This window comes from Choloepus didactylus, chromosome 3 (genome assembly GCF_015220235.1).
Source record: "Choloepus didactylus isolate mChoDid1 chromosome 3, mChoDid1.pri, whole genome shotgun sequence".
Taxonomy (NCBI): Eukaryota; Metazoa; Chordata; class Mammalia; order Pilosa; family Megalonychidae; genus Choloepus; species Choloepus didactylus.
Genome location: NC_051309.1, coordinates 114,490,458 through 114,735,162, shown reverse-complemented (window position 1 = coordinate 114,735,162; position 244,705 = coordinate 114,490,458). Strand labels below are relative to the sequence as shown.

Genomic DNA, 244,705 nt, shown 5'->3' with positions numbered 1-244,705 from the left:
CATGCAAGCTACAGCCAAAAGAAAGCAGGTGTAGCAATATTAATCTCAGATAAAATAGACTTCAAATGCAGGGATGTTTTGAGAGACAAAGAAGGCCACTACATACTAATAAAAGGGGCAATTCAGCAAGAAGAAATAACAATCGTAAATGTCTATGCACCCAATCAAGGTGCCACAAAATACATGAGAGAAACATTGGCAAAACTAAAGGAAGCAATTGATGTTTCCACAATAATTGTGGGAGACTTCAACACATCACTCTCTCCTATAGATAGATCAACCAGACAGAAGACCAATAAGGAAATTGAAAACCTAAACAATCTGATAAATGAATTAGATTTAACAGACATCTACAGGACATTACATCCCAAATCACCAGGATACACATACTTTTCTAGTGCTCACGGAACTTTCTCCAGAATAGATCATATGCTGGGACATAAAACAAGCCTCAATAAATTTAAAAAGATTGAAATTATTCAAAGCACATTCTCTGACCACAATGGAATACAATTAGAAGTCAATAACCATCAGAGACTTAGAAAATTCACAAATACCTGGAGGTTAAACAACACACTCCTAAACAATCAGTGGGTTAAAGAAGAAATAGCAAGAGAAATTGCTAAATATATAGAGACGAATGAAAATGAGAACACAACATACCAAAACCTATGGGATGCAGCAAAAGCAGTGCTAAGGGGGAAATTTATAGCACTAAACGCATATATTAAAAAGGAAGAAAGAGCCAAAATCAAAGAACTAATGGATCAACTGAAGAAGCTAGAAAATGAACAGCAAACCAATCCTAAACCAAGTAGAAGAAAAGAAATAACAAGGATTAAAGCAGAAATAAATGACATAGAGAACAAAAAAACAATAGAAAGGATAAATATCACCAAAAGTTGGTTCTTTGAGAAGATCAACAAGATTGACAAGCCCCTAGCTAGACTGACAAAATCAAAAAGAGAGAAGACCCATATAAACAAAATAATGAATGAAAAAGGTGACATAACTGCAGATCCTGAAGAAATTAAAAAAATTATAAGAGGATATTATGAACAACTGTATGGCAACAAACTGGATAATGTAGAAGAAATGGACAATTTCCTGGAAACATATGAACAACCTAGACTGACCAGAGAAGAAATAGAAGACCTCAACCAACCCATCACAAGCAAAGAGATCCAATCAGTCATCAAAAATCTTCCCACAAATAAATGCCCAGGGCCAGATGGCTTCACAGGGGAATTCTACCAAACTTTCCAGAAAGAACTGACACCAATCTTACTCAAACTCTTTCAAAACATTGAAAAAAATGGAACACTACCTAACTCATTTTATGAAGCTAACATCAATCTAATACCAAAACCAGGCAAAGATGCTACAAAAAAGGAAAACTACCGGCCAATCTCCCTAATGAATATAGATGCAAAAATCCTCACCAAAATACTTGCAAATCGAATCCAAAGACACATTAAAAAAATCATACACCATGACCAAGTGGGGTTCATTCCAGGCATGCAAGGATGGTTCAACATCAGAAAAACAATCAATGTATTACAACACATTAAAAACTCGAAAGGGAAAAATCAATTGATCATCTCAATAGATGCTGAAAAAGCATTTGACAAAATCCAACATCCCTTTTTGATAAAAACACTTCAAAAGGTGGGAATTGAAGGAAACTTCCTCAACATGATAAAGAGCATATATGAAAAACCCACAGCCAGCATAGTACTCAATGGTGAGAGACTGAAAGCCTTCCCTCTAAGATCAGGAACAAGACAAGGATGCCCGCTGTCACCACTGTTATTCAACATTGTGCTGGAAGTGCTAGCCAGGGCAATCCGGCAAGACAAAGAAATAAAAGGCATCCAAATTGGAAAAGAAGAAGTAAAACTGTCATTGTTTGCAGATGATATGATCTTATATCTAGAAAACCCTGAGAAATCAACGATACACCTACTAGAGCTAATAAACAAATTTAGCAAAGTAGCGGGATACAAGATTAATGCACATAAGTCAGTAATGTTTCTATATGCTAGAAATGAACAAACTGAAGAGACACTCAAGAAAAAGATACCATTTTCAATAGCAACTAAAAAAATCAAGTACCTAGGAATCAACTTAACCAAAGATGTAAAAGACCTATACAAAGAAAACTACATAACTCTACTAAAAGAAATAGAAGGGGACCTTAAAAGATGGAAAAATATTCCATGTTCATGGATAGGAAGGCTAAATGTCATTAAGATGTCAATTCTACCCAAACTCATCTACAGATTCAATGCAATCCCAATCAAAATTCCAACAACCTACTTTGCAGACTTGGAAAAGCTAGTTATCAAATTTATTTGGAAAGGGAAGATGCCTCGAATTGCTAAAGACACTCTAAAAAAGAAAAACGAAGTGGGAGGACTTACACTCCCTGACTTTGAAGCTTATTATAAAGCCACAGTTGCCAAGACAGCATGGTACTGGCACAAAGATAGACATATAGATCAATGGAATCGAATTGAGAATTCAGAGATAGACCCTCAGATCTATGGCCGACTGATCTTTGATAAGGCCCCCAAAGTCACCGAACTGAGCCATAATGGTCTTTTCAACAAATGGGGCTGGGAGAGTTGGATATCCATATCCAAAAGAATGAAAGAGGACCCCTACCTCACCCCCTACACAAAAATTAACTCAAAATGGACCAAAGATCTCAATATAAAAGAAAGTACCATAAAACTCCTAGAAGATAATGTAGGAAAACATCTTCAAGACCTTGTATTAGGAGGCCACTTCCTAGACTTTACACCCAAAGCACAAGCAACAAAAGAGAAAATAGATAAATGGGAACTCCTCAAGCTTAGAAGTTTCTGCACCTCAAAGGAATTTCTCAAAAAGGTAAAGAGGCAGCCAACTCAATGGGAAAAAATTTTTGGAAACCATGTATCTGACAAAAGACTGATATCTTGCATATACAAAGAAATCCTACAACTCAATGACAATAGTACAGACAGCCCAATTATAAAATGGGCAAAAGATATGAAAAGACAGTTCTCTGAAGAGGAAATACAAATGACCAAGAAACACATGAAAAAATGTTCAGCTTCACTAGCTATTAGAGAGATGCAAATTAAGACCACAATGAGATACCATCTAACACCGGTTAGAATGGCTGCCATTAAACAAACAGGAAACTACAAATGCTGGAGGGGATGTGGAGAAATTGGAACTCTTATTCATTGTTGGTGGGACTGTATAATGGTTCAGCCACTCTGGAAGTCAGTCTGGCAGTTCCTTAGAAAACTAGATATAGAGCTACCATTCGATCCAGCGATTGCACTCCTCGGTATATACCCGGAAGATCGGAAAGCAGTGACACGAACAGATATCTGCACGCCAATGTTCATAGCAGCATTATTCACAATTGCCAAGAGATGGAAACAACCCAAATGTCCTTCAACAGATGAGTGGATAAATAAAATGTGGTATATACACACGATGGAATACTACGCGGCAGTAAGAAGGAACGATCTGGTGAAACATATGACAACATGGATGAACCTTGAAGACATAATGCTGAGCGAAATAAGCCAGGCACAAAAAGAGAAATATTATATGCTACCACTAATGTGAACTTTGAAAAATGTAAAACAAATGGTTTATAATGTAGAATGTAGGGGAACTAGCAGTAGAGAGCAATTAAGGAAGGGGGAACAATAATCCAGGAAGAACAGATAAGCTATTTAACGTTCTGGGGATGCCCAGAAATGACTATGGTCTGTTAATTTCTGATGGTTGTAGTAGGAACAAGTTCACTGAAATGTTGCTATATTATGTAACTTTCTTGGGGTAAAGTAGGAACATGTTGGAAGTTAAGCAGTTATCTTAGGTTAGTTGTCTTTTTCTTACTCCCTTGCTATGGTCTCTTTGAAATGCTCTTTTATTGTATGTTTGTTTTCTTTTTAACTTTTTTTTTCATACAGGTGATTTGAAAAAAGAAGGGAAAGTTAAAAAAAAAAAATAGAAAAAAGACAAACAAGGGGAAAAAAAAAAAAAAAAAAAAGATGTAGTGCCCCCTTGAGGAGCCTGTGGAGAATGCAGGGGTATTCGCCTACCCCACCTCCATGGTTGCTAACATGACCACAGACATAGGGGACTGGTGGTTTGATGGGTTGAGCCCTCTACCATAAGTTTTACCCTTGGGAAGACGGTTGCTGCAAAGGAGAGGCTAGGCCTCCCTGTATTTGTGCCTAAGAGTCTCCTCCTGAATGCCTCTTTGTTGCTCAGATGTGGCCCTCTCTCTCTGGCTAAGCCAACTTGAAAGGTGAAATCACTGCCCTCCCCCCTACGTGGGATCAGACACCCAGGGAAGTGAATCTCCCTGGCAACGTGGAATATGACTCCCAGGGAGGAATGTAGACCTGGCACCGTGGGACGGAGAACATCTTCTTGACCAAAAGGGGGATGTGAAAGGAAATGAAATAAGCTTCAGTGGCAGAGAGATTCCAAAAGGAGCCGAGAGGTCACTCTGGTGGGCACTCTTATGCACACTTTAGACAACCCTTTTTAGGTTCTAAAGAATTGGGGTAGCTGGTGGTGGATACCTGAAACTATCAAACTACAACCCAGAACCCATGAATCTCGAAGACAGTTGTATAAAAATGTAGCTTATGAGGGGTGACAATGGGATTGGGAAAGCCATAAGGACCAAACACCACTTTGTCTAGTTTATGGATGGATGTGTAGAAAAGTAGGGGAAGGAAACAAACAGACAAAGGTACCCAGTGTTCTTTTTTACTTCAATTGCTCTTTTTCACTCTAATTATTATTCTTGTTATTTTTGTGTGTGTGCTAATGAAGGTGTCAGGGATTGATTTAGGTGATGAATGTACAACTATGTAATGGTACTGTAAACAATCGAAAGTACAATTTGTTTTGTATGACTGCGTGGTATGTGAATATATCTCAATAAAATGATGATTTAAAAAAAAAAAAAAAATACAAGATATCAAGAACATTAAGCAACAAATATGTTTGGGAAGCAATGAGGTGGTATGGCACGGTTTTAAAAGCTTTACTTCCAGCGTCAAACATTTAAATGTGCTCCCTAGCTCTATTACTTAGTAGCTAAGTAATCTTGGGCAAGTTACTTCATGTCTGAGTCTCAGTCTCCTTTATCTGTGAAGTGTCCCACTAATAGCATCCACTTCATGAGTTTGTTTTGAGAATTAAAAGAGGTCATGTAGATGCCACTTAGTGGCACATAGTAAATATTCAGCAAATATTAGCTATTATTAACCTTAAACAGAGTGATTACTGACTACAAACAGAGTAGAAAGAGAAGACAGGATGATCCAAGGTTTGGCCAAAAGTTGGAGGTGAGGGCAGCATATTGTGTGAGTGGAAAACGATGAAGTCATTTTCAGGCTTGCTAAATTTGAAATGGCAGTATGCTATGATGTCTAGCAAATGTTCATGGGGTTCATAAGGGAGGTATTCTGGTTTGCTAATGCTGCCATTAAGCAAAATACCAGAAATGGAAGGGCTTTTATAAAATGGGGTTTATTTGGTTACACAGTTACAGTCTTAAGGCCATAAAGTGTCCATCAACAAAGGGTACCTTCACTGGAGGATGGCCAATGGCGTCCAGAAAACCTCTGTTAGCTGGGAAGGCACGTGGCTGGCATCTGCTTGCTTCCAGGTTGCATTCCAAAATGGCTTTCTCCAAAATGTCAGCATCAGCTTCCAATGGCAGTCTTCAAAATGTCCCTCTTGGCTGTCGCTAGCTGTGAGCTCCTTCTGTCTGAGCTTTTATAGAGCTCCAGTGAACCAATCAAGGCCCATGCTGAATGGGTGGGGCCACACCTCCATGGAAATTATCTGATCAGAGTTATCACCTATAGTTGGGTGGGTCACATCTCCATGGACACAACCCAATCCAAAGGTTCCAACCTAATCCACACTAATATGTCTGCCCCCCACAAGATTGCATTAAAGAATATGGCTTTTTCTGGGGGACATAATATATACAAATCAGCACAGGAGGTTACATCTAGATGCCATAACTTGAGATACCGTGTTCTTATGACTCCTTAGTTGATTGGTCCAAGGTGAGCACCAGACCCCTTTTCCTAACCATACACCCATCCACAACTAATTTATTCAAGACCCAGCCCAAACTGAGCCAATCAATATCCTTCCTTATAATTTTGGAATCAAGACCAAGACATCACAGGCCAGTTTTCCTGTTGTCTTTGGAACAAAACCTGTAAACTCAGTCTGCACAAAGAGAGTGAAACAGACCATGGAAAAAGAAAACAAAATGGGTAAAAAGCCCAGAGAGTTTGAGTCCCTGTTCCTCATGTTCCTAAGGCTCAGCTTCAGTCTTGTTCTGGATCCTTAAATTGAATATCTTTTTAAAATTTATTCTAGTTCAAGTTAGGTCTCTATTACTTGCAACTCCCAACTAACACCAAAAAGCCGCAGCAGTGATAATTGCAGGTATTTCAAGTGATTGAACCCCCCGAGGAAATAAGAGGAAATAAGAGGAAATAGAAACCATGAAGGAACTGGAAAGGTGCAGTGAAAGAAAGGGAGTCTCTGATCCAGTACTTTGGGTGCCGTGGAAGCCAGGGCAGGGAGAGGACGGACAACAGACAGCTATGTCAGATGCTCCAGACTGGTCAGGGAGGATGAGAGCAGAGGAAAGCCCACAGAATTTAATTTTTTTGGAGATCACTGGTAACTTTAAAGATGTCTTCCCTCTTCAACAGACTAACAAAATCTCTAAGTAAAAAGTTTTTTGAAGCTTGGCAAATAGTGTTCCCTCCTTTATATGTCTTCTTTAATTAGCACACATGTTGAGTATGTATTTGATTTGTAACTGTTGGGTAAATGGACCGACTGCATTAAATCTATGTTGGTTATGGTTCAAAATAGTCTTAATGACAAGGTTACTGATTCGGACTCTGAGTCATTCACTTAGTCGTGAGCTTAGGAACCAGCTTGGAAACAGCTGAGAGTGATATCATTGTCACCACTATAAAAGGCAGGAGAAGAGGAGCCCTCCAGCCTGCTTCAGGAAGACTACAGTGGAGGCCTTCATGGAAGGGAGACACCCCAGATCAGAGTGAAGTGCGACCCACAAGAATGGAGTTGATCAGAGACAGGCTTCTCTGAGAATCAAGGAAAGTTCGGAACAGGTGAATTGAGTACGTTGAGGTTATTGGGTGACAAAGTGGCATATTGTGTAGCTTTTTAAACACTGGGATGACTTAAAATATGAGGGAATTCCCTCATAAAGGGGTGATCAGCATAAACACTTTAAGAAACATAGGATTTCTCTTATTTTCCCCTTCAGTATTTCTTGTTACTGTGTGGTTCCATGTATTTGTGTTTGATAAAGTAACAACATGATTTGTTTTGAAAAGTGTGTTGTTTTTTTAAAGGATAAGTAGTAGGTTATTGGTTGCCAAGATTTACATTTCTCTAGGTTGAAAACCACTGTGTCTTCTCCACTAGCTAAAAGAGGCACAGAGAGCTTCCAGAGGCCCTGCCTGGGGGTAAATATAGAGTCCAGATGAGAAAAATCAGAAGATATCCGTTCATTACAGGTACCAGAAACACCTCATGTTGCCTGAGGTCCTCCTGAATCTCAGCTGTGATCAGAGAGGAGGAAATACATCCTAGATTTTTCTCTTTTTTTGGAGAAAAGATAGAGGCGCACAACTCTGAGTACTCATAGGAAACACTAGTTTAAATCTGTACTGCCTAACCCCTACTGACCTGCATGGTCTACAGCACAAAAACCGCCATGGCAGTGATCCCAGGCTTTTTTTTTTCTGTTGCTTTTGGACCCTAAATTAAGTATGAAGAAAACTCTCAAAATCTTCAGCCCAGATTACTGCTAAGGAAGAAACAGGAGCTGAAACGAAAAAGGTAGTGAGCAGGTGCATTTTTTTACTCCTTACAGATAAAATGAAGGAAATTGACAATATTCTGGGAACAGCTCTCTTACTGCCAGTTTGGTTTTTGTTTACATGTGGCCAATGCTTGTCAACACTCGTGGTAAGGGGGTTGTAGTGAGTTTGTCAACTAGCAGGCTAGGTAATTGCTAGGTTTAGCATTGTTTAAAGAAGTAATTGGAATACTCGTTAAAATTTAACATCTAACATAGATGCATGCTTAGATATAACAACTCACAGCAGCCACTCAAATGATAATTAAAAAGTATTTGCAGTGCAGAAAAGTGCTCCCTGACAAGTTAAGTGAAGGAAAGGTAAATACATGGTGCACATGTCTACCAGGAAACGAGTATACATGTATCCAAACAGAACCCAACAGAAAATAGAAAAACTAAGGGAGGTGATTTATTAGGCTAGGGGACATCTGGATGATTTTTTTTAATTATTTATATTATAATGTTATGAGCATAACAAATTTAACGTAACCAAAACTGATGGATTGTGAGTCAACCTTGTGAGTCAACCTATAGGGAGTGAGAGAGTAGTGAAACCGCACATCCTAGAATGAGAGCCAAGAGAACTCAGAAAGGATGACAGGACCACTTAAGTGGACTTTCTCACTTAAAGGAAGTCTAAACTCTAAAACCGAGCTATTGAGAAGTTATGTGAATAACTCAGGGTTCATGGCTAGTTAAAAAGAGAAAAAATATATATATGTCAATTTCTTCTGGGAAACAGTCCATGAAGATAAAAATGAGGATGACCTAGTGGTGATAAATTGAGCATAGAAAATTGACCAGAGAAAAATGAAATTTTTCCTTGGGAGGAGATGGATCTAACTTACTGGAGATGTATGTGTTCTGCCAAAGCAATCAGAATTGGAGTCCTTGAAAGAAGGCCAACTCAGCTAGAAACCAGGAAGTTTCACTTCCCTCAACGTAATGATGTAGATGAAAATATGGACAGTCTCTGCCTATCTGTTTCCAAGGGGCAATTGTTTTGAATATTAAACTCTAAGAAGACACAGCAATAACTTCTGAAAATCACAAAGGCTCTAGCTCGGAAGATTCAGATGGTTTTAGCAGATGTGTTGAAATTTTTAGATCTAAATCATCTTGTGGTGAAATGCACGAACTTGGGCTTGAATTCCACTGCTTGATCTTAGACCACTTGCTTAAATTCTCTGAGTCTGTAACCTCATCATCAAGATGGGTATAAAATACTCTCTCACAGATCATTGTGTTGTAGTGAATGAAGTCCACTGAAGGTGATTTAAGAAGAAAAGGGGAAATAATTGTTAAGATGCAGGGCGTCATATGAGTCCCCAAGAACAGAAAGTGTGGTGGGCCTCATGAGCAAGTGAATCCAGGAAATGGAATACAGTCAGGCATCTAGGTGACTTCTGAGTCCATAAGTCTCTCTTAGGGCATTCTTCCTTTTCTCCAAAGACTTGCCAGTGGATCCAGCATGACCCCTCAGGCCCAGCATTACACCACTGAGCAGTTCTAATGCTTGACCGAGCTAAGTTAGCTTATCCATACCCGATTCCAAATTCCTACAAATATGAAGTTATTGGCACAGTTTGCCTGATGTCAGGTGTCTGGTCAGCTGTGACTTGCTAGATCAGGTTCTTGCCAAACAAAATTCTGCCCCTTCCTGGAATGTGATGATAAGCATATGAGAGTAAGGAGAAAATGATGTGTCTCTATACTGAAACTTGACTTGCTAGAGATAATCTGAGGATTAAATATGAGAATGTCTGTGAAGACCTAGCATGGTGCCTGGCACACAGCTCAGTAAAGGAGTCTGTGAAGTAACACAGCGGATGGACAATGGCCTTAAAATCTCATCCACTTAATCTCTGAAATCATATTTTGCTGCACCTGTCATTGGAGAAGGACGCTCACAGAAGCATTAGTCATGATATCTATGACAAATTTCCTTCTTGACCAATGTGGCCACTATGGGAAGGAACTGCCCCAGTAGCTGATGTTATTTTGACCAAGTTCTTCCAAACTGGTGAGTGTTTGCATCCCATCTCCTACCGCTGTGGTCTCATTTAGCTTCCCATATTCATTTACTGACTTTGGATAAATAAGCGGATGGCTATTTGAAAAGCCACCTAGCAAGACTAAACTGGTTATTTTCTTTGAGTTTATATTAAAAATATGTACATCAACCAACTTTTTTTTTCAATTATTTTTTCCTCCTGTATTGACTGTGATGAGATTGCTGGGTGTCAGAGGCACCAAATTGGGCCCAAATGAAAGCTACTTGTTTTAATATTGAAATAGTGTACACTGTTAACAAGCACCTCTTTTCTGGCTGTGAGAAATTATCCCCAAAGCAGAAAGGAAGCAGTCAGTCCCCCAAATAGCTGAGCTCTGCTAAAACACAAGCTACTACCCAAGAGTACCATTTCATTCCTGTTTAAATTAGGTTAAGTCTATTTTTAAAATTTACATATCCCCTTTAATTAAAGAAAAGTATGAAATGGGTATGAATGCAGTTTTTCTTCTGTACCTGCAACAGTTGTGGTATCTAGAGTTGGTGCTGTCTACAGAAGAAAAATTATCCCAATAAACTTGTGTTCTATAATTGCTATTATATCCTAGGTAAGTTTTTGAAAAAATTCAAAAACTCAAACACACTGAGCAAATTCCCTATTAGGTGATTTGAATTTTATTAATGAACTAAATTTAAGAAATGTCTCCACTTGCTGAACTGTTAGCTTTCAAGACCAAAAATATAAATAAAAGCTATAAGTTAACTTGTCTCTGAAAGAATTTTTAATGAATTCCTACTTGTGGGAGACATTACCTAATATATTCCCTTCTTTTTTCACTTGCAGCTTTTCAGACTTTACCCTTTGGGACTAAGTTCTACTTTAGTCTAAGGTCAATATTTATTTTAGAAGCAAGGTACCATTGCAGTTTTCAGGAAATGTTTCCTAGAAAAGCAGTGATGTATGAATTCTAAGGAAAAATATAGCATCAAGCACATGTCAGTAAATTGGCTATGGTTACCTCTGGTTTTAGGCTGGAGCATTTGGGGGAAAATTCCCATCTTCATCCTGAAGTTCAGAGATCTGTATTTGCCCTGCCTGGATCCAGTCCACTCTGGCCCAGACTTCCTGACACTGCCCCCATGGGCTTGAGGGCCCCTCCTCTGATGGGGAATGAAGATCATTTGTGCTCCTAGTGGATACATCGCATCTCACGGGCACGTGCTGGATTGCTCCTAGCGCATACACATTGTTGAGGCCGTCAGTGGTACTAGTGTTATACAATGGCTAGGGTTGGATAGAGAGAAAAGTACTGGGCCTCAGTGCTGATGTTGGAGGGGTCTGCTCTGCACCTTGCGTGCATGGCCCACTATCTTACCAAACTTGTCTCCTGAACCTGATCTGTGTATCCAACTGCCTTTTAGGCATCTGCAGCTGGCAAAACCATGGGCATCAGGATGTCTTAATATTCAACTCATGACTTTTCCTTCCAAAACTGTGGGTCTTCCTTTGGTGACTAGTTTCCAGCATCATCCACTTGCCTAAGCCAGAAATCCAGGAGTTATTCTTAGCAATTCCTCTTCCATTTGCTTGTGTATCCAGTTTCACTAGGTCCTGACAGTTCTGCCTCCTAGTAAATCCTTGACTTTGTGGTTTGTACTATTCTTAGTCTACTTTTAAAGTCCATCACAAATAGAACTTTCCTCTTTCAATTTAAGTGATGCATAGTGTCCTAAAAGTAGGTCATTTAAAAAATAAATTAATAAGTTTCCCATAAGAAAGATAGCATCTGAAATATACTCAAAATAGTTAAAATAAAACAGCCATATTGCAGTAAAAACGAATAATAATAACAGTTTACAGAAAATGAATATATGAAAGGTTTTTTTTCCATGAAATTTAAAAAACTGTTAATGACAGTGGTGATGTTTCAAGCTCAGTCCTTCTCAGACTTTAATGTGCTTGCAAATTACCTGGGGATCTTGTTGAAAGATTCTGATTCAACAGTTCTGGGGAGAGGTCTGAGATTTAAGCTTCTACGTGTGCTGATGATGCTGGTTACAAGACCACATTTTCAGTAGTGAGGCCTTACTTGGCCTTGCAGCTCTGAGTTATGCTGATTTGTATATTAAGGAATTCTTGCCCATAACTGCCTATGTCTTATTGGGGGGAAAGTTCAAACTTGGTCCTTTTTTTTTTTTTGTAGTAGTGGCAACATTGTCATGGTGAAGCAACTGAAGAGAGATGACCCATTCTCATAAATCTCTATTTTTATACCAGCAGTAAAAGCTTCAATGTACATGAATCCCAGAGACATTAAATGATGTTTCACAGCCATGGAGACTCTTAAAAAGTTAAACAAACAAACAAAAAGGAAACAAAAACAACCCTCTGGAAATAAGTGTTTACAGATTATGAACTTGAAAATACCTCAACAGCAACTGAGAATTCACTTTGCACTATGCTAATAGCCCTCAGCATGTGAAACTTTGATGCCAGTAAAAGACTCCAAAAATGTTGGCAGGCAATATAAATGCATTTTATCCTAAAAAGAATGCGTACAAACTTCTTCTGAAATAGTGGTGAATTTCTTCATCACTTAATTCTGAGGTATTCTAAGAGTTATAAAATTTGTTATTTCCCTGAGACTAAATTTTATGTATATATTTTACATGTGTCTATACACATGTCTCCAACTTTTTCTTTTTCCCACTTAACAATGGTGTTGGGCATCCTTCTGTATTATTTAGTTTTCAACCATATGCTTTTTTATGCCTGGATAGCGCCCCTCCTCCCCCTTTTTAAGTATATTTGTATGCATTCTGAAACTTTATTTAAAATCCTTTTAGTGTGAGGTAGAGGGTTCAAATTCATTAACTGAAAAATTAATTAACTGCATGATTTTACATTGTATTGCTAATATTTTTGGAAGTTTCCTATAGACCAGACACTGTATAAACTGCTTTAAAGCACTATTTCATTACATCATGAGGCAAAATTTATTGTGGATGTTGAGAGACTAAAATGCAGGAATGAGTTATTGCCCTTCCCTGACTGAGCCAACTTTCCTGCCTCCACACTCGGTTTTGTGATTCCCTGCTTGGCCTCGCAGATGCAGTGACAAAATCAAAACTTTATTCTTTCTGAAATATGATTCCATACGGAACTTAATACTTACTACTTATTGTCAATGACAGAGGTGAAGAGAAAGAGAAGGCCATCTAAGAAAATCATTTGGATAAATTAAAGAGTGAATAGTCAGATTAGGCAGTGGTTTAAATCAGCAACTTCCATCATTGTGAAACTACTTCAATGGGCATGCCGGTTTGAGTGCAAAAACTGCTTGAGTGAAAGAGAAAAATGTGTTGAGAATCTAAAACCCATTTAACATATGATATCAAGACAGGCACAGGATAGGAACTCTAAATGGGAATGGAAAATTATTTGAGAGAAAGTCAGGCACTCATATAAACAAAGCCATATTCGTCAAACTGGAGATTCGCACTGTCAATGTCAAAGGCCTGCTGTACTGGATCTTGTGAATTTGTCCCCTTGACTCTGACCCCTCTGGCACTAACATCAGTCCACCTTTTGTTGTTTTCATCTAGACTACATTTGTAGACTCCCATTGGGTCTCGCTGCCTCCAATCTTGTTACTAACTCCCACCCCCGCCCAACTTATTTTTCCACACTGATAACAAAATCATCTTTGTAAAATGCAATTCTGACTCTTCCATTCCTTGGCAAACCCTTCAGTGATGTTACCTCAATCACAGGGTAAAGCCTAAGTGCCACTCTGTGACATTCACGTCCCTCACAGCCTGGCCCCTCTAGCTCTTCACTCCCCCTCTCTGTCTGGACTCCATGCTCCTAAAGCAATATATTACCTTCAATATGGGGCCATTTCACCTGTAATCACTAGACAGTGGGTATCACGAGAGCAGAGACTTTCTGTCTTGCTCACTTTTTATTCTCAGGACCTCACATTTAACTTAGAAAGTGCTCTACATGTGCTGAAAAAATGTCCATTTCTTTCTCCTCCTCTGTGTGACTACTGTACATAGCACACATCACAGGTAAGGTGTTTATTTCACTCTATTGCAATTATTCGTTTGTCTCTGTCTTCTCCCACCAGATTGTGAGTTCTGTGTAAGTGAGGATAATTTCTTACTCATCTTGGTGGGCTAAATACTTATAACAGGGCTGGCGTGGAGTGCAATAATTTTTTTTTTGCATAAATTATAATATATGGCTCTTTCTGCTCTTTATTTATTTTAGGATAAATTCCTTATGTGAGATCCCTCAGTCAAAAATATGAACATCTTTTGGGTCCTTAATACCTATTGTCAGATTGCTCCTAAGTTGATTAGGCATTTTATTACCTTAGAATGCTAGCGAAAGTGTATGGATGTATCATATTTTATCACAACTTCACTCACATCGAATGTGTCGGTTTAACACTGATTATTTTTTAAAAACAGTTTAGAAGGAGTCGAGATATGTTTCTTCAGTTTCTCTAAGCTGCTTACTTCCAGAAGGGAGGGGAAGCATCTGGAAGTGAGGAGAGGGGCAGGAACCTCTGCAGCCAGCTCAGTACCCAGCGTCTCCAGTACATCCCTCTTCACTCCTGTCCACTCCCACAGTGTTGGACTGCCTTTAACTATTAAAAGCCCATCCCTGTGCAGGCATAGGATGAGCCAGTATTCCAAAATGAGTTGAAGGTTTGTTACATACTGAGTTAACCTAGGAAGTATTATTCCTTATTTAGGTGGGTAATTGAGGCAAAAACCCTTCTTGACTCTTCCTAATCTCATCAAGTGATTTCCTGGTGTAACTGACTGTGGTTTGAGTTTTTATGAACACTAATTTCAGTGGAGCCTCTTGCTGTTTATTTCTGTAGGAATCCTGGGGTTGTCTTAAAGTGAATGTGTGGTGGGATGGAAAGAGAGAAACACGGTAAAGAAGAGGAAAAGGAAAAGGAAAGCGCTATTCCAGTTCTCATCATCATACTTTCTGTTTGGATGGGGCATCACGTTTGGTTGGGACTAAAAGCAAAATCCTGTATTTAATGAGCCAATAAAATGCCTGGAGCACCAGTGGACTTGGGGAGGCTTGACTTTCCACTAAGCTAAAAGCTGCTAATTAAGCCTTCATGCCAGCTGAGACCTGGAGATTTCTACAGGAAGAGCACTGGTTTTAACGTTTTTTTTCCTTTTCCCCCTTTCATGTGCAACCGGCTTATGAAGAAGGCTCGGGTTCTCCAGGGAGTTAACTGCTATCACCTAAATTATTTTGATTAACCCTTAACTCTAAGAGTTTCAATTTACTGACATGCCACATTAATGTGTAATACTCTCTTGTTAATGCCTACAGGGGGAAGTAATAAACCAGGTCTAATGCCAAGAAGATGAAGTTGAGCTTACTTTTTTTGCCCTTTTTTTTTAAGCCTCAAATAGAATGTAACTATTTCTGCTTTGCAAACACAAGAGAGAGGAAAAGGTTAGCAAGAAAGACCGTTTTGTATTCCTGTAAGCTAATCTCTCCCTTAAGTGACAAATTTAATGGTGAGATTGCTTTAGCCAGTACATTAAGAAAAAAAACAAAACAAACACACAAAAAAAACAGATCAGTGGTAGCCAATTCCTTTCTTGTGTCTTTAAACAAGTTCTGTGGTCTATCTAGCCCTTCATTCCCAGGAGTCCTCATTGTATGTCTAAATGGGGAGAGCACTGTGTTCAAGTCTGTTGGGAGGTTTACATGAATTTTTCTGGAGCTTTGAGGGCTGGGGGTGAACAGTTGGGGCATTTAAGAAATTATAAAGAAAACAACAAAATATTATGATACACCAGTTCAATTAAATTTGTGGAGTTAGGCCAGTAATGTGATGGTTTCTGAACTTGATTCAGAATTTGGATCCAATGGTGAGATATATAATAAAAGATATCAAATATATATACTCACAGCCCACTATTGTTTGGGGAGATTTTTCAAGATGTGTGATACGGAATTCAAGAAAAAGTTCTATAATGACTCATATGTCAGGTTCAGTATGTAGCTGTGATGACACACATCCCAAATTTTAAAGACAATAGGAAAATTTAAATGAAAATGTCTTCTTTACAATTTAGCTAAGTATATTATTATGTTTTAGGCTAGAGTAGCTGTGTCAATCTGTTGACATTTTATTTGCAAAGATGTTTTATATCACATTATTCATTTTTCATTTTAAAATACCTTTAGGGCATTTAAGATAGCTAGATAGAATAAAGGGGTTGAATTAACTTATTTTAGTTAGAAAGTATTTCCCCCTTAGCCTACATGTGCCAGTTTGAATGTATTATGTCCCCCAAAACACTATTATCTTTGATGCAATCTTGTGTGGGCAGACATATTAGTGTTGATTAGATTGTGATTCTTTGATTGAGTGTTTCCATGGAGATACAACCCACCCAACTATAGGTGATAACTCTGATTGGATAATTTCCATGGAGACATGGCCCTGCTTACTCAGCATGGGCCTTGATTAGTTTACTAGAGCACTATATAAGCTCAGACAGAAGGAGCAAGCTTGCTACAGCCAAGAGGGACACTTTGAAGAATGCACAGGAGCTGAGAGAGGGACTGCAGTTCACAGAAACATTTTAGAGATGGCCTTTAAAAGCAGACTTTTGCTCTGGAGAAGCTAAGAGAGGACAAACGCCCCAAGAGCAACTGAGAGTGACATTTTGGAGAGAAGCTGCAGCGTAGAGAGGAATGTCTTGGGAGAAAGCCATTTTGAAACCAGAACCCTGGAGCAGTCGCCAGCCACTTGCCTTCCCAGCTAACAGAGGTTTTCCGGACACCACTGGCCATCTTCCAGTGAAGGTACCCAATTGTTGATGACTTACCTTGGACACTTTCTGGCCTTAGACCGTAACATTGTAACCAAATAAACCTCCTTTAAAAAAGCTGATCCATTTCTGGTATTTTGCATAACAGGCAGCATTAGCAAACTAGAACACTATGCTTGTATGTAAACTATATGTATACACACTCAGGCCATTGGTAAACCCTTAGGACTTGTCTCCTAGAATTAGCCTTTGTCTTCTCTCCCTTTGCCTCCTTTACTCCATTTTTTCTGAATTAATCTCATTTCATTTGAGAGTTAACATCGAAACTTCAAAAGAAGTCAAAAGAAAGGAGAAGTAATAGAGCAAATCAAGGAGAGAAAAAATGAATAGTCAATGAGAGGAGCCTGGAAAGTTCTTCTCAGATCCCCTTTACCATCCAGGGTTACAGTTTCTATGTTTCTTATGGGTTTTCTTATGTTTTCTTAGGTGTACATTGTCTTCCATGATGAAGGACCTTCCCCTTAAGCTAGACTCCTTCAAGAAGGCACATACTAAGAAATTTTGTTTTGGGAAAAAAAATTTAAATTCTTATCCATTAAAACTTAAAGTGACATCCATTGCCATTGAATAAAACTGAAATCAGTAATAGTTGATATGAGGTAATTAATACAGTTATCTATTACAAAAGAAGTTACTAAAGTCAATTTTGTTCAGAGATTTACTTTAAATAAGGAACACATTTTTTTTAACTTCAAATTTTGAAATCAAACCAGATGCTTAACTCTTCCACTTATTTCAATGGTTTTCAGATTTTAGCAGGTTCAGAATCAACTGAAGGACTTGTTAAATACAGATTGCTCCATTTCCAGAGTTCCACATTCAGTAAATCTGGGCTAAGGCCAGATAATTTGAATTTCTAAAAGTTCCCAGGTATAATGGAATTCTAAAGATGGCCCCAAGAATCGCGTCACCTGGTTATTCAATAAAACACTAATCTAGGAGAGGATGTGGGAAGATGGCAGAGTAGGTAGCTCTAGGAATCAGTCCCTCAACCAGAATGTCTATTAAGCAGGCAGGAACTGTCTGAATCAATTATTTCAAAACTTTGGGAGTCCAGTAGAACACTGTGGAGTATCCAGGGAAGAGTGGGAGGAAGAGGCTGGTAAACTGTGGTAAATACCAGTAATTTGCTTTCTCTGGGCAATGGTTACCATCACCCATCACCCACCCTCCTGGCAGGCAACAGTGGGGTCTGGCACCTTGTGTAGTTTTTTGGTGCCAGAAAGAGACATACAAATCTATTTTCCCAAGATTGGGAGCAGAGGGCAGGGGCATGGGCTGATTGCTGATCAAGGATTTTTGATTAGCTACTTCTGATCACTGGGGTCTTGGCTCTGAGGGTGACCACTGTTCCAACCTGCCCTGGCAAAGGTTGAGGAGGAGACTTAAAGACAGTATGCTTCCTCAGAGCTGCAGAGGATGGTTGATGGGCTGCATTGCTGAGCAGGTCAAGAAAGCACAGCTTTGGGTAGGCATGAAAGAAGCTCCTGGTGCCCAGGGCAATTTGGAGTCAGCCAGACTCCATTAGTGGGTCCTTGGCCTTGTCCTGGCTGGGAAAGACTGACTTGGGAAACTCCTCTCTGGTGTGCCTGTACCCAGAATTTGCCCTCCAGGCAAGAGCAGTTTGAGACAAAGCAGTGTAAGAAACAATTGAGGTGAATGGCCTGGAACAAAAACTTATCTGCCTTAACTCTGGCAGTGGAACATCCAGGACAGGTAGAAGTTCTGTCTCTTGAGAAGTAGAGGGGGCATTCAAACACCTGTGAACAGGGGAACTCCCAAGCCCCAGGACAAGATACTGCTCAGAAAAGAAAAGGAGGACCCTGCACTTTCCATTCACCTTGGACAGACCTTCCTGACAGAAGAGTTGATGCTCAAGCAAATCTCTGTCATATCATTAGCTGGTTACAAAATCAAGAAACAGACATCTCAGGGAATAAATCCCAGAGTTAACATTTTAAAATATTAAAATGTACACTGTGCAACAAAAGATTACAAGACAAACAAAGAAACAGGAAATGGCCTATCCAAATGAAGAGGGTAAAAATCAAGAAAACATCAACGAAGACTAGACTTTGAATGTATTGGACAAGGACTTCAAAAAAATGATCTTCGATATATTCAAGGAGAGGAAAGAAAATACAGAAAAAGAACTAAAGGATATCAGGAAAACAATAAATGAACAACATGAAAATTAATAAAAAGATAGAAATTTTAGCTGGAACCAAACAGAGCTACTAGAGATGAAGACCACAATAACTGAAATGAAAAACCCCCAGGAGGATTTCAACAGCAGACTGAACCTGGCAGAAGAAAGAAACAGCAAATTTGAAGACAAGACAATTGAAATGAGTTAGCCTGCAGAGCAGAAAGAAAAAAGAAATATAAAAAGCAAAATAGCCTAAGAGACTTCTGTGACACCATTAAGTATACCAATATATGCATTATGGAAGTCTCTCTTATAAAAGAGAGAAAGGGGCTGTGCTGATTTGAATCTATTATGTCCCCCATGACAGCCATATTCTTTAATGTAATCTTGTGGGGGCAGATTTATTAGTCTGTTAATTTGGGTGGAACCTTTGATTGTTTCCACATGCAGGGGAATCCATATTGGATTAAGTGCTATTTTGCAGGAGAAACCATGGAAGCAAGAAAGTATTGGGTTGAAATACTTAATGTACTGAAAGAAAACAATTGCTAACCAAGAATTTTATATCCAGTGAGACTTTCTTTCAAAAATGAGGGAGCAATTAAGACATTTCCAGGTGGGGGTGGGGAGTAAGATGGGTAACTACAAAATGATTCTAAAATTTTCTGGACAAGTAAAATAAAAAAGTAGAAGTATGAGAGTAGCCAGAAGTCTGCAAAAGAGGAGTAATGGGGATAAAGATGTGGCCAAACTGAATTTGTAAACAGCCACTTATTTGGAAAAGTTAAGCACCACAATTGTTTGGGAAGTCCTCTTGAAAAGGGATGTAAGTTCCAAATATTGTGGTGTAGCAGAATAGTGTCACTGGGCTATGAACCCCCACTTCTACTAGCCTATTGGGGTGTGGGTAATGGAAATAACATTGAGATATGAAATATTAACCTCTGCTTTGTGTATTTCCATCAAATCACATAAGTAAATCAGGAACTCTGTGCACACGTGCACACAGAAACACACTCTTCTTGCCAATTTGTGGCCCACCTGAATTACTGAAAAGATATGTTAGAATTCACATATTTTGAAGACTAGAGGACATGACACCAAAGGCAAAAACCCATAAGGGAAAAGAATTTTAGATTTGACTTTAGAAAACATAAAAACATACCCTTCATTTGGAAGATACACTATAAAATGATTCTATTGTTGTAAAAGCCATCAACCTTATGGAGGAGGGGCTAAATGATATTTTATATTGCAAGGGATAATGAACACTAATAAATTGTTAGTGCAAATGTATGTCAAGAGCTGTGAGGCCTCTGAGATTTTCCCTACTGGCAAGCCAATAAGTTAGGCTGCTGCAGTTTCACAGATGTTGGCAGAACACATGAAACTCCTGGGTCAAAGACAAAAGACATTCCTACTCCCAGCAATAGCAATGGCCAGAATAGCAGCATTTCCTTGTGCAACTCCCCAAGCCTCAATTCCCACAAAGCAACTGCTACCTGAAATTTGTCCTAAGGAGGTAACTGGAAAAGAGTGCAAGCATGCACTTACATATGCATATGTGTATTTTAATTGCAGCATTATTTAAAGAAGAAAAAATAGAAACAATATAAATATGTAATTGTTTAAATGATGGTTCAGCCTTCAAGTGAATATTATGAAGCCCTTAAAATGATCATAGAGATTTATTGACAGGAATTTAAATTTCTATGATATACTGTTACAGGGTGAGAAGTTCTTGCAAAGTGTGAGCCCATTTATAAAAAAACTTTACAATTATATTTTCCATAAAGAGATGACTAAAAGGATGTTCACTAAAATACCAACAGTGGTTATCTCTGTCTGGAAGGTTTTGGGTGACATTTAGCCTCCTAACTAATTTTTGTCTATATTCCCTAAATCCTGTACAGTAAACTGGGCTATGAACCCCTACTTCTACTAGCATACTGGGGTGTGAGTAAAGGAAGCAATATTGAGATATGAAGTATTTACCTCTGCTTTGTGTGTTTCCATCAAATTACATAAGTAAATCAGGAACTCTGTGCATGCACACACACACACACACACACACACACACACACACACACACACACACACACACACACACACACACACTTCTTGCCAAACATGCTATCTTTTATATTTAGGGCAAAAAACACACAAAGTTTTCATTTGGGGGAAAAGGAGTGTCTTTTGACACTGCCTCAGTAAAACTCCATTTTTAAAATAATTTTCTCTCCTTGTCCTCTACCAGCCACTTATTTGATTTTAGGACATATCATCGTTCCCTTTCAAGTCATGATTTTACTGATGAGTCAAGCGCAACCTGGGATGAGTAATCTTAGATGTCACAGTAAGTGGCTCCTAATGAAAGAGTGGTTGGAGTTTCAGGAGACAGGGCTGATCTCACGGGGAATATGTTAGATCTCATTTTAAATATGGAAGTTAAGTGGGTGGAAAATGCCTGGTAATTAGATGGGTGAACTTCTTATGCTTCAAATTCTTTACTCCTCAAAATAATCCTGGCCAATTTTAGTGGGTCTTTTATAGTTCCCTTTCATTGACAGCTTTGATTTAGATGTCATTGGTATGGGGAATTTTTAAAAAGCAGAGGTCCAGAGATAATTGATTTTTAATTTTACTTAGAACTTTTGGGTGGGGTTAAAAGCAAACAGAGTCCCACTCAATATGTTAAGGCCAGTTGTTTTACAGCCAGTGATTGTTTTCCTGAGCTGTGCCACTAGGCATTCTGTTTTATTCAGAGGAAACATTTCCATTATAATTGGTGTTGACCTAATTATAACATCCTATCATTTGCTTATAGTTTTTTTTTTTTTTTTTGCATATAGTTTTGACACATTAGCTCTTTATAATTTGTGACATTTATTTCACAACAGACCAGTGAGGCATTTGTGGCTCCAGTTTTTGACAAGAAAATAGATGTGTAACACCAATATCATTTGAGGGCTTCTCTGTTTCTTGAAGAGTTAGGTAAATTTGACTAAAACCCTCTCTCTCTGTTTTTGTGAGTACAGGTTTTTCCACAGGATTTCTGTGACTTCTCAACCTTATTTTCTTACGGTTACCACTACCCAATATCAATCCTACTATATTCATGCCATTTTAATTCACCCATACCCGCCAATATGAAGACCTTCACCATTTCATTTTATTTTCCACCAAAAAAAAAAAAAAAAAAAATGCAGTCAGTCATGATTTCGTGAATTTAGTAACTTTAGTGAAAACTTGAAGGGTGTAGGTAAAAGATCACATTACACGGTCTTTCACTCCTCAGGCTTTGCCCCCCTTATAAATGCCCATGCCTTGGACATAAGACCCTTCTCTCTGTCTGCAGACCCTGAAAAGTATATTGTAGTCCCATCAATTTGACTCCTATTTTAGGGATCATTCTCAGGTTATTCTGCTGCCTTCTGTCAGTTGGAGTTATAGAGAACACAAATTTTTCCATTTCATTACATCAACAACATAAAAATATAATCTACTGATGTTCATGCTACAAATCAGTGCCTGGGGTGATCCCTTCATCAAACAAACAGGCATTTATTAGGTTCCCTCCAAGTATGCAGTACTGTACTAAGTACTGGAGATTCAAAGATAAATAAGCTATTTTAATGGGAGGAACATTTTTAAAAACCTTTTCTATTCGGAAGAAACATTATAAAGTTATGGGACTTCACAACTAGGAAGGCTCTTTGAGCTCATCTATTCGAACCCTTCATCATTCCACATATGAGGAAACTAAGGGACAAGGTCAAACAACTAATTGGTGGCAGAGCTGGCTTTGGTGCCCATGTCTTCAGCTTCTCAGTTCAGTTCTCTGTCATGGGCATCATGGAATATGGAGAGTCTTAATCAAATGAGGATTTTGGTGAGAAGTGTTGCAGAAACACCTTGGGGAAAACCTAATAGGTGTACAGAAGAAGGAAGAAATAAAACCAACAGCAACTCAGAATGAGAAACAAAGAGGCTGTGCCAAGTCACAAGATAGTGGTGGACTCATTCAGGTTGGAGTGATTCACCCAACAAATTGGGGTGTGTTGAGAAGGGAATGAACATATTTGTGTGTGTAGTAGGTAGGAAAGGACAGATCTGTGTAAATCCAGTGTTTCCCCCCGCTTGATGACATCTCATCTTGTTGACTCTGTCTGGTTGCAACAAAAATGTCTGATGTCATGTTTCATAATCTGGGCTGGTAAGAATAGAAAGTGGTAAATTTTGGAGACATCAGGCCATCTTTGCGGTATTCCCAAGGGTTGAGAAAATGAACTGAATAAAGTAAAAAAAAAAAAATTTTTTTCTCTTTCTCAAAAGATTTGTTGGAATCACTGGAGTAGGCTGAACAGCTCTAACTAGTAAAACTCAACATGACAGTGTTAATTGGAAGATCTCAGATATAGATGCAAATATGTAACTTCTAGGATCCAAAAGTTAGACTGCTGGTCAGTGGTGATGGGGAGATGATGGAAATACTGCTGAAGACTTTTTTCATTCACCTAGTATATTAAAAAACAGGAAGCATACATATGCTAAGGAAAATTTTTCCTTTATCTCTCTGTTTTGCAGTATTTTCACTCTCATGGAGCACACAAATTGTCCTTCCATGTGAATTGGTAAACTGGACCAAATATAATCCTATTTTTTAATGGTTTATTGCATGCGAGGAACAAATACTCACTTAAACCAGTGTAGAACATGGGCATTTAAGAATAAAGACAAGGTACAGTGAGGCCAGGCAGAAGCTAGAACTGGAAATCCAAGAAGTGAGGGTCTTTCTTTGTCATCTAAATCTGCCTTTTTTTTAATCATTGCTTTTTAACATCTTCACCCAAGTCTAACTGGTTTCATCAAGACGTGACCCAATGTGGCTGCCTCAGCCCAACTCTGCATGATCTTTCTTCCAGTTCTTACACCATTATCATATTATTGATTCAGTTCTCATGTCTTATAGGTCAAATTCTTGAGTAGGATTCTGGTTCACTGCATTAAGCTTATGTCTTTGTCCCTCCTTTGTGAGATGTCCACTGTTGATCCACTCAGTTTTGGCTAAGGAGGAAGGAGTCATCAGAAACATCAGGTGTTTTAAGCCCATTTCTCTAGCAAGGGAGGGTTTGCTGTTTCCAGGAAAAGTCAATTTGCTAGGTTCTGTGATCTAAGTTCCTTTTTCAAGCCCATATTTTTGAAGAGCAAACTAATCAAACTTTCCAACCCATTAACCATTTCTAAGTGGTCTTCTGATCTGGGATTCAGGTTCTAGTAGCGAGCACTTAAGAAATTTAGAATTGTGATTTGGGAACTCATCAGGGAGAATAAGAAGTTAACATCACAAGAAAGTGGAATTTTATTTCTCCCCTTAAGTTTTAAATGGCAAGAGCCACAATGAATGCTGCACAATTTTCTTTATGCCCTGGATTCTTTCATATGACCTAAATTTCAAACAAATTCATGTATTTGACATGATGGGATTCCCTTCCCCCAAATAAAAGTTGCTTTCAGAAAGAGATTAAATAAAACAGGGCTGTAGTGGGAGGATGTGATGATTGGGGGTGTGGGGGTTTTTTATTCTTATCTCTAGGTTTTCATGAGAGTAAAATCATAGAATTGCATTTGCTCTTTTGCAAAGAGGCAAGAGCCTAATGCAAGGCATGACTCATACACCTGGTGATGTCTGCAGGATTTGGTGGGTCATAATGAAGCATTTTATTGATTACATTATGAGGAATCAATTCAAAAGTCGCCAAGAACTTTAGCTCCAGGATGTCTTTTGTACATGCAGTGACAGGCTGGCTGTTCACCACTGTAGCTAACACTGGGTACCATGGGGTGCCCAATGACAGCCCTGGTGAGAGAATCTTCAGGAAAGTAACTGTGGTTTCCTTCACTGCTTTCCTGTGGCCTCTGAGTTAGACACCTCCCGATTCCTTTCACAGTCTGAGGCAGCAAGAGCACTAAGGCAGCTCTCTAATTTTGACTTCTGTCCACTAGATTGAATCAATGCTTCTCTGTCCACTCCTTTAAGAAAACCAGTTCCCACAGATGCTGAGCAGCTGTCCTCATCTGAAGATGCTCTGAGAAAAGGAGGCGGGGGCTGGGATTCCTTACTTTGCTTTGTTCATAATACACAGACTTGTTCATTGGAAACAAAACTCCCTCCAAGGAAGGAGGAGAACAGGAAGAAGTGAGTTAAGGACAGAGCCAGAGAGGATGGAGGAGATTTGTTGGAAGCCCTCCCACAAAGGCTGTAATTTTAAGGGCATCTGGCTCCCTTGTGTGTGCTGCAACTGAAAATGGCTAATAAAGTGCTTTGGATCAAATAAGTTTCTTAAAGAGAACATAGGACATAGACACTAGGTCTATTAGAGGGAATTTAACCCATGTGCCAAAAAGAAAAAAATTATCCAAGCTCTATGGGCAGTTTCCAATATGTCTTAGCTACTGCTTATCGACTGACTTTCATCTGCTAATATTTTTCTGGCTTCATGGCTTCCATGCACAGAAGATAAGGTAGAAGTAGTAGGAGTATATTATAAAACAGAAGCATGTTATTCTGTCTTTATAGAAAAATTTCATTCTCCCCCTATGTTCCCCTAATTGTCTCCCTTTGTCTGTGAATAAAATACACCAAGAGGAGAATAATGGGCAGTAACATCAAGTCAGCCCAGGGCAGAGGTGGGTTAGTTGGGGATGGCAACAGATCCAGAGTCAAAGTTGGGCTGCTCAGAGTTCACATATCCTGATCTGTAGGTGGACTGATAGATTTGATTGTCAAATCTAATATTATTTTCAAATCTGATATTGCAGATGATTAGATTTCTATTAAATTTTTCCAGTTGTAACGAGTCATAAATTTTGAGCAAAAGAGACATCCTCAATGCTTTGCTAAGTCCTCAGTGTCTGAATCTCACTCAAATAAAGTAGAGTAGGCTTTCCTAGTAGTTCTTTAACAATATATGGGGATTATTCCTGCAATGTGATCAACACATCTTTTGCATCAAAATAAATCACTATCCAAGTTCCTAACAGAGGGAATAGAAAACAGCTGAGGAAAATAAGTGGCAAATGCAAGCAAGCTATGAGGAGTTACTCATTTCTGTTGTCAGAAGCAAACTTTTCTGTACTTGTGTTTCTTTTATCAAAACCCACCAAACATAATAAAGCTTGGGGGAAAGGCTGCCATCTTAAAAGTAGGAAAAATATTTAAACTGCATTATCTTAGCTGTAATGAGCTTTGGTGGTGACTGATGGGCACAAAACTGTCAGCTGCATTTCTTCAAGAACAAACTGTCAATCTAGACGTAGAAGACAAAATTGTCAGCTATGTCTTGGATGAGCAAAATTATTGGTTGCATCTCTAGAAGGTGAAAGTCCTTGGGTGTAAGAAAAAATTGTCAGATGCATATTTTCAAGACAGAATTGTTGGCCATGTCAGCTAAATAACAGGGTACTATTATTTTAGTGCTGAACTGTGAAATTTACCATTTTTATCCCCTTTGCCATTTGAATTGATGAAGTGAACTCTACCAGAATTGCCATGTGCATTTGTTGGTACTTAGCAAGGACAGATGTGCCACATGTGCTTTTGTGTTATGGCTGAAAAGACAGATGCATATGGGCAACCAAGTCATATATCATAAAATGTTGCTTGAGTTAATGGAGAAACAGGCATTCTTTATTCCTTTAATTGGTGCTTTGATTCAAAATAAAAGGCAGTGAAGTCAGCGGGAGGTGGACTGAGGGCACAGGAAGTGGGGCAGTCATTACTAGAGCACTATATTTAATAACATGGCTGGTGATGAGTCTGTGTTAGTCAATAATTCACTTCTGCTCAATGAATTGACTTGTTTGGCTCTGGTGTGTGTGTGTATGTGTCTGTGTCCACATATCTACACTGGATCCCACTCAACTGGCAATACATTTCTGCCAGAAGAAGTTAGCTTTTTGAATAAGGAGCAAATAGATGAGAACATCTTGTGTACACCTATATAGCGAGAGATTTCAAATTCATATTTGGGCAACTAGTCTGAATAACACTGCTAAAATGAGGTATGCCAAACTCCATTACTGGAAGTAATTGAAGTCCCTTCCCAGTTACTGATATGCTAACCCTGGGTGCATTTTTTTTTTCCAGAGGCCTAGATGGTGTGCTTTGACTTTCTAGAAATCTCTGGGATATCCCCAGACATTAGTTGTCCATTTTATTTTGAATCTGAAAGTTTGTGGTTGTGGTTATGGAAGGCAGGCTGTGAGTCTAAGTTAAGGAAATACTTGTTGGAAATGTAGAGCTTCATGATTCCCAAAGTTTGTGCTTTAGCAAAACTAATCCAGTTATTTGTATTGGGAACTCTCTGGCCCACAAAGTTTCAATGGCTTTCCAATGCCTACAAGATAAAGTAAATATGCCCTAGACTCGAATCCAGGACCTTCTACAATCTAGTCCCCACTGACCTTTTCAATTCTGTTCCAAGGCCTTACTTAATATACCCTTCAGGCAAATTGTTCCAATCATTATTTCCAGAACCCCACCACATTGTAATCTAGCTCTAACCCCGACCCTTCCTATTTGAGGCTTTGGGAACTGGAGCAAATATATCTTCAGTGAAGTCTAAGGTATTTAAAGAGCACTCTTACTGATTTGTACTCTTTGAGCAGTTATTGTTTGTCTATACTACTAATTTTGCGCTGGTTGTATTTTTATTATCTTTTATTGTCACTAATGTATTTAAATAATATTTTTGAGACTAACTATGTGTACTGTCTGATGCTAGTGATGTAACAGTAAACAAGAAATGTACTTGTCTTCTTGGCCATTGTATTTCAACAGGGGAATCAGAGAAGAAAAAAGGCTACTGTAATAGAATGCAATCAGTGCTACGAAGGGACCAATGAGAACAGATAGGAAGAGCTCCTTACCAGACTTGGGGTGCAGAAGTCTTCCTGGTAGAAGTTATGTTTAGGCTGATACCTGAAGGAAGTGGAAAGGGTGAGCCAGGCCCACAGATGAGAGATCTTAGCTCTTTCAAGGAAATTATGGCAAGATTGCTTATTGAACGAGTAAATTGACTTAGTTCTCCCTCTACCTCTTCCTTTGTCCTTGTTCTAAGCAGGGAACTATACTCTGTGAACTGAGGGAGACAAGATGTCAGAGGGGGTGCAAATCATCAGGGACCTTGTATCACAAGGTGTTTGAACATTATCTTATACGGAGCCATTGAAGGGCTTTTATAAAGGGAAGGACAAGATCGAATTTGCATTTCAGAAATATCACTGCAGCTTCAGTGGAGAATGATTATAGGTTGGATAACTGAACATTCTGGTTTGCCTAATGTCCTAGTGTCCTGTTCCCTGTTCATTTTAGCACTTAGATAAATTTATGTTAATTTTTTCTAACAAATTAAGAACTTCACTTTATATTTCTAGCTTCTACTGTCATCTCTTCTAATAGTGTTTAAGATATATGTCAGGGAACAGAATTCTCACCTTAACATGTGGTTAAGGGTGAAAAACCCCTTCCTTTCAAGGACAGCATGTGGTGCCCTCGTGAGAAAACAGACCTATGGGTAACTCCATCAACTACATCTAATCCTTTAGGTTTTCGATAGTGGTAGGAGAATTACTTGAAACTGCTATGCTACATGATGTACCAAAAATAAAATTTAAAAATACATAAATAAAAAAATAGAAATATAAGTAAAGTGTTCTGCAGTATGGGAAAAAGTATTACTCCTTCATTCTGACTAAGGAGAGCAGGAATACACACAGTACTTACATCTAAAAAGACCTTTCTTCTTTCTTAGTTGAGTGAGATAATCAGGGTGGCTTCATAATTTGTGTGGTACCATATAACATGTTTAAAGAGCAGAGAAAAAGTGCCATTAAAGGTGCATCTAAACTTCATCCTCTCTTCCATGATCTCTCTTTTGAGTTGTCATGGTATTTTTAAATTTTCTATTTAATGCTGTTCTGAGTTAAGAAAAGTTAAATTATTAGCCTGGATTTCACCATTCATCTTTATATTGTTCAATGCTAGTTTAAAACACAAACACCAGAGCATCTAACTCCTATGTGGAATCATTGAAATGATACAATTTGGATTTCACAGCCTGCCTCCAAAGGGTCCCTGGAACTGGCCAGAAGGGACAAACACAAGCCAGACCCAGGAAGATTGGAAGGAGGAAGAGAGGATCCTTCCAGGCACATAGCAGGCAGAGGGAGTCCTTCTGGGCACCAGGATACTCCAGAAGCAAGGACAGACCCTCACAGTACCCTGGGACACCCCCTGGCATACAAAGCAGGCTCCCCTTCCCATCAGCTGTGTTATTGCTGAACTGTGTCTCAGCTTGAGGTGGGGGCTGGGGAGGTTAAGTCAGGTATGTCCACTTCCCAGGGACCTATCACCCCAACCCCTGGCAGATGGGAGACCCCTGAGGGTCTTTAAACCTCCATGCCCAGATGCACTGGATATCTGCCTAGAGGGGCTTACCCCAATGCAGCCCCTGGCCAGCTGCTCACAATAAATGCCATGGTGCTGCCAACCCAAGATGGAGAACTGCTGGGCATAGGCTGATGGGGATGGGATGGGAGGGGGTAAAAGGGGTGCAGGTCTGTGTGTGTGCAAAGGTTGGGTGGGGCAAGAATGCCAGGGAGTTGAGAGTTTTCAGCTCTCTAGAGTCCAGAGGAGGCAGCTGATGGAGATACCAATGTGAGCAGAGGCTCCAAGCTCTCAGCACATTCTTCATTGTCTCATCAGACCACTTAGACAACACAAAGTCAAGACAAAGTTATTAAGAATGTCAAGAGCATTGTTTCAGTTTGCTAATGCTGCCAGGATGCAAAACACCAGAAATGGATTGGCATAGAAAAGGGGTTTATTTGGTTACACAGTAACAGTCTTAAGGCCATAAAGTGTCCAAGGTAATGCATCAGCAATCGGGTGCCTTCACTGGAGGATGGCCAATGGCGTCCAGAAAAACTGTTAGCTGGGAAGGAACGTGGCTGGCATCTGCTCCAAAGTTCTGGTTTCAAAATGGCTTTCTCCCAGGACGTTCCTCTCTAGGCTGCAGTTCCTCAAAAATATCACTCTTAGTTGCACTTGGGGTATTTGTCCTCTCTTAGCTTCTCTGGAGCAAGTCTGCTTTCAATGGCCATCTTCAAAATGTCTCTCATCTGCAGCTTCTGTGCTTTCTTCAAAGTGTGCCTCTTGGCTGTAGCTCCTCTTCAAAACGTCGCTCACGGCTGCACTGAGTTCCGTCTGTCCATCAGCTCATTTATATGGCTCCAGTAACTCAACTTAGACCCACCCTGAATGGGCAGAGCAACACCTCCATGGAAATTATCCAATCAGAGCCATCACCCACGGTTGGATAGGTTGCATCTCCATGGAAACACTCAATCAAAGAATTACAATCTAATTAACACTAATCTGCCCACACAAGATTGCATCAAAGATAATGGTGTTTTGGGGGACATAATACATTCAAACTGGCACAAGCATCAAGCATTAATGTGTGCAGCCCTTCTGAGCACAGGGCCCTTGAAGCTGGCCCTGGAAGCAATCAACACATCCTAAGTAAAAAAACAGGTAATTGGTGGTAAACGCTCTATGCATTTCAGACCCTTGAATCCATACTACCTTTTCCAATAAAACAGGAATACCATACCTTCATCTTGAAGGTGAGCATAAACATGTCCAGGCCCATTTGGGGTAAAGTCAAGTAAAAGTGAGAAGGGATTACTGTAAGCTCAAAATGAATGTTCCTTCCTCTTCAACCAAGTCCAGTCCAATTCTTACTGAGATGAGAGCCCCTGGCAGTATCTGAGGCTAGATGGGAAAAATGACCTGAAAAGAATTGGATCCACACATTGGAATAGATATGTGTTCACAGCCACCCCTCTCTTTTTCCTTTTATTACATTTTATTTTTCTCAATGGAGAAAATATAAACAAACCAGAAGCACACATAAAAGATGCGAATATTTAAGTCTAGACCAAGCTTTTTATTTGGTATCGATTGTTCTTGGATGGGTGGGGGCTGCAGGGCAGGGCAGGGACGCAAAGGAGGCTTTACTTGGTATTGGAAAGAAGCATCTCTTTTCTCAAACAAGAGCTTCTTTTACTGTGCCACACACTTCATGTACATCATCCCACTTAGTTCTGCCAACAGATGTGCAAGATTGTCAACATTATTCCTCATTTTCAGATGGAGGAGTCTCATCTGAAAGGTTAAGTCACTTGTCCAAGATCAGACATGGCAGAACCAGAATTTAAACCCAGGTCTGTCCGACGGCAAAGCCTTGGTCTTTCTTTCGAGACAAGGCTCTTGTCCTCATGCAGCAGACTATAGATTCTCCTCCGGATCTGAAGAGACATTAACTAACAGAGTAACAAATATGAGTTTTTTGTTTTTCACCCCTAAAAGGAGCTATTCCTTTTCCCCCTTATCTCACTTTCTCTTTCCCCAGTTCTCTCATTGCTCCTGGCAGCCTTGATTGTTATACTGAGTCCATGTATATCGGATAGAGGAGAAACTAGGTGGTGGATTTCCCTTGACTAGCCCTGTTAGTTTTTCTCCTCCTAATTTTCAAATGTAAATGCTGTACACCCTGGAATGTGAGGGCAAGTACTTTCACTTCTATGCTCAGAGGTGGATGGAACACTTCTGGGTCCCCAGGCTTCTGACAGAGCTGCTGTTGTCATTCAATAACAGAGGAGCATCAACCTTGAGGAAACACACTTCTCACCTCTTTCTTCTTCCTCCCGCACTCAGCCTCACCCCCAAACCACCCCCACCTCCACCCCACCCCACTCTGACCCCATTTCCAGGATAAGTAGCATCTCTTGAGTCACTCTTTCTGTTTCCAGATGGCTCACATTAATAGTGACTCAGAAAAGCTGAACAGCCCACTTTTCTCTGAAAGATCTCAAAGGTAGATTCAGCTGGCAGCTTCCGGGAGATGCTTCTTTCTGTCCTTCTGTTGGAGAGTGCCTTCTCTGCAGCCCTGGGGGTTTTCCCTCTTCTACATTTCTGGTTATGAATGTGAGGGTGAGTGACGCACCCGCTGTTTCCTATTCCAAGGGGTGGGTGAGGCTCTGTGACATCACTGGCTGCTGCTGTGTGCTCGGAACCAAGCACACACCCACCCACACCCACACTGTCTTGCTTTTGTCATTTGGAGCCGGAAGCACTGAACAGAATGGGATCCCAGGTATTGTAACACCACGGGGCAATGTTTTCCACTGACATTTTTCAGAGGGTCACAGGGGAGTACATGCATTACCCGATTAGGAGACTCATAAGAGATATGTGATTTATACTCACCATCCCAAGCCATGTGGTTGGATCTGGGCCATTTTTGCCTTGGCCTTCCACTCACCCTTTCTGACTGACCCCATTGCCAGGGAGCAGAGAAATAGTGAGCTGTGTGCCTTGACCGGTTCATTATGGTGCCAGGACAGGATCCACAGGACGAACTCTGCTGACTGGCCTAGATGGAGCTAATATACATGTGGCCACCTGGGAACTGTGTTACAAATTGGACAGCTGAGCTCAAGGCTGACCTGCTGGACATGTCCTTAGAATGAACGCTGTGTTCTGACTGGTAAGCCCAAGGCTCTAATACCCAGATAAACCAGAATCCCTCATATCTGCCTTCTTTCCTGCCTGGTGGTTTAAGACAGCAAGCTCTGGAGCCATTTATTAGCTCCGTGACCTTGAGAAAATTATTTAAATTCTGTGTCTCAGCTTTCTCAACTATGAAATACAGATAATAATCCTACTTCCCTTAAATAGTGGTTAGTGAAGATTGAGTTAATACATGCATTAGATACATCAGATCAGTGTTTGGTCCATAGTAAAATTCTCCATAAAATGTTAGTGGTTATTAATATCCTTACCTTGCCTCCAGCTTAGGATCATCCTCAGCTCCAAATGTGTAAATAATATGACTGCCTACCTGGGAGTTGAAAGTAAAGTCTTTGAAAAGTTTTGTGTCTTGACCTGAAAAGACCAGAACTAGAATTGGCCTTGTGTCATCACCATCCATAAGCCCTGGAGGGCTCCTTGAAAAGGATGTTCTCCACCTGCAGCTGTATTTAAAAGGAAGCCTATAAGAGCTGAGTCTGTGTCATATTTATCTTTACCTCCAGTTCTTTTGGTGGTTGTATTAGATGGGTTTCCAGAGAAACAGAGAAATCTCCTAATGTTAAGAGATTTATTATAGGAATTGGCTTACATGTCCCTGGGGATTGTCAAGTCTGAAGGCCGCAAGTTAGAAACTCTGATGAAGCTGATACTGAATTCCCTAAGAGAAGTGGGCTGGCTGAAGTACAGAGAAAAATTCTTCCTCTAACTACTGAAATCCTTAGTTCTCTGTTTCAAGCCTCCACTGATAGGATGAGGAGACTACACTCATTGCCAATGGCAATCTCCTTTCTTGATGGTAGTTGTAATCAGCTGTAGATGCAATCAACTGACTAATGATTTAAAACCATCCATGAAATACTCTCACAATAACAATCCAGTACTTGCGTGACCAAACAATGGACATCATAACTTAGCCAAGTTGATACATGAAATTAGCCATCACAGTGGTTCTGTCACAAAGCCTCACATCATGTTGGTGCTCAACTGAATTGGCATTGAGGGCCATCTAGGGCCATTATTTTGAAACTTTACCATGAAAATACCATTTTTGCTTTGCCATGCATAGTTAATTGTTCTGTAGCACCATGGGAGTTGATTTCAGATACTAGCTCCAGAACTTTTGTCTACTATAATGTAAATGCTCCAATGATCAGAAGGATATTGTCTTTAAAAAAACAAAAACAAAAACAAAAAAACACACAAAAAAAAAAACAAAAAAAAAAAACAAAAAAAAACCCCACTATTTTAAAAGGTTTTTTTCTTCTTTTTTCAAACTTTTAAAATAAAAAAAAAAAGGTTTTAAAATCTATTGTATGTCCAGTGTCTAGAACAGTGCCTGGCACATGGTCAGTTTTCAATAAATACTTGTTGAAGGTATAGATAAATGAAAAACTATTGGAGGGGCTTTGGGAAGGCTGTTTTAGTCTCCTAAGCTGCTTAAAGAATACCATGAAATAGGCTGCCTTAAACAATGAGAATTTATTATCTTATAAGTTTTGAGGCCAAGAAAATGTCCAAATCAAGGCATTATTAGGGAGATGCTTTCTTCTTTAAGACCAGCTGCTGGCAATCCTTGGCTCCTCTGCCACATGGCAAGTACATGGTAGCATCTCCTGGTCTCCCCTTGTCTCCCAGGTTTTGTTGTTTTCAGCTTCTTGCTTCTGTGGCTTCTCTCTCTCTCTCTCTCTTTCTCTCTCTCTCTCTATTCATTCTGTTTATAAAGGACTCCAGTAATAGGATTAAGTCCTATCCTGAATGAGGTGGCTCACACCTTAACTGAAGTAGCCTTAGCAAAAGATTCTAGTTAAAATGTGCTTACACCCACAGGAATGGATTACATTCACAAACAAGTTTTCCTGTGTGCCTATAGCTTCAGCCACCACAGACCGCAATGTGTTTGGAAGGTGGAACAAAGGGACTGACTTTTCTTTAAGTCTGTGTTTGCAGTGCTATTCACAGTTTCAATTTAGATTGTATCAGGATTTCTTGGGAATAAATTTGGGGAGCATTGAAGGAAATTATATTTGAGAGATCCCTCCCACTGAAGTTACTTTTAGGCACTATCCCTGATTTCAGAATTTGGAAAATATGACATAACTAAAAACTCCCACTAGAAGGTAAAGTAGAAGGCTTGGAGAGGCAATGTTGGGAGTTGAAAAACAGTCTTCACAGTTTTGAGGACATCATGGAAGACGTTTATGAATGTGTTCTTCATAAGATCCCTGGGAAGTTTTTCTCTTTTCCTGGTAGGGTTTAGAATGCATAAATAAACTCTGTAATGTATGTAGGCAGGCTATTTATGAGGTCCATTTGCCTGATGAGAAAACTGAAGCTTAATAGAATTTTTAGGCAAGATTTTTCTCCCCACTCTACTAGGCTGCCACTTCTGCCCTCCTTGAAGGTGAAAGGTCCTTCATAGCTGAGGGCAGAGTTTCTGTCTTGTTTGCTGATGTATCCTTGTAGCAAAACAGTGCCTGCTAGAACAGGTGCTCAATGAATATTTGTTGAATGATGAATGGGAAGAGCTCAATTCCTCTTGTTTATGAGGGGAAAAATGAGGACTTAATTTTTTCTAACTTTGTTTAATGAACTTTATAATGAAGTATAATATACCTTTAGAAAACTGCACCCATCTTAAGAACAAAGTTCAGTGAGTTTTCAAGTGAACACACCCATGTAACCACTTCCCAGGTAAAGAAACAGAATATTACCCCACCCCATGCTCTTTCCCCGTCACACCCACCATAACCCCACTTTTCCCCACCAAAGGGTAACAACTACCTTGACCTCTTCACACCATGGATTTGTTCTGTCTGCTTTGAACTGCAGATTAAATAATACAGTATGTACTCTTTTTATGCCTGGCTTTTTGGTTCAACATTACATTAGATTCATTCACATTGCTGATTGAGATTGTGGTTGAACTTTGTTATCTTTCAAAACTATGAACAAATTTAGTTTGAAATTAATTAATGTCAGGTGACATCCCAGATTTATAGAAAAATAACCTTCAACACCTACCATTTATTGAGCACTTATGTGACACTGTGTTGAGAACTGCTACACACGAATGATCTAATTTAATCCTCAATGGTGTACTGAGGTGTAGGCATCATTATCCCCATTTTATCAACAAAGAAACTCAACATAGAGAAGTTAAGCAGCTTACTAGTTAATAACAAGCTTGTAATTGATGAAACCCTCACTCCAACCCCAGGTCCCTAAGTCAACATGCCCATGCTTTTATTAACCATACTCTAATTTGTCTTTCCCATATAGGACTCATTTAAGAACCTAAGTGAATAAGCATTTAGATAAAAGTAGGGGGGAAAGTAGGGCTGGTACTAATTCAAAGCTGGCTGTCTTTTAGCCATTGGCACCAAGGGATGGGACAGTGTCCTAGGGCCTCTATGCTGAGTATTTGTGTCCTTTGTCTTTCAGTCATGACAGGCTCACTCAGGGCTCCAGTGTCCAGGAGAAGACAACACAGCCTCGGCATTAGAGATTTGGGCCTCAGGATCAAGTCAGGAAGGGCTGTCTCCAGCCACTTCTTTTTTCTGCAGGCCCCAACAGTTGCTGGTCAGCAGACCCAGCTAGAGGTTCATGCAGCACCAGCTGTTCTCAATTTCTTTTTAGGAGGTGGTGACCTTGGTTTGAATCAGCCCCAATGCAGAATTGGATTCCTCTGTTGGGTGGTAAGCTGCATCTGTGGAAATTTTCTCCAGGGGCTAATCTCCCAGCCTGGGATTTAGCTTAATTCCAAGCTGTTTTAAACACACCATTCAGAAAGATGAAAATATTTTTCTTGTTAGGTTTGCTATGGGCCAATATTTGGCCTTTTCCATTGTGGTAGGCCTGAAATAGTCCAGGCCAACCACAAAGCTCTAGCTTTTGCATCCCTTTGGAGACACTTTCAGCAAGCAAGGAGGGAGGTATCAATTTGTCACTAGCCAAGGGCTGTACTCACATTGCATTGTCTCACCAATAACCTGTCCTTGTGTGAGGCGGGACACACCCTAGTTGCCCCTTCTCTTTGTACCTTTTATTTTAGGTGGTGGTGGGGGAAGTTGCTTTATTTGTTGATTTTACAGATATGGCCAACATTTAACTCTTTGTTGAGATCGTCCACTTCCTCAGCCCAAGGGGGATTTCTTCTAGTCTCTTTCCGTAACTCTCTTTTAAATTCCTTCATCATTTGGGGTGAGCTCTCTTGATGATATCAACTTTCTCTGTCAGTTCAACACTTTTCCTTCCTTTCTTTTATCTCTCTGTTGCCTTTAAAGATAAAGACTCTTTGAGGTTTTGTATTTGTGGCCTTTGCTTATTTTCCTCTGCTGACCTGATTCTCTCCTTAAAAGGCACTTTTCTCCTGCCTCTTCTCTTTCTGTTCTACTTTCTCTTATCTCAGAGAATATCTTTCTCTTATCTCAGAGAATATCTTTAAGGTGGTAATTACAAATTCATGCTCCCTTTCTTTCTGGAAGAGCCAAGGGAAGGAACAAAGAAAGAAACTAACTTTGTGGAGAGTATGTATTTCAATTTCCTGGCTGCCAAAACAAATACTCATTTAAGCAATGGGTTGGCTTAAACAACAGAAATTTATTGGCTCATTGTTTTGAAGCTAGAAGTCCAAAATCAAGGCATCATCAAGGCAATGTTTTCTTCCAGAAGCCTTGGGCCTTGACTTTTCTGTTCCATGGCAATGCACATGGCAGCTTCTCCTGGCTTCTTCTCTCTCTTCCAGGTTCCGTTGGCTTTCAGCTTCTGGCTGCTCCCTCTGCTTTTCTCTCTGCAACCTTCCCTATAAAGCCTTCAGTAATAGTTTTAAGACCCATCCTGATTCAGCTGGGCCACAATGAAACTGAAGTAACCTCATCAAGAGGTCCTATTTGCAAGGTTTCACATGCACAGGAAAGGGTTAAGTTTAAGAATGTGTTTTTCTGGGGATATAGTTCCAAGCCACCACACTGTGTTTTGTGTCAGGCATCTTGCTAGGCACATTTGCATACTTTGCCCTTGTAGTCCTCAGAGCCACGTCTGTGAGAGAGACACTATTCTTCCCATTTGGGGTAGATGAGAAAATAGCATCAAAAAGCATATGTAACCTACCCAAGGACACAGCAGGTAGAAATTGAGCTGGGAATCAAACTTTAGTTTCTTTAAAGCTAAAACTTTGTCTGCCATACATTGCTGCCTCCAGATCCTTTCATCATTACGAGAATATTGTCCAGAGAAGGGTCCCATCCTATAATATGGTGGACGGAGCTTCCCCTAAAATACAGGGTCTGTTCAGCAGTATTTCTCTGTCCACTGCACCTATCCAAACACCTCCACCCTGCAAAGCCCAGCTCGAATCTCACCTCTTCCACAAAGCCTTCCTGGGAGCAGCCCTCGCAGAACTGTCTTCTTCCTCTGAATAACTGAGGGGCTCGTCAGATCACTTATCTGGCACCTACTTGTGGCCACTCTCTCACTTCATTTTTCATACCACAGCACCCCACCCCCCCTTCCCAGTCATCAACTTGTAAGGGTGGCAATTCTTTCATGAGTTTGTTTTATCTTCCAAACTGCCCCTGAACATACATTTCACCCAGGAAATATATTCTGATGAACTGAGCAGACCAAATTTCTGGATTATTTTGTGGAGTCTGGCTATCCTCTTTGCACTGGATTTTGTCTTTTTCTTTTTCCTCTTCCTCTCCACTCACAAAGCCCTTGAATCCTTCCAGGCTTGCTTAATTCTCACCCTCCCAGGTTGCTTCAGTCCCTGGTGATGTCTCCCGCCTTCGAACACCCATCTCTCCTAATAGCAACAGGCTTCACTGGGCTCTAAGCCTATGCAATCTTGTTTTAATTTACTTTCATAACTTAATTCTTACAGGACAGTATTCCGTATTTTTCTTTTGACACAGTTTTACTCACATACCACACAATCTACCCAAAGCGTATCATCAATGGCTCTCAGTATAATCACAGAACTAGGCTTACATAATCACAATCAGTTTGAGAACATTTTCATTACTCCAAAAAGAAAAACCCCATGCTCCTTATATGCCCCTAGTATTGACATTTAGCTTCCGTGTGGTACCTTAGTTATAACTCATGGAAGAGCATTAGGATATTAAGGTTAATTAGAGTCCATTGTTTGCATTAGGTACATTTTTTTCCCTCCATATACCACCCTGTTATTAACTCCTTGTAGTTGTGATGTATTTTTTCTAATTCATGGAAGAACATTCTTGTATTTGTATTATCAACCACCTTCATCAACCACCACAGTTTGCGATGTTATACAGTCCCATGTTGCATCCTCTACGCTTCCTTCTAGTGATACACATGATCCTAACACCTAACAACCATCACACACATGATTCAGCAGTTATTGACATAAGCAATAATGTTATTCAATCTTATTGAAATTCTTCTTATGTGCCAGGCACTGGATTGGGGTGTTAGGGAGTTGGGAAAAAATACAGGGCCTGGGGGACGCTAGTCCCCACCTTCACAGAGCTGAGCAAGCATTGTAGCAGCCTGCGAGGGGAGGCCGGGCTGCTGGAGGAGGGAAAACCAACCTACATTTGAGGAGCTGGGAAAAACTTCCATGAGGAGTTCCAGTAGAGGAACTAAAAAGAGTTCAGTATGACTAGAGTGTAAAATGGGACTGAGGGTGGGGAGTGGAGGGGTCACAAGGGATGTGACCAGAACCCAAAGCAGGGGCCCATCACGAAAGGCCTTGTAAGCCTTGGCAAGGCTTGAACTTCATCCTGAGGACAGTGAGAAGTCACTGAGGGCATTTGGTCAGGCATGGGGGCTGCTCTCCAAGGCCAGTCTTTCTGACTATGCACTAAGGTCTTTGAAGGCAGAGGCCATGCTGTATCTTTTCTGTAACGACAGCACCTTTGTTATTGATAATGACAAGAAGGAGGCAGGGCCAGAGTTTCCGCTGCTTTTCTCCTTCCAGCTGTGCTAGCTAAGTGCTGACTTTTCCTGGCAGTATGTGCCACACTCTTTTACATAAATAATCTTATTTAAGCTCCACAACAACTTCAGAGTGAACGTGTTATGCTTCATTTTCTCAGATGTGAAAACAAAGCTTAAAGAGGTTAGATGACTTGATCAATAATAATATCTAAGAACAATTATCAGATAAAGCAAGTTACTGCACTTGCAGTGGCCAAGAAACAAAACAACCAGCCATATCACAGTTTACACTTAATTCCCAGTGGAGCTTCACTCCATAGGAGAATTTTATTAAAAGCGTGTTAAATGTTATATTCCTCCTAAAATATCTGTCTTCCCTAGGATTTACAATGGCACTGTATATAAAAATGAAACAGCAATAACCTCTGCAACGCTTACTCTTGTCCAAGTTCTACAATAATGTGGGCTAGACTTCACTGTTCCTTTGTATTGTATGTGATGATAGTGCTCCCTAAAAGACAGTAAATAGTATGTACACATTTGGGGTAAGAGCTATTAGCCTGCTTGTGATTTTAAAATGATCTTTTTACCATTTGAGGCATGAATGCCACTATACCAAATTATGTTAATCATAAATTAACCTTATTTAAGAAAGACCTACCAGCCCCTCTGGTTTAAAAAAGAAAAACAAAATCACTTTAGGAGAGTGCGTGAGGGCGCTGCGTGCACGAGCCGGGGCTGCAGCCTGGCGAGGACTCCCCAGCCGGTGGCGGTGGTGGCCATTCCCTGCCCCGTGACCTGTGGCCGCTGGCAGAGCAGGATGCTGCTGACTGGGCAGTGGACTCTCCCCGTGCCCCTGAGCTGACTGAGCTGCTGGGAGGGGAAACTCAGGCCCAAACAAGCTATGTCACTTGGTTAAGGTACCCAAGCTGGACAGAACCAGATGTAGGATCAGAAACCTGGTTCCTGGCTCCTGGCTTTCTATTCTCCTAAGGATCTGTGCCGGTTTGAATGTATTATGTCCCCCAAATGCCATTAACTTTGAGGTAATCTTGTGTGGTCAGACCCATCATTGTTAATTAGATTGTAATTCTTTAAGTGTTTTCATGGAATGTGCCACACCCAACTGTGGGTGATAACTTTGATGAGATAATTTCCATAGAGGTGTGGTCCCACCCATTCAGGGTGGGCCTTGATCAGTGGAGCCATATAAATGGGCTGACAAACAGAAGGAACTCAGTGCAGCTGTGAGTGACATTTTGAAGCGGAGATACAGCCAAGAGGGACACTTTGAAGAATGCACAGAAACTGAGAGTAGCTGCAGATGAGAGAGTTTGAAGACAGCCATTGAAAGCAGACTTTTGCTCCAGAGAAGCTAAGAGAGGAAAAACACCCCAAGAGCAACTAAGAGTAACACTTTTGAGGAACTGCAGCCTTGAGAGGTACGTCCTGGGAGAAAGCCATTTTTAAAGCAGAACTTTGGAGCAGACACCAGTCACGTGTCTTCCCAGCTAACAGAGGTTTTCCGGACACCATTGGCCATCCTCCAGCGAAGGTACCCGATTATTGCTGATGTGTTACCTTGGACACTTTATGGCCTTAAGACTGTAATTGTGTAACCAAATAAACCCCCCTTTTATAAAAGCCAATCCTTCTCTGGTGTTTTGCTTTCTGGCAACATTAGCAAACTAGAACAGGATCACTTTCCTGACAGAAGAGAGAAGGGATTCCACTACATTATTTGAAGAAGGAAAAGATAGACACCATTTGCTTCTGTCATTATTGAAGCCTCACTCCTTGATGAGGTTTAGATATATCTTCTTACAACATATGACACAGGATTTCTCTTCCTTAAAATGGAGTCCAGTAAGAAGACGGACTCCCCTGGCTCACCGCAGACCAACTCACCATTAAAGATGCATCCTGACCGCGGTGCTCAGACATCCATTTTTGTTCTTGAACAAGGAGGATACGAAGAAAAATTTGTGAAGATTGTGGAAGGCTGGTACAAATATGAAAAGTGCAGGTCTTGTGTAACCCTAACCAGACCAAGTGTGGACACCAATTCTGTGAAAGCTGCATGGCTGCCTGCTGAGCTCCTCGAGAACAGAATGTACAGCCTGTCAAGGGAGCATCACCAAATGTAAGATGTATAAGGATAATTGCTGCAAGAGAGAGAGATTCTGGCTTTTCAGATATATTGTAGGAATGAAAGCAGATGTTGTCAGAGCAGTTAACACTGAGGCACCTGCTGGTGTATTTAGAAAACAATTGCCGGTTTGAAGAACTTCTGTGTGTTCATGCTGACTGCAAGGAAGAAGTGTTGAGAGATCTCTGCAACTACGTGGACCAGGCATGTAAATACTGGGAGGCCACCGGCAGCCCCTGCAAGAGCCAGGTCCTGAAGGTCACATTGCAGAAACATGAAGACACTGAGTGTCCCTGCGTGGTGGTCTCCTGCCCTCATAAGTACAACATTCAGTTGCTTCTGAGGAGCGAGTTGAGTGCATGTTTGTCAGAGTGTGTCAAGGCCCCCAGCACCTGTAGTTTTAAGCGATGTGTCTGCGCTTTTCAGGAAACAAACAAGCAGATAAAGGCGCACGAGGCCAGCTCTGCAGGGCCGCACGTGAACTTACTGCAAGAGTGGAGTCATTCTCCGAAGAAAAAGGTTTCCTTTCTGCAGAATGAAAGTGTAGAAAAAAACAAGAGCTTACAAAGTTTGCATAACCAACTATGTAGCTTTGAAATTGAAACTGAGCGGCAAAAGGAAAGGCTTGGAAATAATGAATCCAAAATACTTCACCTACAGCGAGTCATAGACAGTCAGAGAAGCTGAAAGAGTTCGACCAAGGGATCCGTGCTTTCCGGCAGAACTGGGAGGAGGCCGGCAGCCTGAAGAGCAGCGTGGAGGCCCTGCAGAAATGAGTGTCTGAGCTGGAGGGCGTGACAACAGCGCGGGGCGGGTGGCCCGGACCCCAGACCTGCTGGAGTCCCAGCTGAGCCGGCACAGCCAAATGCTGAGTGTGCACGACATCCACCTGGCCGACGTGCACAGACAGGGTTCCAGGTGCTAGAGACGGCGAGCTACAACAGGCGTGCTCAGCTGGAAGGTCCGTGGGGAAGACCCTGTCCCTATACAGCCAGCCTTTCTACACCAGCTACTCTGGCTATAAGATGTGTGCCGGGGTCTACCGGAATGGGGCTGGGATGGGGAAAAGGACTCATTTGTCGGTTTTTCTTTGCCATTATGCGCGCTGCTCCCTTGGCCGTTCAGGCAGAAAGTGACGCTCAAGTTGATGGATCAGGGGGTCCTCTCGGCACCATTTGGGAGACGCATTCAAGCCTGACCCGAACAGCAGTTGTTTCAAGAAACCCATCAGCGAGATGAACATTGCATCTGGCTGCAGGGGCTTTGTGGCCCAAACTGTCCTAGAAAACGAGACGTATATTAAAGATGATACCATTTTTATTGAAGTCACGGTGGATACTTCGGATCTGCCGGAACCCTGACGAGTGACTGGGAGACGGATTTAGCACAAGGTAACTCCACTGGGAAGGTTGAACCGGGCTTTCTTCACCGAGGTCATCGAGCTCACAAAAGGACCTTGAGAGTGGGAAGGAGCTGCGGAGGTGCCCTCACAGGCCGGGGGGTCCCACCAGACAGACATGTTTCCTAATAGACTAGCCACATTCCACTCTGAAGAAGTATTTGTCCTTTGATGAGGTAAATACTGCTTTCAGAGAAGGTTTCCATTTTAATTTTTAAAGATCTAGTTAATTATGGTGGAAAACATAAATGCTAAGCAAAAGAAACATGATTTTCTTTGTTAAGCTTGAATACACACACACACACACACACACACACACACACACACACACGGGGATAGCTGGACATGTCAGTATGTTGATTAAAAGAAGAATTTATGAAGTAGTAAAGCAATTCTGATATATTCATTCCAAAATTCGAGAGTGCAGTCTTGTTTTAAATATAGTCTATTTAAAAAATCACTTTAATTAGAATTTCTATACATATTTGATAGCAATAAAATGGCATTCATTTAATGCAAAAATAGCAAAATCAGTGTGGTTTTACCACACTCCTCTCCTGCCTTTAGTTACATGGCAGGTGGCTGTGATTCAGTGGAGGAAGACCCAGGTTCTACCCTTCACCGCCTTGTGGCCTCAGCCAAGTTGCTTTACCTCCTTAGGCCTCAGTTTCCCCAATCAACCCTCCTATTTAAGGAAGTGTCTTGCTTGCTCCAGTACATCACTGTGCCGGTTTGAATGTATTATGTCCCCCAGAAAAAGCCATATTCTTTGATGCAATCTTGTGGGGCAGACAGAATAGTGGGGATTAAGTTGGAACGTTTGAATTAGGTTGTTTGCATGGAGATGCGCCCCACCCAACTGTGGATGATAACTGATGGGATATTTCCATGGAGGCGTGGCCCCACCCATTCAGGGTGGGCCTTGATCAGTGGAGCCATATGAACGTGCTGGCTCAAGGAGATGGAGCAGAGTGCAGCTGTGACTGACGTTTTGAAGAGGAGCAAGCTTGCTAGAGAGGAACGTCCTGGGAGAAAGCCATTTTGAAACCAGAACTTTGGAGCAGACGGCAGCCATGTGCCTTCCCTGCTAACAGAGGTTTTCTGGACGCCATTTGCCATCCTCCAGTGAAGGTACCTGATTACTGATGTGTTACCTTGGACACTTTATGGCCTTAAGACTGTAACTGTATAGCCAAATAAACCCCCTTTTTATAAAAGCCAGTCCATCTCTGGTGTTTTGCATTCCGCAGCATTAGCAGACTAGGACAATCACTCCAGAAATTCTCTCTCATTCTTTCTTTTGCATCTTCAATTGTCCTTCTCTATTGGATGATTCCCATCTGCACACAGATGTGCTAAACTGTATCTAATCTTTAAAAGCCCTTTCTTTGACTCCATTTTTCCCTCCAGATACTGCCTCATTTCTCTTCTCTCCATTATAGCAAAAACTCTTTGGAAGAACAACCTATGCTACTGTCTTAAATTCCTCTTCTCCAATTCTCTCTTGAACACTCTCCCGTCGGGCTTTGGCCCCCACCCTTCCATCAAAACAAATCCTTGGTATTATCTACCCGGCCACTCCTAGACCACCTTTTAGTGCTGGTCACAAGTCCCAGGAGTCATATCAACACTGTGTTGCTAATACATCGACAGAGACAATGGGTCCATGTCCTGCAGCTGCTGCTGCTGCAGACACTCCTGCTTTCCACACCGTACCACAGTATAAATCTGCTGTGGGGATGTGCAATCCTCAACAATGTCTTAATGCACAGCTACAATACCCCATGCAGCAGCTGTTCATGTACAAGGTCAAGAACTTTTGACTGCTTCCATGTTGGAATCTACCCCTCTTCAAGTGCAAAAGCAAATGTTTGGGGGATGGTTGTTTTTTCTTATTCAAGCCATGCATGCTTACCTTGCTGGTAAAATCACTGGCATATCATTGGAGATTGATAAGTAGGACTTCTTCATATGCTTAAGTCTCCAGAGCACCTAAGGTTGTTTGAAGGTTGATGAAACTGTAGCTGTGCTACAAGCCCACTGAGCTAAAGAGGCTGCCCAGCAAGCAGGTAACAATGCCACTGGTGTCTAGACATTTAAAATTGATCAGGAATTGAAAGAAACTCATAGGAGAAACTCGTGCTTCACCAAAGAAAAAATATCTGCCCATCAAAAAATTTAAATACTGTGGGAAAAAGATGCAAAATATAAAATAAATAAAAAAAGAGAGGAAATTTCTGAATCTTATGTACTGAGCAAATGCCAGGTCTAGTAAACATAATGCTAGTCCTGGATACTTATTGATTTAAAAACAAAAAAATCTAAATATGAAAACATAAAATATAAAAACAAGTGAATGCTTTATAGACCCTGGGAAAAAGAATTTTTAGCAAAGTACAAAAATTTAAAGCATTCTTTTAATTTGGTAATTCTTTGCTGTGGAATAAATAGCTCAGGATGTTGCTTCTGTCTTACTTAACAAATTTGATAATTGAGCAAGGAAACATAATTTGGATTATAATTTTTGCTTTAATAAAAATTCCCTAAACAGTGGGGGGAAAAAACCCAGTAACTACTATGAATGCCACTAGTGATTTCAATGTTTCTAAATCTAGTGGTCCATTTTCAGGTCTTATCTTAACATGAGCTCTCAGAAGCATTTGACACATTTGATCACACCTTTCTTCTTTTTTTTCTTTTAAATGTATTAGAGAAGTTGTAGGTGAACAGTAAAATTATGCAGAAAATACAGAACTCCCATCTTACCCTCCTCCCCAAGGCAGTTTTCCCTATTATTAATGCTTTGCATCAGTGTGGTAATTTTGTTACAATTGATGAAACAATGTTATTATTTTACCGAAGCCCTTTCTTCACTTGGTTTCCAGAACACCTCCCCTACTCCCCTCCCCCCTAGTCTTCTTTGCAGATTCCCCTTCAATTTCTCAGCCTGGGAACATAGGGCTCAGTCCTTGGACATCTTTTCTAGTCTATTTACACTCCTATTTATCTAGTCTAATGTCGTTAATACATCTCTATGCTGATGGCTCCTTACATGAGTTATCTCTAGCCAGACTTCTTCCCTGAAATCCTGATTTCATTGCCAGCTGTTTCCTCAACACCTCCACTTGGATGTCTAGTGGCAACCTCAAAATCAATAGCTCCAAACTGAACTCCTGATTCCCCCACCCTGCCCCCAAATCTTCCTATACTCTTGCCACCTGAATTTTATTCTACCCACCTGAATAGAGGGTAATTTCATTCTTCCAGTCACTCAAGCCAAAAACTTGGACATCACCCTTCACTCCTTTCTTTCTCTCACACCTACGTTCTTGGCTCAACCACTTCTCACCTTCATTGCTACCACCTGGTCTTTTGCTTAACTTATCACAACAGCCCCTATGTACTCTCCTTGCTTCCATCTTTGCCTTTTGCAATCCATTCTCAGCACAGTAGTCCAAGTTTTCCTTTAAAACATAGTTTATGTTCCTCCTTTGCTGAGAACCTCCCAATATCATCATCTTACTTAGAGTAAAAGCCAAAGGACATAACAATGCTCTAGAACAAAGCCCACCACCCACCTGCCACCACCTCTTCTTCATGCTCTGTATTCTAGCCACAGGCTTTCTGTGTCCTGTGCCCATTTTAGGGCCTCTCACTTGCTATTTCCTCTGATTGGTATCCTCTTTCTCCCCATATCCACATGGCTCACATTTGCTTTGCCTTCAAATTACACCTTATCAGTGAAGACTTCCTTGACAACCTACATTAAAAAATCCTCCATCTCACCTAAGCTGCTGGTACTCTCCAACCCTCAAACCCCACCTTATTTTTCTTCATGGCACCCATATTTACTTTATTCTGTGTCCATCTTTCCCACCTAGAATACAAGCTCCAAGAGGATAGGGACTTAGTGGCTTTGTTCCTTACTGAATGCCCAACTCCTAGAAATGTACCTGATACAGAGTGGGTGCTTCTAAGTACTTATGAATGAATAAATGATTCCACAAAACCAGGGGGTTGGACAAGGTGTTCTCTAAGGTCTCATTGAAATCTGCTTTTCCATGATTTTGTACAGTCAATAAATACTTCCCCTTGTTAATAACTTGAAAATGCATAAACTAAACCTCCATGCTAGTAAATAAGCAACACAATTATAATAGCTGGTAGGTTTTTTGTTTTTTTTTTTACTTCTTCTTATGTGCTTTAAATGAATGAATTAATTTACTCCCCACAACAACCTTGTGAGATGGATATTACTATCTCCATTCTCCAGATGGAGAAATGGAGGAAGAGAGAGGAAGGAGTAGCAGCTAGCCCAAGGTCTCACAGCTAGTAACCGGCAGAGCTGGGATTTGAACCCAGGCAGCCTGGCTCCATCCGGAGCTGGAGCGCTTTTCTGTATGTCATCTCCTATGGAACAAATAGGAAACATTTTTGAAGTCAGTGACATAAAATATTTAAAACAAACCTAAAGTCTCTTTTCCCTCTGCCTCAAAAATATTTTATTCTAATAGACATTTAGACATGAACATTTTAAGAATTAATTCCATGAAATATACCTGTTTTTAGGTGACAGTGTAACAGGAATAAAAATGTTATAATTTCCTCAATCACTTATTTTTCTCTCATGATTGTACCATTTTCTTCTGCTTTTAGCCCTTAAATTGTTTGAGTTTCTTATTAGTTTTTAACATATATTTAGTATGTTAGAAACTATGATGTCATTAGAGGGGTATAAACTCATCTTGGGTGGCAGGACAGGGATTTATTTTCTCATTTTTCAGTTGTCCTCCTCCTAGCTGTGGTCCTAGTGATGCTTCATGATCAAGGGCTTTTATGCTGCCATGTGAACCTGCTTTGTCAGGCGAGGAAGTTAGAGATCCTGCTCTTGGGGAGAATGGTGGGAGGCTGCAGGCAACAGAGGTGAGCTCTGAGGTGTGAACAGTAAGGGAATCTCTCAGCATGAAGTGAAGGGGAGGGAGAGGGAGTAAAACTCTTTGTAAGAATAACCCTTTAGCGGCTGTCTACTCTGTGCTTAATGCTTTACATTCTCATTTATTCCTCAGCATGCCCTGTGATGGATGCACATTTATACAGATTCTTACAGATGAGGAAACTGAGGCTCAGGGATGTTAAGAAACTTCCCAATGCCACACGAGTGATAAAATTGCAAGGCTGAATCCAAAGCTAGGTGCTTTCAAGTACACTTCTACTTGTGTTTCAGTGCATTCCTTAAAGCCAAAAGCAAGAGCTACTCAAGAGAGAAGGGTTCGTGCACCATGGGCTTCTCAAGCTTCAAGTAACAACAGCCAGACTTCTAGAAACGTGACTATTTTATGCAAGGAAGGAAAGCAAATTCCCAGTGAATATACTTACAGGTCCTTAATTAAGTGAATTTAAATGATCTGAATTCATTCATTTGGAGGAGGAGGGAAGTGAGGTGTCTTTTGTAAGTACTATTTCACTGACCGAAATAGAAATCTCATTTCAGAAATCTCAATGTCAGATTGAAGTAGAGAAATTCCTTTTGAAACAGCATAAAAGAAACCCCCAAAGAAAGCATAGTCGTCAAGTGTATACGCATGGGAAAGAATGGCTCCTTAAAGACTGTGTGTTGGACTATACAACCAGAGAAAATTGTGAGAAATTACCTGGTAAGAGAGAGGAAGATGTGGGCAGGTGGCCTAGAATATATGAGAACCAAAGTGTCTTTGTTTTTGTGAATCTGAAGAGTGCTGGTAAAATGGAAATAATCTATAATTGCAGTTAATTCTCTTCTAAGCATCTTTTGTGAATGTTTTCGCTCCACTCCGACAACTAGAGTGAAATTGTATTTCTCAGGGGAGGAAGGGCTGTAGGGAGAAAGTGTGCCACTCATACTTACCTGATAAGTCAACTGATAGAAATTAGTAAGCAAGTATCACATGCAAGAAGCACTCTTCTGCACATTGATTGTGGGAAGAAAATATGCTCCGTCGGCTTTCCTTTTTGCCTGAAGTCTCAGCTCCAGATGGTCTTTAGCCCAGCAACTGATTTAAATTTCTCAGCAGCTTGAGGAGTAGGTGCCTTAATGAATAATGAGTATCCTCTGAGTCTGTATTTCACACAGGTGATAGCATACATGGGGAGGAATTAGGCAGAAGTCAGAGCTAAGCCAGAATTACTCAAAGCAAGAGGGGCTGCACCATAAGCCAATCAAAGAGACTAAGGAGCAAGTGGTACTGTGTGAGAGCAGCTGTGTGCATGCATGCCTGCATGAAAAGGTTCATTCTGGGCAATTATTTCCTAGGGAGGCAAGGGGCCAATAAAGCTTTGTGAATGCTGGTTCATCTGTCATTTCCAGCTGCCGCCCCCATTCAAGTCCACCTGCACGCTCACAAGAAGCAGGCCTGCCTGCACCTTTGTTGACAGAAGGCCAGCACCACCAGCTCCTTCGGTTCAGTTGGAAACAGGATGGGGTCCCTAGCAGTAAAAGCTTTTGAGCTTGCAGAAACTTAAATCCCCTCTTCCCCCTTTGCCCTGGACAGGGGAGACTTGCAAATGTGATCAGCGAGAGGTTTCCCAAGTTTCAGCCAGATGATGGATGGTGAAATAAGGGATAAGTGTTGACAATGCCCTGAAGAGGTTTGAAGTAAATCAAACAAACAGAACTTCATTTGATCAGGGCTTTTTAATAATGATGTTGCTTCTTAATATCTCACTTGGAGCAGAGTCCTGCAGGGATGTTCCAGCCAATGAGCTCTGAGTTTACTAAACGGCAGCCATTCCCTAGGCTCCGTTTTATAAAGCAAACCTGGCCCAGGTTAAACTAAGAGGGAAAGATGGGAAAGAGAATTCCCTTTATGCACAATGAAAATTATTTCTCTGCCTATTTGGGGAGGGTTGGAGGGTTGAAAGGCTCACATAACTATACTTGTTAACAATGTTTAACAAAATATCTTGTGGTTTAATGAAGTGTTAGAGCAGGAGCTCACTTGTGCGAAGTCTGCTTCACATGGAAGAGAATGGGTAGAGATGAGGACGTTAGTCTCCACCACCTTGAAGCCAAGTGGCCATGGATGACATGCACATTTGGTGCCTTTTAGGTCACCTCTCCCCATTCCTCTTGCCTAATGCTTGCCTGCCTTTCTGATAAGTAGGAAGAGGAATTTTTCCCTGAGGAGGAAAATGGGTACGAAGAGGAAAGTGAGAGTCTGAAAACAGGGTTGGCCTTAGACCTGCACAATTATGAACTCAAACCTGTGTACATGCCAGAGTCCTCCCAGATTGTGCACTGAGGGGGGCAGTCAGTCTAAGGTCAACAGAATGGCTATTACTCCATTCTTGATTCACACTGTCTACACATGCAAACTGAATAGGCTAAAATAGTAGTCAGGTATCTGGATTAGTCAACCAGAGAAGTACTTTGTTCTTAATTATTATTTGGATATTATCTTGGAGTTTAACATTAAGAATAACCATCTAAATGTATCTTTAAAAAGCAATCATGAGGATGCTTGTGGCTTTGGAGAAGTGACCGCAGGGAACGGGCTCCACCTGGGGATTCCCAAAGCTGTTTTTTTGGAAGATGTAGATTCCTTCATGAAACAACCTGAGAATAAGACTGCAGATACAATACTAAAGAAGCTGGATGAACAGTACCAGGAGAATAAGTTTACAGAACTCAATCTTGCTCAAAAGAAAAGGAGGCTAAAAGGTCAGATTCCTGAAATCTGAAAGCAGACTCTAGAAATTCTGAATACATGCTGAAGAAAAAAGAATCCACCAATTCACTGGAGACCAGATTCTTGCTGGCAGATAACCTACACTGCAAAGCTTCAGCTTCTGTTCCTGATAATGTGTCTGTGGTTGGGGCTAATGTAATGCTTGACTATGATATTGATGAAGCAAAGGCATTGTTGGGAAAAAAATGTATCCACTGCCACAAAGAATCTTGATTCTCTTAAGGAAGACCTTCCCTTTCTTTGAGATCAATTTACTACCACTGTTGTCACTAAGGTCAGGGTTTATAATTGGGATGTAAAAAGAAGAAACAAAGATGATTCTACCAAGAACAAAGCATAGTGCTGGCAGTTAAAAATGTGGTTCAGTTTTCCAGCATATGTTACTTTAAATATCCCAAAATTATCCTTAATGATTGACATAACCGATCTTTTAACAGCAGGAATAGCATCTTATTTATAAAAACAAAATTAGTTTAAAATATTTAATGAAATAAGTAGGTTAAAAATTTTTTTTCACATATCCCAACAAATTAAATGCTGTCTTCATCATTTTTTTTCCTGTCATGAGAAAACTCGTAGCTGAAATGACCGGAAACTGTGAGGTATGCTATAGAGGCTGAATGCTGGACATTTTAGCACACTTTGCTTTTTCTTTATTGGCCAATGTTGCTCCCATTTGATGTGGTTAAGTTGGTATAGAGATAGGAATGACAGACAATTTGAATGCTTGCCTTCTCTTTAGTACATGCGGGCTTTTATGGTCCTCTATTGCAGTGAATTTGTCTTACAGAAAAGGGGCATCATGAATTACTGATTAATCAATAACTATCTATAGTAATAGTCTGGACTTTTCAAGAAATGGTAATTTGCCAAAACAGTAAGAGGGCTTATCTCAAATAAATGCAGTGACTTTGCAATGCCAATATAAGGGAGATCTTCGCCAGTATGAAATAATATTACTCAAAACTCTTGGCTAAGGCAATTTTGTATTTCTTAACAGTTTTTCAAAGCAGCTTAATTGGAATATTAAGATAAAGAAAGAATTGTGAGCTTTTTTATTCATGATAAAACCTCATAAGACTAATAAAAAATCCCTGTGACAAGCCATTAGTAGTGGCTAGGACTGGGTGATATAGATTCTGGTGAAAACACAAATGTGTATTTCATCTCCATGTAGTCAAAAATATACTTCTTATGCCAGTTTGGATGTATTATGTCCTCCAAAATGCCATGTTCTTTGGTGCAATCTTGTGGGGGCAGACGTATTAGTGTTGAATAGGTTGTAACCTTTTGATTGAGTGTTTCCATGGAGATGTGACCCACCCAACTGTAAGTGACAACTTTGGTTAGGGCGTGAGCTCTGAATAAATGTTTCCATGGAGGTGTGGCCCCACCTATTCAGCATGGGTCTTGATTAGTTCACTGGGGTCATATAAAAGAGCTGCCGCAGCTTACAGAGACATTTTGAAGATGGCCGTTGAAAACTGATACTGACGTTTTGGAGAATGCCAATTTGAAATGAAACTTGAGAGCAAGCAGATGCCAGCCATGTGCCTCCCCAGCTAACAGAAATTTTCCAGATGTCAAGGGCCTTTCCCCAGTGAAGGTGCCCTACTGTTGATACCCTACCTCGGACACTTTATGGCCTTAAGACTGTAACTTTGTAACCAAATAAACCCCCTTGATAAAAGCCAATCCATTTCTGGTATTTTTCAAAAGGGCAGCATTAGCAAACCGGAACACTTCTTCAATGTTTTGTACTTGTATTTCATAATATTAAAACAATGAAGTTAAAAACAAAAACAAAAAACAATCTTTTCATTCTCTTTTCCTCAGTGAGGAGGCAGTTGTTCTGGCAGTAAACAAAAACTTCAGCAAGACAGCACTTAGAGTGCATTAAATAAATATAAATTTTATTAAAAACACTCACATAGCATTATCAGGAATGATATAATAATAAACAGCTTTCAAATAACCTGCATTCATTACATTACAATACTTACAGTATTTATAACCATCCTCAGATTTTACAGACAAATCAAACATTTCATGAAAATGAAAAGAAACTAAGTTTTTAAAAAAGCATAGAAAAATGCACACAGAAGTTCATTATCTTAGTGTCAAACTGCAAATGTTTCCTATACAAGTTAACCACTAGCTTTAGAAGTGAACTGTACATTACTGTGCGTCAATCAAGATGAAAAATTCATTCAAGTAAAGTTGACACCACTCAGAAGCATTTTCAAGTATGGCTATATAGTTAACCTGATATTCCTATATAAGCAAATTTTATATCTGCTTCTCATTCATTCTGAGGCAGGTTTGATATTTACATTTATAGATCTAATATTTACAATATGTCATTCAATTCCCTCTCCCCCCCCCCCTCACCTCTCTCCAACCTCCCAAACTGTACTTCCTGTTCTTTTTTGGCCAGCAGTTTGACAAATGACAGTGGATGATATAGAAACCAAATATTCATTAGGGATGGAGAATCAAAACCAAAAAATGCATATAGTAACCAAATATTTTGGGTTATATTTCATGGTATATGCAAACCATTTAAATCATGGTTTGGTGTATGAAAGCAAACATTTTTTAAATGTTTGTATTTAAAGTGGACAAAGCCATATTCTAAAGATTTGACCAATAAAACCCAAAGGCCTCCTCTGATTAAGAATTTATTTGTAATCATACTATGCAAAAATGGATTTAGACCAAAATGAAACTGTACAGTATATTGCACACCATACCTATAGTGCTTTGCCTGTTTAGGGAAGCCCTCATGGAGTGTGTACCTGTATTTATTACAGGATCAAAAGCTTTATTTAGAGAGTTGAAAGACTCTAGCCAACGGCCACTTGCCAAACTCTGGCCTTATACTTTTCCCTTTATCAGCTCAGTGCATGGTATTTTCATGTAAATTTTTTCCTGCTTGAAACAGTCAAAAAATTCCCTAAACTTTTAAAATGCTCTTCTTTACAATAAAAAGTCAACAGATTTACAAAATTAGTTTTAGTTACATCAGTACAATATACAATAGGAGGGATTCAAAATAAAAGGGTTAAATCCCTGAAAAAGAATATATTTAACCTACAACAATTTTACACAAACACAGATGACATGTTGGCATAAGGAGAACATGAGCTGAAATATCCCTGAATTTTTAGAACAAAAAGGTGATGTTCAAGTTATACTTGCTAAGAAATCAAGTATTGAAAAAGTTATGTTTTTTTAATAATAATAATAAAAAGACTTGGAAAAAAAATGATGGTACACAATGCTATAAGCTTTCACTCTCAGTTCAATATCCTATTGCCAAACTAGTGTTGAGGTATATGACAAGTAGGAACATCACTCAAACTTTTAATGAATTCTTAGCTCACATTATGACATATTTGTAGCAGGTTGAGTAGCACCATCATGATGTGAATTCTGCTTCAAACCCATATATATATTTATATTTATTTAAAATTTTATACAGTACTAAAATACTAAAGCACTGCGTTAAAAAAGTTTAGTTTACAATTTAATTTACTATACAACTCTTTCACTTCTTTATACAAATTAATGATTTAAAACCATCCCAGCAAACCAGCTGCCTGTTTTTTGTTTCTCTTTAATCAACAGATTCACATGGAACTAACCCTGTTTATTCATCTTATGCAGGCATCAGTCTGCTCAATCTTCCCAGTAAAGAGGACACTTAAGCTGAGAAATGACACCATCACAATGTACATAATTATCAACACAAAGGCAGACTGCCATTCAGGTCTTTGAGGAGCATACAGATCCATAAAACAGCATAGGCTTAAGTGAACTAGCTTTGTGGAGTTGGAGCATGCGGCTAATTGTTACTGCAGTTAACAGAAAATTCTTAAAACTGTACATATTTGAGCAATGAACTTGTCATACAATTTTGTATAAAATTGTTTTACAGTATAGCATGTGAGATGAGCACCAGAAAACGTGTTTTGTGGACCAATGTATTCCTTTGAATCCAGTAAGCCCCATTTTGGATTTAACTGGCTGTATTAAAAATGGACACATTGCTCATTGGCAGATGCATGCCTGAAAGCAAAAATATTTTAAAAGCTTTCCTTGTTATCTTAAAAAAAATCAACTTTGCATTCTAAAATGAAAGTAAACTTTTTTTTAAAAAAATGTCTCAGTACCTTAGCATTGTTCAAGTTGTCAAAGCTTAGGTAGACAAAGTGCTTCTAAAACACCATTTAAAATATTTATACATATACATGTGTGCACATATACATGTGTGTATGTGTATATATATATGTACATATATATGTTTATGTCCTACAAGGACTTCACTGGATGAGCAAAATCCAGAGGCTTTCAAAATGTCCACATGTAAGAACAGGTAATTATGATAAAAACTTGAATGAAACAGTATCCTCATTATTCAAGGGCACTGGAGTACACTGACAGCATCTTGATGATAAAAAGGCATTAAATTCTCAATTATTAAAGACACCATTTTCTTAGCACCATTTCTTAGAACATCCAAACAAATTCAGTGTTTTCCTGTCTATTCATTTATGCTTCCTGTAGCTATTTTGATAAATAAAAGTTAATATTAAGATTATTGTAAAAACTGCATGTTAAAAAAGCCATAATTCCAGTATTTCAGTACATCGTATATTCAGCACCAGATGGTATTTTAAGATTCCTGCCACTGTAATACTACAGTACTTGTTTGATTTGTGTTCCATGACTATGCAAACTTGCTATTATTAAAAGTGGTCACTGATGTGTAGAGTTGTAAGGGGGAAAAAAATATCACATTTACATATCATCTCGCCCAATAGAACCAGTGTTTAAAAATGTAAATTGTGCAACACTTTCTTCCCCACCTTCTTTTTGCATAGAATGCTTTGGTCTGTTTTCTAGATGCCATCTGTGACCACTTAGGAGTCAGTGGAAATTAAGTGCTGTGGTAAGATTACCTCTTGTTTTGCTGGTGAGGCGAGGTTTTTCCCACCACGTTTATCATGAATACTGTGTCCTTTCCCCACTGCCCACACCGTGAGAACTACGCTACCGACAGGTTGGTTGTGGTCTTTTCAGATGAGGTAACCAACAAAAGGGTGGCATTATATATACCTGTGATAAGGTCCTGTGACCCGAGTGAAGGCATATGGAGATGTAGTTACGGTGGAGTCTGTGGTCATGGACATGGTCCTTTCGGTAAGGGACTTGATGAAGCGCAGGTAAGTGGGCTCCGAAGCTTCATGCGGCTCAGTGGGCTCCCGTTTCACCTTTTTGCCATGGATTTTCTGAGGCATATAGTCTGGGCCATACTTTTCACACTCTTCCTCTTTCTCGCGGGCTTTTTCAGCCATTTTAGCTTCCCAGAGAGCCAAGCCATGTTTTGGCTCATTCATGCTCTTATGCTGGTAAAAAACAAGTGAGATCCTTGTGGGGTGATTCCTGTTGGGATTCTTTAAAGGGGTTGTGGCATGAAGCTCACGCTTTGCACACTCAATGAGAATCGACCCATGAGTTGGAGCCACAGCCACGCCCCCAATGTCAGGATCCAGAAAACTCTGTTCACTGTCTGACCAGACCTCATCATTTTCCTCTGCAGCAGAGGCCATGACCTGGATTGGTGCCGATGGCTGCCTTTCCTGATTGTTAGCATGATTTAATTTGTGCAAGCCATCTTGGACAGAAGCATCTTGGTTAAGACCTGGAAGCACCTGAGACAACCCATTAGCTGTATGGGAAAGCACGTCATTCCCCTTGCTTTGCAGATGCAGGGCATGAAGAGAGCTGTTGAACATGCCTGAAGTTTCAGTGTAGTTATGGATTATATGAGAAGGTGGACAGTGTTCACCGTTCTTATAGTTGATGTTTGGAGTACTCAGGTTGGCTGGTAATCTAGAGGCAGTTCCCATGAAGTGGCCATCCATCTCATGAGAGGAATAAGAAGGAAATGGCCCTATATGGTGCACATTTGGTTTAACAGTACAGCTGCTGAAGGCATCTCCCTGCATATTTTGGTTTCCATAACCCAAGTACTTGGAAGCAAAACTCTGGCTATTTCCAAACCTCTGCTGATATAGTGTATGGATGGGTGGTAGATTTAGCTTAGAGAGAGGGTCTTGGCTTGGATACCTATATAGATCCATGGGCTGAGACTGGGGAGAATAGGGACCCAGATACGGGGTGCAGTTGTCTGTTGACACATTTCCATTACATTGATATGATGGATATTGGTTATTCTGATTCAAAAGCCCAGGATAGGGGTTCACAGGATTAGAAGAATTCAAATATGATCCTGCAGCTTGGGATGAAGTGGAGTAGAGGTTCATGGGGTTGGTGCCTCCATAAATATCTGATGTGTGTGAAGAGCTTGGATAAGGACTGACCGGATTGGGCTGTCTCATATATAGGTTGGTAGGTCCAGAAGAAGAATAAGAGTTGATAGACTCTGACTGAGGGTTGTAAGTCAAAGGGTGATGCTGCTGGAGTGGCTGCTGCTGCTGCTGTGGCTGCTGCAGCTGTTGTGGCTGCTGGGGCTGCTTCTGTGGTGGCTGGGGCTGCTGGGGCTGCTGGGGCTGCTGGGCCTGCTGCATGACTGGTCCTGAAAGTCGCAAAAGTTCTGTGGATAGAATAAGAAAGAGAAGATATGCTTGATTATTACTTTATGAAAGCTAATGAGGATACTTAAACCTATGTGAGAACCACTACCAGGATTATGCAATACTATCAAGCAGGACAAGAACAAAGTCAGGGTTCTGGTAACTCTCCAGCTTTATTTTTTGTGTCAGAAGTACTAGAAATGAAAATGGTAGACCTTATAACAGGCCAATCCAAGAAATCCAAGAAAAATATAATAAATATCCAAAAGCTATACCATTGAGAGCAACATGTGCTAGGGAGCTTCTGTGCCTCCTCCTTCTACCCAATCTCCTTACCCTTCCTTGGCTTAAATTATCCTTTCTTTCTTTCAGGAAGACTTCTGTGATCTCTATTTTTTAGTGCTTTTGTAATATCCACTGCAAACATGTATCAAATAAAGCAACAGTCATATTGCTTTATAATTACCAGTTTAACAGCCCCTACTTGCACCCCAATGCTTAAGTTCCCTGAGAGCAGGGACCATGTCATTTCTTTCTCCATTGACTGACATTCAATAAAATTTATTAAACAGTTTAAATGAAAGTAGCACAAAATTTATTATGGAAGATCCAGTAATGCCATGAGAAAAAAAAAATGACATTCATTTAAAAACAAAAAGCACATAACCAGTAAATGCTATTTCATTAACATGCTTTCCAGAGAAGAAAATTTATACAGTTGTAGATGAGACTTTAAAGAAACTTTCAGTTTTTTAAGTGAAACTTTTAAAAGTCAAATTTCTGTTTTACGACCTTGCTTAAAATAAATCACAGGAGTTAAAAACATGTAAATGGAGCTTCAAGGGCAGTCCTGAGAACTAAAGTGATTAATTTCTACAGATGCTAGTTAGGAGGGACTAGGGGCAAAGTTCTAATCCCATTTTACTATATGGCTAACATAAAGAAGACATCAGGAAATGAACAGGATTTAAGTCTCTCAGTTAACCAATCAACAAATATTCACTCAGTATCTTTAACATATTTTTCTAAAATACCTAATTTCTTTTCTCTGAGCTTGAAAATGAATCACCAGGGAAATTTGACTTTGTGAAACAGAAGTCATCTTACCCAAGAGACTGTTGTTTCTAAGACAACTGGTACACTAAACTTAAAAGATACAGAATTTTTTGTTAATGGCCCAGCCAATACCATTCCCCAAATTTGGACATGAGCATTACTTTGTTCTATGGTTTCTTTACAATATTAAATATAGACATAATCAAGGAGCTTTGGAAAGAAAATATCAACTTAGCATTGATGAGTAATGCTCTAATGCTGTGACTATGGGTGTGAACTCTTTTGATGGGCAACTACATTTGGATACCATCCTAAACCTCAGACTCAACAAGTCTAAAGAAAGCTATGCTGTTCTCCTCTACCCCAAATGAATCCTATTTTAAAACTTTTTACTTCAATGAATATTACCACTTTAGTTATATAGGCTTAAAACTTTGGAGTCATTCTTGAATTGTTCTTCCTCTTCACTCCAATGTTTATTCATCAAATCCTATTAAGAAGAATCCTGGAAGAATGTATTTTTGTTATCCTTCCCCTGCTACCACCAAAATTCAGGCTTTTCTTATCCCACTCTTAGTTTATTGCATCTTTTGCCAAGCTACTAGCTCATCCACCTCTAATTTGGCCTACCTACCACTGCCAGATCAAGGCTAATTTCACCATATCATTAATTTTTGCCATTTATTATAGAATAAAATCTAAATGTTTTCATCAAGGAATTGAAGGTGCAACATCTCATTACCATCTCTCAGAGCAAAGCTGGGCCTTGCTGCTTTAGATAAGATGGGACTGCTGGTACAGAACTAAGTCCATGATTGATGTGACCTTCCAAAATTAACAATCTCCATTTTCAATGTAAGTATCACACAACACATATACCTACAGTGCTTTGCATTAAGTTTACCTGCCAAATGTTTAGCCTGGCTTGCATTTTCTGTCTGTTTCGTACGTGGCAAGGCTGACTTTTCCTTTTCAGTCTTATTTGTGCTGTTCTCCAGAGAGGAAAGCTTCTCAGCTGCAGCTTTCTTGGCTTCTAATTTCTTTTGTCGGCACGTCTTGACCGGCTCTGCTAACATCCTGACTTTCCGTCGAAAGGAGCTCAGTACCTGAATGGCACCATTTCGCTTTTTCTCCTCCTGAGCATCCACACTCCCAAACTCATCCACCTCAGAGACTTTGTATAAAGGCAGAACGTGGAGCTGCTCATCCTCGGGTTTTACCCCAATTTCTCGATTGTCTTCCCTAGTGAGGGTACATACCTGGCAGGGAAATAAGACATACGGCCTCAGTTTTAGGTCCAAAATAAAAGTACGTGTGTATCAGTCTCACTCTCAGGATTTAAACTTGTGGTGGTAGCCTCACTGGAGAAGATCAGGGACATGCCTATTACCATAATGTCTACCTATGGTTAATGAAGATTGCATCAAAATAGTAGAAGTAAAGACAAGTTCATATTGATCTTTTTTTTTTTTTTTTTAGTTAGGAGCTATTACTTGTGGTGACTCTGTCCTTCAAGTACATTTCTGAAGAAGCAACTCTCCCACCAAAATGGAGCAGTCTCCTCTTCACATTTCAAAAACAGGATGTGACACCAAAAGAGGTTTAAGGTTTCTTCCACTAGATGACCTCCTCTATCTTTGGTGATGTCACATTCACCTCTTCTCATACTCTTGTACCCAAAGAAATTTCACATCTTGTCTCACACCTGACTCTTCATTCTCCTTCACTGTATTTAAGAAATTCATTCCATGATACCAATGCGAAAATCACATTAATGAAAAGTTGGAGATTTGATTGCTGTAGATACTACATAACATTGTTTCTACATTTTTATTCTTGTCTCCTCTGTACTGTGTAAAAACCAACTTACTGTTTCTCTTCTCTCTGATTTCTTTTCTGAGATATCACTATAAACAGGGGGTACTCTGAAAGGGAAAAAAAAGCTACCTGTTTCTTTGATAATTTAATGATACGTTACTTCTTTTGTTAGGTAAAGTCATGGTGTTTTTGGTCAAAGATTACTTGTTAGTTTTTAAATACTAGTTCATTTTTGACCAATGGAGAGATTGTAATCATGGTTTATCTAAAACACAAGGTAATATAAAATCATTGAAAGCCCTGAAAGTAATGTGATGATGATTAAAACACCTACCTTTACAAAAAAGTTTAAATTAAGTTACATATAAGTCTTCCAAATCCATGCCTCTGGGCACCTTGCTACTTCTTCCCCCACATATTTATCCCTTCTTAGTTATTATATAGTTATTTCTTTCCATTCTACCTCACAGAAGCTGAAATCTATCAGAGGCAAACTCCCCTTCACTATAAGCATCTTTCTCATCTTCTGCCTTCTCTGTCATCTTGCTTAAATGAAATGTGGCTATCTTCAGGAACAATTCTAGCTCCAGCTATCATTTATTTCTTCCACTTCCCAGCATCCAGCGTAGCCTCCTAATAACAAGAAGATGTTCAATGCATGATTAACGGCAATTTTAGATGTTAGGGTGGACAGTAGGCCTTGCGTTTTTCCCTCAATAAGAAGTTGGCAAATTACAGCCTGTGGCCAGTCTGTTTTTATATGGCCAGCAAACTAAGAGCAGTTTTCACATTGTTAAAATTGATTTAAAAAACAAATAAAAAACAACAAAGAACTATGACAGACATCCAAAGCCTAAAATATTTACCAACTGGTTCTTTATAGGAAAAGTTTTCTGCCTCTGCCCTAGATCATCAAACCAATAAATTCTCTACTTCTCAACAAAAACTTTACACCAGTTTCTTCAGATTTCTTCAATCATTGCCTGTTACCTCCCTGAATTCTTTTCTACCCTAGAATATGACTTCAATGCCTATGGCTTTTCTTCTTATGTCTCATTGGTCAACTTCCTCAACTATACCAACATCCAAGTTGATGTCCCATTAGGCTGACTACTTTATAGTTTCTTGACCTCCTTATATTTTCATTCCTTATCTCCACTCTGGAACATCACTCTAAATACAAGGCCACATCCTTAACTTTGTCCCTATGAAACATTATTCCACTTTAAGACATTATCCCTTTTCCCTTCTCACCTAGCCTTCAGTTCAAAACCCAATTCATTTTACCCACTGCAATAGGTCATAACGGGCTTTTTGCACTTAGAATCTCTAGAGTAGTTACTGTGATAATGATTCATCCTCTCTTTCCTCATTTTTTTTTTCTCTCTGCAAGGTGGACTTGTACCTTAGCTTCTGTTTGGTTTTCTGCTTAGCTGATTACAACCTGACACTGAGTTTTGAAGGATTTTTTGGCAGCTAATCATAACTCAAAATGCAGTTACTGGTTTATATCCACACTAACAATTCCCATGATGCTCATGCATTTGTCAACAGTTTTCCACAAATGGGTCAACCAGTTATGAGATTATTAGTCATGCAAAACGATGTTGCCATGCAATTCATTCATGAAAACACTGCTGTGCAGTTGATCCTGCAGAGAACATAATCCTCTAACTCAATCTGCTTTCAGCCCTCCAGTCCTCAACAGGAGTGCTCCCATGCTGTCCTCAGCCCTCCTTACCAATGTGCTGCCATTTTGCATGTTGTGCAAGTCTCTGTGGGCATGAGCACAGAAGTCCAGACACGCAGTAACCCCTGAAAAGGGCCGGCCCTCCTTCAGACCCAGACGGCACTCCGGTGCTCTGTGTTCATATTCAATCTGAAAAAGAAAAGTGTGTGATTATGAACAGGGAAGTAATTCATTTTACTCTTTAGTTTTTTAGCTATTTAGAATTTGTAAAAATGTTGTGTATTTTACATCCAGAAACAAAATGGAACAACACAAGATAGAGCAAATACCTTGGCATGGTAGTTTTTATTTACAGAATTATTCAGGTAAAACTGACATACATTAAACAGCATATATTAAAGGGCACTAATTGATGAGTTCTGACATATGTATATATCTGTGAAACCATTGTCACAAAGTAATGTACATATTTATCAGTCCCCAAACTTTCCTCATGCCCCTTCATAATTCATCCCTCCCATCCCTGTCCCACTCCCCTTTACCTAGGTAACTACTGGTTTGTCATTATAAAGTTAGCACTTTCTAGAATTTTATATAAATGTATCTATTATAAGCTAATTTTTTATATAGTGTGAGGTTAATTTTTTCCATATGGATATTCAACTGTTAGGCACTACTGAATAAAATGTTTATCCTTTCCCCCATTGAACAGCCTTTGTTGAAAATCAATTGACTATATGTGCTAGGTTTTATTATGGACTCTTTGTTCTTTTTCACTGGTATACATTTACCCCAATATCACACTGTCTTGATTACTGTAGATTTTAAATAAATATTCAAAACAAGTAATAAGTCCCCATATTCTGTGCTTCTTTTAAAAGTTGTTTTAGCTATTCCAGGCCCTTTGCCCTTCCTTACATATATTTTAGAATCAGTTTGTCAATTCCTTCAAAAAACCTGAGATTTTTATTGGTAATGCACTGAATCTATCTATAGATGAATCTGGGGGAGAAATGGCATCTTAACAATATTTAGTTTTGCGATCCATGAACATAGTATTTCTTTCCAGTTACTTAGATCCTCTATAATTTCTGCTAGTAATGTTTTGTTGCCTCCTTGTACAGGTCTTGTACATTTTTGTCAAATGTATGCCTAAGAATTTCGTATTTTTGATGCTATTTTAATTATTATTGCTTCTTTTAATTTCAATCTTAATTGTTCATTAGTATGCAGAAATTCAATGTATTTTTGTATATTGACTTTTTATTTTGCAATTTTGTTAAACTCACTTATTCTAATTTTTTGTAAGTTTCTTAAGACTTTCTATACAGGCAATTGTGTTGTCTGCAAATAAGGACAGTTTTCTTTCTTTCTAACCTGCATGCTTTTTATTTCTTTTTCTTACCTTATTGCACTGTCTAGATTTCCAGTTTTATTCTGAATAGAAGTGGTGAGAGTGGCCATGTGGCTATCCTTGTCTTGTTCCTAGTCTTAGAGGATGGCATTCAAACTTCCATCTTTTTTTTGGTGCTCTGATGAATTTTTATAAAAGCTCGTGTGGTCATCACATAGATTAAGTTCCCGGATATTTCTGGCACCCCAGAGGCTCCCTCATGCAGCATTCCAGTCAATACCTGATCCTCCCAAAGTGAGCCACTATTATGACCTCTATCATCATAGATTACTCTGCTGGTATTTAAACTTTGTATAAGTGGAATCATGGTGAATAGGAATGGGAAAGGGGAACAGTTTGTGTCTGGCTTCTTTTGCTCAATATGATGCCTCTGAGATTCAGCCAAGTAGAGGCAGTTTTCCTTTTTCCTTGCTGTATAGCATTCCACCATGTGTCTTACATCACAGTTATTTATCCAGTTTATTGATGCACCCTGGGTTCTTTACATTTTTGAGTATAATAAATCCTGCTGCTCTAAACGTCCCTGTACATGACTTTTGCAGGACACATGAGCTCATTTCTTCTGAGAATTTCCCCAGGACTAGAATCACAGGTACTGGGCTGAACATATGCTTAGTTTCAGTAAACACCACCATGCAGTCTTCCAAAGTGGTTGCACCAATTTGCACTCCTATGGTAGTGCTGGGTCCCAGGTGATCCACAGCCTCACCAACAGATGCTCCAGATTTAAAATTTTCTACAAATGTCTGTTTTCTTCTGCCACTTGCTTTTTTGGTGCAACAGTATTTATACGCTTTGTCTGTGTTAACGTACGTTCTTGGAATTCATGTATTACAAGACAGCTATTCATTCACTTACTGACAGACATTTGGGTAGTTTAATTTTTCTTTGTTCTTTCAATGATTACTAAAAGATATCTTATGAAAATCCTTATTCATGTCTCCTGGTGCCTATGGGCAAGAGATACTACAGGGCAGTGGTTGGTTGCCACCCATGAGGTTGGGGGAACATCAGAATCTCCTGGGGAACCTGTTAAAACCCAGGCAGCTAGGCCCCACCCTCAGAGTTCCTGACTCAGCAGGTCAGGGTAAGGCCCAAGAATGTGCATTTCTAACAAATCCCCAGGGGATGCTGATGCTGCTGGGTTAGAGACCCCACTCTAAGAAGCCAGACTGGGGGGTACATGTCTGGGGGTGGGACTGTTGGGTCACAGGAGACCTGTATCTTCATTCTTTCTCAACAAGCCCAATTGTTTTCCAAAGTGGTTGGGGCCCTGTGCAATTTATCACATGTTTCTGTTAAATTCAGAGTCAGCTTTCATGATTGTTGCCATGCAAATATCTATCTCAGCTCAGTAATGGTGCTATTTTATGTGGTAATGAATGTTAAAGCAGACCTGTAGCCTTGGCTGCCTGGAAGGCACTTGCCTTGTGGAGGAGCAGACAGAACTTGGGGAGAACCTGCCAGTTGGTTTGTTGGCTCAGTGCTAGTAACAGTGCCCACAAATGACTAGGGCTGAAAGGAAACTAGGGCCGTGTTTCTCTCCCATAACAACAGTGACGGATGTGGGAGACAGCTCAGCCTGGCACTTAAGGCTTGGGTACTGGGGTCTGGCCACCCGGGATGAAATCCCAGCTCCGTGCCTACCGCTTCCATGTCCCCAATTAAAAAATGGAGAAGGCAGTGGAAAACCCTGGGCACAGGTCTGCCTTGAATGAAGAGCCCCATGAGTGCTGGCTGTTACCACCATAAGCCCTTCTGCTCTTGGGGAACCTTCATGCCCATCACCTGCTCAGCAGCTGTAGATGGCCCCATTTTACAGGGCAAGAAAACTGAGCTTCAGCAGGCACTGCAAGTGGTGGCGCTGGCCCTGGTACCCGGGTTGTCTGACCCAGAGCTCAGTGGTGCAGCCATGAGACTTAGATTCAGTGAGGCCTGAGTGCTAAGCCCACCTGAGCCATCTCAGTGTCTCCAAACACCCCTGCACATACACCCCAGACTTCGTAAACATTCTGATTGGCAGTGCGGTGCCTGTCCAGGGGCTGCAAAGTGAATTTCGCAGTCCTGCCCTCAGGGAGCTCACAGCCCAGCAGGTGATAGACAGTAGCAGGACAATGCAAGAGTAGCAGGACAATACAATTCACCTTAGCCATTGTCCCGATGGAAGCTAGGGACCCGCACAAGTGGCACTTGGCTCAGCCTCTGCAGGGTGTGCCAGGATGGCTTCTGGGAGAAAGTCCATCCAAGATGAGACCTTCTGTCTCTATTGATTTGCTGTTTGGACAGCTCATATAAATGGAATTGTGCTTATCTGGCTTCCTTCACTCAGCATGACGTTTTCAAGGTTCACCCACACTGTGGCATGTCCCTATGTCCTTCCTTTCCGTTGCCTAGCAATACCTTGTAGAGTGGATGACCCACATTTTGTCTCCATCCTCTGAGGAGCACTTTTTAGAAGTCCCCCACGCTCCCTGCTCCCCACGACTGTGTGCGCGCTGTGGGGAGCACACCTACACCCCAAAGCCCCAGTGTTCAGAAGGGGGCTCCCCTAGGGCCTCGCGCAGAATTGGGGCCTCTCTCATTGGGCGCTGTTGGCACCCCAGACCCTTGAGGGACTGTGAAAGCAGTCTGTTCTCTGTGAGAACAGGTTCACTCGTGCTAGGTTGACTAGTATTCCATTTTTAAGATCTGATCGTTAAACCCAGATGCAGGTTTCCTGCCTTGCCTGGGAGACCCTGGGGCAGGCCCCGCCCTGCAGCAGCGCTCCTGGGCGTACGCCCACTGATTGATTTTTGAATGTTAAAGCCACCAATCATCCCTGAGACAAACTTCTTTTGGTCATGATATATTATCCCCTTTATGTATGGTTGGATAAGATTTGCTAAAATTTTGTTAAGCATTTTCACCTCTATATTCATGAGGGACCTTAGTCCGTAGTTTGCTTTCCTTGAATGTTTTTGTCTGGTTTTAGTATCAGGATAATTCCAACCTCATAAAATGAGTTTGGAAGTGTTTCCTCATTTTCTGTTTTCTGGAGGAGTTTCCATAGAACTGGTATTATTTCTTCCTTAAATACTGGATCACATTCACCAGTGAAGTCATCTGAGCTTTGAGGTTTCTTTGTGGGAAAGTTTTTAACTATGAATTAAATTTCTCTAATAGATATAGGATTATTCAGGGTATTTATTTTTTCTTGAGTGAGTTTTGGTAACTTGGATGTTTCAAGAACTTTGTCCACTTCAAAAAAGTAGTTGAATTTATTGACATAAAGTTGTAAATTACATGTCTTTATTACTCTGTTAATGGCTGTAGGCACTCTAGTAACGTCCCCTCTCCAATTCTTAATATTGGCAATTTGTGTCTTTTTTTCCCCAATCAAATGTTTCTAAGAACCAGCTTTTGATTTCACTGATGTATTCTATTGGTTTTGATATTCTAGTTCATTGATTTCTGTTTTTATCTTTAATTTTTCCTTTATTCTACTCTTTTTGGAGCTCAAATTACTCTTGTTTTCCAACTTTCTTAAGGTGGAAGCATAGATCATTAACTTGAGACTTCATATTTTTCTAATATAAATGTCCCTCTAAACAAGGGTTCAGCAGCCTCCCATATATTATTTAAAACTATGTTGCAGTTAACAGATACTTAGGGATTTTGCAGGTATATTTCTGTTACAGATGTTTAATTCCATGTGGTCAGAGAACATACTTGGAGGATTTTGAATCCTTTGAAATTCATTGATACTTATTTCATGACCCAGAATAAGATCTATTTTGGTAAATCTTCCTTATGCACTTGAAAAAGTGCTTACTCTATTGTTGGGTAGGGAAATCTATACATGTCAATTATAGCTCCAGTTGGTTAACAGTGTTGTTCAAGTCTTTTATTTCCATACTGATTATCTGTCTACTTGTTCTACCCATTATTGAGAGAGTTGTATTGAAACCTTAGCTATAGTTTATAAATTTTATTTTAGTTCTATCAGTTTTTGTTTCATGAATTTTGAAGCTCTGCTATTAGGTTCATAAATATTTAGTATCATTATGTTCTTTTGATGAACTGACCCTGTCATCAGGAAATGACCCTCTTTATCTTTTGTAATATTCTTTGCTATGAAACCTATTTTGCTTTTAATATAATCACTCCAGCTTTCTTTTGATTGATGCTAGCATGATATATCTTTTTCTATTCTTTACTTTTAACTTATTTGTGTCTTTATATTTAACACCATAAATTTGAGTGTGGCTTTTTAGTTAATCTCATAAGCTCTGCCTTTTAATTGGAATGCTAAAACCATTTACATCTAATGTGATTATTGATATGGTTGGGTTTAAATATACTTGATTACTATTTGCTTTGTATTTGTCTGATTTTTTAAAAAACCTTTTTTGGATTAATTGATTCCATTTTTATTTCTTATTGGCCTTCTTAAAGTGACTGCTTGCTTTATGGTATACTTTTTCATGGTCTGCTCTCAAGTAATACTATACTCTTAACCTACAGTAGAAGAACCTTATCACAGTAAACTTCCACCCCATCAGTCTCTGCTACATCTACTTTTGTTATAAACTTCATGATACATTGTTAATATATTTTTAAAATACCAAATTATCTTTTAAAGAAATTTTAAAAACAAGAAAAAGTCTTTTTATCCACATATTTAGTATTTCTGATGTTCTTTATTCCCTTGTATTCAACCCAGATTTCTATCTGGTATCATTTTCTTTCTGTCTGAAGGACTTCCTTTAACATGTTTTGTAGTGCTTGCCCACTGATGAATTCTTTCATCTTTTGTGTGTCAGAAAAAAAAGTTTTTTATGCCTTCACTTTTGAGAGTTGCTTTCACTGGTTATAGATTTCTAGGGCAACCATTGTTGTTTTTTTTTCCCCCAGTACACTAGAGATGTTTCTCCTCTTATCTTCTTTCTTAAGGTTTTTTTTCTGACTTGTGCAAACTTGCCTTTATCATTTTTCCCCCACTACATATAATGTTTTTTTCTCTCCAGCTCCTTTTCAGATTTTTCCTTTATCACTGATTTAAAAAATATTTGATTATGATGTACCTTGGTGTAGTTTTCTTCATTTTTTTCCCTACTTGGGGTTTGCAGAGCTTTAGAGATCTATGGGTTTATAATTTTGAACAAATGTGAAAGAAAAATTTGACAATTATTTCTTCCAATCTTGTCATGCTCATGCTTTCCTCTTGAACATGCTTTCCTCTTGAACATGTGGAATATATTTATGATAGCTATTTTAAGGTCCTTGTCTACTTATTCTATCATCTGTGTCATTTCTGGGATTAGTTTTATTGATTGTTTTTTTCCCTTCCTCACTATGGGTCATATTTTCTTGTTTCTTTGTATGCCTGGATTCCAGACATTACCAATTTTGCCTTGTTTGTTGAATTTTTAAAATCTTTGTTCTGAGAGGCAATTAAGGTACTTGGAATCAGTTCGATTTTAAGCATTTTTAGGTGAGCCTAGAAGAGCTAATTTGCTTCCACTACCGAGGTAGTAACATTCCAGATACTCTACTTGATGCTTCGTGTATTAAGTGCTTGCCCTCTGACTGGTGGGAAAATGTATTCCAGGTCCTGTGTGAGTCTGGGGAATTGTTTTCCTTGGTCCTTGCTGATGGTTCTTGCCCAAGCCTCAGTAGTTTCTTCACACATAAGTACTATCTAGCATTCAGCTGAAGACTCAAACAGAATCAAGGTCTTCTCCATGCAGCTCTCCCCTCTATGGCAGTCTGATTTGTGAATTCTAGCCACCTTGCCTACTCAAATTCTGAACTTTGCCTCCTCAACTCAAAGATAACTCTGGCATCTATTTGGGTTCCTCCTCTCTGCCCAGGGGCCTAATGCTCTCTGTCCAGGAAGTAAGCTATGGCAATTATGGGGTTCAAATTTTTTTAATTTCCCTTCTCTTTGGTGTAACTGTCTTGTGCTGCTTATTGTCCAAAGTGTAAACATAATTTTTGTATATTTTATCTGCTTTTTTAGTTGCTTATGGTGGGAAGGTAAATCCAGTCTATGCTACCCCATCATGGCTAGACACTGAATCCCCAACATGATAAAGTTTTTGATGGTTTGCCTTTTATTTACTACTGGGTCCACACTGCACATTCGTTTATCAAACTTCAGAAGAATTTGACCAGAAGGGAAAAAAGTGATGATCACTTTATTTTTTGGCTGTGTGGTTTGCAACTAGTAGTTAATTCACACTGTGAGCTAGTTAGCTTCATTAGTTCCTTGAAGAAAAATGTATACAAAAGCCAATCAGTCATTAGACTAATGCTATCTCACAAAAGATTACTATGCAGGAGTTTCTGAACAGATTACTGGAAATCCATCTCTATGACCAGAAAACAGTTCTAATGCCTGTCTTTCTGATGGCCTAAAGCTGTACTGTATAGTAGCATAGCCACTAGCTATATGTGGTTATTTAAATGTAAATTACTTAAAATAAAAAAATTAAACATTCATTAACTCAGTTGCACTATGTGGCTGGCAGCTATCATATTGAACAGCATAAATATAGAACATTTCCAACATCATAAAAAGTTCTCTTGGATGGTGCTGGTCTAAAATGTCATTTTCCACATATTATGGACAGCAAATGCTTTTAAGATTTGAACTTGCTATTTCAGGCCTAATGTTTGATGGTAAGACAGCCATAGAAAACATACCAGAACAAATATATGTCTAATGAATAGGGTAAAGAGAAAAACTAGGCTCTGATAACACAGAGTTGGCAAGGGAAATTCTGTGAAGACACAATGAAGCTTAACATTAGCCAAAAGACATTAACTGTGAAGTCAAGGAAAAAAACAAAGAAGAAAATTAAGATGTGGGAAGTAGAGATGATCTACTTAGCTGGGGAAAGGGGATAAAGACCAAATGACAGGTTTCATGACAGCATCCAGAATCTTAATCTTCCCATAAACCAAGTAGAAAGAGCAAATGGCTATTTTTTTTTAGAAGTCTGAAGCATATTAACACACAGGGATTAATAGCATCAGTATTAGCTACCATTAAAACACTAGAAAACACACCTTATTCATTCATAGCCATTAACTGATAGTATCTGTATAGATATTACATCTACATATATATTTGTTTATATGTAAGTATTGAAACACTTCTAAAGTCTTAATCATCTTGTAACTTAAAAATTTGGGGTACCTTCATATTTTGAATACTACACGTTCAGGAAATGTATAAAATAATTTAAACTTGAACACTAAAAATTTAACAGGGTAGAATATAAATATAATTGAAGTGTGTTATGAGGTGATCTATAATAAAAATCAAAGAAGTAAAGAGAACATCACTGCTTTATTAGCCTATCCCTTTCTCCAACTAAAACCATTTGACTGTAGCCACTATTAAAAAAAAAAATAAAAAAACCTCATTCAACAGAAAATGGCCAAACTTGAAATCTGCAACATATACTCAATTAATTTTCTTCTTTTCATAGTTTGATTTACCCTAGTGTATTTCTCCCTCAGAATTAAATCTTTACAATAGTATCAAAGCATTCTTATACCATTCTGTAATATTGACTAAGATAGGTAAAGCTGTAAAATAACAGTATTAATCCCAAATTAATATTATTTAAACTTGTTATGACCTAAAACAACTTGTAAACTGACCATTATTAAATTTATTCATTTTCTCCTAACCAAAAAAAAAAAAAGAGGAGTTGAGAGTTGGGGGAGTGTCCACAGGGAAAAGAAGAATAGCTAAATCTATATTTAGGATTGGTCCCATCTCTATCTCTGCAAACTAATCTAATCCCCTTATCAAGTAAATGATAATGTTTGCAAGATGTACCAGCCTTAATAACTACCTATACTCAGGCTGTGTGCTGTGCTCTTGATTTCTTTTCATCACCTCCAGGTCTTCCCTCTTCATGTGTCAGTCACCATCTTTCCCTTAAACCTTTAGCCTCTTGTGATCTGTTGACATTTATCTCTTCCATACTCACTTCACTGACTTCTCTTCCTTCACTTACTTCTCAAATGTTGATGTGCTCCAGAATTCTATCATCAGTCCTTTCTCCTCTTTATAAGATTAACTCTGAAAAATTGCATTCACTCCTATGTATTCAACCTCAACTAGTTTCTGTATTTTGATCACTCCTGTATCTATAGAGCTAACTGGAGTTTTCTCCTGATTTTCCATCTAGTTATGCTAGAAGCACCTCAAACCCAGCATATCCAAAAGGAAATTCATCATCTTTCTCCTTCTAAAACTTATTCTTTCTCACCAGTTCCAGATACTGGTTAGTAGAACCACCTATCCAAGCCAGAAAAATTTGGCAGATCCTTGAATTTTCTCCTTTTCTCATCCTCACATCCATTGGTCCCCAAGTTCACCAAGTTCCACCTCAATTATTTCACACATTTACTTCCTTTTCTACATCATCATTAGCATTTATTTAGTTTAGCATCTTAAAATATCTTGCCCAATGATTGCAATAACTTTGTTCCTCTCTAATCTTACACCAATCTAAGTTATATTTCATTTTGTTTCCTAAATGACCTTTTTAAAGTACAAATTAAATCACTTCAACTTTCCTGCCCCTAACACAGACTTAAAAACCCCAACGGTGGCCCTCTGACCTACAGGATAAAGTTCAAAGAGCTTTACGTAGCATCAAAGGTCTTTCATACCTTACCTCACCTAGCAGTTATTCTATTATTCTGCAATTGTTGCTTTGCATATCTATATCTCCTCTAAGAAAGGAACTCATTAAAGACAAAGAACCTGCATTTTTCATCTTTATGTCCTGGTAACTAAACATAGGGTTTGATTTGTAACAGGCTTTCACTTAAAGTTTGTTATTGATGCTAATGAAACAGCAGACTTTAAAGTGTCCTTCTATGAGCAATTTCTGACCAAATAATCTAGACTTCTAGCAAGGTATAGCCTAAAACACACAAGTAAACTAGAGGGAAAAAAATGTTTGCGCTTGGTTCATGGAGCCAAGACCAAACAAAAGATGATCTATAAAATTCTGACACATATGGACAAATATGTGTATACTTACAATGCATTGAACTCATAGCTTTATATTTATAAACTTCCTATGGATATAGTCAGTACATGGTTAGAACCTATGGTTTGAGTCACATAATTTTGATTCAATCACAAAAGTGCTTATAGAGGCAAAATTATCCACATAAGAACAAGTTTAGTAGATAGAATATTTTGTGAGCCTTAAAAGTCATTGTCTTCATGGATAAAAAGACCAAAAATATGCTCTTGTGGATAGTGCAATTTTCATATAACAGAAATAGAACATTGCAATGGAAAGAAGAGCCAGAAAAATAAAGGAAAATTACTGCTTAAAAATTTTTCTTGGAGGTAAGTTTGTCAGTCATGAATAAGTAAATTGTTCCAATCACTGCCAATAATTTTTTAAACTTACCTGATTATTATATGCATCAGGCGCAAGTTTCTTATATGTTGGTGCCATAAGAGTGGACAGGTTTTGCAAATGAGATTCCAGTTTTTCTTCCTGTATAAAATGAATAATGCTAAACATTAAATTCTAAATCTATTCTCTCTACATTTGACAGAGGCAATCAGTTAAATTTTTTCCTTTACATCTTGGATCCAAATCACAATATATAGTGCCTTTCTTACTAAGTAACTAAGGGATCTTAAAAACATGACTAAGTGAAAAGTACAGATCATTGCCTAATTTTTGTGCATACTATTAAATATCTAGCTATTTGGCATTTTCATAAGATTAACTGATTTTCTATTTTGCATTCATGTATTTTGCATTTTCTAAATAGAAGCCTACGCTATGGATGGGATTAGGAGAATGAAGCCGTATGATCTTAAAGAGGTCATATTCTCTACTCTCTGTGTCCAATTAGCTGCCAAGGAAGGTGAACTACTGAAAGAATTTGGTTAATTTGTCTATTTCTAATCTTAATATTTTAAAATGTTTATAAAAATAACATTTCATAAGTTCAAATAGTCTCCCCATAGGAAAACTAAAAATTATTGGGTGCTTCAAATATGGACAAAATTCTCAGAGCTAAAGTATAGTTACATATGAAAAATTTTTGTAAAGTGTACTTGAAAGGAGAAATGCTCAGTTATATTCTCCCACCCCATGGAGAATAGATTTCCCAAGTAATATACGGCTTTTAAAATGGTAGGTGATAACACTCAGTTATTCTCTTCACACTTAGAAATTTTCATTTCAGATTGATATTCCTCTTTAAAAAGCCTTGGGAGATATATCTAGCCAGCAGAGATACACCCGATCACATTTTAGAAGGGAGTTGAGTGCTGAACAGAGCCATCCTACTTAAATGAAGAAGGAATATTACTAGTCATCTCCTGGACTTGGTTTGCATGAAACCCTGGATAGAGAGATAAACATGAAATCGTGGTGAAAAAGCTCTCCAGCGTGGACAATGAAACCAGCTGACAGCATGTAATACCACTACTTTCCATTAGGTTATTAAATATTCACATTTTTAACTTATGAAAAGAGGGTATTTAGCATATTCATATATAGTTTATTACTGAAAACATTACGATCCTCTGGAAAAAGCTTATATCCTGATTTCAAGAATTTTTGTACTTTATTATACTTTTACTTACTGTTATAGCCATGAATAAGAAAGTGAATAGTTCAATTTTTCATTTAGAGGGACATATCAACATTAAAATAGCCACAGTATTACTGTACACCTTGTATTTAAAATAAAAAATAAGTGACTGAAATTTGATCAAATCTAAAGGCTAAATATACTGAGATTTTCAGATTATTAAAAAAGTATATTCTAGACCACAAGCTGCTCAAAAGTTGTAAAAGTTGAAATTAATCTGCAAGTTGTATTTTGAGAAATCTATATTTTTTAAGAAAAGATAAAAGGCAGTGGTGAGAAATTGACCACTGTTCATTTATATATTTGCACATTTTCACTAAAGTGTGAATATGTTTTAGTTACCTGAATGTATTCATACAGGAACTTTAAGCTATCTAAATCTCATGGCATGTAAATGTGACTAGAATGATCTTTTCTGAATATGGTAGTCATAAACATGACTTTCAAAATTCAGATTCAAAAGAGGAAAGGTATCACCAATTCTTATTTAGCTGTAACACTAAGTACAGTCCTTTAAATTCTGGAATTGATAATAACATAAAGAATAAGCTTAAGAGGCCACAGGTAGGAAGAGTTTATGTTGCTCAAACTTTATTACTTTGGTGTAAAATAGCTCTTATGCCAACTTTTTACAAAACTACATATGTCTAACTTTAGCTAAAATTTTGTTGATTCATCTCAGATTAAACTCTCCTGTCGGTTAATGAGAGTTTACATAATATGTCATATTGTTAATTTCGCTTGTGCCCATCAATTCTCTGCAACTAATAAACACCTTATGCATCAGGAAGTAAACCAACCTCTTTTGGGTCATCCCCAAGCAGCTTAAACTTCCTTGGGATCTTGCTTCTGGCAAACTTACATCCATTGTAGTACATGCTCCAGGAACAACCAAAAGAAAAAGAAGCACCACAGGTCTCTGGGTCCAATCCCTGACAGGCACAGGTCCTCCTGAGAAATCAAAGGAGCACTTTTATGACTATGGATAGAATTGTCTAGGTTGCTAATCTCATATTCTGGGTGTCTGTATCAATAACTAGTGCTAAACGAGTTTGAAAAGATGTCTAATTTAACAATACAGCAAGCTGTGGCATAACCACATAGAGAAAAGAACTATTTCAACTGACTATAAAACAAGATTTAAAAAAATTATTGCAGTATAATACACATAAAGAAAAGTACATATAATTATACTGTTGAAAAATTTTCCCAAACAGAACATATTCAGGTAACTAGCACCCAAACTGAGATACATTTACTAGCACCCTAGAAGCTCCTCTCATACTTCCTTTCAGGTGCTGTTATCCTAAGAGTAAATTCTATCACCATAAATTAGTTTTGCCTATTTTTATACTTGATATATACTTGTTTATATATATTTATGTGTACATATATGTATATTTGATATTCTTTTATAGTTAACAGCATAAGCTTATTTGTGTATTTGTGCCTGGATTATTTTGTTCAACATTGTATTTGGCATATTCAAGTATATTGTTGTATGTAGTTGTATTTTATTGACTTTCATTGAATATAGTATTCCACTGTATGAATATACCAAAATTCAACCATTCTACCACTGATGGGCATTTGGGTACTTTCAAGTTTTTGACTAAAACACAGTATTGTGACTTTACATCCCTTGTAAGATATATCCTAAGGACTAAAATCAGACAAACAAGCAAAAGAACCAAAAAACAAAAAATGAAAAACAACACACAAAGAAATCCTAAATATATTCAGTAGTCTGATTATTAGTACCAATATTGGTATTATACTGAAATTATTATGCATGTGTGTATATACACACACACTATTTATATATAGTAATATTAAGAAATAATTATGTTAATGTCAACAGCAAAGATTTTAAGTGAGATGTGAGAAGTATAAATGCATAAATACTTTGTAATCTTAAAAATGAATAGGAAATAGTATGAACTCATGACTTGAGCTAAAATACTCAAGTTTTCTCTTTAAAAATAATTACTTCTTATCTCTGCCCATTACAAAAACAAAACAAAACAAAATATAAAACTAATGATCGCTCAATAGCAATGAGCACATCCTGACCAGATTGTGATCTCTAAATACCATTTCCCATTGAAATGAATATAGGTTAAAATCCATGAGTTAATAATGATACTAAACAGAAAGAACTCATTGATCATCTTTCTATGATTACTAAGGCACCAATTCAATCTTCTGAAATTTGATGTTTGTTTACAAACTACATTTAATGGTAACCAGGCAGTTCAAAGGAAAAGTTCTTTCAAGAATTTCAGCTGATAAATAATGAATATTACAATCAGAAAACTACCATATTGTAAATGCCAGTAAAAATGGCAGAGACGGGTCTCTGAAAATTCTCTCCTCCATAAAAGCAGCAGGAACACACGCAAATATTGTCAGAATCAACTTTTTTAGAAATCTAGAAATAACTAAACACTTGCAACAATCCAGGGACTGTTTATTCAAGAAAGACTACTGAATCTCAGTAAGAACAGCAAGTTTCTATACTCTGTCTAGCACTACCATAGCCTTGAAAATCAACAGTGAAAATTTATGGCAAAAACTAGCAGCCTGGTAGCCACTGGAGGAACAGAATGGTGTTGGAGATCCTTTCAAGACCCATTCTCAGAGACTTCCCGGTCTGGAAGTTCCCTGGAAGACACCATTTGCAAGTCTGTCTTTATCTGCTCTGACTTGGAGCTCACCTAGTGTGAAAAGCCTTTTCCCAAAGGGCATATGTTGAAAATAATCAGAGGCAATTGTTGAACATCATGCTTGCCTGAGGTGATAGAAAATAATTGGGGAAATCAATAGGCTAACCAGAAAGTTTAAAGTAAAAGCTGGGAAATGAGATGTCCATAGGGTATGGAAAGTACCAATATATTTCTGGGAATCTAGATAGCCGCATTCATACATAGGGCCATGCACATGCTCAGGAAAGACCTGAGAAAGTCGTAAATTCTAAATGCTGGCTAACCTTGAGGCTCTGCACAAACAGAAAGTGAAGGCTTGGGTGGAGCTGTCAATTGAATGGTTGAATGTTGAAAGTATGCACCAAATGAACACAAAGACTTGGCTACTTACTGGTTTTAGACATCTAAGAAACACTCTATCCAATCATTAGCTGACCACTAAGCTAGCAAGACAGAGACTTCAGTGGGTACACATGACAAAGAATACCGACTTCAGAGAAATTGTTCAGAAAAGTCACTAAACAAATAAACAAAAACAACAACTAGCAGCAACAAACCTTGGGAAGGAGGTAAAGTCTGATTTCCAGTGTTACCACATTAGATAATTCAAAATTTCCAGTTTTCAATAAGCAATTATGAGACATACAAAGAAAAAAATATGATCCATACAGAGGAAAAAAAAGAATATAAACTGTCCCTGTGTAAGTCCAGATGTTAGACTTAATAGACAAAGAGGGAAGATGTATGGAAGGAAGGAAGGAAGGAAAGAAGGAAGGAAGGAAAAAAAGGAAGGAAGGAAGGAAAGAGGGACAGAGGGAGGGAAGGAGGGAGGAAAGGAAAAGCAAGCAAACTTGAAGATAGGTCAACTGAGATTATCTAGTCTGAGGAATAGAAAGATAAAAAAGAATGAACAAAAATGAACACAACGTTAAAGATCTTTGGGACACTACCATGCACACCACCAAACACATAATGGGAGTCCCAGAAGGAGAAATAAAGTAGGAGAGTAAGGGGAAGAAAAAATATTAGAAGAAATAATAGCTGAAAACTCTCCAAATTTGATGAAAAACATTAATTTACACATCCAGAAAGCTCAACTAACTCCAAGTAGCATAAATTCAAAGAGACTCATACCTGACACATAATAATCAAACATAGAATTTTTTTTTAAACAAACTCTCCTCCTTCCCCCAATCCCAACCTACTTCTCCAGTATCCTTTAATTTCCTTTCTAACTTGTGAATTTGCTATTTTTAGTCATCTCTTATAAGTGACTTCATACAAATTTTGTGCTAATGTGCCTTGCTTATTTCTTTGAACATAAGGTTTTTAAGGTTCTCCCATGTTATGTCTCATAACTTCATTTTTTCTAATGGATGAATAATATTCTATTCCATGTATGTACTACATTTTGTATATGCATTCATTCATCAATGGGCAACTGCGCTGTTTCCATCTTTTAGCTATTGTGAATAATGCTGCTATAAATATTGGTGTACAAGTATCTGTTTGTGATGCTCTTTTCACTCTCTTTGGGTATATACTTAGAAGTGGGATGGCTAAGTCATATGATAATTCTATATTTAACATTTTGAGGAATTGCCATATTGTTTTCCACAGTGACTGCATAATATAACATTCCCAACAAAAATGTATTAGTGTTCCAATTTCTCTGAATCCTCTCCAACACTTGCTGTTTTCTACACTTTTTAATAATAGCCATCCTTGTGGGTAAGAAGTGGCATCTCATTTGCATTTCTCTAATGGCTAAAGACACTGAGCATCTTTTTATATTATTATTGGCCATTTGTATATCTTCTTTGGAGAAATGTCTATTCAAGTCCTTGTCCATTTTTTGCTGGGTTGTCTTTTTGTGGATGCATTGCAAATGTTCTTTATATATTCTGGATGCTAAACTCTTATATGATATATGATTTGAAATGAATTCTGTAGGTTGTCTTTTTTCTGACTTGATAATGGCCTTTGATGCAAAAAAAAATTTTAATTTTGATGAAGTCAAATTTATCTACTGTTTCTCTTTTTGCTTATGCTTTTGGTGTCATATCTAAAAATCCATTGCCAAATCCCAGGTCAAGATTTGCCCCTATGTTATCTTCTAAGACTTTTATAGTTTTAGCTTTTATATTTAAGTCCTTGATCCATTTTGAGTTGACTTTTTAATATGGTGTGAGGTAGGGATCTAGTTTCATTCTTCTGCATGTGAATATCCAGTTTTCCCAGCATCATTTACTAAAGAGACTATTCTTTCCACACTGCATGTACTAGCACCCTTGTCAAAAATCAATTGGTTATAGATGTGTGGGTCTATTTCTGGACATTCCATTCTGTTCCACTGATCTATTTGTCTATCTTTGTGTCAGTAACACACTGCTTTGATTACTGTCATTTTGTAGTACAATCTGAAATTGGGAAGTATGAGTCCCCCAGTCCTGTTCTTTTTCAGGATTGTTTTGGCTATTGGGGGCCCCTTGCAATTTCATAGAAATTTGAGGACCAGTTTTTCCATTTTTGTAAAAAAGGCTGCTGGAACAAAGAAAGAATCTTAAAACCAGCAAGAGTTTTTTGTTTGTTTGTTTGTTCGTTTTTTTTTAAGTTCTGTAAAAAACTATTTCTTGTTCTTTAAGTAAAGAACATTTACAAAGAAAATATATTGTGAAATAGCCCTAAAGACATGTTTTGTTTTGTTCTTCCCCTTGAGGAAAGATAGGTCCATCCTAAAAAGAGGGAGAAGCAGGACAGGGCCTAACCCTGTCATCTTTCTGCAGTTGTTAGGTTTCTGGAAGGATCCTCAAATTCAAATGAGACTCTCTGAGTCATAATCCTCTGAATTCAGGGCATGCAGTTCCTTAAAAGACAGACAGCCCTGAGGGTAAGAGAAGGGGAAGTATTCTGAATTCCTTGACTCGGTTTACCCCCTGCCAAGAATCTCTTCCATGTACATTGTGCTGACTCCTCATTCATTCAGGGATAAGATCTTGAAAACAGCAAGAATCATGTACAAAGTATCCTCAATAAGATTAACAGCTGGCATCTCATTAGAAATCATGAAGGCCAGAAGGCAGTGGGATAACATATTAAAGTGCTGAAAGAGAAAACACTATCAACCAAGAATTCTATATTTGCAAAACTAACTTTTGAAAATGAATGATAAATTAATACATTTCCAGATAAACAAAATCAGAGAGATTTCATTGCTAGCAGAACTGCCTTACAAGAAATACTACATGAAGTCCTTCAGGCTGAATGGAAGGAACACTAGACAATCACTTAAATTCACATGAAGACATAAATAGCAACAGTAAAGGTAAATATGTAGCTAATTCTAACGGCAATACACATGTATATTTTGTGTTTTTTCTTCTCTTCCTATCTGATTTAAAAGACAACTACATAAAGCAATAATTATAAATCTGTGCAATTTATTTGATAATAAAAGTAGAGAGGAGGTACAGGGAATGACACTATATAGGAGAAATATTTTTGCATACTGTTGTAATTAAATTGGTATTAATCCAAACTAGATCATGAGGATCTAAATTGTAATTTCTAAGGAAGTCATGAAGAAAATAACTACAAAAAATATAGTAAAAAAAACCCAAGGGAATGAAAATATTAAAAACATCTATTTAACATTTAAAAAGGCAGTAATGGAGGAATAGAGGGGGAAAAGAAAGGGCTTATAGAAAACAAATCCAAAAACTGCAGATATAAATCCTATCTTATCAGTAATTACATTAAATGTAACTGGATTAAACAGTCCAATTAAAAGACAGAGATTGGCAGAATGGATAAAAAATCATGATCCAACCATATGCTCTCTATAAGCAATAAACTTTGTATTATTATTTTCTTTAGTTTTACTGTTCTTAATAAACAATAAAACTATGCCAGGTAGTGATGGGAGCAGACCTTGAGGCCTCAGATACTGTCCTGCTCTTGGGATGTACAGTCCTGTGGAAACAAAGCTCAGGTTAAGCGAGTGAGTGCTGAGTATGAAAGACAGACAAAGGCTGTGAGGTTACAAGTGATAATAAACTTTTGATTCAAATGCGCAAATAAGTTTAAAGGAAAAGGATGGAAAAAAGATATATCTTGCTATCAGTAAACAAAAGAAATCTGGAATAGCTACACTAATACCAGACAAAATAGACTTTAAGATAATATTATTACCAGAGATAAAGGAGGACATTTTATAATGATTAAAGGGTCAATCCATCAAGCAGATAAAACAATTATAAACACATAAGTATTGTTATACACTGAATTATACCCCACTCCCCCCAAAAATATCTTCAGTTCCTAACCACTGGTCTAATGAATTTGAAAATAAGATCTTAGAAGGTGGTGTTAAGATGAGGCCAAACTGGATTAGTGTGGGCCCTAATCCAATATCACTGGTGTGCTTATAAGGAGAGGAAATTTAGACACAGATAGAGAAGAAGAAAGTCATCAGCTATGTATCAGAGGCAGATATTGAGTTATGCCACAAGCCAAAGAATATCATGGATTGCCAGCAAGCCAGCATCAGAACCCTATAGACTTTAGAGGAAGCACGATCTTGCTAACACCTTGATTCAGACTTCTAACCTCCAGAACTGTGAGACAAATTTGTGCTGTTTAAAGCTATCCTGTTTGTGGTACTTTATTATGGCAGCCCTAGGGAACTAAGACATGTGCCTAACAACAGGGCTACAAAAGACATGAAGCAAAACCAACCAGGACTAAAGGGAGAAATGGACAATTCAACAATAATACTTGGAAACTTCAATATCTCACTTTCAATTGTGGATAGAACTAGAGAGAAGATCAACAAGGACACCGAACAAGTGAAAAACAGTATAACCCAACTAGAAATCCACACACAAAATGAAGGTAGAGCCTTGCCTCATACCATATACAAAGATTAACTCAATACTGATCAAAGACCTAAATGCAAGTCCTAAAACTACAAATCTTTGAGAAGTAAAAATAGGTGTAAATCTTCAAGACCTTGGATTAAGCATAGTTTCCTAGATAAGACACCAAGAGCACAAGCAACACAAAAATGAACAACCCAAAAAGGAATTAAGAAAATATATTCCAAATATAATAGCATCAAAAAGGAATATACTTAGGAATAAAGTTATCCAGGAGGTAAAAGACTTGCATATTGAAAACTACAAAATATTCCTGAAAGAAATTTTTTTATTTTTATTTTTTTAATTGAAATATCTTCACATACCATGCAACATGCAACTTGATAGCAACATGCAAAAGAATGAAGTTGGACCCTTACCTCACACCATACACAAAAATCAAATCAACATTGATCAAAGACCTAAATGTAAGAGCTAAAACTATAAAGCTCTGAGAAGAAAACATAAGCGTAAACCTTCAGGACCTTGCATCAGGCATGGTTTCTGTTTCTTAGATATGACACCAAAAACACAAGCAATAAAATAAAAAATAGATACACTGAACTTCAAAAATTAAAACTTTTGTACTTCCAAGAACTTCATCAGGAAAGTGAAAAGACAACTCACAAAATGGGAGAAAATATTGGCAAATTATTTATCTGACAAGTTTTTTTATTTAGAATATATAAATAACTCTTACCAATCAACAATTAAAAAAGAAACAGTTAACTCAATTTAAAAATAGGTAAAAGGATTTGGACAGTTCTAAAGAAGGTATATAAATGGTGCATTAGCATGTGAAAAGATGTCCAACACCATTAGTCCTTAAATGCAAATCAAAGCCACAATAAGATACCACTTCACACCCACTATGACGGCTATAGTCGAAAAGACAATAACAGAATGTGGAGATACTGGAGCCCTCATACATGCAGAGGGCTGAAAACTGGTGCGGCTGCTATGGAAAATAGTTTGGCAGTTCCTCAAAAAATCTAACACAGAGTTTACACAGGACCCAGCAATTCCACTCCTATGTATATATTAAAGAGAGCTGAAAACGTATGCCCACACAAAAACTTATACATATGTGTTCATAGCAGCATTAATCATGATAGCCCCAAAGTGAAAACAACCAAATATCTATCAACAAATGGATAAACAAAATGTGGTGTATCCATATAATGGAATATCATTCAGCCATAAATAGGGATGAAATACTGATTTATATTACAACATGGATGAAACTTGAAAACATTATGCTAAGTGAAAGGAGTGAGACAAAAAGGCCAAATACTTCATGATTCCATTAATATGAAATATCCAGAATAGGCAAATCTAAAACAGGCAAGTTAATTAGTTGTTGCCATTTAGGGGAAGGGAGAATTGCGAGTGATTGCTAAAGAGTATGGGATTTCTTTTAGAGGTGATGAAAATGTTTTGGAATTAGTAGTGATGGTTGTATAACTTTAGGAATATACTAAAAACCACTGTATTGTACATTTTAAAGGGTGAATTCTATGGTATGTGAATTATATTTAAATTAATTTTTAAAATTCCTACATAACAATGAGGAGTAAACTCAAGCTGATTTCCTACATATACAGTGGCTACTCAGAAGCATTTTTATTACTACTGGAGTCTCAAATATTGTTAGAATTAGCACAAGACAGCCTCATTTTAATATGACTCAGAGTTTGGTTAAATGATGAACCAGTAGAGCAAACACAATAAAAATGTTTACATAACATATTTAAAAACATATTATTACTCTTAACCTTTGAGTTGCCATTTGGATTTCTAACTGTAAAAATAAATTTAAACAGAAATTTGATGAAATATTCAAACCTTTGCAAGTATAGAAAAATAAAAAAAAGTATATAACATAAATTTATACATCAAAAAAAGAAATAAGGAAAGAAAGAAAATTACCACTTTGCACACCTTAACAAACTAATGGGAGCAAGTAATGGTCATTAATGGAGGTTAAACCATTAGGTGAAATTTTGATGGGGAACTTTATGACGGGGGGAACAGGTTCCTGAATACTGAATACTCTTAATACCACTAAACCTTGAACAAAGCAGACATTATGTTCCATAAGTATCTGAATTATTAAGAGGCTCACAGCACCACTTATGAAGCAAATGAGTCTCTAACTACTAGTCTAAAAATAATGGGGACAGAGGAACAAGTTAAACAAAAGAAGGATGGAATCACACAAATTTAAAGTCTTAAATTTTACACAGCAAATTATAGAGTTTCTTTCATAAATAAATTTATATAAAATGGAGGGGAATAATTTTAGAGTATAATAAACTTTGAGTAATATATTTTCCAAACTGGGACACTTTTGAGAAAAAATGGAACGTCTATTAATAATTACACCAGGACAGCAGAATGAAGCAGGATCACTCTACTCAGAAGCCTTTATCAAATGCAAAGTGTAGGCTTCCTTTTTTTCAATCACGTCTTCAGACATTTGAATTTTTTTTAAACAAGATCCCATCAGGGAATTTGAACTGACATATTAAATGATATTAAACAATCAATGTCAATTTTATGATATATGATAATGACACTGCTGTTGCATTTTGTAAAAAATCCTTGTTTTGGAAAAAGCTCTTATCTGTTAGAGATACACAGAGAAATGTTTACAGGTGAGATGGTACATCTTCTGCATTTTGCTCTAAAACAATCCTGGGAGTGGGATGAGGGGTAGGGAGTGGCAGGGGAATGTGTAAAATAATATTTATAAAATGTTGATAATTATTAAAGTTGAGTGATGGGTCTGTGGGGATTCCCTTTATGTATGACTGAAATTTTTATAATATAAAGTTTCTTAAAATGTTTGACATCGCCCACCACAGTAGAAAGCTTTCTGGTTTTGGCTTCCCTATCATGACAGATACACTCCCACAACTTTTACTTGCCAAGAAAATATTGGTTAGGCCCAGTCATGAAATGGAAATCTCAAAGGGAAATCTTTAAAAGGGAAACAGCTGGTTTGGTTCACAGGAAATGTAAAAATCATTTTTTGAGTTTCCCATTGAACTGCTCTTGCAGTTTTTTTTTCTGGATTCACAGAGGGTAGTTATGGTTACATGCAGGCAATGGGATTTGTCAGAACTCAGTGATGAGGTTCACACAGCTTTGAACATTAAACTATGAGTCAGCGTCGCAATCTGAGATTATTCTCTGTTCTGGGCAAAATGCCATAATTTTAACTTCTGCCAGACATATAATAAAACTTTTTTTATGGGGCAGAAGAAACTTCAAAAGCTATATCTGAGTGAAGTCTATATTGTCATTAGTTAAATGTCTATTTTAATCACATAGCTCTTAAGATCTTTTTATTGTTGTTTTTGGAGAATTGTTCTAAGCATGAGTAGTCCCAAGCTTAAACTTCATCTAAACAGTTACTCATCTTTACCTTGAAATTCTAGACAGACAGACAAAAGATACAGCTTGGGTTTTAAAATGTCTTAATTTTTGAAGCACAACTTTTAATAATTTTATACTCACCTCCCACCAATTAAACAAATTACAACTTTTTTAAAGCTCTGGTCCAATCGTCTCATGGACTTCAAATGCAAAGAAAAAAAGCTTAGGAAAGTTCTTAGCATAAGATTTATTTCTATAAATCAGATTCTATTTCAGGCAATGGGATTTATAGGAAATTATAGAAAAACCTTCAGGGGAACAATACCCAAGATATATATTAATAAAAGCTAAATCCATTAAATGAATGTGAAATGAAATTTGTATGAAACAAGAAATTTAAACAGAACAGCTGTCATTTTCATAAGAAGTTCTTCAGTGATGTGGAAATTAAAACTATAAGTCTAAGAGGAAGCCTGCTTTAAAATATAACACAAAAACTAAACAAAACACAAAAGCAAAAGTCAATGCAATATTACTGGATTCCTGAAAAAGAAATGCTGTCACCAACATGAGTTCAAGGTGCCCTTACTTTTGTTTTTCCTTCTGATTAAGGGCATTACATACATTTTTTTTCAGTAGGAATAAGGGAGTTAAGGGTAAATGGAATAGCATTTAACATCTAAAGGCAGTCCATCATAAGTTTATGAGTCATGAGGTTATGACTCAGCAACTTCTACCTTCCAACTTATTTGAAAAAGTGGATTCATGGTAGTCAGGTACACACCTTGCAATTTGGGGGTCATAATTCCCATATAAAGTCAAGTCACATTTTCATATAGGAAGAGTCACTTTTCTAAATTGATTATTTATGGTTGATTCACCCCCATCACCCAGAGAGATAACCTGTGTTAACATATATAAATTTAGAAAAGCTATACAAGTTATAGTTTTAGCCAGCAAAAGAACAAATTGGGTTAGCAATGAGTTTATGCAACGAGCAGTATGAAAATTTCCATAAGATCAGCAAATTACTTTGTAGTTTGGAGGAAGTAGAAGAAAGGAGACAAAGTGCAAAATTAAAATTATTTTATAACCAATTGTGAGTAAAAATGACTACTGTGGTGTTTCAGTGTAGCACTGTGAATTTGCTTGTATTCTTTTAATGTTAAACAAGGAGTAGTACTGCAGATTCCCTAACAGGAAAAATAAAAACGATGCTTTCTCCAAGTGGAAACTTAGACTTCTTGCAAGTGGATGAAATAAAAAAACAAACAAAAATCTCACAAAAAACATACTAGCACTTGAGTGCACTAAATAGACACAACTGCATTCCCTCACCATCCAATTCCAAGTTTATATTCCTGGAAAATAGCCACCAATTTCTCTATTATTAGGCAGCAATTTGTATTACTATTTGGGAAGTAATGGACTATAATGAACTGAAGTAAAAGTCAGTTCTGTAGAATGCTAACAACTGGCCTTGAATTTTTGTATGTGGTACATGTATGTCTTATAGTACTTGACCTGGGTATCCCAAAGTTTCTTATCAAACTGACTTGGAGAAGTGGTCTCAATACTTATTAACGTGGTGACTACAGGCATGGAAATAGTATCACATTTAGGGTAAAACTGAAGTGATATAGGTACAGATACGTAGACTATCAGTAAAAAAAAAGTATAGCTATTTCTAATAGCTATACTTTCAGTGTATAAAAAACTAGTTCATGAAAATATCAACTCAAATTATCCATGTTGGCAAGAAAACTCCTTATTGAGTAGCTGTGAAGCAGGCATTTTGATTCCTATCTTATAAATGCAAAAATGCAGGTTCATCTCTCTTCCCTTAAATCAAAGACTGGGCCTTCCTACCAAGGAGCCCAGAGAGGAGAGAGCCCGGGATTCACTTACTCTTCATTCAGCGAACACCGACGATTGGTGAGCGTGCCGTATTTCCTCAGCGTCTCGGTGAGCTCCGAGTAGAGTTTGTCAGCCAGAGACAGTGGGATCCCTTCCCACACCAGGATGAGGATCACAATCACTGCAGCCTCACAGGTGTGGCCGGCTCGCTCGCGCACCAAACACAGCAGCTTCTCCTCACTGCAGCTTCTGCGAACCACCTGTGAGGATCACCGTTCCACCCCAAACACCCCCACCCCAACCCAAACAAAACAAGCGTCACTTGCAGCAGCAGAGAGCTCTGATTTATGTGTGTATATACTTTTTGTGTCTGGATCACAATTACCAGGGTGACATTTACCAGAACTTGCAACTTGCCTTCTGTGGCCCCTCTATAAAGTGGGGGCTGACTAGGGTGTCACAACAGGGAGATGCAAAACTACTCCTTGCTGTTGAGCATGCCAAACCCAGTACAGTAGGGGCAAGGCCACCTGAACTGAAGCCAGAGCTCAAGGAAAGGCATGCAGGTCTTCTCATAAAGTTAAAGGTCTTCATAAATGACAGTATAAATGTAACTGAAGTTATTTAAAGGATTAAGGACCACTTCCCTACATTTCAAGAAGAATTATACTTTTAGCAAGCACTAGAATGGACCACCTCCTAACCATAAAATCTTTTCTATTAAATAACAGTTTGCTCACGAATTGAACTAATCAGCTTTCTTCATAAAGGATGAAATGATAAAAGAAATATAAGCAATATATACAAATACATTTCAAACTAGCATAAATGACTCTTTGATTGGGGTAACCCAATTCTTAGAGTTGGATTAATGAATCAAAGATTGAAGACCAAATAAATGCCTTGTCAAGTCACACTTACCCATTTAGCAATAGGACATCCCTGAGAACTTTTGCCTTCTTTACCAGTATAGATGACTCTTTCAATCCTAATAGCTTTACCCTTCTGTCCAAACCTTTAAAGAAATCCACAGAAACACACACATATACTATCAGCAAATGATTTCAAGTGGCAATCAAAATACCGAACATTTGAGCATAAGTTTATTCTATGACCACATCCTGAGAAATAAATGGTTTATTTTTTAAAACAGGTCTAAGCCAAGCAAATAGGATAATCTTTAAATCTTGTTTTCCTTCAGTATTAAAATATACTGATAATTGTTATGAACTAATTTGTAAATTATGTATTAGGTGAAAATAATGGGAAAGCTTATTTCTACACACAATTTCACAAAGCACAAAACTTTTTGAAGTTAGTTTGCTAAATTCAGTCTTCTAAAATGTATACTAATTGATTTTTGTCCTTTACTAAATTTTATTTAAAATTTTAGGGAATCATAATAGATTTTAGTTACAATTGCTCCACAAAGAATCTCTAACATTTTTTAAAAGGGGGCTGGCAAATAACTAGTATCCAGTCATTTGGAAAATATGGGATAATTCTAGAAATAGGCTGACTATACTTTCCCTCTTGACCAAGACACTACTTACTACTTGCTCATTTGGGGGGGTGGGGGGAAGGCATTTTAGGGAAATTCACTATTTCTGCCAGACCACTAGATGACTATTTAGTGAATTTCTACATGCTAATTAAGTGAATAATTTAGAAATGGAGCAAGAAATGAGACTGAATACATCCTTGCTGCCTGGAATATCTCCTAATGTATTTTAATGATAACACTGCCTACCTGCTTAAAGAAAGGACACCCTAGTATAGTAACAGCTCAGAGCTGTGGATGCCTATATAAAAGTCTCTCTCTGCATTGATTATCTCCCTCTTAAGAGTCTTCTACATGCAGGAAGAACTGTAGATTCAGGTACATACTTGCATACCTGTGATTGACAATAAAAAAAAAGCAGCTATAAATAGAATCTGTTTCTACTTCTATTCGCTGTATCACACTTGCTCTCTGTTCATAATAAGAGACAGAGATAAACCTTAGAGATACTGCTCATTTACAACTCTAGGTGAATTCAGTCAATGGTTCCTTTCTTACACCACATCTTTCCCCTCTTTCCTCTTTGATGCTTTTCTGTCAAGAGTGCGGCCTCTTTTTGCAGACCCTGCCAGCACCCTTGTGCCTGGCAGGCTTGCTGGCTGCTTGTTGTTTGTGCCTGGGTTTTCTGGCACTCACCTCAAAGTGGGCAGGCTGTGCCAACTAGCAGACTATTAGTCCTGTCAAATATTGTGACTCTCTGCTGAATAGCACAGTGTGTAGTGTTGGCAATCCTGCAATAGCTAAGCCTACTAATAATTACTTGATTTACAATTGTTTACTGCTTTGTGTGTGAAGGCTGGAAAAATTCTGACATATACAAAAGGATAAACGTTAATCTGCCTGTGCCTTTGCGTTAATTACCTTTCTTCCATGATTTCTCTAATAGCTGCCACATTAGGACCTGCTCCTAGATGGGTATAAAAAGGACCTTCATCTTTTTCAATAATTTGCTCTGTTGAGATAATAGAAGATTATTATTTTAGACCTCAATTATACTAAATATAAAGGCTACATCCACAAAGCTTATCCCCCAACTGCACATTAAGGGCCCTAAATGTGACTTTAAAAATATATATATTTTTTAAATGAGTAAATTGATGGGCTGATCTATCAGAAAATGTGCCAGATAATTAAGTATATGTACATGTTGGCTGCTGGATAAAAAGATATTAAATTATAGATCAGATATGGGATAAGAGCTTGTTTATTTTAAACCAAGTAAGTGGAACCAAACAAAGAAACAGTGAGGGAATTAGAATTATATGTAGTGTCAACTACAATCCCAGCTTTTAAATTGAAAAAAATTTTCAAAGCTAACCATAAATCTCTCTGTCACTTGTATGTTGAAAGATTAAAAAGAAATGTCCTGTCCTACCCCTCCCCCAGAATATTGCTCAGTTGACTGTCAAGGATCCCCTTTTCTCTTCATTTCCCCACACACTTAATTATTATTTTAAATATAAGAATATTCAGTGCAGACCCATATTTTTTTGTACCTTAGAGCAATTTATGATGAAAGAAAATACTGGAGAGTCAGGTGAAAGGAAGACGCTGTTACAAACTACCAAGATGGAAAAGTAGGAAGACGGGGCTAGAGTGATAAAAGAGGGAGTGAAGAGGATTATAACTTACCTAATATCTATGACATGCATGGCACTTTACCCAGTGAGGCAACTTAACATTCACCACACACAGAGAGGGGCACTGTGGATTTCCCCCCATCCCTTTTATAAAGTGTGAGCTGACCAGCTGCAAGAGCGATAGCATGGGGAAGTGGACCATTGGCCACATTAGTTTAACATTTATGTTCTCCAAATGTCTTCTACTGTGTTCATGGTGAGCAGCTTTTATTAAGCTCTTCTCTCCCACCCACATATATATCTGCATCCATCAGTAAAAATGTTACCCTATTAGTACAGACCTGTTATGTATCCTGAATTTTAACCAAAAGTTGTTTAAAAAAGGAAAAGGAGAAACCACATTTTTAATCAATAGGATGAAACTGTAAGGAGAAAATGGAACCAAATGAATATAAATCAAACAGTGTTTCAAGGGTATACATGGAGAAAGGGCAACTTCATCAGTGTTCAGAAATTTAGCTTTGTGATTTCCCCCAATTCACCAAGACTGAAGATAATACTTTCCTCCTTATATAGAAATTAATCTTTTAAAACTAATACATTCAACCTTGAATTAAAAAACAAATATTAAAAGCTCTTACATTAGTTTGCACATGACAGTTATCTTCTCATTTTAATAGATGTTTTTACTGCCTGGCTTTCTCTCCAGGAGATGACATACAAAGAATTAAATAGATTGATTAATTTAAAACATACATTTATATTTTTAAAGGTCTGACTAGGGGGAAAAATGAACATGGACAATTGTTTTAATTTTTTAGAAAAATTGTACGTAAGCAAAGTTCTTTCCCGCACAGCACTAGCGTGTATAATTTAAAAACAAATGTAAGCTTCAAATTTTTATGAGCCTTTACAACTGCCAGACTCAAGATTAAAAAAGAAAAGAGAGAGAAAGAAAATCCCACATCTGAAGGTAAATTTGCTAATTCTGGATAAACACCATGTGCCTCAGTACATTTCTGGCACTTACCTACACATCTGCATGATGGAAAATCATATTGAGTCTTGACAGGTGTATCCAATAAATTTTTTATAGGAGTATCTAGTAATTTGGAAGGTGACTCTAAAAAATTATTGAGAACAGAACCAGCTGTTCTTTTGGTTGGTGTCTTCTCTGAAGAAGGAGTTGCTTGCTGCTCTAAAGCTGGGGTCTGGCTATCGAGTTCTGCAGCACTGATTTGTCTAGTTAAAACCGTGACCGGCCCTGACAATTCAACTTTTACTTGCTTCTGTGATTTGAGAGTAAGAGCCTTGTGGTCAAATAATGATTTGACCTGAAACTGCTTCAGATGCTGTTCCATGGTCTCAATGATGCTCTTTTGCTGCACATTATCACAGTTCAGAGATGGAATCTCTTGCTTAGTTATCTTTTTCCACATTTTGTTTTCTGGCTGTGCTGGCATAAGGCGCATACAGGCATGGGGCTTGGATCCCGGTTCAACCTTTATTGGCCTGTGCAACTGGTTTTGGCAAATCTCAGTTTGGGATCGTTGTGATTGCTGCTGTTCTTGCTTCTGTAAGAGGTGCCACCTGAGAGCAGCATGCTTTTGAATGTCCTTCTGGGGAGGAGTCTGAAGGTGACTTCCTCCCTGGTCAGGCAAAGGGAAAGTATTTGCTTGGTTATGCATCAAGTACCTTTGCTGAACAAGTTGTGCAGCTTGTTGACAAGACGTATCTTGGGTTCTACCCTTGTATCCCTGTAGAACTGAAGCCTGTTTAGGCTTCTGCTCTTGTTCTTGAAAGCACCTGTGAACATCTTGCTTTGGAGTCACATTATTTGGAAAATATGGCATGTGGTGCAAGTTTTGGGTCTTCTTACCCACCAAGAGTTCAGCATTTATGGACTGTTCTTTCTTCTCTGAAACTAGGTGTGTATTATTTGAGCATGAAAGCTGTACATCACTTGCATTTGATTTAGGGATCTGACCATAAGGGGAATTTGTATTATTTATTTTCTGTACTTGCTCTAGTCCCATTTGGGTGCTATGAGTCTGGAACTCACTTGATTTTGAATACTGACTTTCACTATGAAAGCATTCTTCCACTTTAATCTGGCCAAAAAATGATACTTCTCTTTGCTGATCATTGTTGCCTTGGGGATGAGGAAAAGTCTGGGGCATTTGTTCTTTATTCTTCATTTGTAGTTTTTGCTGCTGCTGCTGGTTTTGAGGGAGATGTGAATTCTGGGGTGGTTGTGTTTGTGCTGCCTGCTTATGAGGCTTATGTTGCAAAAGGTGTGAGTTTAAGAATGGCTCAGTCTCTGAAGCCTGTTGATTCAAGTGCTGTTTTAATGATGGGAGCATGAGTTTCTTGGTTTGGGAATCTGGTCTTGACTGAAAATGAAATCTAGGGGCATACGGTGACTGCATGTGAACTTCAGGTGAAGGGTCTGTTTTGGACAAGTGTACTTGGGGCAAGGATTTTTGGAACTGGATATGCTGGTCCACTGTACCTTGAGACTGCCCTTGATTCATCTCAACTGGGTACATTTGTGACCTCTGTTCTGGGTGCATTATATTCTGGATGTAAGCTTGCCTTGGGAGCCCCGAAGGCATATTGGAATTTCCAGTGTATTGCTTGGAGGTCATCTGATTCGAGGGGTTGAACTGATACTGATGAACTGGCTGCAGTGATGTCTCATTAAATTTTGGATGAGATTCTACTTGATGAAAATGGGGGACTTTCAGTTCAATCCACCCTGGTTTCAGATAAGACTGTGTTGGGAGCACAAGATCCCATGCTTGTTCCTTATCTTGACCCTTCAGAATGTCTTGTTCTTTGTGTCCCATCAACTGCTGGCAGTGGTCTTGTGGATCTCTACTGCTACCAACAATGGGTGGGTTATGCTTGAGATGATCTGAGGCTTGTCTTGTTTTCTCAGAACACATTGGAACAGCCATTGTCCCTGGAGTCCTTATGTCATTCTTGTTTACACAATTACTCCGACGCCTTTCTAGAAGCATCAGAGAGGGGTTGGATGCACGTGTAGATGGATTAGGACTCCGAGATGGTGGTACCACTGATTGGCCCTCTATCTTCACCTCTCTTTTTAAGAGGGTCATGTTACTTTGGCTGGGATAGTGATGATGTTCTTCCACATCTCCATCATTCAGAGTGTTTTCTCCTTCTGAAGGAAGCTGAGGAATTTGTGGAAGAGGAGGAGGGGGAGAAAGAAGCAATTTGGAAGGTGGTGGTATGGTAGTGGCAGAAAAGGAATCCTTAGTGAACACTGAGCTTTGTTTGAAGTAAGCACCATTCATTTCATTTTGCTTTAAATACTGTTCAGAGCTGCCACTGGGAGCTTGCAAACTGCTGCTGGAATCTGAACAGAATTCTTCACCAGATACTAGCTTTGTGGTTCCTGGGATGGTACTGGTTTCTGCACGAGATGGACATATCTCAAAAACTGATTTTTGTTGTTGTAGCTGTTTTGGTTTCTGAAAGGGACAGGTACATAGAATTGCAGCTGGTTTACTGGCATTATCAGCATCACAGTCCTCAGGCACCACTGCAGCTGGCGCTGGAGGCAGCTCAGAGTTTGAGGTCTGTGGGGAATTGATCTGCCCTGAGGTATGGGATGGGTGAGTGATCTCACAGGACAACTCATTAGTAGCCTGACTGTTAATAGCATTTATGTGAGATGTGGTTTTCTGCACCGCAATGGAAACACAATCTGGATAATATTGAGACAGTGTTTTTTCCAGGAGGTCACCATGTGTGTTTTCCATGGAAGAGGCAGAAACTGTAGCACCATTAGGCATTAGCACTGCCTTGTTTTTAAGAAGTAATACAATGTTCTTGTCATGGTAATTAACATTTTTCCCCTCCTGATCATTCAGAATCTGATGCTCTGGATTTTCAGACCCACTGCAGTTATGTGTTGAAAAATTGGTGAAATCTTTAACTGCATTTTCTGGGGCTACAGAGCTCACAGGTTCTCTCTTATCACTCAAATAGGAGACATTTGGTTGACTGCTGCTTTCACCTGGATTTCTTTCTTGGCTTTCCCCGAAGTTATTTCTTTCTCCATTAGCCTTTTGGTCTTGTTTCAATTTCTTGTTCTGATAGAGCCCAGAGAGAGAAGGTTCACTAAATGTGCGTTTTATTCCTCCATTTTGCAAACACTTGGAATACCCTCTACTTTCTTGCATAAAGTCTGGACTTAGACAACTATTCTGGCTTCCTTTCATATGGGGTATTCCACAAAAACTTTTGAGAGACTGCCACTTGGTGTCTCCATTTACTTCTGGATGAGGTCTCTCAGTTAATGGACTTCCATTCTGGAGCTTTATAGCCAGAGGTTCTGTCTGGCAAATGGGAGAAGGAGATGGTATCACGTATGGACTTAGTCTGTTGTCCTCAACATGGTTGGCTCTATCTTGTTCCATCAGGCTTGCTTCGGGGCCATCCACAAGGCTGCCCTCTGAATGAATTCTAAAGAGCATGGAAACAAAAATAAAAATGCATCAGTATATAATTAACATTAATAACACATTTTAGAGAATAATAGTGGCATAAATAAGATTGGAATATCTAGATCACAGCAAACTGTATTATTTCATATTTCCCAGTGACAACCAATAGCTACTCAGGAAATGATCATTTGTATCTTTCTAGCAACTCTCAAAAACGTGGAGACCAAGGATAATCAAAATTACCAGCCAATGTAGAAAGTTCATATTGTATTAGTAAACAGTTATCAACTTTCTTACTAAATAATACTTTTTGTCAAAATGTCAAGAACAATAGACAAAGATCACTGTTCTTCTCCAGCACCTCACATATCCAATCACTTGCTAAGATCTAGCAATTCTACTTCCTATATATTCTTTGAATCATCTTCACTGCCACTTGTAGCTCAGATTGACATTATCTTGCCACATTAACTATTGTAGTAGCTTTCACAATGTTTTGTCCTCCAGCCTAGCCTGACCCTTTCACCCAGTCCTTCAAGGATTCCTTGAATTTATTATGAAATGGAATGTTCTAAAATGCAAGTCTGATGTCATACCCTACACTTAAAACATTTTACTGGCTCCAAACTGCCTACAGCAGTGGTTTCAAACTCTTATCCAACTGGAGAGAAGAGGATACTCCCTTCAGTGTTATCAACACCTAGGGGATGGGGTAAGAGTGAAAAGTGTAGCTTATAAAATATCTTCTTTAGGTGATTTCTTGTATTCTCTAGAGGGGCTGGCTGCCCACTTCTACTGAAAATTCCTGCCTAACATAAATGGCTTTCTTATGTAGGTTTCTATTTTTCTCTGTTCCTATTTCCTCTCACAGTTTATACACCAGCAGTAACAACAGCTTATAAATACCTAACCACAGCAAGCTATTTCAGACCGCCATGCCTTTGTTGTTCCGTCTACCTAGAAGGCCTTCTTCATCTCCTCATCTCCCTGGTGACTCCTATGCATTCCTCTAAACCTGTCTCAGGTATCATTCCCTCAGGATTCTTCTCTGATTCCCAAAGAGGATTAATCACTCCCTCTTCTATGCTTCTTCTAAATCTTGAGGATGATCTACTGCTGGATCTCATAGCTCACTCAATGGGGTTTTGTTTACTGTCACTGCACTGTAAATTCCTTAAGAATAGAGATTCTACTTTATTCATTTTTGTGCCTAGTATACAGGAAGCATCCAATAAAAAGTTTCTTTAGATTGATATAAATTTGCTCATCTTATGATCACTTCATGAAAACATAAAACCAGTCTGAGAAATAATTTTTTAAAATAATCTAACCGTGATGGTTAGGTTCATGTTCAACTTGGCCAAGTAATGGTGTCCAGTTGTTTGCTCAAGCAAGCACTGGCCTGATGGTTACTGTTGGGTTCCCAGCTTTCAGCCTACCCTATGGAATTTGGACTCACATATCCCCACAGTTGCATGAGTCAATTTTTACAAAATTTCATATTAACAGATACCTCCTGTCAGTGCTGTTTCCCTAGAGAACCCTGACTAATACAGCTTTAGTACTGGAAGTGGTTCTTGAGAAACAGAATATTAAGGACGAGGTTTTGAATTGTTTCTGGTTCTCTAATCTCTTTAGATTCAAAGGCACTAGTCCATAGAGTGAGTTGTCAATAGAGATATGCAAACTATCATCACTGGATACCCTTACTCAAATGCTTATAAGAGGCAAGGCTCTGGGTGAAAGTGGTTTGACAACTTAACAGAGTTTTGTGGAGTTAAAAGATATAATGATGTTGGCTGGTTTTTCCAAAATACACTGGATCCAGCTGTAAAAGAAAGGGATGAACTCAAAGCTTCAAATTCTGAACTTAAGCATCAGGTGAAGGACATGAAAGTTTCTATGTGTGCTCTGAAATAAAATCTTATTTCATGTAGCCACAGACTTGAGATTTCTGAAACCCAGACCCCTAGTTTCATTGTGTGAGTGGCTGAATTACAACATAAACTAAATTTCCAACCTTGCAGGATGTCTGCTGTTAAAGTCAGGGCATTGATTGGAAAAGAATGGATCCTGAAAATTGGAATGAGGACATATGGGTTGACAATTGATGCAGGTGGGGAAGCTGAAATCCTAGATTCTTCTGATCCTTTGCCAGATACACCTGTAATGATCAGGCCTGAGGAAGCAGTCAACCAACCTCCAGCCTGCCCTGAGTCATCTGCTTTATGACCTCTACTTGAAGAGATCAACCCTATGTGCCTGATAAACATGTAACCATCCCACCTGAGGAAACAGCCCTCACTCTTCTGTCTGAAGAGATTAATCTGTTCCACCAGATGAAACTGCAAAGGAATTCCCTGAGGTAATTCACCTGCAGGACCCTTTTAATTCTTCTCAAGACCCACACCCACCATCCATCCTTCTTTTCTTCCAGACCTATAACAAGACTGAAGTTTCCAACAGGCCCCAAAGGGTGAGATACAAAGTATGACCAATGAGGAGGTACACAACGCCAAAAGAACTGCATGAGTTTTCCAATATATATAGACAAAAATCTGGGGAATATGTGTGAGTGTGTGTGATGGTTTGGATCTGTTATGTACCCCAGAAAAGCCTATGTTCTTTTAATCCAATCTCGTGGGGGCAGACCTATGTGGATGGGATCTTTTGATTAGGTTGTTTCCATGGAGATGTGACCCCACCCATTCAAGCTGGATCTTAATCCCCTTGCTGGAGTCCTCTATGAAAGGATAAAAGGCAGAGACATTTTAGAGACAGCTAAGAGAAGCTAAGAAAGAAAATGCCCAGGAGAAAGCCATTTTGAAACCAGAGCCCAGCAGAGAAGGATCAGCAGATATTGCCATGTGCCTTTCCATGTGACAGAGGAATCCCGGATGCCAGCAGCCTTTCCTGCAAGAAAGTATCTTCTTGTGTTAATTTGGACATTTTCATGACCTCAGAATTGTAGCTTGTAACTTAATAAATCCCCGTTGTTAAAAGCCAATCCTTTTCTGGTATATTGCATTCCAGCAGCCTTAGCAAACTAAAACAGAGTGGATATTAAGGGTGTAGGATAATGGTGGAAGGAATATAAATTGGATCAAGCTAAATTTATTGATATGGGCCCACTTTTCAGAAATTCTGGATTTAATGTTGTAGCTTGAGGGGTTAGAAAGGACTCTTAACAGTTTGTCTGGGTGGTTGGCTGAAACATGGACCAAAAAGTGGCTGTCATTACCTGAGGTCAAAAGGCCAGAACTTCCATTGTATAATGTAGAGAAGGGGATCCAAAGGTTTAGAGAGATTAGAATGTTAGAGTGGATTTATCATGGAAGACCTGCTCACACACCCCAGGAATGTACAGAGAACATACATTTGAACAGAACTGTGAGGAATAAATCTGTGAGATCTTCCTTGAAGAGCTCAGTGGTTGCTCTTCTCTGTAGGTCACAAACAACTTCGGAATCTGCTGTTACTGATCCTTAAAATGGGGATGATCAGATCCTGGCTTGGCAGAAGCCAAGTGACAGCACTTGATCATCAAAGACAAGGTAAGCATGGCTACCATATTGGACAGCTGACTCAAAGCAGCAATCAAAACAATCTGACTCATAGAGACCTATTGTGTGGGCTAGTAGATCATGGAGTACCTAGAAGTAAAATAGATGTGCAGTCTACAAAATTCCTACTTGATCTGTATAAGCAAAAGAGTTCTAAGTAAAATGAATGAAAGCCTAACTTGAATTACAAAAACAGTGAGTAATGACCCCTTAATCAATTCCCAGACTTGAGACAGTTTACAGATCCAGAGCCCTTGAATGAGGGGACAGCCACGTCCCCTTGGGGAAGGACTCTGTTTCAATGCCAAAAATTTATACTGCTAATCTTCCAGACTTCCCCAAAGAGACTTACAGCCTTTACCAGGATAACTGTGCATTGAGAAAAGGAAATGATTAGACATTCCGGGGATTAGACACTGGCTCAGAAGTGATATTAATTACAGGAGACCCAAAATGTCACTATAGTCCACCAGTCAGAGTAGGTGCTTATGGAGGTCAGGTGACAAGGAGTTTTAGCTCAGGTCTGTCTCACAGTGGATCCAGTGGGTCTCTGGACCCATTCTGTGGTTATTTCCCTAGTTCCAGAATGCATAATTGGAAAAGACACACCCAGCAACTGGCAGAATCCCCACACTGGTTCCCTAATTTGTAAAGTGAGGGCTATAATGGTAAGAAAGGCCAAGTAGAAGACACTAGAACAGCCCCTACCTAGCAAAATCGTAAATCAAAAGTAACACTACATTCCTAGAGGGAGTAAGAGATTAGTGTCACGATCAAGGGCTTGAAGGATGCAGGGGTGGTGATTCCCACCACACCTCCATTCAATTGTCCTATTTGGCCTGTGCAGAAAACAGATGGATCTTGGAGGATGACAGTGGATTATCATAAACTTAACCAGGTGTTGACTCCAATTGCAGCTGCTGTTCCACATATGGTATCACTGATGAAATCAACACATCCCCTTGTGCCTGGTATGCAGTTGTTAATCTGGCAAATGCTTTTTTCTCAACTGCTGTTAGTAAAGACCACCAGAAACAGTTTGCTTTCAGCTGGCAAGGCCAGTAGTATACCTTCACTGTCCTACCTCAGGGGTAGTCAACTTTCCAGCCCTATGTCATAATCTTATCCAGAGGGACCTTGATTACCTCTCCCTTCAACAAGACATCACACTGGTCCATTATATTGATGATATCATGTTGACTGGACCAAGTGAGCAAGAAGTAGCAACTACTCTAGACTTGCTGGTAAGGCATTTGCATGTCAGAGGATGGGAGATATATCCAACCAAAACAGAAGGGACTTCTACCTCAGTGAAATTTCTAGGTGTCCAGTGGTGTGGGGCATGTTGAGATATCCCTTCTAAGGTGAAGGATAAGCTGTTGCATCTGGGCCCTCCTTCAACCAAGAAAAAGAGGCACAACACCTAGTTGGCCAATTTGGATTTTGGAGACAACTTATTCCTCATTTGAGTGTGTTACTCCAGCCCATTTACCAAGTGACCTGAAAAGCTTCTTGTTTTGAGTGTGACCCAAACAAAAGGAGGCTCTGCAACAGGTCCAGACTGCTGTGCAAGTTACTCTGCCACTAGGGACATATAATTCAGCACATTCAATGGTGCTGGAAGTTTCAGTGGGAAATAGAGGTGCTATCTGCAGCCTTAGGAGAATCATGATACAGATCCTTAGGATTTTGGAGTAAAGCCATGTCATCCTCTGCAAATAACTAGTCTCCTTTAGAGAAACAGTTTTTGGCCTGCCACAGGGCCTTAGTGGAGACTGAAAGCTTAGTCATGGGTCACCAAGTCACCATAAGACCTGAGATGCCCATCACGAGCTGGGTGTTTTCTGACCCACCATGCCATAAAGTTGGGCATGCACAGCAGCAATCCAATATAAAATGGAAGTGGTATTGTGATGGTTTGAAGCTGTTTATACTCCAGAAAAGATCATGTTCTTTTAATCCATTCCTGTGGATGCAGATTTCTTGTGGATGGGACCTTTTGATTAGGTTATTTCAGTTGAGGTGAGCCCCGGGATGGGTCATAATCCTCTAACCAGAGTCCTTTATAGGAAGATAAAAGAGAGAAAAAAGAGAAACACCAAAAAAAAAAAAAAAAAAAAAAAAAAAAAAAGGCCCAGGGAAGCTGAGAGAGGATACACAGAAGCTCAGAAAGAAAGCCACAGAAACAGAAAGGAAGTCACTGAAGCCAGAAGCTGGAAGCAACAAGGGGAGAGACCAGCAGACACTGCCATGTGCCTGGCTACATGACAGAGAAGCAGAGGATTGCCCATTGCCAGTCTTTGGGGAGAAGGTATTGTCCTGTTGATGCCTTAATTTGGACATTTTCATAGCCTTAGATCTGTAGTTGTAAGCTAATAAATCCCTATTGTTAAAAGCCATGCTATTTGTGGTATATTGCATTTTGCCAGCTTTAGCAAACTCAAACAGGTATGTAGGAGATAGGGCTTGAACGGGTGCTGAAGGCATAAGTAAACTACAGGAGGAAGTGGTCCAAATGCCCATGGCCCCTATTCCTGCTACATTACCTTCTCTTTCTCAGCCCACAGCTATGGCCTTTTGGGGGAGTTCCTTACAATCAGTTGACTAAGGAAGAGAAAACTCGGGCTTGTTTACAGATGGTTCCAAACGATATGCAGGTACCACCTGAAAGAGGACAGTTACAGCACTGCAGCCCCTTTCTGGGATGTCCCTGAAGGACAGTGGTGAGCGGAAATCCTCCCAGGGGGCAGAACTTTGAGCAGTGTACCTGGTTGTTCATTTTGCTTGGAAGGAGAACTGGTCAGAAGTGCCTTTGTATAGTGATTCATGGGCTGTCACCAATAGTTTGGCTGTATGGTAAGGGACTTGGATGGAACATGATTGGAAAATTGATGACAAAGAGGTCTAGGGAAGAGATACATGCATAGACCTTTCTGAGTGGGCAAAATACATGAAGATATTGTGTCCCACATGAATGCTTACCAGAGGGTGGCTAAAGTAGAGGAAGATTTTAAGAATTAAGCAGATAAAATGACCTGTTCTATGGATATTAGTCTGCTTCTTTCCCCAGACACTACTATCATTGCTCAATGGGCTCATGAACAATGTAGCCATGGTGGTAGGGATGGAGGTTATTTATGGGCTCAGCAACATGGACTTTCACTAACCAAGGCCAATCTGACTACAGCCACTGCTGAGTGCCCAGCCTACCAGGAACAATGACCAACACTCAGTCCCCAATATGGCACCATTCCCTAAAGTGATCAGCCTGCTGCCTGGTGGCAGGTTGATTACATTGGACCACTTCCTTCATGGAAAGGGCAGTGATTTGTTCTAACTGTAATAGACACATACTCTGGAAATGGGTTTGTCTTCCCTGCACACCAAAATTACCATCTGTGGACTTACAGAATGCCTTATCTGCCATCATGGTATTCCACACAAATTGTTTCTGATCAAGAAACCCACTTCATAGCAGATGATGTGCATGCTCACAGAATTCACTGGTCTTACCATGTTCCCCATCATCCTGAAGCAGCTGGATTGATAGAATGGTGGAATGTCCTTTTGAAGACTCAATTATGGTGCAATCTAGGTGGCAATACCTTGCAGGGCTGGGGCAATGTTCTCCTACAGGCTGTGTGTGCTCTAAATCACCATCCACTTTATGGCGCAGTTTCTTTCACAGCCAGTATTCATGGATCCAGGAATCCAGGGGTGGAAAAGGGAGTGGCACCACTCACTATTATCCCTATTGTTCCACTAGAAAAATTACTGCTCGCTGTTCCTGAAACCTTAAGCTCTGCTGGTTAGTTCCAAAATAAGGAATGCTTCCACCAAGAAACACAACAATGATACAACTGAACTGGAAGTTAAGAACCTGGCCACATTGTGCTCCTCAGCCTCTGAATCAGCAGACAAGGAAGGGAATTACTGTACTGACTGGGGTGATTGATCCTGACTATCAAGGGGAAATAGGACCGCAATTACACAACAGTGGTAAAGAAGAGTTTGCCTGTAATACAGGAAATCCCCTAGGGCATCTCTTAATAGTCCCATGCCCTGTGATTAAAGTAATGGAAAACTGCAACAACCCAATCCAGGCTGGATTAACAATGGCCCAGAAACTTTAGGAATGATGGTTTGGGTCATCCCAGCAGGCAAAGACCACGGTCAACTGAGGCACTTGCTTAGGGTAAAGGGAACATGGAACAGGCAGTGCAAGAAGGTAGTGACAAATACAAACTACAACCATGTGACCAATTACAGAAATGAGGACCATAATGGTTATGAATATTTCTTCCTAGTTTCATTATGAGTATGTTTGTAAATATATATATATTATGTTTGTAAATATATACATACATCTGTATAATATCTTTGTTTTCTTCCCTATCTTATCCCTTTACCATATGGCATAATTTGTATTAACTTCATGTCATAATATTTAAGTTATAGGATATCAAGGTTAAAAGTGAATATTACCCAAGGACTTGCACCCTTTTCTGGAGAGATTTAGTGCATTTCTGATTGTATGCAAGACAGTTTAGCATTGTTAGGTGAAAAATATGTCTGTTATTGTTTTTTATTTAGAGAGTAAGTATGGTTTAAGGTGATATGTATGGCTGCCAAGTTGACAAGGGGTGTTGACTGTGTTGGTTAGGTTCATACGTCAACATAGCCAGGCAATGGTGCCCAGCAGTTTGGTCAAGCAAGCACTGGCTTGATTGTTCCCATGAGGATAGTTCATGGACTTAAATCATCAGTAAGTTGATTGTATCTATGGCTGATTACATCTGCAGTCAACAGAGGAGAATGCCTTCAACAATGAGAGACATCTCATCCAATCAGTTGAAGGATTTAAAAAGAGAAGCAATGATTTCAGCAGTCAGAAGAGAGCATTTCCATTCTACTTCGGTAAGCCAGCTTCTTCTGGAGGATTAATCAAAAACTTTCATATGAGTTCTCAGCTGGCAGTCTGCCCTAAGAAATTTGGACTTAGGAATCCCCATAATGGTGTGAGACAAGTTTTATAAAAATCTTATAATATTTACAGACATTTCCTGTCAGTTCTGTTTGCCTAGAGAGCCCTGACTAATATACTAACTATTGGGAAATATCTTTCCATGTTATGCAAAATATAGACACCATAAAAGAGAAAAGAAAGTTCACTGAAATTCCTGCATGCAAAAAGAAACCTGAAGCAAAGTTAAAAGTCATATAAAACTTTTTCAACTATACAGGGCTCCTACAAATTGATAAGAAAAAGACCAATGATAGGAAAAATGGGTAAAGGACAGATCACAGAATGTGAAGTGCAAATAGATCTTAAATATTTAAAAAGATACACTCAGTCTCATACCTAAAAAGAAATGAAACTAAAACTGCAATAAGATACAGCTTTCCACTTCTTAAGTTGGTAAAGATCAAGAAGTTTGATAATACACTATGTTAATCAGAATGTGGGGAATCAGACATTCTCTTACATGGTTATTGGGAGTCAAACATGGAGGACAATTTGGCAATATCTACAAAATTTCAGAGACTTTCTCTGATCCTTCACCTCTAAGAATTTATCAAACAAAATGCTCATATGTAAGTTAAGTGATTTATGCACAATCTTTTCCAGTAGCAAAAGATTAGAAGCAACTTAAATGTTCAATAAGGAAAATGTTAAAAATATTATGGATCACATTATCATCACTTAGTTATTCATAATCACCTCAATCAATTTTAGAACATTTTATTACTCCAAAAAATTTGTGGAATTTCCACATAATGTATTACCATGTAGCTGTTAAAACTGAAAGATGCACCTCCTTATATTTTCAGATGGAAGTATGTCCAAATACTTAAAAGAAATGAGGCAAACTACAGAATAGTATGTTTAAGACTGCTACAACCTGTACATTTACAAAAATAAAAATAGAATTTTCACTGGAAGAATACACAAGAAACTGGTAATAGTACTTTCCTGCCAACAAAAGGCACTGGGTTGCTGGAAAAAGAGCACTGGAAGGGAGATAGCTTTAACAGTTTTCTTTTTGTTTTTTTGTATCTTTTAAACATGCGAATTAATTACCTTATTAATGAATAAAATAAAATTTAATTTAAAAATAATAATTCTATGATCAAATGAAAGGGAGGAGGTGTAACTGAGAAAATAGGATTTAACAAATGATTATAACTCATTATATAGATACTTATTTTTAGCATCTAGTGTTTTAAAACAGACAGAATAAAAAGAAATGAAACTAAACTGCAATAAGATACAGCTTTCCACTTCTTAAATTGGTCCTTGAATATTACCCAAGGACTTGCACCCTTTTCTGGAGAGATTTAGTGCATTTCTGATTGTATGCAAGACAGTTTAGCATTGTTAGGTGAAAAATATGTCTGTCATTGTTTTTTATTTAGAGAGTAAGTATGGTTTAAGGTGATATGTGTGGCTGCCAAGTTGACAAGGGGTGTTGACTGTGTTGGTTAGGTTCATACGTCAACATAGCCAGGCAATGGTGCCCAGTAGTTTGGTCAAGCAAGCACTGGCTTGATTGTTCCCATGAGGATAGTTCATGGACTACCCTGAAGTTGTTGAACTGTAATCCATAGCCTTGGTCTTTGATAATGATCGTATAACTATATAGCAAAAAGAAAAAAAGAAAAAGTTGGTTTCCTGTGTTTGCATGAATCTACTTCTGGATGTATTGTTCTTTTTCACTGATCTATGTATCTATCTCTGAGAATACTACACTGTCTTAGTTAACCTACCTCTATTGTAAGTCTTAAAACTGGGCAGAGTGCAATACTAGGGGTCAATAAGGGGGGTGGGGTTGGGTAAAAGAGGATGGGATGTGTGGGGTTTTCTTGTTTCTTTTATTTCTTTTTCTGGAGTAATGCAAATGTTCTACAAATGATCATGGGGCTGAATGCACAACTATGTGATGATACTATAAACCACTGATTGTATGATTTGGATGGATTGTATGATGTATGAATATATAGCAATAAAATTACATTTAAAAAAATAATAATTCTAGAGATTTCCTGTCAACAAAGATGGTGGCATAAGGTGCTCTTGGGTGCCTAATACACATGTGGGACACCATCAAGTGTACCAATATACACATTGTTGGAGTCCCAGAAGGAGAAGGAGAGAAAAGGGCAGAAGAAATATTCAGAGAAATATCGGCAGAAAACTTCCCAGATTTTTGAATACTCACATTAAAGATGCCCATCAAACCCCAGACATGATAAATTCAAAGAGAACCATGCCCAGACACACAAAAAAGTCAAACTATTGAAAGTCAAGGAAAAGGAGGGAGTCCTCAATACGGCAAGAGAAAAGCAATGTGTTATGTACAACGGTGTCCCAATAAGATTAAGTCCCAGTTTCTCATCAGAAACCATGGAGGCAAAAAGGAAATGGAACAAAATATTTAAAATGCTGAGAGAATACAACTGCAAACCAAGAATTCCATATCTGATGAGACTCTTTTTTTTTTTAATTCAGTTTGATTGAGATATATTCACATACCATACAGTCATCCATGGTATACAATCAACTGTTCACAGTACCATTTATAGTTATGACTCATCACCCCAATCTATTTTTGAACATTTTCCTTACACCAGAAAGAATCAGAATCAGAATAAAAAATAAAAATAAGAAAAGAACACCCAAATCACCCCCCCCATCCCATCCTATTTTTCATTTAGGTTTTGTCCCCATTTTTCTACTCATCCACCCATACACTGGATAAAGGGACTGCGATCCTCAGGGTTTTCACAATCACACTGTCACCCCTTGTAAGCTACATTATTATACAATTGTCTTCAAGAGTCAAGGCCACTGGGTTGGAGTTTGGTAGTTTCAGGTATTTACCTCTAGCTATTCCAATATATTAAAGCCTAAAAACTATTATCATGGTGAGACTCTTTTTAAATAAGGAGTAGATTAAGACATTCCCAGATTTTTTTTTAAGTGTAGGGAGTTCATTGCCAGTAGACATGCCCTTCAAGAAATGCTAAATGGACTCTTCTGACTAAAAGGAAAGGGACACTAGACAATGGAATGAAGTGACAGAAAGAAATGAAGACCTCTGTTAAAGGTAACCATATGGGTAGTTATAAATGCCAGTACTATTGTATTGCATTTTTTTTTAATTTAGTTCCACTTTTTGCTTACAAGACCAAATAGCAAAACGGCAGAAGAAAGTGAAGAAGAGCTCAAATCAGAGACCTAACCTCACAACTGTAGGATCTAGAAAAAGAAGTGCACACTAAATATAAAGTGAGGAGAAGGAGGGAAATAACAAAGATTGGAATAGAGATTAATGAAATAGAAAATTAAAAAAACAATGGGCAGTTAATGCTTAAATTCTAGAGTATCTACTTGGGGGTGATGGAAAACTTTTGGTAGTGAATGATGGTGATGGCAGCACAACATGAACATAATTAACAGCACAGTATTATACACATGAATGCAGTTATGAGGGGATATTTTAGGTTGTATATATGTTACTAGAATAAAACTTAAAAAAAAATAGGAATGTACAACACAGTGAATCCTAACTGAACCATGTACTATGGTTAATAGTATAATTATTTAAATGTTCTTTAATCAATTATAACAAATGTACCATACTAATGCAAAGTGTTAATAATAGGGTGGTATATGGGAACTCTGTAGTTCATGCATAATTTTTCTGTCAACTTACAGCTTCTCTAATAAAAAATAAATTAAAAAAAATAAAGAAAATCAATGAGACCAAAAGTTCATTCTTTAAAAAGATTAATAAAATTGACAAACTTTTTAAATGCAATTTTATTGAGATATACTCACATACTGTATAACCCATACAAAGTATGCGATCACTGGCTCACAATATCTTCATATAGTTGTGCATTCAGTGCCACAGTCAATTTTAGAACATTTTCATTGCTCCAAAATAAAGAAAAATAGAAAAATAAAAAAGAACAACCAAACTATCCCATACTCCTTATCTCCACCCCCATTATTTATATATTTTTTTTCATTATTTTATTACTCATCTGCCCATAAGCTGGGTAAAGGTTTTCACTATCACAGAGAAAACTGTCAAACTTTTAACTGGACTGACCAAAAAAAAAAAAAAAAAAAAAAAAAAAAACGGAGAAGATGCAAGTAACTAAAATAAGAAATGAGAGGGGGTTCATTACCACTGACCCCACAGAATTAAAAAGATTTTAAGATGATACTATGAACAACTCTATGCCAGCAAATTAGATAACCTAGATGAAATGGACACGTTCCTAGAAGCACACAACCTACACTGACTCCAGAAGAAACAGAAGATCTCAACAGACCAGTAATAAGTAGAGTGACTCAGTAATGAGAAACCTCCCAACAAAGAAACACTCAGGACCAGAATATTTTTTTATCAATCCTGTTCAAATTCTTCCAAAAAACTGAAGACAAGAAAACACTCCCTAACTCATTCTATGAGGCAAGCATCACTCTAAAACCAGAGCCACATAAAGATACCACAAGAAAGGAAAATTACACACAAATACCCCTTATGAATAGAGATGCTATAATCCTCAGTGGAATATTAGCAAATCAAATCCAACAGTACATTAAGAGAATGATACACCATGTTCAAATGAAATGTATCCTTGTAATGCAACAGTGGCTCAACATATGAAAATCAATTAATAGAAATAATTGAACAAAGGAAATTTTAAAATCACATGATCATCTCAATTGACACAGAAAAGGCATTTGACAAAATCCAGCACCCTTTCTTGATTGAAAAAAAAAAAACCTTAGAAAACTAGGAATAGAAGGAAACTTCCTCTATATAATAAAGAGCATAAATGAAAAACCCACTGCTAACATCATGTTCAATACTGAAAGAGTGAAAGCTTTCCCCCTAAGATCAGGAATATGACAAGTATGCCCACTGTCACCACTGTTTTTCAATGTTGTACTGGAATTTCTAGCCAGAGCAATTAGATAAGAAGCAGAAAAAAAGGCACCATTATTAGAAAAGAAGAAGTAAAACTTTTTCTATTTGCAGATGATATGATAATCTATATAGCAAATCTTAAAAAATCAACAACGAAGCTACTAGAGCTAATAAATAAATTCAGCACAGTGGTAGGGTAAAAGATTGACACGGAAAAATCAATTTGTGCTTCTATACTCTAGTAATGAAGAATCTGAAGGGGAAATCAATAAAAAAAAATTCCATTTATAATAGCAACTAAAAGAATCAAATATTTAGGAATAAATTTACCCAAGTACATAAAGGACATGCACATACAAAACTACAAAACATTGCTAAAAGAAGTCAATGAAACAACATTCCATGTTCGTGGTTTGGAAGACCTAATATTGTTAAGAGGTCAATTCTACCCAAAATAATCTATGGACTCAATGCAGTCCCAATCAAATTTCCAATAGCCTTTTTTTTTTTTTTTTGCAGTAATGGAAAAGCCAAACATCAAATTTATGTGGAAGGGTAAGGGAACCTGATTAGCCAAAACCATCTTGAAAATGAGTAACAAAATTGGAGGACTCATTTCCCAATTTTAAAACTGAATATAAAGCTACTGTAATCAAAACAGTGTTGTAGTGGCACAAGGACAGACATATAGACCAATGGACTTGAAATGTGTTCAGAAATCAACCCTCCCATCTATGGCCAACTGATTTTTGAGAAGGGTGTCAATTCCACTCAATAGGGTATAGAACAATATCTTCCACAAATAGAATAGGGAAAGAACAGTATCTTCAACAAATGGTGCTGTGAAAACTGGATGCTCACAGCCAAAAGAATGGAGGTAGACCCCTACCTCATACCATGTACACATATTACCTCAAACTGACCAAAGACCTAAAAATAAGAAACACACCTATAAAACTCCTAGAAGAAAACATAGGTAAGCATCTTTCAGACCTTGTGTTAGGCAATGATTTTTAGAGTTTACATCAAAGGCATGAGCAATAAAATAAAAAATAGATAAGTTGGACCTCATCAAAATTAAAAGCTTTTGTACATCAAAGGACTTCATCATGAAAATTACAGGTAACCTAAAGAATGAGAGAAAGTATTTGTAAACCATATATCTGATAAGGGTTTAATATCCAGAATATAAAAAGAAATCCTGCAACTCAAGAACAAAAAGGCAAACAACCCAATTAAAATGGATAAAAGACTTGAATAAGCATTCTCCAAAGAAGATATGCAAATAGCCAAAAAGCACATGAAAAATCACCCAACATCATTTGCCATCAGAGAAATGCAAATTGAAACCACAATGAGATACCATTTCACACCCAGTGGTATGGCTTCTATTTAATTAAAAAAAACAAAAAAAGGAAAATAACGAGTGTGGGAGAGGATTCGGAGAAATCGGAACTCTTGTTCATTGTTGGTAGGAATGTAAAATGATGCAGCCACTGTGAAAAAGTTTGGTCATTCCTCAGATAGTTAAGTACTGTATAGAATAACCATATGGCTCAGCAAATGCACTTCTTAGATATATACCCAAAAGATTTGAAAGCAGGGAGTCAAACAGATATTTGCACACTGATGTTCATGGAGTCATTATTCACAGTTGCCAGAAGATGGAAGCAACCCAAGTGTCCATCAAATGGATGCATAAACAAAATGTGGTATGTACACACAATGGAATATTATTTAGCCTTAAAAAGGAAAGGAGTTCTGATACATTCAACTACATGGATGAATCTTGAATACATCATGTTGAGTGAAATAAGCCAGGCACAAAAGGTCAAATATTGTATGATCTCACTGATAAGAAATAATTAGAATAAGCACACTCATAGAAACCCTGCACTACCCTGGCTTGTGGTTACATTAAGGGAATGTAATTCTTCAAGTGCCACAGAAGCATCTGAGAGGGCAGGGACATTTCTCACTGTCAGTGCCTGCACAGCATCCACCCCGTATATCTCTCGTAGAATATAAATTCATTTCCTCTTGCCTTAATAAAAAAACAAATCCCACTAGGCCAAAGTTAGTTTTAAAAGAATGTCAATGAATTTTCCTTTCAACATCACAGAAGCAGAAAAATCAATGATTTAAGTAGTGTATCAGTAGTCATCAAGTACAGAAGACACTACATAAAAACCTCAATGACCATATATTTTTTTCTAACAAACAATTTTAAGCATATGACTTACGGAAACTTTTCTGATCATTGAACCCTTTAATATGAGGAAATGCTTGGTATATGTCTACCTGTTATCTTTGCTAATCAAAATGTTATAAGTAGCTCATTATTCAAATCAAACACTTAAATACAAAAGGGTTTTTGATTATATGGTATAGCATGAGGTTTCTTCTAGGCTTACCCAAAAGGCAACAAGGTGAAATAAACTTTAAGAATGAACAAAACGTAGCTCTTAAATTCTAAAACTAGCTTTAGATTTTTTAAAACAATAAAGAGGTAGTTTTAGAAATTATTATTTTCCTAAATGACAAGTGTCAAATCACAATGAAAGAACATCATAATTCAGATCCATTAGTCATTTTATTTATGTTTACCCCTTTATGCTAATAGTCTAATATTACCCATAAAGTATGACCTTCTAAGGAACCAAAAGAAATTATTCTATCTGCTATAAACAGCACCAATTTTTTTGGAAATTCTAAAGGTTAAATTATAACCAGGTAATTTAATAAAGATAGGAATGTGCACTATTTACCTTAGGGTCACTTCATGATTTCAGATAATACCCCAGAATAATTTTTCATAAACTATCTAAGAGAGAGAAAGACAGAGAGACACAAGAGATTGAGACTGAGCTTGAACTTAAGCTTTAAGTAAAAATGCCAACGGTTCCAACCTTTTTCTTCTATGTCAGAGACAGACACTTATGAAGCACATTTATCTCAGTTGAAAACACTGGCCTTTTGACTAACATTCTGGTTTCCTAAAACCAAAACAGGTTTTAGCCACAGCAGTTGTTTTCGATATTTAGTTTTGTTCCTTCTCTTGCATCTCTGACAATAATTTCTTTTAAATTCAAGTTGCATCAGCAGCATCTGTGAAACAATTACTGCATCCAGGACTGACTCTGCAGTCTAATCCATCATAATTATGACAGGCCTCTTTGAAGATGCTATGATGCATGACTTAAAAATAACACTTAGTGTGCAAATGGATCAGCATCTCATTTCACCAATACCCATTTAGAGTTGCAGTCTAGCTCAATATCATTTGACTCTTTTTGAATCATTCAAGAAGGGTAGCTGAATCTCTCACCACATAAAGCTGTAGATGATGCTCAAAATTTGTGAAGAGGGATTTCTATTTTTGCTTTTGTTTTATCTCTTGGTTTATTGATTTTGTAGTTGGTTTGCCTTTTACTGTTCTAGGTGAAAAAATATACAAATCATTCAAATCTCATGAGAGCTTATTTCAAGGGGATAAAAGAGTCAATTTATAGATCTGTATATGTGTCATAACAGTAAGGCAGTAAATATTTTTTTCTATAAAATATCTTTGACTTCATGTTTTAAAATCTATATAAAATGCCATCATCAAAGAGTCCTGTTAATTAATACATTCAAATAACTGGGGGTAAATATCTAAGACTGGTTATTTGCAAGGACTATCTACTAAAGCCAATGTACTTCAGCATTAACCTTAGTGGATCAGTGTATACGCCTATGACACCTCCACCAACAGACTTTGCTCCTATCATTAATTCAGGGTGTTAGGAATTAATTAGTTCTTGATATGGAAAAGGATGAGTGAAGACATATTTGAATACACCTCTTGTGTAAATGGTGCTATTCTCCAAAACTATTTTAGGTTCCTTCTACCATAACAGGACATGGTTTGTGTCAAGATGTGTGCAGGACAATGAATCTTATTATTATCTATTGAATGTCCTTATGGATAGTGCTATAAAATCCTGACCAAAATTTTGATCTGAATCTCTATCTTCTACATCTATCAAATTTCCTCCATGTAGACTTTCTATCTTGACTACTATGAAACAATTGATATGGTTGCTAAGTCCCACTCTGGTAGTAAACGAAGTGTTTTTATAAGACATTACTTATAAAATTTTAAAAAGTGTTTTCATCAATTTAATATTAAGACTAAAATTTTAAAAAGCCAAGTCAATCAATCCAAAACTCATTATCAACAGCAAAATTCATGTATCAAAACTACATGTAGATCACATGTTAAGCTTGGAATCTAATACTTCATCTATACATTAAGTTTGGAGACTATAAGCAAAATTAATATTTTTATGGCAAAACTGACTTTTATATTTCTCATCTTGTAAGAACATTGAACCTTTCTTAATATTAAGGAATCTGAGAAAACGTACGTCACATCTCTACAAAATGGGCCAGTGAACACATAAGCTCATCAAAGACCTCAGAGACAGTTCCTGCATTTCTGGAAGTGCATTAATTAAACAAGTAGCTGCACACACATGGCAAGCATGTGCATAAACTCCTGTGGTGTATGCTTAGAGGAGAAGCTTGTCAGGTTTATCACAATCCTCTGTAGGGAGTATTTAATCCCCATGTTTGAAGTTTTTAAACCATGTTTCTTATCTCAAAAAAACAGTATGGACAAAATTTAATAACTTATAGATTATCTGAGGAAGGAGAATTCAGGAGGAATGTCACTGTAGATTAGAAGCAGAAGAGACTTAAAGACAAGGGTCTAAGTTTACGATCTGGAGACACCTGACAGGTGAGAAATAAATCTGCTTACCATCTGGAGCCCAAGGCAAGCAACCAGTTTCTCAATTGGTTAGAAGGGAACTTTTCTAGTTCTCAGTTATCTACATATCTGTTAATCCAGGGATTGTTTCTTGAATTTGGGCTTATTCCTGGACTCTCTCTCCAACTCTCACCAAATGAATATGTGCTAAGGGAAAAGATCATCAAATATTCTCCAGGAATGTAAATTAACATATGCATTCTTTGTTTCTTATAAATTGTAAAATGTATTTAGATTTTTTCAATTTCAGTCCATTTCCATCATTAGAATGGATAATTGTGACCTGGGTGTCTTTACTAGGGCACCATACTCTACCCAATGCTTAAAACTTTGCTTTAAAAAAAAAAATGTAATTAACAGCGCTGAATGTGGTTGAAGGGGGAAGTTTTGGGTTATGTGTGTTACTAGAATGGAAGTTAGAAGATAAAACACAGGACTGTATAAAACAGTGAACCCTGTTGTGGACAATGGACTGGGGTTAATAGTAATAGCATAAGAATGTTCTTTCATGAATTATAACACATGTAAAACACTAATACAAGGTGTTAATAACAGGGTGGTACATGGGAAAAAAACACCTAATGTAAACTATGGACTATAGTTAACAGTACTAGTTTAATATTCTTTTATCAACTGTAACACAGGTACCACAGTAATGCAAAGTGTAAACAATAGGGAGGGGTATATGGGAATGCTGTATTTTTTACCTGATTTTTCTGTGAGCTCACAACTTCTTTAATCAAAAAATAAAAAAATTTAATATCTGGTTTTCATAATTTTGATGGGTTTATCTCTCTTTTCCCTTTACTTAAAAAACTATGGAAATCCATTGTTAGCTGATTATTCTTTCTCTGAGGTGTTTGTAATTGCAAAGAACTAAAAACAATGTAATTCTCCAACAATAAAAGACTTCCCTCCAAAAATAAAAAGGTGCTACAGAAACTGTATAAGTTGTTTAGCCTCTATCTGTCTCACTGGTACCCTAAGAATCTGTCCAGTGGCAAACAGACTCCAGCAGAAAGAGGCTTTAGGGTGGATGCCCTGTGGACTGAGTTGAAGCGGGTGCAGTGACAGAAAGGAAGGAGGGGAGAGAGATCTCTCCTACCAGGGACCCGTAGCAGCTAGAGTCCCTGCAGGCCACCCTGAAGCACCCGCCATGTGTGCCAAGAGAGTCAGTGTTTGGATGCCTGCCCCATAACAGGCATCCAATAGCTAGTCAATGCCAGCCACAAAAATAGCAACAACCACAGGCTAGCAGGCTTGTTTAGGCGAGTAAGGGGCCCTCGGCCTTTTCATCCTTCCGCAGCTATGCCAATGCCCTCAGGGCTGGTGCTTGGAAGAGAGAGGGAGAGAAGTATTCAGAATGAGACTTCTCAGCTACAAATTTAAGACTGGGGTTAGGAGAAGAGCTTTGGAATGAAATTGAATTGCTCTAATAAAAAAAAAGTTGTAAAAACTATGGAATCTAGTCAAGAAACACCAGAGTGAAAATCGAGGGGGGTCTGGGGGAATGGAGAGCAGCTGACTACATAATATATAATAAAGGAAAATAAAACTTTCATTTTTATTTCTTAAGGTATGATTCTGCCAATAAAACCATTACATGTTGGTTTCTGGTAATATATAAGAACTTTGCATAATTTCTAGCAGTGTTCATAATGATTCAGTCCTTTTATATAATGAGAGTGGTAGAGTCATCATAAAAATAAACTGTCAAAGTTTTCATTCATTCAGCAAATATTTATTGAACAGAGCCAATGTGCCAGGCTTAGCCATCAGCACCACCCTCCGAACTACAGAAACAAACATCCCTTCCCTCCTGGACCCTACATTCTAGTGGAGAGAGAAACAATACACAATAGACATAGTAAGGAAGTAAACCATGTGGTATGGTAAGAAGATGTTGAGTGCTAAGGGAAAAAATAAAGAACAGGGCAGGGTATGGGAGATCAAGAGTACCAGGCAGAGGTTGCAGTTGCAGAATTAAATATTCTAGTCAGGGAGAATCTCATTAAGACAGTAGATGTGAACAAAGATGGAGCTAAATTATATCATATACACCTATCTCACCAAGATAATATTAATTAATGTGTTAAGTCTCTATTGTTGTATACATTGTTCCATGTCTTTGGCCCTAAAATCAAGAAAGGAAAAAGAAACACAACCATTAAGATGTAGGAAATAACTATATTAGAGTAAACTAAATTGGCACATTCCAAGGAGGCTCTAAAATATTAATGTGAAACAAACAACATACCTAACATTTAAAACTCCCTACTAGGTATCCTTGCAACACAAGCTTTTTAGCAATTATGCATTGTATGTATGAAATCTCCTCAAACTCATTTTTTTCCTTCCCATTGTATCTAAAGGCATGACATCTATGTTTCTGAGAAGTTTTGTACAAACTTAAAATAGGTCCATCTCCATACTAATCTAGTCCTAATCTGTTACAGTTACCATGACAACCTAGTCATTTTTTTTCTACCTGTTTTGGAAAAGTGAGTAAGCATCTTGTGCTGGTTAACTTGTATGGTGTTATAAAATTACTTTTGAAGGTAAAATGAATATTCTACTTAATGTTTAATAATGGAGATCCTATTAACCCACTCTCCATCAATGGGTTTATCAGTTTAAAATGCTTCACTATTTCATAATACTAAAATAATTTTAGTCCATCCGGAAGAAAAAATAAACAAGAAGAAATTCTCCAATGGGTAAAGTATGAAAATGAAAAACATCAACTATGTAGAACATCACATAATTACGTAAACAACAGAAACATGTCCTCATACATTGTGAAGGTTACTCTCATCTTTGAACTGTGTTTTGTTAAAAGATCTTACAAAACATTTTAGAGCACCCAAAATTATGGTACACATTTTAGCTGGTATAAAAATTGAAATAGACTATGAAGATTGGTTTATTTCTTTTTTCTTTTTTTCCTAAAAAAGGTTCTTACTTTCATTAACACAGTCTATGGATCCAGTAGTAGTGGAAAATATGGCTTCTATCTTTAAGGATCTTAGTATTTAATTGGGAAGACAAGATATATACATACAAGAACCATGAATCAGAACAAGAAAGCTGGGTTCTAGTTCTGTAAGTGGATTTGTGAGCAAGCCACAACCTCCCTGCATCTCAATTTTTAAAAATTCTAGACTGTGTATGAGGGAAATGAATCAAGTCTAAGGTATTTTTGAGTTCTAAATTGCCACAACTCTCTGAAACTGGTAATGGTTACTACCTACTAAGGTTGCATTGAAATAAGCCATCAGAAACATGACTTTTGGTCTGGGAGGTATGATTTTCACCTCATTTTTCATATAAGTAAATGGAGTCTAAGAGAGTAAAGTGGCTTGCCATAGCTGATATGAGGCAGAGGTTGATTTGAAACACAGGTCTGTCCAACTCCTAAGCCAAAATTTCAAACCACTCCAGTACAAAAGTACTGTATAAATTAATATTTATTAATCTGAGAAAAGACCATGAATAGATTGGGGTCAGTTCAGAGCAGAGGAAGAGCGTCTTTCAAGCCAGTTTGACACTCCTTATCAATACTATTCTGGGAAAAGAAACTCTGGACTGGCCAATATAAGTAGAGTCACTAAACAAGCATATTCTCCTAGGGGCCAGAGATGACTAGGCAGCTTTCTTCATTGCAGTCTAAATAAACTATTCCTTAAAATTCTCCACTTCCAAAAAATGTTGGATACCCTTAATGCAAGTAGCCTGAACAACGGACATAATTGATATTTTGATCACTGGATGTTAAAATCCTGATTTTTAATTAGTAACACATACTTCTGTTGAAACATTTATCTCATGAGTGTGACTGAAACAAATCACTTTCCCTGAATCCAATCAACCCCAAAGGCAACGATCATATTGGATTTCCAGACTTCCCATGTTAAGGAAAAGAGCTCTGAGTCCATCTTCAAGAGCAAGGACATGTACACATACAAGTCCAGATTTACTTCAAGCTAAACTTGTAAAAACAGAACTATCTTCCTCATCTTCTTGTTTCTTCCAATGACATTACTGTTGTAATTATTTAAACCCTTCCTTAGATACTTCTCTTGCCTTTAAAAGCCCAAACTCTCCTCTGTACTAGTGAAAATATTCAGACATTCTTACAAAATTTCACATCTAAGTAAGTTTTGAAACAGTAACCCAAACCCTGTCATTAAATAGTAGCGTTAATCTTTCTTGAGAGCTTTAAGAGTAGCAGTCATGTAGTTTACCCAAAAGTGATTTTCATCACATATGCATATTTAAATTTTAGAGACAAATAAGAACTTAAGTTTTAAGATTAAATCTGATCTTTATATTCCCACTTGCCACATCAAGAAACCACCCCTAACTTTCCAATCCCAGGTTACAAAAAAAAAAAAAAAATTATGAAAGGATGAGGTTTGATATTAGAAAAGTTTATATAAGTGTAAGTAAATGAAATAAAATCATAACAGACTTGAGAAAATGCAGCAATATGAAGAATGTAATTAACAAATAAGGGCAGTATTGAAAAAGTAAAATAGGAAGAGAAAATTTAGCTTTTATAATTATTTTCTACGTATCACTCTTTACATTAGAGCAGAGAGAAAACAGAAATGATTCAGTATGCTCTTGTATTAAAGAGAAAGAATTATATCAAATATTTCATCAGCCTTGAAGTGAACAATCAAACTTTTGATAACATGGCCACAAATCCCTGTTTTCTTCTAAATCCTTCCTTATATGCCAGGGATTATATTGGGTAGAGTCTTCAGCATCAGTGTTGAATGCAAAATAAAAAAACTCTAAAGCATAATTTTAAAGATGAAATGAAAACAAACTGGAAAATTCAGATTACCAGCAGAGATCTTATTTATATCAAACTACTATATATAATCTGCACTTTGATCAAAAACAGAGAAAATTTAAAATTTCAGTATGAACTAAAATCATTATTAGTTATACCTTTGAAATTTAGAGAAAAGTTTGCTCATGTATCTATTCAGGGTAATGTGTTCCTTTAAAATAGTACAGTATTGATGTATATCTTCAAGGACATGCAGGGAAGGACAGGAAAAAGAAAAAAAAGTGTGAAAATAAAGGACTGTAAACTACCCAAATCTAAGTATTAAGGAAACACAAACAAACAAAAAATACTATAGTTTCACATATATCTCTATTAAAAACAGCATTTGAATACAAAATAAGACTTAGCTACCGGAAAATAATTTCCATGTAACCATAGAATTATTTAGAGAATATCATGAATTCACATCACATGGAATGATGCATTTGAGGTTGATTCAGTCAAGAGACTGCCCAACACATAAAGCTATACGTATGTTATCCTGAGTACAACCAAATACGCTAAAAGATGAATTGGCTTTTTGTTTTAACCTAGCTTCAAATTAATAGGTGGGTGAATGATCCAAGCTTAGATCACTTTCTATAGAACTAGAAAAAAAAATTACTAGAAAATATTATATAAATTTTCTTCCTTAACTTGTGGCAATTCATTACCTCTACAGTCCAATTACATTTGAATACAGTATGTACAATGTTAATCTAAAGCAGTGCACAATTAAAATATCACCATCTCCGTAAAAGTTGTAGATTCCTTTCTTCCCCTTCAATCATTTTTATCTTTCAGTGGATAAAAGAACACTGATTTTAACTGCCATTTTATAAATATGGCAACATAAAATAAGCCACGAGTAAAATAACTGCTGAATAAGGATGAAGAAAAAGAACTTCACAGATTCTTTCCCTTCAACCCTCAATCCACTTGCTGCAAAGAATTACAAGTAAAATAAACACCTTTTAAACACTCATTTTGCTTTGGTTTTTGGCCTTAAAAATATTAATTTCTACTCTACCTGTCCCCTTATTTCCCCCAGAAAATCTAACCAATTCCAAATCTACTAACTCTAATATTTACAGTGTGGGAATGTTTTATACTATCTTTTAAATCCATGGTCAATAATAAATATCATAAAATACTCTGAAGCTAACTTTATTTTATTTGAGGGCATTAAATTCACAGTTAACTACTATGTGGGGAGAACAAAGGATAGAAAGAAATGCTGGTTAGACTCCTAATGGGACAGTTACTTCAGTCACATATGAAGAAAAAGAACTCTGAATTGTCAGACATTTCTATTCAAAGGTATTGACTTGTAGTTAAAATGTTACTCAGGCCACCCATTTATGGTATTGCATAAAAATTCAACACTGAACTGCTGAAAGAGTTTATGGGTTAGAATGCCAGAACTGAGGTGGCATTCCAGTCCTCTTCTGTTGCCTACAATTCAAAGCTAACTCTTTTCCAGGTTTAAATGTTCTCTTTGTGGCCAGATGCAGCTTGAAGGATGGTTGGTGAAATCAGTGAAGTCAAGAAAAAAAAAAAGAAAACTGTGTGATCTCATCCTAACTGCAGTTAATGCTTTGAGATGATGCCTACAACAGCATTATTTAAGCAATGCCGGGACAGTATTGTATTCCTTTCTGTTTCTTCATTCAAAATGCTTCTGAAACTGAATCTTTCCTCACAGTCCACTCAGGCATTTCCAACTCTGGAAGCCTGCCACGCAGCTACCAATCTTATAAGCATTCAAAGTACCTCCTAAATAAGTTTTAAATAATTGAAATTACAATTCAACAAGAAAGTCAGGCTTTTCAATAATACATATGTCATATATCACAAAGTTTGAAAAGCTTGTTCATTAATTTTCTAGTACATATATTTCATGATGGTCTAGCAAGTGATCAGAAGATATTACTACAGAGAAACATTGAAATAATGCATTATTTTCAGTTTAAATGCTATTCAGTTGAAGAAAATTATATTTTTTAAAAAAAGTCCCATGAGGCATTTCTGTAAAAGTGAGCATGATATCCTTTATCAGTATATGTGGCAAACTTTTTGACCCATTTTCAATCTGTAGTTCAACTCACCATTTATTGAGGCTTCTCTGTGAGCAGGGTAATGTATTAAGTGCTATGAGAAACATAATGATGACTGATCGTAGTGTGTTCAGGGGGTTTATACCTAATTTAAGTGTGGATCATAGAGTTATAAGATAATTGCCATCAGACCCATATAAACATGGAATTATGGGGAACTACAGGAAGGTGGCTCATCAATGTGAAGATGATTTTGGTACAGGCCCAAACTTTTAGGGTAACTTCAGTTGCAGTGAAAGAAGGGTATTCTAGATGAAGGGAAATGCTTAATAAAATTCATAGAGAGACTTAAAGCAGAGAACATGATCTAAAAATAGCATTTGGCCAAGCATATATTCATCTCAGAGTCAATCTTAGAATAAGAGGTGTAAAGATGTGGTAGAAGTTAGGGTGTCATTCTGAGTAAGGCTATTCATGTTTGCCACTACAAGCTTTGATGCATAATAACTTAAGTTTCAAACTTAACTTGATTACTTGATTACAACTGGCTAAAAAAAACAAACAGTAAATTAGTATGCTTCAACTAGGTTTTACTTTTTATCAATTTCTAAACATTTAGTTTGAAATAGTTTCAAACTTACAGGAGAGTTGCAAAAATCAGAATTCCAAAATACCCCTCCCCCCATATACTCAGCTCCACCAATTTTAATCTTACCACCTTTGCCATATCATATTATCTATCTATCTATCTATCTATCTATCTATCTATCTATCTATCTTCTATCCATCCATCCATCTCTGAACATTTAAAATTAGTTTGCACATATCATAGTCCTTGAACCCATAATACTTCCATGTAGATTTTCTATGACCAATGATATTAACTTATGTAACCACCTCAAGTGCAGCAGCTATCATCTTCAAGAAATTTAACATTGATGTAAACCTTATATTCTGTATTCCATTTCTTCCCTTTATATCTCAATAATGTCCTTTTGAGCATTTTCTCCCCCATTCTTAGATCCCATCTAGGATCAAGTATTACATTTAATTGTCATTAGTTTCTACTCTTAGTTTCTATTCTTTCATTTTTTAAGTTGTGGAAACATGTATATAACATAAATTTTTCTACCTCAACCCCTCCTAAGCATACCATTTGGTGGAAATAATCATGTTCACAATGTTGCATACCCTCACCACCATCCGTTACTAGACTTTTCCCTTCACCCCAAAGAGAAACCCTATACACATTTCACATTAACTCCCCATTCCCTCTACTCTCCCTGCCCCCAGGCCTGGAAACCTGTACTATCTGTCTCTATGAATTTGCATATTCCCTGATATTTTCTTTGTGATTACTATGAGGCTTAAATTTAACATCTTCAACATATAAAAATCTCATTTAGTTTAACAGCAACTTAACTTAAATAGCATACATAACTATGTTCCTATACCCTTATGTCCCCCCACCTTTATGTTGTTCTTGTCACAGATTACATAGTTATACATATGAGTCCCAAACCAATGACATGTCATTACATTATATGCATTTGCCTTTTAGATCCTCTAAGAAGTAAAAAGTAGAGTTACAAAACAAAAATACAATAGTACTGGCATTTACATTTACCCATGTTGTTACCCTTATGAAGATTTTTATTTCATGCAGATTTGACCTATTGTCTATTTTCCTTTCCTTTCAAACTGCAGATACCCTTTTAACATTGCTTTTGGCCCACTCTAGTGGGGACGAACTTCCTCAGCTCTTGTTTATCTGTGAGTGCCTTAATCTCTCCCTCATTTTTGAAAGACAGTTTTGCCAGATATAGAATTCTTAGTTGGCAAAGAATTTGTACCTTTCAAAAATACAATTTAATGAGTAACTATAGAACAAATTCCAAAGAATGTTATGGGTTACAGTACTGTAGTTTCACTTATTTCCTTATTGTGAAATATACATACAGAAAGGTGGTAACTTTCAAATTACAATTTAACAAGTAGTTATACAGCAAATTTCAAAGAATGTAATGGGTTACAGATCCACCATTTCAGTTCTTTCCTTCTAGCTATTCTAATACCCTTGAAATTAAGACAAAAAAATTATTTTAAGATTCTGTATTCAGAATGGATCCAAGATGGCAGATAAGGAGAGACAGAGCAAAATTCTCCTCTGTGAAAAACATGAGATAAAGGACAGGAAGCGCTCCGGGACAGCAGTTCCAGGGTTCCACCGGCTGGGCAGGGAATTCTACACCCATAGTGAGTATCTACTTGGAGAAACCAAAAGACTGCATTCAAGACAGGTGAGTGTTCAGTCTGGAATGCTGCCGGGGAACGAGCAGCTAAAGCTGGTGGATGGCATGGTAGGAAGTAGCCTTCCGCTCCCTGGGCACCCTCCTCACTACCTGGTGCGGGTGATAACCCTTCATAGACCCACAGCCAAGAGCCCCCGTGCTAGGGACTAGAGGTTGGAGCAGGCAGACAGATGCGGAAAGGGCAACTTTCCACACCCCGTGCAGCCATCTTTGCAGCTGGCTGGGAGACAACCCTTCATAGCCCTTCCACTGACTTCCTTGAGGGAATTTGGGATTTGGCAGGCTTGTGACGATGTCCACCCTTCCTCCATGGAAGCCCATGGTGTACACAGACTAGACACAGGGCTGCTGCACAGAAGTGCCAGGAGCCCTCCCCTAATCCCAGGGACTCGTGGACACACAGCAGATAGGGACTGTGGGGCATCTGAGATGAAAGGTGAGATGTGCAGTTCTGCAGCCCCAGAGTACTCTATCTGCAGCCCCGGGAATACCTGGGACCACTGTATCCTGGAGCAGACTTCCTGCAAAATTGCACAGGGCAAACCTCCCAACCACAGGGCTTGTGGTCCCCAGTGCACATGGAAAATTGGTGCACTGTTTGGACCTCCACATGGGGGACCTCAGTGCATAGACGAAATTGGGGATAACTGGCTTGAGTGTAAGAGGTAGCTCAGGAGCACCATCTTCTGGTAGGTCAGGGAGAGTGCATGCCACCAAGCTGTAGCTCTGCCAAATTATAGATAAATGTTCAAATAATCCTGCATATCCTAAAAGAATCCTATCAAGATAAGCAAATGCCAAGAGGCCAAAAACAACAGAAAATTATACAGCATATGAAGAAACCAGAAGATATGGATAAACCAAACATCCAAATTAAAAACCCAGATGAGACACAGAACTTCGAGCAATTAATCAAAGATGTACACACAAATATCAATATCATGGCTCAGGATATAAAGGACATGAAGAAGACACAGAAGAGCACAAAGAAGAATTTGCAAGAGTAAATAAAAAAATAGCGGATCTTATGGAAATAAAAGAAACTGTTGATCAAATTAAAAAGATTCTTGAGACACATAACACCAGATTTGAAGAGGTAGAGGAACGAATTAGCAAACTCAAAGACATGATGATGGAAAGTGAAAGCACAAAAGAACAAATGGTAAAAAAAATTGAAAAATTTGAAATACATCTCAGGGAAATGATGGACAACATGAAGTGCACACAAGAAGGGGAAGAGATGTGTAAAGGGATAGGAAGAGTATTCAAAGACATCATTGGGGAAAACTTTCCAACCCTTCTAAACAGCATAAATATGCAAATCAAAGATGCCTCACGAACTCCAAATAGAGTATATTCAAATAAACCCACTAAGAGACATATTCTGATCAGACCATCAAATGCTGAAGAGAAGGAGAAAGTTCTGAAATAGCAAGAGAGAAGTGATTCACCACATAAAAGGGAAACAACATAAGACTAAGTACTGACTACTCAGTGGGCACCATGGAGATGAGAAGGCAGCGGTAAGCCATATTTAAAATTCTGAAAGAGAAAAACTGTCATCCAAGAATTCTTTACCCAGCAAAGCTCTCCTTCAAAATTGAGGGAGAGCTTAAAATTTTCACAAACAAATGATGAGAGAATTTGTTAACAAGAGACCTGCCCTACAAGAAATACTAAAGGAAGCTCTACCAGCTAAGAAAAAAGAAAGAAGAGAATGATCTGGAGAAGGGCAAAGAACTGAAGAGTTTTAGAAAGGATACCTTAACAGAAATAGAGAGACAGAGGGGAAAAAATTCATCTGACAAATAAAAACCAATGGTTTAAGATGGCTGATTCAAGAACTGCCTTCATAAAAATAACATTGAATGTGAATGGATTAAACTCCCAATTAAAAGATATAGATTGGCAGAATGGATTTTAAAATATGAACCAACAATATGTTGTTTACAAGAGACTCATGTTAGACACAAAGAAATTGAAAGTAAAAGGATGGGGAAAAAACATTCCATGCAAGCTACAGCCAAGAGAAAGCTGAGGTAGCAATAATAATTTAAGATAAAATAGACTTTAAATGTAGGAATGTTATAAGAGACAAAGAAGGACACTATATATTAATAAAAGGGACAATTCACCAAGAAGAAATAACAATCATAAATCTTGATGTACCCAATCAAGGTGCTCCAAAGTACATAAGAAAAATATTGGCAAAACTGAAGAAAGGAATATATGTTTTCACAATAATTGTGGGAGATTTTAACATACCACTCCCTTCTATACATAGATCAACAAGACAGAGGACCAATAAGGAAACTGAGATCCTAAACAATGTAATAAATGAATTAGACTTAATAGACATATATAGAGCATTGCATCCCAAATTACTAGGATATACATTCTTCTCTAGTGCTCATGGAATTTTCTCCAAGATAGATCATATGGTGGAACATAAAAGAAGCCTCAATAAATTTAAAAAGATTGAAATTGTTCAAAGCACATACTCTGATCACAATGGAATGCAACTAGAAGTCAATAACCATCAAAGATCTAGAACATTCACAAATAGCTGGAGATTAAACAACACATTCCTAAACAAAAAGTGGGTCAAAGAAGAAATTGCAAGAGAAATTGCTAAATATCTAGAGACGAATGAAAATGAGAACACAACATATCAAAACTTATGGGATGCAGTGAAGGCAGTATTAAGGGGGAAATTTAAAACTCTAAATGCATACATTAAAGAGGAAGAAAGAGCTAAAATAAAGAACGAATGGAACAACTAAAGAAACTAGAAAATTATCAGCAAACTAAACCTTGAGAAAGTAGAAGAAAAGAAATAACAAGGATTGAAGCAGAAATAAATGATATGGAGACCAAAAAACAAAAAAAAAACAAACAAAACAACAACAACAACAAAAAAAAAACAATAGAGAGAATAAACAAAATCAAAAGTTGGCTCTTTGAAAAGATCAACAAGATTGACAACCTTAGCAAGCCTGGCAAAGCCAAAAAGAGAGAATACCCAAATAAACAAAATAAAAAATGAGAAGGGGACATTACTGTGGATCCTGAAGAAATTAAAAAAAGTCATAACAGGATACTATGAACAACTGTATTTCAACATAGTAGATAATGTAGAGGAAATGGACGATTTCCTCTAACACATGAACTGCCTAGCCTGTCAAGAGAAGAAATAAAAGTCCTAAGCAAACCAATCACAAGCAAAGAGATCCAATCAGCCATCAAAAAGCTTCCCACAAATAAATGCCCAGGGCCGGATGGCTTCACATGGGAATTCTACCCAACTTTCCAAAAAGAACTGACACCAATCTTACTTAAACTCTTTCAAAAAATTGAAGAAAATGGAACATTACCTAACTCATTTTATGAAGCCATCATCACTCTAACACCAAAACAAGATAAAGATGCTACAAGAAAGGAAAACCACAGGCTAATCTCCCTAATGAATATAGACACAAAAATTCTCTACAAAATTCTTGCAAATCGAATCCATTAAAAAAACCATACACCATGACCAAGTGGGGTTCATCCCAGGCATGCAATGGTGGTTCAACATAAGCAAACCAATCAAGGCAATACAACACATTAACAAATGAAAAGGGAAAAATCAAATGATCATCTCAATAGATGCTGAAAAAGCATTTGACAAAATTCATCCTTTTTTAATAAAAACACTTCAAAAGGTAGGAATTGAAGGAAACTTCCTCAATATGATAAAGAGCATATATGAAAAACCCACAGCCAGCATAGTACTCAATGGTGAGAGACTGAAAGCCTTCCCTCTAAGATCAGGAACAAGGCAAGGATGCCCACTGTCACCACTATTATTCAACATTGTGCTAGAAGCAGTCCGGACAGAAATAAAAGGCATCCAAATTGGAAAGGAAGAAGTAAAATTGTCATTATTTGCAGATGATATGATAATATATTTGGAAAACCCTGAGAAATCGATGACACTGGTACTTGAGCTAATAAACAAATTTAGCGAAGTGGTGGGATACAAGATTAATGCACATAAGTCAGTAATGTTCCTATACACTAGAAATGACCAAACTGAAGAGACACTCAAGAAAGATTCCATTCTTAACAGCAACTAAAAAAAATCAAGTACCTAGGAATAAAGTTAACCAAGGATGTAAAAGATTTCTACACAGAAAATTACATAACTTTACTAAATGAAATATAAGGGGATCTAAAGAGATGAAAAGATACTCTGTGTTCATGGATAGGGACGCTAAACACTAAGATGTCAATTCTGCTTGAACAGATCTACGGATTCAATGCAATTCCAATCAAAACTGTAACAACCTAATTTGCAGAATTGGAAAAGCTAGTTATCAAATTTATTTGGAAGGGAAAAGTACCTTGAATTGCTAAAAATATCCTAAAAAAAGAAAAATGAAGTGGGAGGACTTACACTTCTATAAAGCCACAGTAGTCAAAACAGCATGGTTAGACATACTGATCAATGGAGTCGAATTGAGAATTCAGAAACAGACCAACAAATCTATAGTTGACTTATTTTTGATAAAGCCCCCAAGTCCAATGAACTGGGACAGAATAGCCTCTTCAACAAATGGGGTGGAGAGAACTGGATATCCATATCCAAAAGAATGAAAGGGGACCCCTACTTTACACCCTCTACAAAATAACTCAAAGTGGATTAGAGACCTCAATATAAGAGCAGAACCATAAAACTCCTAGAAGATAATGTAGAGAAACATCTTCAGGACCTGGTATTAGGAGGTTGCTTCTAAGACCTTACACCCAATGAAAGTAAAATAGATAAATGGGAACTCCTCAAGATTATAAGCTTCTCTACCTTGAAGAAATCTGTCAAAAAGGCCAAGAGGCAGCCAACTCAATGGGGGAAAATATTTGGAAACCATGTACCCAGTAAGAGACCAATATCTTGCATATATAAAGAAATCCTACAACTCAACAACAATAGTACAAACAGCCCACAGAGTAGCACCACAAACCTAAATAAGCGTTAGCATGATATAAGGTATGACACTGGTTCATAGGGTTAACAACAGAGTGGTATATGGAAAAACTACCCATTATGTATTAAAGACTATATTTAATAGCAATATCTTACCAACTCTACACTAATACTATGGATGAATAATTAGCAGCTGATAAGAGCTCTGGGATGTATTATGTTACAATAATTGCTTCAAGTTGAGAGTGATGATGACTGTACAACAAAGTGAAGATAATGTAAGAAACTGACCATTTATCTTGGGATAGAATATAGATTAAGTGAAGTTAGGAACCCATTAGTTAATAACTCAAGCCCTCTACTTGAGGCTTGCTCTTGTTAAATTTATGGTTGTAAATAGGAGGCTGAGCCCTCCTATAATTATGCCTAAAAAACCACCTCCAGGGAAACTCTTTTGTTGCTCAGATGTGGCCTTTCTCTCTCTAAGCCCAACTCAGCAAATAACCTCCTCCCCCATGAGGGACATGATTCCAGGGGAATGAATCCACCTGGTGACGTGGGACTTGACTCTGGCAGTGAGGGATTGAAAATGCCTAATTGACCAAAAGGGAAAAAAAAGAACGGTAATAACCTGAAGTCACAGTGGCTGAGAGATCCCAAATAGAACTGAGAGGCTATCCTGGAGGTTTCGCTTATGCAATCTCCAGCTAGACATCCCAAATGGCCACAGTATGCCTTGCCCTTACCAAAAGTAGTTCCCAAATACCTAGGTCCCTACCTGAGATTCTATAAAAGATTCACTCATTTTTATCTTTCAAAAACTTAAATCCATCAGAGTGTTCCTATATCAGACAAGTCCTAAAACCCAGAGGCAACAGCCTCTTTAAGATCAACAATCAGATGCAGCCCCTTCCCCATATTATCAACACCCCCTTTAATATGAACAAGTTAGGGTGCTCACTGCCTAGAAACTCCTGAAGATGGAGAAAGAGATTAACTGAGAGGAAGGAGTAGCAACATAAAAGCTAAGATTTAACAAGGTCTATGAATACTGCAACTTTGTAAAATTATATATTTTTGGATGCTGGGGTGTTGGAATGGCTAGAAGGAGGTAAATGACATGGTGGAACTGAAGTCTATAGCATCCTTTGGAATTTGCTCTATAGCTATTCATTGAATTGTGCCTTGAATGTCTTCCCTCTTCTGTATATAAGTTTGTTCTAGTTTACTAATGCTACCAGAATGCAAAACACCAGAAATGGATTGGCTTTCATAAAGGGGTTTATTTGGTTACAAAGTTACAGTCTTAAGGCCATAAAGTGTCCAAGGTAAGGGGGTACTATCACTGAAGGATGGCCAATGGCGTCTGGAAAACCTCTGTTAGCTGAGAAGGCACATGGCTGGCGTCTGCTCCAGAGTTCTGGTTTCAAAATGGTTTTCTCCCAGGACGTTCCTCTCTAGGCTTTATCTTCTCTCCAAAATGTCACTCTCAGTTGCTCTTGGGGCGTTTGTCCTCTCTTAGCTTCTCTGGAGCAAGAGTCTGCTTTCAATGGCCATCTTCAAACTGTCCCTCATCTGCAGCTCTTCTCTCAGTTCCTGTGCATTCTTCAGTGTCTCCCTTGGCTGTAGCAAGTTTGCTCCTTCTGTCTGAGCTTATATAGTGCCCTAGTAAACTAATCAAGGCCCATGCTGAATGGGCGGGGCCACGCCTCCATGGAAATTATCTAATCAGAGTTATCAACTACAGTTGGGTAGGTCACATCTCCATGGAAACACTCAAAGACTTAAAACCTAAGCAACACTAATAACATCTGCCCACACAAGATTGCATCAAAGATAATGGTGTTTTGGGGGACACAATAGATTCAAACTGGCACAATGCTGTATTGCATAATAGTGAAGGGACTGAGACTGTGGAACCGTAACCCACAATAATTTTTGAAATTACCTATATAACTGCTTGTTGAGCTGTACATCAAGAGTTGACATCTTTCTGTATATATATTTTACAATAATGGAAATGGCTGAAGTTGTGAAACTGTGACCCATGACATTCTTTGAAATTTGCTCTCTGACAACTTGTGAAATCATACTTTGAAAGTTATCACTGTTATATATATATATATATATATGTTAAAGTCCACAATAAAAAAAAGATTCAGTATTCATAATCCTTTGTTAAATTCTGCCTTGTCTGTTGCTACCCTTCCTCTAGTTTAATCACTTTCCTGATCTTCAGGGGTGTTTCTAGGCAGTGACCACTCGAACTTGTTAATGTTGAAAACGGGTGTTGACATTTTGGGAAAGGACACATCTGGCTGAAATTCTTGAAAAGGCTGTTGCCTTTGGGACTCATCTGGCATAGGAACGCTGGAGGATTTAAGTTTCTGAAAAATAAACTTAGTGAGTGAAACTCTATAGTTTGTTAGTGAGTGACTCTATACAGATAGGGACCAGGGTATTCTTTAGAGTTTTCGGGACTACTATCGATTTGGGCTTGTCATACTGAGGCCATTTAGCATACCTAGCTGAAGCTTGCATAGGAATAGCCTCCAGGACAGCCTCTCAACTCTATCTGAAATCTCTTAGCCACTGAAATGCTTATTTCTTAAATGTTGGTTTCCTCAGGGTTCTGGCCTAGACCTGTTTCCCTTCAACATTCATTTATTTATTCATTCTATTCAATAAATAGATATCCAAAGCACTGCTTTGGGTACTAGGGATACAGGGATGAAGAAGGTAGTCTGATTTCTTCATTAGTGCATTTTATTCAGACAATCAAGTACATAAATAAGACTACTTCAGACTGATAAGTACTAAGAAGGAAATAAAACTGGGTAATGGAACAGAAACAAGACTATTTAAATAGAGCAGTCAGGGAAAGACTGAGGAGCTGACATCTATGTGCATGGAATGAAAAAGCCAGTGAAAGAATAAGTTGGGGGAAGAATGTTCCAATCAGAGGGAACAGAAAGTACAAAGGCACTGAAGCATAAATGAGGTTGGCATGTCTGAGGAACAGAGAAACCGGGCTGGTTGGTTCCCAGTGAGCAAGAGAGAGAGGGAGTAGTTTTAAGATGAGGTTAGAGATATGTAAAGGAGAGACAGAGGTAAAGTGTTTGGATTACTATTTAAATCCAATGGGAAGTCATCAGAGCATCACATATACAGTAGTAACATTATCTGATTTGGACTTTTAAAAAATCACTGGTAGTTGTATGGAACTGAATTGAAGTCATCAAGAGTAGATGCATGAAGATGGAAAAGTGTAGTAATCCAGGAGTGAGAACATGATGACTGGACTAGGTGATGTAGAGAATGGATGGATTTAGGATCTATTTTGGTAATGCAATTTGGAACAATACAAGTTGGTAATGGATTGGTTTGTGGGAGAATGAATGAAAGCAAAGACACCAGAAAAACACCTGGATTTTTTCACTTGAGCCACAGGGTTGAAAATACTGCCATTTTCTGAGAAAGAAGTAAATGGGGAGTAAATGATTGGTGGGGAAAATTATGAGTACTATTTTGGGTGAGCTAAGTTTGAGATGAATATCATCATTCCTTTTAAGTGGGTGTATCCAGCAGGCTCTTGAATATAAAAAGCAAGAATTCAGGTAAGAGGTCTAAACTGGAGACAACTTTGAGCTGTATCAGATAATCAATGGTATTTAAAGCCATTTCAGGAGTGAGGACAGATTGGGGCTTGGTAAACTCTAGAATTTAGAGGATGTAAAGAGGGCAAAGTCAGCAAGGTAATAAAAGAGATAGCCTAGAGGTAGAGGGATAACCATTTGCTTGATGACCTATTTTGGTCCTATGAACTCAAGTAGGTAGATCAATCTCAGATCTCTATTTTTAGCCCTGAGCAGAGTTCTGGATTAGAATCTGCAGTTGTCTACCAGTCATTTGTCCTTGGATGTCTCACAGGCACCTCAAACTTAACATGTCCCAAACTGAATTCATCGTGTTTCCCTCCATACCTACCTTTCTTGTAGATTCCCTATCACAGTGACTTGTACTATCATCTACCCAGTTGCTCATCTATCCAGTTGCTTGAGAAGAAACTTTGGGGAAATCTGCCTAACTCATTCTATGAAACCAACATCACCCTAATACCAAAGTCAGACAAAGTTACTACAAGAAAAGAAAATTACAGACCAATCTCTTTTATGAATATAGATGCAAAAATCCTCAACAAAATACTTGCAAATCAAATCCAGCAGCACATTAAAAGAGCTATACACCATGACCAAGTGGGTTTTACTCCAGGTATGGAAGGGTGGTTCAACACAAGAAAATCAATTAATGTTATGCACCACATCAATAAATCAAAGGGGAAAAACCACATGATCATCATGATTGATGCAGAAAAGGCATTAGACAAAATTCAACATCCTTTCTTGATGAAAACACTTCAAACAGTAGGAATACAAGAAAACTTCTTCAAAATGATAAAGGGAATATATGAAAAACCCACAGCTAATATCACACTCAATGGGGAAAGAACGAAAGCTTTGCTTCTAAGATCAGAAACAAGACAAGGATGCCCACTGTCACCATTATTATTTAACATTGTGCTGTAAGTTTTAGCTAGAGCATTAGGCAAGAAAAGAAATAAAAGGCATCCAAATTGGAAAGGAAAAAGTAAAACTTTCACTGTTTGCAGATGATATGATCCTATATGGAGAAAAACCCCAAAATTCTACAGCAAAGCTACTACAGCTAATAAATGAGTACAGTCAACTGGCAGGATAAAAGATCAACATTCAAAAATCAATAGTGTTTCTATACACCAGTAAGGAGCAATCTGAGGAGGAAATCAAGAAAAAAAGTTCCTTTTACAATAGCAACCAAAAGAAACAAATACTTAGGAATAAATTAAACCAAGGACATAAAAGATCTATACACAGAAAACTATAAAAAATTGCTAAAAGAAATCAAGGAAGACCTAAATAAATGGGAGGATATATCGTGTTCATGGATTGGAAGACCAAATATAGTTAAAATGCCAATTCTACCCAAATTCATTTATAGATTCAATACAATACCAATTAAAATCCCAACAACTTACTTTGCAGAAATAGAAAAACTAATAATTAAATTTATTTGGAAAGGCAAGGTGTCCTGAATAGCTAAAAATATCTTGAGAAAGAAAAACAAAGTGGAAGTCTCATACTACCTGACTTTAAAGCATATTACAAAGCAACAGTGGGCAAAACAGCACAGTACTGGCATAAAGATAGGTATAGTGACCAACAGAATCAAATTGAGAGTCCAGAAATAGACCCACTCATCTATGGACAACCGATCTTTGATAAGGTGGTCAAGTCGAGTCAATTGGGACAGAATAGCCTCAACAAACGGTGCTTGGAGAACTGGATATCCATATCCAGAAGAATGAAAGAGGACTCCTACTTCACACCTTATACAAAAATTAACTCAAAATGGATCAAAGACCTAAACACTAGAGCTAAGACCATAAAACTTTCAAAAGAAAATGTAGGAAGATATCTTAAAGATCTTGTGATACAAGGTGGTTTCCTAGACCTTACCCCCAAAGCATGAGCAATGAAAGAAGAAATGGATAAATGGGATCTCCTCAGAACTGAAAACTTTTGCACATCAAAGGACTTTGTCAGGAAAGTAAAAAGGCAGCTTATGCAATGGGAGACAATATTTGGAAACCACATATCAGATAAGGGTTTAATATCAAGAATATATAAAGAGATTCTACAATTCAATAACAAAAAGACACTTTACCAAAGACAAAATACAAATGGCTCAAAAACATGAAAAGATGCAACTTCACTAGCTATTAGGGAAATGCAAATCAAAACCACAATGAGACATCATCTCACACCTATTATAAAAAAAAAAAAAACTATGCATGTTGGAGAGGATGTGGACAATGAGGTACCCTTATTCACTGTTGGTGGGACTTTAGAATGGTGCAACTGCTCTGGAAGGCAGTTTGGTGGTTCCTTAGGAAGCCAAGTATAGACATGCCATATGATCCAGCAATCCCATTACTAGGTATACACTTGGAGGAACTGAAGGTTAGGACATGAACGGACATTTGTACATCGATGTTTATAGTGGCATTATTCACGACTTCCAAAAGATGGAAACAGCTGAAATGTCCATCAATGGACAAGTGGATACACAAACTGTGGTATATATATATATGATGGAATATTATGTAGCCGTAAGACAAAATAAAGTCATTACGCATGCAACAACATGGATGAACCTTGAGGACATTATGTTGAGTGAAATCAGCCAGAAACAAAAGGAGAAATACTATAGGTCTCACTAATACGAACTACCTATAATGAGTAAGCTCTGAGAGTTAAAGTTAAGAACACAGTTTTTCAGGAGGTAGAAAGAGGGTAGAAATTTGGCATTTCATGCTGAAGGAGTATAGAATGTTCAACAGTATTGATTGTAAAGATCCAGAAATGGACAGCACACTACTATCTGACCATAGCACAATATTGTAATTATAATGAACAAAGCTGAGTGTGAGTATGGTTGAAAGAGGAAGGCTCGGAGCATGTATGACACCAGAAGGAAAGATAGAAAATAAAAACTGGGACTGCATAACTTAGCAAAACCTAGAGTGGACAATGATGGTGATTAAACATAGAAATATAAGAAAGTTTTTATATGAGGCAGAACACATGAATGCAAACATTGCAAAGTGTTGACAATGGGATGGTATATGGGAAAAAATACAATCAATGCAAACTAGGGTCTATAGTTAACAGTAACATTGCAATATTCTTCCATTAATTGTAACAAAGGCAATATACCAAAGCTAAATGTCACTAGAGGGGGATATAATGGAGGGGTACAGGGTACTTGTTGTTGTTTCTCCTTTTTTATTCTTTTTATTAATTTTTTTTTCTCTTCTTTCTTTGTGGAAGAAATGGAAATGTTCTCATACAGATTGTGGTGGTGAATGCGTAACTACGTGATTATACCCAGAGCTATTGATTGTTCCCATAGGATGGACTGTGTGGTGTGTGAATAAAACTGTTTAAAAAAATAAATGGAAAGATACAAGTGCTGGAGAAGATGTGGAGAGGGAGCTATACCTATTCACTGATGGTAGGGAAGTACAGTGATGCAGCCTGTCTGGAGAGAAGTGTGGTGATTCTACAGTATGCTGAGTATAGGGTTGCCATCTGATCCTTCAACCTCATTATTTGGTATATACTTGGAAGAACTGAAAGCAGACACAAAGGGGTATTTTCACACTGGTGTTTATGGTGGTAGTATTCATGATTTGCAATGGATAGAGGTGGCCTAAGGGTACACAACAGGTGAAAGCAATGGTGAACTGTGTATACATAAAATGGAATATTGAATGGCTGCTAGAAGGAATGAAGTGAAGCATGCAAGTAGGTGAATGAAACTTTGAGGACATTATGTGGAGCGAAATAAGCCAGAAACAAAAGGACAAATATTGTAAGGCCTCATTAATATAAACTAAGTACAACAACCAAATGCTGCGAATTGAATTCAAGAGCATAGGTTCTCAGGGGATTGAACGTGGGCAGAGATTGGGCAATTGACAATGCAGGAGTACCGGTTGTTCCATAAGGCTTATTGTAAATGTTCCTAGATTGTAAGCTCTCAAGTGGTCACATCTATCCTTGAGTTTTAACTGCTATTTAAGAGATGTTTATTTGGTAAAAATTTATTCTCTCTAGGCCACTATCTAATTTAAACTGTATGATCAGTTTATTTAAACAACATAATTACATGGGACCTAGAATAGGGAATGAGAGCTTGTTCTGTACAGGTTAAAATAATGCCCTGATACATCCCAGAGTATTTTGGGCAGAAAATTAAAAAAAAAAAAATATATATATATATATATATAAGCAAAGTCCCCTTGAAGGACTGGAAAAAAATGTGGAAATATTAAACTTCCCCTCCTGGAGGATTGCTGATATCCTCACAAGCATTAGGGACTCCCAATTAAGTAAGTCAAGCCCTCCATCTTGAGGCTTGCCCTTATGAAACTTATTTCTGCAAAGGAGAAGCTAAGCCTACTTATAACTGTGTCTAAGAGTCACCCCCAGAGAACCTCTGTTGTTGCTCAGCAGTGACCTCTCTCTCTAAGCCAACTCAGCAGATACACTCACTGCCCTACCCCCCTACAGGGGACATGACTCCCAGGGTGTAAATCTCCTTGGCAATGTGAGACATGACTCCTGGGGATGAGTCTGGACCCAACATCATGGGATTGAGAAAGCCTTCTTGACCAAAAGGGGGAAAAGATATGAAACAAATTAAAGTTTCAGTGGCTAAGAGATTTCAAATAGATGCAAGAGGTCACTCTGGAGGTTATTCTTATGCATTATATAGATATTCCTTTTCATTTTCTAGCGTATTGGGATAGCTAGAAGGAAATACCCAGATCTGTTGACTAGGAATCCAGTACACTTGATTCTTGATGATGATTGTATAACTACACAGATTTTATCATATGCCCATGGGATTGTGAAAACCTTGTGACTGACACCATGTGACTGACCTTTATCCAGTGTGTGGACAGATGAGTAATAAAATAAAGACAAAAAATATATATAAACAATAGGGGGAGAAGAGGTATAAGATGTTTTGGGTGTTCTTTATTTTTATTTGTTTCTTTATTTTGGAGTAATGAAAATGTTCTAAAATTGAATGTGGCAATGAATGCACAACTATATGATGATACTGTGGGCCACTGATTGTATATTTTGGATGGATTATATGGTGTGTGTATATATCTCAATAAAATTGCATTTAAAAAAAGTTTCACCTTTATTTAAAAAAAAAAAGAGAAGAAACTTTGGATACTTAATTCTTCCCACTTAGAAACATCCAACCAACCACCATGTGCTATCGATTCTACCTTTTTACTGCTTTTGGAATCCACCAATTATCCATGTCCTTAGTTTTATGCCCATGACTCATACTGCCATCTTGTGCCTGGATTACTGCAACAGTCTCCTAAATTGACTTTCTGCCTCTAGCCTTGCACATTTTTTTATTTTTATGCTAAAGCCCAATTCTAACTATAGTCACTCCTCTATTTACAACCTTTCAAAGATTTTCTTTGCCCTCAGTTAAAAATCATACCCCTTAATACGATCAATTCTAAGGTCCTCATGATCTAGCCCTGACTTTAACTCCATCCTTTTCTCTCATGCCTGTTCCCCTAGCCCCATATTCATATATTTACAACTTACAGTTCCTTTAACCTCTTACATTCTCTCTTGCCCCTGAGCCTTCACACATGCTGATCTCTCTGCTATAATACATTGTCCCTATTCCTCTCCTCTTTACCTTTTCCACTCTGGACAAATAAACTCTTATTTATTATCTTCAAGTCTTAGTATTGATGTATTTTGCAATAAATTGTCACCAATTCTGACCCTAAAGTTACCCGGAATCAGGTTAGACTCCATAGGTTAAGGGCACAACCCTCTAAAAGGTTGCCCTTCAGACACCAGCTTTAATTTCAGAGGTCCCCAGACCACCCTCACTTCTGACTAACTGGCTACAAATTCAGGGGTTTCCACCATCCCCTTAGGTTCAATATTTCACTAAATAACTCGGATTTTAAGAAAGTGCTACACTTACAACTACAGTTTCATTAAAGCAAAAGGATACAAATAAGAAGAGATGCATAAGGTGAGATCTGGGAGGGTCTCAAACGCAAAACTTCCATAGCTCTTCCCTTGGAGTCAGAACATTTCACCCTCCTGGCATATCAATATGTATTACCAATCAGTGAAGCTCTCTGGAGCTTTGGTGTCCAGGGTTTTCACTGAGGTCTCATTATGTAGGCACTGATTGATGGAGTCAATGACCAGGTGGTTGAATTCAACCGCTAGCTCCCTCCTCTCCTAGTCCAGCTGGTATGACGTGGCTCAAAGACCCAACCTTCTAGTCACATGGTTTGTCTTTCTGATGGGGACAGCCTTCACTCTAAGAACACCTGTATGGCTGGCCTTGCCCTGAGTCATCTTATTAGCATAAACTATCAGGTGTGGTTTGGAGCCCACTAAGAACAACAAAAGACACTCCCATCATGGGAAATTACCTCCACCACCTACAGCCAGATTCAGCGGGGATAAAGGCTAGACCTCTTTTTGGAGGTCAAATTCCTTACTGTATATGCGTTTTCTAGGAAATTTTGAAGGACCTTCCAAGAAAGGATGGGATGAAGGGGGTATTAGATGCTCTCCAGGATGTTCCAAAAATACCTTGTATTTTTTCTCATTACAGCATTCAACACACTGCACTGTATTTGTCTATTTCCTTATCTGCATTTTCCACTAGACTTAAGCTCCTTGTAGGATAAGAGATGAGTATTAGTTTCACAGTCACAATCACAGTACTTAATTCAGTCTCTAACAGGAAGTTGACACTAAATATTTGTCCAGTGAATAGATGTCTCCGTGTGTGTGTGTGTGTGTGTGTGTGTGTGTATGTGTGTATTTTCTCTCCTACTGATACATTGTAATCTTAAAAGAAGCACTCAACAATTATGCCTTTTAACACAGTAGATATTCATAAATATTTGCAGAAGAAACAGTGAAACTGATTTCAGTGACTAACAGCAAAAAAAAAACAAAAAACTGGGACAAACCACACCTCTATAAAGAGGAAAAGTACTGGCAGGTATAGATAAGACACTACCTAGAAAAATGACATCTAGTTACTGAGTTAGCAATTGAGGTAAACAAGTTTAAAGTCTCTTCCCAAACATGCTTGTTTTCAACCCAGGTCCCAATGCTAAAAAAAAAAATCCTCAAAAATTACTTTGATTACAATATAATGGATTCAAACTGTGTTTTATAGCTTATTGGATGAAAATTCAAAAACTTCACATAGAGCTCTGGAGCCCTAAATTCCCTTGTGAACCACCTGGTTACCACTAACAAGTCTTGCCTTTCTTCTCAGTTATTTCTGAATGCCCTTGGGACTAGTTCCATGTCTTACTTATCTTCCCTCTCCTGTCTCATTACCTAGTACACGTATGCAGCAGGCACTCAAAAATTGCCTGTTGGATGAATGAAAATGGAACAGATACGATTACTCTTGATAGACTCCACTCTAAAACAAACGTGAAATGCTAGTAAAGTATTTGTAGCTGAACACTTATATGACAATGACAGGGAGACAATATCAGCATTTGGGTTTACTCAGATTATAAACTCTAGGTTTTCTGTTTCTTTTTAAAAGTTATTCCTTGGCTAGCTACTATTTTAAAATTTCTGAATTTTCTAAGAGACATCTACTATGAAGATGACTTAACTATAGAAGAATAAAATCACAGACTTTAATTCCATTAAGAATCACAACAAAATATGGGAGAAATCTGCCATCAGATTTCTATTCTGTTCCCATTGTGGCAAAATGACCTGTAATGAAAGTTGTTGGCAGCCACACCCACTGGCCTGAGAATTGTCTATGGCTGCTACAATGTCAGAGCTGAGTAACTGCAACCGACACCATATGGCCTGCAAAGTCAAAAATATTTACCATCTGCCCTTACAGGAACTGTGTGCCAAATGCTGCCATAAATGGTTGGGCAGATAGTTTTTTCATCTTCCTTCATTTTCATCTTCCTTTTCCACCATAACTATTGTCAAATGTCTCTATTTTTTACTTAATTTGCTCAAAAAACTCTCACTGTGAATTACTGATTCAAAGACAGCCCTTTTACTATATGTAATATTTTAATATTTATTATTTGTTTCTAAAATACAATGTTCTCATTTATTTAAATTATATTACTGAGTTTTGACTACAGATGAAAATTTATTTAAGCCTTAATTTCTGGTAGGTTTCTACATGTTGAAATACAAAGGTAAAACATTCAAGAAAGAGCTGGGTGCAGACTTCCGATGAAGCACATACACTAGGCAGTGTATAAAATGCTATGCAGACAGGAAAGGCCAAAATTGGAATCCTGCTTTTTTTCTCAGTGACTTCTCAGTCCTACGTAGACAGGAGACATTGTAGCACTGCCTATTTTTCAGTGATGTTCTTCTATTCATTGAATAGGTAATCTAATTGTAAGAATCATACATTTTATTCCCATGGAATAAAGTTTTTAAATAAAGTTTTAATAAAGTTTAAAAAAGTTTTTTTTTTCTCATTTGGATTAAAAAAATAAGTAGTTGGAAGTGAATCATATCAGCCAGTGGCCTGAATAAATGGGTACAGAATACTTAGATGTCTAGCCTTGGAAGTCAATCCAGCTGACTAATGTAAAGGTCCAAAGTAGGTTGGTGGGCTCTGTGCCCAGGCTCAGCCTGAGCATCTCAGTCAAGACAGATACTTTGAGAAGAGAAATTTCAGATTTCCTCCCAGAGAAGGATGAAGATTCATTTTGATCCAGAAACCTGGCTTTACACTTGACTCATGCAGAACAAATTCAAACATGAAATACTAGTAATCTGACACAAACTTAAATATACTGTTAATCAGACTCAAACTTAATATGGAGTTATAATTGGTATGTTGGATATATTGGTTTATGACCCTGGTTATATAACACAAAGCTGAAATGAACAACAAAGGGAATATATGAACAATATGCATACAGTCATTTATCCCAGCGTCTTCAGTTTTGCAGGAAGGGACCTTGCCCACACATACCATACATAAGGCATCTAGTTGTATTTCTGCTATGCAGGTTGTAACTTAATAAATACTGTTAAAATAAATAAAACAAAATATAGTTTCCAGGCTATGAGATTTCAAATGGAGTTGGAAGGTCATTCTGGAGAGTACTCTTATGCAGGTATCAGCCAGATATCGCAAACTGCCAAAGATGAAAGGTTCAAGCAACAATGTTCCTCAAAACCTTAAGGACATCCAAACATCAAAAACACACCACAAGATGAAGAACTCAGTTGACTATCCAAAATGAAGGACAATTAGAGTACCCCAAGTATCCAACCACAAACAACTTGTCTAATCTTCTTTTCCTTTAAAAACCTTGCCTGGAAATGCCAAGACAGGACAAGATTCCGGTTGCTACCTGAAACTGTTCTCCCCAAATTGCAATTTTAAGACCTCAAATAAATGTTGTTATTGCCTTGAAGCTTAATTTGTTGCTTCTTGGTTGACGATACGAAATGTGGTTAAACTGGCTTGTACCTGGATTGTTTTCCAGCAGATGTTAAAATTTAATAGCTTTGTTCCTTTATTCCCATTTCATTCTAAAACACTTATCACTATTTGAATTTGAGATGCTTGCTGACAATTCAGTTCTTTGGTAGAAGACTGGTTTTAATTGGTACCAAGTTTCCTGCTGTTTCTCTTTGTTATGGCAGGTCACCATGTCAGAAAGAAAGAAGACACTGAAGAACAGAATTAATGCCAAATTAATCCCAAACTCTGAAATTAATTGGAAACATTACCTACTCTCCACTGTGCCTTCAACCCATTCCGACTTTATTCTTCTTTATCCTATAAACTAGTGAACAGAGCCATGCCTGCACAGCAACTTTTATATGATTGGAAAATACTCAAGAAATATAAAAAGATTAAGTGGAAAATTAAAAATACTCCAGTTTTTTTTTTAACCTGTTGCATATAAAACTTAACCAAATCTCCACCATCCATTATACTTCACCTAAAGGTAAAAAGGATTGGATGATAAAAATGATTGAGAAAACCAGAGTTTTCCAACATGAGAAAATGATTTTTCAGAGGCTTCAAAAGTAACTAAGAGGAATATGTTGGAAAGTCCTACTTAATGCTTGTCATTTGGATTGTTCACAAATGGATATCTTCCACCAGATCCCACTCAAATAAAAAAAGCATATGAAGACATTCTAACACTTCAGAAGATCCAGCAGATTAAATTTTGTTTCTAGCCAGGTGAACTTTATTCTGCTGATGCCTGACAGCAAAACGAAGCTATTTATAATGACTTCCACAGCCGAAAAGGTTGACCTAAGAGGACCCTTTCTGCCTCTGAAACTACAGTACAGAATTGCTACTATGGTCAATCATTCCAGTTCCTTCTCATGTTCCCTTAACGTAGACAGAGAAATTTCAGCCACGTTCAAAACAAACTGGATGCTGCTCTCCATTTGTCTTTTAAAATCCCCTCCTCCTCTCTTCAGCATACCGAGGAACTATGCAATACAGGATCTTGTTTAGACTCTGCTGGTTATTCTGAATGTGCTTCAGATCATAGCAAATCCAGTTTTCTGTACTTCCGGTTTCAGTTCTTCACACCAGTCTCTTTTTATGCAGCAAAGGATGACACTGCTTAAAGTTTCCATTTTTGCACAAAAGTAATCTCTTGTAGTATTAAGTTTATTGTCCAAACTGGAAACTCATAAAATGATGAATTTTTGCCCTGATTTCCTCATTCACTGCAAGCTATTTGTCCATAGACTTTGAGATCCCTTTGAGAATCTTATGAAAGCAACTGTTCCCCTCTTCCTAGTAACATGTATGTACAATTTTTAGGGAGCCTATAAATTCCCATAAACTAATGCTTGGAAGGCTTATAAGTTAAAGATTGTGTCTCTTTAGTTTCATTTGAAATTAGTTCAACTTGAATTGAGATGTAAAAAAGTTTACACCAAAACCTGTTTTATAAGATTTGGCTTATTTTTGTCCTTGTGAGATTGGTGGATAATTTGTTTTCTTTTAAGTCTGCTTTCTATTTTCAATTTCTTCAAAAATAATATCTAATATTAAACCCATCTAAGGAGCTAATTTCCATTATGCTCATGAACAAAATTAGGCTGGAGGACTTGCAGAGAAGCGGCAACATAAGAGCAGACATCTAAGCCCTCTTCCCAGTAACTGGTTAAAATCATCAAGGAAAAACAAAAATTGGAAATATCCTGCATCAGCAGAAAAATACCAGGGAAAAGTGCTAGCTGAGAGGCAGAAAGCCCAATTACAGCCCATCTTCCTAAGACTGTCATGTAGTGCTATAGAAAATAAGTAAAGAAAGCCCTATAGACTGATCCAAACACCCCTTATTTGGAGGGCATGGTTTGGAGTACAGACAGCTCACAGGAGAGAGGGGAATTTTGAAAATGAAACCCTCCATCCCTGCACTGGAGGCAAGAGGGAAATGGCCACACTAAACAAAACCCTAACAGTGTTGTGGTATCTCCTAAATACATACTTTCTGTAACGCCTTACCCTGATGTGGGTAAGCCACCTTCTAAACTAAAGCATTACCTCCTAACATGCAGTGCAAGGGCTAAAGGTGCAACAGGCTTTGGAGAAACAGATATGTCTTATTTAATAACAAAGCAGCCAAGGACAGCAGTGCTGGGGAATGGGAATACACACAAATTCACCTAACAGACCACCTGTAGGTGGCAGGACTCTTCCTTTACCTGCCTTCCCATTTGGAGAGGCTCACCTTAACGTGACGGCTCAATTTCCTAAACTGGTAGAGTTCACTGGGGAGAGGGTATCAGTGGGAAACAGCCCTCACCCACCTTAGTAGGCTGAAGCAGGAAGTCAGACACAAACGAATTATGAAATTATGAACCTGGACTAGAGGAAAGGACAGGTGAAAGAGAGAGTAAAATTTTAAAAAGGCTGGTTTTTAAAGTAATATTTTCACCAAGTAGAAAACAGTTGTATAGTGATAATGTTCTATATGCCCCACTAAGAAAATGCTTTGAATAATCTAAGAAGACTCTATGGTACTTTTATGAGAGTGGGTAAATCAGTCCTCCATCAAGAATGTATGAATAGGGAGAACAAATCCAGCATGGCACCGATGGGGAAAAAAATCTCTAATTGAAAGAAGAAAATAAACCTATTACTCAATAGCAGAAGAGCATGCTTTCAGAAATGATCCGCTTGGTATTCTATAAATAAATCTTAGACCCCATATGCCTTATCCTGCCAAGGAAAATTTTTAATGCATTCTTTAAAGCACATGAAGATTAAATTAAAAAAATGGACTGAAATTAAGAAGAACCAATAAGGTTAAGGAAAATAATGGCAGGCAATATAATTTCACAGTAAAATACAAAACATATTAAAAAGAAGCAAGAAACAGAGTTAATATTGCAGATGATAAAAATTAGTCAAGTGGAGAACAAGCTGAAGAGTTGTGTTTCTTTCTTTTCCTAAATAACTCTTTGCTCAGAGAACAAAACTTTGAAAAAAAGAATTTTTGAAAATAATGGCAATGAGTATAACACACATCAAAATGCATATGCTATTACAGCCATTCCATGTCTTCACAATAAAATCTTTGTGGCATTAATATGATATCCACTACATTGTTGACAGTAATTCTATTATAAAACTATGGAATCCAAATGTTGGTATTTTCCCATTTAATTATTTTAAAAAAAGCAAAGCCTGGCTATGAGAAGTAAGTAGGTCTAAGGTGCAAAACAAAACCTTAATGTGGCCATTGAGTAAAGTTATGATGTTACTAAATATATTAGGTATTATTTGGAAGAGGCCAAAAGAAAAACAAAAAAACAAAAAACAAAAAACCTGCTTTTGAGGAAAACAATTTCAGAGAAGAAAAACAACCACCAAGGTACTCACGAACAATGACCAATTTTAAGAAAACATGTCCTGTGTTTCTTTAATTAGAATGAAATAGCTTATGAAAAATATTTTTTAAAAAAAACCGCGACCTTACAGATTTGTGAGAGAGGTAGTATGTGGTAGAGGGAAGAGAACCAAGATTTAGAGCACGTAAGAGGTAGATCCAGTGCCAAAGCCAATTCACTACCTTACCCCGAAGCTATCACCCCACCCCTCAGAAGATCCAGAGCTTCTCTGAAAGTTCAAGGCCTAGGAAAATCAGAATTAATTTGATTTTAATATTATTTCGGCATCAGCTATCCATTAAGTAAGATAATAGTTACTTAGTCACAGTTTTTATAATCCTTATATAATAATAAATTAAAGTTTGAAGAGGTAGCTATGTAGGTACATGTTTGCATATATTTGTAGCTCAGGGAACTAGTTCTTTGGACATGTATCTTTTATTTCCAGGGTCACACAAGCCTTTGAGGGCAGAAATTGGTAATGTATAGATTATGGATGAAGGTATCCTATTGATACCAGATTTAACTGTATTGGCAGTAATTTAACAATAGCCTCAACTTGGAGGTGACCTTTTATTGCTTTATGTTTTGCTTAGACTAATCCATAATTAGCAGCCTTGTAAGATTTCTAAATTAAACTCCTAATTTAAATTTAAATGATTCAGATAAATCACTGAATTTAAAGGGAATACTTCAGTTCTCAAGGGGTAGAAGGGTTCAACAACAAGGATTTCAATAATAGTATTATGAAGTTTCTCAAGACATAATTACTTCATAAACATAAAACTTAGAACTTCAACTTAAAATGAAATAAAGAATAAACACCCCATTGATGTCAACCTTCTTTCTCATTTTGATTAACAGTATGAACTACAAGTTTAAAATTATATATATTCATATCAGACACAAGGTTATGCAAGAATAGAGGCAGGGAGAACTAATTAGGAAATGATGACTTTGTGGAAGAAGTGAGGAGATTTTCCCAAGTCTGGTAAGAATGGGTAGAGATGTGGATAAGAACGAGTGGTGGATTTAGTGAAGGGTGTTTTGTGGGTGTGCGTGCATGTGCGTGCACACAAGTGTGGAAGGGGATTCAAGATCTTGAGAAGAAACATGGTGGAGGTTTTCTAAAAAGTCCCTCCCCTCCCACCAAGATTTTAGGACTGTGTGTGCCCTTGGCTGAGAATTACAGAAGTGTTATGAATACACAAGATTAACCATATGACCATAGATTCTCCTAGAAAACCATTTCTTATTCTCCAAATCTTCTCAACATTAAAAAAGCTAAGATACTTCACAATATTTACACATTTTGAGAAAAAGTCTGGTCAGATTAACATCTGTAAACATGGGTAAACATCTCTAGTGCCTTTATTTGCATTGTAACTTTCTTTCAAAGTGTTTTCACCAAGATTCTTTCATTTCTGCTTAAAATATCCTCTGAGATCAATAGAGGCAACTGAACTTCACCTTCTGATGGGGAAACTGAAACCCAAGAAGGGTGAAAATGACTTTCCTACGGCACAGTCTATTTTAATATGGTTTATTTGTTCAAAACTTAAAGTACACATTATATGTGGATAGCCATCAATGCAAAAATTTCTATAGTTCTATTTGTGAACTGAGATGAATCCCACGAGACTGTCAGTGGTCTTCAGTCTCTTGGGACACAGAGACTACTGTGTCATGTACACAAGACACCAAATTTAACAGAGGTTTTGCTTTCAAGTAGTTCAGTCATGACTTGTGTCATGCTGTAACATCTGTAATGGAGAGAGTAAAGAAATGTATAAAGAAAGGATAGTAAAGCTATCGTAAACAGAAAAATAAACATTTCTTCTTTTAAATGCACACTGTACCCTTGCTAGGTAATTATAATTTTCATTAAAAACAAGAAAATGTTAAATAACAAACAGATGGGTGGCAGAATGATAGTTTGAAGACTGCAGTTTGAAGAACACTGCATTAGATGATCTCTGGGGTCTATTTTTGTTTTAAAAGCCTGTGACACACGAAGGATAAATTGATCAGGCTTGCTAGAAAACTAGCCATGGATTTCATTTCATAATAATGGTCTATAAGGAAGGGATATTTGAAGTCTCAAAGTCAGGTGGTGATTTAAATTTGAGATAAGAAAAGCTATTTTTCTTCTGAAAGATAGAAAAACAGCATTAGATACTGATATTCCTTCTTGAACTATTGAATACCTATAAAGATGGCTTATTTTAAATCAGGAAACATCAACAATGACTATAGTGGGAGAAAATGATTAAGTCAGGAAAAACGAGGCTTCTACTTGATTAAATCTAGTTTATTAAACTAGATTTCTAACTTCCTGTTTCATGTGAGAGTGTAAAAATTTTCACGTTAATTAGAAGAATGGCTACAAGACAGAGCCAATTGGTGAGTCCAAAGTTTCTAACCCTAGTTTCCACAAGCAAGCTGGCAAAATACAAATCAATAAGCCAATAGCTAATGACATGACCACAAGGAACATCTCTGGGTTCCATTTTTTCTTTCCATAAAATGAACTAGTTGGAATAGATGATATCTAAGGGTCTCTTCTTGAGAAAGAATGTTATGAGTCTTTGTCATAAAAAAATTGTGTATATATTCTCATGCAAACAATTTTTGCATCACATTAGTATTTACATGAACTTCAATGCATAGAAAAAAGCTACTTTTAGAACTAATTCAGCCAATATGTTAATATTGCATAAATTTTATCTTCAGTAGCCTTTAGGATATCTATTCTGGATTGTCTCACCCTCACCTTGAATTCAAACTCCCAATATTCCCCAAATTTTCTATTTCCTTTAAAGTTTAAGAGCAATCTTTTAACTCTTCTCCTTCATCTCCTATGTAACATTAGTGATTAAATCCTCATGATTTTTTCCTTAAAATATACCAACCTATCCTCCCTTTTTCATTCTCCTCTCTACTCGCATAATCCGTATTTTAATCTCACTCCTGAATCACTCCAACCACTTCCCCCATCTACCTAATCACTTAAACATCATCAAAATAAATGACAATTCACCTTGCTACTCGGCTGCATCTACTGTATCCCAATATTTGTAGGATAACACGCAATGATCTTTAGCTTGGATTTAAGGTTTTACAAAATTTTGTCTCACGTGCTTTTTAATTTTTCTCTCCCACTATTTGTCAACATGAACCTCTATGAAAGGTTGTAACAGCCTCCCCCTCTACCTTCATGCCCTCTGCCCCCTGCCCTGCCCACCCCTCCCTCAAAGTCAACAACTCACTCCATCTCATGCTGTTTATCCTCCACTTCTCTCCACCGGGGTGGTATTCCTTATTATCTGTTCAGTCCTCAGATGGATGCAGGCCACACCCTGCCATCTTCCCTTGTGAAATCTCTTCTGGTTTCAGTCCAGACTGACATTCCATTACTTGAACTTCCAAAGTTTGTAACTGTATCATGTACTTGGGTATAGATGTAAATATTTACTGGTGGTATATGATTAAGCTATACAAGCACTGATTCTCTTTGACTCTCTCTGTAAAACTTTTACTACTCTACACCTGCCTTATGACATTTGCAAACACCTTTCTCCTCTATCTGCAATGATCTCCTTTCATTGTTTTTTTCCTCACCTTTTTCAGGGTTTTCCTCAAACAAATACTCTTCTCATTGAGGCCTTCCTTGACTACCCCATCTTCAATTTCTACCTTGTCATGCCCTGTTTGCCTTTTTTTTTTTTTTTAAATGCTTAGCACTTCTTGGTATTTTACATAATATGCATTGTTATTTACTTATTGTATGTCTCTCTCCCACTCTAGATTCTAAGATCCAAAAGGACTGAAAATTTTGTCTGTTTTCTCATTAATGCATACCCAGTTCCTGGAAGAGTGTCTGGTATTTGGTAAGTACTCAATAAATACTTTTTGGATGAATTCACTATTTAAAAAATCGAAAGAAAAATTAATAATAGTGATTAAATAAAATAATCATAGTAACAATCATAATAATATAAATACTAATATAAAATTGAGAAACTATATGCCAAGCCCTACACATATATCCATAAAAGAATTCCATTATTACTCTCTATTATTACCTATTTTTCTGCTTGCCAAATAAAAACAAGGCTAAGAGCTTAAGTAATTTCCTCATGAATACACTGTGAATAAATATTACTGAAAATAAGTCATAGCCTTATTTAATACAGAAACTAAGTCTGAGGCTGAGCTTATCCAGCTTTAAAAAAACTAAATACAAATTAAGCTTCTTTTTGGATATGAGTAATGAACTTCTGGGGAAGCTACTTATAAAATCTTCTTTCTTAAAAACAACCAATATTTTAATTTCTTGTCTTTCTCTTTTGTTAGTAATTAATCTTACACTTATTTCCTAAACTTTTGCACTTCCTTATATACCTTCATCTCCCAAAAGAGAAAACCTTCTGAGTAATGTTACAACTTCACTGGAGATAAAAATTCCATCTTGCAAGCACTTTCTCAGTTCTCATGTAAAGGACAAGTACAGAATGAGTGGCCACAGCACTCACAGTGTGAGGTAAAACATTTGTCAAGGGAGGGGGGAAAGTAAAGAATGCTTTATTCATAATTACCTCAGATTTTCCAGCATGAGAGGGGAAAGAGGAAGTCTATTTTCAGTGACAATGATTACTCTAAAAACATTAACATGCAAGGGGAAAATTTTAATTCTGAGAGTCACTACTATGCTGAGTTCTCTTTCCTTTGCAGAGACTGACATAAAATTCCCAGAGTAAAGAGGTAACCTAGGCAAACACACTTGCTCTATGACTTGAAAATGGCAACGTCCAGGAATCATGGGAGTTTAATTGAGGACACACTGGAAAGAATTTCTCACACCCAGGTCAGTCTCTAAGAAGTGTCAAGTGGCAGAGTGGATACTTATATCCTCAAGGCTTCTCAGTAAGCGCCGAGATTACTGTTTACACAGGCTTTTTAACAGTTTTGTCATGCTGAATGCATAAACGGGAATCAGAAAAACTGTATTACCTGCTAAAGGAGCTATAGAAAGAAAACTGTGCAGTTCTTCTTTTCTCTATCCAACCTCCACTTTCTGTCCCACAATGCCCCTACAATTTTAACTGGCTTATAGTTCAAAGGTATATAGAGTAAAATTCATTCTAGTAGTCATCTTAAATATTTTGTGAAAAAAAAAAAATCAGTTCCCAACTTCTACATATTCATATGAACTGTAATGGTCTGAAAAATAACTCATAAATTGATAAACTCAGTAGCAGGTCAATGGCATTTAAAGCAAATTAAGAACCAGATTTGAAAGGTGAGGAAGAGAATGGGAAGGATGAAACACATAAGAATGACTCCATAACTTGGGAACTTTATAAAGACCAACTATAAGAAAATGATGAAATAAATATTTGCTATCTCCCTCTCTGTCAGTGCTGTCAGCCGATTTAATGTCAGATTCAGAAAATCACATTAAAAAATTTCATAGCTTCTCCTGAAACTTGCCATTTAATACCTCAGTTCTCTGCAAGTTCTTTGGGACAAACTGACATGAAATCTTACTGGGCAGGACAAGTAGGTGCTCACTTTTCAGACCAGCAAAAAAACCTAAATATCACTTTTTTGGTTCCCAATGTGACTGAGACAGAAGTGGGCCTAATGCACTGATGAGGTTAAAAAAATAAAGAAGAAGAAGAAGAGAGTAATGCTGTGACAGGTGGTTATAGATATCACATTTTTCCATGCTTGTAGCTATATTTGAGCAGTTCTTCTCTCTCTCTCTCTTTTTTAAATTCATAGAGAATTTGGTGAAAATCTTCCCTTTCTCCCAAAAAACAAAAATATACATAAAAATTAGCATGCAACTTTAAGTAATTCTTGGATATTAAAATCCAATCCATGTATCCTAAGCATAGAAACCTAAAGGTATCTGAGAAAATACTGAGTTCCTTAGAGTTGAAAGTTGGGAGGGAGATTGACTGTTAACTTGGCAGTAAACTTATACTCACAAACAAAGCACCAAGCTTTCATAAACCTCTCAACCCCAGTCTTACCAGCAGCTCTGTCCCTCACTGCTCCTCCTGGATCATGGCCTGTTGGCTGCTGCTGAGCCCATCTCCTGCTTTCAAGTGTGGTAACTCAACAGGAGCAAGGGCAAGTAGACAATCTTGAGAGGGTCTGCTGCTGAATGTTTGCTGGCCTGGAAAAGACAGGGTTTGGATATTTTAGGGAAGCACATAGGAACAGGACATACACATGAACTATGAAAGCTATTATGCAGAGTTTAAAAGTTTTTAGATGCCCTTAATTGGGTACTTCCATTACACTGTTAACTGTTAAAAGTTTTAGGGTGAAAGAATCTTTCTTAAAGCATTGACATTCCCAAACGCACTGTGATAACATTGCCTATTATTTGTAGAGCACTTTGCAATGCACAAAATATCTTTACCTACATCAGGGGTCCCATATCTTGATTGTGATGATAAATTAGGCTTGGGAACCACTGACTAATATTATTCCATTTGTTGAATCCAATGGTTTTCAACCTTGGTTGCAACAGTATTAACCAGTCGTGAAGCTTGGACATTGCCTTCAGTGATTCTGATGTGTTGAGCTAAGATGAAGCCTAAGCACCTGCCTTCCTACTTATGCCCACATGATTCTAAGGTACAGCCATATTTTAGGTATACACCATGTCAAGACAGTACGATAAGTGCTATGGAAAAGGTAAAGAATTATAACGTGATCCCTGTGCTCAGGGGCTTTAATTTTACTGGAGAGATTGAACACATACTTTAAAAAGATCATCTAATAAGCTACATACTTTAAAAATAAAACCTAAATAAGGCTTCAGTGGTCAAAGATGTAGTGAAAACCTTGGGGGCTGCAAAAGGTAGAGATGACCAGGAGCTGAAATAATGGAGAAAGCTTAATTGTATAAAAACGTCTTCTGCTGAGTTTTAAGCGCAGAGTGAAATTCAGAGGAAGACACAGAGGAATGAGAACTTTGTTTTCAGGCAAAGGTACCATGGCAGGAATATGCACAGCACACCGGGGGAGAATAAAAAGCCTATTCTGGCTGAAGGGTTTCTATAAAGGAGCAGTAGAAGAAGCTGGAAAAGTAGATTTGAGTCAGAACTTAAAGAGTGTTGGTAAAAATGGCTAAAGGAGTTGAACCTGTATCTGGAATGGTATTGGAAGCAGTTGAAGGTCCACATTTCATAATTTGAACACTAGCATTTTCTGATTTCTTAGTAAATACCCGACACTATGCCAGATGCACTACATGTTTTCTCACTGAACACTCCCCAAAATCTGATGAGGTAGGTATCATCCCTATTTTACAGGTCAAGAATAGAGCTCATTTAATTTTACCAAAGTCACACAGCTAGAACTATTAAGCTGAAACTGGCACATGCTGTGTCTTTGGAAGCATGTTTTAAGATCTACGGTTTTTTATTGAGATGTAATTCACACACCAAAAAATCCAACTTTTAAAGTGTACAGTTCAGTGATATTTAGTATATTCAAAAAGTTGTGCCACCATCACCACTATCCAATTTCAAAATATTTTCATCACCGCTCAAAAAAACCCAGTACCAACTGACACTCAGAACCCATTCTCTTCATTCTCTTCCCTAGTAACCACTAATAAACTTCCCATCTCTACAGATTTGTCCATTCTGTATATTTCCTATTAATAGAAGTATATAATATTTGGCCTTTTGTATCTGGCTTCTTTCACTCAGCATAATGTTTTTAAGGTTCATCCATATTGTAGCATGTATCAGCACTTCATTCCTTTTTCTGCCTAAGCATAATTTATTCCATTGTATAAATATAGCACCTTTTCTTTTTCCACTCATCACATCATGGGCATTTGGGTTATTTCCACTTTTAGGCTCTTATGAGTAAAATGCTGCTATGAACATCAGTGTACAGTTTTTTGTGTGAACATATGTTTTCTAGTCTTTTGGGTATATAACATAGGAGTGGAATTGCCTGGGTCACATGGCAACCCTATGGTTAACCTTGTGATGAATGGCCCAAACTGTTACCAAAGAGCCTACACCATTTTACATTCCCATCAGAAATGTATGAGGGTTCCAATTTCTCCACACCCTCATAAACACTTGCTATTGTCTGTCTTTTTTATTATAGCCATCCTAGTGGGTGTGAAGTGGTAGAAGATTTAGGTTTTATAAATTATCCTAAGCAGGATATTCATTCATTACTGTAATTCCAGTGTAAAGAGATAAGAATCTCAGTAGGAGGGTGGCAGATAAAATGAAATAAAATGACAGAGCAGGGAAACAATACTTATCAAGAAATGAGCAGAATTTAGTAACATCTGAGATGCGGAGCAGTAGAAAAAAGATTCAAATATTCTAACAAAGCTTTGACACTGGTTGCCTGGAAGAATGATGGTTTAATCAGAGAAACAGATAATTCTTGAAAGATATCTGAAATGACAAAATAAATTATTGACATGATACATTGGAGGAAATCTGTGCATTCCAAATAAATCATCATCAGGCAGGTGAATACGTGGCACTGAAATATAGGAGGTCAGGGTTGGAGAAATGAAATATCTCAAAATCTTTGAAAGGGTCAAAGATTTATTGCTAAGACTAGAAAAGGGCCATTCCCTGCATGTGCTAAGGCTGGGTTTAGCAACTCATTGGACCAAACACTAGGAAGATAGGGCAGCTTGAGTCTCTGTTTTTGTGCTTAAGGTAGTAAAACAAAACTATAATAAGTAAAAATAATATATTCACTAAACTCAGTTTTATCAGAACACTAGCTATTAAGTCCTGTGAGTTGGTATCAGATTTTTATAAATACTTCAGGATGTGAAGGCAGGCAGCATGCCTGGATCTCCAAAGGGTATGAGCAGATACATGTGTGGGAGTGCCCTCTAAAGGCTGGCACGAGGCCAGGGCTACTAGAGGACTGAGTGTCACTACAAGCAGTTACCTGGTTGGCTGGGAACCAGGCTGGTAAGCTACCAAGGAAGAACATGAAGTCCCAAGTTTTCTACAGCTAAAACCACCCCTTAATAAAAATAGTCTCTCCCCAACAAATAGAATATACACCTTAAGAGACTGTAAGTCTTTGAAGAGATAGTGCCACAACTGACAATGAATCTGGTTTTGCTCAGCTTTGGAAAGTCTCCAATACGGTCACACACAGGAATGAATACAGTGATGACTCATGTGCTTAATGATACTATTTAGGATGCTGGGCAAATATTCTCAAAGAAAATGTAAAACATTGCGAGCTTATACATTCAGCCCTCACGGTGACCTGAGTGTTGAAAAAAACAAAATGCTTAGAAGGCAAAATGGACTATACAAATGAAGGTAATGGCTGAAGACAGAGGTTAAGGTAAAAGCCACAGAGAGAAAAAAAATCTAAGAATGAAAGCCTATGAGTGCATTTTAAATATTCTCACTCCCACACATGTATCTATATTTTTAATTGAATGAAAAAATTTCACAGTCAAAGTAACAATGTTTCCAAAGATAATGTGGTTCATGGTTCCTGGGTAGATTTTTCTTAGTTCCCTAATTGAAGTTTATTCTGGTATCTTCTATCTTTATCAACTATTCACTATTTTTTTTTAAAGATAATATGTATATCTTGTAATTTCCAGAACATAGATGAGAAAATAAAAACAATAAAAATAGCTAAAATTTATTGAATGCATACCAACTCAGTTAATCTTAGAAATACTCTCAGTTATGTACCTTATCACACACTTTGTAGGTGGCAGAGCCTCCACAGCCTATGTTCTTACCCACCATGCTTCACAGCCGCCATCGGCTTGTAGGTGATTCAATGAAGAAAATGTTTCATTTTGGTAAAAGGTAAATCATTCTATATTTCAAAGCCTAGAAACAGATACTTTTCTTTCTCAAAAAAAAAACTTTTCTGTACAATCACTCACTCTGCCTATAAACATGTGTATATCAACACCAGCCATATACCTCCTATAGAATCTTTTTATTTGGCCTTAAATACGTTCTTCTTTCAATAGATGGATCCATTGTCAATCAAAAGTCATCAAATACTTCCATTACAAACAGGGAACTACTTTTATCCTGCTGGATCTGGTCCTTCCCCTCCCTTCTGTGCTGCTAGTTCACTGTCATTGAGTGTTTCTTCAGAGCCTCTCAGCAACTGGTGCTTCCTTCCTGTGGTAAGGCTTCCTCGACGGCTCCCCTGCTCGATGCACTCCTCCCCCAATCTAAATGGAGTCAGACGGGAGTCTGGGAGTTCACGGAATAACAGGTTACTGACCTCAGCGGGATATGAATGCAGAATGGTTCTCCCCCCGCCCCCCCCACACACTCTCTCTCACACACACACACACCCTTTTCTGCAAGTAAATAATCCCAACTGTAAGGTGCCCAAGGGAAGTGTTATTTCAGAATGTCAGCTACTTGGCAGCAGTTGCTCTTCTCATACTGATGCTTTAAAAAAAATCACTACATAGTAGTTAAAGCTCTAAGAAGAAAACTAGAGAAAGAGCTCATATGTATTTATTCCCTGTTACTCCTAACATAGACAAAGTGGTGATTCCCAAAGAAGAATTCAGTAAGCATTTACAGAACAAATTCCACTATGATAAAAACAAATACACACCACACAAGGTTGTTTCTGGTCAACAGTCTTTATGGAACTGAAATTGCCAAAGCAGAGACATTAACTAACAGTTTAGCATAGTATTTCCATTGCACAAATGATTTTTTCAATAACCACATGCAGGAATGCAGAGATACAGGTACAAATTCCCTTCACATTGTGTGTAGATTATCAGACCAATTTATATAACTTCCAGAAACAACAACAGTTAGGAGGTAATAAATAAACAATATATTTTTAAAAGATGGCAGATCCACATGAGAAGAAAACGCTGGGTAAAAGTCAAGCAGAAAGAGCAATAAAAATTCCCTGCATCTGAAACATTTAAACATTTCTGTGACATTTTGGGCACTTGCTAATACTTGATCTCTTTGGTCAGAGACTGGGCTATTGTAAACTGACAGAGGTGTCCCCAAAATCTTGCAATAGAACATAAAGGGAGGATGTGGCTTATGTTTCCTCCTCTAACATAGAAAATATAATTGTCTATGTTGGAATTGCCATTCCTAACTTCTAGATACTATGGATAGCCCCTCTAGAAATTCCATGCAGTACAGTGGGGGAAAAGAATAAAAGGGAGGAAAGGGGTAAAGAAAGAGGGGATTTGCTTGATTTTAGTGGTTCTGTCACTTCCTTGTTCCTCACACAAGGAACCATAGTTATTATTGGTGATTGTATTTATACGGTTGACTGCAGGACAGTAATACTACTGGGAGCTTGGTCTTGAGATGAACCTCAGAAGAAACTTCTCTTCCATAACTACCCCAAACTCAAAACCTAACTAAGGAGGTAGACCAGTAGAAGGGATACCAAATTATAATTATAAATCTCGGGTTCTAATTCTGTCTCCAGAACTCCCCAACTTCATGATTTTCAGTCAGTCACTTAGGAAAAGTGAGGGCTAGAGAAGTCCATAAAATATTCAATTGGATTATCTGTAGTCCAACCCAGCTTTTAGGCATTATGATGCTATGACTAAGAAACTAGTGTCTAATTTGATACAGATAGAACAAATATCTATAAGAAAAACACATTGCACAAATGTATAGGTTGTAAAAACATTGACAGATTTATACTGGTAGAATTATGCCAATTTAAATACACTCATATGATATTAAAATGTTACACTGCAGAGGGAGAACCTAAGATGGCAGCTAGGAGAGAGAGGGCAAAAAAACACCTCTGTGAAAAATACTAGATAAAAGCCAGAAAGTGACCCAGAACACCAGTTTCAGCAATGCACCAGCTGGACAAGGTCTGCTAAATCCACAGGGACTATGCACTTGGTGAAACTGGGAGTCTGCATTCTGAAACGAGTGGGTAAGCTTGGTGATTATCTGGCAGCCAGCTGCAGTGTGGAGAAACCATAGGTTGGAATTTGGAGGCAGACTAGTTCTTTTTTAAAAAAACCCAAAAGCAGCTGCAGATATGGCGTGAGAACCACACAGTGAAGAGCGGCGGAAACAGACTGTGCGAATGCCTCATTATCTGCATGGAAGATAGCCTTTTGTGGACCCACTGCTAATTGTCTTTGAGTGGGGAGGGCAGGGGTGAGTCAAAAGGAGAAAAAAACTGTGCTTCTTGCAGCCATCTTCCCAGCAGGCTGGCAACGTTCCTGCCTGGCACCAGAGCCAAGGACCAGAGCCGCACCAAGGGACCCAGTATGACGGGAAGTGTTTCCCACAACACTGTGTACACACCACAATATCGGCTGTGGACAGTGGCCTTTCGTGTGCCCACAGCTGGTTGTCCCGGAGCTGGGAAGGCAGAGCTGTGCAAAAAGGGGGAGGTTAACACACCCCACTCATCCATCTTTGCAGCAGGCTGAGAATGCCCCTGCACAGCCCGGTGGCCCAGGGCTTCCGTTGAGGGACGGTGCACACTTGTGACATAGCACAGCCTTCCCCCAGCAGAGGCCCTGGAAGGGCATGGCTGGGAAGAGGGTCCCACTTGGAAATACCAGGGACCCTATGCCAATACCAAGGACTTGTGGGTCAACGGCAGAGACAATCTGTGGTGAGACTGAAATGAAGGTTTAGACTCTTGCAACAGCATTAAATCTCCAGGAACACCTGGGAGGTTTGATTATTAAAGCTGTCCTGCCTCCCTAACCACTCAGAAACATGCCCCATGCCCCACATTCAGGGCAGACAGCACCAACAACATACCCAAGCTTGGTACACCAATCAGACCCCACAAGAACCAGACCCCCACACACCACAAAGACAAAGTTGGGGAGAACTGCCTTGACGAGAATAGGTGACTTGCGGATGCCATCTGGTGGTTAGTTAGAGAGTGTACGCCACCAAGCTGTAGATCTGACAAATTAGGGATTGGGGTTTGAATAATTCTTCATATCCTGAAAGAACACTATCAAGTAAAGCAAATGCCAAGAGCCCAAAAAACAACAGAAAATTTTAAAGCATATGAAAAAAACAGACAATATGGGGAACCCAAACTCAAACACCCAAATCAAAAGAACAGAGGAGACACAGTACTTGGAGCAATTAATCAAAGAACTAAATACAAACAACAAGAGCATCGCATAGGCTATAAACAACATAAAGAAGACCCTAGCATAGCATAAAGAAGAAATTGCAAGAGTAAATAAAAAAACAGATGATCTTATGGAAATAAAAGAAACTGTTGACCAAATTAAAACGATTCTGGATACTCACAGTACAAGACTAAAGGAAGCTGAATGATGACTCAGTGACCTTGAGAACCACAGAATGGAAAATGAAATAACAAAAGAAAGAATGGGGAAAAAAATCAAAAAAAATCAAAATGGATCTCAGGGATATGATAGATAAAATGAAACATCCAAACATAAGACTCACTGGTGTCCCAGAAGGGGAAGAGAAGGTGTGCCAGTCTGAATATATTGTGTCCCCCAGATGCCATTATCTTTGATTTAATCTTATGTGGGCAGAAATTATCAGTGTTGATTAGATTGTAATTCTTTGAGTGTTTCTTTGGAATGCGCCCCACCCAGCTGTGGGTGATGACTCTGATTGGATAATTTCCATGGAGGTGTTGCTCTGCCCATTCAGGGTGGGTCTAAGTTGAGTCTCTGGAGCCATATAAATGAGCTGATGGACAGAGGGAACTCAGTGCAGCTGTGAGTGATGTTTTGAAGAGAAGCTACAGCCAAGAGAGACCATTGAAGAAAGCACAGGAGCTGCAGATGAGAGACAGTTTGAAGACGGCTGTTGAAAGCAGAAGCTGAGCGAGGACAAATATCCCAAGTGCAACTAAGAGTGACATTTTTAAGGAACTGCAGCCTAGTGAGGAACGTCCTGAGAGAAAGCCATTTTGAAACCAGAACTTTGGAGTAGACACCAGCCAAGTGCCTTCCCAGCTAACAGAGGTTTTCTGGACACCATTGGCCATCCTCCAGTGAAGGTACCTGATTGCCGATGTGTTACCTTGGACACTTTATGGCCTTAAGACTGTAACTGTGTGACCAAATAAACCTCCTTTTATAAAAGCCAATCCATCTCTGGTATCTTGCATTCTGGCAGCATTAGCAAACTAGAACAGAAGGGTGAAGGTCTAGAAAGAGTATTCAAATAAATTTTTGGGGAAAACCTCTCAAACCTTCTACACAATATAAATACACAAAGCATAAATGCCCAGCAAACTCCAAATAGAATAAATACAAATAAACCCACTCCAAGACATATTCTGATCAGACTGTCAAATACTGAAGAGAAGGAGCAAGTTCTGAAAGCAGCAAGAGAAAAGCAATTCACCACATACAAAGGAAACAACATAAGACTAAGTAGTAACTACTCAGTAGCCACCATGGAGGCAAGAAGGCAGTGGCATTACATATTTAAAACTCTGGGAGAGAAAAATTTCCAACAAGAATACTTTATCCATCAAAGCTCTCCTTCAAATTTGAGGGGGAGCTTAAATTTTTCACGGACAAACAAATGCTGAGAGATTTTGCTAATAAAAGACGTGCCCTACTTCAGATACTGAAGGGAGCCCTACTGACAGAGAAACAAAGAAAGGAGAGAGAGATATAGAGAAATTTAACAGACATATATAGAACATTACATCCCAAATCAACAGGATACACATTGTTCTCTAGTGATCACGGAACTTTCTCCAGAATAGACCATAGGCTGGGACATAAAACAAGCCTCAATAAATTTAAAAAAAAATTGAAATTATTCAAAGCACATTCTCTGACCACAATGGAATACAAATAGAAGTCAATAACCATAAGAGACTTAGAAAATTCACAAACACCTGGAGGTTAAAAATGAGGGGGGGAGGAAAACATTCCCGGATAATAGAAAGCTGAGGGACCTCATCACCAGTAGATCAGTCCTATAAGAAATGCTAAAGGGAGTTGAGCAGGCTGAAAGGAAGGGACACTAAACAATTGACAGAACCACATGAAGAAATAAATATTTCCAGTAAAGATCACATGGTAAATATAAAGACCAATACTACTTTATTTTTGATTTGTAACTCCACTATTTACTTCCTACAGGATCTAAAATACATAAAGTATAATGATAAATCAGTGGTTTTGGACTCACTGTAAAATATGTAATTTTTGACAAGAACTACATAAAAGGTGGGGGAATGGAGGAGTGTAGGGACATAGTTTATGTGTCCTATTTAGTAGTTAAATTGGTGTCAAAGAAAACAAGATTGTTATAGACTTAAGATGTTAAATTTGTGCTCCACAGTAAACACAAAGAAAATATCAGAGAACATGATCATAGCGATGAAAAGTAGAGTATGGGCTACAAGAAGTGGGGGAAGGGGCAATGGGAAGTTAATAAGAAATGAGTGTAGGGTTTCTGTTTGGGGTGAAGGGAAATTTCTAGTAATGGATGGTGGGAAGGTGATGGCATTGCAACATTGTGAATGTGATTAATCCCACTAATGGAATGCTTGGGAGGGGTTGGAATGGGAAGATTTATGCTGTAGATATGTTACCACAATTGAAAAAAAAAAGACAGTCTAAATAGATAATGGCAATTAAATCCCACAGATGATCCTGGATGATATCTAAGAATAAAGGAGAAAAGGCTCAAAAGCACACAATTGGGACATAAGGAAAAAAATGAAAATATGGAATGTAAGCTTTATATCAATGTTAAATTTCTTGAACTTCTTAACTACACTTAATGTGATTACATAAATGAATATTCTTGTTCATAGGAAATGTATATGTGAATTATATTATTTGTTCAAGGATGTGTGCAACTTGCTCTCATATTTTCAGAAGACAGAGCAATAGATGATGGATAGGTAGGAAGGGAGGGAAAGAGAAATGGTAAAGTGACAAAATATTAAAGTTGGTAGATTGGGGTATCAGTGGAGGGGGTTTGGGTTATGCTGGAGTTCTGTGTATGGGGTTTGTATTATTTTAGCAACTGTTCCTGTAAGTTTGAATTTATTTCAAAATAAAAAAAGTTATAATGAATAATTCTTACATTGTAACATGCAACTGTAATTGATAGTCATAACAGTTCCTTCCTGATTCCAAAAAAAAAAAAAAAAAAATTTAAATACATATTCTATTCCTTTAGGTCTGGTAATTTCTTATTACAAAGTGATGTAATTAATTCTTCAGAGTAATGAGGATACTACAATGGTTCACTTAGATGGAAAAGTTAATTACATCTATTTATATGGACCACAGATTGAGGGTCAATAACTTGGTAGACCATAAGTGCTTTTTAAAACTGCTTCAAATGTATATATTTTTAAAGATGGGTTCACTTTTCATACTTTTTTGGAAAATATATAAGTTTAAACTGACCCCATATTTCCATTTCCTCAAGATGAATGGAAAGTAAAATAATGAAATTTTTAATCATTAACTATGTGCTATAATAGATCGGTTATAATAACTATGTGTTATAATAGATCTCTGATCTAATCTGTTCATAGATCAGAGAATATCTTCATGCAAGGATGCCATAAGTCATATAAGCTATATGAGATATGGTTTAAAGCCATTACATTAATGACATCAATACAAATACCAAAGGATCATTGAGAAAAATTCCAAGGTTACATGAGATGGCAAACTACGTATAAAATGAAATTTTGTAGTACAGTAAAAAACTGCTGATATTTGATCTGTTGCTATTTTAAAAAGCAACATTACTTTAGTAACATTACTTTAGTAATAACACTGCCTACATTTTTCTTTTCTTTTTGCACCTTGTTATTAGCCCTGTGAAAGCAGGGCCTCAAAAAATTGGGCATGAACTCAGAATTGTTTCTCTCAATGGAAATCTTTAGTAAAAGGTGAAAGATTTATACGATCTGAAGAAAAACCAGAGTATACATTTTTCATTCCAAAAATTTAAATAGAATATATATTAAGTGAAGTTAGGAACCCACTTCTTAATAAATCAAGCCTTCGATTTTGAGTCTTGCTCCTGTGAAATTTATGGTTGTAAATAGGAGGCTGAGTCCTCCTATAATTATGCCTAAGAGGCACCTGCAGGGATCCTCTTTTGTTGCTCAGATGTGGCCTTTCTCTCTCTCAGCCCAACTTGGCAAATAAATTCATTAACCTCCCAACTACGAGGGACATTACTTCCAGGGGAATGAATCTCCCTGGCAACATGGGACATGACTCCCAGGAGTGATCTTGGCCCTCACAGTGAGGGATTGAAAATGTCTACTTGACCAAAAGGGGGAAAAAAGAAAGGTAAGAAGCTGAGGTCACAGTGGCTGAGAGATCCCAAATAGAGTTGACAGGCTATCCCGGAGGTTTCTCTTATGCAAGCTTCAGCTAGACATCCCAAATGGCCACAGTATGCCATGCCCTTACCAAAAAAAAAAAAAAAAAAAAAAGAAAAAAAAAAAAATTTAAGCAGGCAAATATTAAATAAAAAGAAAAAGAATTAAAAACTCCATGAATTTCCCAAACATTTCCTGATTTTATTCCATTCCCTAAAGTGGAATATTTACACTGAAAAGATTTCAAAACATATAAGAAAAACTTAGCATTATGTTTACATGGATTGTTAAACACAATCATGCTTTTCACAAAATTGGAAGTGCTATTAACATGTTATAAAATATTTCTAACATAAGGTGCTCTTAAAAACAGCTTAATACTAATTTAAGACAAATTGCGATTCAATTGGCATACACATGTGTGATAACCAAAATATTTAACAGCTAGCATGGCATGGCATGCTGGAGGAGGCTCCTAGAGGGCCCTTGCAGTGACAGATATTATTTTAGTTGCAGGAGGGCAGAGAGGTACAAGGAGTCATGGGAAAGAAACCTTAGTGGCTTAGGGTAGCAAAATTCAACAGTAACCTTGGAAGTATTTCAGCAACCTTCAGCAGTGCCACACTCATGTGCACCTGCTGCATATTAGCTCTGGCTATTTGTATGATTCTTAAATAAGGAATTAAAAAAGTATTAAGCAACTGTTATAAGTCTTTACAAAGACTTATAGGGGAAAATGCAACTATCAATTTTGGCAGTAACTAGAGAGCAATTTGTTAGAAGAAATGAAAATTTAAAAATGAAAATTTTAAAATATTTTCAAAATTATACATGAAAATTGTATAAAATATTTTTACAATACTATCAAAATTATATAACATCAAAATGTGAGGTTAAACCTTCAAATCATGGGCAGAATGACAGAATTAAATGTATTTTTCTTTAAGTAAAGAAGAAATTCAGTATAAAAAGCCATAAACTCAAAAGTTCTTAAGACCAGATAGCTTACATAAATGAATAAGATATTCCAAACGAATATCTTTATAACAGAATTTGGCATAACATTTTTTATAAAAGTAATTATCATTTTCATAAATTGGATTCTCATACATTAAATTTCATGGAAATGGGGTACAACTATCACTACACAGAAGTTGATTTCTTATGAACAAGCAAATCATAAGGTTAAAGAAATGGCAACAAAATTAAAATATTTGGCGCCATGTTACAGAGATCTAAAGAGATTGTCTATACAGAACTGTATGTTTAAAAATGCTTTAAATTCTTTTCCATTTGGCAGATCCCCTAGGTGGGATATACAAATCTAAAGAGAGTAGGAATTTGTTCTTGTTGTTGACTGTTCTCTCGTTGAAAGGGATTAAGTTCACCTAGCAACTTTCATGTAGAAACCAAAATAAAAGAAGATTTGGTTGTCTACCACCAGTACTTCTAAAATGGAAGCGTGCAAACAAACAGAAAAACATTATCAGTGCTATGGTGCCATGACACATATTCCTTATCACATGAAAAAGTAAAAGTAATCAAGAAAGTCCTGGGAAAAGGAAACCACTCTAAAAGCCTATGATTGTTACTAAATTGAGAGTTTACAAACTACCACTACACACACATAAGCACAAATTTTCCAAAAGAGAAAATAACAAAAGCTCAGCCAAAGAGTATACAGATCATAGCTTAGAGAGGGAGGTTGAATGGTGGCAACTTTATTAAGGGTTTTAAAATATTCTAGGTAGAAATATAAATGAGCATAAAAATAATGATTTACAGAATCAAAAGCTTTATTTTTAAACTTGCTTTTATAGAAGCAAACAAGGAATGAAGATTAAACTAGGACAGGAAGAAGTTAAGTAAAGCAACTTTAACTTGGAGAAATGTAAGATTTTGAGTTATAAAGATGGTAAAAGGGTAACATCTATTAGAATATGAGATACTATTGTGATCAAGGAACAGAGAGAAAAAAATGGCAGAGAAATATATATATATTTCAAAAAAAAATTTCTGTAGAGTGATGTGATCTTCCAGAGTGCAGAAAAAAAAGCTCTGAAATAAACATAATTTTGCTCCCTAATAAAACAAAGAAACTCTATAATTTCAAACAAAAGAGCTCAATCATAATAGAAAATATCTGCATATATTTTATACATGTGTAAATGTTAGTGCAAAGAAGAGCAGGCAAGTAAGATTGTCTTTTCCTTCACATATTATTGACTTAGTTTTGAAATGTGAGGAAATAATTAAGCAGTGAAAGAATAAAATCACTATTTTAAGTCATCATGAGCAAGGTGGAATATGGAAAAAAGTAGGCACTGAAAATAAAACAAAAAGTCAAAAACAAAAAAATAGTAAGCACTGACTCTGCCTTTAGAGAAGGCTGTCTGGGAAAACCCCTTTCTGCCAAGTTGACTCAGGTTTATAAGCCATGGACAATCATTAGTGAGTGTCTCAATACTTCACTGACTCTAAATGGATGAGAACATAAGTTAAGTCTGGAGCTAACTGCTTATACTTGGAGATATGAAAATGCAGATTACTAAGAGGAGTCAATTGTCAGTGGACCAGAAATGCACAGACTATCCTAACCTCTAAGAATGAACAGTACAACAGAAGGGAAACAAATAAAAGAACAATCATTGATATCTGCATATTATTTCAGTTCGAGAGCATTTAAAAGCTAGTTGTACTGCGTGCTAGAAAATTCTGTTTCCTCTTAGGAAAGACCAGTCATACTGAAGAACCTAACAGTGGGATAAACTTAATCAGGCCTCACTAGGAATGCAGCTGCTTTATAGGACCTCACTGTACAGTGTCTCAGTGGATGTGGATCTTCCCTCCAAGTGTCACTGAACTGACTTACTACTCTAGGTTTATGCCAGGTCAGGGCATGTAGGTCACCCCCGAGCCATGAATGAAGTAATACATTATCAGAAAGCAGGTCAGAGGAGACATAAATCATCTAAGTGTAACAGCTGACTGCAAATAACGTTCTATTATAAGCACCCTATTCCCAAATCAAGAGGATACACCCTTTATTTTTTAAGGACAGATGAGGGAGGAAATCCTCATGTAAAACCAAACAAGACTTTTCTATCTCGAATACCCTGAGAAAAAGTATGGAATCTATAAATACATGAATTCAGCTTGTACTCTTTGATGTATCATAAGCACTGAATGAATCCAATTGTATTGTGCACATTAACTACCTCCTGAACCTTCCCTATTCCACTCCACTGACCCTTTTTGAGATATTGGTGTTAATTGTTTATAGCAAATAAGGCTATAGGTCAGTTATGAAGGAGATAAGTTTATTTTTCTTCATTCAGGTTGGAAAGTGGAGTCTGTAAAAAAGAACTTGAATTGAAACACTATAGCTACCTTTAAGAAAGAAAAGGAATACTTTTATTGCCTCATTTGCTTTTTTTTTTTTTTTAATTAAGTACTTTAAAAGGGATTTTTAAAAACTTTTTAACCATATGTAATCCTAGGTATACATTAAGTCTTATTTCCCAAATACATCTTAGGTGACAGAGACATGGTGACTAGAAATTATGGGATTATGGTGAGTTGCTTCTCAAAAAGGGTTTTACAATATACAAATAAATTTCTTTGGAAGAAAGCACTAGCAAAATATCTTTTAAAATCCATCAAATAAGGTTTTGAGTTTACCAAGATCATTTTGTCAGTTGAGGTCGCTTTCTCTCCACACACACACACACACACACACACACACACACACACACACGATGCATACATTTGGTCCCTTTCAAACATTCCTTGATACCCATAAAGTTTTATTCATATATGTATAGCATATATGAGGCTCTTGTTGAAAAGAGAATTAGCCTATTGAGTTTCTGTTTACAATTATTTTAATTTGTATGTTGACTGAGAGATCTTTGGCCTTTTGAAATCATTGCTACCTACTCTTCAGAAATGATATACACTATTTTTACAAGCATGGGTAGAATATTTTATATTTCCATATATATCTACCTTCAGTCAATATTTTGTTAAATTGAAGTTGTGGTTACCGTAAATTTTTAAAAAGCTTGAATTCATCTTAAACGATTAATCCAGGAATTTATCACTTTGGTAAACATCACACAGTAAATGGTAATTTTATGCATATTTTCCTCTTAGGGATTAAAGATAGGTAAACTTTTTATCCTTTGTAATGGCACAGAGGAGTACTATTTTTCTTAAGAACAAAATTTATATTCTTCTGATGCTTGAGAAGCAAGATTCTTTTTACATTGCCTATTCCCTGAAGAGATATTTAAAGTTTGGTTTGTAGAACTTCACTTTCTGCTTTGTCAGAAAAGCAATATCATTACAAAGCAGATAGTAGCAACCTAGCCAAATTTAAAATGCTGCTAATTGCCCATATTAATTTCATTACCAAAAATAGATAATCTATTAGAAACATTCTGATGAATACTTTTTCCTCACTGAAAGTTTTTCCTTTTAAGCTGGGTGAAGAGTTAAGCAGTTTCAGGTTTTAAGGCATGCATATTCTCACATTATGAGAAACAACTGGGAAAGGTATAAAGACAATCTTATAAGAAGCCCTAAATCCAACCTTCATAGTGCTCAAATGTTTCTCACAAACAGGCATTTGAATTTAACGCTAGTTTTTTTCTTGAAAGGAAATAACAAGGGCAGTTATGGAATGGAAAGCAACAAATATGTAATGCCTGCTATGTTCTGTAAATAGTCACATATATATCTACTATGCTGAATTTGAAATTCAATGAAGTTTCAGAAAGCTATCTTGTCCAAGTTATAGATGAGGAAAGAGTAGGCTGTCTTGCCCAGCGTCATATAGAAGGTCAAAGATCTCATTTAAAGACAACAATGCCTTTTTTTTTTTTTTTCTTTTGATTTTTTTAGTTGCTATTGAAAATGGTATCTTTTTCTTGAGTGTCACTTCAGTTTGTTCATTTCTAGCATATAGAAACATTACTAACAATGCCTTTTTACAATACAAAATATGATGACAATCCTGTTTGGCCTAAGAAATGCATACTGTGGACAAAAAATGAGATAAGGCTTGGAAGATTAGGAAACAGACTTTCAAAAGAGAAAAAGGCAAGCATATGAAAATGAGTAATATAATCTGCAAGAAAGAGCCATGCCTTTTTCTGTTGTATGAGTGCTGCCGTACCTTCTTCACCATCCCAGGTACAATAGTGTGCGTCCCACGATAAATGGGCAGATATTACACTTGCAGTAGGTAATATCTTTCTCAAGAGAAAGACGTAGCTCAAGAGTTGCACCTTGGTAGCACCAGTAGAAAATTTAAGGATTCCAGAAGATCTGTCTCAATAAGTTTCACAGTTTGTTTGAGGACGCCTTCTTACCTTTGGTTTTTATTTTTGTTTTCAACCTCCTGTCATTTTTTAAAGAAGGGATATGAATGAGGGACTAGTAGCTTTTATTATCTTCTCTAGTCATAAGGTTACATATTATTATGATCAATAACAGATATTAAAATCAAATCAATTATCCTCTGATTTCAGAAAATTCCCTATATTTGGAAGAAAAGCAAACAAAGAACTACTCTAACAATTTGCATCTCATTTCACTATCATGGAATAGAGTACCAAGCATTATGGGTTGTTTATGCCACTAAATCTTTGGAACGAGAATTCTCTAAAAGTATTGACCATTACTCAACAAATATCAATTGTGGGCTTATTATATGCCAGGCACTGTGCTAGACACTGGATATAACACTTTGAACTAAATAGAAATGTACTGTCATCATGGAGCTTACAACTCATACTCAAAATCTGCAAGATACGGAGCCTATAATAATAATAACAGCAACAAAAGCAAGAAAAACAAGATACTATGTATTTATTTTGGCCATTTTCATGAAGAAACTATTTCAAAACCACTGTGAACTTGCATATGAACAAACATCAACCTATAACTGCTTTTCAGTATGGAATAAATGTCAAGGACATTCCAACTCTGAACTTAAAGAACTAGTCAAAAGGTAATATCTCATCATGATAGTAGATGCTAAGAGATATTGGAAACAGTGTTACTTTTTTTTCAGCCTAGAAGGAAGTTAGTATCCATATAGCTAAAAGAAAGCAACCCAAAAGAGGAGCACAGGCAGCACCCATATTGTAGAAGATTTAGGCTTCAAAAGTCTATTTAGAAACAAGTTGTTCAAAACTTGAGGAACATTTGCCATAGAAGCAGTGTTGCAAATCATTTTTATATTTTGAAGTAGCCACAAAAACCTTTTAAACATGCAATGTAACTGAAATACTATCCAATTAGTAATCAGAAAAGAGTACAGTTGCCAATATGCATGGTATTTTAGCCACGCGTTTCCTTGGCTCTGGGAGATTACCTCAGCTATGTCACCTAGCCATAAAAACCTAATTTCATCTATATGTGCTCAACAGATATTTTATCTGTCTTTAGTTTCTGGTAAGGGAAGACTCAGGAGAGAAAACACAATACTAGTAGCATTAAAGGGAAAAGCAGCAAAAATAAAATTATATTTTTGTCTTTTTTTGTTTTTTACCATTTTCATTCATTTACATACACAACAAATATTTACTGAGTGCCTATCATGCATCAGTCACTGTTCTTTGTGCCAAGTCTATATGTCTGTGATCTCATAGAACCCAAACAATGTCCCTGATGATCTCATAGAACGTAGAACTCACCTTTTCCTGGGAGGAGGGTGGGGTGGGGGGAGTCAAGGTAAGGAATTAGGGAGTTTAGCCCTCCTTGGAAAAGTAACATACAAAGAGAGATTTGAAAGAAGGAAATCTGAAGTTAGAGTGCTCCAGGAAAGGTAACAGCAGAAGTAAAAACCCGGAGGAAAGAAGATGCTCATCTTTTGCCATAAGAGCAAGAAAGCCACTGAGATCAAACAAAAACTTGCATCTGATTGCTCACAGCATTATTATTCACAATAGCTTAAAGTTGGGAACAACTCAAATGTGAATCAGAAGATATAAAAAGCTTTTTGAAAATTAAATTTTAATTGTTAACACAAAACAATAGAGTTGGGAAAATAAAATATAGAGAGAAAAATAGATGGAAAAATGAGAGGACATTTAATAAAGAAATTATTAATTCAATTAAAATTAATTGGAGTTTCATTAAGAAAACAATGAGAAAAAGTAGAGGTGAAGAAGTAATCAAAAGTATAATAGAAGAAAAGCTCCTTGAGCTGAATAACGGCACTTGTTTCCAGATTGTAAAGGATCATTGAGCGCTGGGAAGGGTGTAATTTAAAAGAACCATACCTAGATGCATTCTGGTGGAATTTTGGATCTGGAAAGATAAAGAGCCTAATAAGCATCTGAATAAGAAAAAAATTACCTAAAAAAAGATGGACACAGATTGGCATCAGATTTCTCATAAGCAACACTATTAAAAAATACCAATGTACCAGTGTCTCCTAAATTCTGAGGGAAAATTACTTTGAACCAAGAATCTATCCATAACAACTTATCATTCATGCTGAGGAACAATTTAGGGCATTTTGGACATTGAAGAACTCAACCTACACATCACTTCTGGGACAGGGGCACCTTGGGGATGCAAACCAATAAAAAGAAAACAGAATCAAATACTGTACAGAGGAAGACATGCATGAAGACAACAATGAACCTAACCAGGAGAGTAAGAAAAAGGAAATATAATTCAGAGTAGAAAAATCAGACAAGTCAGAGAAGAATGAATTTTAGAAGGAAGTATATTTCATTCACCAAATGGTATGATTAAGAAATTGGAAAACTCATTGCAATATAAGAAAAGCATATTTCTTTTATCAAGAAGAACAAAAAAGACAGAATTTTCAACAAAAATTAAAAGCTTGCAGGAAAACTAAGTCCAAATGTGAAAGAAACTAAAATTTGGTATGACTTGGAGGAACTGAAGGAATTTAAGAAGAGAATCCTCCTAGCCTCAAAACTGTGAGCCAATAAATTTCCTTTGTTTAAGCCAAAAAGAAAAAGGAAGAAAGAAAAAAGGGAATCCATTTTAGCTTGATGTTTAAAATATTAGCCTTAGAATAAGCCAGGTTGGCTTAAGACCATTTTCTTTTCTACATTTCCAACCATACCACCTGGTGTTATAGTGAATTCTATTTATTATAATCACATCAATGTAAATACTGTTTTATTTTTTCAACTAGCATTGAGCAACAAATAAAGCACAGGAGAATTAGCTATAGGTGCAGTACAACATATTAATATAAACTTGGTAATACAGCATACAGAAGTTGACAGAAGGGAGGAAAAGTAGGAAGTGAGTATTAATCTTCTGGTCTTACATAGTAGGGAGTCAGGGAGGTGGAGCCTAACATTGAGAAGTAGTAAAAAAAAATGTATTATTTTGGGTAAGAAAATAACTTATATTTTGATTGTATAACTTTCTATATTGTTCAAATTGCCATTACCGTGTTACTGAAGAAAACTAACCAACCAATCAAACATTCTTTTGTGTGCTCCTGATGACCCACAAATGGCAGTTCAGACTTACAGACGATACTCAAAAACAACTCCCTCCCCCCCAATCTACATTTAACACCCAGTCTAACAGTAGTCTTACTGAGGGCTGCTATGCACTTGCTGCATGCTAATTATTGTGAGGGATTCAACAGACATACAAGATGTTTTCCTGGCTCTCAAGGAAACTATAATCTCCATGAAGGAAGACAGTTTCTGAAACATAAATAGCTGATGTATTTTAAACTGTTAGCTATTTTGAGAGACCCTCTAAACATCTTTCACGTGGTACCCCAAATCCCCTGACAACACCATGTAAGGATTTTTCATTCTCATGGGAAGCTTCTGGGATTAGCATACAAGGACTACCTTTAAACTAGGTATGACAAGGTATCTATTCTTATTCCTAAAAACTGGGATATGAAACCAGTAGCTTTTAAATCACGCACACTATAATAGGTCTATGCAGAAGTCTTTAAACCTGCAGTGTACCTAATTAAGGCAGTAAACAATTATAAACAGATGACACTATGGGCTCATGATGTGTATCCTGATTGAAATAATAAAAGAGAAGGAACAAACCTTCATCTCTTTCCCCTCGGGGCATTATTATGGTCCCTCACCATTTTAGGTACTTTTCCATGTTAAACAGAGTTGTTTTGCTATTAAGATGAATGAACGCCAACACTTTATTATACATATTTTCCAAAATTATCACTTACCTTTTCCTTCCTTTTATTGTGACTCTATCAGAAAAGACAGCTTCCCGCATTATTGCAGATATAGGTTCTTAAAATTCTAACATTAAACAAAGTAGTTCTATACAAACATATTAGTGATTCTCGAAAGCCTTTCTATATGTATTAGGAGTGGCATGTTTTCAGAAATGCAACATAAATATTGGGGTAGAAATAATTTTAAAATAAGAGAAAATGGCAGCCCTAATTCCAATTGTCTATTTCTATGTAGATATGTAGCAACATTATTAGACATGATTAAGTTACTATATTAACTTCTGAAAGAGTCTGAGTCAGCTTGGTTATTAAAAAGAGTGACACTCTTAAAGAGTACTGTCACCTCCAGTCATTGGATACTGAAGTGTTTACTCACTTGTCTGGGTTAAAAGCTAATAGTTTAAGTTCAAAGTAGAAAGCTCCTTTCTGGTGGTAAAGATAGTTTAAGATAAACAATGCAGGGGGTTTGGGGAAAGCCTGCTTTAAGAATCTACCGTTTCCCCTTCAGGCAAGCTTTATAACAGTCAGTGCTCTCTTATTCTCCATCAATATTCATGATCTATACCATTAAATAGATACTGAGATACTAGACCACTCCTTCCCTCCCCTACTCCATTGTTTCATCACTATTCTTCAGAATTCTGGAACAATGTTTGCAAACATTGAAGTCACGTGTGTGTGACCATGTGGGAAGACATCAGGATGACCTGGAACTCCTATGCAAGATGGAACACCCTGGCACCAATATTAACACCACCAAGCTAACTGTTTTTATGTGTGAACTTGTGTTTGAGTTCTCAGCTCTTACCTACAGGGACCAGAGAAAAGTAGTTTACACAAAAGACCCTGAGAATTTTGTGCATCTTCATGATATTTGGAAACATGCAAGACATCAGTATGTTTTCATTTCATACTCATAAACAGAGACATTTACTATGGTATATATCTACCAAAGAGGACTTAACTCACATATCAAATGTTTAAAATACACACACATACACAGGCACTTAGTAGTAATTAAAAAGGGGTAAACAGCCTAAAATTTCCACACTGCTCTTTGGTTTGCCTCTTTCACACTCAATCTACCATTTTGATATTTTATGATATAGAGACAATGGCCATTCAGTCTCCTGAATAAATGAATGTTTAGTCATCCATCCATAAATGAATATTTATTGCATGCTTACCACTTCAAATGAAACTAAAGTACAGCCAAATGAAAGTTATATTTCAATACCATTCTTAGCAGAAATGCATGAACTTATAGTCTTTATCAAATCCTGAGCACTTTGGGCTTATAACCATGTGTGTTTTACTTTCTGACAAAGGTATAAGAAAAGGTGATAGTAATACTCTAATAAAAGATAAAGTAATTCTTGTGAAAGCCTACAGTGTTCGGAGAGGACACTGATCTTTGTAGGAAAGTTTACTCATACACACAAGCTTTCACTACTTGGGCCTAGATTGATTAAAATAAATACATCATTTCTAAGCCAAAACAATGAAAAGCAAGCAAATAGGTAAAACAAGAAACAAAAACAACCTTCTGAAGTCTGTAACCTACTTTCACCATATGTTAATTCAATGTATTATAAATGTACAGTAATAGCTTATAATTGATAAACACTAAATAAATTATAGCTTTTTGAACCCAGAAGGACTTTTCATTCAGTAACAGAGATGAAAAACTTCCATCCTTGGACTTCATTGTGTTGATTAAATCTGTCATTCTTCTGTTAGTTTTTCAAATGAGAGCAGATTCAGATGTTAAGTGACTAAACGTTAATTTCTGAGTTTCATATGTAAATAATGGAACTGGATAGATAATCTAAATTATTCTGGATTTAAAATTCTCTTATACCAAATACCACTGAAAACAAAACAGATTTGGTGCTTGGTTTATCTTCTGGGAAAAAATCCTTTATTTAAAAATTAAACAAATTCCTCTCATTTACAGTATCACATTTCAAAGATTCTGATCTTTCCTCTTTTTAGAAAGATAATGAAATTCCAAAAATTTCTATGAGTCAAACAAGCCAACTTTTCAATTAATACAAGTTAATTTCAATTTTTTTGTTGGGCGAGACTTCTGTTTTTGGATTTTCAATGATGACTCCCATCAAAAATGGTTCTTAGATGCAATGTAGAACTCAAAAATTCACTCATATTTTAAATATACTAAACATTCAGACTAAAAATTGCCAATGAATAGCACGAGTAAAAACATACCAGATACAAAAGATTGGACATTTAAATTCTTTGTTTTAAATTTTTTTAAAAAAACAAGATTTCTTTTCACTGATAATTATAAACGAAAAATTCTAAAAATCTATCTAGGAAAGGAAGACCAATTTTGTTTTGTTTTGTTTTGTTTTGTTTTGTTTTGTTTTGTTTTGTTTTTAACTCCCAGGTCTTGATGTGGAATTAAAAATGGAGACACACTGAGGGAGTCGGGTATGTGCGCTCAGAGTAGGGTCTAGTTGGAGAAGCAGATTATGAATTTCCTTGCATCTCAAATAAGATGCTTACAAGTATCAAAACACACGTTTTTTAAAAATCCACACTTCAGTCAGAGAGGCCCTGTAAATTACGATCAAAACCAAGAAACTCCGATAAATCTGTGCCCGTTTCCTGAAATCATAACTGATCTCGTCTGCTGCAGGATAAAAGAGTAATCCTGGACTTAGGCACAGTTTGAGGCTTTGGTAGGAAACTGCACATGGAACGGATTCTGACCTAGACACCTTGATCTTTGGTTCATGACCCTGTCAGGGCCAGACAAGGGCTCCCTGACTATGAATTAAACTGTTGATTCCTCCGCCCACGGACACACAAAGCAAACTCGCTCAGCTGTTACATAAGAGGCTCCTGAATCCAGGATAGTGTTTGTAAACAGCGCTACCACGCTCACGGTACCCACGTGTCAAATGCTGACGTGAATGTGAGTAACTGGAAGGCGACAAGGCTTCAACAACCTCCAGAGACAATCCGCTTATTTCTCTGGCACCATAAACAAGCATGTGGGTGTCAAGAAATTATCTGTAAGGAGTTTTCTTTTTCTTTTCCTCTTTCTTTCCTTCTTTTTTTCTCTTTTTTTAGGCATTCATGGGAGGCACAACTGGACTAAATGACCAAAATTTCCCCTCTCCACAGCATTCCTTTCCTTCTTTAACTGACTCTTGGCTTGAAGACAAGGGCAGAATTAACTGCCCTCCCCAATTCAATTTAGGGCAAGTTGTATAATCCCAACAGTGCATTCTGAATGCATTTTCTATCTTCTCTCATGCTCAGACTTCTTGTTTTTCTTGTGAACTGAAATATTATGGGAGGTGGAATCACACAACCACTAAGTAGGAAATGGTCCTCAAAGAAACAATTTACACCCAAATAAAATTACAAAAATGACCGTTTCAGCAAAAAGTATCTAATGGCTTTGCTTGGGTGAAAAGTGATTTAGTATTTTACCCCTATCTACATCAACTGTCTTTTTCAATGGGTTTGAGAATAGGATACAGGTAAACTCCATTTTTTAAGAGGACTGAAATTCTTACCAGTATTAAAGAAAAATGACAATGTGAACAACTAAGTTATTTTCCCCTAAATATGAAAAGTTCCCATAACCTATTGGATTATTTAAAATATGCCATAAATTATAACAATGCACAAAAGAAGCAAAACTGTCAATGGCAAATTAAATTCACCATGTTTTCAAAAATACTCTGACTTCAACAAAACCCAAGCATGTTATTTTTTAAGTTTTTTAAAAATATCATATCCATATCTCTTATATGCTTTAAAATGTACTTGATAAAAATGTTTTTAAGTCATAATATATTTTACAAAGTGAGCTGATGTCTCTAAAACCAACTATTTGAAATAAGAATGACATTTTTATAAATAAATAGGTAACATTTAAAATACTGAAAATTTATTTCCTAAAGTTGGTAACCATACGTCCTTTCCAATTTTGATTTCCTGTAAATACACATAGTTAAATCCCAGTCATTAATAAAGTGATCCATTAGCAAAATGCCCACTAGTTTTCTTTTCTGTGAATGTATTTTTCTTGAAGCTATAATGTGGTAGAAAATTCCAAAATTAAAATATGACTTTTTTATTTCAATTTATAGATGTTATGATCTCATAGGAGGAGAAAAATAACCATTTAGAGGTCTGGATTGGAATAAAGATAACTTAAATCTGAAGTAGAAAGGTTAAAGTATGTGCTTTCCTGCTAAAATGTACCTGCTTCTGTTTTTACTGAAACAAACAATTTATGTAATGAGCATTTTTAAGTTGGAAGATTTATTATTCTCTCATGTTTGAAAAGTACCCAATTATGCTATTTTTTCCTTTCATCAGTTATGTTTGGTACACTAAAAGATCAATGTAAGTAAGTGAATATTTTAATAATTTAGTTCACTTTTTAAGAAGCTCACTTGAATTTTACAAATGATCAGACACTATTTGGAGAAACGATGTCTTGTTCTGTTATTATGTGTGCAGTAAAACAAACAAAAAGCTAATAATTACCCACAATAATTAGAGGGTGTCTAAAAGCAGTCCTTTAAATGCAAAAATCATTAAATGTTATAAAAGAGTTGAGAAGACTTTATAGTTAAGGACAAATATGAAAATTCCATAACTTCAAAGTAAGAGACTTCAAACAGAAATGAAAAAGTACTGAAAGAACAAGCAGATTTTTAAAAAAATAAATTAATAGATACAAGACAGAAGGTTTGGGATGGAAATGGGTGTGGTATCACTGTATCATTTTCAGATTCTGATGCATTAACTAATGTATTTATAAATGTGTGCTCTTGTTCCTTAATGTAGACAAGGAAGAAAAACAGGAGAAATATCTCAGAAATATCTTGTAACACCTGGCTTTCATAATCATTATTTAAGCCTCCTTCCCCTATATTGCAAGACAAAATAAAATGTACTAATTTAATGAGAAAACATTGCAAATAAAACTCATCTTGAGAGGTGGGTGAATAGCTTCCATTAAAGTATAATCTGGATACATTTTTGAGATTTAATACTCTATCAAAAAAATAAGTGATTCGATAAGGAAAGGTTTAGCAATGGCTAATGAGGCATAACAACAGCAATTAAGATTATCATTACTTGAAGCACCCACAGAACAAAGTGTGACAAATCTCAAAATGGTAAATGTAGCAAATGAAAAACATATTAATACTATTTATTGCATACCTAAATGGCAGATCTTCTGCCTATATCTATGTCTGACCATAGGCAATTCTGTTCCCTGAAGAGAGCAGTCAATTAGCAAAAATTCACAGCTCTGCTTTTTTTTTCTTTTAATATAGTGTATCTTCCATAATAATTATTTATAAAATTAGAGGCAAAAATATCAACAACAAATCAAAATATTCCTAATTTGGTAGTTTCACAACTCTTGGTAGTGTATTTTAAAAGCAAAGTTGGAATATACTCAAACCTAATGAACAACTTTTTGAAAATGTTACAGAGACACTAGTACAAAAACCCACTGTCAGTTAAACTGGTTCAAAAAGTTTTAGGAGAAACAAAAGAGGGTAAAAGAAAATAAGCTACTCCTTTCTCCAGTAAGGAGGACCAGAAACCTATAATTCTATCTTATTGCTTTCTATAATAATCACTATATCAATTTGTTAATGGGTTAAAGGTTCTTACATGAGGTTCTAATTTGTGCCTGTTACAAATACACAATGAAACTATGAGTAGGTGTTAAACCCATACTCTTAAAAAAAATAGAATTCTGTGTCATTTCTACAGCTATTCCTTGAAAAAGTGACCATAATATCAATTTTAAGAAACCAAGACATTTTCTTTTTGAGTACAATAATATGTATTAAACACAATTTTTAAAAAAATCATTAGAATTGTGTCTGAATCCTAAAGCTGAATACTTCCAGATCAGTGAAATTTTCCCCCACCCTAGTTATTATTTGTGGTCCCAAGTTATGGGATCCAATTGGTATCAATTCAACATTCTCACTGGAATAAAAAGGGAGAGCAACATTGCTCAATAAGAAGAATGCCTGGTATCTAGAATTACATAAGTTTAGAAATTCAAACATAACCAACCCATAGTAATTCACCTTGTGGGTCCAAAACTGCAAATCTTTATTTCATAGGATCTAGTCCTAAAATTTTACATTCATTTACCATTAACAAACCTGTAAAAATTCTGCTGGTATTTGTAATCACTGCAGCCCTGGGTAGTAACACTTGGAAAGTCATCCTCTTTGTGACTCTGACTTTTACTCATTTAGTCCTGGCATCAAGATTGCTGCGGAAGTATCCTCTCCTCCACCTTATTTTACATCTGCAACATGCCACAATGTCAGTAGACAGAGACAGAATTCCTTGCTTAATCCCTGAAAGATGTTTTGCCATTTTAATTTTAAAATGTGAGATATGATAATAAGTGGAAATATAAACAGTTAATAACATCGAAGTTTCTGAAGCCTACTCTGTATGTCGTCCAATACCCTTCTATTTTCACGTAGACAAGAAAATTTAATGCCAAAAGAAAAGATCACCTAGTAATTTGTTATAGACAACATGCAATCTAGAGATATCTCCTCATTTCTAGATTAAACTACACATTTGACAGCAGTTTAAACAAGAAAGACAAATTTTGTGCACACTCTTTAACACTTGGGTTATACCTTCTGAATTAATTAGAAAATATGCGAATACATGCAAGAACATTTCTTGCAATTACACATTAGTTCAGATCCTGACTAACCGACATATTAGCTGTGTGAACTTGGGCAAGTCGTTAAACCTCACTGTGCTTCAGCATCCTCATCCTTAAATAGCAATCATCATCATCATCATCATCATCATCATCATCCCTATCTCTAGGGTTGTGATGAGAATTAAATAAAATTGACTTAGTGTCACAAAACGTTAAAACAACTTAAAATATTTTGAACACAAAGGACATTCTATGCAAGGAACTTTTAAGCAAACAAAAACTTATATTCTGATACACCTTTTGATAAGGTATGATGTCACAATCACATGACTGATAAAGCAGAGATAGTTAAAACTTTTCTATTTTCAGAACAAAAAGGTTTTAAAATATGTGATCATATGATAAAATGGTATTAGAACTAAATATACATATATACAACTGAGTACAAGTCAATCTGGAGAAAATAAGATTGGTGGAATGTATCAATGTCGATATCCTGGTTGTGATATTATACCATCATTTCACAAAATGCTGCCATTGGGGAAAATTGGGTAAAGTGTACATAAGATCTCTCTTTATTATTTCTTATAACTGCATGTGAATCTACAATTATCTCAATAAGAATTTTAATTAAAAATATGTGATTGCACTGTAAGTTTACTAGAAATCATTGAATTGTATGTACACTTAGAAATGGAGACTTTTATGGGACAATTACCATGGACTGAGTACCAACACCAAGACCTCTTACATTATTTTTCTCTTATGCATTGAGAATAGATTATACCTTTTCTAATTATATATCATTGTTTTCAGTTACTTCTATGCCACTCATTAAACCTTGACTCTGGGTAGGAAACCATTAGATTCTATTAGGGAACAAAAAGCCATAGAAATCGATGCCTACCTACCAACAGATGTAAAGAAATCTAATTTAAAAGGAACATTTATAGTATTTTTAATGAAGCAGCCTGTTTATTTTATGTCCTAAATCATCCTTCAATTCATAATTTAATTCTCAGATTATTCAGAACTTGATTTGAAGTCAGTTTCTAATAAAAACTATCAGTGAATCTAAAACATTGAGTTCTAAATTCTTAAAACTGCAGTTAGCTTGATAGTATCACTTCATTTATTCTTAAGCAAAATATTGAAAAATTCTATTTAATTCTGTTTCTTGAAGCCTGGTGCAACTACACAGTTCACGACAAGTGGACATAAATCAAACTGATAGAATATACTATTTTGAAATGGGCAACCAAAATCCATTTTATTAAGAAAAGACTACATATCTACTTTAAATCAGGGATTTTCTGCAATATGCAATATAGGATCAGAATAGTGCTGGAAATAGGCAGATACATTCTTTCCTGATTGCAGTCACAATGTCACATGCTCTTACTTTACCCTCTTCCCTTCTGGAACCTTTCTCTCCCACCATATACCAAACCAACAGATGTAGTGCATAACCTCCTTAAATAATGTCACAGTACTCACTGAGCTTTGGCAGTGAACCAAAGCGGAAATTGGAGCTCAAGACCAATATTCTATATTTGGCAAAATCATTTGTGGTTGTGTTCTTCAGCACAGTTTCCAAGATAACCACCAGTTCTACTTGGCAACTCTACTCTCCCACAGTTAAGGCTCCAATTGTAAAATTGGCTGGTGAGATATTTTCCTGCTACTGGCTCTGGTGCTGTTACAACCTTTAAGAACTACTGTTCAATAGTGGCATAATAGTTAAGAAAGATGGTATTTTGCTGAACCAACACTGACAGCTGGTCTAAAGTCTTAACTTGTCCCCATGATAAGAAACAATTATATTAAAATAGTTTACAAGGTTATTTACAAAACAAAGAAGACACCCTCTAGCAATTGAGATGGCTAGGTAAGATTATTAAATTATATTTTAAAAATAAAAAACAAAAAAAAATACAATTGGTAGTATAAGAAATTAAAGCATAAAAAGCAGATCTAATATTTTCTAAAATGCCAAACGTCAATAGTTTTGAAGACATATTTTACTTCAAGATAAATCCATAAGAATTTACTAACTTGGATTTGGGGAAGGTGCTACATGTGTTTCCGTGAATCATAATATGGGTTCTTTAATGAGGTCAGCAAATAAGGAAACATATTTCAATAGTGCCATTTGGTTTACAACATTGTGTATGGGTGGAGTCTTAAAGTAATAGGTACAGAAACTCTAACTTCAGCAAGTGAAACCAAAACATTAAGTCCAGTTTTTGCTACCTAATCCAATAACAGTGCCAACACAGGACTTTGGAAGCCTGACATAACTCCACAGCAGGTGCATTTAATTTGTTCTGGAAGTGATGCTGACACACCAATGTCTAGGAACTTGTGCCACTGCATCAAAATCATATCAATTCCTCTGACTGCTGGCATGGCTCAGCACAATGCCAGATCTAGTTAAAAATTTAAGAAGAGTTTGGCAAATGTGTTAAATTAAACAAAGTAATGGACTTCCCTCATTCCAAGTTTATTTCCCATTAGTCATTAGTTCAATAAGGAACTAGGCAGAACAATGTTATAGTTCAGGTAAAACTATCTTGCTATCATTCACTATCACTCCCCTAAAATTGCTTATTATAAGCTTTTCACTCAAGTGAAAATTCTATCTGTGAAATTATTGGAGCATCCAGGTGGTTGTGACTATCACATATATAAGGTAAAAGAAGAAATGAGGTTATGACTACTATTGCAAACTGTTTATTCCATACTTACTCAATTTCTTTTTTTTAAACAAATGAGAATGTGTTACTTTTATTCAATTTTGTGAATATTTTAATGCACATCTCCTGATAACTATTGAAGACCCTCTTACAGTATTAACAACTATTTTCAGCATAAAAGCAGGATGCATAAAATAATAGGAGAACCTAAATTTGATGGTAGGAAAAAACAAGCCTTCATAGTCACATGCAAAATTATTAACCCATGTAGGCATTCTAATTTATCAAGTTGAGTGAAAAATCTATATTTATGATTATTTTAACAGCTTGAAGACAATAACTGCCACAACATTAGAAAAGCCCCCCAGAAGTACTTAGATTCTAGTTTGTTTGCAAAAGGTAATGTTTATTTTTAATTCTGAATCACTGGAATAATTAACCATAGTTTTCGCAACAAAAAGTAAGCATTTATGCTAAAATCCTAAATGTCTTCTAACCAATAAGCTGTTTCTACTCAACTGAGATGAGTAATGTTTCTGCCTTGTAATTATGTCAAAGAACCTCTGTTATCAATAATTTAAGCTAACTTAACTGCTTTTCTGGAGATCAAAAGAGAAAGTGAACTACTGAGGACAAATAGTTTTGGAAATGTGATTTATGGGGTAAAGTCCATTATTGTGGTTTTCCCTCCATCCATCTTTTACTCATACACATGCTTTCTAAACTTAAGTTTGACTTTCCATCCCTTCACTGACAGTTCTTACTTAATAACATTAAAAAATCAGTATTTACAGTGTTGAAATTTATATCCTACTCCAAGTCTATTATGAAACACACATGCAAATATATAAAAGAATATAACCTCCCCTCCAGTATTTCAACTTTCCATTAAAATGCAAATGTAATGATTTCATTAAGCAGGCAACAATACCCAGTCTTAAACCAAAAAACCAAAACCAAAAACAACAACAAAAAACAAAACAAAAACCATTATATTTTCTCTGTACTCCCAACTTCCCCCCTTAATACAATTTCAGATCATTTGTTGATGAATATTTTTGGATTTGTCATTATTATCCCTGATTGGAAACGGAAAAGCACGATGTGTGATTTAAGATTTTAAATCTACGGACATATCCTACTCCCTAAACAGGCAAATATAAAAGTATTTTACTAAATTCAAAGCAAACGACTGAAAAATAACCTTTTCCCCAATCCCTAAACACTAGACTAAGAAGGCGGGGGGGGGGGGGGATCACTGAATGCAATTGAAAGTATATCGTGAGGGCAGTAGCCAGCAAATAACACTTATATTTCATATTCGATCTTCCCAGGAGTCTATCCAGGCCACACTGTATTTTGTTATAGGTAGAAAACTCCATAGAAACCCTGTTAGCTTAATAACACTAGAGTAGTCGCTTCAGTGAAAATCAAGCTCTGTGTGTGCGTGTGTGTGTGTGTGTATTAGAGGGAGGGAAGGAGGGAGACGGAGACGGACAGAGAGAGGAAGAAGAGGAGGAGGAGAACGAGAAAGAAGAAGGGGAAGAGGAAGAGGCAGGAGGAAAGAGAGAAGAAAGTAGAGTAGAAAAGAAAGAAAAAAACAGAGACATTAAATAAAATAATAATAATAACAGTAACAATAATAACAATAATAAAGATCAAAGGAAAGAGAGAAAGAGAAATTTGGTTGGGACTGTTACAAATCTGCTCTTGACTACTGTTTCTTTGCTGGGATTGGGTTTCATTTCTTTGGGCGCCCCTGACCTTGCAGTCTTCCAACTCTCAAAAGCTCCGCTCCCCCTCCCCGCCCGCCCGCCCCCTCCCGGGGCCTGCGCCTGCCTTTGTGTCCGCCTGTCACTTACCGGGGAACCAAACGAAGCTGATTCGGGAGAAGCACAAAGCCAGGACACAGACGTGCCCACAAATTCTCTTACACACATTCCCTAGGCTGGGGAAGGCACAACCCAGCGCAGGACCGATGATGTACCTTGAGAAAAGTGGGTTCTCGTGTTGTTTGGGGACCAGAGAAACTCTTCTTCCCTCTCTCATTCAGCACCACCAACAAAACGCGCGGACTTAAGAAAGACCCAAATCCTACTTAGTGTATTTCAATTCCACTCCCCGTGACATTCGCTTAGCACAACCCCAGGGAAGGGAACACAGGGGTAGAAGAGAAGACACGCAGACCCAGACCCAGACTGAGACCCAACAGCAGATAAAAGGGTCTGAGAGCAGCCCGTCAGTGTTCGCTCCCGGGTAACTGAGAGACTTGCTTGACTTACACGAAAGAAAGCGGGGAGAGGATTAAAGGGAAAAGTAGTGCCCCCCAAAGCTTAACTATTTTAGAAAGCAAAGCAAAGAAAAATCACTTTCCTGGGGATAAAAGGCCGGGAAAACAGCCTGTCGGAGACACAAAGGTAAGTTTTCTGGGTAAGGGAGAGACAAGCATTAGCAAGAGAGAGAACAGAACACAGAAACTACAGGTTTTAAGGGGGGGGGGGGATTAAAACTATATTTGTCAGCCATGTTGAAGAGGCTCCAGTAATTTGTGAAGCTTCCCTCTTCCCTCTTGGTATTTGCGGGTGACATTGCAGGGTTTGTTCCCCAGTCCCAGGAAGCCCGAGAGAAAGCGAGGAGGAGAGGAAGGGGAGAGTTTCGCGGCATAAGGGAAGCGTTCTGACCTCGTTCTCGTCCCTCAGCCTTGCAGCAATCCAGCAGTTGCAGTCGGGTCTCCTTTCTAACAAATCCTAAAGGGCAGCCATCTTGCTTCCTTCTGCTTCTCTACGAAAGCAGCCTAGCCTCCGCATCAATATTCATAAGGCAGTTTGACGTCTGTTCTCATCACTCGGCGGGGCCGGCGTCTCGGGGCGGCCGCGCCGAGGGGGCGGACGTGACTTGCATGCGAGCGGGGCCTGGGCGCGCGGCGCTGGCGAGGAGGCGGCGGCGGCCGCTCGAGCTCTCGCCTCTGTCGCCGGGTCTCCTCCTCCACTCAGGTCTCCTCCTCCGCCCGGGCCTTCGCCGCCGCCGCCCTGGGACCCACGCCTCCCGCTCCCTTGGGAATCGGCCCCCCACCCCGTGCAAAGGCCAGCGATGCCTGGGGTCCCTAACTATAGGGCGAGCTGTCGAGGCCAGGGCTGCCCTCAGGCTGTGGAGAGGAGCGGGGGGAGCTTTGCGCCCGGATGAGCGCGGGGCGGGGGCGAACGCGGGGGAGCGCCGGGGAGGCTCCAGCCCCCGGGCAGCACGGCTCCGGTGGCGAGACCCCGGCGACTCCGGGCACCCTTGGACGGGACTCCAACACCGGGATCAGGAGCAGGGCAGGCCGGGGATATGCGTATCTGTCACATGCATCTGAGATCCTAGATTTCCCTTTGAAGTTTTTGTTGGTACCGCTCTCTCTCATCCCCTAGCAGGTATCAGCGCACACACCCCAGCGCGCACCCACCTCCTCCTGGGCCCTCGCACGCACTAGCCCTTACCCCATCCGCTTGCTAATATCCCAGCACAAGCCCCCCAGCTCCACGCGCGCGCACCCACCTCCGCCCGCGCCCCCGCACTTGCCCGAACCCCCACCCCCTGGTAGGTCCATCCGCCCCCGCCTTCGCTCTCGCCCTGCCCTGCCCTGGCTCAAGCATCCTCCCTTCTCAGTCGCTTTAATCTCGCCCAGCAAAAGCGATCCCAGGTTCGCTGAGGGCAAGCCCTTAGTGCTTTGGGGGCCTGTATTTTTAAAGACAGGACATATTAGGAAATTGACGGAGTACTGTTCTCCCCGCCCCGGCCCACCTTCTGTTTACTTTGGCCACGTGGGTGGGAGGAGAAGGATTCTCGCAGATCCAAGAGGAGTTTCTCCCCAGTGGCCCTCTACATCTCGTTAGATTCGGTTAAGAAATAAACCCTTTCAAAAACTTAAGTTTCCCCCTTAAGAGCTCTTATTTGGGGGAAATTTCCACCCATACTATTAAGTAATGAAGAAATAGACACATAAAGAACTAACTTCCGAGTAACGGACACTCGATTTTCCCTGACTTTCTAGTCTCTGTAACTATTATGCTTGTCCGTGAACGGTAGTTTTGCTTCTCTTTTTTACTGGTCCTTTTTTTTCCTTTTTTTCTTTCTTTTTTTTTTTTTTTTCGGATCAGAAGCTTTTCATTTGAAGATGAGATAACAAAGCCCATATGGATCATATTATATCAGATAGTAGTTTTGGGGAGATTTACTTTACGTTGTCAAGAGGTTCTAACATCACTGACATTCAAATTGTAAATAGATATTTTCGGTGCACATTTTATGGGATTACTGCATTGTGACGGCGATATCCTTAAGTCAAAACGAGTTATTTTGTGTAGTCCACTTCCTCTCCCAACCCCGCAATTTCTTAAGAAGTGAAGCCTTTTCCTAATTTTATGAAATCGTAAGATTTCCTTTTTGCCAAGGATTAAAAAAGGGAACTCTTTCCATGCGTCACATTGTTACTAAGAAGAACGTTTAAAGTTTGTTCTAATGAAACATTGTTCCATTTTGAAACAAATTGACTCAGATTTCTGATTTTGCATAGTTTAAGAAAAATCGTCCATTTTTTTCCTAAGCATTTCATGTAAGAATAAATTTCCACCTTTACTAGTTGTATGCTAATGTGTCATCGAGGTCTTGGCAATTGTTAGTGCACTTTAAAACCTAAGCTGTTTTGGGATTTCCCTTGTAATTTGTTTTGCAAGTCCAGAAACTAAGGTTCTGCAAAGACCATAACATACATTTATCTAGTGCAAAGTATATAGCACGGGCTTTGGGGTGTTACAGACCTGAGCGAATCCTGACTCCATCACTTACTAATGTTGTTGTGGCCTTGAGCATGTTATTTATCTCTCTGTCTATCAGCTTCCTCATCTGCTAAACGCCCTGTAAGAATGGCAGTGTCCTTGTAAGGATTAAATAAGACCCTAGGTAAGTGCTCAGGTAGTTATTATTCTTACCAATAAAAATCAATCTACTAAATAGGAGTTTTCCCTCACCCACTGGAAATACATAAGTACTTATATGATTATATGCCATTTGATGCTTAATAACATATGGAAAACATATTCATGCATTTGATATAAATATCTGTATGTTCCTTTAGTTATTTACATTATAATTGGTCAGATGATCTTTAAGGTCACCTCCTTGTCATTTCATCTTTTAAATCTCTCTCTCTCTCTGTTCTAACAGGTGGTTCTTGTCTCTCTGGAATCATATTTGACTCACAGTTGGTTTTGCAACAGGCCCTGAACCTCTTCTTGCCAACTTCTTTCTCTGCACCCCACCCCACCCTTAACTGCCATGACATTTGTTAATTTAAAAGAAAACACATCACTCCCCTTTGCAACTGTGACTTTTCAACAGCAAAAGAAAGTAAAATTCTGAAGAGCTTCAAGTGTAAAATGTTTTATTCAGATTTTATTTTGTTGGTTGACTTTTAAAAACCTCTTTCCTTGGTTGCTATTTCTGGGAAAGAAAGAAACAACTGTGCATAATCAGTTGTTTACTGGACATTATGCACATTTGTACTGGTAATTCAGAGTCAGCTTTTAATTGTGTACATTTTTTAGAATCTTCCTGTTAAGGTGTAGATAATCTCTTTTTAAAAGATAATTTGCTGTTTTGATAATAATGGTCATCAAATTCCTTACCATTTTTTTCAAATTAGAAATAGCACTGTTTCCACAGAGAAATCCTTTCTTCCTTAACAGAGAAAAGAGACAGAACAAGTTCCACTATTTGCTACTTGTATGTTAGAAAATTCACTTGATTGGCCTAGGCACCTGCTGTCTAACTCACTTACTCAGTCTCTAAGCCTCTTAGGGTAGAAGCAACTTCCTGTCTGCTGCTGTCCATTAAAGAGCTGACAACAGCAGCTTGCTTTACAATGCAAATTTCTTGTGTTGTGCTAACAATAAAATAATAGGTGTATTCTTAATTTCCTTCCCAATGACAGAATAGGACATTTTTTTTAAGATTTGATTTTCTCTTTTACAGAAAGAAATAGATGCAGTGAAAAATAGTTGCTTTGAAAGAATTACAGTGGTTTAACAAAAGCATTAAATCACGGCTTGTTGTTTCCCATCTCTGAAAACATATTTCTGAAGTGTGACAAGATAAAGATTCTCTGCATGCTTTGAACACAATTGACCTTTAAACAGCACAGCAGTCTTTGCTATGAAGGGATTTGTTTTGTTTTGTTTTGTCTTTTTTTGTCCTTTGTCTGTTGACATTGCTGCACACCATATGAAGGTATACATTTAACATAGGTGGAATTCTAATTTAAAAAATCTCCAATAGATGGAACATTTAAACATAACACTTTACCTTATCAATATAAATTATTATTAATAATAAAATCAGTATTGTCTAAAGCCAAGGATCACTGTGGTTAATTTCTCTTTATATGACTTCAAAATTTTTAGGAAACAGATAAAAATGAAATAATTATAAATTATTCAAAAAACAGGAGCTATCCAATGTATGTGCTAACTAAATGGGGGCAAAGTGATATATCAGATGATTCCTAGAGATGAAACTTAAAAGTCTAGATCTATTAAAATATTGCCAAAGGCATTATAGAATGAATATCTGGATCATCATGGGACAAGCTTCATGGAAATGTCTCCAGGAGTACCATGAATATGTTGCTAATATCAATCTCTCACAATTTGGGAAACATCTTTTCTCTTCATAAATCCTGACTTCACACTCGGTAATCTCTGGTGTTATTCACATCCAAGTTTGGTGACTCAATATCTCACTCTCTTTTTAAAGAAAAATTTTTTGAACTTTAATGATAAACTTCAACTATGAATAAATTTTAATTAACTATTAGTACTTACCTCAGCACTACTTTATGCTTATATAGGATTTTACAGTTTTTAAAGCATTTCACATACACTATTATGATTCAATATACAAAATCAACAAGTATGTCAATTAATTCCCATCTTAAATATGAGAAAAGTGAAGTTAAGTAACTTTTTAAGGCCATGCGGCCTGTAAATAGAGAAGCACCTTTCAAACCCAAGTTCTGTGAATCCAGGTTCAGTCTTTTGTGTTACCCCAAAGATATTTTGTATTTTTTCCTGCTCATCTCCTTCTAATTTTTTCTCACCATCACTAGTACTCACTGATATGGGACTCTTCTCTCCAAATCCCCAAATAATTTTCCATTATTCTTTGTTACTTAAAAAAAAAAAAAGTCTTAGCAGTGATATTTACTTATTTCTTAGCACTCAATTGGTAATACTATTTGTTGAATTCTTTCTATGCACCAAGCATTGGGATAATTGTTTTACATTTGTTAACTCGTTTAATTTAATACTTATTACAACCCAGTGAGGTAGGTGATATCTTACTGAGAATTAAGGGTTGTGTAACTTGGCTATGATTAAAAAGCTGAAACCAGCATTAAACCTAGGTTTCTCCGACTCTAAACCCTTTCAGGCTACACGGTGCTGTGTTCCCAGTTTAGCTGATTCAGACACCTGTGTCCATGAGAACTTTTTCACACAATTAGTTCATTTTTCTTTTTTAGCAATAACAGCAGTATTCCCCTTCTCTTCTTCAAATAAAAATTCTCTCCTATCTAAATCTCGACTTGGTTTTTCTTATCATTTGCTTCCTACCCTGTTTCTTTAATTTCTAGGTTTTTGTTGTTGTTGTTGTTGTTTTTTTTTTTTTTTTTTTTTGCTAGGAAATTGGCATGCTTGAACTCTTAGAAGCATGACCTCATTTATATAATAAACAAATGTGATACCATATCCTGCCCATCTCCCAAGACCACTTTAATATACGTCCTTACCCATTAGCAAATTATTGGTAGAGATAAGTTCTACTATCCATATCAATATTGGAGTGGTGAAGAGGGAATTTCACCCTGATCTGTTCCTGACTTCCTTGAACTTGAGGTTCATTCTGGCTAAGCAGGGAAACAGGTGGGTGAAAAGAGTGCCACCTATTGAAATTGTTAATAGGACATGGGTTTGGGGGAATAAAATACTCAAATGGGGCAGCATCAAACCTTTCACCTGGAAAAACAAATCAGAATCACATAGGGAGCTTTTGAAAACACACATGAATAGGTGCCACTCATCTATTCCTACTAGACTATTGGAGAGTCTTATTAATCAGGTCTGGAATGGGGCATAGATCTGGGATGAGGTACTTTTCAAAAGATCTATGGGCAATCAGTTGTACAATGCTGTTTGAAAATCACTGTAGCTTAATGTATGAAAACAAAATGAAAACATTTAGTATTTACACCTAATATTAACAGTCAATACATACACAATGACATGATTCATAGTGCATCCCATTATGATGAGCAAACATTGTGTACCTCTCTATAGTCTGGTGGAGCCCTCACACTTTCATAAAGACCTAGCAAAGCTGAATGTGACTCCTTTTCTGTATTTGATGTTGATTAAATCCATATCCTTCTGAGTTCTCATGTGACAGGTATACAAGAAATAACCTTTGGGGAAGAGATAGCAGCCTAAGAATGACCAAGATTATCAATAGTGAAAAGGAAGGATTAAGAAAAAAACTGTGAGTGATAGGACTGATACCCTGATGCAGTGTATTGGTCATTGCCTGAGCTCAATTTGTAAAGAATATTTTGGGGTTTTGTTCTCAAGGGAAAAATCCATCAAATTTCTGTAAAATATTTTAAACCTGTAATCCTGGCAATTAGGTAAATTGATTCTGATTTCTTTCTTTTTCCAAAATAATGGTCATGGAATTGTTTGTGAGTATATTATATGGCATCATACTATCAGTAAAATTCTTCCTGGAAAGAAGAGCTATATAGATTAAACTAATTTTAGGCCCTCATGAGATAAATTATTCCCCTTTCTGTAGATACCCTGTATGGAGAAGAAAGAAAAATTAAAAAGGAAGTAGGGTAGCCATTATTTGATGTCAAATTTTCTTCAAATCTTTAAAGTTTGTTTTCATACTATCCAGAGATAAGTGGAAAATCTAATGAGAACTGACTCAGTGCCAACTCAGAGCCTGTGGGAGCATGCAAGGATGTGTAGTCTCCCACAAAGCTCAGCACTACCAACCCCTGTTTAATTTGTTTTCTTATATTATATCATAGGGTACAATATTATTCCTATTTGGCAGAAAGCCTCCTGGATCTGTCAGTAATTAGACATGCCTCTAAGTTGAATGTGGGTTGATTGCCAGGCAATTGTTCTGCATTTCACAATGACTTTCATCCCAAAGAGAACAGATTATATCCAAGCAGTGACTACCAAGCAGGGACTCCTGAAAGAAAGGCTGAGATTGAAGGCAAAAAGAAACAAAAACACATACACACACTAAATCAGAACCTCAAAAACATACCCTAAAGTAGTATTTCATTGGGGGCCCCTAACTTTAATTTCTCTGAAATTTTACCATTATTCACCCTAGTTAGCCTAGGTGGGAAGAGGTAAGGAATTGAGAACTATTGGAAAACCTCTATTGCCAGAAAGAAGAAAATAGGATGACAGCAAGTAGGTCATAGACTGACCAGATAAGACACTGAAATTCATCCGTAATGAAACTTTACAATTGTGAAGCCCTGTCCTAAAATGTTCCAAGGACACCATTCAATTGTGGGATAAATCTTGGGGTAGGGCCCCTTACTGGAAGGTTGGAGAAACAAAATTCCGGAGTTGGAGATAGTAGTAGTCTTGCAGTAAAGTTTTGTAGATTGGGAGTGGCAGTAAAAGAGAAGAAATTCAGGAGTTGCTCCCTCATAAGAAAAATGACTGCTCACTGAGCACAATGAAGTTAAATCAATTGTGTAGGTATAATTCATGCAAGAGAACGCACTACTTCCCACTCATCAACGAAACCATTTTCCGTAGAGTCTTAATCCGACTCTCTCTTTCTGATACAGACTCCACTCTCCACTGTTTGAAACAACCAGTGCCTCAAAACATCACTCAGTTCATGTTCTTGATATGTCATTTCTGCATACATGCTTTGCTTTGCTTTTCCTTATGTCCAGCCTGTGCCCCAATTCTTTCAGAAGTCTGATTTCTTCTAAAATGTTGAAAAGTTCATTTGAGCCATGCTATATTTTAATAACGGCTCAAAGTGTTACTCCCTCTAGATAATAATTATATGTTAAACAAAAGTCTTCAGAGATTTAACTTCAGGGTTTGCCAGAACTCTCAAGCAAGAAGGGATATGTAGGAGTGTAGGGGAAGGATGGCAGCAGCATGGGGAATGACAGGCATCATCAGCTAGTGGTGATATGTTTTCAAGAGGAAACTTTTCCTGAATCTCCTTTAAATCACAAAATGTCAGCAGGCCTCGACTATCCAAGAACTAGAAGAATCTTGCTCTAAATTTAAAACCCAGGAAAGGGTAAAGTCATAATTTTGATGGGTTAGGATTGAAGGTAGTGTAAAGTTCACAAAATAAGATATTCAGGAAATTTAGAAAAAGAAACTAGTAAAAAGCAAACTTATTGGGAATGTTAAACTCAGTTTGGTGTAAGTGACAGGATCCAGGATTGTGGTTTAGACTCTGCCACTAAAAACCTACCAAAAAAAAATTTAATACTCATTATCCCACTTAGTATTCAAAATAATGTTGGGAAATAAGTAAAACAACTATGATCCCTATTTTATTTGTTAACACAAGAGGGAATGTGTTTTTCACATATGGGGATATGTCGGAGAGAGTCAGAAACTTGTCAAAGGTCACATGGTTGCTGATAAATGCTCAGACTCGAGTCTTCTTCAGTATTCTTTCCACAAACCAAAGGGAAATAAGTCAATTTAATACCTCCCTTAGGGCGGGAAAGAAGCTCTGACCAACTTGGGACGTTGTATGTTATGCTGATTCGTTTTGGTTTTGACGCCTTGACTATGCTCACAGGGATATAGAAGAGACCCCGACTGTGGCAGCCCAGGGGTCCGAGCCCCCACTCCCTTACCGAAAAGGGTGGAGCGTGGAGCCTTGAGCTCGCAGTGGCCACGTGACCAGATCACAGCCCTCTGAAGGTCATTGAGCCTAATCACTGATGTCCATCAACTTTCAGGATACTCAGCTGAGGCGTCTTCCTTACCACGTCTGGCGAGGCTCTCCTGAACCACATAAAGCACTCCTCTTGGTCTCGTTTGCACAGATGATTGACTTCCATTTCCCAACTGACGGCCATTGAGAAAAATCCTCCTGTAAGTCTCTAATTAAAACTCATGGGCAACTTTTTGCCTGGCATTTTCTTTGGTCCTCTGTTGAATTGGGTTGAATCACTGACAGTAAGGGAAATACCTAGGAAAAGTGTGTTTAGTGCCTTCTAGTTTTTTGTTTGTTTGTTTGTTTTTAAGTAGATTGTCCACTGTGGTAGAAATTCTTTTCATCTCAAATGTGGGGATGTGAAAGTGAATCTATTCTCTAAAAACATTTCTAAAGGAATAAGTTACTCAAAGGCATGAGAGAAAAAATATTTGGAACTCTTTGCTCTTTTCTGTCTCAAACCACAGAGAAAGACATTGTGTGTGTGTGTGTGTGTGTGTGTGTGTGTGTGCATATGCATGTACACAGCACACATGTATGCATGCTTAGTGAAGCAAAATCCTAGGAAAATAAGACATGGGCTCACATTTTCATAAAGAGAAAACAATTCTTTTATTGAGAAGGGTTGGAAGGGATGGGGTTTGGTAGATTTAATTTAACTTGGAGTTTCAAACCTATAGATTTTCTAATGAAATTGAACCTCAGAATGAAACTTCAGGTATACAATCTGGAATGAATGAAATATTTTGCTCTAAACTATTTCATGAAAAGATTATCAGGTTTCACACAATTCTGACTAATAACTGTTCTCCCTAGAAGGGCTGCTCACCAAGCAATACCACTTTATCACATGGGCTATACATTTTGGAAAGAAAGCTAATGTAGAATGGAATTATTGTGGAATTGTTCATTCTTGGTGACAAGAATTCTTTTATTTGGTAGTCTACACTTTTTACTTTTGAATTTTCAGGTACTTTATGGAAAGCAGACCATAGAATGCATAAAATTCAAAAGCATAGCTTTGGGATGGCATGAGAACTAATTCTAGGTCCCACTTTTTAGTTGGGTCATTTTGAATTGCTTTGCTCCTCAAAGGGATGTTCCATGAAGTTGGGGGTGGGGAGAGTTTACCAAAGGGATTTGAGATAAAATTAAGTATAATCTAGTCAGGACTTCTTCTCAGAAGTGTCTTCAAAAAACTTTAGAACTGAAGGATTGTTAGTTTAATTTTCCATTGCATAATGGATTACTCAAGTCTAAATTTCCAATTTATCATATTTTATGATGATGCTTTGAGAGACTGATGTGTCATTTGTATTTCAGTTTTCACATTCCTGGGAGGCACTTTAATCAGTGTGCAACCGTAACCAAACAGAGTCAAAGTGTAGCATCATGGGGTCTGCTCAGGAAACTCAAGACACAGAAGGATAACAAGTGGTTGGAAATACCATCACAAGACACATCTCAAAAGGGTGTTATAAGAATGACATTTCTGTTCTTCATACTTAAGATGTTTCATTTTAGTGGTGACATTTCCCATGCTATGCTTTCCCAGTCTTATTTTATGTTTAAACTTACACAGTGGTGGCTCACTGCAGTATTCGCACTTTAACATAGTTCTTATTCATTAATGTATTCTCTATTCAGGAGTATAATATTGAACAAGAGAGATGTGTCCCTTACCTTCACAGAGCTTATACACAAGTGGGAAAACAGACATGTAAATGGGCAATTAGTAAACGTTATAAGCTGTGTGAAGAAAAGTGTTCCAAGAGTACAAAAAGAAGGTTACTCAGAGAAAATTTCCCATGGAAGTAACATTTAAGCTGAGATCTTAAGCATGAGTAAGAATTATTCAGCCCAAGTGAGAAGTCAGAAATGTTCTTGGTGGAAATAAAAAGGACACAGGGAAAACATGACATGCTTGAAGAAGCAAAATAAATTCCTAATGACTTGTATAGCAAGTCCAGAGGAAGAGTGAAAATATCAGGTTGCAGCAGTTTGCACAGAACAGATGATGTGGGACACTATAAACCATGTTAAGGCTTTAGATTGTGGCTTAAGTGTAATAGGAAATCAATAAAGAGTATTAAAAGAGAAATGAAATGACTAGATTTGGAATTTGGAAATCTCCATAGTTACAGTGGAGGAGAATGGTTTGGAAGACCACAATGGCAGAGGGTAGCACACCAGTAAGGAGAAAGCAGAAGTAATTGAGGTGAAAATTAGTGGGGTCTGGATTAGGGATTAGGCAGCTGGGCTGGAGAGAAATGGACAGATCCAGAGGTAGTGCAGGGGTTGAAGAAATGGAGCATTGTAACTGCTTGAAGTAGGGGCAAGACAGAAACAAGTGTCAAGGATGCCAGCTAGGTTTCTGACTTGGCCAATTAGATGGCTGATGGTGACTTTCACTTGAGGTACAGATCACAGGAAGACAAATGGTCTTGGGAATAGAAGGTTGGAGGCTGTGGGAGATTATTTTTAAAAACCAGTAATGAATCAATTAAGTTTGAGGCATCTGAGGATATCCATGTAGAGATGTCCAGTAGGCAGTTGGATAGCTGAGCCTGAAACTCAGAAGAAAGACCCAGACTAGAGTTATGAATTTGGATCACCAGCATAAAGATGGTAACTGAGGAGGGAAAATCTCACCCATTGAGTGTGCAGAATGAGAAGAAAAGTAGAGCTCTAGGCAAGAAACCGAGGAACATACCTTAAGGTATGAGGAAAGGAAAAGAAGCACCCAAAGAAACCAGAGATATATGGTGTTGTGGGAGTCAAGTTAAGGGAAAGCTTCACCAAGAAGAGTCAGCAGTGCTTATACTACTGTGCTGTCACCTGAGACATGTAAAGAGAAGTGTCCCTGATATAACAGTGGTGCATTAACTGCAATCCTTGGCAAGTTGAGTTTCTGTAGAGTAGTGGGACAGAAACCAGATTGCCTGAGGTTAAGGGATAAACAGGAAGTGAGAACATGGAGATAGTACAGATAACTATTTAAAGAAGTCTAGCTGAAGAGGAGAGGAAGGAGATAGCAAAGGAGCTACAGGGAAATGTGGGGTTGAGAAAAGAATTTTTTTAAGATGGGAGATATTGGAGATATTTAAATGCTGATGGGAGAGAGCCAATTGAGGTGGGCAGTTAAAAGATACAGGGAAGAAAAGACACTTAATGAAGAAGGTCTCTGGAAGTGGAAAGTTTTTTTAAAGAAAGATTACTTTGCTGACAAGCTGAGATAGAGGACTGGCTTTCTAAAGAAGCAGGGCCAATTTGTTGAATGTAACATTTTCTTTACATTTCTTTGGGTGCTGGTAACTTTGTGGATTTAATCCCAAGACCTGGGGGAATTCTTACAATATGTCTCTTCAGAATTAGGATGTAGTCCACAGTTACAGACACAGGCTAAAAGAGTTCGTTTCATCATGCCCCCCTTCATCTTTCCCACTCTAGTGGGTCCTGTAGACTCTTCACATGTCATACCATTGCCTCAGAGAGTGAAGAATGGAGTCTGTGAAATGTATTATGAATTAAACACTGATGTTTTGAACAAGGTTGAGAAGGTATCTGTGATATAGTATGAAATTCTATAAGTCAATTAGAGCATCCCTTAAACACAAGGGTATACTATGTTGGCAAGAGAATCTTCTGGGTGATGTGCAGTGATGGTTATGGTTTTTAATCCATGTTTATTAAAGTGACAGTTTTTGTGATCCAAGAATAATCATAAGAAAACATTCCAAATACTGATTGCCTACTATATGCTGGACACAAAGCTTATACTACTTTTATATTATTATAATAACCCTACAAGGTAGATATTATTATCTTCAGTTTACAGATAAGTAAAGGCTCAGAAGATAAATAAATTCCAACAAACAGCTAGTAAACTAGATCTAAAACACAAATCTATTTCAGAGTGTAGCTACTTTGCACTAAGTAATGTGATATTACTTCAGAGACACCTTCATGAAAATTATTTTTGCTCCAAATTCCTCTCATAGTCAAGTTTTGTTATGTAACTGAAACATCTTCTCCATTAGATAACAGTGAACAAACAAGACGGGGAGAAATTGGTATTGGTGCACAAGGGAGAGGGAGTTGAAGAAAAACAGGATCAGAAATACAGAGATTAATGGGAGAAACAAAATCGTTATCTCCAGCATCACGTATTTCTTCAGCTCACCCATTCATCATGCACATCATTTATTCATTCACTGAATAATATTTTTTCACTTGCAGAAAGAGGTATTCTTGTTCTCATAGGGCTAAAATTAATTACATGACTAAATTCTTAATGGCAACTATTACAAGAACTACAAAGAGAAGATTGGGGACTGTAGGGGAATATAAAAGTAGGGATAAAACCTAGTTTAGGAGTTAACATCAGAATTCCTCGAAGAAGTGATAATTGAGCTATTCTTTGAAGAATACTTATTCTTCGAAGAATAAGTAGACATCAACCAATCAAATGCGGCAAACAGAGAAGAACCCTGTTCCAGGCACATAGAATTGCATATGGGAAGTTCCAAAAGCAGAAAGGGACCTGGCATAAACCTACTATGACTGGAACCCAAAGAGTAAGTAGGATGGTGTTATCGGATGATGCTGGTAAGGGAGGTAGGGGCCAGATCATATAGGGCCTTGGAGACTACATTAAATACTGTCATTTTATAATGATCTCTTGTTTTCACCTGCTCAGTGAACCAACTTTCAAAACACAAGGCTTGGGTGGAAGTGGTCTATCGTCGGCTTCAAGGGTGGATATGTGGTTATCCAGCATTGACCGGTTAGAGAATAACACTGTCCTCCCTTTCCCATCTTCCAGAAGAATTATTAAGAGAGGGAAGCATATGACCCTGCTAGGCCAATCTGAACTAATAAGGCTAATTTCTGGGCCTTTTGTTAGTGTTTTGGGGGTGAGTATTCTTTTGCTGCTGGGGTTGCTGATGCAGTGGGAAGTAACTGTAAAGTTACTGGCAACCAGAAGGGAAAAGCTCAAGTCTTTCAATGGAAATGTACTCCTACTGTGTAGCCAAAACAGAGGGCAGTGGTGCTGAGGATGAAGAGGGGAGAGTGAGTGCAGCTGATATCATTGAGAAACTCTACTATAAAACTTTTCAGTTTCCTGAACCAATAAGTTCCTTTTACCAAGCAAACTTGTTTGAGATTTATTTTCATTACTTAGATCTGGAAGTGCCCTGATTTATGTTTTTAATATGTTACAATAATAAAAATTTGGGAAGTAATAGCCCCTGAAATGTGGAATTGGCTGAATCAGGTAGGAAAGAGGCAATGGGGGTCTCTTTTTCCTTAGCTGAGAAATGGACAGAGCAGTTGATTAACCTGCTATCTGCTGTATCTTGGGACCCAGGCCATGTGCCTTCTGAGGCTAGAGATTAGAGGACTTGTTTGAAAAACATCAGGGATATGTTGTGAAGTTTAGTGAGGTCTTTATAAAGGGGACAAACTGGTTGAAGATGGCTTGTCTGGATTCTGTGAAAACACTGAGTGGCCTTATTAGCTCTTCTCCTGAAATCTCCAGATAGCCAAGGGGCAGACACATTTTTAACCCAAGGAGTTTGAAAAGCTGCACTCTCTGCCCTAGTTTAAATTTAGCCCAAGCTAGCTAAGGTGGGGAGAGTAAAATAATATTAGAAGATAAGATTGAGAACCAGGTCCCACCCACCCAGGTAGATAGAACATAGATGAATTGTTAGAAGACAGAAATAACCAGTTTGAAATCTAGAATCAAGGATTTAGGAGGAAATACTATCTCTAGCTTTTGTTGCTAAATTCACTGAATTTACTGGAAGCAAATAGATTGTAGATCTTACTAAGCTTTTAAGGAACTTGGGTTTCCAGAGCAGCTCAAACACCCATGAATGAGGGCTGTGATTGCTCAACCTCCAAGGCAATCCTCAAGCAGGAATCCTACACCCAGCACCAACAGCAACAGGACTGTTACAAGGGTATGGTAACCACAAAGTCTTCCTAGTGCCTTTCTCAGCAATGGTCATAAAGGACAAATAACATGGGAAATTATCCTGGCAAACAGACTCAAGAGCAGACAGAAGAGCTGACCAAGGAATTCACTCCCAAGCCAGGAGAAGTTGTCCTTGCTACTCTCCTGTCCAACCATTGTATTTTCTTCCCTCCTCTGCTTCCCCTTTTTCAAGCAGGAGTTTTATGTTAGTTATTCTGTTTCCTTCCCATAAATGTATATCCTGTTTGTTGGAGATGGCTAAATAGCTCTTTTTACAAAAGGTTTCTGAAGCAAGAGGAATGCACATTAACAACAGAGTCTGGACTCAGGCTGGTTGCAGTAACTGAATAAAACTTGAGTAGTGGTGGCACATGGCTGTGATTCCATATGGTATTGTTGCTGAATGTAGGCTTGGGAATTTTTGAATTTTTATGTATAGGAAGAAAGCTGTCTTGATGTTGTGCAGCCAAGGTATGAACTGTAATAAATATCTGTGTTTTGGCCCATCCAGAATCCATTTCTCCCCTGATCCACTTCCTAGATTTCAACAGGGGAACTACACTTCCCCCCACCATCATTACATGTAATTTAGGTGGATATGACTTCATCCCAAGCTTCAAAAGGTTGACACTGACAGAGATCTGGACAATCAGAACATTGTATCCCCTGACTTTACTTACTGACTCTGGAGTGAACCCCATGTTCATACCAAACCCAGTTAAATCAAAGATAATGAAAACATACTCTGGGAGTGGGCAGAGGCCTTTTATTTCTGTTTGGATTTTGCAAGGATAGAATGCAAGCTTGGAGTTTCTAACACCTTTCATGAATGAAGAACCTACCTGACAATGGAGCTAAAATGGGCAAAATGAGAGCTGAGAGTTAGAGTGACACTGAGTCCCAGTGACAACCTTGATCTAGATGAACCTAAATATAACCTATCCTTGGGATATTTATTATTTGAGTCAGCCCCCCTCCCTTTTTGATAATCTTATTTACATTGGGTTCATGTTCTTTTCAACTGAAAAGACCTGCTTGATATAGGTCTTTAACCCAAGAGCCATGGAAAGTCATGGGATGGCATTCAGATTTGAGATTTTGGGAGAATATCATATACGTTTTGATTGAGTAGCTCAGGTTGAAGGGATAGCACTAAAACTTTTCTCATTTTATTCCCCAAAATAATGGTTGAAGAATCAACTAGCTCGCTGGTTAGGCTGTTGTTCCCTATGTTTGTTGAGAAACTACATGTCACTTTGGATAAGGGTCATCATTGGGGACCAGGTAGATGAATAGATGGGCACTATATATATATTAGGGTCTAAGTTTGATCTCCCTTCACATTGCATAGAACTCTATTCCCATGTACATTTATACATTTAGGGAACCAGTTAGAATTTCATAGATGAAATGGCTAAATTTCTGATTCATTCTCTGATTGTGACTTGAAATTTTGAGAAGGTGGTTGGTGGGACTCCTTTTTCTTTTACAAGATAGGGATATATCAACTTATTTTTATGAAAATAGGGAAGAAGATAGGCCAGTCAATTGCCACAATTATCTATAGCAAGATTAGGAATTATTTATTAATATTGAGAATGGCACATGTGCATATATTAAAAGCAAAATGGTTGTGGTTTTTTTTGATGATGTTAGAAGTGTTCTGGCTGTCGTTTTCTATTTCTACAAACTAACCTATATATTTTTTGACTCCTCTCTTAGTTTTAATCAACAGGTTAAAGTAATTTATGCAACTTCTAGATCACAGTTTTAAAGGTGTTTTATTGCCCTCTATTCATCTCCTTCCCCTACTTGTGACGTGAGTTGTGGATATGATGGTATGAGCTAGCACTGACTATGCAGATAAGAACAACACCCTGGAAGATGTCAGAGCAACAAGCTGGACAGAACTTGGATGCTTGCATGACCTACTGGATTGGAGCCACCTACTCAGCCTGGACCAAACATGAGAAAGGAATAAACTTCTATTTTATCTGAAGTATTGTATTTTGGAGGCTCAGTGTAGTCTGTACCTTAACTAATACATCCATCAAATACAGTGGATTATTATTTCTAAATAATCTTACAGTTGAGCCTGTATGTATATAGTATGTGTATGTATGTATGTGTGTATACACATGTTGCATTATATGCATGCACACACACACACACACACACACACACACACACACATATTAGATTGGCTGACCAAAAACTAAGCAAAACTCAACATTTCCTTATTCTCATGGTATGGAGGGAGCACACTTTATGGCAATGGTTGTCAAACTTTAGAATGTACAAGAATTTCCTGGGAAGCTTATTTAAAAAGTTGATTTCTGATTTTACCCCTAGAGATTCTCATTTGCTAGGCCTGGAATATGGTCCAGAAGCCTACATTTTTAAACAAACATCCCAGATAATTCTGATATAAGTAGTCTGAGAAGCTTTAAGTATGGAAGATATGCTAACATATCTGAAAAATTAATTGGGCATGCTTTATGAAAAGCAGGGATATGTTACAGAATAACAAGGGATGTTTCTGAATTCAAAAACTGGTTTTTGATAGAAAAAGTTGAATATAATTAAGCAGTTTACAAGTAATGAGCTTCTTATAACCAGTTACTATTTAAAAATTAGTTTGAATTTAATTCTATGTATGATATAGACAGAGCTTGATGCATTTAGTTGTGAATGTTCTGAAAATGGGCTTGAAATAGACTAGTATAAATAATGATTGAATTATAGGAAGTGACTGAAAAATTGAAATTTATATCAGAAAGCTATACAGAGAAGTTTTGCTGAGAGAAACATTCAGTTCTGTATAGAAGAAAGAGAAGTTCAAAACTTGAAGCAAGCATACATTTTAACATAGAATGATAAGCTTAGCATTTGTTTCTTGGGGGTTCTCATAATTTTCTGGAGGAGCGAGAGGTAAGAAAGCAAATAAGAAAAAAAAAAAAAAAAGAAATTAGCCTCCTCTTACTCCAAAGCCACAAATTTAAAAGAATATTTTTAAAAAACATTATTTTTTAACCTGATAATGCCTTGAAGAGAAGCAAGAGCTAAACTGAAACAAACGAACAAAAACCAACCCCCCAAAACTACATTTTAAACTCTTTCCTTTGTTTTTGTTGAATTATATATCTTTTACCTTTAATGTATATTTGCTGTGAAGAAAAGAGGGCCTATTTTTCAGCTAGGGACTTGTTCCATTTCCTCAAGACTCAAGATAAATATTAAAAGAGGAAAATTGTGACCTAAAGTAATTTTTCCTTCAAGGTAACAACATTTCATTTCATGGAGGGAAGCAGCTGACATGACTATGCCTGAGTTGCAACAGAGAAGCAAATTTCTCTTCCAGACAACTGGTTTTAAATGTCTCTCATTCAAAGGAGGAGCCAAGTCAGCCTTTGCACTGATGGAACTTAAAAATAACTAGGGAAACTATTCAAACATTAATTTCTTCAGTGGAATATTCAAATGGCAGTTTGACTTTAATGAACATTTGAAAATGCTCTCTTTAAGTTTTTTCATTCCAGAGGAAACAATATACTTTACAGTCTGATATTAACATTATCAGAAACACACACTCCTCCCCACGAGACTGAGGAATTATTTTGTATAAGCAGATTTCTAAAACCTGAATCTTTATTTGGTATAAATATAAATGAACATAGCTACTAATCCACAATATCAATTTCTTGACCACCTGGTGTGGATCTGGATTTGGTAAAATACTATTATCTATTTTTTATTGCAAAGAAAAAGATTGCAAATTAGGAATATACACAGATATATAGTATCATATCACTACAAACATAATGTATAATATAATGCCAATAATATATTTCTGTTTCTTTTTGAACACTTTTAGGAAAGATAATTTTAAGAAAAGTCTGTCAACTTTTTAACTGGCTTTCTGTATTATTTTAAAATAAATTCTATTGATAAAATTTTCCTTTACTTTAAAAATAGATAGCATTGGTCTCCTGTTCAATGTTACTGCCACATTACCACACTATAGTCATTTCTCATCTTTTGAGATGTCACCTAACTTCTTTATGTAGATGTACACAACTCTTAAATGTAATGTTTTTCTGGAATTGTTAGAAAAATTCTCATCTTAATTTAGAACAGAGAAAAATTTTCTCCTTAATAAATAAATTAATATCTATTGATACAAATCTTCCTGGGTGTTTATACATCTTTTGCTGGCCTCACTGTTGCAGGCATAAATTGAAGTACATACTAAAGATGATAAATAAATAGTCTCGCTCCTAATATTTATCATGTTCAAGCTTTTTTATTCTTCTGAGGCCTTCCAAATTTTAGGTCTCATAATAATAAGAATGGTTGTTAAATAACATGATTCATTACCATTAGAAAAATTTAAGAAGTTTGATGGTATAATGCCTACCTTGGCTTAGCATTATAGTCTTCTAGTTTGACGACACTAACCTAGACATACATTTTTATTTGTTACTTACTTTCCAGCCCAAAATGTTTCTCAGCCACAAGATTTTCTTTTTTGTAACAATCTACTTTTCTCTCTGTATTCCTCAATACATTTTATTGAGGAACAGTAGTAACCTGAAAAGCCAGGCCACTGAATTTTGTAGATGAAGTTTTATTTAATGATTAACCAAGATATATTTGCATAAACAGTTTTAAGAGGATTTTGGATAATTCACTGGGCCCAATCACAGAAAAGAAAATGTTTTTAAGTGTAGAAATACTCTTCTTGAGACAGTTTATTCAACAAGCTAATTTCTTAACATTCTAAACTAATGTTTCCCTTTGAGCAGAAGCAGAAGATGAAAGAAGACATGAGGCCTAATTTACTGTTTAACAGAAGTCTGTTATTCAAAACCAAACTTCTGTGGCCAATTCTAAGTGGCCGAGGTTTAGGGCAACCCTCTTGTGGTTTTACAAGTGATTGTCCTTAAAATCTGAGTTCTTTCAGATGAATCCACATAGGCATCAGTGAAGATCACAGCTTAAAGATAAACCTCCCCAATTTCCATTCTGTTTTAACCAATATCTAAGTGGGAGTTTAGCCACATGAAAATTGGCTGCACGCATAATGTCATGGTGCTGGGGACATCTGCCAACTATTTTAAACTCTGGAAAGCATTGGCTGGCATCAGTGAGACAAATGGAGTTTGACTTTGAAAACTGATTTTGTAAGTGCTTTTGTTTTTACCCTGCTCTACCCTCCACCGATGACATTCAAATATAATTTGCAATAGTGCAGTTACTACCATATTGGTCGATGAAAGAAGACAATCATTTTATGCTTTAGAGGAGAAAATGTTCTCATTATATTAGGTGAAGGTCAATTTATGAACCCCAAGTACTTTAATTTCAGCATAGATTTTTTTCATCTGTCCCATGGACAACTTCTTTAGCCCAAAAGAATATCTACAAAGGTAAATATTTTATTGGAATCTGGTTGTCTCTAGAGAAGTGCAAATAATTCAATTTTCTCTGTTACACAAGAAGTTGAAATTATTATCATAGTTTCTGAAAAAGGAAAGATTCCATTTCCATAGGTCCCCAAGGAGTGCTTAGGAAATGTCCCCAGTTTTTGTGAGGGATTACACTACACAATTGGATAGATTTCTTTTCTTTCACAAAGGAGCACAAAGTAAATTTTCTTATTAAAAAACATGTGCCAAAGAGGCTTTTCCAAAATCTATGTATTATTTGCCACTTAGAAAGATATTTACATGTAATTCCCTTCTTAGAATGGTTGACAGTCCTTCTTGACCAAAAAAATCAATAATTTAAGGCAAATAAAATTAATATTTAGATTACATAAGTGGATCATTTAATTCTATTTATCACATTCCTTTTTGAGGAGAATATTTTGATACATAAAATGTAAGACATGCCAGGATTTCTGGAGTTTGTATTCTTGCTAGGATACTACATACAGAAGTCCAGGAATATGGGAAAATACCAACACAAGTTTTTACATTGTTCCAAGTTTTAACATCGTGGCAATTTTTCCATGATGCTAATTTTTTATTGAACAAGAATCTCACAAGGCTTAAATCAAGGTATTGCCTGGGTGGAGTTCTCATCTGGAGGCTCTGGAGAAAAATGTGCCTTCGAGCTCATTCTTGCCGATAGATTGCACTGCTTTGCAGTTGTAGGACTGAGGTCCTTGTTTCCTGGCTATCAGCCAGGGTTGCTCTCAGCTCCTAGAGACTTCCCATACGTGTGTCTTCCTACATTTTCAAGCCAACCATGACAACTCAAAACTTTCTTATGCTTTGAACCTTTGATTTCTTCTTCTGTGATCAGCCAGAGAAAAATGCTTTACTTTTACAGGGCTCATGTGATTAGGTCAGGCCTACCAGATAATCTCCCTGTTTTAAGGTCAACAGATTTAGGACCTTAATTCCATTGTCGAAATCCCTTCACAGCAGAACCTGGATTAGCGTTTGACTGAACAACTGAGAGAAGGTGTGAGTGTATACCAGGGCTGCAAATCTTGAGGGGTCATCTTAGAATTCTGCCTACCACAGATTTTTAGGGGGGAAAAACCTCTTTGAGGAGTTGTCATTTGAACGGATACTTCAATGATCAGAAGAAACCAGCCATATGAAGATCTGGGGGGAAAGCATTATGGGCAGAAAGAAGAGCAAGACTCAAGACCCTGAGACAAATAAGAGCTTGGCATATTCAAGGAACAGAAAGGCTAGCAATGGATAGTGTGTGGTGAAGAAGAGTGTGAACAGATGAGGTCAGGGAAGTAAGGAAAAGACTTAAGACCATGGAAAGATCTTTGGAATTTATTCTAAGTGCAATGGGAAGCCAGTGGAGAGTGTAAGGGACAGAGGGCCATTTTCAAGTCACTAAAGATGATGTCTTATTTTCTGTAGAGCTCTCATTGAAATACACTCCAGACCAAGTTTTGGTGTAAGGCTTCTTTCTTGTTGCCCCTGTGCTGTTTCCTGGTGATTTATCATACAGAAATCAGATCCTTTGGTTTGTGGCTTATTGAGTGTAGATTTGTATTTGAAATACATTTTACTTAAACATTTACATTGTTTATAGGCTTACAAAGTAGATAAAATTAACGGAATGTTGTAGAGGGAACATTAAAAATGAAAGCCTTTAGTTTCCTGAATATATAGTCTTGCTTAAAGTGAAAGTGTTAATAGTAATTCATAGTAGTAAGATTGTTCTTTGAAAACTCATATAAGTTTGTGGGTACAAAGCAGGTTTTCTCTTGCATCAGAAATGCATATGTGTTATCTAGATTTTGAAATTCATTGATGCAAGGGAGCATTTTCTTCGACTTGGGTGGTGTTCTCTTTCTTTTCTGTTCCCAGCATACTGGATAATCTGTATAGTACGCAAATAGCCCTGATATTTCAGAAGGTGTAAATTTCATATTGGAATTCCTTTAAAAATTATAAATGGAGTACCATTTCAAAAACAATGAAATCTTATGAAAGCACATAGACTATCAAATTCTAAAATGCAATGGAAGTCCATACTCATGTCTGTTGTGCAAATTCTGATTTTAAGTATTAGAGCTTACCAGAGAAAGATATACAGTGAGCAACCTGTTTAAGGCCTTAGAGTTTCTATACTTACTGAAATTTCTACTCCATTCCTTTTTCTATTACCAGCCTCTTGTTTACATTCTACATATGTCTTTCTTTCCATTTTCCTATTCCTCTACTACCACTTGGTCTTTATACCATATTATGCTCATATTTATGCCTTTGTATAATCATTCAAGTGATCCTACATATCTAGAAAAATCCCATCTTTTATGTATACTTTACCATTAACTAAAAGGCCTGCTTTAGGCAAAACTAGGAAAAATTATCCTTCACTGTCCTTCCATCTTTCCTTAAAGTCATTTTTAACTTCTTTTTAGCATCTGTACTTTCTCAAGCATCCAGAGTTTGCAGGCTTTCTCTTCCTTTTCCAATATTAAGTTTCATACTCTGCTAGATCCTATTGGAAATGTCTATTCAATATTAAGGTTTAAACAACTGATGAGTAGTTTCATGAGTATAGGGAGTGTCTGCATTTTAACAGAGGGAAATTGGTTAATTCAAAGGACTGAAGATTTAATTATGAAATATTCAGAACAATTAGTTTAGGTGCCAAGATACCCAATATCCCTATGAACTGCCCTGCTCAAGAAAGCAGCACCATGATCTTTGTGAATTCTTTGTACACAGTCAGAAACTAATTTGATCAGAGTGGGCACCTGGACAACCAAGGACCACTCACAAAAATGCCGATGACCCATGAGATAAATTGGTACAAAAGGTTCTGCTCAAGAAGGGGGAGATAATGAACTAAGCCAATCAGCCTATACTCTTCCAAAATTTTGACTGGAAATTACTGGAAGAATTTCCCAATAAGGTTGCAAAAGTCAATGAGGAAAACAAAGATACCATATTAGAGAGACCCCATTCAGGTAATAAAAGAGAAAGTAACTGGGTCTGCAGGTGTTATGGTTACTATTTCTATCATATAGAAAATTCCCCCAAAACTTAGTGGTGTTAAACAGTAGTAGTTTTATATGGTCATGAATGTATGGGTCAGGAATTTGGGCAGAGCTTGGTTGGATAATTCTTCTGTCACTCAGTTGTACTCACCTGATAGTTGGGCTGGAGTGGAAGTTCCAGAAGGTTTCATTCACATGTATGGCCCTACCATACTCTTACACATGGACTTTCTCCCTCCACATGGTTAGCTTGGGTTTCCTCACCACATGGTGGTCTTAGGGTGGTTGTATTTCTTACGTGGTGTCTGGCTTCCAAGAGAAGGCATTCCTAGAGGGGTAAAAGAGGAAGCTGCAGATATCTGAAGGTCTGGCCTTGGAAGATACATAGAGTCATTCCTGCCATATTCTATTGATTAAAGTTTGTGACTGGGATATTCTAGACAGGAGGAATGGCAAGAATTTTATGACATCTTTAAGTCACCACACCAGGGTTCTGAGTCTTTGTATCAGGCAAACAGAAGATCCTAACTGATAGCAGATTTGGGGGAAGGAGATGAGAGTGTATTTTTTTCCATTGGAAAAAAAATCAATCTACAATCACTCTGCTTGTTATCAATATTTTGTTTATATCATGCCACATATAAAATTTCTCTAGACTAGGGATATAAATAAAGATTTTCACTTTTTTTAAAGCTTTGCTAGTAATTATTTTTCTATGGGATTACTGTTAAATGTATTTTTTTAAAAAATCTCTCAATAAGTTAATAGAAAAACAAAAATATAAAACAAATATACAAAACAGATCTTTATGAAAGATTTCTTTAAAAAATTGTGCAGAGGAGGGAAAATGTCATCTAGTCTATTTCCTCATATGAGATACAATAGGAGTGACTATGTGTTGGGGATATTATGAAGATTAGATATTTCTTTTATTGTGCCCAATTTATCTACACTGAATGCTTTTCTGACCCACCTGAAATGCAAGAATTTCCCCAAATACATACTGTTTTCACAATACATGGGCTAGAAGTATATTCAGAATGCTTTTATCACATATCTTGAGTGCCTAATGTAGTGGGGCAGGAGTGGGGTGGGAATAGGGGAAAAAGGGATACATTAGGCATATGGGGTGGCTAAACTAGAGTAATCTAGGGCTAAAGATATGTCCCTTTTAGTTTGTGGGAAACAAGGTGCAAGGGTTTATAGACAAGAGAAAAGTCACATTAATTTTCTATCCTGGTACTCTCGCTTTTTTAATTTTAAGAGCAGTTAAGAAACTTATCCAAAGTCACATATTTACTTGAGTAAGGCCATTTGAATTTATGCATCTTCCACACCACACATGCAAGTAATATTTTGGAGGTTCCAAATATCCTTTCTGGTTTCAAGTTGCCATTTATAGGACCTACTTTGATTGGGCTTCCCTTTTTTAAAAAAAAAAAAAAAATTCAGTTTATCGAGATATATGCACATACCATACAATCATCTACAGTGTACAATCAATTGTTCGTGATACCATCATATAGTTGTGCATTCATCACCACAATCAATTTTTGAACATTTTCATTACTCTGAAAAAATTAAAATAAGAATAAAAATACAAGTAATAAAGAACACCCAAAGTATCCCACCCCCTCTATCCCCCCTATTATTTATTTAATTTTTGTCCTCATTTTTCTACTCATCTGTCCATACACTGGATAAAGGGAGTGTGAACTGATTGTGTTTCCCATTAAGGTAGGCTGGCATGTTCATTTTAAAATTATTTCATTTGTATTAAATCAAGTTTTCTCAAACATTGATGTGCAGATTCTGATCCATTTGGTCTGGGATATGGCCTGAGATTTTGCATTTCTCACAAGCTCCCAGGTGATATTGATGATGCTTATCTGTGGACCACACTTTAATCCAAGGAATTAGGTTATTGCGGTATCAACACTTGTCCCTAAAATACCTATGAATATCACTAGAAAATTAATAGAAGTATAAATGACAAATGAATTATACTATCCTAGGTTAGTCAAAGATTTATTCATTTATTCAATAAATAAAATATCTATTGAGCTTACAATATGCATTATTCTAGGAAGAAAAAAGATGAAAATGTTACCATCATTTATATTTCTATAATAAAGCAAAGTGCCAAATCTGTGCCTACTTAGAAATCACTTTTTGATGTACCCAAGCAGAGTTACTTTCTAATGGATTTTGGAAATAGATGGTATATGTTGAAAGGCTTTTTCTAGGAATTGAACTCTTTTACTCTACCAGTGTATTGTTCAAATTTCTAGAATTTAGCAATATGTATCTCCAAAGTAAAATATTTTGCCTATTAAATGAGTTGAAAAACATGTTTACTTTAAGTTCACGGGAGAAAACCAACTTACATTGTTTGGTACTTGAACTTGTTAAACGTGCACAGAATGCTTTGTGCTTACCTTGTGCTAAGATGGCTGATTCACTTCTACAGCTGTCCCATGTGGCCTTTTGTGACACAATCCAGGTCAGGCTGACCTATCAAATAACTAGCATCACTGTGTGCCCAAGCAGAAGGAGTGAGTGGAACTATTTGGTGCTGTTTTCCCTCACTGTGAGGGCAACAACCTCAGCATTTATGAATCCAGTGAGATGCTTATTTTATCATTAACCTGGAAACTACATCAAATGTTTAATTGCACCCCTGCTAGCAATAAGGTGAGCTTTGCTGAGCCTTGTACTTCTCTTAACACATCTCTAGGAGGGGCACCTCTGTACTCTCCGTTGGAGGTTGTGAGCATGAAAAAATAGCAGTCATGCTATTGCAACAGTGATTGCCCCAACCTCTTCTTTCAGTTAATGAAGTGTTGAAAGTTTAAGACCTAAGTTATTGACAGAACTAACGAGAACTTAGAATACTACTTGCTGGAATAAAGCCCCTAGGATTTAAAGCTTATCATAATCATGCTTTGATAGGACCCTATTTTGCATGCATTTACTAGTTCACTATATTTTATTTGTTCTTGCATTTCTCTTTATCACAAAAAATTGCAAGTTATTTGAGAGCAAAGTTGGTGTCAACTGTGCTTCTATATGGCTTTGTTCATTATAAATGCTCAGAACTGCTTGTTGAATGAAAACAGAATGCCTTGTGCTGATCGACATACTTATCTGTCTTTCTTAGCACCAAAATTCTCTCTGTTTATTCCAAAGAGCTTTTCTTTGGCCCACTTCTTACAGCTGAATTAGAAAGTTATACCAGTCCCTCAAAGCAGTTCAGGTGAATTCCCATGATTCCACAATTGCCTTTTTTAGAAAAATGAAAAAGTACAGATTACCTAAACTGACTGGATTGCTTCTGAAGTATCCAGACCCCAAATGTTGGTATTAGGAACTTAGCACTTGGCATTAGGGAAGGGAACTCCTTTCAGCATTGGTTTCAGGAGAACAAAATGTGCTCCTCAGTCTCCCCTCAATCATATATTCTATGAGACTCAAGAAGCAACATATCTGGATATAACTTTGAATAGTTTTTTCCTGAAAAATGTCCCATGATGCTATTATCATATTATTGAATATAACATTTCACATGGTGATAGAAGTCGGTCTCTGAAGACATCTTCAAGAAATATGACCCATTGACTGTTTTGGCTATAGTGAAAATGAGAATAAGTAGAAAACTTAAAAGATGTGCCCTCATATGCCACTCCTGAGACCCAAATACTTGTTGTGTAAAAGTGGTAAATTAAAGAGAACCCATAACAATCCCTGAGGTTCATTAAGCATCACTGCATGCCAGGCACTGAGGTAAGAACTTTGTATGCATCAATTCATTTAATCTTCATAACTCTAATATGTAGGTATAATTTTTGTACCCACTTTACAGATGGGGAAATTGAAGTGCAGAGATACTAAGAAATTTGCTCAAGGGAACCCAACTAGTAAGCACAAAAGGAATTGTATTAGTCAGAATCCCTAGAGAAGCAGAACTGACAACATACATTATTATAGGAATCAGCTTACACAACCATCAGGATTGGCAAATCTGAATTCTGTAGGGTAGGCTGCAAGTTGGGATCTCTGATGAAGGTGACCATAAATTCCTGTGGAGAAGATGGCTATCTGGTGTAGTGATAGAAATTCTTCTTTCTGACTACTGATATCATTATACCTCCCTTTAAGGCCTTCAACTGATGGGATGAGATTTTCTCATTAGGGAAGCCAGTCTCCTTTGTGGATTGGAGGTGTAATCACCCATAGATGCATTCAACTGACTAATGATTTAAATTCCCAAAATACCCTTACAGTAACAATCAGGCTGTGCTTGTTTCACCAAACAGCTGGATACCATAGCCTAGCCAAGGTGACACATGAAATGAACTCTCACAGTGTTTCAAATCCAGATCTAGCTAACTCTAGAGTCCACGTTCTAACTCCTAGTATGCTATGTTGTCCTTCTAAATCAAGCTTCCTCTAAATGACAAATAGAAGTAGAAGTGTTGCCAGTTCCAAAATCACATTGTAAAGGTGCAAATCTAAAATAAATACTTTTATCAAAATGTCAAAAATAGTTTTTCTAATCTTGTAAATATTGTTTTCATGTCTTGATGAAAAGATGTTTTCATAGCAGACTGGGGAAAAATGGGGACTTAATATAATTTCATACAGATAGTCTACAGCAGAGGTGAAGAAGAATTCATATTTATTGATAACCTAAAAGATATATTCAATTTAGTAGACTTTCCTGCACCCTGCGCCATAACACATAATTTAGAGGATGACTGATTTAAGTCTACCCTTATATCAATGACAATGGGGATTTTAAAGAAGAAACTCTATTCCCATCCTGCTCATAATCCAGTGGACATTTTCCTTGTTCTTATATGACTTTATATAGTTGAATCGTAACGTAGATTCAATTTTTAAGTCTATATTCTTCACTTGGCACTATATGTTTGCATTTTTCCTTCTTGCTACATGGTCTTCAGGTTTGCAAATTTTGGCATGCCTTAATTTAAACATTCTGTAATTGTTGAGAATTGTCTTTCTTTCTCCTCCTTCCTTTCTTTTTGCTAGTAAAGACATTTCAAAATGACCGTCTTGTTACGTATGGCTTACCTTTCCTCCTTCCTTCTTTCCTCCCTCATTTCTTTCCTTTCTTCCTCCCTCCCTTCCTCCCTTCTTTTCTCCCTCCCTTCCTCCCTTCTTTCCTCCTTCTTCCCTCCCTCCCTCCCTTTCCTTCCTTCCTTCCTTCCTTCCTTCCTTCCTTCCTTCCTTCTCTCCCTTCCAACCTCCATCCCTCACTTCTTTCTCTCCCTTTCTTTCTTTCCTTAGGATGAAGTGTGAGAAGTGATCAAAGGATAAGAATATTTCCATGACTCTTGAAACCTCTTGTCAAATTAACCAAAAAAGTTGTCCCTATTTATGCCGGTGTAAATTGAGGGGGCTCCATTTCTTTTCATAACTGCCAGAATTGCTCATTATATTTTTAAACTTAATTAATGTTTCTTCAGCAGCAAAACTTCCTTCTCAAGTTTTTCATCTTTTAGATTGTTAGAGAGAAGTTAATCTTTTGATAGTTATAAAATGCTCAATTAACTGGTCTCTTCTAAGAGATACAGTAGACTGCCCAAATCAGTCTATTTCCCACCATATTTGCCTAAGAGACATTAGACACATGTCCATAGCTGGCCACTTATCCCTACCTTGCTTGCCCACTCAAGGCTTTACACTGTTAGGCCAGTTTAAGGAAAAGGAATTCCCCAGGACTAGTTTAGTTTTATCATAAGTTGAATTTGCATTTAGAGGTTCCCATTTTCTTTCCCTCGAGGTTACCCAATAGATACCACAAAGTAACTGCTCTGTCCAGAGAGGCTGTAGAGAAGTTTCGTGGTTCTAATTACAAGAAGTACAGTAACCTCCAAAGTACTGGGTGTTCTTATTTTCAGAACTGATCAACAACTAGTACTGATTCTGTTTCACACATTCCCCCTTTGATGATGTTCTAGGGGAAAGTTGATTACGGCTGAAAACTCATTGTTACTTTCATTTTCTTTAATGGTATCACAACTTATTTATTCAAAGGTAAGGTGTAATAGTTTTTTTTTTTTAATTGTGAGAAACTTCTTATTTTGAAAACTGCAAACCTACAGACAAGTTATAAGAATAATACAATGAACACCTATACATTCTTCATCTCCATTCATAAATTGTCAGCAATTTGACACATTTATCTCCTTTTCTTTACATTACATTTTTCCCCTGAACCAGCTGAAAGTAATTTGTAGGCATCTTATCACTTTACCCCACTTCATTAGTTACAGGCATCAACTTCAGTACGTATCTCCTAATAATAAGACGTCCTTTTACATAACCACAATACCAATACCACTCTCAGGAAATTTATCATTGACATAATACTGTATGTCTAACATATGGTCAATATCCAAATTTCCTCTTTTGTAGAAATGTCTTTAGAACTTTAAAACCAAAATCTATTGTTCTATCAAGGACCACACGTTTTCCTTTGTCTCCTTTAATTTAAAAAGATTTATCAGCCTTTTTTTTTTCTTTCATGACTGAAATTTTTGAAGTTTCCAGGCCTCCCCCATATATTTTAGAAGATGGAAGATTTTTTTCTGATTCTCTTGTCCATCTACTTTGATGCCATTTCTCTGTTTGGGTCTTTCTCGTATGTCTTTCTTCTTCATATCTCTGTGTTATCCTTTATTTCTCTAGAAAGCCCCTTTATTCTCTTCCATCAGTTTTAAGGGCATATTTTTATTTTACATTTATGTTTTTTTCTTTCCTTTTCTTAACCATTTTTCCCCTTTCCTGTAGGCTCTGATCTGTTTCCTTGAGATAATACTATTTTTAAAAATTGTAATTGGTTTGAAGTTGTCTTCTTTCTGACTCTTGAACATTTCCCTTCAAGACTATGAACACCCCACAGAGACAACTCTTTGTTTTTATGAGTATTTCCAAAAGTGTAATCTAAATTCTCCTATAAGAATTTACTTGCTCTCTTTCATTCCCCCCACCTCTGTTCCCTTTAGGTAGGTCTTGACTTAAATCCTCATTTTCCAAGTTGCCTTAAACTAGCAGTTTACTTTTATTAAAACTATATTCTTTTAGAGGCAGTTTATTATGTTATCCTTTATCTCTATGGTGGAAAAATGCACTTTGTCATATTCCTGGTTCAACATTCATGAGATTCTGTCCCTTTTGGTTAACCCAAACCTTCCTACAGCAAACATACATGTTGAAAATGTCTGTTAAAAATGGCATTTGTTTCAGGATAATAATGACCAAATACAGTCTTGATGGAGAGAATGTTAGATCTGGTGGGGCCCTTAGAGATGATTAATTTATCACCCTCAGTTTTCAGATGAGGAAACTGAAAACCCAAATCACTGAAGGTCACAATCAGTTGGCGGTAGACAGTTCAAAGGGACAAAATCTCCTTGATTTCAGTTCAGAATTCTTTCTTTTGCTCTCAAAGTGCTCCAGTATTCAAAATGTAAGAGAAATCATTGCAAAACACTAGAAAATGTGTGACAATGAAGAGTTAAGAGGGCCAGTCCCAAACTGTTAGTGTATCTTCTTGTTGCTTTAGGAAAATAGTCTTCCTTTGATGGCTATAGCTACGGATCTAACATTTATTGAATTACCACCTTGTACCAGGCACTGTCTGGGCAATTTACATGCATTCATTCATTTAGTCTTTACAGCAACCCTATAAATTAGATATGTGACAATTCCCATTTTAAAAGTGCAAAAACTGAGGAACTAAGGGCTTGAATAACTAGTCTAAGGTCATTTATTGATAATAAGTGTCAGTGGCAAATTCAGGCAGTATGTTTCTAGGGTTTTATACCTAACCATTATGATATACTGCCTCTCCTGATCTTAAGAACTTCAAGTACAAATACCACTTATTATCTTTCAGAGAAGTGAAAACTAAGACATATACATGTTTGAATGATTTCTTCATTGTTTCCTAGTCAATGAAGTATAGTGATCCTAAACTACATTTGTCTTAAAAATGGAAATTTCCCAATATTACAAATGTGTCATATTCACCATTATAAGAAGATGGCTATTACTCTGAAGACTTTTACCTGGAATTATATTTATAGTTATATTGATTGGTCACATTGTTTCTTCTTGCTAATGTGAATTGGCAAGATGGCTATCTATAGTTAATGTTATATCATTAACTATTATTTATCATTAACATATTAATATTATATGATTATGGAATTGCTTTTTTCTATGCAGAACTAAGATACATGTGTCTGCTAGAGACCAGGCATTTATAACTAATAACACTGTCCTTTTAAAAATAGAAAACAACACTAAATTAAATTCTGCATATCTCATTTATGCTTAATTTAACCATCATTCTCATTAGAGTATGAACAAGGGCTATTGCCAAAACATAATTTTTAAAAAAGACCATTTAGACTAAAAGAACTTGAGTTTTGCCAATGACTAAATGGGTAATAGAAAACTGAATTTTTGACCAAGAGTTTTACATATGAACTAAATTATCAATCAGGGTTGACCTAATCATGGGATAAATTTTCAGCTGATGACCTAAGTCTTATGTGTTTCAGACACCTCTGGAAAGAAGAACTGTAGTATATTGTACTTGAGGAATAATATATGACACCATAGTGACCCTCTATGGAATTTAAGTCAGGTAGGAAATATTTAAAAAGTTGGAAGGAGTAGGCTCCATTTCATGAGGTTATGCTTCTGTTTGCCTCCTTTTCTACCATATTGGTTAACAGATGAAAAATGCCGAAGGATGAGAAGAGATATAGGACATCCTGAGATTGGCTAGGGACTGAGGACTTAGGGCTTCCTTTGAGCTAGGTTTGGCATTAAAATATAATTCTTCCCAACAGTCAGGAGAATGAGAATGATCAGCAATACCTTGGAATGATTACTTGTTTTAGTTTGCTAAAGTTGATGAAATGCAATATAACAGAAACAGGTTGGTTTTTACAATGTGGCTTCATTAACTTACAAGCTTACAGTTCTTAAGCCATGAGAATGTCCAACTCAAGATAGCAATAGGCGATAACCTCTTCCTGAAGAAGAGCTGCTGGTGGTCTGAGCCTCCTCTGTCACTTGGGAAGGTACATGGTGGAATTTTCTGGTCCTTCGCTCCTGGGTTTTGTTCCTTCCAGCTTCTGGCTGCTTTCTCGGTGGCTTTCTTTCTGAGCGTCTGTGTGTTGCTCTTTTAGCTTCTTTCTCTCTTAGCTTTTCAGGCACTTTTTAATCTGTGTCTTCTCAGTCTTTTATCCTTGTATAAAAGACTCCAGTAAGAGGATTAAGATCTACTCTGGGGCATGCCTCAAATGAAATAACCTAATCAAAATGTCCCACCCACAATAGGTCTACACCCACAGGAATGGATTAAATGAGGATGATCTTTTCTGGCGTACATGACAACTTGAAACCAGCACACTACTTATATAAAAAGAAAACAAAACAAAACAAAACAAAAAACCACTAGATATTCCAACAAGTTTTCCCCTAGCATTTTGGGAGGCAACCTACACAGCAGGTAATTACAACTTGGTCAGAACGAAAATACACAAGGCCTTTCCTTAACATGTCTTGCTTAAAAAATAAGAACTTAATTCCGGAAGAGTGCATGGCTGAACAAGTATTCTAGGGAAAACATTTGGACTGTGAGAGAAGGAAAGAGCAATAGGAAAGGGGAACCCCAAATATAACCTTTCCTTTTGGCCATCAGGACACTACACAAAATTTCAGAATCTTATACCCCATCTCCACCTTAACAAATTCTATAGGGAATTTATGAACAAGTCTAAATATCTAAGATGGTGACACATTTTTGTGAAAGAGGATTTTTTTTCAGGAACATCATAATTTGAGTTTGCTTTTAGTGGTGAGGCCTGGGATATGCTCCAACACAAGCCTTAAGCAGTTCACTAAATTTGAATGCAGGGTTTCTGGTTGTCAGGAACAGTGCTTTGAGCTCTGTGCAGAAAAGGTAGACTAAGGCTAATGATGTTTTATGTTTAAAGGGTGATATGCTATAATTGAGGTCTTAGCAATGCGGTCTATGGGCTGCAGGATAAAAGTACTACTGGAATAAAAGCTCTGTATTTTAGTTTTAGAAAGGAAAATACGGAAAGTTGAAGTAGAAAAAAGGAAACTCTGAATGATAAGTAGTTTTATTTCAAATGGCATTAACTTTTATTTATTTTTTTTCTAATTTTTAAACGAAATTGAAAAATTTAGTGTGTTGTCTGTCAGATTGGGATTTGGATAGCATGTATACTTAGCTCGATGATTCCTGACTTATTAGTGTCATACCTATGCACGTTTTGCATGGGAACCATATTCCTGGGCTACTTTGAAAGCTGCTCTTCCTCTTGTCCCCATGTTTAGAGCTCACAGTGGTTTAGGACTCAAAAAACGTGGAACTTAATCCTTAACAGTTGAATGGCCCAGATTTTCAACTGCATATGGTTTAAGCAGAATTTCTATGATTTTCCTGGGAGCTTAACTCTGGAATTAGTGAAAAACAAATATGTTCTAAACTCCAATCAACTGATTGACAAATGTAATTTTTTAAAATGAAATTTTATTGAGTTATATTCACACACCATGCAATCCATCTAAAATATACAATCAATGGCTCATAGTATCATCACAAAGTTGTCCATCACCACAATCAATTTTAGAACATTTTCATTACTCCAAAAAAAAAAAATAACTCCAAAATATCCCATACCCTTTGTCCCCCCCCCCCATTATTGACCCCTAGCATTGGTGTGGTACATTTGTTACTGTTGATGAAAGAATATTAAAATATTACTGTTAACTATAGTCCATAGTTTGCATTAGGTGCATTTTTTCCCTTATACCACTCTCTTATTAACTCCTTGTAATAGTGACATACATTTGTTCTAGTTCATGAAAGAATTATTTTATACTTGTATTATTAATCACAGCCATCATCCACCATAAGATTCACTGTTACATAGTCCCATGTTTTAACCTCTAGCTTTCCTTCTAGTGACAAACATGACTCTAAACTTCCCCTTTCAACAACATTCACAGACAATTCAGCATTGTTAACTACACTCACAATAATGTGCTACCATCACCTCTATCCATTTCCAAACATTTAAATTCAATCTATTTATTTTTTAATATTGTTTTCTTATAAGAGAAGTTTTAGGTTTACAGAAAAACCATGCAGAAAATACAGAATTCCCATACACCCTCCTATTATTAAAAATTTGCATGCCTTTGGTACAATTGATGAAAAGAATATTATTATAACTGTGCTGTTAACTATGGTCCATAGTTTACATTAGGGTTCACTGTTTGTGTTATACAGTCTTATGGTTTTGTTTTATTTTTGTTTTTTTTAAATTTTTGTTCTAGTAACATATATGCAACCTAAAATTTTCCCTTTTAACAACACTCAAAAACACAATTCAATAGTTCCCAGCCACACTCACAGTGTTGTGCTATCATCAACACCATCCATCACCAAAACTTTTCCACACCCCAAATATAAATTCTGCACCAATTAAGCATTAACTCCCCATTCCCTACTCCCACCTTGTCCCCTGGTAACCTGTCTACTGGTTTCTAACTCTATGAATTTGCTTATCCTAACTGGTTTCTATCAATGAGATCATATAACATTTTCCTTTTGTGTCTGGCATATTTCACTCAACATGATGTCCTCAAGGTTCACCCATATTGTTGCAGATATCAAAACTTCATTCCTTTTTATGGCTGAATAATATTCCATTGTCTTTATATTCCACATTTGTTTATCCATTCATTGGCTGATGGACACTTGGGTTGCTTTCATATTTTGGCAATTGTGAACAATGCTGCTATGAACATTGGTGTGCTAATATCCATTCAAGCCCCTGCTTTAAATTCTTTTTGGCATATACCTAAAAGTGGGATTGCTGGATCATATGATAATTCTATACTTAACTTTCTGAGGAATTGCCAAACTGTCTTCCACAGTGGCTGCACCATTTTACATTTTCACCAGCAATGCATGAGTGTTCCTGTTTCTCCACATCCTCTTCAACACTTGTTATTTTTTGTTTTTTTAATAGTAGCCATTCTAGTTGGTATAAAAGGATATGTCATTGTGCTTTTTATTTGGATTTCCCTAACGGCTAATGATGCTGAGCATCTTTTCATGTGTTTTTTTGCCATTTGTATATTTTCTTTGGAGAAATGTCCAAGTCTTTTACCCATTTTTTTTTTTTTAATTGGGTTGTTTGTCTTTTAGTTGTTGAGTTGTAGAAATTTCTTTATATATTCTGGATTACTAAACCATTATCAGACATGTGATTTTCAAATATTTTCTCCCATTCTGTAGGTTGATAGACCAAGTTTTAAACTTCAAATTAAAACTGTGCTCTTTAATCAATCCCTCTGAAGACTGGATATAGACAAATCAACATTCAAATCCAGCTCCTTAAATCAAGTTCCCCTAACTAGTTCCATCCCTTGCCCATTTCCTAGGCAGCTCTGAACATATAATAGGTGTTAAGTATTTACTGTCTTTATTTTTCCAGCTCCTGAGAAATTAATTCTACTCTTTTGGAAAAGATTATGTGTTTGAAAGTTACTTTCTGTTAGCTTTGCTCTCTCTCTCAATGGTTTTCTCTTTCCTTGCAAGGAAAGAGATGTACAAAGACATTATCATCCCTATCAACTTTCTCATCAACTGATCAGTGAAGAGAGAAATAAGGAGCTGATCTTGACACCATTTAAAATCATTCTGCAAAATCTGCAAATCTAAATTCACGTCTCCATAAAAGTCAGTTATCATTATCCCAATTTCACTGATAATAGGGCTGATTTTGAAAACAAAAATCACATAGCCATCTTGAAAACACTAGTTCACTACTGTAAGTCCTTAACAAATATTTTTTCCTCAATCCCCCACCCCCCAAACTTTTCTCTGTTTTGTTAGAATGAATTGGGTCTAAGTTCAATTTGGGGAGAAACTTGACAAAATACAAAATGAAGCGTTTCATTTATACACCCAAAATATGATAATATGTTTCAATAAGAGACTTTCTGGTGTGAACTTTTTTTTTTGTGAAGAATATAAGACACCTTCTAATTATGTCTTTAAGCAGTTTTCAAAGGTGAACAACAAATAGTGACAGAAATAGAAGGAAAGGGAGAGAGTGTTCCTATCTCCCCAGTATCAACCTAGTTAACTGGCCTCTTCTTTTGAGTAGAGAGCCCACAGAGTCCGGTAGTGCTCAAGCAGACTGATTAATGAGACTACACCAGCATAAGGCCAACGCATATACGTATTTTTTAAGTCCCCAGGTGATTCCAATGCATTTTTAGTCATGACTGGAAATGTCTCTGTATGCTGTTCAAGCCAGACAGTAAACCAAAGTGTGCTGTCCAAGGTTTCTCAGAGGAATACACGTCCTCCGGACCGTCCCGTCGGCGGAGGCGCTGGGAGCTGCCGATCCGGGGCGGCGGCACGGAGCAGGTCCCGGCGCGGCTGTGCTGCGCGGTAACTGTCACCGCAGTGCCCTCCGCCCCATTGTTTCCTTCCAAGAGGATCCCGGCGAAACGATAAAATGCATTTTGAAACACATTCTATTTTTAATCTGAGTATTTCTAAAATTCTCCTCTGTGTGTTTATGAAAGACATATAATATGTTTTCTCTACCAATTATGGGCACTTTTGGGACCACAGATGCTGTATCCATTTAGGGTCCATGGAGGGATGTTTACTTAAAAGCGCAAGGCTTTCTCTCCTTACCCCTAGCTGACTCCTAAGAAATTAGATCTCACTCCTGGCATTTGATTTATTATCTCTCTTCTGGATCATGCCAGTCTATTTTCATTTTTGTGGGTTTGCTAAAAGTAAATTTTCCAACTACTTGGAATTTAATGAAGATAGTTTTTACTTTCATCTTTACAGAATTCTCAGAGAAGGTTCCAAGAGCTCTCTTAGCCATTCAGGTCTTCCTGGACACTTGTTTATCTGTCACTTCTGCCCAGCCCTACTGAGGCCAGCATGGATTTCCCCATTGTGCTTCCAGGAATGGAGTCAACTCTCTACCAGCACCGTGCTGCTGAGGCCGCATAGGATTTATTTCCTGGCAATGGTGACTTCAATCAAGGCCCTTGTGTACCTCAATTTTTTTTTAACATTTTGCAAGTTTATGGTGGTGGTGGTGGTGGGGGGGGGGGCAGTGTTCCATTCAAAACAGCCCCTTGCCCCTCCCTCCTTTTTATCCTTTGGCTGGTTAGAATGGTTACTATAGTCATTATTCCAATGGCCAGTAGGTGAAGAGGAGGAGGTGGAGTTAGCTTCTGGCTGGGTTTCAGGAAGCCTCAAGAAGTACATACTCACCAAACATTGTTATCTTGTTTGGTGTATAAAATGGGAACAAGGATTAAGAAATACAGATTATAATATCATCCTATTGGATACAGGCCTGAACCAGCAAATATATCTTTTTTATTTATATTCTGTAATATACTTTTGTAAAATTTCTGAAATATGGAATTAGCACCATTCCCCAGGTTACATAAGATTACCTTATGTAAATGTAGCATTTTGTATTCAGAAAAGAAATTCCAGCTCACACTCACTTTCTGGAATACTACACCTGGTATACCAATGGCTGTTGTCATCTTCCTGGGCTACTGCAAAAGCTGCTCTTCCTCTGAGTTCCTACCTACATGGTTCCAGTGATTTAAAACTCAAAGACTCCTGCAGCTTAAACTCAACTCTTAGAAAGAAGATTTTTTAGGTACATCACGATTAGGATTTCTGTGGTTTGCAGTACTTAACTGTAGATATTGTGGAAAGGTGTTTCAAGCCCCAATTAGCTGAATTCAGAGACTTGGCCACAGGAATTGGGACCTGGTTTGATGAACCCAGGTCAAGTGATGGCTCATAGAGTTGCTGATGTTTCTGGGACAGAGAATTTGCAATTGTGCTTGGGGCTTGCCTTATGAGGCAAAACTAGGAGAAACAAAAGAAGGAGGCGGATCATGGTAGAAGCTGGGGTGGGAGGACACTATGGCAAAAATACAAGCAGGGCAACTTGTAAAGACAGCAAGGTATGATGAGGTCTTGGAAAATTTAGGTCAAAAGAGAAGTTAGATTAAACCTGAATAAAGAAAAGAAAGGGGAATGAGAAGAATTGTACCAAAAATGAGAAACTATATCCTCAGGAAATAAATAAATGAACAAAGTCCACTAACTGGTGCCATCTGGTCTGAAAAGAAACTACCTGCTGGATAGAACAGACCTGTGGGGACTTTAACAATGCTCATCTGTCCTCAAAAACTGTGTTTTCACTGTGAGTCTGTTCATTATGCATGAAAAAAATGATCTAATCTGTGTTTAGTACTCATTTCTATACTTTTCATGAGAAGTTTTTTTTAGCATAGACCTAGAATCAGGGTAAACAAACTCCTTTAACCTGAGTGTTAAAGACTTAGGGATCTGGCTGCAAGTCAAATTATCATCTTCTGCACATTTATTAAACATTAAGTTAGTGTGCATTACATAAAGTGATGAAAGTAACCATGGGCCTTGGAACTTCAGGAATTGAAATTTTCAGTCAGAATATTAAAATACTTTAGAACTGTTGAAAATATAGAGTAAGCAAATATACAAATTCACTGGGGAGTAAATCAAGCCTTTTTTTTTTAAATAAAAAAAAACTAAAAACCGAATCTGTGTGATAATGTATGTTTGATGCATCTAGAAGTTACAAAAAAGTATTCCTGAAACTCAGGCTTAAAACAGGGATTTTTATTTCCACTGAGAAAACTATCAGAAAAAAAATATATGAACTGACCTAAATCCCCATCCTATTAGCTTTAAATTTTAGTAGCTCTTGTTAAGAGAAAACATGAGTAATTCCAACAAGAGGATAGTGACAACATGTAATCCTAACAAGAAAGAAGGTCAAATGGAATGGTGACAGGATAAGAAATAACACTTTATTCATTCATTTGCCCATTCATTCATTCAGGAATTATTGAATGCTGCAACAAATTGTCTTATTGTTTTCAGTGATGGTTGCAACAGTATCTCACATCTTACATGATCTTTTGCAATCTTTTCTTGCTACTTTCCATCAAGAGGTAGAGTCTAGTTATCTTTGCCTTGAATTTTGACTGGACTCATGACATTTTTTAATTAGAGATGTAGATTTGCAGAAAATTCATGCATAAAATGAAGAGTTCCCATATACAACCCTATTGTTACACCTTGTACTAGTGGGTACATTTGTTACAATTCATGAAAGAACGTCTTTATAACTGAACTATTAGCTATAGCCCATGGTTCACAGTAGGATTCACTGTTGTGTTGTACATTTATTTTTGACCAACAATATTGGCAAAAGTAATGCTGTGTAACTTTCCAAGGATGGACCTTAAAAGGTCTGCAGCTTCTGCCTTTGTTGCTGGGGACTCAGCGATTTTCTTAGAACTCAGCGATCACTTGAGGAAGCCCAAGTAGCACCATGGAGAGGTCCATGTGACGCGAATAAAGGCTCCTGGCTGACAGTGCTAGCTGAGCTCCAGGGTGTCAGCTGAAGCTGATGTGTGTGAAGCCATTTTGGATCTTCAAATTGTCTTAATGCCCAGCTGACACTACGTCAATCAGAACAACACCTCAGTAAAACCACAGAGTCATGAGAAATTTAAAACTTTAGTTGTTTTATGCCATTAAATTTTTTTTTCCCTGTTCCCAGAGGCTTTATTGGTAAATATGCTTTAAAAAAGAATGATCAATCCTATTGCTTCCAAGTCTGTGGAATGAAGAGCTGTGTCCAGGGACACATCAAGCAGTGCCAAAAGGGAAGAGATTGCTGCTTTGTCCACCTCTTATTCATAGGCCCAGTTGTGAGCACAAGACTTGTAGTCAACCAACTCTTCAGGCTTAAACCATAGACTGATTTCTTTTTCAGCACTTTTTACAGCCATAAATGATGTTCCTGCCAACTTGAATGCAGAAGTCCCCACGAATGGTGCCTGGCTTAGAATCCACTGGACTGGTCTCCCCAAGCATCACTGGACCTGTCCTCACCACGTTCAGTCCCTCCCAGACCATGGTCACGACTGGCCCTGAGTTCATGTACTTCACCAGCCCTGGGAAGAATTGGCCATCTTTCAAGTCAGTGAAGTCTTGCTTCAGGTGTTCTTCAGAGGCCCGAAGGAACTTCACGGCCACGAGGCGGAAATTCTTCTGTTCAAAGCACTTGATGATCTCGCCCATCAGGCCGTGCTGCACGCGGTCCAGCTTGATCGCGATGAAGGTGCGCTCGGTGTTGGCCGTGGTCCAGGAAGTTGATTGGGTGCCGGGCGGCGCCTGTGCTGCGGTGCTGAGCCGTTGAGTTTTGAATAGTTTTGTTACACAGCACTACATAACCAAAACAAGTGCCTACTATGTACGTGTCATTGGGTTAGTTGAAAGAAACACGTTCCCTTTCTTCAAAAACTAATAGTCTGGTGGGGGAGACCTATATATTAATTATACATATCATACATGATACTAAATTCAAAAGTAGCATATTCATGTACAGAGAGGAGAAACTGAAGAAGATAACTAACACTTCTGGGTAATTGGGGAAGACTTCTAGGAGAAGATACTATTTAACCTAGATATTTAAATAAGGCATTTTAGGTGGAGGGAATTGCCTGCACAAATATATGAAGGCATGAAGCAGTAAATGTTTATCAGTTAGAACACATTTAGTGGTCAATAACAGAAAAACCAAATCACACTTAAGCTGAGAAAGGGAAGGTCTTTGTTCAAATAAACAGTCTAGAGATAGCTCTGGCTTCTGGTTTGCTACAGACAGATCTTAGATGCTGCAATCTGTATCCAGTTCCTTTCTCTCCATCATTCACTTGGCTTCTTCTGTGTTGGCTTCTTTCTCAGACAGGCTATCCCTTTTGGTCTCTAGATAACTGCCAGTAGATGCAGAGGTTATGTAATTCCTGCAGTTCTGTCTAATAGAAAAGCTTGAGAGTTTCCCAGTATTCCTGAAAATATAAGTCCCATCGTGAATCGCTGGCTCTGACTGGGTTATGTGCCCATCCTTGATACATCATTGTGGCCTAATAGTAAACACTAGACTGGGAATGAGGGAGGGTGTTGGTTTCTGGAGAGAATTTAGAATGCAGCTTCCAGGGGGGTAATGGATATTAGCTGGTATAAACAACAGGACATTTGACAACTTAAGCTACTTGATATTTCTAGAGAGTAAAGTGGCTTTGTGATGAAAACTGGTAGGAAATGAGCCTGGTGAGGTAGACAGAGACCATTCATGATCTTATATGCCTTGCTAAGAAACTTAGTCGTTAACCTGCGGGTGATATGGAGTCATTGAAAGATTTAAAGAAGGGCAGAGGCAAAACTTGCATTTATAAGCTGTCTTAGTATCATAGAATAAGGTTGAGCATGAGTGAGGTTGCAGTAAGGGGATCAGATAAGAGACTCTAGTGAGAGTTCAAAAGGTAGAGTCAATAGATACTTATGAAGTAAGGCTAACTGGATGTAAGGGTTGATTGGATGAGCAGAAGTGAAGGAAGCCCTTGAGGTGTGAATTCCATGCACTTCTTTCAGCCATGGAAGCTTCTGTGAGTTTAGAGAAGACCTGTGGGCAGAAGGCAGAAAGATGTTCAGGTGAATTAGTAGAACAAACTACAGGCTCTCTCCTCTTACTTGGTCCTTATATTGTAATTGATTTTTATCTTCTCACTTCTGCATCATCCATGCTAGATATTTCTCACTGTCAGTTAATACTTAAGCTGGTATAGGTGGCATGGCTGGTGGGGATGAAGTGTTGAGGTCCTTGTTTGCTTTGCCCTCATGAGGCTGTGATTGCTCCCATTGCTAGTTCACTCGTATCACTATCACTGAGTATGGAAACACCACAATATACTATGATGAGTGCTTCTTCTCTTTACCTCAATTTTGTAGCAACTGTAACTCTTCAAGAGATTCAGGGTGAACTTTCCCATCTGTAAAGTATCTCCTTTCTTTGCCTGTTGGTCCATTGGCATGAGGAGCTATCACTTCATGTTTAGTGGAATAATTACATTTCCTGATGGAAGTATTTTTAACTGTCCCATCTCTTTCTAGAGTTAGGAACTCTTTCAACAGAACCTAAGACTGTAGGAAAGGAAGCCCAAATTCTTCAAATGCATCATTGTCAATGATGATGAGGGGCCAATACTACTTGACCCAGGTACTCTAGTTACTGTGGAAACAGTATCATACAGTGACTGTTATTTTGGTACATACATCACATTCTGAGGATAGTACATCAGCCCCATAGTGTGTCATACTTTAGCTAGTACTTATCTAGGCTTTAAAAAGGCCATTCCATTATTTTTTAGGCCAGCCATTTCTGGACAAGGCAGTATTTGGTAGTCTCCTAAGGTCATTCACCCATGGTCACACCTCCTTCATCATAAGTTGGGTCACTTGGTCTGAAACTGTGTTATGCAGTATGTCATGTGAATAAACAAAACTTCTGTAAGTCCTCAGATGTTGATGAACTCAAAGGCAGAGAAGGCAAACCCATTTCCAGTGTAGGCATCAAATATGGGCAGAATGAATTTCTGTTCCATTAGGTAGAAGGGGTTAGGTATAATCAACTTGATACCAGTTGGTGGCTGGTCTCCTTGAGAATGGTATTATGTTGATTGTTTACATTTAGTCTCTGTTGTTGATGCCAGACATCCAGCAGCAGCAGTACCTAGGTCATCCTTGGAGAGAAAGAGCCTATGCTATTGGATACATTCATAATCTCTACCACTGACACCATGTCCATTCTATTCATGAGTCCTTTGCAAAGTCACTGGAGTGGCTGTGTACAGAGACTGGCTCACATCCACAGGATGGTCCTTCTGTACAAGTGGTTTTTGAATACCTTCTCGGTGGTAGTTGCTCTCTGGTGGGCATTAACATAAAGCACGATAATCCACACTCTTCGTGCCTATTTCTCATAAATCTGTCCATGTGCTTTTTCCCTAGACTTCTTTGTTTGCAGTCTTTCAATCTTTCTACTTCTAGGTCATTGATGATGCAGCCAAGTCATTTTCCATTGCTCAAGAGTCTCTATATACCCTTATCTCAGGCCACGTCTCCCTTCTTAAAATGTGGGCAACCAAGTATACTGCTCGAAGCTCTGCTAAACGGGAAGGATTTTCCTTCTTTATTGTCCCTGAGTGACAACAAAGAGTGGAGCTGTAGTGTGGCAGCAGCCCATTTTTGTCTCACATCACATATCGTGTTGATTGAACAGGCCCAAGATTTTTCTTCCTCTGTGAGGAGAACTTAGTGAGGACATAGTTGAATGTTGAGGGAGAGCCACTGATGCATTGGTACAATAAAGGCAAGTAACAGGAGGATCAGGGTCACATACTGATGTAATTTATTTGTGTCCACTAGACCTCTGAGGCTGACCCCCAATATATTACTTCCACCATGTGACTGATTGGGACTGTAATATAAACAACCAGTCACAAAATTTGGTGGATCTCACAATATCCAGCTCATGTTGGCATATCTGGTTACAAAAATATTTGATGTGCCATGGTGAGTGACTCAATCCCTATTGCAGAAGGTTTAACTTGTTTTAAAACCATGGGGGTCTGGGCTGAGTCCCCACAAAACATCTTTTTCTAGTTCTCCCAGATCTTGTGATCTGTGTGCTGGGGAGGTTTGCATCTATCCTGGACCAACTCTTGAGATCCCCATTGGTCTAAGCCCACTGGAAATTTCCAACCTTCGTAGAAACCCCCAAATGGGTCATTCTCAATTGTGGCATGTACTACCTTCAAATTCTAAAGAGACCCATTATTATTATAATTTAATTTTCCCAGAAGCACAGCATGAATGAAGGATTCATGTGCAAGTAGATTTTTGGGGAGGTGATCTCTGGAAATAATTGAAAGAGAATGGAAAAGTGAGGCAAGAGAGGGAAGAAAACCAATAAAGAGTTTATTTTCTTACTTTAAAAAAAGCAACTTTATTGAGATATAATTTATACACCATAAACTTCACCCATTTAAGTGTATAATTCAATAGTTTTTAGCATATTTACATGTTGCGCAAGCATCACTATAATCTAATTTTAGAACATTTTTATCATCCCCAAAGAAATTTGATATCAATTAGCAGTCAGTCCCCATTTCTTTTGCTCCCCTCCCTAAACTGTCCCATCCAGTTTTAGGCAACCACTGATCAACTTTCTGTCTTTATAGATTTTACTATGATGGACATTTTATGTAATGGAATCAGGCAATATTTGTCTCTTTATGTGTGACTGGCTTTGTTCACTTAGTACAATGTTTTCAAGGTTCATCCACATTCCACCACGTCAGTGATTTTTCCTTTTTATTGCAGAACAATATTCTATTGTGTGGATATAGCACATATTGTTTGTCCATTCATTGACTGATGGACATTTGAGTTGTTTTCACTTTTTGACTCTTTTGAATAATGCTACTATGAACATTCTTATACAAGTTTTTTGGGTGGACATATGCTTTCATTTCTCTCGGGTAGATGTCTAGTAGTGGAGTTTCTGGATCACATAGTAAGTCTATGTTTAACATTAAGTTGTTAAGGCCAAACAATTTTCCAAAGTGGTTGCATCGTTTTATATTACCACCAGCAATGTATGAAGTCCACATTCTTGTTAACACTTGTTATTGTCTGATGTTTTGACTTTAGCCGTGCCAGTAACGTGAAGCAGTGTCTCATTGTGGTTTTTATTTTCCTAATGACTAATGTTATTGGGCATCTTTTCACATGTTTGGTGGTTATTCACATAACTTCTTTAGGGAAATGTCTTTTCAAATCCTTTTCCCATTTTTTAATTGGGCTGTCTTTTTAATTGTTGAGTTTCAAGAGTTTTTAAGTATTCTATATATAAGTCCCTTTTCGGATATATGATTTGCAAATATTTTCTCCCATTCTTGAGTTTGTATTTTCACTTACTTGATGTTGACATTTGAAGAAGTAAAGGTTCTTATTTTGATAAAGTGCAGTATGTCATTTTTTCTTTCATTAAGAATGCTTTTGGTGTCATATGTAAGAAAGCATTGCCTAATCCAATGTTGTGATTTACTTATGTTTTCTAAGAGTTTTATATCTTTAACTCTTAAATGTGTGATCCATTTTGAGTTCATTTTTGAGTATGATGTGAAGTAGGGGTCCAGATTCATTCTTCTGCAAGTCCATATTCAGCTGCCCCAGCATCAGTTGCTGAAAACACAATTCAATACCCATTGAATTTCCTTAGCTCCCTTGATGAACATAATTTGGCTATAAATGTGAGGGTTTATTTCTGGACTCTGTTTTGTATTCCACTGATCTATTTTTCTGTTCTGTTGTTAGCACCAAACTGTCTCTATTTTGTAGCTTTGCAGTTAGGCTTGGAATTGGGAAGTATGAATGAGTCCTCCAAATTTCCTTTTCCATATTATTTTGGCTATGCTGGGTCCCTAGCATTTCCATATGAATTTTAGGATCATCTTTTCAATTTTTGTAAAACATCTAGTTGGGGTTTTGATAGGGATTGTGTTGAATATGTAGATCAACTTAGAGAATATGTCAATTTTAATGATATTAACTTTTCTGATCTATGAACATGGGATGTCTTTCTATTTATTTAGAGTTTCTCTAATTTCCTTCAGAGATATTTTGTAGTTTTTAGTATACAAGTCTTGCACTTCTATTAAATTTATTTTCAAATATTTTATTCTTTTTTATACTGCTCTAAATGGAATTTTTCTTTGAAGATTCCAATTTGGGCTTTATTTTTCTAAATATGTCCATGGTAGGCTGAGCAAACAGAATACCCAAGAATGAAATCTTGCTTACATATTGCAATGTTTCTTAAACCATAGTTCAAACATAGAACAAGACAAGCTAGTTTTCAACCAGAGAAATTACTGTCTACTACACATGTACCACATTAATTAGCTTATACTCCATGTGATGGTTGGGTTCATGTGTCAACTTGGCTAGGTGACCCAGCTGTCTGGTCAAGCAGACATTGGCCTGATGATTGCTGTGAGGATATTTGAGGCTGGTTAATAAACCAATGGGCTGGTTTGTTGGATCATCACTCAATTGACTGCAGCTGACTGATGACTCATCAAGGGGCGTGCCTTCCACAATGAGAGAATGCAATTGGCTGGATTTGGTCCGGGTGATCCGTTGAAGGCTTATAAGCCGGATGGTTAGAGAACCTTCACTTCTTCTTTGGCTGCCCAGTGAAGAATTTCCTGGGGAGCTCGTCGAAGTTGCTGGTTCGTTTCCTGAGGAGTTCGTCAAAGTTGTCGGTTCATTTCCCGAGGAGTTCATTGGACATCTTCCTTGGAGTTGACAGTTTGTTGACGGCTCTGCAGAATTTGGACTGGAGCATACCCACAGTTGCGTGAGTCACTTTTACAATTTGATAATCAGAGACATCTCTCATTGATTCTGTTTCCCGAGAGAACCCTAACTAATACACTCCAAATCCTAGTAGTTTCCATAATTGTATTTAATTTGCCAGAAGGAGCCAAATTGCAGCATTGGAACTCACTAAGAGGCAATGCTGTTTAGTCAACAAAGTATATCAATTCTGAAGAAACTGCAAAGTATTTATAATTTTAGAATAATAAAAAGTAATCTTCTCTTTACAGGCCCAAATTTTTATGTTTGAATAGTAAAAACCCTGGAAATGTACCTGTTTAACTATCTGTAATCATGGAATATGGTTAAACAGTAGTTGGAAGCTTAGTCATTTCATCTCCTTTCAATTTAGTGTCAACTCCTTAAATGTAAATTTTCTGGTCATTTAGCTAACCCATCATTAAAATACAAAATTTCAGGAACTGAACTTTTGCCCATTACTGCTTTCTTCATATTTTACTTCCTTCTCTTGGAATTCAAATGTTTCCTCTATATTAAATACATTTCACTCCTCACTTCCTCCTTTCAGAAATAGGGTACTTTATTAACAAACTTGCTATCTAAAGAAATCAACTGAGGAAAAAATTTTGGAACTAATTTACAATGGGGCAAAGAGGATCATCAAAATTGTGCAAGAAGTAAAAAACTTACCATACAGGAATCTCAAGATATTTTGGTAAAACAGCATTCCTCCAGATGTCACTTGATGCTACTTTACTCTTGGGCAAAAAGTGCCCAAACACACTTTGTGGTATTTGGTATTCACTGACTTTGGCCCAACTTGAGCCTCTTGGGTAATCCACTAGGCACCCTGAAATTCATTCTGGTTCCGAAGAGTCCATCTACCATGGGATTCTGGGTTAAAACAAGGTCAGCCCAGTTTGGGTTTGTTCTTGGCCATCCCAACTACCAAAGCATGGTTTATTGCCAGAATCACCTGGAATAGCTTTGAAAAAATATAGATTTCTAGAACCAATTAAGATTTATTGAATTAGAATCTCAGGGATGGGATTTGAGATGGAGGTGGGGTAATGTAGAAGCAAGGAATCAGCATTTAAAAAAAGTTTCCCAGAGGACTTTATATATATATATATATATATATATATATATATTTATTTATTTTTTATTTTTATTTTTCTTCATTTTATTGAGATATATTCACATACCCTGCAGTCATACAAAACAAATTGTACATTCAATTGTTCACAGTACCATTACATAGTTGTACATCATCACCTAAATCAATCCCTGACACCTTCATTAGCACACACACAAAAATAACAAGAATAATAATTAAAGTGAAAAAGAGCAATTGAAGTAAAAAAGAACACTGGGTACCTTTGTCTGTTTGTTTGTTTGTTTCCTTCCCCTATTTTTCTACTCATCCATCCATAAACTAGACAAAGTGGAGTGTGGTCCTTATGGCTTTCCCAATCCCATTGTCACCCCTCATAAGCTACATTTTTATACAATTGCCAGAGGACCTTTTTTAAAGAAAAGTTTTATTCACACACCACACAATCCATCCAAAGTATACAATTGATGGCTCTCAGTATAATCCCAGAATTGTGCATTCATCACCACAATCAATTTGAGAATATTGTCATTGTTCCAAAAAGAAAATCCCATACCCCATAAACCTCCCTATTATTGACACTTAGCATTGATGTGGTACCTTTGTTACAACTAATGAAAGACTATTACAATATTACTTTTAACTATAGTCTGTCATTTGTATGAGTTGTATATACCCATTGCTAGTGTATGAAAATACACTCGATTATTTTTATATATTGTGTATACTGTTGTATATTTTTGTATATTGATGATTGATGCTCGGTTTCAGCATAGACTACCTTCTGAAAGGAGGAGTTGAAGGTCTCTTTGAAATGTTCATGGAGGTCTTTTGGTCTTCCCAGTGTCTACTAAGTTGAGCCTGGTATTCTATTTCTATTCCATATTCTATTCTATTTCCTCAAGTCTTTTAAGCAGTGAACAAAATCCAGTCAACTCCATAATCCTGATACTTACTATTGCCCCATATCATTCAGTGTAGTGCTTTTCCTTTTCCCTATACTATACCACAACCACTACAGGTGAGAATCTTCATAACTGAATGCTATAGCTTGATAGGTGTAATCTGCTTACCACCAGTAATGGAATCATTGGTATCATCTGAATGTAGAACAATCTAGTTATAGAATCTCATTTGTAGATCTGCTTTCCAGTGCCATTCCTGGTACCATTTGCCTTTGTTTTGATTTCCCTAAAATCAGTGCTTGAGACAAGAATTTGGGCACAGGTAGTTTATTTGGGAAGTGACCCCAAGTATGAATGACCAAGTGGAGACAGTGAGATAAGGAAGATGGAAAAGCCAGAATAAAAAGCCAGTACTTTACTGAGGTCAATGCTCTAGGCAAATGGGAGTCTCAGAAGAACAATGAATGTCTCCCCAAAGTATCTACCTGAAAGACGGGAGTCCAAAGGTTTAACCACTGGCTCTTGTCCCCATTGTGGGCTGCTCTTGTTTAAGTGGGTGTCTTAGTTTTCCAAGATGCTATGACAAATACTATGCAGTGGGTTGACTTGAACAATGGGAATTTATTAGCTTATGATTTTGAGGCTAGAAGAAGTCCAAAATTGGCAAGTCTTGCTTTCTCCTCGAAATTTTGTAGCAGTCTGGTGCTGGCTGCAAGCAAAACATTGGATTCCTTAGCTTATATCTCTGCCTTCTATCACATGGCATTGTTCTCTCCTTTCATCTGCTCTTCTGGTCTCTGTTGGCTTCTGGCTTCTCCATTTGGCCTTCTCTGACTTATGACTTCTAGTTTTTTCTCTTTATAAGGTCTCCAGTAGTATGGATTAAGATCTACCCTCATTTAGTTGACCTCACCTTATCTAAAAATAACATCTTCAAGAGGTCCTATTTATAATGGGTTCACACGCATAGGAATGTGAATTAAGATTAAGAACATGTCTATGTTGGAGTATGTAATTCAATCTACCACAGTGGGCAAGTCAACTCCTATAGCATTATAGAAGGTTCTGAGGTAGAACTTGGAAAGAAATGCATGAGGCACTTGGGATAGGAGTTTGGTGTCTGGAGGTGAGTTGAACTTGTCTACCACCACTGCTGCAGAAACTGAGGTGGGCAGGTGCACGATGTAAGGACTTAGGAAGCAGGTGTAGGCTAGCAATATAGACATGAAAATTAAAGTGGTGATATTGAAAACACAGAATGAATGAAATAATGAAAGACTAAGTGAATACAAAAGAAACCTGTATTTAAGTTGGTTTATGGAAACAAGAAAAATTTCCTAAAGGAGAGGATGGTCAGAATCTTCAAGTATCACAGAGAAATCCAGTAAAATAAGCACTAAGAAGCATCCACTGTATTATCAATAAGTAGATCACTGGTGACCACTGTCATTCTAATTGTCAGGAAAGTAATAGGGACAGATGCCAGATTATAGCGGGTTGAAGAAACAATCGGATGAGAAGGAGTAATAGACACTAAATGTGGCAACATCTTCAAGGTGATTCACTGAGAAGCAAAGTAGAGGTACAATATTCAGGATTAATAAGAGAGGGAGTGATGCTTTCTTGGGTGGGTATTCAGGTTCCAAAGTCATGAATTAGTTACCTCAAAGGTTTTCTTTTCTGTCCCAAAGTAGCTCAGTTGACTGATTTTTGAGGAGTTAGTTCTTTAGCCAGATGAAAGGAGTCTCAGCTGCTTTAGGAAATCCATTCCTTTTATTTATCCCACCACGTCCTCTTATAAAAGGAGAGACGTGGGTTATAACTTGGTTGTATTCTACACTAACCACCAGAATTCTAGCGGGGGCTGGAATTGTCTAGAGCCTGGAAACAAGAGGAAAAGGTGATTAAAATAAACACAAAGCTTGTTTACATATTCACAGGAAACTTCCCAGGATATATTAAAATTGGAAACAAAGAGATCAAATTCAAGAAAGGGATGCAAATGTTGAATTTCTCTTAATCCATGGAAGTCAATTTTCTTTACAGTAAAAAGCCCTGAAAAAGAAAATCAGCCAAATGCACTACTGTTTTTGCTGGCTGCCAGCTTTTCTGCATCCGGACACATTGTTGCACTGATTTTTTCCCCTTATTATAGGCAGGCAGGGGCTTGAAATTCCCTGCGGAAACAGAAGGGATCCATGCAGATGCATATCATATGCAATTGCAGTGTGACTCACACGGTGAAGTTGGGAATCTTGGGAGTTGAACTGAGGACAAAATGGGAGGGGTTTCCCTTCCCTAGGCTTCTCTGAGAGGTGTTTTGAGACAAACTACTCTTTACATGCCCTGTTTCCGTGATTTTAATGTAAGCTTACTACTTCGCTATACAGTACTTCACTGACAAAGAAGATTATTAGACCTATAGAGAAAGTGCTTGCTGATTCTTCATTCTTTCTCAACTTTGGGCTTTACTGTTGTTTTGTGCTCTTACTGTTGTTTTCATGAAGCTTCCCCAACTTTGTATATGAACACATGAAAAATATTATAGCTAAGGTTGGTGATATGATCAATCAATCTTAAGTATATGATTATACAAATACGTAGAATTTGTAGATGAAGAGTCCAAAGAACCATGTGGATCTTAACCCTGTGAACATTTGTTAGTAGGTACAAAAAGCTTATGAGGATTATCCCATTACAGGAAGAGCTGTGTATGCAGATTTTCCCCTCCTTCCTTTCCTCCCTCTTCTCCTGCATCTTCCTCTTCTCTTTCTTCCTCTCTCTTTCTAATGCTACTATGTCTGCCTTGATAGGCTGCCTTTTTCACAGGGTTTTTGTAATATTAAATAACACATAGGAAGGTACTTGAAATTTCATAAAGCCCTAGGGGATTGTTTTGTGATTATAGTGATCATTCCTGTGCTATTGTGGATTGAAAATCAAAGATGATGTCACTGACAGAAACACAGCAACTGACTCACGAATAGTTTTTCCTACTCTGCGCGGAAAACAAAAGTAGAAATAGTGTGGACTTGTCACATTGTTTTTTTAATTAATTGATTAATAGCAGCAGTAATACTTTTGTCTCTATACTAACCTATCAGGCCTTCTATACTTTTAAAATATATATGTATGTGTAGCAGCATGGAAATACCACAGATTTTTAGGATTATTAGTCATAAATTACCTTGGGTTCCTCAAACTGTTTACTGATTTGTAGAGTTTGGCTGTAACCCTTCTTGATTTCCTCTTACTTTCCTAATGATTCTAAGTACACCTGCAAAAGAGCCTCCTCAACCTTGTTTCTGACATGATGGGCTGGTCTGTGTCCCTGAAGTCCAGAATTATCAGAGCATCTTGGAAGCGTTCCTCAACCTCTGAATTCAGAGTAGCTACTCTTCACATATTTCTGAACATTCAATAAGAAAGGTGTTAGTGCTTCAGTATTTGATATGATATAGTTTTAGGGCATTAGGTACTCTCAGATAATAGACTGTTAGGCACAATCCCACTGATAGGGCTTTGGGAAGATGCTGAAATTGCTGAAGTGGACATTTGGGCCATCCATGACAGGTTCATATTTCAGGACCATGTGGAAGTCTGGCACACACTTGTTAAGTGAGTGCTCTGTTCGCCTGCCCCATTGTTCTTAGCTCAAGGTCTAGCCTGTGTTGAGATGCTCCTTTTTGCTTCAGGACCATTTTCACTGACTTGTACGCTAATGAAATTTGTGTTCAATACAGAATACTTACGAGCATGCCAATTTCTGGCTAAGTCTTCAAATAGGAAGGAAAAATAAAAAAGAAGCATAGCCTTTCCCTGTTAATCCCTCCTTGACTTCTCTAGGTGGTCCTTAGTCTTCCCTGGGTTGAGAGGGTGGAATTTTCTTTCTCCAGATCCCCTTTTCCCTCTCCCACTCTACAAGAGCAAAATAACACATCAGCAGTATCACAGTCTAGGTGTTTACCATTAGCTGTGGAGTCTGTATGTTGTCAACTCTTCTGGGACCAAGTACTGCAAGGACTTGCCTTGTCTCTTCAGGATGGAGGTGGGGATAATGCCTATAGATTCAAAGTCTGGGCCATCTCTGGTGCGCTGTAGATTTATTATTGTCTAATAACAAGATAGCCCTCCCCCCACCACCAGACCCTCCCATGCATAACAAACTGTACCTGCAGGGCTTCTAGATGTCACAGGTGAAACAAAGTTTACTTATTAACTGTGTACATCACTTTGGTTTGCACTTCAGATTGCTTCCTAACGTGTGCGTCTGGTTCTGTGAATTTTCTCAGTGGAATCAGTGTCTTCTTTGGGACAGAACAGTTGTTTCTTATTTGAAGTTAGAGATGAAAAGAGAAAAGACTCCCCTCTTCCTCCAATTTTCACAGGGCCATGACACTTTCTGTGGGACTCTATTAGCCACCCCCACTTACAAACTAGCTCAGAGTTTTATTTTTTAATCACTCATGCTCAAGTTTCTATAGATTACATATCACCTTGAAGAAAAATACCTAAAGGCATTTAAAGATACAAATGCTAGGTAAGTTTATTAAACTGAAGCCTAACCACAGCACTCTTGGCAATAAAGCAGAATTTTGTTCAAGGTGTTTTAGTTTCATTGCTGAAGTGCAGTTGCATGAAGATAATCAACCTTTAAATAATACTCTATTCATGATTCAAATTTAGTTCAAGACCAGTGAGTGTTTAGAAGCACATAGCCAAAGTCTTTACTTCTAGGAGAATGGCTGCAGATGCTAATTTAGATTTGTAGAGAAAGACAATGGTCCATGGCAAACTAAGTAGAGCATCTACTTAGATGCTATTGGTAGTCTGGGAGGACATTTTCTAATTAAGTTGTACACCTCCTTCTCCTACACGCAAGACTTAGCAGCTGTCATTTATGACAGATAACTTACCATTCATTATTATTTTCACTTTCCTCCTTCAAGTTCTTGGAATTATATTTCTGCTAGCATATTTTGAAAATTATCTGATGCACTGGACAGCTCTTTCTCTAAGGGAAACATAAACTTAAACTAAAAATTAACTGTTGCTTTTGAGCCCTAGAAGAAAGTATCCAAGTTTTTTTTTTCCTTTAGTGGACTCATGATAGAAGATAGCTTTTCACAAAATTTCCTTGCATGCTGTTGTAGTTTCCTAGCTGCTGTTTAAAACAAATGCCATGCAATGGGTTGACTTAACAACAGGAATTTATTGGCTCATTTCAGAGGTAGAAGGCTTGCTTCCTCTTGGGGTCAGTAACTTCTGGCTGGCCAGCAATTTTTGGGGGGTTCATTGGCTTTTCTGTCACATGGCAATGCAATGTTGATATCTTTTCCTTTCTCCCCTGAGTTCTGTAGACTTCTGGCTACTACCTGTTCCCTGTGGCATCTCTCTCCACCCTACTTTTGTTCTGCTTACAAAGGGCTCCAGCAATCTGGATTAAAGTCCAATATGATTCAGTTGGGCCACACCTTAAATGAAGTAACATCTGAAGAGATCTTATTTATAATGGGTTCGTTCCCACCACAATGCAGACCAAGGACCAAGAACATGTCCAAACTGGGGTACACAATTCAATCCCCAACACATGCCCACACTGCTCAGATACAGGGAGAAATGTCAGGGAAGAAAAGGGCAGTGGCAAACACAGACACTGTGTAGTCATTTCAAGACATCAATGGGAACCCTACTAACATAGTGGAAACTTAACCTTTACAGACCTCACCCCATCCTAGGTGCCATTCTTGATTTCTTTTCTTGTTCTAGCTCTATCTCACTCTTGTCCCACCCTTTCCCCTACTTTCCTGAGCACTGGAGTGTTCCTTGGACTCTGTTGAAGGTCATGTTTTACAGCTGATTACCTGGGTTTAGGAAGTACCTACTTATTAATGGCTAAGTATGTTTTCTGATCAGAAATGATCAGTGATTCTAAAAAAGTTAAAGTGAAGTGATTAAACTCTTCATAATTTGCATGTTCACAGAGAAGCCAGACTGTTAGAAATAGCATGGGAAGAGACAAAATACACTGCCAACTTTTCCCTGCAGCTTCCATGGTAGAGGAAAGGCACTGTGCATGTTTGTTTCCTAGGACTTCTATTTTCACAGGCTAGTTGTACTGCAATCAAGTCCGTCCTTATTTTTTGTTATCTCATAATTTTCCAACCCATCTATTTTATGCTGCTAAAAATACATGTGTGCATTGTTCAGATTCCCTTTCTCTGCTCCATTATCAACACGGTTTTTAGTTGATCTAACTGTACGGAAAAATGCAGTAAGAAACCAATAGTGGGGATTTTGCCTTGTGAAAGCCTGCTGAAGTTGTGCTGGTAAATGTTTAACAACTAGCTCTCTATAGGAAAAGAGTCCTTATTTCTTGTATTTGCTGATTTCCATGGTGTAAATACTCCCACTCTGTCCCCTTTAAAGCTATCAATGCGAGTCATTGAATGTTGGGTTGGGATATGCACATAATCAACCTTTGCAAACTGGTATGAGCTGGCTCCAGCACACCACTGAATATATGCTAAATTCTTAGAACAGGGCCAGGAACATAGTAAATTCTATATAAATGTGTGTTCTTCACAATCATTATTACTACTGTGATTATTCTTGTCCTCTGTCTCTTTTCTCTTTTTTAATATATCCAGTGATGTGCTGGAAAACTCTAAAAAATGATAGTCTTGATTTGTGGTAGTTTCCAATTTCCAGGTAAATACTCATGCCAGGGTTGATTTCAAACTACCAACGATGTAACAATTGGTTTGCAAAAATCCTCAATGTTTAACCGTCAGCCCTCTCATGCTGATAGGAATTGGGTCCAGGATATGACTATCTAAGACTTGGTTTCCAGGGATGTCTGAGTTGTTCCCAGGACTTTTGTTCATTAACATTGAAAAGATAGGTGGTAATTTTTAGATATTGTGAAAGTGGACTTTTTCTCTTCTGAGTAACAACCTATGAATACGTGTTTTCTATTTCTTCTTCTCCAATTCTTTCTTCTTTCCTTACCTGAACACTTTTATGTCTCAGTTTACAGAATATTTTTAGATCAAAATCTTATATTACACAACTCATCTGACATTTCCTAGAAAGGCTTATAAATTTAGAGCCTTGGATTTAGAATTTATAAATTTAAAACTTAAATTGTAGCTGTCACTCTTAATGGTTTCTAGTCTTACTTTGAACAAATATCAAATCAATGATACTAAGAAATACCTCAAAGGATAGCTGTGAGGTACGTGAAAGGATGTCATAAATTGTGAATATTTAAATATATGGTATCTTTGTTGTCCCAGGACTCAACACTGTGGTTAATTCCATGCTTATCTGTGTATGGAGGTGGTGGGTGGATGGATGGTATGGATTTTTAATGTCACAGGAATTCAAATGAATGAAGAGATCATTAGGCTTAACACAGTTTGGAGAGAAACTGAGAATAGAGGAAACGGAGGGATTCGGATAAATAGAAAAGAATGGTGTTCTAGTTTGCTAATGCTGCCAGAATGTAAAACACCAGAAATGGGTTGGCTTTTATAAAAGGGGGTTATTTGGCTACACAGTTACAGTCCTAAGGTCATAAGGTGTCCAAGGTAATGCATGAACAATCGGGTACCTTCACTGGAAGATGGCCAATGGTATCCGGAAAACCTCTGTTAGGTGGGAAGGCACATGGCTGGCATCTTCTCCAAAGTTCTGGTTTCAAAATGGCTTTCTCCCAGGACTTTCCTCTCTAGGCTGCAGTTCCTCAAAAACGTGACTCTCAGTTGCTCTTGTGGCGTTTGTCCTCTCTTAGCTTCTCCAGAGCCAAAGTCTGCTTTCAACGGCCATCTTCAAAGTGTCTCTCATCTGCAGCTCCTCTTTCAGCTCCTGTGCGTACTTCAAAGTGTCCCTTTTGGCTATAGCTCCTCTTCAGAATATCACTCACAGCTGCACTGAGTTGCCTCTGCCTGTCAGCTTATTTATGTGGTTCCACTGATCAAGGCCCACCCTAAATGGGTGGGGCCATGCCTCCATGGACATTATCTCATCAGAGTCATTACCCACAGCTGGGTGGGGCGCATCTCCAAAGAAACACTCAAAGAAATCTAATCAAAACTGATAACGTCTGCCCACACAAGATTACATCAAAGATGATGGCGTTTGGGGGACACAACACATTCAAACTGGCACAAATGGAGAGGGCATCCTATATAGAAGAAATATAAATAAAGTAAAAGATGTAAAAATGGGAATGGTAGTATTCAGGGGGACATTCTTTTAACAAACACTTATTCTCTGGTTGGCATATGCCAGACACTGTGCTTGGTGCTAGAACTACAAAGACAAAAGACAAAATTCCTGTCTTTGGAGGGCTCTGTAATTAAGTGAAGGAAAAAAAAAGATGACCAGAATACAGAATACGGCTTGGGAAAAGGGGGAATTAAATTTGTTGGGTAATTGGGGTAATTTGGTGGAAAGATGTAGATTTTGTAATTATCAGAGTCATAATAAGAAGTAACTACAGAATTGTTAATAGATGAGTGATGGAATTGAAATGGTCTTTTGCAACAATCAATTTAGTCAAGGTGTGCATGTGGAATAGATTAGGAAGACAGAGACTGGGAGACAGAAAGAAGAATATTGAAATAACACAGTTAGAAATGAAAAGAGCCTGAATTGCAATTGATAACACTTGCCACCTGATTGTTTCTGAAAAAAGAAAGCTAGGAATCAGAGATTTAGAACATGATTTGGCAACTTTTTCTGCAAAGGAGCAAGACAGTAAACATTTTAAACTTTGTCGGCCATGTGGTTTGTTTTTCAACAACTGAGTTCTGCCATTGTGCATGAAAGTAGCAATAGACAATACATAAATGAATAAGCATGGCTGTGTTTCAATAAAACTTTATCTACAAAAACTGCTGGTGGTGGATTTGGCCTGTTGGCTGTAGTTTGTAGACACCTGGTTTAGAGTACAGAGAAAATAAGAAGGTTAATTGTCTTGGGGAGAGGATTATAAATTTGAGGTGTCCCAAGTTTGAAGGGTCCCAAGTTTGAATTAATAAAGGGGTAATCTAAGTGGAAATATCCTGAAGATTTTTGGAAATTTGGATGAACTTTAGGTGAAAAATCAAGCTTGGGTTCAGATTTGTGAGTTAACACCATTGAAATAAGAAAGTGAAGGCACACTTAGGGTTAAACCAGGAACACAGAAACCAGAAAGAGCTGAGGAGACAAATAGGGGACAGCCCAGAGATTCAGCATAGCAGAAACTGACTTGTATGGAATTGTTTCTGGAGCTCAGAGTCTGGATGAGGTAGATTGTGATAATAATGGGCTCCAGTGAACCATACCTCTTTGTGTTCATGTTTTTTTCAATTTAATGTTGCTGCTCCTCTCATCAACAAGTCTGTTTTTCTATCCCTGTGAATAAGAGCTGGCCTGTGATTTGCTTTGACCAGAAGGATGTGGTGGATGTGACATGATGTGAATTCCAGAAACTTTAAGCTGTAAGAGGTCTTGCAACTCTAGTCTCTCTCTCTTGAAACCCTCAGCCCACCATACTGTGAAGAATCCCAGTCTAGGCTACTTAAAGGGGAGAGGCCATGTATAGGAGAACACAGTCAACAGGCAGCACTAACTGCAAGACACATGAGTGTAGCCAACTTGAACCATCCAGCTCTAGTCAAGAAATCAAAAATATCAGCCAAGGCAGAGAGAGGGCTTTTCCCATCCTTTATGCTCCTATCTTCCATCAGTGCCTCCTGCCAGTGCCTCTGGTGCACTGAAGGTCAGCAGATAAGGGACCTTGGGGAATATGGCCTGTTTCCAGGAAATGGGCCCAGGACCAGCACAGTGGATTTACCAAATGAAGGAAGTATGAAATGCATGAGAAAAGTAGAGGGCTGAGTCCTCGGCTGTGGCCATGGAGAAGGGAGAGGAGACTGAAAAGAAACAGAGGTGGTTTTCCCAGAGAGGGTGGAGAACAATATTGGCTTGAAATAAAAAAAAATGAGAGGGTTACAAGGAATAAGGAGAAGACTTATAAGTGCTGTAAAATGATTCAGAGACTTCAAAGAGAGTGATTGCCAAAAAAGACAATTTGAGCTGATGACATACAATAATTAGTGACCCATAAATGACCTGTAAATGTAGGCTAATATTTCCTTCCCAAATTCAAAGGTTTGAGAAAGTATCACAGGGATTCATCATTAAAAATGATAATGGCATCTGTTTCGATCTCTAGTATGTTTTAAAAATTATTTATTTAGCTGATATGTTTATTAAAAACTCAAATATAATACATCTCCATTTTAAAAAAAGCCAAACCATGCAGACACATAAAAAATAGTTAATCTTTATTTTTTCCTTTGAAAATAATTACAGTAAACAGTAAGTTAATTATTTTTTCTTTATGAAGCTGAACACTTTGAGAGCCTTGATGCATTTATTGAATGGCCATGTACACCTATTGGTGGAAATAAGATGACTATATTTATGATTTGGTCACCCAACTGAGTATTTCTAGCTATCATGTCAATTTTGATTATTATACAGTTAAAAAGCCTTTTTCTTCTTAAGCACTTTAAAATTTAATTTATATCCATAATAGAATCATTGATAAAGACAGAAAAAGACAAAATGAATACTGAAATTAAATACAAGTTAATAGAGTGTTAAATGATAATAATTCTGTTAATTTACTTCAAGATGTCCTTTATAATATTCTTCAGTTGCATTAATTTAATCACAGTTTTTATATGGCACACAAAGTTTTCTCTAGAACTTTCAAAAACAATTGTAAAAAGAAAAAAAGCAAACAAACAAATCTATCGAATTTAACCTTTTCACTTATTGGGGATAAAGACAAGCCATAGCAGTAATGTGACAGTTTTAGAGAAGTGCTGTCTTAAATATTTTTATCTTGTTATTTTTAAAACCAAATGTAAATACTATATGGTTGCATTTATATAAAATTCTAGAAAAGGAAATCTAAACCAAAATTACAGAAAGTATATCAGTGATTTTCTAGGTCCAGGAGTAAGCGATAACAGCAAAGGGGCATGAGGGAAAATTTGGGGGTGATGTTAATGTTCGATATCTTGGTGTTGGAGATGGTTACATTCTTAAATCCAATGAACTGTGTATTTACAATGGATGCATTTTATTGAATGAAATTATATCACAACCTAGTAGATTAAAAATAAAAATGATTTGTAAATATGAAATAACTCCTTTTATCTTTTTAAATATTCATTTGGATCCTTCAAAATATTAGGTCACACAAAAGCAGATTTTTGTTTATCAGGGCCAGGACCAGAGGGTGGCAAGTGAGGCTCCTAGGGCACGAAATTAAGGAGACACTCTCAGATTTGTGACAGTCCTCACCCTGTGCTCTCAAGACCTCCTTAAATTTTGTGTCCTATGAGCCTCACTTGCCTCATCCACTTTGATTACTCAATAGAAGATAAAATTCATTAAATCTTTTAACATACATTGTTATAAAATATGTTGCTATTAAACTTATTTGTTGCCAAATAAAACTTCTTATTTTTTTTGTGGATGGCTGTCTTTCACTTCTTTTCAGCCATTATCTCTTGGAAATAACACCTCTCCCCTCTCAGTTTCCTTTTAACACTTATTGATACATGCTAGAGCTTCTCAGTCTATTCTTCATGCCTTTTAACCTCTTGTTCATATTCCCCATTCCTTTGTCAATTTGTGCTGTATTCTGGATAAGAGCTTCAGTTCTCTCTTGGGTTGTTTTGAATCTATGCCTTATCCTGTTTATTGAGTTTCTAATTTCAGGGATTGTAATTTTTTTTTAATTTTTAAGTTCTATTTGTTTCTTTATGATACCTGCCTCTTAATTTCTTACTTTGTGTCCTTTTGTAGTTCTTTAAAAAATTTAAACAGACTTGCCCTTAATTTTAAACAGAGATAATAAATATCACTAAAATGACCCAAATTTGGTTTTGCTCACTGCTGCACCTGATCTTAGGAACCTAGAATAGTGTCTGGGACAAAATAGTACATAAATAAATATTTGCTTTAATTTTCTAATACTTGTAACATTGTAGGTCAGATTCTGCTGTTCATTGTTTCTGCTGACTCTTGCTAATGTGGCTTGTTTCCTTCAGTGTTCTGTGAGTTGTTTTTTGTTTTTGTTTTTTAATTGTGAGCTCATGTTTCTTGGAACTTTGTTTGGGAAAACTATGTCCTGGGATTAAATTGCTTTCCTTTGAAAAGTTCCCATATTTACTCTTTCCAGAGGGCATTAACAACTATGGTCCACTATAAACTAGTCAGCTTGGGATTTTTATGGTTTATACAGGTAAAGTGAATTCTAGCCCCAAGTCCATGCGATGACAAGCTTGTGGTTAGCAATTCCCATGAGAGGCCCTTTTTGTTTTCTTCACCCAGGACCAAAGCAGGATGTCTTACCATTCCCTCTGAGGATGGAAAAGGAATCTTAAGAAGAGTAAGGTCCTACATTAGAAAGTGAAAGAGTTGAGAAGCTCACCAGATTTGTAGGGTTTTGAAGCTGGGATTTTTCCCTTGTACCAAATGCCTTTCAAATGATTTGTGTTATGTTGACATATGAACCTCACTTAAACCAGTTCTAGAGTAGGCAAACAAGTTAGCGCTTGCAGGAAGCCAGTCATATACAGGTGCTAAAGTGGTACCAGAAATAGAACTGGGACAGAAGTCTCCGGAAGGTTGTTGGTTCTTTATGGTTAAGGCCTCAGTGAATTCCTGACAAAGGGTCTGGTGGTAGTTTGGTGTTATTGTTGGTCAGCAGGGCAGCAGTCAGGTAGCAGAGCTGGACAGGGAGCAGGGAGAAGAGGACAAACTGGAACCTGTGTCTGTCCCTCCCTATCTTGAGCAACTATAATCTTCTGAGCATAATGGCTACTGCTTTGATTCCTCTTCTCAAATCTCATGCAAATCTCTCATGTGGCCAACACCAACCTTGGGCTATATGTGGAAGGGGATTCTGGGAAATGTAGTTCCAGTTTAATTAAACTGGCTCAGGACACAAACACCATAGGAGGGGAAAAAAATTGACAACCTACCCATGGCAGTCATTTCTTTCTCCCATCTCTGACTACAGCAACAATAGAGCTTAATAGAGTGTTCATAAATAGCCACCAACTGCCTTGTCATCTCACCATACCACTTATCACCTGAGAATGAGTGTGGGAAGTTGTATATATGGTGCATCTAGTGCTAAAAGTGTATTTATTTTCCTGGTGTGTTGGCTTTAGGAGTAAAAATGTGCAATAGTTTTCCAGCTGTAATTCCTGCAACTTGTTAGGATGCCATTTAAAAACCTTTGGTTGCCATAACAATGGAAAGCCATGTACTTTGACATTTTGAAACAGAGAAATGGAAATGAATGTTTGTCATTAACTGGTGACTTCAGGTGAGGCTGTAGATCAGGCGGGCGACTGATCTATTGAAAGAGGAAGATGACGTTGGCAAGCATGTGACCTATGGGCAAAGGTCATATGAAAACCTATAAAGAATATGATTTTGAAGAATAGGATTCTCTATGAGTCTACCCCTTGCTTTTTGAAAAGGCTCTCAGAAAGATGTGACTTTAATTCAAGGTCTGTGTAGTTTCTTTCAAAGAACATGTGTTCATATAGTTTTGAGTTCACTTTAGTCAGAATCATAGGCTCTGTTTTTTAAATATGGATTTACAAGCTCTTTGCAGCTCCTCTTTCTCCAGTCCTAGACATAAGAACATAGTCTTACTTGCACCATCTACCAATTTTTAGCACTTCTAGACATGATTCCCTCTTTTCAATAATAATAACAATAATACTTACTATTATATTTAATAAGATTTTAATTGTCATATATTAATTACTATTATTACTATTATCATTCCTCTTTCTCCTTCTTTTCTTCCTCATACTCTTATAACGTTTTACCATTACAAGGCTCGTCACGAATAGTCTCTCATTTTCTGCTCACAACTCCTCTGTTAGGATACGTCTTAGCATTTCCAACGTGTAGATATGGAAAGGAAAACTCAAAGGAATTAAGGGATTTGCCTGAACTGTCACCATCAATGTCAGAACTGGGCTCAACTCAGGCCATTGTTCTAGTTCTTCCTA

At 37.5% G+C, this 244,705-nt stretch overlaps 1 protein-coding gene, 1 long non-coding RNA gene, 1 other non-coding gene and 3 pseudogenes across 6 annotated transcripts; 3 read left to right on the top strand and 3 right to left on the bottom strand.

Moving 5' to 3' along the window:
• Positions 1–41,441: 41,441 nt before the first annotated feature.
• LOC119528749 lies at positions 41,442–43,096 on the top strand (annotated as a pseudogene).
• Positions 43,097–50,497: 7,401 nt separating this feature from the next.
• On the top strand, positions 50,498–51,198 carry LOC119528748 (annotated as a pseudogene).
• A 1,557-nt stretch (positions 51,199–52,755) lies between these two features.
• TET2 (tet methylcytosine dioxygenase 2) lies at positions 52,756–183,009 on the bottom strand. Of its 4 annotated transcripts, XM_037830378.1 has the most exons (11): positions 182,309–183,005; positions 149,668–149,813; positions 91,107–94,570; positions 89,358–89,448; positions 87,857–87,950; positions 86,987–87,195; positions 74,877–75,027; positions 72,873–72,962; positions 62,076–62,213; positions 59,421–59,775; positions 52,756–57,480 (listed from the first exon to the last, which is right to left on the bottom strand). In XM_037830378.1, exons 3-11 carry the CDS (start codon positions 94,522–94,524, stop codon positions 55,970–55,972), a joined length of 6,057 nt encoding a protein of 2,018 aa, XP_037686306.1. In that variant the 5' UTR covers positions 94,525–94,570; positions 149,668–149,813; positions 182,309–183,005; the 3' UTR covers positions 52,756–55,969. The 4 variants fall into 4 exon arrangements, 1 of the variants encoding a protein (XP_037686306.1); XR_005215929.1 differs by lacking the exons at positions 52,756–57,480; positions 59,421–59,775; positions 62,076–62,213; positions 72,873–72,962; positions 74,877–75,027 and adding an exon at positions 89,993–90,087 and having other exon boundaries at positions 87,065–89,448; positions 90,718–94,570; positions 182,309–183,009; XR_005215928.1 differs by lacking the exons at positions 52,756–57,480; positions 59,421–59,775; positions 62,076–62,213; positions 72,873–72,962; positions 74,877–75,027 and having other exon boundaries at positions 87,065–89,448; positions 89,993–94,570; positions 182,309–183,009.
• Positions 160,469–160,584, bottom strand: LOC119530738. The gene has a single exon (XR_005216120.1). It is a non-coding gene; the product is annotated as a U5 spliceosomal RNA (small nuclear RNA).
• LOC119529733 lies at positions 181,756–186,006 on the top strand. The gene is made up of 3 exons (XR_005215936.1): positions 181,756–182,044; positions 184,500–184,565; positions 184,830–186,006. It is a non-coding gene; the product is annotated as an uncharacterized LOC119529733 (long non-coding RNA).
• Positions 186,007–222,022: 36,016 nt separating this feature from the next.
• Positions 222,023–223,917, bottom strand: LOC119530393 (annotated as a pseudogene).
• Positions 223,918–244,705: the final 20,788 nt, after the last annotated feature.

What these genes read in the sequence shown, in the direction of transcription:
- TET2 (XM_037830378.1), bottom strand. Translation starts at nt 94,524, where the DNA reads ATGGAACAAGATAGAGCCAACCATGTTGAGGACAACAGACTAAGTCCA. An exon ending in CTGATGCATATAATAATCAG is followed by an intron (nt 62,214 to 72,872) that starts GTAAGTTTAAAA and finishes TTTCTTTTTCAG; the next exon opens with ATTGAATATGAACACAGAGC. An exon ending in TGCAAAATGGCAGCACATTG is followed by an intron (nt 59,776 to 62,075) that starts GTAAGGAGGGCT and finishes TTTCCCTGCCAG; the next exon opens with GTATGTACCCTCACTAGGGA.